This window comes from Acomys minous (genome assembly GCF_964271855.1).
Source record: "Acomys minous genome assembly, chromosome: 11".
NCBI classification, from domain to species: Eukaryota; Metazoa; Chordata; class Mammalia; order Rodentia; family Muridae; genus Acomys; species Acomys minous.
This window is the reverse complement of record NC_140492.1, coordinates 12935760-13195759: the sequence shown is the minus strand read 5'-3', so window position 1 is coordinate 13195759 and position 260000 is coordinate 12935760. Positions and strand designations below refer to the sequence as shown.

General features: G+C 42.7%; 1 protein-coding gene across 6 annotated transcripts; it reads right to left on the bottom strand.

Moving 5' to 3' along the window:
• Positions 1-33924: 33924 nt before the first annotated feature.
• Positions 33925-250143, bottom strand: APP (amyloid beta precursor protein). 6 transcript variants are annotated; one of them, XM_084802345.1, is made up of 18 exons: positions 249950-250143; positions 196266-196433; positions 176853-176982; positions 154116-154228; positions 151588-151781; positions 129896-130098; positions 116649-116816; positions 113326-113382; positions 101853-101986; positions 97006-97080; positions 96458-96616; positions 86448-86576; positions 84797-84896; positions 54202-54423; positions 48580-48633; positions 43473-43573; positions 40627-40773; positions 33925-34904 (listed from the first exon to the last, which is right to left on the bottom strand). In XM_084802345.1, exons 1-18 carry the CDS (start codon positions 250004-250006, stop codon positions 34803-34805), a joined length of 2313 nt encoding a protein of 770 aa, XP_084658471.1. In that variant the 5' UTR covers positions 250007-250143; the 3' UTR covers positions 33925-34802. The 6 variants fall into 6 exon arrangements, with proteins under 6 accessions (XP_084658471.1, XP_084658472.1, XP_084658473.1 ...); XM_084802346.1 differs by lacking the exon at positions 48580-48633; XM_084802347.1 differs by lacking the exon at positions 113326-113382.
• Positions 250144-260000: the final 9857 nt, after the last annotated feature.

Sequence of the window (260000 nt, the reverse complement as noted above, 5' to 3'; positions counted from 1 at the left end):
ACCTCCTCTAGGTGGCGAGGCCTGATGGCACTCAAAAAAAGAATAAACAGGCTACCAAGATAAGCCTTGATAACCTATGACCATGTAAGGGCAAAATTAATGCCATATTTTATATGTAATGTATATTCTACAATTAATGCCGTGGTCTGTGAGAAGTTGTCCTCCAGGTGACTTCACTACTTCCTGCATTCCAGGAAAGACCAACACACTGCTGTAAATTAAACCTGCCAGCACTGTCCAGAAACTCCATTGGAACAATTAGATACAATTAACGCCCAATGATCCTCTGAGATAAAACAACTTCCCTGGAGATTCAGCCTCCTGGACCCAACCTGCCTGAAGGTTCACATTCCTGAGACTCACAACTTTCCCTTGAGAGCCAGCCTCCATCCAACCTGCCTGAAAGCCGACTTCCCTGTAACCCCAACCCCTAATTACAGGTTTTCCTTATAAACCCATTACCCTTGAAGCTCCTGTGTCACTCTCCTATCCTGCTGCGTCAGGAAGGGTTGTGATCCGAAGCTCTGAGCCCATAATACAGAACCCTGTGTATATCGCATTGGTATTGAGTCCTGGTGGTTTTTTTTTTTGGGGGGGGGTCTCGAGATCTGGGTAATCTCAGAATAAGAAAGCAATTCTACCAAAGTTGCTGCTGGAACCCAGAGCAGCCAGAACCCAGAGCCTCAGCTGGAGCGCAAAGCCTCAAAGCCTTCGCTGAAGCAGTTCTCTCTTGGAGCATTTTGAAATGGAGCGATGAACAGCCAAACAATACCAAGACCCTAAAAGCCCCAGCTTCCGGTTGTGGGCATATATGTGTGTGTGTGTGTGTGTGTGTGTGTGTGTGTGTGTGTGTGTGTGTGTGTGTCTCCTCTTAGAGTCTGTACTAGGATGTTTTTCAGCTGGCAAAAGCCAAGGCCCCCCACAAAATGGTTCGACTTCTAAGTGGATAAACATCACCTGTTCTATCAGAAGTCTGTTCCCCATCCCACCCTTGGGATCAAATCAAAACCATGTCTACATCCATTATAAGTGACTGACTTAGCTGTAACCCCAGTTGTGATTGAGGTGCTAGGAACAGTGTTAAAAGTGTCACATTAGTTTCCTTTCTCTGGCAGGTTTTCCTTCTGTGCTGGGGATTCTTGAAAGTTAATGCACCTCATGAACTCTGGTGCCCCATATTTGACCACATCCCCTGGATGGGGAGGCCTGGTGGCACTCAGAGGAAGGATAGCAGGCTACCAAGAAGAGACCTGATACCCTATGAGCATATACAGGGGGCGGAGGTCCCCTTCAGTCAAGGACATAGGGAGGGGAATAAGGGGAAAATGGGAGGGACGGAGGAATGGGAGGATACAAGGGATGGGATAACAATTTAGATGTAATGTGAATAAATTAATAAAATATTTTTAAAAAGAAAGTTAATGCATCTCAGTATGCTTACCTCTTTTCAGGGTTCCTTCTATAAGACTCACTGACATTTCCTGGTTTCCCTTTACTGTCCCATTTTGAAGGACATGCCTCCTTGTAAAGAGTGAGCCAAGTGCTTTCCAACACCTCTTCTTTTGTGCAGAGGGGTTTGGTTTAAAGGCCAGTGATGGAGGGCTTGGGTGATCATCAGTCTCATTTTCTTACATTCTCCTGTGTAGCACTCCCTACAGCTTGGTACGGCCTCCCACTGCTTGTCCCTTTCCATTTTTCTCCACATTCCACTCCAGTTGCCTGATAGTCTTGGGCAGAAAACTGCCTTTGAAGTGTTCTCTTAAAATGTTCTTTGGTGTGTCAGGCACAGTGGCACACACCTGTAATGCCAGCACTTGGTGGGCAGAGGCAGGCAGATCTCTGTGTGTTTGAGGCCAACCTGATCTACAAAGTGAGTCAAGGACAGCCAGGGCTACACAGAGAAATCCTGTCTCGAAAAACAAAAAACAGAAACAAAAACAGAAGTTCTTTGGTAATGAGAATGGAGCCAAGTTTCAGATCATTGCTATTTATAAAGTGTCTTACCATCCTAGCACATTTGGGCACATTCCTTGTCTAACAGCCAAGGGTTACACCAAATCAACAGCCCCATTAAAGTATATTATGTCTTAATTATGCCAGCATAAGTGCACTATTTATGGTTTTACTTTAAGAAAATTATATCTATTTTACTTTGTTTGTGTATATGGTATGTTTGGGAGAGTACTCATAGTGTGTGTACATGCTTGAGTGCGTGCATGGGTGCGTGTGTGTGTGTGTGTGTGTGTGTGTGTGACTGTGTGTAAGTCAGAGGACAACACAGCAGAATTGGCTCTTTTCTTCTACCCGTGGGGCTTGCTTGCCACCTTTTCCTGCTGATCAACCTCACTGGCCCTAGTTTTACTTTGAACAGCTTTTATGTTCCGGGTTTCTTGTCCACTGTGGTCAGTGCCTCATATCAGTGGTTGAGATGGAAGATGAAAGACCTAATTTCTCTTTGGTGGTCACAGAGAATATATATCATCTGCTGCCCCTGTGTAAAGAAAACAACGCTCAAATTGTAGACATGTTTCTGTAAACAACACCGAAATGACCAACAACTGGATTCTCTCTAGTTCCTCGTCTCTAGAGCATGTCCTTGTTCTGTCAAGTACACTTTATCTGATGTACAGTCATGGTCAAGCACGGAGCTTACCACTACTCTTTCCATGGGTTTCTCTGGCTCATCCAAACATCTTGAGCTTGTTAAGCTAAAAATCTACTCTATGTGTATTTATAAAAATGAGCAGATTATGCACCCGAGTCACTTTAGGAGTTGGCAGTTTGTATGGGTAAATGTTAAGAGTTTTATATAAAAGTAGCTGTCGATGTAACAGTTGCTTTAATAGCAGTGAGACAGACCCTGGGAGTAGTTCTGTGGATGGGTAGGAGAGTGAGTCTTGGAGATGTTAATAATGTTATTTTTTTCAACTCTTTCCATGACCTTCAACATATTTAACTTCCCTGAATCTACTTATGATCTCAAACACAAAAATTATGTATACTGCCTATATACATTTTGATAAACAGGATGAGATATAATGACCATAAAGTACTTACCCCCAGACCCTCGCTTGTTGAAGAAAAAAATAGCAGCTAACACTGAGTGATTTGTATGCAGCAGTCAGCATTGGGTAGGAGTAAGGGTCTTATATCACTTACACGTAAGGACATTAATAACCAGCTTGGAATATCTTATTCATTTGTATATTTTCCACATTTGTCTTATAATTTGACCACATATCAAGTACAAGGTACTTGTTGGGGTGTGGAGACCTCATAGAGCCTGCAGGTCTGATAAGCACTTCATTCCAAGGAAGAAAACAGATTATAAATAGATTTATTGGTTGGATGATGGGCCAAACAGAAGGCCTCCAAGATGGCTATAAGGTTTTAGATTTAACATTTTGACTTGAGAGACTGGGTCTAGCATTGCTCAGAGAATCGCTAGTCACCCAATCTTTTAATTTTGACATGTTGTGTTGTCTGCCCACCCTGGAGTTTATTATCATATTACATGCAACACATTTATTCATAATTGTATTCAGGTCCTCATATTAAAACTGACTTTCTTGGAAAGTCTGTGCTTTTTTCATGCATCTCTGATTAACTCTGCCCATACTTCTCAGTCTCAAGTATTTCTTTTTAGAGAAACTGTACTAATTTCTGCAGGTCTCCCTTGACCTAGAACTTGCTTCAGTTACAGTCATCACTATGGTGGGTTGACTAACAATGACAACTATAGAAATCTTTAAGAACGGCTCATATAGTTGAGTCCTTAGTCACCAGGCAGCAGAACTGTTTGAGAAGGTGTAGGAGGATTAGGGGGGTCTTTATGGAGTAGGCATGGCCTTGTTGGAGAAAGTGTAACCCTTAGGGTAGGCTTTTTTTCTGCTCCCAGCAGATCAGGATGTAAAAATCTCTTAGCTACGTGACATGCCTGTCTGCTTCCCTCCATGATAATCATGGACTCACTCCCTGAAACTATAAGCAAGCCCCCAATTCGGTGCTTTCTTTTATAAGAGTTACTTTGGTCATGGTGTCTCTTGATGGGAATAGAAGAGTAACTAAGATAATCACTCTTGGGTATTGCAGTTGTTTGTCTCCCTCTCTCCCTCTCCCCTACTGTCCTCTGTGCTCCTTGAAGCAAAGGGTATATTTTCTTGGTTAATTTTGTATCCCATCAATTTAGTACACACAGAGCTGCATTTTCACTGGCTTTGAAGAAGGAGACTCCAACTGAAGATCAACAAGCATATGTACATCTACGTAAATGTCTTTATTAGGGGAGGGAGCATCTCAGACGAATCTTCCAACATTGTTTCTCAACATCAGTTTTGTCCCCTACTAGGTAGATCCTCTAGGTGTCAGCTCAAATTCCCGGCTCTCTGTGCTTCATATTGATGGTAGACAACTCAGTCTTACTCAGCAGGTCTTCATTTACAACAATCTATTTGCATGACCTGATGATCATATGGTCTTAGAAATATGCTCGTGATACTATTTTCCCAAAGTTCGTGCCCAAAGCATTACTATCCTTTTTCCCTCCTTCCCTCCCTCCTTCCTTCCTTCCTTTCCTCCTCCTTCTCCTCTTTCTTCTTCTTACTTAAAAAAAAATTTTTTTTTGAGACAAGATTTCTCTGAGTAGCTCTGGTTGTCCTGGAACGCAGTCTGTAGGCCAGACTGGCCTAGCCTCGGAGATCTACCTGTCTATGCATCCCAAGTACTGGGATTAAAAGCATGTAGCACTATGCCAGGCAGTCCATGACTATTTTTTTTAAGATATAGAGGATAACAGTCAATGAAGTCTGCAGCAAACTAACTAGATAACTACTATTAGTTTTCTTAGAGAATTTTTCTTCGGTGCTGTCCTTATATTTTATTTCTTCAGTTCAGCCCAGGATCTCTCTGATGAAAGCAGCCATAACAGAGTCATAATTTTGATCAACGAACTGAATGTACTACCTAAGCAGATTAGCAATTTTTTATGCATTCCATGTGCAAAATGTAGGGAAATATTAGTCTTCTCAGTACCAGCAAAGGTTCTCCAGTGAGGGCGACATGTGGAAAAGTTATCGGTGACCTGCGCTTTTGTGATGATTACTCCTTAACTGATGCAAGGAGTAAATGTTCCACTCTTTCACTGCCTTGGTGTTTGGAACATCTCCTAATGTGGTTTAAAGAATAATATTTGCCTGTCACGATGGATCACCCAAGCCAAAGGCAGATGGAGGTATAGCTATTATAGGGAGAATACCAGGGCTCGTACTCTTTCAAGCCAAAGCTCTCTAAAGGGAGTGGTTAAATGTTATGTTGAAGGAAAATGGAGGAGTAAGGGGCTTATTCTGTGCTTAGCTTCTTTGCTATTGTTTAAGAATCACAGCATTAGATTCCAGTCTGAGTAACCCAAGGTGCTAAACAGACCATGTGGATTACTACAGATATCCCTTTTGGACTGCAGATTCTGAACTCTGTCTCAGCCCCAGCAAAGCAACTTCTCAAGTTGTCTTCAGTGTCACTGGAGTATCCTCTTAGATGTATTCTAAGTATTCCCTTATCTTCTTGTCTAGCATATCAGCTAACACCATTGGGAGATTCCCTCTGTGGTGGTCTGAATAAGTTTGATCTCCATACATTCATGTGTTTGAATGCTTAGCCTATAGGGAGTGCCACTATTAGGAGGTGTAGCCTTGTTGGAGGAGGTGTGTCCCCATGAGGGCAGGCTTTGAGGTCTCCTAGACTCAAGTTCCGCCTAGTGTGGAGTTACAGTCTCTTCTTGGTTGCCTTAGGATCAAGACCTACAACCCTCGGCTCCTCCAGCACCATGTCTGCCTCCAAGCTGCCATGCTTCCCACCATGATGACAACAAACTAAATCTCTGAAACTGTAAGGTAGCTCTGGTTAAATGTTAGCTTGATATGAGTTGCCTTGGTCATGTTGTCTCTTCCCCACAATGGAAAAACCGAAGACACCCTCACAAAGGGTATTAACCTTATGTACATAATCCATTGCAGGAATGCCTGGAGACTCGCATCCTAGATATTGAGTTGACAATTAGTTCTCACCATGAGTGTGTATTGTTCTTCTAATTCTGGCATCCTGTCTATTTTCTCTATAGCCCATCACACTTTCTAATATACATACACTTACAAGATCTTTGTGGTTTTGCCTAATCATGTAATCCTTTCTCAGGCTAGATCTACACTCATTAAAAGCTGACAATGGTCCACTACAATAGCCCCTAACAACTAGCACAGGGTTAGTGCTATCATTAGCATTCAGTAATGACTATTGAACTAAAGCATCAATTTTCTATCCTCTCGAATACAACAAACCAAGAAAAATATATTCCTGAAAGTTCTTGTGATTTTGTTTAGGAAAAAAATTTCTATTGAAAAAGCACATGAGCACACATAAAAATAAAACAAAACAATACTGACATTTATGTGAGATGTCTTTTTACTTTGTAAGTTACTAATTTCCAATTCTTCTTGGCGTAACATTCTAATATGCTAAATTTTATATCTGTGGATAGCTTTGAGTTCCTTTAATCTTCACTCTTATTTTCTTAAATAATCCATGACCCAAAGGGTGTTGAAATTTTGTTTTCTTTTTTTCTGTCCTTTGTTACTGTAATAGTAAATGATGATGATGGTGGTCATGATGGTGATGATGATGGTGATGATAACTTTAATACTCTGAGAGGAAGCTGAATCATTTTGTCATTGTTATGTTCCTTCAACATGATAACAAAAGTTTCTCCAGAGAGGATAGGCTGCCACTATGTTTGATTGATTGATAATTTTTAAGAAAGAAAATAAAATTTACATCCATCTAGGTGATTTGTCTAGGTAAATTTTTAAAAAAATGACAACCAGGACTTCTGAAATTTGCTGTGTTTAGTATCTGATGACTTTCCTCTGAGTTAATCCAATGATCAATGGCCCATTATGGCGCAGTGAAACTCAGCACCAACAAGCAAATGAGTCTTCTCTTTCCTGAGCCTTCTACCTGATATTTTTCTTTATTAGAGAGCAAGAACATCTAGTCCCAAAGCCTATAGACGAAGTTAGTGGTTGCTTAGCAACAACACTCCCAGCACATGTTTGTAGCTAAGTAGCTGCAGGTGGAAGGTCCTTTTAGCTCCCTGGAAAGCTCTTGTATTTTCTCATTATTTTGAACCTGGGCTGGTTGAAAAGGTATAAGATGATATGTATAAAAACTATTTCAGATAGTCAAGGGTGAATACAAGAAGAGCCTATTACCTCTCATTAAACACATCAAAGTCACCAGCCCCTTACTGCAGTATCTTTGCAGCAGGATATGAATCACTGGTCTCCAATGTTTGGTGTAGTCGGCTGCAGGCCGAACTGCAAATGTCAGCCCCAACGAGCAAATGAACAATTGTCTATATCCTTTCTTTTTCTCTTTTTCCTTATGAAAATAAGTGGAATCTGTTTTGTGGTCTATTCTTGGTTAGCTGTGTCTCTTTTCCCAAACACACCCAGGTTGTGTATTAGAGTGTGGCAGAGCTCTCTCTGTTTCCAATGAATTTAATGTGACTACCTTGTGTTAGGCATTGCTACACATCCCATTCAGTGAGCCTTCTTAATTCTTTCTCTTCTGCTTTATGCTGTGCAATCCTTTGGGGCATGCATTTTCCATGCTAAAGAGCCACTTTGAAATGATAAAAACATGCTGTTGTTGGAAGACAAGTAACTGTAGATAGCAGACATTTATGCATGTTTAGGAATTTGTAAGTTGACAGAATGAAATAAACTGAAAATGCACTTATGGTCATAACATCTTATTATTAAAAGAAATAGAAAGTTTTCATTTGAATGAAGTTGAGTTAAAAACTTTTAGCTGTTACTATGGTCATTATGGGTCTCCCAAATGCATATTTTGGGCACTTAGTCCCCAGTGAAATATTACTGGGAAACGCTAATGCTCCATAATCTTTTAAATATGCCCCATGGCCTCAACTCTTACTATTAGAACTCTGTGTAAAGGTTCACAATGCCGTAACTTCTCTAATTCTTGTTTGTATATTTAAAGTACATCCTACAGAAGGCCAAGGAGATAACTCAGCCTCTAAAGTGTTTTCTTGCAAGCACAAGAACCTAAGTTGGATTCTCAGAAACAAACAAAGCAAAACAAACAAAAAGCTGAGCATGACAAACAGTGCAGTAACCTGTGGGGGCTCCCTGACCAGGCAGCCTAGACTTTTCGGCAAGCTCCTGACCAGTAGAGACACCATCTCATCAAAAAGGAGGGTAGCATTTCTGAGGAATGGCACCTGGGGTGGTGCTCTAGACCCCCGTGTATACACACTCATGCCTGCTTATAGACATGTGCACCCTTACACACACATGCACATGTACTCCCAACACACACACCCACACCAACTCCACAAAGCTCAGTGTGATCTGTACAAAGTAATACAAGTAATCGTTCCTTGCATTGGCCATCCCTACTGCTCACAATAGTTAATGAGAACAATAGCTCATGCGTGAGCTGATCTTCCCATATGGCCTCATGTTAGTTTATATTCTGTAGAAAGCAGTACCATGACCCACAAGGCTTCCGTTTTTGACCCTAACCCTCATAAGAGGTTTAGGGATGGCAAAGAAATGAAGAAAGGACAGACACACAGACACAGGGACACAGAAAATATTTAAAATAAAAATAATAAGGTAAAGCTTAACAAAAGCTACTTGTAAATGTGTAAACTATTTTCCTTCATCTTTAAGCTGCAATGCAGCCCAATACTGTGCTACCTTTCCACTTCTCACTTTGTAACTTTATATGTAGGCGTCTCCTTTTCGTATTATTTTCCTTCTGTTAAAATAGCAGGTGTGATTCTTCCTTCTTAAATGGATTCTGAATGATGTACTGGTGAGGTACAAAGTAGACTTCTTCCCTTTCTGTTTTCTACCTTTGGGAGCATCTTCACGTTCATATTTTGTTCATTTCTCTCTCACTCGCTCATGAAATACGGTCTCCTCTCCATTACTCATAAACCACCCCTGCCCTCCCCAACCCAATCTGTCCTCAAAATCCAGTTTCTTTCTGAAAAAAAAAAAAAGTCCTTCATCTTGCCCCGGATGAATGAGCATTCTCATTTCACAGGGTGTTGGCACTGCTTTGATATTAACACCATTAGGTTCTGCTCATCATCTTGATGTTATTTGTGCACTTTTCTCACTCCTCTCAAAGCTCTCCACTGAATCTTCTGGACTCAGGGACGGATTTTGGTCCTTGCATTTGTGAACATTTCCAGTTTGGTGACATCATTTCATGTTTGGTGCTTTGGGACACCAGGTTGGGACCGGAGACACTGGGCTTCTGCTCACTGCTTTGAAACAACATTATTAGATTTTCAAAATTATTTTCCCTGTGCATTCCCTTTTCCCACTGCTCTCAAAGCTTTCTTCTTTTTCTTCTTCTTCTTCTTCTTCTTCTTCTTCTTCTTCTTCTTCTTCTTCTTCTTCTTTTTCTCCTCCTCCTCCTCCTCCTCCTCCTCCTCCTTCTTCTTCTTCCTCCTTTTCATCTCTGCTGCAGTGCTCAATTTTGGTTGTTTGAACAAAATGATTAACTTCTCTTTCTTGCATAGCCTGCTGAGCACAGGGTGCCATTTAAAACAGTTGAAAGAATTCCCTCCCCTGAGTTGGAAAAAGAATGATTTCCAGGAGGGAGAAGAGGCCAATGGATGTTTGCCAGAGGGAGCCAAACCACCCTGTTGAGAAGGGCTTCATGAACAAGCCATTTCCTCACAAAGAGATGAGCTGCTGGCAGGAACAGTGACGGCAGGGGCCATGGTAATTGGGACCAGCGGGGACATTTTGCTTACTTCTGCAGCAGTAGAAACACCTCCCACACAATCGAAACTACCCTTCCCCAGCCTCCTCCAGGCCTCAACTTCAGACTCTTAGGAAAGCCAAAGCTTGCTGAAATTGGGTGGGTGGACGTTTATTTATATTGTATAAAGATGGTAGTTTTCAAACTGGAAGCTAACTGATTAAACACTACAAAAGAAGTTTCCAAAAACAAATATACAAGGTCAAGTTTCACCATCATAAAAAGTAATTTAGGCAAACTTGGCCAAGCACAATAAAAGATGGCATATTAAGTTACTACTCCACAGAAGGAGTTTGTATTTCCATACCCCAGGCAGTCCTGCAACCTCAAGTTCAGAGTAAGCTGAGAGCTTTTGCCTGGAAGCCTGCATCTTTTATAATACTGCTGCTCACTCACTTTTAAGTTATTGTTCCCCAAGCCCTAGAAAGATGGACCAATGTGACAGTGACCCAGATACCTTGGTGTGTGTGTGTGCCTCCAAGTGCGCCTTGCCTTCCAGGATGAGGACCATGGTGATTTTATTCTCAAAACACTGCATTTCTGGTTACAGAGTCAAACACCCAAAGTATACACACTGGCTTCCTCCTCCTTAAGTTAACATGTCAGAAGCAGCAGTGTGGTTTCTGTTAGAATCATATATGTTAACTCTATTTTGTTATTAGGTTGCTCTTTGTAGAGCAATGAATAAGAAATGGAAATGTGGTGCTGGGCATGATGGCACAGGCCTTTAATCCCAGCACTCATGAGGCAGAGGCATGTGGATCTCTGTGAGTTTGAGGCCAGCCTGGTCTACAAAGTGAGTCCAGGGCAGCCATGGCTACATAAAGAAACTTTGTCTCAAAAAATAAAAAACAAACAAACAAACAAACAAAAAACAGAAAAAAAAAAAAAAGGAAGAAAGAAATGGAAATGTGGAATAGACTCCAGAGAAAGCAAAGGGCAAAACATTGTATCATACCAGCTTTAGTGCTCACTTTTTCTGACAGAGCAAACATCTACTCACCTTAGATACGGGTAACAGGCCAAGGGAGTGATTGATTTTTACCGAACTCTAGTTTGATGAGCCAATGAGTTTATTGGGTTTACTTACAAAAACATGAGTGGGTGACTCCAAACAGCTGCATCAGTGGAACATTTAGGTCTAAGGTGAATAAGGACTTTCCTGCAGTGACACAGAGTTTTCCTTTATCTTAACCTTCCGTCTTCCAAGAACTATACTACTTCCTGAGACCATGTGAATGAGAGAAGGATTAAGTAAATATGGGAAAGGGGGATGTGTAGGGAGTGAGGAGCTGGCATCCCAAGTGAGAGTCTAGCGCTTCTCCTAAATGCTTCCTTCTATGAGGGAGAGTCAATGGTTCAACACTGAGGGTCTGCAGAAGGCCCTCATAGCTGCTCTGATGCAGAAGGTAATAGCTGTTAAGGGCATAGGACAGGATTCCACAATTCTAGTGTCCTGACCAAGAACAGCTTTATATCTTCCAACTCTTAAGCCTAGTATGCAGTCATGTCATAAAATGATATGCGGTGATCCCATATAATTATATCACTTAATGGCCTCTAAGCTACATAAGCTTTTGTAAGTACACTATTAAATTAGTACAAATGGGATAATGGCCCATTTCTTAGAATCGTCATTTGTTGTGGCGTTATGCATGTCTATCACACACATATTTCTGCATTGTTTTAAGGCTGTCTCTGGGGAGTTATATCAAAGCCTCAGCTTTGGACATGGAGCATTTTGTGCAACAACGGCACACATAAACGTCATCAATGGGGGCCTAGGAGATGGTTCAGCTGGTACAAGCCCTTGGCTGTTCAAACCTGATGACCTCAGTTTGATGGAGACAAGAGAACAGACTAGAAGCATCCCATCAGTACAAAAGAGATGGTGCCTCACAAACAAGGTAGAAGGAGAAACCAACGCCAGAGGAAGTTCTCTTCTATTCTCCACATGCATGCTATGGCATATACATACCTGTACACACACACACACACACACACACACACACACACACACACACACACACACACGAGATGAGTATTACTTATTTTTGTTAGTGGGGGATATGTGTGTGCTATCATGTGTATGTGGAGGTGAGAGAACAGTTTACAAGAAGTACGTCTTTCTTTCTACCGTGTGAGTTCCAGAGATTGAGTTAGGCCAATGGGGTCCACCACAGGTACCTTTACCTGGTGAGCCATCCCACCAACACACAACAGAAACACAATTTAAAAATAAATATTGTAAGTGGCTACTTCCTTCTCCCCTCTTGATTTTAAACCAGTGGTTGCTACCAGAGGGGCAATTCTCCCCATCTCCTGCCCCCACTTGAGTGGCATTTGACAATGTATGGAAACTTGTTTCTTTTCTTAACTGGACAGGAGTTTTTGTTAGCATCTAACAGGTGAGTCAGAGATGTCTGGGAATATCCTGTGATGTGGATGACAACAATCCCAATCAAGAGTCAAAAATGTCAGTAGTGCTGAGCCTAAGAAACCCTCCTTTTAAACGATACAACTGTCCTTGAGTTTTGAGAGACCATACCCCTCAGAGTTCATAACCAACCTTTCCCATTGACAATAAGCTATGCTATGTTTACATTTTTCTTTCCTGTAGAACATTTTTCCCTAAAAGGTTTTCACTTGTAGTTTCAGATAAAGAGAAAGAAAGTAATATTTTTGATTTTTGGAAGTTCCACTTGACTCCAGCAGTAACACTTTGCTTTTCAACTCCTTACTTCTAATGGCTGCAGCAGACATGCTGTGCTTCTTTGGCCCAGTGGTGATGTTATCTCTTACAGAGGCATAATGGGAATTTGCTATTTTAGCTAGAGATAAAGACCTTGGGACCACAGAGATTAAAGGTATATTCAAGGTTACCCAGCAGGCTTCAGGGCTCTCTCTGGCTCCCTTTGCTTGGCTTTGTATTCACTAGTCCCTTCAGAGGGAATGTACTCTACAAATCAGGAAAACACCATCATCCATAGCTACTATACATGTTTAGTCAGGCAGGTGATTTATACTTGCTTAATTTCTTTAAAAACCTCATAAACAATTAGAAGAGGAAGGAAATCTAACAGTTTTAAAGGTCAATTGGTGTTCTTTTTTTTTTTTAAGCATAAAAATATCCACTTAAAAATCTGAGTCCTCAGAAAGGCTGATGTCAGAATAATTTTTTTTTTAAGCAATCAGCTCATCAAATGTTGACTAAAGGAAAATATGTAGAATTGCACTTCTTCGAAGTCTCCTAAGAGTCAAACAATCCACTGAAGGAAAAAAATGGATCTGAAAAAAAACGAGGATGAAATACTCTAAATATTGCAACTGGGACATTCCGAACAAAAAGGCTTGGTTTTTATTATCAAAATCAACATTTTATTTTTTAATCTGTGCACATTCATATGTGTGCAGGTGCACTTGTATGCATGAGTGTACGTCCACGTGTGAGAGCATGAATGTGGAAGTGAGAAGCCACCACTCACCTTGTCTTTTTGTGGGCTAGCTTACTTCTAGACCCCAGTAGCTCGAGAGGTCTGCCTCCCCAGCACTGGGGCTAAAAGAGTGCCCCATCGCTGGCTGAACATGCGTTCTTTGGATCAAACTCAAGTACTAGTCCCTACAATCCGAGAGCTTCACCAACTGAGGTTAGCACCAACCCAAAATAATGACTTTAAGTGACAATGTTATATACACAGTAGAAGTTCCAGCTTAGATTTTTTTTTTTTAAATAAGGTTAAGTCAAGCCATTTGGTTCTTTTCTTTATACAGTAGAAGGAAAACTTAGAATGTCTCATAACCACAAACCAGGCAGGGCAGATCTCTCTCCCTCACCACGTGCCTTCTTTCCTCCATTTCTTTTCCTTCTCTTTTTCTTCTTTTTTTCTTTGTGTTTCAGACCAACGCAGATCAGGCAGTGCTTAGTGTCATTGGTTGACTTAGTCAACCTTTTAAGGCCTTTGAAACCGGAGCTAGGTAGCAGTTGGGTTTTCTGCCAGCAGGTTCTCTGAGAAGTGGAGGGGGAAGCGACTAACCATTTTGGCAGTGACATTTTGCGTGGGCTCTGACAAGATGCTTACTGTCTTCTATTGCCCATTACCATGCTAAAAGGTGACTTTGAAACTGGATGAAAAATCCATTACTTTATGACTTCCACTTTGCCTTCTGCCCAGTTCTCCCTTCTCTGCTTCCAAGGTTAATATGTAAGAAGGAGGTGGCGCTGAGCTGAGCTGGCCTCCTTTTGCTCCCTCATTTTGTTAGCAGGGTGAAACTAGGTTCACATTCCTAAGCTTGGGGAAGCAGTTCCTACCCTGCCCTTTGAAACATTTTTCTAAGTGTCTGTTAGACTGGTAAAAGAATGTAAAACCTGCCGTTATCTTAACCAACGTGCCCAAGGTATAAAAGTATATTGCCTGCTAAGCCCCCACTGACTACAGACAGGTGAACAGCTCCTTTGTTCACCTTGAACTCAGACTGATTGCTTAGAAGAATGAATTAAAGACTTTAGGTTCCTAGCCGGAGATTCTAGGGAAATAATTAAGGGCCTTGAGGCCAGGTGTCCTGGATCAAGCACAGTCTCTAACAGATACTCCCTTGCTTAGCCCATAATGTTAAAGTTTGATGGGATGACCCCATCACTCACCAAAACCCGCCTGGCATTGCGGGTTTTCACCCTTTAAATATTCAGTACAGCTTCCCTGCATATCCCTCCCCAACCCCCGCCCCCATCCCGGGCTGAGCTGATCACCTCCTGGTCCCGCAGAAAATAAAGCTTGCCTTTTTAAGCCTCCATTTCTGAAGTGAGTTTCTCAGTTCCCTCCCAGAACCCAACAAATACTTGGGTTCTCACCTGGAAAATATGGCACAGGATTAATTCTCAGCCTATGCAGACGCCATCCGTTTTTGTCATTTTACAGTGTAGATGACTTTTTAGTGGTGAACAAAATTTATTTACTGGTAAATATTTTTTTTCTGGATTATGGAATTCTGAATGCTAAATTTTATAACAAAACTCCACAAGGAAGTGTGTTTCTTTTTATTTATTTATTTATTTATTTATTTATTTATTTATTTATTATGTATAGAATGTTCTGCCAGCATGTACATCTGCAGGCCAGAAGAGGGTATCAGATCACATTGTAGATGGTTGTGAACCATCATGTGGTTGCTGGGAATCGAACTCAGGACCTTCTGAAGAGCAGGCAGCGCTCTTAACCACTGAGCCATCTCTCCAGGGCCCGGAAGTGTGTTTCTTAACTGTTTTTGCCTCTTAGTGCTGCCTGGCCTAATTTCTTATTACAAAAATGACATGTTCAACAACCCCAAATATATTCTCTAAGCACTGGTTTCCTAAAAGCTAAAACCAAATCAAACAAAATAAACAAACAAAAAACCCCAAACTGAACCAAAACAACAACAACAAACGCAAACAAACGAACAAACAACCCTTGCCGGTACATTTTTGGCTGAAATTGTTGTGGTGTTGGAACAATTTACACTCTTTGTCAAAAAGCATGACTCTGTGTAACAGAGTGGGATTTAATACTCATTATTCTAGAATACAGAAAAGCCAACGAGACATGCCCACTGATTCAAAAATACAATTAAAGGAAATTAAAAGCCAGTGGTTTATCTCATTATCTATTATACATGAGCCTCAACATTTCAGAAAACAGCTCAGCGGTTCCTTGAAATAATGTGGTGTTAGCCAATTTAGCTTCGTGTTTTATCTGTCTGCATCTTGTGCCAATAAAGCTATGAATTCTAGGCTCAAGGTTTCCAAATGCAAAGGATTAAAGGCTCCAAATCTCAGAGGATGCAGGGACAGCCAGACATTGTATATAGAGATTTACAAATCCCTCATGCTTTCTTCAAAAGAGACAAGGCTTGCAACTTCGAGCATATTCTCAAGTGATTCCGAAACTACACGTACATCGTCAACATACAATCAAATCCTATCCTGATAGTCAGATGGCAGCTGATCCTTACCATACTGGTTCTGGAGCATAGTCAGCAGAGCAGGTTTTGTGTGGTTTGTTCACTGTTTTCTCTCCAATGACTAAAATAGTAACATATCTTCTAAATGAAGGAACAATCTGTTGTAAGCTCAGAGCGTTGCACATATACAAAGACCAAATTTTATTTAACAAACTGTCAATGTTTTTAGCTTGTGCTTTCATTTTTCTTTTTTTCCCTCCTTTATTAATTTATTCTTGTTACATCTCAATGGTTATCCCATCCCTTGTATCCTCCCCTTCTTCCCTCCCTCCCGATTTCCCCTTATTCCCCTCCCCTATGACTGTTCCTGAGGGGGATTACCTCCCCCTCTATATGGTCATAGGGTATCAAGTCTCTTCTTGGTAACCTGCTGTCCTTCCTCTGATTGCCACCAGGTCTCCCCGTCCAATGAACAACTCAAACGTGATTAAGGTTGTTAAAGAGACTCTCCAGACAACTAGCAGCCACATGCCTAGTTTATTAGTCTGTTGTGGATGCTATGGAAGAAGTACCATAAACTTGGGGCTTGTGAGTCTGGGACCAAGAGGTGAACATCTAGTGTCTGCTGAGGAACAGTCTCCTGGCTCACACATTGGTCCTCACTTGCAAAAACCATTTCTTGGGCCTCTTTTATTAGGACATCCATCGCATTCAAGTGGGAAACCTCCTAAAGATTTAATTGGCCAAAGGCTCTACCTTCCAACATCATTGACCTTGTAGTTAAGATTTTAACACAAATTTTGAAAGGCTATAAAAAAATTCAGTCTTTGCAACAAAACTCCCTAAATCTGAAATTATTTTGTCAGTTTCTCATGTATGTATGTATGTATGTATGTATGTATGTATGTACGTACATATGTATTTTTACTAGTAGAGACTGAATGCAGAGGCTCTCTCATGCTAAGCTCTACCACCAGATGTTGTTCTGTTTTGGTGTCTTCCTTTTGCTCATGTTGCCTGGGGAGGCTCCTGCTTTTTTGTTCCTTCTTACTATTTCCACCCAGTTGTGAATTTTCTGCAAGTTTAAACCCTTCCTTTTGGCCTCAGAACATTTCCTTCTGTCAAAAGCGGGCACCACGAATCCCTGAAAGTCTTTTGATATTTCTTTCCTTCATCCAGTTATTGTTTTTTTATTTGTTTTGTTTTTTCTCGTGCTGAGGATCAAATTCAAGGAAATGTGCTAACAAAGAAAGCACTGTACCATCAAACTAAGCCCCAGTCCCTTGTTTATTGCTTATCCATGTTCAGTGGTATATGTAAAGATCTTTGTCCTCCAAGTGTCCTAGCTCTAGGCTTATTTCTGTTCTGTTCCCAAGATGCCTTGTGGTACTCTACCTGAGAACAGTGGGACATGCATTTAACTTTGAGCTCAAACTTTTAGAAAGCAGAGACTAAGACTGCTAAGGGATACAAGTTACATTTGTAGAAGCCCATTTAGAACAAAATGTTTGCTTTCTGACAAAAATAAATTGATTTGTGATGTTGGTAACAGACGAATATTCTATTCGAGTCATGTAAAAATACTCCCATGGTAGAAAGCCAGCCAACATTCATGATAGTTCAAAGTCAGAGCATTGACGAAGGACGTTGGGGGCAGTCAAAACTTTAGTTTTGTAATTTTAATCATGCAAAATGTATAAATTCTCAAACTACCAAACTCTTTCCATTTTTAGTCATTTTCTTCTGCAGCACTGCTAGTAAAATAGTTTAACTCTTCTTCCTCAGTCTCTGGATATAGTTTGTTGTTTAGTGAATGCCATCTTCTAAAGTTAATTGCTTGTGTCGTTTCAATCTAGCTTGACTCAACAGGATACCTTGGGGTTTTCATTGGCACTGGTTACTGAGTCCTACACATTGAGCTGAGTATTTGACTGGTTATACTAACAGTGGTACAAAAGCTACCTTAAGATGGTATGTTCGCACAGAACTGTGCTCATCTCTACATCAACAACTTCTTTCAAAGTCTTGTAGCATGTAGTACTATATTTTAAGCTCCTATTCTGGAGCGATTTTAAACTTACAAAAGTCACAAAAATAGAATGGAGTTCTCCATATAGCCTTCACCCAGCTTTTCCTACATAACCATGGTGCATCTTACATAAGCACTGCACAATTATCAAACCCAGAAATACCATACTGTTTCAAACTTAAAATAATGTGTCCTAACTGGTGGTACTCTCATATAACTTCCTTTCACATCTTGTGGGACTCTGCTGGGTAAGGTAGAAGTCTGACATCTCCAGATAACCATTTGTGCTTGGCCTGTGAAGGCAGACCCCCTTTCCTTAGTGGGGTTCTCGCTCCACCTGATCAGGTAACCCCAGATCTTGTTAGGAGCATCACGTAACCCTCAGGGAAGATTACAGGCCTGACCCTTTCATGATTAGAAACTTGTTTAGCAAGGACAGGGAATTCCTGGAAGTGCCCCACCCTATGCTGCGGAGATCCAAGCCTCCAGCAAATGATCTTTAATCATACCTAGAAGTTATTCCCTCACCTATAGGCTAATTAAGTACTATGTTTTCCTTCTTATGATAGGACTCCATGCTACTGTGTGCAAATGAGCTACTGTACTACTGTATGTAGATTAACTATCCTGGCACCCTTAGCCCTAGTGAATCAGACAAAATCGCCCTCAAACCCCTCCTCACTGCCCAAGGTTTATAAATCCCTGATTCATGACTAAAGGTTGGTTTACTTTCTTACTCATTTATTCTGGGGAAGGGAAGGGCTCCTAAAGAATGAGCCAAGCTTCTAGATTACCAGCCTCGGGATACCTCTATGACCTTCCATGTTCACCAGTGTGAAGAATTCTCCACTCCATTGTGGCAAGATTGGTGCTGACTGCCCGAGAAGCACCCACTTGGCCTGTGCTTTCCTGGACCTGCCTTCAGAACATCTGCCCAAGTCCTCTGCTGTGCTCAGCATGACAGCCCAACCAAAGAGCTGTAACAGTGCGATATCACCACAGGCCTTTGGAACTCCTGAGTTTCCGTTGCCTTCTGATACTGACAATTGCATTGCCTCCTGGCTGGTTTGGGGGCTCTGCCTGCTTCCTCTGCTGTGTCCTGGGTGCAAGGGGCTTGTAGGACTTTTGGTATCATTACTGGCTGTAAAGATCCCAAGTCTCCACTGCGATCTGATACCAGCAGGCTCATTCTAAAAGAGCTAAACTGTAACACATGGTGGAAGCCCATTTTCCACCTCCTAGGCAAGACTGGAAACTTCGCTCTGCACCTGGGCCTCAGGCCTCAATCTGAGTGTTCCGAGCTGCTCACGAGTGAGATATGGGACCTTTGATCTCCAGGTCTGTCAGTTCTTTTTCTTCTTCTTTTAATAGTAATTTATTCAGATTGCGTCTCGCTTGTTATCCCCTCACTTGTATCTTCCCATTCCCCCCTCCCTCCCTCTTTCATCCTATTCCCCTCCTCTAGGTCTGTGTCAGAAGGGGACCTCATCCCCCAGGTCTCTTCCTGATAGTCTGCTTACTCTTCCTCTGAGTCTCACCAGGTCTCCCCAAGGAGAAGTGGTCAAATAGGGGACACTAGAGTTCATGTCCAAGTCAGTCCTTGCTCTCCACACAAGTGTGGAGAATGTGCTGTCTATTGGCTAGATCTGGATAGGGATTCTAGGTTTACTGCATGCATTGTTCTTGGTTGGTACAGTAATTTGGGCTGACTCACCTGGGTCCAAATCTGCCAGCCTTAATAGTCTTCTTGTAGGTTTCTAGGACCTTGTGGATCCTTCTATTTCCCCATTCTTCCTTACCTTTCTCACTTCGTGTTTAAATAGGAAGTCCAGGTATCTATCCCAATCTCTGGCTAAATGAAGGTATATCTTTCAAGGTATATCTCTCTTGGGCTAGTGTCCAATTATAAGTGATATATCCTATGTGTATCTTTCTGGGTCTGGGTTAACTCACTTATGATGCTCCACCACACAACAAGGACATATGCTCAACCATGTTCATAGCAGCCTTATTCGTAATAGCCAAAACCTGGAAACAACCTAGATGTCCCTCAGTCGAAGAATGGATAAAGAAACTGTGGTACATTTACACTATGGAATACTATTCAGGTGTTAAAAACAAGGAAATCCTGAAATTTGCAGGCAAATGGATGGAACTAGAAATGGTCCGCCTTTTTTTATCCAGAAGCAAACAACACCTGGACTGACCCATCAGACATGGAATCCAGGATGCTGAATGACAACATCTCTTTACATGTTGACGCCTCCATTTTAGAACGGGTAGAATTGAGCCCTTGAACCAGACAGTGGATAAATTCTCTACATTTTAAATGGCATCTTCTTTTCTAACAGCATTAAGTATCACTTCTCTGTGATAAAATTGTCATTCTCTGAATATTGCCTTGTGTCTCTGATTTAGGTCTCTCAGAGTCTTATTGCCAGGGCCTCATATGACTAGCCCAAATCTTAATTTCATAGTAGTACATATTATACTTAGTAGGGAGTTTACATCTTTTCAGTTAATGCTATACTTCATTATATATATAATATTGAACTATACTATGTAGTTGAATATTTATTTTATCTAGTCCCTAGCTTGTTTTTCATGATTTGTGAAACACTTATATGTAGTGATTATTTAAACTCAAGGCAAAGAAGGAAAAAAAGTTTATAAAATAAAGGGATTCATTTGGAGAATCTATTTCTTGTTCATAGTTACTTATCTATAAACAGTATCCTACTCCCTTACCTCTCTCTGGTTTTATGCATGTTATAGTATATAAACAAGAACCTTAGTTTGAGTTCAGTGTCATCTCTGCCTGTGCTGCATCTTGCTTTCATGATAATGAAAAAAAATCCATCTTGTGATATTTTTCTTTGGGGAGTACAAGAAAAAATATCCATTTCAAGTTTTATGTTATCCTTTCTCTTTTATAGAATTTTTTTTGGAGGAGGTGCAGGAGACACCTGTGTAGGAAAATAATTTGCAAAAAGTCATTTATGAAAATCTATGTACAAGGAGTTTGGTGGAGCTCTTTAGGATCTTTATCACTCATCAATGAGCAGAAAAAGAGAGAGTGTGTATGTCGAAGAATTCTGTTGTCAGGGTTGTTCGCACATGCATGGAGCCTTATTGCCCTCACATGACTAGGAATTTCTGCCTCCCTGGCCCGTGGCTGGAAACAGCAGCACCAGTTCCTGGAGCATCAGCATTTAGTCTACAATGGCTCCACACTGATGGCTGAGAGCAGATATGTCATTAGCTCTTGGAATGTCTGAGCCTTTGGGATGGTTTCTAAAGACTTCACTGTGGGAGAGAAGACAAGATCTCACTAACCAGGCCATTTGTGCTTGCCAATTTCCCTTTACTTCAATGATAGGAAATACGATCCTGGGTGTGGGTAATAGCTAGTGTTTCCAGCCCACAGTGAATTTTCCTCCAGTCTTGGCTGGTTTACATGTCCAGAGTCCTTACCTTTATTCTCGAATGTCTCATCTTTAATTTAGCCAAGAGTTTTTCTACTAATGCTGATATATTTTATTTTTTTAAATAAATTCGCAGTTAGCTATAAAATTAAATACATGTTTATCAGATGTATTTGGGTTGTTAGGGAATTCTAGGAAGACGGTATAGGAAAAAATATTGTGCAGGAGGCATTGGGTTGTTTGGCAAAAGCCATTGTGTAATTGGGGACCCTGATTATGGAAATGGTTAAACCAGCAAAAGCAATACACATAAAAAAATAATAAAAATCGGTCCTGCAATTTTGTGTTGGAAACTGCTAGCAGCAGGGTGCTTTTCATCCATTACTGTCATGTGAATATTTTCATCATTTTGCCTCTGGGCTTTAAAATGCAACTAATCCACTACCCACAAAACCCATTTGCATAAACAATAAGAAACGAGCTGGTCAGGCTGCATAGGGAAGGCATTAAAATTACGTTAGTGAGATGCAGATATAATGAGAATGTTGGTCTCAGAGCAGATTGCATCATAATCCGCTGAACTGCCTTGGACTTTAATTGAGGGTTCTTTACAATGCAGCTACCATCCTTTAAAAAAGAAAGAAGAAAACATCTGGCCACCCCCCTCACCCCCCCCCCCACTCCCTTTCTCTTTCTTTCTGTCTCTGCTTCACACAATTTCCTGGCTTTAGAATTCAGAATTCTGTCTACTGTGTAGGATAGGGGAGAGGGGGGGATGGGGGGAAGGAGGGAGGGAGGGAGGGAGGGAGGGGGGGAGGGAGGGAGGGAGGGAGAGAGGGAGAGAGAGAGAGAGGGAGAGAGAGAGAGAGAGAGATCTACTTTCAGCTTTCTTTTGAGCAAGTGAGAAATGCCCAATTGTTTTTCCTCTCCCTGGTGTTTGTGTTCATGAAAATAGCATCTATCCCAGAGAGGCTGTGAGAGTCTGCTGCTGAGCTTCTGCTCCGCCCCCCCCCCCCCCTTTGGCATGTGACTGACTGCTGAGCAGGTATTCTTCTGGTCTTCACTTTCAGGATATAAGCACTTCTGGGCAGGGCAAGCCCACCAAGATGTCCTGCCTACTGTGACTGTGTGACTGCGCCCCATGGTGCAACAGAAGCTTTGGTAGCTTTACTATAATTAAACAATGAAGTCCTTCAGTTAACCTGCTCAGGAAAGTAAACACTCCCAACCATTCAGTTGGTATTTCTCTTTATTTTGTCCTTGAGTTTTTACTTTTTGTTTTTGACACACCATTAGAATCTGTTGATTTATTATTAGTCTTATTGTTTCCTCAAGTAAATCAGCATTCTTGAGCTCAAGCTGACCTCCATGCCCTCTTCCATAATTTATTCATGACAGTAAAAACTGGAAACATAAACTCCTTTTCCTGGACAAATGGAATAATGTTTATGTAGTTGATTGTATTAAAGATGAGGTAGAGAACTACACAGCATGAAGATGACATAGCACAGCTATATAGGTTCCAATCTATACGTTCTGTTGAGAGATGGCTTCCTCATTTTACCTCACTATGACATTGAGGTTGGTTTTCATTTTGCATAATTTGTGAGGAATACACTATGTATTGGTTAAGGTATTTGTGATGAATTTGGTCTTGACATTTCAACACTTACTGCTTTGAGGAGCACATACTTTATTCTATATGGTGCCTGAGGGAAAAAACCAAATGGCACTTGTCTTCTCCTTCCATCTTTTTAGAAGCTGTTGGAAAGCAACATGGCCCAATGGAGGAGTTGTGAAATATAAAGGGTGGGTCTGGGAAGCAGCAATGAGACATGGTAGCTTTAAAGATGCTCGTGTCAGCATGCTGCATAGAGTACCCCAGGAAGGAAGAGTGGGATTAACAAGACTTGGTGGAGAGAAGGGCAAAGGACCTAAGGGAGTCCTGCTCAAACCCATGATGAGTTGTGGGTGAGTCAGTCTTCATCACTGGGCCTTCGCTTCTTAGGAAAATACGAAGGACTCTACTCTTCCTTAATCTTTAGTACTGCTTGGCTTTAGAGAATTGGTTGAAGCTTTGTCAACTTGAGGAATTGAAGACTACTTCTTCCTTCCCTCATCGTTTAGCCATAAAGTCTGGAACAATACACATCTCTTCACTTGGAGGTAAAGACACAAAGTCTTTAGTCAGAAGCATGGTTTAAGACCCCATGGCCCAGGTCCTGCATATGTATTGGCCTCTGTCAAGGAACAGTATGGAAGACGGTAGAGGACCTTTCTGGTGAGTCAAATGCTTTTGGGTCATCTTTTTACTTGAAGAAGAATGTGCCTTCCATACACACAGAGCTGGTAAGTGTGCCAGGAGACATGAGATCATCAGTATGCCCTGAAATCGGCATGGTGAGGGTCTGCAGAAACTCATCTCCCTAGGGCCCATTTCCTTATAGGCAGTTTTATTTCTGCAGCTCTTAAAGCTTATTGCAGGTGTTATACCATATTCTATTCTATACATGTGCCTTAGCATGAATGCTCCTGAGGTCTGTTTCTTTGAGCTTGTAAATTTTCTCTTTCCCATTAAGTGTCTATACTTGTGTAATTCACCAAAGCATTTATCATAATTTATAAGCTGAAGTAAAATCCTCCAGTAATAGGTATAATTTTCATCAAATGGTTTCTTACCTTTTCTCATAGTTAGGGCTCTATTGCTTGATGTGAAATGGGAGCTGCCCATAGTTATAACACTCTGGTTTAGAGATGAATAAAAATGATAAAGGTATCTTAGTAGCACTCCTTTTCCTGCACAAGCTTGTTAAGAAACCTGTTTTGGGCTACCAAGAAGAGACTTGATACCCTATGAGCATATATAGTGAGAGGAGGCCCCCCTCAGTCACAGTCATAGGAGAGGGGAGTAAGGGGAAAATGAGAGGGAGGGAGGAATGGGAGGATACAAGGGAGGGGATAACAATTGAGATGTAATATGAATAAATTAATACAATTTATTTTTTAAAAAAAACCCTGCTTTGTTGGCCAGGTCCTTCCAACTCACTTCATACCCAGGTAGAAAAGGGACATAGGCATTTTATTTAGGTTCACTTAATATATTAGGAGACTATTTAAAACTCATTGGGCCACACATAGCTCTTGAGAAGTCAAGATTTGTGTATATTATGTAATACACAGCCATGCTACTTTTTTCTAGCTATTAATCTAAATTTGAATGTAATTTTTCTAACTTCTGATCTCTTCTTTGTGCTGTTTTCTGAAGTGTGAAAACTTGAAATCATTTATATAGTCAATAAAAATGTACTGAACCGTATTGATGTTAAGAGTCATTCTGAGCACTGTGGATTCATCCTTGAACAAAACAAATAAAAACCCTACATTTATGGAGTTTTTACTGTAGTGAAAGAAAAGGAGTTAAAAGAAGAGAAATATGTGTGACGCAAAGAGAAAAATAACAGAGGGAAAGAAACACTGGGGCTGGAGGAAATTTAGTTTTAAGAAGTATGGTCAGGCAAAATATCAAAATGATGACATTTCATCAAGGAGACAAGGGTATAAGATGAATGGATAATGGGCAGTAGTTTTGTTTTTGTCCTCAGTGGCTGGAAGAATTGAGTTTCTGATTATGGAGAGGTGAAAGGCTCAAGGAATAAGACATCTGGAGTCTGTTGTTAGCTGTGATGTCTCAGAAATATTCAAATGGAGATGTCATCAGGCTGTTGGGAATCTGGAGTTCAGGAAATTGGTCCAGACTGGAGAACATAGAAAGAAATGGCTCTACTGAAGGGAATTAAGCCAGTTTTTCATTGCAGATTAGTTATGCTTAACTGCTCCAGGGACAGGTGTAGGATTGTCTTGTTTATTGCTAACAGGATATGTATTCTTTTTTTTTCTTTAATTTATTTATTATTATTTTTTATTTACTCATTTTACATTCTGGTTGTAGCTCCATCTCGCCTCACCCCCCAGTCCCACCCTTCCTCCCTCTTCCTTGTCCCCCTCCCTTACTCTTCAGAAAAGGGAGCCCCCCCTTTCCATCCACCCCAGGTCATCAAATCTCATCAGGAGAGTGTGTCCTCTTCCCCTGTGGCCTGGTAAGGCAGTCCCTCCAGGGGGAAGTAATTGAAGAGCTGGCAAGGGAGTCCATGTTAGAGAGAGCCCATTTCCCTTAGTAGGGGCCTGATATAAAGCCTGAGCTGTCCATCAGTTACATCTTTGTAGGGGGCCTATGTCCAGTTCATGCAAGGTCCTTGGTTGGTGCTTCAGTCTGAGCATGCCCTCTGGGCTCTGGCTGGCTGGCCCTGTTGATCTTCTTGTGAAGTTCCTGTCAACTCCAGGACCTTTTCTCCTTCCCTTTGCCACAAGGCTCCCTATGCCTCCTCCAATGTTTGGCTGAGTCTCAGCATCTGTTTTGAATCACTGTTGGGCGGAGCCTCTCAGAGGACAACTCTGCTTGACTTCCTGCCTGCAAGCATAGCATTAGTAGAGTCAGAGGTTGGTTCTCTCCCATGGGGTGGGTCTTGGGTTGGGCCAGGCATTGGTTGGACCCTCTCTCAATCTCTGTTATATCTGCTCTATCTTTATGCCAGCACATCTTGTAGGCAGAATGACTTTTGAGTCAAAGTTTTTGTGGGTGAGTTGGTGTTCCCCTCCCTCTACTAGGAGACTTGTCTAGTTAGAGGGTGTCCTTTTCAGTTTGTATGACCCCTGGTACTAGGAGTTTCTGTAGAGTCTCTTTCATATCCCCCTGGGAGCCTACCCTGACTTAGGTCTCCAGCTTGTCACAGAGATGCCCCCACTCAGTTTCTCTTTTCTGTACAAGCCCTTTGTCCTCCTGCCCCCTTTCTCCCAAGGTATGATCTCCACTCTCATTGTCTGTCTGTGTTTCTTCTCCTACTTTGTTCCTACTTATGCAGATAGCCCTAATGTGGTGTTTTTATTATATATTTTAAGGTTCTTTCTCGTCCTTCACATCCAAACCTAGGGCCTGTGTCTCCTCCCTTTGATCTAGGCAGGCTTTTAGATTATCTTGACCATCTGGGAATGAGAGAGAAATGACGTGGGATTTCCAAGCCAAGAGCACCAAAAATGTGTTGTTTCTGTATTTCTTCGGCCTGTTCGCCTTTCGCACTGAGCCAGCATGCCATGAGACGCCTCAGGCCACATGAAAACATGCATGAGCAAAGGGGAAGCTTCCTGTTTCTAGACTGAATTAACTGATGTGACAAGATCCACCCTACCTATGAGAGGTATCATTCCAAGCACAGAGGTCGCAGCCTGAGTGCAAAGCAAAAAGTGAGCTGAGACCAGCATTTGTCCCTCGCTGCTTCGTTACTTCAGGTGTGACACCACCATCTACTCCGCATGCAGGCAGGCAGACTGGCGCTTTCCTACATTGCTTTTGCCAGGTATTTCGAAGTCACACGGAGCGATTTAACTGAAATACACTTCCTCTGTTAACACTGTGTAGAACAGACACTATCGGTCCCTGGGCAGCCCTACCCAAACTGCTTTGCGCCAAAATAAAAGTAGGATTGCTTTTAAGGCATTGTTCAGAGTGCTGATGCTTATCCAGAGACTTAACAAGATATTAGGAGAGGGGACATATGCTGCTTTTGTTTTCCAAATCGCTGCATTCCTACTCTGTGACACACAGTGGGCACGCACGCACTAATTGTTTTCAATGAAAGAATCACATTGAGTCAGAAGCTGTCCTCTCGCAAATTAAAGGGAGGAGTTTGTGAGCAGCAAGAACGGTTCCGGTTTCGATTCCTAGGTTTGAGAAGCAGAGCTCAGCTTCGAAAGAACTCAGCTCAGGAGAAGCCAATCCTTGGTACGCACAAGGAAAATTTGGTTACTCAAGAAAACTTATTAGCAACGAGAGTCACTTACTTTGTAAGTTACTGTAGAACCTTTCCAAGAAGAGAGTTGCTTGAAATGAGATGCCGCGGCCTCGAAAGGCTAGTTGCTGGAGAGGAGCGTTTGTTACTTTAATCACCACTGTGGGGCTTCGTTGTCTGAACTGGGCTGCAAGTGTAGTCAAGATAATGAACGCGCTGCTTTTACATAAATGATTGTGCTCAGTTATCCTAGGTGTAGAAAATGACTCCACTGTAGGCCTTAGGGTGTCTGTGGGGACGGAGGAAGCGAAGGGAAAGAATGGACTCAGGATGTGCCAAAACCGGCCGGAAAGAGATTATCCCAAGTTACCAGACGAATAGCAGAATGGCGGCATAGTCAGACCGTAATTAGTCTTTGCCTCATTTCCTGTTGGTGATTCACATAGAACTCAAGTCTCTCTTAGACCTGGTGGCTCTGTAGAAGACACTCTAATGCCCCCCTAAAGAGAAAGGGACTTCCTGTTTGGAAACAATTTGGTATTCTGCCTAACCCCACGCCCCCCTTTGGTGTATTTTTCCTGGAATCTATTGCCGTGAACATTTTTATATATAAATAAAAATAATCCTTACAACTACCATAGTAAACTCTATTATTATGTTATTTTATAGTGAGGAAACCAAGACCCAGTGGAGGATGAACCCCAAGACACTGTATTTTTTGTTTTTTAATTTTTATTTTTTGATTCTGCATTTTAAAAGATATGTATGTATGTATGTATGAATGTATGTATGTATGTATGTATGTATGTATGTATGTATGTATTTTGGTTTTTGGATTCAGGATTTCTCTGTGTAACCTTGGCTGTCCTTGACTCACTTTGTAGACCAGGCTGGCCTTTGCCTCCCAGGGTGATTGTATTACAGACATGTGCCACCGTACCTGGCCAAGTATTTGTTTTTTATTTTAGGTGTGTTGGTGTTTATCTCCATGTGTGTACTGCACATGTGCATGCCTGGTTTTCAGAGACAGCAGAAGAAAATATCGGAACCCCTTTAACTGGAGTACAGATGGTTGTGAGCTGCCATATGGGTGCTAGGAACTGAACTGAACCCAGTTTCCCCACAAGAAGAGTCAGTGCTCTTAACCACTGAGCCGTCTCTCCTGCCTAAGATGCAGTATTCTTGAAGTAGATACAAAACTGTTTTACCAAACAAAACAAAGCAATGGATTACAGTCCAAGGTACTCTTTCCGACATAATTTATAAGTGAAAAATTTCAAAATAAAATATTTTCACAAAATTTACTTATTTTAAGAAAAATTTCAGTTACTGTTGTGAATGTGTACATATGTAAGAGCAAGTGATGTGGACCACAAAATATGAAATAGTGGCAAATGAGGTAAATGCAAACAGCTTAAAAATACTAGAAACTAAATACCATGCTTTAATGTATATATCACTCCTCAAGTCCCATACTTGGGTAGATGGTATCTGTAGGGGGCCTATGGGAACTAAGTAGGTCCTAAGTGTGGAGCATTCATGAATAGGATTAATGACATATAACTAAGGCCCAAGAGACTCCTACCTTTCCAGCATATGAGTACACAGCCAGGAAGTGGGCCATCACCAGACAATGAACATTCTAGACTTTTGACATCCCAGCTTTGAGAAACATTTCTATTGTTTGTAAGCCACCCAGCGCATGTACTCTGCTATAGTAGTCTCAAGGAATTAAAGCAGCACACACATCAGACTATTCATAGCACTCCTCTCTGGGCAGTGGCTTGAGAGTTGGTTCCTTCTCCTTCTCTAGTCTGTGTGGTCGGCAATTAAGAGGTATCCTTACAGTCACAATGCAAGCTATTAAGACAAAGCCAAGAACCTAGGCTCCGAGCTCAGAGGAAAGACCTAGGTTTAAGCTATTGATTTACATATATAAATGAGAAAGAATACTTCTCATGTGGCTATTTATGAACTCAGTTGTGGAGAGGAGAGAGATGAGCCATAAACTAAGGAGACTCCAGTAAGCTAAAACTTTCATGGCTTACTAAGTGGTGGGGGTGGGGGGGCGTTTATTCAGAGGATAGAATTTTAAATCTCAAGGGATTACCTCAGCACTTCCAAAATGAGATATAGGAAAATCTCTCTCTGCCCACCTCCCCCCCCCCCCCACACAAAGCCCACATAGAATCATAGAATAAAAGAAACATCTGAGAAACACAGGTCTGGATAATATTGAGTAGAAAGGGCTCAAGGATGAAAAATAATAACACAATTATGTTGAAAAGCGTGGCAATCTTTGAAAATATATAATATATATTGTTTTTTTGAGACAAGGTTTCTCTTTGTGGTCCTGACTGGCCTGGAACTCTCTCTGTAGACCAGGCTGGCCTTGAAGTCACAGAGACCCATTTGACTTTTCCTCTTGAATGCTGGAATTAAAGGTATGTGCCACTACCACCCACAAAATATTTTTTTTAAGTTAAAATTTTAGCTTTATTTTATGTGCATGGGTGTATTGATTGCATGTGTCTGCCACATGCATATGCTGCCCAGGGAGGCCAGAAGAGGGCACCAGATACCGCAGAACTGAAGTTACTGTTCTTTGTGAGCTGCTATGAGGGTGCTGGGAATCAAAACTAGGTCCCCAGGCAGAGCAGGTAGAGATCTTAGCCACCAAACCATCTCTTCAGCCTAATATACATATTTGAACATATTGTCGTGTAAAAGAAAGCCCTTCACCTTGGCAACACATTAGGACCACTTGAAGAACTTGAAAAACGCACTAATGTGAATATTTCCTCTTCAGGGTAGTCAATCTCCTTTTTCAGTTTTAGTAAGAACTTTTTTAAAAAGTGCAATCGTACAATGATCTATGTCTATAAAGAGGGCAATACGCATCCTAATTGGCCAGCAGCAGTCACCACAAAGCCATGGGATGCCCAGCCCAGGAGATGGGAATCCTACGTGATTAGGGGAAGAATGACAAGGAGCAAAGGACTTAAAGAACAAACAAAGCCAGCCCTCAGAGGAAATCAAGACAATATATAGAGGAAGATAGTGAATCCAGATGGGGGCTTGCTGCTAATCTCCCCAAAGAGAAGGTGCCAGAAAATGTGCAGGGAGTCAGCCCTTCTGAGAGAAACAGGGAGACAGAGCAGGACAGTGTTTCTGGAAATCCAAAATAAGGAACAGAGAGGGGAGAGGGGAGGAGAGGGGAGAGGGGACAAGAAGGGAGAGGGGAGTAGAGGGGAAAGGGGAGGAGAGGGGAGAGAGGAGGAGAGAGGAGAGGAGGGAAGGGAACAGGAGCCTCACCAACCTCTCCTCCTCTCCTTGTACTACCCACTGGAGGATCTAGTGGCAAGTCTCCACTATAAAACAGCAAAATAAAGAAGTCTAACACATCAATATTAATGAAAGAGGTTCAAAATGCATCTGGGAGTGTGGAAATACATATATATCTTAAAAAAAAAAAAACCAAAAAACAAAAACAGGACCAATCTGGCTAGAGGGCTGGCTCAAAGGTTGGAAGCACTGTCTGTTCTTCCAAAGGTCCTGAGTTCAATTCCCAACAACCACATGGTGGCTCACAACCATCTATAGTGAGATCTGGTGCTCTCTTCTCATGTGCAGGTATACATGCAGGCAGAACACTGTATAAATAAATAAATAAATAAATAAACAAACAAACAAAAATAAATCTTTAAAACAAAAAAGGTATGTGTTACCACACCCAATTAGAAAACATTAAAAAAAAAAAAAACCAAACAACAACAACAATAAAAACCCAAACAGGATCAATCCTAACATCTAGCCAGTAAAAGTCTTAGACTTCAAAGGTAAAAAGAATGCTTAGACCTTTTGGCACCCTCCCCCTAATCATTGGCCACAGACTATATATATCTATCTATCATAGAAAACATACAAAGCAAGTACAGTGAATGCTACAATTTAAGTAAAATATCCACCCATAGGCTCATGTGTTTGAATGCACTTGGTCTCCAGGCGGTGATACTGTTTGGGTGTTTGTGAATCCTTTAAGGTGGAACCTTCTGGAGGAAGTACATCACTGGGGGGATGGGGGAGGGCTAGATGCTGAGGTTGTATTATGCAGCCTATATCCTGCTCTTTCTTGAGTTGGTCTCATGCTGCTGCCACTATGCTTTCCTGGCCATGATGGACTCTCTTCTTCTGGATCCACAATAAACCCTTTTAGAGAAGCTTTGGTCAGAATATCTCATCATAGCAACAGGAGAGGAATTAGTATGGTGGAGTACCATTTCAAGTAAACTAAGGAAAAAACAAGCTGTCTTTCTAACGTAAGGTCACTGTAAGGTGGGTTGGACTATGCCAGATCAGCTCCTACCACGATGATTTCCTTGATGTGGTGGCCTTTTCTGGAGCTACAATAAACCTTTTCTCCCATAATGCTTCAAGCTTCTGAGACTAAGTGTCTGTTGCTGTGGCTTTGCAACTCAATACACAGCCATGGATGAAAAGAATGTATCACCTACTCCAAAGCCCAGGGAACTTTTCAGAAGTGGCAGCAAGAATGTAAGAACTAGAGGAAAGACTAAAGTGTTATGCAGCAATTCCCTCTGAATTGAAACAGCGAACCCTGGAGGGTCCTTAAGACTCAGCAAGTACTCAACAGCCATCCAGAAGAGAGGATTCTGGAGACTCAAGTAAACAACTCTGGGTATCAGGAAGTTCCTGAAACCTTGGGCAAAGTCCCTCCCCCATTTCAAGTCTGCACTACACCTCTTATTACAATAGAGGAGAGGCTGCTCACAGCAGTAATTTGGGGGAGTAAATATTTAGAAATCAATTTGACAGACCCAGCTTATCTCTTTGCTCTTACATAACCAAGGTCATATAAGCAGTAAGGACTGCTAGGGAGAAGAGACTCTGTAGCCTGCTGAGCAGCCTACGTGCAGAGAGCTCCCGAGATGCAGCTTTTGTGAATCATCACGCAAACAGGGGAAGGTCTTCTGATGATGCAGCTGCTTCTGAGTCGTTGACACTCCTGTAAGTAACCTCTCACCCATATTCCTGCAAGCGAGCGAACTCACTCGTCTGCAAACTTGGACTTCAGTAGAACCATCTTATTCGTCTGGTGTTGGTTACCAGCATGACTCTAGCACATCTTACAGGTGTTGGCTGATTCTTACATTCTTGGGACAGGACAATGAAGAAGGAACAAGGTGCTCTCCGAAGGGCAGTCAGATCTAAACTTAAGTTGAAAGCCTAGTTCTCAATGATGGTACATATAGGTGGGCCCTTCAGGAAGTGACGAGGGTTAGAACAGGTCAGGTCTTAGGTTAGTATTAGCACCCAAGGAAGATGAAAGACTAGAGATTTCCTTTTCCATCATGTGCGGGATCATGGGAGGAAGGAGTTAGGTGCAGGTGAGGCAGAAGGCCCTCAGCTCCCCTGGCATTCCAACCTTGGTTCCAGGTGGTAGTACTGGAAAAATCAGAGGTTGAAGCCATCTATTCGTTGGCTATTGTTTCTTATTGTAGCAGCTGGAATTAGTACAGGATTCCTAAGTAAAAGATTGTGTGCATAGGCCATCCGGCTGTAGACAGGGCCTGGCAAGATGGCTCACTGGGTAAAAGTGTTTGCTGCCAAACTTGATGACTTGAATTTGACTCCAGAATACACAGTGGAGACAGCAGACTTCCTAGCAAATTGCCCTTTGAAACTCTCCAGTGCATAGTAGCATATACAACACAGTCCACATAAAATAAATGCTAAAAACAGTTTATAGATCAGTGGTTTGCATCTTGCTTTCTTAAGAGATGCTTGGCAGGATCTGAACACATGATTTTTTTTTTCTTTTTCTTCTAGTGTTGGGAAATGTCTTCAGGAAATACTTTTGTTGTTTTACTTTTTGAGACACTTACTCTGTAGTCTTGGGAGACCTTGGTCTTTTGCCTTCCTCCCAAGTACTGGAATCATAGGCACGGTGAAAAATTTCTGTTGGAATTAGGTAGATGCTGGTAAATATATGCAATGCTGATATCCCCATGAATGAGACTGACTGCCCACAAAATGTGGGTGCATGGCCTTGGTCCAGACCCTGCTGCAGAGGCATCATTTCCAGGGGCTGAGGTTGTAGCTCACAAGCTCACAAGCCAGAGAACTTACCTGGCATACAGAGAGGCCTGGGCTCAAACCCCAGCACCTCATATACGGGGCATGAGGGCGCATGCCTGTGCAGTCCCAGCACTTGGAAAGTGGAGGCAGGAGGAGCAGGAGTTCAAGGCCATCCTTGGTTACATGAGTTAGAGGCTAGACTGGGATGCTTGAGAACCTACACTGAATGAAAAAAAAAAAAAGGATTTCTTTTTCTACAGCTTTTCTCTTTTTGTGTCTCACATTTGGAACACAAGGACCAAGACGAGGCAGCATGGCCTTTTAGAACAATAAACACCAACAATTAGACCCATGAAATAGTTTAACAGCATTAAGAGCTGTGTTCCCGCAATTTCCTCTTCAGACTCCACACGAGATGGATTCTCACCAGTCTAGACTACTAAGTAATCAACTCTGACCACTGAATCACCGCAGTACAATGGTGCCCCTCTAGCAATGTCTTTAGTCCCATGAAAACACCATTTTATACAAACTGTAGAACGCTTCAAGGGGCTGTCTCGGCGTGCCCCTTTACCCTCTTATTTTCTTCCTTGTTTTCATTTTCTTTCAGCATCATTAAATGAAGAACGTGTGAGACCAGATAGGTGCAATGGAACCTGCCTCCTCCTTTCCCACCCCACATTACCTTTACCACTCAATATCCACAATCACCCTTCAAAGGAAAGCCTTGCCGGGAGTTATTTTATTTAATTTATTTATGTAATACAGTGTAGAAAGCTATCATGGCATAAGCAATGATTCTGTACAATCATCCTGCAGAAAATTATTTTTGGAGAATTCTTGGTAATTTGAGACCAGCAGAACACTCCCTCCCCCCACCCGTAAAAGTGCTTACGATGAACAGGGATTTTTTTTTTTTATCAAAGATCCAAAGATACATGGACAAAAAAAGTTCAAATTCTCAATGCCTAATGTGTGCACATAAAACAGGCACAAAGAAATCAATGTGTACCCTCTTATTCCTATATCACAGATAGAGCAGAAGCAGCAATCTGTACAGTAAAATGCAATCATGGAAAAGAATTCTCTAAATCATTTGGAATACTTAAAAGTGTTTAAAATGCATAGTGATCAGGAAAAGAATACTTAGACAAGAGAAGCAGCTAAGCGCCCACGTTCACATGAAGCATCCCCCATCGATTTTTAAAGCATATTTCAAGTAGGAGTTAATCGGGCCACAAACCACAAGAATAATATACAACGGGCTAAGGGCCTATGTATGTGATAAATAATCAGGAGATAATCTATTCATGCACTAGTTTGATACAGCTAATTTTTTTCTTCTTTTTTTTTTTAACAGTACACAAAACCCATTAATAATGTAGTGTAGAGACCAGAATGGAAAGAGAGAAAGAGAATACATTACTGATTTGTATATTAATTCAAGTTCAGGCATCTACTTGTGTTACAGCACAGCTGTCAAAAGGCGATGATGACTAAAAGAACAGAAGGGTTTGTTCCTTTTCCACGTTATTGTATAAATGAACACCGATGGGTAGTGAAGCAATGGTTTTGCTGTCCAAGTTCCGAGGCCGCTGCTGGGGCGCTGGTTTAGTTCTGCATCTGCTCAAAGAACTTGTAGGTTGGATTCTCGTAGCCATTCTGCTGCATCTTGGAGAGGTGGCGCTCCTCTGGGGTCACGGCAGCGTCAACCTAGAAAGTGGGTGTGAGATTCAGGTTTAAAATGCACCAACATAAGCCGGGCGTGGTGGCGCACGTCTTTAATCCCGGCACCTGGGAGGCAGAGGCAGGAGGATCTCTGGGTTCAGGGCCAGCCTGGTCTACAAAGTGAGTCCAGGACAGCCAGGGCTACACAGAGAAACCCTGTCTTGACAGCCCATACCCACCAAACCAAAACCAAAAGCAAAAGCAAAAGCAGAACTCATCAACACTTTAAGGGAGCATGGCTCTACAGTGAAAGGACACACTATATGTTCCTTTTCTTTTGCTCAAAGTGCAGAACATCCCTGATTTATCTCCAAGTTCTCACATACGCGGCAGAGGCCATGGCTTATGCACATGCTGCATCTAGCCACTAGGTGGTGCTTTAAATCTGGGGCAGGCTACTCAGGCCTGCACAGGGCACTTTGGCTGAAATGGCCAGCACTGAAGACATGGGGTGGTAAACTGGAAAGAGCATCACACGAAACATGCACCGAGTGACACTCAGATCTGTGCAGAATATAACGCTCAGCTTTCTGGGGTCCCAAGAATCTTCTGCCATTTCAGTGTACTTTTATGTTTGTAGAAAGGTTAATGAGAGCTCTGAGAACCTATTGATTAAAATGGTAAAATACATAAATAAAAGGGGGGTATTACTTGCCATGAAAAAGAAAAACTATATAGAGATATGCTGTCCTAATTATTATATATAGCACATTCTTTCTATCTATCTATCTATCTATCTATCTATCTATCTATCTATCTATCTATCATACCTACACATGTATAATTTGCAGTGAGTGCTGGGGGCTGGATTCAGGGTTTACACATGCCAGGCCAGAACTCTACTGCAGGCTTAACCTGTAAGAGCAGGCCAGCATTATAAACACGCTCTCCTTCAGCCACTGTCACGCCGAGCCCTGCAGGCTGTCAGTCTCTGTAGATTGTGCAGGGCACTTATCTCTTTATGGTAGCTAATGGCTCTTCCTGCTTCTGTATTAGCAACTCCCTCTCCCACTCCCAGTGAGAAGAGGAGGTGCCTGCTTAAGTGTGCTGGATTAAGAGGAGCTCAGCCTGCGTAAAACCCCTGGAAGATGATGAGACTCTGTCCAAGTGCACACAGAGTAAAGCATGTTGGCAGAAATGTTAAGGTGTATCCTATGGGTTTATTTCAAAGGGCTATTTCTTATTCTGCACAGGACTGAATTGAGCTTCTAGCCTCATTTTTCAGGAGGACCCCATTCTCCCACTGCTGAGCTTTGCAGGGCACTGATACCAGGGCAATTTATCCAGTGCCCCCTGCCCTACTGCCAATGTGGCAGTTTGGACCCTGCATGATATCTCACTGCAGTGGTGTGTGTCGGGGGGCAGGTGGGGCAGGGAGGGGAGCCAGAGAGCACATGGTAGACAGATCTAGTGGGTCATGACTAGTCCCATCTACAAAGTAACCCAGATGAAGAGCCTTATCGATATAAATTCGTCCATGGCCACTGGGTGTGACCCCTACCTCACAGAACCAGTGACTCTTTTTAGCTCAGGCATGAGACAGACTTCATGCCACAATCACCATGCAGAGCTGTCTTTCTTTCAGGTTCTCATTATCAGCCCTGACCCCTCCTCCTATCTTCAGGAGGTGGGATATGGCTGGGAGCTGTCCCATCTTCCCTCCTGTGAGAGCTGCCTGCAGTCTTGTCTCCAGGTTATTCCAGTGTCCAGTGACGGGCTTAGGTGTTTCCTCCCACCACAAGTGCTACCTAAGAGCTCGCACTCAGGAACCATTGCTCAAATGGATGCCCAGCATCACTGCCCTTTGGCAGAAACACACAGGTGTTTTCCCCATCTCCTCCTGATTCCTGTGATCTGCTCTGCTGTCAACAAATGAGGTCACCTCGATTTAATTGGCAATTGTGTAATTGGCCACAGGCTGGCAAGCTAACTGGCTTTCTCTCTACAGATTAGCTCCCAGAAGTGAGAGCTAGTCTGCTTGCTAGGGACCAGCCAGCCTGCATTCCTGTGTGGCTTGAACCTGGACATTCCTGCTCTGTGTTACCCCAGAACTGAGATTCCAAGTAAGGGATTAAAAAAAAAATCTGGCTTTGGAGATCAAGCATGAAGCTGCTGTTTCTTCGTATAGAAAAATACACACGGCTGCATATGTATACACCTCGAGGAGTGGCGGCAATCCTCTCGCTGTCTGTCAAGCCGTTCCCAAGAACAGGGGAACATCTGCCGGTTTAATACTGTTATTTAGTTTTCTCTCTTCAAACTCCAAAACGAACGCTCAAGGGAGCCCCAACAGAGACCCAAGGCTTAAAGAGCTGGCCCAGTCCTGGCATCTCAATTCCCCTCTTTCCTTGGTTTGCTTTCCGTGCTAATCCTTGATGCCCTTTGCTGCCGGGAAGCAGAAGGGTTTCAGGATTCCTGCGACGGGGGCAGCTTGGCCCTCAGTCTTCCCTGGGTTCTGAGCTTCTGAAAAGATTGCTTTCTACAAAGGGCACCTGAGGAGAGGAGTCTAAATGGCAAGTTTTAATTCCCAGTTCTCTTGAATGCTGGGGGGTGAATATTCATGTCTGAGGAGAAACCCTCAGCTAAACAAAGAGTAAGTAAGGGTGAGCCTTCCTCAGAGTGAGAGCCCTCAAAGCTACCAGGAGGCCGGTGCCAATCCATCTAGGGTCAGGTGCGGCAGGGATGCCCTAATACTATTTCCTTCAAAGCTGAGCTGGGGCAGCTTGGGCTGCTGGCAGAGCTCTAGAAGGAATAATGGGACCCCACGGAACGGAGGACAGAATCCGCTCTTACCAGGGGGAGGAACACCCAGTTGCTGGAGAAGAAAACATAGGCACCCCATTTCTAAATATTCTCTCCCCTGTAGTCTGGGTTGAACAATAGAGGGACTGATCAGCAGCTAGCCTTGCTTTAGGTATAGGACCCTGCCTTTTGGACACCCAAGCCTTTGCACAACACAGTATGTGGCTTCAACTGGCCACCCGAGGGGATGGCACTGTAAAGACCTGAGCCCAATCAGCCCAAACGTCTTTAAGAAATCTTTCACATGAACTCTGATGCCCCATATTTGACCACGTCCCCTGGATGGGGAGGCCTGGTGGCACTCAGAGGAAGGATAGCAGACTAACCAAGAAGAGACTTGATACCCTATGAGCATATACAGGGGGAAGAGATCCCCCTCAGGCACAGTCATAGGGGAAGGGAGTAAGGGGAAAATGGGAGGGAGGGAGAAATGGGAGGATACAAGGGATGGGCTAACAACTGAGATGTAATATGAATAAATCAATAAAATATATTAAAAAATAATAAAATCCAAGTGCCGAGGATTGAACCCAGTGCATGCCGGCAAGCACTCCATCACTGACCTGCCCCACCCCCACCCAAGGACTCTTGTGCTCTTGCTGTGTCACTTCCCTACTCTTTCTACCCTTCCTGATGCTGTTTTTCTGCTCAACCCGGAAACACGCTCATCTCATCTTTGTAATTATGATTCCATCTCCATGTAGGTAGGCAGTTTAGGCACATCCATTGCCAACGCTAAGTAACCCTGAAGGTTACTACATTTGTTAGAAGACAGGGTGTGAAAGTGGTAAGTACAGTTAAGTGAGGCTGCGAGGGTAGACTGTAGCCCAGTTGTGACTGGAGTCCTTAGAATGAAGGGATCAGGACCTAGGAAGACCCGAGGGAAAACTCAAGAAGACCTTGGAAGAAGACAGCTGTCTACAGACTAAGGAGAGAGACATCAGATGAAACCAGTGCTGCTGACAGTGTGGTCGTAGACTTCTAACCTCCATCACTGGGCAGGAAAATGCATTTTTTGTTGTGTAATCCACTCATCCTTTGGTACCATGTCTAGTAGCAGAGACAGGCTGTAGCTTGTGGCAACAAGATGGGCATTTAACAGAATTTTTTTTCACACAGGAAAACTCCACCAAATTAAGACCATTTAAACAGACTTATATTAATGAAATTCAAAGGAGTTTTTGAATTATTCACATATGCAAATAAAGGACTGAAGTTTAAAAAACAGATTTCACTAGAAATGAGAGATGCATTGGAAATAATGTTTTACAGTGTTTGAAGGACAAAAGTTTAGGGATACTTATACAGAGGAAAAACTCAAATTTGGTGTCTGTGCATGTGTGTGCTTTTGTGTACATGCATGGGCACACATGTTTTTCACATCTGCATGTGAAGAAGGTCAGTGGTTGGGGTCAAGTGTTTTCCTCAATGCTTTCACCTCATTTTTTTGAGACAGCGTCTTTCACTGAATCTGGAGCTTGTCAATTCTAGCCAACACTCAGGAATCACTCGTCTGTCCCCGCCAGTGCTGGCATCTCAAGCACTCACTGCTCTGCCTGGGGTTTAGGGTGGGTGCTATAGATCCAAACATAGGTAGATTCTTCTGTTTGTGTCGCAGACACTTTATATCTTGAGTCTTAGAGTTATTGCTTTTAAAAAACCCACATGTATTTATACTCTAGTTTGTGAAATATTCAGTTCTTTTTCCTCCTGCTACCACAGTTTCCTGGGTCATATCCAACCAACACACAGGTCTTTAATATCCGCATCAACAGAGACAGGAATATAAAACCCAGCACAGTTCCCATGAGCATCCCCGTGAACAAGCTGCTTGTGGGAGAAGATGCTAAGGACTGATGAAAGTGAGGTTCCTGGTTTGCTCTCACTTGAGTTTATTAAATCACCCTAGCCTCTATGGTTGTGGACAGCCTGGAGCACTTTCTCTAAGTTTAGTGAGTCACTTAGCACTGGCGCTGTGCCAATCTTTTTGATTCGCTGTTTTCATCTACAAAGTGAGATCGGTTTGGCCACAGAGCTCTTTCAGTTCTATAATGCCTACACTATTAACTCACTATGTAAGAATTACGCACACGGTGATGCTTTAAGACTTCTCCATCATCACAAATGTACGCTAAATGCATAGAGAGATGCTGTTTGTAAATTCCCTTCCCTTCGCTCTTTCTTCCCTGCATCAATAGAGAACGGAGTTACATTTGCTCCTTGTACTTTTTGATGACACAGCCACCTTCTGTGCTAAGCGTCCCTGCTTGGTTGGTCTGTGGGTCTCACGTGTGCATTCTGTCCTGTCCCAGTGCTTCTCCACAACACCATGGAACTGAGATTTTACTCAGATGGAAAGTTAGGGTAATATCTCAGTGGTAATTGCCATGTATATTTTACTGGGCTACTTGATACAATATAATTTCTTTCAAGACACTATGATAAGAGTCATTACTGAAGAGCAGTAGTATTTATCATTATCTGGTTCTACTCAGAGGCCTGATTATTTAAGGGTTCAAACAAAACAAAAAAACTGGGAATGAATGTTGAGGTTTTTTTTTTCCCGAAAGCAAACACTTACCCTTTTCCAATTCTGACTTCTGATACTGTTTTTGTTATTTAAGAGAAAGCATACTCTTTTTTTTTTAAGCTGAGCATTATAATTACTCTTATTTTGGTTATTTTCAATACAAATCATAAGTTAAACTAACAACATATAATGTTCATTAAACTCACAGTAACCCTGAATGGATGAAAACCACAGCAAGAAAACAGCTGTAACCTCAGCACCATGGAGGGAGACTGTGTTTCCCAGGAGGTCCTCAGGACAAGGCTCAGTGTGTTTCCCTGCCTGTACTTCCTTCCTTTTATTCCCAGTAGCAGACAAGCCTCCAAATTTACGTACCTCCACCACGCCATGATGGATGGATGTGTACTGTTTCTTCTTCAGCATCACCAGGGTGATGACAATCACTGTTGCTATGACAACGCCGCCCACCATGAGTCCAATGATGGCACCTTTGTTTGAACCCACATCCTCTGCAAAGAACACCTTGAAAACAAGCCAAGAAAAAGAACTGTAAGCGCCGGAGACGATGTATGTAGAAAAGTTTCAGCGGACTCTCTGCCATAGCTCAGAGAGTATGAGTGGGCGGGTCCCTACAGATGAGCATCCTACTCTTCAAAGCGATGAGCAACACATGGCCTCCCAGGCTCTGAAGGCAAATTTTCTAGTGCATCTCAGAACATAAGTCAGCAGGGACCAGAAATCCTTCAACAGGTAAGCATTTGGTAAAAACCATAGAGGTGCCCATCATCCTTCTAGACGCAGGTGTGCCCTCTCCTGCCCACAGTGGGTGGCTTTGCTCTAGCTAGCTTTCAAACCTTTATGCTTCCATTTCTTTGAAGGGACATGTTCTCTATGTATCAGTAAACATTCTGAAACACAGGAGTTAATCAGAGAGAAATGGACAGCCCTGTTACCTACTCCATAACACAAGAACTCGGTCACATTGAAGTAACCCTGCAATGCATGCTCGACTGTAAAAGCGCCATGTTTTCTATGAGAAGCAATGGTAGGCAAGGAGGAATATTAGTGACACAAACAACTCATATTTTATTATGCAGAACAGACTCTGGAAACCAAAATTGACAATACTGCTGTACTCTGGTTGTTTATATTAAACATAAAAGAATCCTGAGAACATCACACAGGAGAACTTTATTCACTGTGATAAATTTTCTGAAAGGTACATATAGCCTCTATGCTCTTTGCAAAAGCAAGCTGTTATTTTTCAGCTTTATCTACTTAGGTGGAATAATACATTCAGACTGCCCTTTACTTATCTTGTTATATAAGAGATGATTTTATGGTGGATTATTAAAAAAAAAGGGGGGGGGGGGAAGGGATGGGAACTGTTCCAGACCATATACCACATTTGTTATGTAAGTTAGTGAAAAAAGTTCCTGAAATATTTTTTTTCAGTGAGGCTTTAAAAAAGTGAATGACCAATTTTCATCGCTAAATCTATCACTGCTGCGGTTTGTTTGCAAAGACGAAGGAAACTAGAGCAGATAAAAACATTTCTAAGCGGATGTTACTCATGGTGCATCTGCAACAAAATTAGAAATGGTTCATAATTAATCCCCTCGCTAACCAAATATGCTAGCTCACCATATTTATTAAAGGAAATCATTAATTAGCTAATGATACTACAGTGAGGTAATCAGGAATAAATGTGAGTCTGGACATATTCCTATGTCTTTAAGGAAATACTGTAATTCTGTAATATTCAGTGCACTAATTATAGTACATTATCTTATCAGCTAGCACAGTAGAGGGAGCTGATGCCCCTAATTGCTGCCGTTCCCATTAGTCACTGTCGCATTACAGGGGTTCGTGTAATTACCGAGAAGGGCGTCTGGGACACCAGCTCAGGCACCTGTGATTCTGTGCATGCATCTTGAGTTCTCTACTCCAACCCCCTACCCTTCAGCAGTCACCCCAGTTTTGTTTTTAATCCATGCAGCTTCAGCCAAACCAGGGACACCTCTGATTTCACAGTTGCAAACACAACAATAAATTGGCCAATGAAAACTATACTTCAGAAGGCTGCGTGCCATTTTTGGGAAAACAAAAACAAAACACAAAAACTCCATCTAATAGCAGTGCTGGAGTGCTTACCAAGCAGCACTATACGAGAATTTTATTACCATTTTTTTGTTCCCCACGTAAGTGCTTTATTGTGATAACTGGTAACACGGAAGGGACTCTAACAAGCTGGCTTACTCGAATTTCTTCGTTTTTGGTAAAGAATTATATAATCTCTGTCTCCCTATAAAGAAGACACTTGCTTCTCTGTTCATTCTAGTTTTTACATTAGGAAGAAAACCAGCATTGTGTTAAGAGATATTGCTTTCTTCTTTACCCAAGGCACTAATGGGACATTGAGGAGTCACAGTCACATCCTGCTACCATCTCCCTTAACAAGGTCCCCACTATCTTTCCCCTGTAAGACAAAGAAACACTGGGAGGTGGGGAAGGGGTGGGAAGAATGGGTGGATGGGGGACTGAGGACGGGAAGAATCTACTTGCGCATGGGAACTTAAGCCAACGCCCTAAGAAAGGTTCCGTAGACCCAAGTACTGTCTGCACGTCTGAAACTCTGACTCTTCAAATAAAACTATTAATAGGTCAAGACTGGTAATGACCAGAAAGATTTCAGAAATCTTGATTCCGTAATTCTTGTATTTACAGAATGAGATTATCTTGGAAATTGGAACCAAATCTAAACAAAATTCACTTTTCCTACGCATAGTATGCATGTAAAAAAGAGAGTTGTACACGATACCTTTCAAAACCTCATGCTGTTGTTAAGTTTATTGCTTGTGGTATCCTGCCAAGGGCCAGGAAGTGAGTTCTGGAGCTTCTCGTGTAGGGTATTTGGAGTAGATATATTCAAACTGAAAAACCTATTTTCCTAGGAAGCATCCTGCATGGGTATCAGCTGATGTGGCCGCGACATGGAAACTAACTAGACTTTTAGGTTCCACCTGGACTCAGCTGCTTCTGGTGATAAAGAACCACACACAGAGCCCCATTTACTTTGCTTCCTATCTTTGTGACAATCTAGGCAAGTGTTTTGGTTTTGCTTTTAGCTTTCAGTATTGGCACAGGACGAGCCAAGCACTACCATGGATGCCACCTGGGCAGACACACAGTTGTGGGGAGAGCTAAGTCATTTTGCTTACCAGTTTTTGATGACGGACTTCAAATCCTGAATCATGGCCGAACTCTGCATCCATCTTCACTTCGGAGATCTCTTCTGTCTTGATATTTGTCAACCCAGAACCTGCATGAACCACAAAGTACACAGGGCCATCAATTAGTTTTAGCTCCAACCAGTTGCACAACGAGGCAAAGGCTGCCTGAAATGTTTTTCTGGGCCAGAATTTTTAGGAAAATAGATTAAGGAATTTCCTCAAGGAAAAATGACATCTAGATTTAAACCATTAGTCACTGTCCATCAAGCAAAAAGACTGAGGAAAGACCCAAACCTTCTACAGCCAAACACATGCCGTAATTAAAAGGGAAGGGTAGGAAGGAGAAAAACAAACAAACATACAAACAAACAAAACAAAAAACAAAAACAAAAACAACAACAAAAAACAAAACAAAACAACAACAACAACAACAACAAAAAACCCCAAATCAATGCTGGTTGGGATGCTGGGTTAAATCTGTACCTAGGAGATGTTGACTTGGTTTTAGTGACTTGTTGTTTATTATGTGCACTTATTTATGGGCTGTCATTACTTTAAAAAAAATGCAAAGCTTTGAAAATGAACATGAATGACCCAGGAGAACAAAACAGCTACTTTGGAGCTTTGTTCTAATTACAAATAAATCATGTCCGTGCTTCTACACACAGCAGCGTTGTCAGTCTTGTGATTTGCTTAGCTAAGCATCTGCTCTCTAGCTATGTACACCATGTGGACCCCCTTCACCTGCTGACCATAAAGAAGTGGCACACAATGAGCAAGATGCTTCTTTGGGACTAAGAGAATTTATGACCTAATTCTTCTTTCTCTATTCATGGCTTCATGAGTCTTGGAGCAATTCTTATAGCGCTTGATTTGAGGCTTAAAACGAAAATGTAAATATGTCTTAGAAAGTAAAGGGAAAACACACAGAAAAGATGTCAGTTTCCATGTGGTAGCGTTTCACGAGTGAGGAGGACCACTTCCTCCCTGAAGCCACCTTCTCCCTGAAGTCCCCAATGGAGGCGGGTCCTTAGTACCTATGTGAACTCAGAGGGTGAGATCAGTATGCCTCTGTTGGTTTTTGGTTTGGCATACTAGAAAGCCTTTCTTAACCCCACACAGTTTTCCTATAACCTACACTGTAGAGCCTTGCTTATTCAGAGCAAGGCAGGTATCCATCCTTGACACACGGCAGCTTTGAGCGAGTGAACCAAACACCAAAGGAATGTGGTAGCGTGTGTTCCTGAGTGTTCTTCTCTTCCTCAGGTTACACATTCTGAGTTCCTGCAACTCCTGTGGGAACTCAACGTCTTGTTCTTGGTCTAATGGCTCCCCCAATCTTGTCCATCAAGTATTGTAAAATTTGTCACTGCCCTGTTGACACTGAAAAGCACAATGCCCGCAGCAGAGAAAAAGCCAGTCTCACAGGAGGCTCGGCCTCTGCGGAGGAAGTGAGGGTACTTCCCACAGTAAGCAGGCCCTGCTGGTGTGACTTGTCTCCATCTTCTGTCCAACAGCTGTTGGACAACTTTCCCTAAACCACGATGAAAGCCAACCTGCTCACAGCTGTGAGGCTCTCCTCCCTCCCTTCTGCCTCAGGAGCACTCTTGCCTATTTCATTCCATCCATTCCTTCCTAGTCCTTCCTAGTATCCCTGTGCTAACTCTCATGACTAGCTGCAGTTCTATTTCTTCCTAAAGTAGTCTTGGCCTGGGTTTTAGGGAGCTGCACTTGGCTGGAGATGTGACTAAATAAGACATGTTTATTATTCATAACCATGTAAAGAAATAGGACTTAAAATGCCCTCCTCTGGAGCAGGGCCTACTATTACATCTACATAAGTAGAACATGGCAGACCTGACGTCAAGGCTGGTCATAAAAGGCACCAAAGCTTCATTCTTACTGCCTCTGTTGTCCTTCTCCATGTGGGAGATTGGGAGAAGCCAGCTGCCATGGGGAGGTATTGAAGGCTCCTGACAATAGCCATGAGAGTGCTTGACCTCTGTCAGCCCCAGCCAGATCTTCACACGACTGCAGCTTTGGCAATGTCTGCATTGTGATCTCATGAAAGAATCTAAGCCAGACAAGCCAGCTCTGCTATATGCTAACAACAACTGTCAGTAGGTAAATGCTTGATCTTATAAGCTGTTCAATTCTGGGGCTACTCGTTACACAGCAATAGGTAACAAATACAAAGGTTTAGTGCTTTCTTTTTTCACCTTGTTCTATTTGAAGTTTAATTTTCTTTCATTAAATCATCATTTTTATTAATATGGACAAGAAAGGCACAATGAAAGCTGCACAGCACCTTTCTGTTTCATCTCACTAACTGCTTGTCTCTTTGGATAGACCTTGTCCTCCAGCACTACTTGAAGAACTACAGCATTCTGTTTTTCATATACTTTAAAAATCATTATTATTAACTTTTTCACATTACAACTCACTCTGTTCTCTGCTCTTCCTGACATTATTTTTTATGTGGCAGTGACATGAGTGGTCTTTAAATCATCACTGATTGCATATTATCATCTTCTGATAAACCTTTAAAAACATGAGTTATTTTCTCATTATAGCAACACTGATTTCTTTCTAATGCATCCTTTCCCTGCTGTATGCATGCAGTAATACAATAGTTAAAAATTTATTTTTGAGTTTTTAAACAAAACTCTTAAATACTCTTCCTTTTTATATGTGTGTGTGTGTGGGGGGGGGTGGGCAGAAACCACTGCATTGTAATGAATATGTAAATAATGAACTCTCCACTCAGAACTCTATAAGCCTGTGATATTATTGAAAAGATACTGACCCTGTTTCTTAGGACTAAAAAAAGGCAAAAATCTAATCCACATAATATGCTTGTATGACTGGCAAGGCTCACTGCTCAATCATGTAAGACTCGGCATAACGAGTTCCCATTTCATTTCTGCTTAGTGTGTAACAGCATTTAGGAGACATTCTACACACTAGGCAGTATCATCACAAAGAGATTAACAAAACAATAGAATGAAGAAATAAATCAATAGGAAAATATCTCTTGGGGGTCACACAACTAGACTGTTGGGGCTGCAGAAGGATGGGGATAGGACATAATGGAAGGGTAGGTTAATAAATCAAGTGAAGAGCTTGCTAATGTGTTTTCTTATTGTCTTTCAGAGTCTGTTTTTTCCCTGAAAGCGTTCCAGGAAGAGTAAGTAGCTGAGATGGTCACCAAGCCCAGCACCGTCATTTGCTTGGGGCTTAGAGAGACAGTATATCCTAAAAGGTACACTATACTGGTTTCTCAGATAGGAAAGATAAGAAATCACTCTTTATCATGATGATGTAAAACGGGGTGTGGGGAGGAGGAAGCCAAAACTCACACCTTTGATTGATTTGCTTTTGAGTGACAAGAAAGATTATTGAAAAGCAATGGCATGGGGCAATCCTGGAAAGGGGAACTAAGTTTGGAAAATCTAAAGACGATATGTGGTAGAGTCAAGTGCGTGGGTTCATCAAATGTGGCTACATGGTTATCAAAACATGTAGGCAACATAGAGGGGTATTAATCTAATATAAATAACATAGAGAAATATTAATCTAGTATGGACAACAAAGAGAGATATTAATCTAGTATGGACAACAAAGGGTAGTATTAATCTAATACGGACAACATAGGGAGGTATTAATCTAATACGGACAACATAATCTAAATACTTGTCCGACTCACTGTAAACACAAAGGTACAGATGAGTCCACACAGCTCACATATCAAGCCAAGTTCCATGTTCAGCTTAGCTGGACCCCGCCTCTTATCTAGGCCTACCATCTTTCTCTTCAATATCTGTCTTCTCAAGGATATGGAAAGCTCATTTCCAGAGAGTTCTCTGGTTGACAGTCCCCAATTCAGTCCTCTGCTCTTGTCACAAAACAGCTTTATGTGACCCTCAACAATCTCTGTCCTTCTATCTTCCTACACATAAAAAGCAGGTTTTTTATTCTATTATGTTTCAAGATCTTATCATTTATTCTTTTCGAGTCTTCACAGACTTTTCTCCATTCACCTCGATGGTTACAAGTGAAGACGAGCCAAGGCTAGAGACCTTAATGTCAAGAGAAGGGCAGGGCCGTCTCTGGTCTGGCTGGGGATACATCTGAAGACTGCCTCACTTTCCTGAAGGTGTGGAGGAAGGTTAGCATTGTATTCTCACGATCTCATGGAACATGGGCATGAAGAAAGTAACTATGGGCAGGGAGGTGCTATTTGGAAGAAAATCTCCCTGGAATATACAGATCTTTCAGCTCATCATTCCTCTTTCTGATTCACTTTGCTGGCCACACTCAGTGGGGTGAAGCCGTACACGAGTAGACACAGGTGTGTTCTATAATCTCTCTTGATGTGAGAGTATTCTTAAGATTAAGTTTAGCCTGAAGCTAAACACAGAATAGGGGCCAAGATGACACTTTTTTTTTTTTAAATCTTGGGACACTGTATAAAAAGGCATATCTATTTTGATAGTGAAGAAGTTTGTAATATAAAAAAACAAAGGGCTTCTATGTAAAATTATGCATATACATCTGTTGTGCTATTTTAGCCACTGGCTGAGAGTAAGTATATACAATCCGCAAAGGACAAAACATATTTCTGGATATAGAGAAATACCAGTTATGGTATTTTCAGGAAATTGTGTCTGTTTTAGTAACCAACAAAAGTCTGTGCCCACTCAAGGACCTCTGCGAAAAGTAAAGGAGAAAGGAAGGAGATGCCTGTAGCAAGAACCAATTCCTCACTGGAAGCTACACCTCCTGGGCCTCTATTTTTGAGGATAGGACCCATATACCACTCTCCATGTACTAAAAAGAAAGGATTCAAGAAAAAGAACCCCCTATATGAAAAGACTCTCTTTGACTTTCAATAGGGAAGCTCAGAAACAAACAAACAAAAAACAGATCATGTAGGAACTTGGAAAATGAAGCATTAAGGAAAAGCAAAGCATTTGAAATAAAGTTTGGTCCTACAGCCGTTTTAAACTCTGCCTGTAACACGTGCAATTCAGAGAGGCGTGTTTGCTGAAACGCAAATGCTGAGAGGAGAGGCAGATTGCGGCGAGTCAGATACCTGGTCGAGTGGTCAGTCCTCGGTCGGCAGCAGGGCGGGCGTCGACGGGCTCAACTGGTGCAGGAAGCAAGAGACAGAGCAAAGGAAACAAATCAAGATAGTTAAGTTGTGGCTTCTGAACACAGAGCAGGGAAAAGCATGTGCAATAAACAAGTGATGAAAAGGAGCAGCTGGGAGAAGAACCTTCGTGAGCTAATCCTGGGTATCAGGGATGGGAGGTGCTCCACTTCTAAAAGCTTGGAGCCACCAGTGTGCCAATGCGTTCCCTTAATTTGCTCATAAAACACTCACCAGGATGTGCAGTAGGCATCAGAGAAGAAGGCTGGGGAAGGAGTCCTTTCCTCTGAGCTAGGTTAGAGATTGTGTCTTGGCTTTTGATTAGAAATAAAATAGATTACACACCGCCCGGCGGTGAACGTTAAATCTTTAAGATAGCTCCTTCTACAACTGCCCAAGCTTGTCTTCTTTTACAGGTAACCAACTACAAAAGGATTATTCAGTTGTCAGAGGAAATGCAAATATGAGTTTATGAGGAGAGCAAAGCTTTGTGACATAATGTGCCAGTTAGTGAAGCTAATTCCTTCTCAGTTTGAGGGTGGAATAGGTAACCCACAGGCTCTCCCGTCTCTCCTTCTAAATGGCCGCTTTCCTCTGTACAGATGACATTCAGTTGAGTTGTGTGAAACGAGAGCATTTCTCTTTCATAGTTGCTGACAGTCACAATTATTCCTTTATATGCTTTCTGGGACTGGTCCAAAGAAAACAACGGTCTGAGGACAGCAATCCCCCATCATGGTTCTGTGCCACTTGTCATTCCCAAGTTGGTGTTTGTTGTCAGAAAACACTTCCCCCAGCTGATACTGGTTTTGGAAGAAACAAGGAAGGGAGAGGGCAGTCAAGCTTTTAGGATTAACAAGTGGTTGAAGGGCAGATGCCAAGCGAGGAGGAAGTCCCCTGGGTTGGGTCTGGGAAGTGTAAAAGTGAGAAAGAAATGTGAGAGCAGGAGAGGAGAGGAGCCAAGGTGAGTTTGACGGGGGCCTAGGGGACCAGCAGGTTCTATTGTTTAGCTCACAGAGGCTTGAAGGCCAAGCAGCCAGTGGTGACCACAGCCCCAAATCCATTCTGAAGGGCACACATCTGCAAGAATGGCAGCAGGCAACAGAGGAACAATGAGCTGTCTTCATAAGACGAGCAAATCGTGTTTCTGAGCACATTAAGATGTACCCCAAGGGGTACATCAAGAGCCTGAAGAGGTCCTGATGTTGCCTGTGTGGATACTTGGCAGTGTGGTCTAATGAGAAGTGGTGCAGTGGTGAAACCCAGGGCCAGCACCAATAAGGTGCTGTGAGCAAATAGTGGAAAAACAAAAATGATACACCTGATCTTTCTGGTGCATTTTTTTTTTTGGTGTAATTAGTTTTTAAAAAATATACTTCAGAAACGTGTCACTCTGTAAGATTACATTTATTGAATGTCCTGTTTATTTCAACAGTGACATTTATACTTTCTATATTTCACTTCCCATCACAAATATGCACTGTGACTTTTATGACCCCTATAAAATGGAGTTAGCCGAAGGGTGACTTTTTTTTTTTTAAATATCTTGACGAGGGGCTTAATGGTACAGTACTATTTGGTGTGACCATACCAAGCTATACTCACACTGACCGTTACACTTTATAAAATGCACATCTGACTCAGGGAACCAACCATATCTGTGGCTCAAAGGCAGGAAGTAGTGGTGGTCTCATGATAACCCACAGTTATTATAGTGTATATAAAAACCTAAAAGACACTATTCCAAGCGCTATTGTTCATACCGTGGTAAGAACAGAATTCTAATAAATTTCCCTGACCTGGAAAATTTTCTGTCTTATGATGTTGTTTATGATACAAAGTTTGTTTGTGGTCTACCTATTGCTTAAAAAAAAATGATCTGAGAATTTTGTAGGTGTATCCAGTGTGCTTTGATCAAGTCCTCACTCCATGCCCTCATTCCCCTTTGGCTATGCCCTCCCAACGTCAAGTGTTCTTTTCCTCCACCCACGGAGTCCACTCAGCCCTGCCAGCATACACCTTGGTGGAGAGCCACCTGTTGCATCAACGGCCGCATCCTTGAAGGAAACTGATTTCCCATCTCTTGGCGGCCATCAGCTAGAGGTGGCACTTGGCGGCCATCAGCTAGAGGTGGCACTTGGCGGCCATCAGCTAGGGGTGGCACTTGGCGGCCATCAGCTAGAGGTGACACTTGGCGGCCATCAGCTAGAGGTGGCACTTGGCGGCCATCAGCTAGAGGTGGCACTTGGCGGCCATCAGCTAGAGGTGGCACTTGGCGGCCATCAGCTAGAGGTGGCACTTGGCGGCCATCAGCTAGAGGTGGCACTTGGCGGCCATCAGCTAGAGGTGGCACTTGGCGGCCATCAGCTAGAGGTGGCACTTGGCGGCCAGCAGCTAGAGGTGGCACTTGGCGGCCATCAGCTAGAGGTGGCACTTGGCGGCCATCAGCTAGAGGTGGCACTTGGCGGCCAGCAGCTAGAGGTGACACTTGGCGGCCATCAGCTAGAGGTGACACTTCATCATCACCTCTTCACTCCGTGCAGGGACTTGCATGTCTGGCTTGATCCTGTGCAGGGCTCAACTGCTGTGCAACTAAAGGCCCTGTTGCGTCCTGAGCATGCTGTTTCTCCACAGTCGCCCGCGCACCCTTGGGCTCTCACCTATTGCTCTTCTCAGGGTAAAATAACTAAATAGGAAGACCTCTACTAGCCTTGGCTGTACTTGTTGAGAAAAACAACATTTTTTTTTCTGGTAAGCATTTGAAGCTACGATGATAAGGGCTTCCTGGACAAAGAAAGGAAATCCTCTGAGAGCAGTAGGTATTTTTAGTAGCTCAGGGTGTGTGTATATGAAAGAGAGGCAGGGAGAACAGGGATGAGGCAAGGCAAGGCAGGAGTGAAGTATCATGCCTTTATGTACTTACTAATCTGAAGGCCACACTGCTTAGGTTCATGGTGAGTCATCTGGACAGAGAGTGATAAAGCCTCCCTAACAAGACCCCAGTCCCATTAGAAAGTTTCCTATAAGATCTTCCCTCTTAATAGTCTCATCCCACCTTTAACAACGGATGAAGATGCAAATTATCTCAGGCTGGACTGTAGGTGGAGAGGCTCAGTAACGTGAGCAGAGTCACATAGCGGAGCTGTAATGGAATCTCAGACCTGATCATTAGGAGTCTAGGATAAGTCCTGGCTACCGTCCCAAGGAGAATGTGGTGTTTAGTCGCTAGACTAAGCAAAGAAAGGCATCACTGCCATTTAGCGGGTGAGGATCCAGGGTACTCACTGCTGTACGCAGGGTCATGGCAACAACCCACACCCTACACATAGTTCTCCGATTTACCTCGGGATGTGAGGCATTTATGAAAATGTGAATCAGAACCCACTTCAGTTTTATTCATCACTACAGTATTTCTGCACAGGTTTTTTTCCTGTATAGCGTGTGCGTGCACATAAGTATGCAAGTGTGTGTACTTGTGTTTGTCCACGTAGATGGCAGAGCAGGCAGGGCTTATCACTCTACTGCTTGAGACAGGGTCTCTCACTGAGCCGGGAGCTTGTAGTTTCATGTAGGCTGGCTGGCTAATGAGCACTTGGCATCCACCTATGTCTGCTCTCAATACTGGAGTTATACACACACCTGTGCTGCCATGCTTGTGTTTTTATGTGACTGTTGGAGACTCAAACTCAGTGATAAGGGTGTTACCCAGGCCTTTGAAAATAATGACCTTTTGCTGTTGTTTTTCTGTTAGGATAATTTTAGCAAATAGGAAAGCCAATTATTTATACACCGTAAGTTATGTTGCTGTTGTATCTGATAGTGTCTAATCTAATTATACCTATTTTTCAGATTAAAGAAAGAAATTGGGCTGTTATGCTGTGAAAAAAGTCTGTATAAAGACTTCTGCAGCCTATTTTTAAAAACTGCTTGCTCACTGGGTATAGTGGCATACTCCTTTAATCCCAGCAGAGGCAGGCAGATCTCAGTGAATTTGAAGCCAGCCTGGACCACACAGTGAGTTCTAGGATAGCCAGAGCTATACAGATCCTGCCTCAAAAAAACCCAAAGTCCAAACTCAAACAAACACTCACCACCCCAATCCCTGCTTTCTCAGTGCTCTTAAACCTTGAGGAAAATCACAGGTAAAATCCTGTTGCCTTCTTAGAAAACATTTGTAATTTTAAGAAATCAAGTGCTTGTCTGCATGGAATTTGTACCAAACATGTAAAAATGGCAAAACAAACTAAAAGATGCTGTTTCCTAAACAGGTACAAAGTCCCTGTAGAAAACGTCCATCACCCAGGTGTGAGAAAGGCTTCACTTTGTGAACATTGGTAGGAAAAGCCATTTAGCACAAGCTCTTTGCATTGAAGTCACTTAGCATGAAACCGTTTAATTCTGAAGGAAGCTTCCTGGTGTCTGTTTCTGCAGTTACTGTCATCTGAACTCTCATGTATGACTCGGTAGTCAGGCAAGATTATTATTTCAGTCTGTCTGATTTGCTATACAAGACCCTATCCCAGCTTCCCTCAGATGGTCAGATTGTTTGCCCTTAATTTGCTCACCCTTTTCTTAAAGGTGGGCATTTTGCGACAAAAGCTGATAATTACAAGTGAAATATGATTTCATGGAAGCAATAAAATACCTCCTGGTGAAAGTATTTTTTTTTAAAATTACTTCCTGGCGCCTCAAATTCCAGCATTAGGAGAGGCAGAAGCGGGTGGATTTCTGGGCGTCAAAGGCTGTCTCTATTTCTTTGTCTCTGTCTGTCTGTCTGTTTTTCTCTCTCTCTCACACATAGTATATGTGGCACATGCTATGTGTTTCATTATGTACTTTTATTTTGAGATGGGGTTTCTGTATCTTTGTACAGGCTGATCTTGGGCAGCTGGTAGATGTGTGTCACTATGTATGTAAATATGCATATAAATCTATGAAGAGTAAGGGGAAATAAAAATTAGTACTCCATTTTGCTACCTTTTTAAAAAATGTAGGAATGGATGCTGTACACAGGATAACCATAGCATGGGTTATGAGTCCTCTAGTCTATAAGAGTAGTATCTCCAAGGATGATGCAGGTGTCTGGCAAACAACATGCCCTTTTCTCAAAAGTATTCTATGCAAGCGTTACCGCTATGACCTATAAAAAAATAGGACACCGCTACCAAATATCGGCTTATTTACTTTATAGCATTAAAATTTAAAGACTAATCTACTTTTATATAACATATATTACTTTAGGTTATATAGTAACAACTTTAGTACTGTTATTTTGTTCATGAGTATGTGTACATGTACATATGTACCTGTGTGTGTGTGCGCGTGCGTGCTGATGGATGGCTAGTGTCTGTCTGTCTTTATTGCCCTCCGTCTAATATACCAATGTAGGGTCTGTCATTCCAGTAAAAAGCATATACAGCCGGATGTGGTGGTACATGCCTTTAATCCCAGTATTTGGGAGGCTGAGGCAGGAGGATCTCTGTGAGTTCAAGTAACTCTGTCAAAAAAAAAAAAAAGCATACGCGCACACACAGGAGGCTTTCTGTTCCAGCTAGGGACTCTTACCTTCATTTTCTGTATTGGCTGGCACAGAGTCCACAGCGAAGGGGTGCCATGGCTGGAGATCATCCAGACTGAACTCCCCGTTCACGGGAAGGAGCTCCACGGTGGTTTTCGTTTCAGTCAAAGATGGCATGAGGGCATCATTTCCGTAGCTGATTCTGGGTTCGCTGATCATATTGGCCAGGACATCATCGGAGTAGTTCTGTTCTTTCTGAAGCAGCTCGTCTAAACAAAGAAAGCCCATTGTATCCTTGGTTAATGTCTGCCCCGCAGGGGTCACGGCTCTGACAGCAGTTCCCACTGACTATGGGCTACGTGTGACAGGCAGATTGTCATCTAGCAAGACCTACCATGTAGAAAGTAAGTTCCTTAAGGAACATCACAGCTACATTGACAGCTACAATGTCCAGGTGGGTTTGGTCCATTGGGGTTGGGACCATGGAGAATGGTCCAGTGGTGGGCTGATGCTAACCTGTTGCTGCTCTGCTCCTCCAGAGGTGAAGACCTCAAGGATTAACTGCCTTTTCCAGTCCACAGACTCCACATGTGTCCAGTGACCACGAGGGAGGCATAGCATGCTCTCCTGTAGCACTGGGGTGGAGTGCTAACACCAAGGATGGGAGCAGGCAAGCAAGGTGCAGCCTCGGAAGCAAGACATATCCTTTACCTCTATCTTCTGTGAACATGGGGGAGGGGGAGGAAAGTGTTCTCAATGGGCAGCCTGCTCCAGTCAGCTGCTGCCTTCTGCTCTGAAAACACCTGCCTTCCTCCAATGCAGCAGGGACAAAAACCATGTACTCTGTCTTTCAAGGCACAGTCCTGTGGACACTGGACCCTGCTAACTATCTGGGCTAATCTTTCATCTCTGTCTCCCAGCATTACGCATGTGACTTGAGATGAAAGCTGCTTCCTTTCTTCTCTGTAGTTTCCATCTTCCAAAACAAAATCTCACAGCCATTTCCCTTTTAAATCCAAACACACACACACACACACACACACACACACACACACACACACACACACACACACCAACCTTATAGAATATCACAGATCTACCCAAAGTCCTGAGAGTCCAGTGAAAAATCTTCCAACCACACCTTGCACCATTTAAATAGAAAAACAGAATATAACTTTATAATGAGTAAGACGTATTTTTTCAGACCACAAGATCCACTCAGTTTTTAGAGAAGTAAAACAAGAAAAACCAAATTAGTACTAGTATAATAAAATATTTACTAAGATGTAACAAAATGTGGTAATATTAAACAGTGTTAACTCAACAGGAGGAAAGACTTAGAGACTCAAGCACTTTTCTAATTTCCCCAGCTGGCACACTGAAGATATCGGTAAGTGACCTTTGTTGATGCCCAATGGACAGCAATTGGACCATAAGGCGCACCCTAATTTCCCTCCACTTTTGGGGGGAATGTGTCTTATGGTCCAAAAAATATGGTAGATGTCCCCCCCCCAAAAAAAACCCTGGAAGATTTATGAACCTCCGGTTAATTTACAACAATGTCCACTTGACACTTTCATTATAGTTAAAAAAAAAAAAAAAGGAGAGGCCCATGTGGTATTACTATTTGGTTAATTTAAGTGCGGCATCACTCAGTCATACTTGTGTCAACCATTTGGGCAGGCTGGAGAAAGAAAATTAAATCTTGATTTAAATTTGACTTGTAACGTTTTACTATCATCTTTTGAATTCTCTCTTAAGTTGACAAAAAAAGTTAATTTACTGGAAAAATTAAAATTCTGTTCAAATGTGTACCCATTAAAACAATTTGAAGGGACAGCATTAAAGTGTGTGATTAATATCTTCCTGTAGAGTCAGTTTTATTACAAGAGATTATTTTAAATGATAGAACCCCAAGCAAATTAGTCCTTTTGAAGTCTAATTTCAGTTATAATATATACCTACTCAGTGTGGCACTGATCGAAAATTCAATATTTGATGCTTGCAGTGACCTTTCCCACACAGATAAAAGGCTCTCATTAGATTTTCTCCAGGCTTTTCCACGTCTCACCAAGTCACAGGTAATGGCCAATAACTTAGCCAAAGCCTTATTTAATAAATTAAATGGGCATTTCTTTTATATAAATCGTATGCTTTGACTCTTTAGCACTTAGTACCCTGAAGTCAAGATAGTGTGGAATAATTATTGGTGCCTACATGTCCATCTTGAGAGGAAAGATCCCCAGCCAAGAGGGAGCCCTTGGCTGCTTGGGGTCTCTGTGGCATTTATCACCATCCACTTCCTGGACTTTGGAACTTTTCATTGTCTTGGTGTCTCCCCATAATCTCTCTGGATAACCCTGCACCTCCGTGCGCGCGCCAATGGTGGGGGGGGGGGAGGAGAGAGAGAGAGAGAGAGAGAGAGAGAGAGAGAGAGAGAGAGAGAGAGCTCCATGCCCTTATCTTTCTCTTCTTGTACCTCTTTCTACAACTTTCCCTTTTAAAAACACCAGCTATGGGTGGACAGCACAGAAATGCTATTTCTTCCTGTCTGTCGGTCTGTCCATCCTACACCATCCGAGCCTTTCTCTTGGACTATGGGCTTGGCTCTCTTCTTCTCCCTCCTGCCTTCCCATGCCACAGCTAGTGCAGACAGAAAGCTCAGCCTTCCAACCACATACTTAAGTAAATGACACATACTTAACACTACTGGTGACACTTGAATTCCAATTCTAAATTCTTTCATCCACCTTTCGCGCCCCTTTCTGTGGCCTCTTCCTTTACTTCGCCTTGGTAATTGTAGCTGAAGACCTACTGCCTGCTACCAGATGAGTGTCCCCCAAAATTTATGCACTGAAACTTACTCCCCACCGCAATAACAATCCATGGGATGGTGGGGGGGGCGGCTAGCGGATGCGACTAAGTGAAGGGCCTCACTGCTATGAATGGAGTAGGGGTTGTTCTGGAGGGCAGAGCAAGGTCAGCACTCTGAACGAGAAAGGTTGAGTTCTCTAAGACACTGAACTTTCCAGTATCTTCTTACACTGGTAGTTAGGACTGTGAGAAATACATTTTTATTTTTTATAAACTACCTAGGGAAAGATACTGGTTACTGATTTCTGTTGTTGTTTTTATCGTTTTAATTTAATACCAGAGTCTCGTGTAGTCGAGGGTGGCTCATACTCTATGCACACGATAACCTTGAACTCATAATCCTCTGCCAATTCTGAGATGACACGAATGTACCACCATATCCAGCTCAGATATTGGAAAAGCAATACAAACTGGCCGATCGCTGCTCCCCCTACTAGTCTTCATTTGACTGTCTTTCTAGATCTCTCCCAGATCCTGAGGCATGATGCCTCCTGTGTTCAGTGAGCCTTCATTGTGTACTGAGTTATTCAAGATGCTGGAGTCCTTCAGTGATTTTAGCCCCCTGCGTATCTTTAGCTGTATGGCTTATAACTCCTTCCTGCCTACACCATACCTCTTGAGCTGTGGTATTGAACAGTGTGGGTTTATCACTACTGGAGGGCCAGTTTGCAGAGTAAAGCAAACATGAGGCTTCCTTCCAATCATATTAGCCTCTCAGAGTGGAGGAAAGGGAGGGAGGAAGAGAGAGAGGGAAGGAGGGAGGGAGAGAGAGAGACAGAGAGACAGGGAGGGAGGGAGGGAAGGAGAGAGCAAGAGAGAGAGTGAGGGGGAGAGAGAGAGAGAGAGAGAGAGAGAGAGAGAGAGAGAGAGAGAGAGAGAGGAAGAAGGAAGGAAGGCGCGAGAGATGGAGAGAGGGAGGAGGGAAGAGAGGAGAGAGGAGAGAAGATAGATCCCAAGTCAGTGAAAAAGGCAGAGCTGGGACTCATAACAGGGGAATCTTATATTTGCATACAGGTCCTGGTATTTCAGGCACAGATTACTGTAGCACCCTTTTCTTATTTATCTTCTAAGTTGTTGGCAAGGTATTTCCTCCAAATGGGCACAAGACACTGAGGCCCACTGTTGTGAACACCACTGGCTTTCATAACATTCCGTGACAGGGAGGAGGCTGGAGAGATGGCTCGGTAGTTAAGAGCACTGGTTGCTCTTGCCCAGGGCCTGGGTTCAGTTCCCAGCACTCACAACCACCCACAATGCCAGTTCCGGGCGATCTGATATCTTCTGAACTCCACAACTTCCAGGCACACATGTGGTACAAATACACATATACAGGTAAAATGTTAATACATATTAAAATAAAATCTAAATACCCTCAAAACAAACAGAAACCCTATCAGGAAATATATGTGGAAAGATGAAATGTTAAAAAAAAAAACTTCCCTCTCATTTTCCGTTGAGAAAAAAAAGCACTTAGCCTTCGTACACGAAGTAGCAGAAATCCATATCGTTATCTTAAGTTAGCATAGGAAACTTAGAAGTAACCACTTCTGGCTATGCCATTTGGAACAAGGAACTCAGTATGGTCTTAAGGGCAGGGAGCTGGGTAAATTTGAAAGGATTACTATTTCCACTGTAGGACTCTACTTTGTGATCAGAAATGTTCCAGACAGCCAGCTACATTGTGATTAAGGGCTCGGGGTTTTACCACTGGCAAATGCACTGGCCCTGGGCAAGTGTGCCCGTGACCAATGGGGCAGGGGCCAGTGTGACTGCTTCACCATCTTAAGCTTTGATTCCACAGTGAGGCTAAACTGCCAGAAGCCATCTTCCACTGCGTTGATGGCTCAGATGGATTATCCTTCTATCTGGATTAATTTAATATGTTAACACAATGCTTTGCCGGCCTGTACTGAGGTTCACTGGGGCTTTTGTATATCTAAGCTTGCCAATGGCTATGTTAAGCTAGGAGATGACGACGTTCATTTTCCAAGACTCTCTTTTCCCCTTCTGTAAAGTTACTTGTTACTGCCTATAACTGTATCACTTACATCTTCATCTTCTATAATACGAAGACGCTTGAGTTTTCAAGGTTAAAGCAGGAATATTTAATTGAGCCCAGTGATGGTAATATTTCACTTACAATTTAAGCAATGGAGGTGAATTTAAACACAAACAGCGAACCCCACAACCTTCCTCTTTCAAAATGATTTGATGATATATGTAGGCAAAGCAAACTTAAGTAAACATGAAAAGAGGCGTGGGCACCACCCACCACTTAGCTGTTGTGGAAAACATTCAAGATATTTCAACGAAAGCAACATCAAAAGAGACTCACAATGATTTCATCTTCCAACGCAACTTCTAGTTTGGTTCTGTAGATGAGAGTGATGTCCATGATTACTCATTTTTAGGGACATGACCTTAGGAATAAAGGTCTGCTGGAGGAGGGACTACATAAACTGTACAGAATCTACCCCATAGTCTCCTTGTAACTATTAAAAGATGCATCAGCCAAACAATTTTCAAAAATTTAAGGGCTAAATTTTAGGTCTTCAGAAAATCAAATGTATAGTCTTTGAGTCAATCTTTCTACAAGCTTCATAATTACTGACAATACCTACTGACTGATGCCTTCCATGAGTTAGAAAGACTCTTCACCATATAAACGAGGAGTTATCTTAGCCTTCAGCCCTGCCAAACAAGGCCATTAAAAGACTAGTTTAGAGACCATCGAACAACTGGGTCCTCAGGCTTGTCGTGTATTTCTTCTAGAATTGAATCTTTATTGACATAGTAACTGTTTATTTTTATTGTTTGAATCCTAGTGGAAAAAAAAATACTGATCTCCAACCTCTACTAAAATAAGAATTTATTTTTAATTTTGTGTAACAGGGGATTCTCCCATAACAAGCTTTTTATCATTTAAATAGATACGTAGCTGTCTGCTACCTGCTTCACACACTACTCTGTGCTCACCCCCAAGTACACCAGAAGTATCTATAAAAGTGTAACTTTCCCCCATCAAAAGGCGCCACTATAAATCAGCCATCAGCCAATCTAGGCATTCTGCCCACACTAGAACTATGAGATCAGATTTAATTTTCCAACCAGACCTCGTGCATGTGTGTCTCTTGGCTCACGCTATTAATGTGATATTATTACTAAAGTTCCTGTGGCCTCTGACCTTCCTTAAGTCTGTGTTCTTTATCCACAAGCTTCCAGGCGGTTGGCTGACAGTATCTGGAGCTCCCTCATGCCAATTCTGTCAGGTAAACTCAAGTTCCTTTGGTGTCCTTGGAGATCTTGTTGGGAGCACAAAATTATGTGTCATAATGCGTGCTTAGAATCCCAGCACTTAGAAGGCCGAGATAGGACGACTCCAAATATGAGGCTAACCTGGGTCATATAGCAAGTTTGAGGATCTCTTAGGTTACATAGCAAGATTTTATTTTGGGGGGGGGAGATAGAGAGAGAGGGAGAAGATATACAGAATCTTAGTTTCTCTTTCACCTCTTAGATACAGGGGAGTATCTGCACATTTAGGACTCCGAGGTGACTGTCATTTGTGGTGCAGTTTGAGAGGACTGGAGCCACAAGCCATACGCAAGCATTACTGTGTGTTGGCCTCAGTTCCCTTCAAAGGCAAACCAGTCCGCAGGACAGAATGTGAAAACAGAGCAAAGCACGGGGGTGGGGGTGGGGTGGGGGGGTGGGGGGGTGGAGGGGTGGCCCGGGGAAAGCACTATTGCCAGGAGAAGACATGTACTCTAGGACACCTTAATCCCAGCACTCAGGAGGCAGAGACAGGCGGATCGCTGTGAGTTCAAGGCTAGCCTGGTCTACAAAGTGAGTCCAGGACAGTCAAGGCTACACAGAGAAACCCTGTCTCCAAAAAAAAAAAAAAAAAAAAAAAAAAAACCAAAAAAAAAAATCAAGAAAATCTTATCTTGGTTGCCTTAAAGCTAATTATTCAGGGCCACACTGCCGCAGGAGAATGCCTCAGGAAAGCCAAGATCAGCCATGATTTCCTTCTCTGCCAAATTATTTATTAAGCAGGAAGGGGGAATGCAGCAGAGTTTTGGGGGAAGCCTGCCGATGTCTCACAGTCTCTGAGAAAAAGGATGTACACACAGGAAGGCACTAGGACAGACTTCATTATTGGCTATTCCCAGAACTATTCCTGCATCGCAGCCCCTCGGTGGAGCAGCCTGGTGGGCAGGCTTGGCTTGGCTCTGTGGAACAGCAGCTGATAGGAATGACAACTTGAGAACACATCGAATCTTCCTGTGATCACTGCCTGTGTTTACCATGCTCTGATTATTTACAAACCACAGCTATCTTTAGTGCCAGGCACAGGCCCCGAAGCACTTGAATCCTGCTATGACTACCTTAAAAAAAAAAGACCCATGACCCTCCCAACACTGTCCATGTCTGTGGCCTTGATAACTGCTCAACTGGCTTATTTGGTATCCATGGCAATCACCCAGTGAGAATGGAATGCACAAACATCCATCCTGAGAAGGTTTAAGATTAACAAGCAAGGCATGCTAGCACATGCCTGTAATCCTAGCACATGGGAGGCTGAAACTGGAGGATCCTAAGTTCGATGACAGCCTAGTTATGTACTGAGTTTCAAGCCAGCATTAGGTACAGAGTGAGATTATGTCTCAAAATAATAAATAAATAAATAGACATCAAGTTGCAGAATTGATATTTTAATAGCAACCTGAGTACTGCAGCTCCTACTGTAATCTTTTCATCGGTCCATGAAAATGTCCATGTTATTAAGAAAGGGATAAAATCAATTATTGGTTTTTTTCTCCATAAAAAGAAGAAGCTAAGGTACAAGAGGTTATAGGTATAGCTCAAGAGGTTCTGGAGGGTAGAGCAGCACCACCAGGTGGCAGTACTCAGGTGGGCAAGGCTGCTCTCTGCACCTGAGGTTAGCACCCACCATTTTTCCTTTCGATGCTCCATCCCCAACAGTGGTTTCATTTCCCCCAGCAACGCTCACTGTCTTTCATCTCATAAACAAATGACTATTGTGTGTATGCAGAAGGTCTCCCACAGCTTCGCATTTAAGGAAGTCAGTCCCTGAGGGGGGGGCCTTGAGGCTTTAGGGTCCAACCTTACTTCCTGTTCATGCTACGCTTCCTGACTTCGGAGGCAATATGCCACCCACCATGCCTTCCCTCTCAAACTGGAAGCCAAAACCAAACCCCTTCCTCCTTCAAATTGTTTCTTGACAAATGTTGTCTCTGCAATGAGAAAAGTACCTGATACAAGTTGACTCTGTACGGTGGCCACGGGGTCCCTGTCTTAAGTTGCACTCTGCCCCACTCACTATATAGACCCCTGCCCCCTTTTTTTTGTCCCCAGTGAAGTAGAGTAACCAGGCTACTTCAGTGGCTGAGAGGGAAATTGCATGGTAGGATTGCTCCCAAACTGGGGAAACATCCATAGACATCATTAAAAAGCAATATTCTTCCACAAACCTAGTTGACCTGTCTTCCAGACAATTAGGGCAGCTCTTTTGTTTTGTTTTGTTTTTTTTAAACCACACCCTCAGTCTCGAGAATCGCCCAGAGTCTAAGTTCAAACCCATGTCTAAATCAAGATTTATTTTTCTTTAGAAGTTTCTTGGCCAGAGTTCTAAAGGGGGTGTGTTTGGTCCACTTATGGCCGGGAACTGTCCCTAGAGAGAATTCACACAAGGCTGTACATCACTTGTGAAGATATTCCTTATTAGAAGTGACATTTTCCTGAAATACCACCGTCTGGTCTAGACGGAAGTTTCAGAAGAAGTGCCTTTTCCTTGAAGATGAGTTTCCTTGTGGCTTTCAAACTCCTACATCAAACAGCTCAACAGCATTAGTCAGAAACGAAGATGAAAACACAGCCAGGCTCCATGGCCTTGGAAAGAGGATTAAAAAGCTTCCCTTTGCACGTTTATTTATGGAACTTGTGCCAAGGTCCTGATCTTATTTCCAACCATTTTAGAGGGGGGTGTCTTAATCCTCCTGGAATGTTAGCAACCTAAGGAGTTGACTGCACTGTTTACACTGTACAGCAATAGTCCCCGAAAGAAAGGCTGTGGGCTAAAGCTCTAATTCTCATACGTACACATTACCTGAATGTATATGCTTTGAAAATGAATCACACGGTGAAGAATCTAGCTCTAAGGGGCCATTATATGTTTAATTTACTTTATGGTACTTTCCAGCTGTGGTAACACACCTGTAATCCTAGCACTTGGGAGACAGAAGCTGAAGAATCAGGAGTTCAAGACCAACCTGGGCTGCGTGGGGAGACACTGTCTCATAGCTGTGAAGCTTTAAAAAGGTAGGTGTGGCCCTTTGATCAGCTTTCAGTAAAATGGCTCCGTATGGCTCTTACCATAAGCAGATATAAACTATGCTGTCTCCACAAACAAAACTCAAAATCTGATTTTTATACAGTAACTATCATAGGGCCAATCTTTCACAGACTCTTCAACCCAAGAAACTGTTCTTTTGCATTCTAGGGCAAACACCAGTTGCCCTGGGTAGTTGTAAGGGATGGTTAGCTAAAGGATCTCCAATGCAATTATCCTGTAGAATTGGTTCAATGCTGCTGCAGAAGCCTATTACAACCTCTGTGACAAAGACTTCATTGTGACTGCCATAGTCTTGCAGGAAGAAGGGACCAGGTGGGACTAATGACAAAAGTAACATTTCATTCAGTGCGAAATAAGATAAAGGCCAAGCACTGAGCGATTAGCAATGTTTTGCATTTAAATGTTTTCATCTCTCACACAGCAGGCTCCTCTAGCTACCCTTCCATGCTCACTGTTTAAAATTTCTTCTTTATGGTTGTGCCCACGGAGAGTTAACTTTTTGAGGCTACTGAGGCATCACCTGTAGTACAGGTTTATTAGCTTTAGGGACACACAAAGGGGGACCCCTGAGGAAGAAGTCTTTCCAGTTAGATTCTCCAGCACTTAATTTTCAGTGTCCAGGAAGGCTCTTTGACATACTTGGTTTCATCATATATTTGCTTAAAAATGAAAGATTAGCCTTTAATCCCAGTACTTGGGAGGCAGAGGCAGGCAGACCACTGTGAGTTCGAGGCCAGCCTGGTCTACAAAAGCGAGTCCAGGACAGTCCAAAAAAAAAACTAACAAACAGATTAATATACTCATAATAACATCACCTATTATTTTGAAAATCTAGTTTTTAGTGAGGACAAAAACAAAACAAACAAAGCAAAACAAAACAATAACAGAAAAACCCCCAAAAAACATAAAACAAAAAACCCTCCAAAACTAGAATAAGGATGAAAAAAATTAAAATGACAGTTTTTATTTTCTTATGTTCATTCATTCGAGTCAGACTGTAGCCCAACTGAGCCCAGAGTCTTCTAGTACCGTCTCTGCTGCTGGAGGGTTTCTGGGCATCAGTCCCTGGGGTTCTCTCTGCCTCAGAGCTCCAAGCCGACTCTGAGACAACAGGTAGAAAGGAAACTAGCCTCTATGTCTAAAGAACATCAGACCCTTACACATCTACACAGAGGTTTCTTTGAGGTGAGGCATATAAATGGGCCATGACTGACTCAGTTGCACGTGCAGAGGACTTCAGTTACCATGTGTGTCCTCAAATACACCAGACACTGAAAGAGAAGGGTGGCCATGCTGCTGTGTCCACAGTGCTGCTGGTCATAGCTCCGCAGCTGCAGACAGACCTTCTGTAGGAGCTCTCACTGTGGTGGTCTCCATTATTGTTGTCCCTTATAGCTCTGTCCATTTGTGACTTAGCACCAATGGAGCTACTCAGTGGCCCTGTCTCACAAGGCCTCTCCCTCAAACTTGAAAGAGAACTCTGCCTGGCCTGCGTGAGACCACAGCAGATAAACAGAATGGGGGACACATTGCTCTGCTGGGAAGAGAACTCATTGGAATGGGTTCTGGTTGATGAGTGACTGACAGACTACTATGTTCACGAGGATGAAAAGAAAGGGTCAGCAAAACTGGTAAGCCTGTGCTAGAAAGGAGGATTCCAACATCTGTAGGCAACTTCACCAAGAGAGCCTAAGAGATATGCTGATAATTAGGGGGTCCGTGTGGAAAACAAGCATACATAAATATACATATCATCACAATGGAGGATGGACTGCTTTCCCGTCACGAGTCTCTGTAGGCAGGACAGCTCATTTTAGATGCTAATTTGTGCATAGTTTGAAAACCCTAAACACATCCTTTGTACTCTGAAGGACAAACAGACCAGTGTGCAGAAGTACTCTTGTTTTCCAGTGAGTAACCCTAACTACGGCAATGGCCCTTTCTCTCCTGTAGTAGCTCATTTACATGTTTTCATAATAATGCACAGGAGACTTCCATGAATAACACTGACTGTCAACTTCACAGGGTCCAGAATCACCATGGAGACAAGGCTCCTGGCACACTGGACAAGGATTATTTAGATTAGGTTAATGGCAGACCTACCCTAAGTGTGGGCAGCACCATTCTCTGGGCGTGAGCCCTTTTGCCTAAAGAGGGAGTTGCTACCTGAACCTGGAAACTCATCACCCTCTAGTTCCTCACTGTGTTTGTGATGCGACCAGCTGCCTCAAGCTCCTGCTGCCTTGACGGACTGTGCCCTAGAACCGCAAGCCAAGATAAACCCTTCCTCCCTTAAGCTGCTCTGGTCAGGCTAATTTATCACAGCAACTGAAAAAGTAAGACAGAGACCAAGCCTGGAAATGGCAAGCGCCAAACATTAAGGGTTTGGCAGGGGATGGAATCTCTCTGACTCAGGAAGGCATTCGTAGTGCACAGCGGTGAGGAGTGGAAAAGGCCTCATCCCGGGCAATCTGGAACAAGGAAAATCAAACTACTTGAGCCTTACGTAGCGACCTCATGTACTCACCCTTTAATTAATTAGTCAGTTCAGCTATTCATCTGGCAAGCAATCTTATCATCTTCTAGACCAGTGCCAGGAATAACTGACACAAACTCTTTGAACACAAACAACTCAAGGAGCTTAGAAAAGGACCCCAAGCAAGTGCTTAAATGTCTTCTTCCTCAGTGACACTGCCAAACCCTCCCCCTCCCCCACCTCTGGTCTCCAACTGAACCTGCAGCATGACGGCCATTTAAGGATCTGCCCGCCTCCACGGTTCCAGGGCAGATTATAGATGCCTGGTTTCATTCCAGCTTTTGGCATGGCTCTGGGCATCTGAGCTCAGTTTCTCATGGCCTCACAACAAGTACTTAACCAACTAAGCTAACTAACTGTCCAGCCCTCAGAGCAAAAACATCTGGGAAACGCTCACCGGGCCTGTACCGAACACAGACAGGGATTTTACCATGTCATCTTCAAAATAAAATGGGGCTGCTGACAGCACAATTGCACTGGGCTAGGTATTGGGAGCAGTGCACAAGAAGATGCACACTGGCTCCGTTCAAATATAAACTGTCACGTTATACAGGAGCCTGTGCGTCCATGGATTTGGGAATCCCTGGCATGGGGTGTCCTGGAACCCAGCCCTAAACAACCAGCACTGAGGGATATCTACCCAGGCATGGGAGATTATATTCCAACCTCTCCAAACTGCTTCTCATTTCTGTACTTCCCAGTATTAGTACAGGGCTTCCCCTAAGATTCTTGGGGCTCTCTTGAAAATACATGAGTCTAGAAACTTTTTTTTTTAAATAAGTTTGTTTATTTTTTAAAAAAGATTTATTTATTTATTATTATATATACACAGTGCTTTGCCTGTATGTACTCCTGCAGGCCAGAAGAGGGCATCAGATCTCATTATAGAGGATTGTGAGCCACCATGTAGTTGCTGGGAATTGAACTCAGGACTTCCAGAGGAATGGTCAGTGCCCTCAGTCTCTGATCCATCTCTCCAGCATCAAGTTTGTTTATTTTTAATTTATTCACTTTCCATCCCGATTGTACCCTCTTCCCTCATTTCCTCCAGGTACCCTCCCCCTCCCCTCCCACACCCACTTCCCCTAGTCCTCAGAAACTTACTTTTTAAAAGGTCTCTTTAAAATGCTGTTTTCATTCCCACACAGTTAACCTCTCCTCACCTCACCCAGCTCTGCAAATAGTTGAACCAACAGCCTGTCTCTAAATAAACACTACTAAAGTGTGATCGTCTTCAGCAACGTGTAATTAAGTCACTTAGAAGTTTACTCCTCATAATTGCCACAGCCCACCAGTGTCCCTCTGAAAAACGCAAGAGCTTTATGCAGTACTTACCCACTGTAACCTCCAACAATAAACTGAGAAACAACCCACATTACTGTGCATTTACACATGTCTTTTCATCTTTCCAGTGTGCTAAACATTAATTAACCCTGGCTAATTAACCCAGCCACAGTTTACAAATTCATTCCTTTATCAGCCTCACGTGAAAGGCAAAGCACTTACAACATCCCACAATCCGGTACCAATTAAATATGGAAATTCATTTTTTTTCCATGTACAGGGCAAAGATACGGGACATGTGATTTAAACATGGGAGAAGCACCTCAGATCCTTAGAAATCAAGGGAAGGAAAACAAGACTGTCCCCTGCCAGTTCGAATGAGCCTCCTACCCAGCTCAGTGATCATGAGCTAACCTGATAGGGTCTTTGCAGATGTAATGGGTGTAGGATTATGTGATTCTGTGGAATACTCTATTCTCCTTGTCTGCTGTATCAGGATAGCAAAGACACAGCAACCGAGATGAGAGAGTGAGCGCGAGGTGGCTACTGGGTGCCACATCTACCATCCAAAGTGAGGGCAAGCATCCGGGGCAGTTCCAGAAGCAAGAGAAAGCACTGGAACACGTTCTGTCTGGAAGTCTCTAGAGGGGCGTGGCTTCACAATGAGTTTGGCTGGACCCTGGGCATGGTAGAGTAGGGAATGCCTGGACCTAAAAGGCTACTCTGTCTGTATGGGGGCATGGCCCTCCAAATGTCAGAAGGCCTTATGGGCAAAACACTCCCTCCTTTGAGTTCTGTTCTCTTTCAACAGCCTTCTGAAGAGAACAACGATTTCCTTTCCTGGCCCCATGGGGTTTTATCCTGATAAGACCCCAAGGACTTTCTATGCTGGGCGAACTCAGCAAGGAAGAGGAGAGGCCTCGCCCAAGCAGCCAGTAAATACAGAAGTTATGTCACTTCCTTCCTAGGAAGCCAGAGAAGCTGAGCACTGCCTGGCACCAAGACACGTGGCAAATACCAGGCAAGTTTCAGATCTTACTAAACTCAGAGCCGTGACACTACTGTCACAGACGCCAGGACGGAGAACGACACTCACCCAGTGACTCCATCTAGAGAAGCAGGGACAGCTGGGGGAAGCCATAAAATCTAGCCTGTCTATTTCAATTTAGGGCTCACAATGAACAAACTGGGTCTCAACAAAACTATTTTCAAACAGCCTGAAAGTTACGGTTTTGGTTTTACAGGATGAGTGGAACAGAATGCTGCATGGAGTGAGTGCTTAGAAGCAGCCTCTGAATTGTTTGTGACTCTCTGGCTCACGACACAGGAAATGGTGGCCATAATCTTTGTCCTGGGTTTGAAAAAGAGACTACCAACTTAAGAGTGGGGAGCATGGAAAAGTATTGATGGAGGGATGCTGAGGGAGCCGGGGGGGGGGGGGGGGGGAAGGGAAAGTGGCGCAATTCGATTTCAATTCAAAACATCAAAAAATATTAAAAATTAAGAGTACTAATATATTCCGTGGCTTCCGTGAATAATTTTTGGAATAAAGAGCACATGTGCAGTAAGTGGGTGGGGAGCAGCAGAGAGGAAGCACATTAGACCTATCCAAAGACTGACTTAGCTAGTGCCATGGGCTGAACTGTGTCCCCAGTGAGATAGAGTTAAGCCTCAGTCTGCAAGGTAAACACCTTGAGAAGAGTCACTCACGGCGAGGATCTGACGTTAAATGCTACAGGGTGACAGGACACTGAAGTTGGGGAGACACCACGGAGATGTCTCCCTCAAAGATAGGCTTTTATGGGAAGAAACATCAAGATTAGCTTATGAAAGAAACTCATGGCAGGAGGATAAACGCCTCCCCCCCGCCCAAGGGTGGCTGTATATAACCAAACAGCATGCAGAAACAGAAAAACATCCCATGATCTCCTCATATGGGAGATGATGAGTGCTACATACATGATCTTAAAAGGCTCAAGTCAGGACTGTGAGTGCTCTGAGCTGCAGCCCACCTCTGCCTAGACCTGCCCAATGCCATCCTGAACATGACTTTTCCTTAACAGACCACGCGTATTTCTATCACTATCCATGCGTCCCTGGGAGAGCTCTTTGTTCCAGCACACCTGGAACTCCCTGTGGGCGTCCTCTGGACCGCCTGCATCCCAGCCTGTGGGCATCCTCTGGACCGCCTGCATCCCAGCTTGTGGGCATCCTCTGGACCGCCTGCATCCCAGCTCCCAACACGATGAAACAAAAAGGTGTCATGCAGAAACCAAGGAGGCCTTCCTAAAAAACAACCCACCAGTCTGTTGGCTTCATGATCTTGACCTTCCAAGCCTCCAAAACCACAAGAAGATTAACTTCTATTTTTAAGCTACTCAAAATGTAATATTTTCTTGAGACAGTGTCTCATGATATAGCCCAGGTTTGCCCAGAACCCAGGAGCTTCTTGGTTCAATATCCTGAGTGGCTGACATTATAAACATCCATCTTTGAGGCTGGATTTTTTGTTTTGTTTTTGTTTTTGTTTTGTTTGTTTTTGTTCATAACTGAATATCAGAGAATGAATAATTTGTAAAGACCTTTTTGCAGGGGCTTCTGTTACCGTCTACTGCTCTCATTTCAGTGTACAAAACCAACCCCTGCCCCAAATTCCTTGTTTTCTCCCAAATATATATGTGAGAGGTCCTTTAATTCACAGTCTGAAGGTTGTGAGTAGGGTACCTGTAGGTGGCAGGGACCTTCTTTTAGGTCACCACAGAGCAGAACGCCACACAGAAGGCAGGGCAAGCTTCTCTGTGAAGACCTTAGCTCCATGGAGCTCCAGCTAATCCTAATTGCCACTCAAAGACTCTGACCCCAAGACACTTAATATATACACTTGGGGATTCCGAACAACAGTTCTACCAAACCTCCTGTAAGGCTGAGTAACTGAAGAGAATGACAGCCAACATGAAAACTTTGGAATGTGGCAAGTCCTGAAATAATCATTTTGGGTGTGCTGACACCCCTGTATCAGCCTTTTAAGGCTTCCCTCCATAGCTGACCCAGTGCCTTTTGGCCATTAAGTAAATAAATCCATTGGAATGTACAAACAGAATTAGTTCCTAACCAATCCAGAAGCTAAGAGTGTCATCAGATGGCATCTGAGGCCTACAGCTGGGGTTTCTCTTGCTTTTTCTCCAACCCACCTACTTGATGTTTCCATAGATGTGTTTAAAACGTGTCTTCACTTATGGCTTTCTTTGTTTGGTTACTATAGGAACTTCATAAAACTGCTTCCGTGTTAGAACATGGAATTGGGAGTAACCTAAGGCACATTGGCTTCAGAATACACGATCTCTTATAAGTTGAAAGGTGTGTGTGTATGTGTGTGTGTGTGTGTGTGTGTGTGTGTGTGTGTGTGTGTGTGTGTGTATGTGTGTAAGTTTGGAGGAGGTAAATGCAAACACAGGAACTTTAACTGTAGCCCATGTCATTAGAGTGTTTGTTTAGCCATCCTGAGGCAAAAGAAAGAACAGAGATCTTTTCTAAGGGGTTTTGTTTTCTTTCTTCTCTATGTTCATGCAAAGGTGACAGCTAGAGGATGAGGTTAAATTAAGCCTGCTCACTCTGGATGTGCAAGAAAAAAGCATTGAAAAAAATTTTTGGTCTTATTTCCTTTGAGACATGGTCTGGAACTCACTGTGTAGCTAGGATGGCTTTGAACTTGGGAACTACTGAGATTATAGCCATGCGCCTGATATACCTACACAGCTGGAAATTATTGTACACCCCTTCACAGAGAAGACAAGGAAATGACCTTATTTTTATTGCCCTGTTCCCAAGTGCTCTGTTCCCCTATGCCTCACTTCACCACAGGTGGAGGGACACTCCCAATGGCCCCTTCCCCTGTCCCTGACTAGGACAGGCTCAGTCAGGTGGTCTGTTTGTTTGCAGGACAAGGAAGGAAGAGCTGGCATTTGATTTCTAGTCCATGTCACTTCAGGGAACAATGAAAGAGGTTTACAGGGTTTTCTTTTGCAATCTGAACCATACACTCCTTAACACAGCGGAGTGCCTCCTGGGGACTGGCCGCTAGTGCTGGCAGCCAGCGCGCCTACTCTGGTGCTCTTTGTTGTCCGCTCGCTAGCTACACATAGTTCTTGGGCTGCCTGCCAGCTGTCCGAGATTCAGACCGATGCCCTCTACAGCGCTGGTAACTCCAGGTATTCCATTAACTCCTTCTCTTGGCTCTTATTAAATTAATATCATTTTAGATTTGAAGGCTGCCTACACAGATGACTTCTGTGGTGGAACCTGTGACAGAAAGGGAAGGATCAGGACTAAGAGAGGAAAACGATCTGATATGGAGACCACTAGCAGGCTCAAAATTTCTGAAGAGCTAGGAAGGTAGCGACTAGGGAAAATTTTCTAAGAATGAAGCTTGCCGGCCTCGTGCTTGGATAGCTTATTCTCCTTAGATAACAGTACTTGAAGTTAATAAGCAGTAGGGCTTTCTGGGGGGTGGGATGGGGTCAGGAGGTAAAGACCTTAGCTGAGTTCTTTGTCCAGAAAATACACAGACACAGACAAACACAGACAGACAGACACACAGACAGACAGACAGACACACACACACACACACATGGCCTGAGTTCTATGGCTATAACCCTTCCCCCCAACCCCAGCACACAGAGGGGAGAGAGGGAGGGAGAGAGGGAAAGAGAGAGAGAGATAGCTGCATGTGGTACCATGTTTAAAATCTCAACGCAGGGACAGAATCCTTGAGGCTCTGTGGCCAGCCACTCTAGTCTACTTGTGAGTTGCAGACCAATGGGAGACCTTGTCTCCAACAGAAGTTGGGAAGAGCTAAGGAACAGCCTGATGTCCTCTGGCCTATACATGTACACATGCACACACACCAAAACCAAAGAGAAAAGCAGTTTATGCCAACGACTTGAATCATTAAACACAGCATCAACACTGTGTCAACTAGCAAAGCTATATTCAAACCTCAAAGTAAACACCATTTCTCCGTAATAGTTTATACAACGGCCTCTTGGAAATACATGCAGTCCTTGATGATAGAAATATGGCCTGATGATCTTCATAGCTGAAAACATCCCTCCTCCAACGTGCTCTGGCTACACCGAATCCACTGCAGAGCAAACCTTAAGACAAGACAACATGTGCTGTTGTTGATCACCCTTCTGATCAGATGAAGGACTGCTGGATAGTTTTATGTCAACTTGACACGAGCTACAGTCATCTGAGAGGCAGAGACCTCCGTTAAACAAATGCCTCTCCATAAGATTAGGCTGTACACAAGGCTGTATGTAGGGTAATTTCTTAATTAGTGATTGACAGGAGAGGGCTCAGCTCAACGTGGGTGGGCCTATCTCTGGGCAGGTAGTCCTGGGTTCTATAAGAAAGCAGGCTGAGGAAGCCAGAGGAGCAAGCCAGTAGGCAAGAGCCCTCCATGGCCTCTGCATCTGCTCCTGCCTCCTTTTGAGTGTCTGTCCTGATGTGAGATGTAAGTCAAATAAGCCTTTTCCTCCCCAGGTTGCTTTGGCCATGATGTTTTATCACAACAATAGCAACCCTGACTAAGACAAGGACTAAGAGCTGCCACTCAGAACTCTATGTTGGTACCACAGGTAGTGATCCAGGAAGGACTACAACTCAGAACCTGAGGTGCGAGTTCTACCCCTGTGTAAAAGGGCAGCAGCATTTCCTAATGTGCTACTGTCTTCCACTCTGGTTTATTAGAGTAGGTGATGTCAGCCCCAAAATGGCCTCTACAAAATCTTTGAGTTTCTGTTTGTTTTACTGTACTTTGTTTGGGTGTCTTTTATCCAAAATACTTGGGATTGGAAATGATTCAGATTTCAGAATTTTTCAAAAATTGGGGGGCAATGGTGCTAATTTTATCTAGCTATCATCTGCAGTCCAAAGATCTAATGTCGTATATAAAGTTTTGAAAGCTTTAGATTCAGAACTTCCCACATGTAAAGTGTCAGGACAAACCCACGCAATATACGTGTTCTAAGGTTATCACTGAGAGCATCGGCGACCCTGATGTTTCCTACTTAAGAGCCAATCTGAGCCATGGCCACACTGCTGCTGCTGGTGATGTCTGCGATCCTGAGCAAAACTGTAGAAAAATGGTAGGCAGGGACCAAGGGAGAGATTTTCTTTCTTTTTTTTAAAATTTTTTTTCTCCTTTATTAATTTATTCTTGTTACATCTCAATGGTTATCCCACAAGGGAGAGATTTTCTAAGCCAGTAGTCAGGCCTGTGCTTGGTTTCCCTCTCCCTCTGGTAGGGAGCCACTGTCTTGAGTGTTTTGTTTTCTCCCCCCTGAAGCAGAAGCCTCCTTAACCTAAAGAATAAAGCATCTCCTGCACTCAGGTGCAGAGGGAAAACTTAAGCTAGGACTATCCGTGGATTGCGGAAAAACAGCCTGTCTTTTGATAAACCCGTTATTTCCCGTAAGTCAAACAGTGTATGAAAATGTGAGGGAAGTTTGGCAGTCTGTTCTCTTTGATGTGGAGAGAGGAAGCTGGCTTCCTTCCCCACATTCAGCAAGGGTCTGCATCCACCCTGCTGCTAACAGCTCTTCAAGGGAACTTGAAAGTGGTGCGGAACCCTCAGAGTTTGCAGATTAAGATGCAGGGTGATTAAGTGGTTTGATCAAAATCAGAGACTAAAAATGGTCAGGGGTCAAGGGCTTCCTTGTATCTTGCCAAAGCGCTTCTGAAATCAAAGTGAGTCTTTAAATACCTGGGGTGTGAATAAATGAGATGCTTTTCCCTTTAAAGAAAAGTGGCCACACTGAACTGGGAGCCCCTTGTAGACATCTGAACGTTCAAATATGGCCTTGTTTCGGAACTTGAGGCAGGTGTCATAAGCTGGCAGGTTCCTGGTATGTAGAATGTTCACCCCGCCACACCATTTCTGCATGTCCGTCCCTTGCCCCATAGACAGCAAACAGTTTCTATGTTTTCCAGGATCTTCGTTCAGTGGCTGTAAATATCTGGATCTGAACATCTCATCTGAACCCATTCAGGAAGACAAGTCACTCTCTGTAGAAACTGTTGTCCTGAAGTCATCGTGTCTCAACTTAGGCTTGGGACCAAGTAAGGTGTAATTTGGAAGAGCTTTTCCTTAAACTACAGGACCTTGAACTCTGCTCATACCCACAGAAATCCACTTATTTTCTACTGTGAATTTTGCACACGCCTTGAATCCCAGCACTCAGGAAGCAGAGGCAGGTGGATCTCTGTGAGTTCAAGGCCAGCCTGGTCTACAAAGCAAGTCTAGGAGAGCCAAATCTACACAGAGAAACCCTGTCTTGGAAAAAACAAAAACAAAAACAAATCAAAAACAAAAAAGCCCCAAAAACCAAAAAACAAAAACAAAACTCCAAAACAAAACAAATTCAGAGGTTTAAAAACTCATGTTTATATGTGCTAGTAAAAATACAAGGTTTTGTAGAAATGAATGATGTCTTTGTATATATTTTTTACATAGAAAAATTGAAAGACCTGATTAATTTATCCCGAGATATTAGCCACATGAATGCCTATCAGCTTTGCAGACAGTCGCTGATTTACAGTGGTCTGACTTGCAGGATTTTCTGTCTTTGTGGTGAGGAGAAAATGATGCATATATATCTGTGGCTTCTCCTCTATTTTATTATACTATTAATTTATATGTTTCGGAAACAGATCTGTATATGCCAGGCTGCTTTCAAACTGACAATCCCCCTGCTTCAGTACTTTAATGAACACATGGAAGTCAGCAATATCATCTTCGAAGAATGAAGTGCATTAGAAGGCTATTAAACTCCTTGCTTTAGCCAAAGCATCATCTACCAACCGTGGCTGAAATGAACTAGACTTTACCCATTGACAACCTAGTTTGTTCCGCAAGTCTCAAAGACATTGCAAATACCGCTGTTGTTGTTATTGTTATTACTATTATTATTTAAAATTCCTTCTCTTTTTAAGATAGGACTTCCTGGTGGAGCCAAGGCTAGCCATGAACTCAAAATCCTTCTGTTTTAGTCTCCCAAGTGATAGGATCATAGGTATACTAAGATGCCCAGCGAGAGTTATGTTTGGACACATAGGAAATCAGTATTTCTTCGGATAGGTCTCATAACAGAAAAGGTTAATAGGCTGACCCATGACTTGAAAGTTAATGATGTGTGTGTGTGTGTGTGCATTAGATTCCTGGGAATTGGAGTTACAGGCAGCTGTAAGCAGTCCAGTATGGGTGTTGGGAACCCGTCTTGGGTTCTCTGTAACTGCTGAGGCATCTCTCCAGCCCTGTCGACCCATTCTCCCTGTTTATGGCTTCCTACCCTAATAGTGTCTGCAGAAGATGCACAGCATAAGGGCTATTAACAAAGAATAATGAGGTTTACTCAGTGACTACATCGCAAATTCTGCTTCTGAGCAGAACAGCAAGAGGCAAATTAATGTTCCTTCCCAACTCTGACTCACATGCAAACAAATTCATCTCATTCCCAGCTAATCCTTGTGGAAGCATACTTCAAAATTAATTTGGCTTCATTTCCATATTCTGGGTGGTAAATATCACTGTGATTTTTTTCCTTAAAAAAAAAAAAAAAAAAGAACCTTGAAGGCAGCTGCTTGTGAAAAACAAAATAACCAGCTCTTATTACAGTCCAAAATCATTGGTTGTTCCCAAGACTCTTTAAAAAAAAAAAAATCAGGACACATCTGTCGCAATACTCCATGCCAGGAAACCATCTTGCCGCCACCACTGGGGTCTGATTTCACACCCCACTCATTTTTTGTTAGGGCTTCTTTTTTGATTTTTTGTTTCAAACCGTAGCGCCACACGTAAGAGTTGGTGAGCTGAGAAAATAACGCCCTGTATCGCTGTAAGAATCAGCAGCTGGGCGTGGGAGACTCTGCCTCAGGCACCAGCCACCTGGTTGAGATGCTCCCTAGCACAAGGAAGTGAGGAACTGCATGAACACAGACAGAGACGACTGAAGTGGTACAGCCAGCACAGCACAGCACAGCACGCAGATCACAGAATCTCTGGGATGTTACTGAGATGCGGAATAAAAGATGGAAGCACGAATCCTGCTACTTCTAAATACTCACCTTCTCCAATGGGCGTGTTAGTGTCATCTCCCAGGGGACACTGTGGCAGCATCCTGTTGTTTAATTAATCCTTATTAAAAAAACATTGTAACAGGAGTCTTGGGAGATGGTTCAGTGCACAAAGAGCACTTGCTAGAGGTGTGGATGGAGTTTGAATTGCCAGAATTTAAGCAAACGATGGATGGATATGGCAGCCTACCTGTCATCCCAGCACTTGGGGAGTGAGGAAAGAGTAAATAAAATAGAATGAAAGGGAAGAGTTGGCCAAGTCAGCTTCAGCCTCCACATGCATTCACACATGTGTATTCCACTATGTGTTCCCACACACTTACACTCACTGAACATGGGGACCAGTGGTAACAGCAATACATTGCAAATTGATCTATATAGAGATCCACTATGCTCTAGTTATGATTAATTTTGCCAACTTGATAGGCTCTAAAATGACCTAGGAGACAAGCTTCCGGGTAGGTCTATGAGGAAGCTTCTAGACTGAGACAACTGAGGTGGGAAACCCAGCTTAAATATAGGTGTGGCCGATACTAACCCAGGGGCTAGAATCCTGGACTGAAGAAAGGACAAGGCAAATTGAGCACCAGCAGCTGCCTTATCCTGCATCCTAACCGCAGATGGCGGTGAGGCCAGATGCTTTGTGCTCCCACCACCTCCATGACTACCCAGTTACCTTGGGCTGAAATAAACCCTTCTTTAGGTTGCTCCTGTCAGATATTTGTCAATATCTTAAACAGGTTCCGAGAAAGACATAAAAACCGAAGTGGAAATTAAAAAGCACCCACAAAGGTCAAAGCAATCCCAACCAAGCAAGCAACCAACCAATCACCCAATCAACTGTACAGAACCTGCCAACAGAACTCATACCTGCCAGTTTCAAGACTTAGCCACAAAGTTACAGTGATCAAATTAGTGTGGACAGACAGTAAAAATAGGCAGGGAATTGAGGGTAAATGAATCTGTGGTCAACAGAATTTGCACATGCTACAGTGGTCTTTTAATTGGGAAGAATATTGTTTTCAACACATGGTGATGGGATGTTGGGTATCTTTGTGAAAAAGATGAACTGAATCCCTTAACTAGCTAGTACCCCATATGAAATGAACCCAAGTTGAATTAGTTAATTGAAGAGCTAATAGTATGCATCTTTTAAAGAAAACACAGGTATAATCTGTGACCCTGGGGTTGGGCTGTGGCTTCTTCTATACATTACCAAAGCAACAGTGAAGAAACAGAGAATTAATCAGCTAGACTTCATCTCCAATTAAAACAACAAAACAAAACAACAACCCCCCACCCCCTTATGTCAAAAAGATACTTGCAAAGAAAGTCAAAACAAAACAAAACAATACCTACGGAATGGACAAAAATCTGTAAATTCTGTGTCTGTTAAGATACTGCCTAGAATACACAAAGAACTCACACGGCCTAACAACATCAACAGCACCAATAATAATAATGCAAAGAAGCCAATTAAAATGGTTCAGGGATTTGAAAAAAATATCAAGTTATCTGTTTTGCCTGGGGGAAAAATATGATCCAAGGTGAGTCACCACAATGTGGGTGATATTTAATTCAGCTGACGCCTGCCAGTGCCCATGCAGAACACAGAAAAGCAGATCAATACAGTGTTGAATTATAGATTCTAGTGTCAACAATTTGCCTTTCTGGATAGATGGCAGAGGCCAGTTTGTTTTTGTTTGTTTGTTTGTTTTGTTTTGCTTTAAAAAAAAAAGCCAAACCAATAAAAACACTAAGCCTCTTAGCATTTGTTCTTCTTGGACAGTGCACTTCCTGAGTGTTGCTGGTAAGGGCAATGGTATTGTGCATTGGAAAAATCTGTGTGAAAATAGTACCAGAAGGAATGTTTGAGATGTCTATATTTACATGACCTTATCAATGACTTCCACAGGTCTTCTTAGTGAGATATAATCTGCTGATCTCTTAATTAAAATACCAGAGTCAGAAAAAGTAACCTTATATGGTATTACACCCATAAACGTTTATAAAGAACTACAATTACCAGGATAGATGAGTTCATCTGCTAAGGGCTCACTACCCTCTTTGCAAAGACCAGCTGGGAGCCTGAGGGTCTGATGGCACTCCTCAACCTTGCTGACCTTACTCTGTCAGAAAACAGGGGTACCATCTTATTTTTTACCTCTCCATTCGAAGGCTACAATCCTTGTGTATAGATTTCTGCACCAGACTGGACATTTTCATGCATGGAATTAGTGGTTTTATTTTGGAAAAATAACTGTCTTTCTCAGAGGGAGTCAAAGATACCCATTTAGATAATGGCAGCTAAAGACAAATCAAACATCGCGTTAGTGATGCTGGGGAAGCACAGACTGGCTTTGAGACTGTAATAAAGCCAGCAGATGGTCCCCCTGTCTGTCTGCGATACGAATGTGTGTTGTTTCCAAATGCCTGGATCATGCAGGTAGCGGTCTCCTGTTATTAAAAGTCAAGTAAGAATAGAATAAATAAAATAGTGTTCTCTCTTGTTTACTGACAATTTGGTTGTCTCTGTCTCTCTGGTCCCCTCACTTCCGCCCCACCCAGTCTGTCTGGGTACCCAGGTTGGTGTTGGCCTCCATATCCTTGAGCATAAGCCTCCACCAATATTCTGTCTTGACTGACATTTACCCACAGGCTGGTCAATAATTCTCAAACAGTACTAACTATTCTATTTTTTTCACATTGAGAAGAGTGGCAAATATTCTATTTTAAATCCAGCATGGATTTGTAAACAGGCCCCACACCAACCATCGTATTAGGCAAAGACAACGGAAACCCTGTCTCAGAAATAAAAACACTACATTCCTTTTCTGGAGGCTGGGAGGCTGGGAGGCTGGGAGGCTGGGAAGTTTTAATCAACAGGCCACAGTAAAATTGTAATAAAAAGCAAATTTGTAACAAAAATATGCCTTCTTTCATTAAAGTGGCTTTCCTGTTTCCTTGGCACATGGTTCAGTACCGACACCAACTCCATTCACCACGGATTTGCTTAACTTTCTAGTTTATAGAATTTCACATTTTTATTAATTTGAATGCTAAAAGAAAAAAGGACAGCTATGAAACAATTAGTGCTGCCTTCCTCTTTCCTTCTGCTGAACTCATAAATTGGTCGTTCCAGCAGTTCTGTGAACAGCCGTCTCTGAACAGAGTACTGCTATGGCTTTAGGGCCTTGAGGTGGCTGTAATCAGAAGAAGCTTGAAGGAAAATAATAAAACTATCTCTCAATGGCAGCACAAAGAGTAGAGCGGAACCAATTCAGCATGGACTTAAGGGAAATTTCAGGTGACAAAAACATCTTAATTGCTTAAAATGGGCAAGTTGGCAAAGCCAAGGGTGAGCTTAAGCTCAGTGGGAGGGGAAAGGGCGTCTGCCCTTCTGCAGGTTAAATAATGACTCACACGGGCCTGAACTCTGAATGGCTATAGTCTGTTAAACCAACGACTCAATCATCACTGAATTAAAAAGAAATCCTAACAATATTTAGAAGAAACCGGGAAATGGCTCATCTCTATAAACATCTCTTACATCTTTCTTGACAAGAAAGTGTCATCATTTATATGCAGAACATTTTAAAGGAAAATATTAAATAGTAGGTGTGCTTTGGAATTTGTGAATAATGATTTAAGCTGACTTAAAAATAATAGATACTAAAAGGCCAGGCCTTTATAAAAAAAAAAACTAGCAGCAGTCTGGGAAATTCTTGGGAAAGTCGAGTGTGATGCAGGATTAATCAACCAGCCACCGTGGCGACAGTGTGTAAAACTGTGAAGTGACCACATGCTACCGTGTCAAGGCTGCAATACAGAACCACCTCATACAGTGCTGAGAGGGGATCTGGGAAGTCTGGCTTATTCTTTACCTTGCTATGGCCTTCCCCCTTCCACTATGACATCATTCCATTTGCTTGATCAATCACAACAGCTTTAGGGAACACTGTGGCAGAAGAAAGGGAGTTATTTAGTGCAAGAGTTATTGGAGGGGCCAAGAAAGAAGCTAAGTGTGGACTACTTAGCTATTTAGCCTACAAAGCACACCAAGCTCTCTGCTAGATCCTGAGTCAAAGAGCAGGGACGGCAGTAGCGCTCACAGGGTTGGCATTGGGGGGGATAGGGACAAGCAATTTAACACAAGCTAGATTATGGCCTCCCAGGTTTAAACCTAATGTGTACACCCTACGATTAAATAGAAGAAAATTATTGTGTGAGAGAGAACACAGAGGTGGGAGTCAGGCAGACCCTGGAAATCAGTTCGACTTTTATCCCTTCACTATCCTAAGTGGCCTCTCTAGGGTTCAGTTTCTTCAGTTATAAGCGGAGAATACTGCCAGAGTGCTTCACAGTTGAGCTTCTCGCATACGCTGCCTGTGTGTGCAAAATACAACAAAGCCTTGAAGAAAGTGGGCATGCCCAGCACCTGTAGGACTGGCTCCTTAAAAGGTTGCAGCATGACTGCGGGCCCTGACGCCTCCTCCAAGCCTCCTGCTGCTTCCATATGTGATGGTCCAGTGCTTCAGGGGTGAACTTTCATCACATACCCAGGTCACTGAGTCATAGGCAGACATGAATTAGGTCACCATACCATTGCTTCTGTCTTCCCCGTGTCATGCTAATCAGTAAGAGTTTGTAGAAGCGCTGAGGCTTCAGTTGGATCACCAGGGATGTGCCTTTTCAAGCAGGAAAGACCATGTGGTACTCAGGCTATGAAGAGGAGCAAGGGGCCAATGTGAGACAAAGGCGAGGACATCCAACTGGTAGCCCAGTGAGACCAAGGAAAGAGGACAATTTCAGATCTGTGGTTCCAGAGTCTAGAACAGCTGGTTCTCAACCTGTGGGTCGTGACCACTGTGTGGGTTGCATATCAGATATCCCACACATCAGATACATTACGATTTGCATCAGTACCAAAATTGTAGTTATGTAGTAGCAATAGGATACTCCTATGGTTGGGGGTCACCACGACATAAGGAACTATATCAAAGAGTCACAGCACTAGGAAGGTTGAGAACGACTGATCTAGAGTCTCTAAGGCACAAAAGATGCTGGATGGCGGAAGGCCACACGTGTGTAAGTTGCTACAACTACGGGTCTGGGGGTTACTAGAGCTAGCTGTAGCAGAAACAGATGGGCTGCCTCAGGGAAGCACGATGGGGCAACGCGATCAGGGCCAGAATTCTCTGGCAACGTGAGTCCCGTGCTCTCGTCAGTGTAGTTTGTTCGTTTATTTATTCTTTCCTGCCAGCTTGATTCCAATTCCCACCTCCACCCACACAGCACAACTACTTTGTAGCCTAGGCCTCTTCTCACTCACATGGATGCTGAGGATTTCAGCTCGGGTCCTCTTGCTCACACAGCAGGCACTCTCACCTATTTTGCCATAATAGAGATTTAAGGCTGGAAGCATGATTTATTCAGATACACTCGTGTCACTAAAGGAACACAGACACTGGCAGTTCCTCAGCCTGAAACCTTTTACCCAGAAAGCATCCGTCAGTGACTGCTGCACTCTCTCGGCACCACGGACTGTATTTTCTTTCCTTTTTTTTTTTTTTTTTTTAGTTTTCTATTACTTTATTGTGAACAAATCAATATTACATTTTAATAAAATCATTATGTCTTATGGACTTTAAAAAATATTTTATTAATTTATTCATATTACATCTCAATGGTTATCCCATCCCATGTATCCTCCCATTCCTCCCTCCCTCCCATTTCCCCCTAACTCCCCTCCCCTATGACTGTGACTGAGGGACCTCCTCCCCCTGTATATGCTTATCATAGGGTATCGTATTAAGAGGATCCTAGTCAAGGGCCTTAAGGCTGCCGACTTTTATGCAAAAGGCATAATAAGCATCTGTAGGTCTTCTTTCCCATCTCGCCTTTTTGCTAGTGGCTTTGAAGTTCAGCTTTTTTCCTTATCTGTACTGAACCAATTCAAACTTAAAGTTTGATGAGTGAGGGAAACAGTGGGTGAATGAAACCCACAGACATTTGTACATTCTGTAAGGCGCACAGTGGAGCACAGTGGAGGTAGTCTGTGAGGCTCTTCTTCGCACTGAATGACCAAAAAATGTGCAGGTTTATTATGAACTATTAAGTATGAGCAAAGATAAAGAGACTAATATACAAGGGATTGTGAAATGCCATGCAGGGCCAATTGTGGGTCTAATGCATCCAATCTGAGTGAAGGTTTCGTTGATTATTCATTTGTCTGTTTGTGTAACAGTCCTCCAAATGAAAGAGACTATGGAAGCCTACTAAGGACAACCAAGGCAAAGCACTCTCCCTGAAGAACTCTCACCTTGACCTTTTGCATCAGGAGCTTAAAGGGCACACGGGCCGCTAATGAGCCTGTGTTCATTACAGCGAGTATCTTTCCCCATGACACACAGTTATTTTAAAACGGAAGCATCCAAGACTCTGAATGAAAGATCTCAAGATAAATTTTCTGTAAGTATGGGGTGTCCAGTATATTTAGAGAAACAGCAAGTGTGTGTGTGTGTGTGTGTGTGTGTGTGTGTGTTTGCGCGCGCGCATGCGCATGTGCACGTGCACATGAAGGCTGAATGTTTGATGTTGGGATGCCTTCTCCCCCTTATTGCTTGAGACAGGGGCACTAGCGCTGGCCAGCAAGTTGCTGGGGTCCACCTGGTTTTGTCTCCACTGCTAGAGTTATAGGCACATGTCCTCATGCCTGGCATTTCTTTCTTTTTAAATGTTGGTCCTGGAGACCTAATTCAGGCCTTCCACATGTGAAGCTGGCACTTGAGCACCGACCCATCTCCTCAGCCCTAGTTGTTAAATACTATGCCCCTGATCTGCCCTCGTGGCAGCTTTATCTTACTTTATTGAAAGGAAGAAAGAGAGAGAGAGAGAAAGAAAGAAAAAGAATATTTCTAATTGTCTGTCTTTCTGTCACTGTTTTTTGTTTTGCTTTGTTTTGTTTTGTTTTTGTTTTTGTTTTTTGTTTTTTTGTTTTTTTTTGAGACAGGGTTTCCTTGTGTAGCCTTGACTGTCCTAAACTCACTTTGTAGACCAGGTTGGCCTTGAACTCATAGCGATCCTCCTGCCTCTGCCTCCCAAATGCTGGGATTAAAGGCGTGCGCCCCGGTGCCCAGCTACCTGTCACTGATTTGTAAGTATATTGGGTTGCCCCGCTCCATGGCACTTTGCAACCCTGGCTCCCTTGCGGCTAACATTTAGAGTAGTGTCTTGCCAAGCTAGAAGTTCCATTAAGACCAAGTTAGAATCAGAAAGGGACAACCATAATTAGTGGGCTTACGAGTAGTAGGTCATGCCCTGCCCAGTCCTTTATATTGGCTTATATAGCTCTATATAGCTGCTATAGTTTGATATTGGTAATGCTACCTCAATGCAGGACAAAAGCTTCAGCTAACAACAAGGAACAGTCGCTTAACACACACACACACACACACACACACACACATACACACCCCTAGATATTTTAATTTCAATTCAGTGAGATCATGAGTCATTTCTGAATTTGTGTCCCTTTTGGAGGGCTTTCTTCCTTTACATATATTTTATTTTATCTTTCCTTGAGGCAGCTCTCCCTGCGTATCCTAGACTGGCCTTCAATTCACTATGCAGCACCAGCTGGTTGTGAACTTGAAGAAATCCCCCTGTTTCAGCCTCTGAAGTGCCATAACTACAGATGTGCACTCCTGTGCCCAGCTCCTGGCTTCTTGTAAAATATTGATTTCCGTCTTCCAAATATAATTGGAAAAATGCAGTCACAAGAAACATAATAGAGTAAAAAAAAAAACTCATAAGAAATGTGAACTCTCAATATACAGACCACACTAAAAATCTCTACTGTTCTTAAAGTAGTAAAGCATAATAGATGCCTACCGACAAGACTGGATAAACCAGAGTATAACGTCTGTTTCACGGCTACAAGATCTTTTCTACACCAGGTTACCTTTTTAGTCCCATAGGCACTGAGAGTTAGCTGAAGAACGGTGAGAGTGCCTGCTGTGTAAGCAAGAGGGGCTGGGCTTAAATCCTCAGCATCTACGTAAAGCACACGTGCCCTATAATCCTAGCACTGTTAAGGAGCAGAAACAGGAAGATCACTGGGGCTTGCTGGCCATCATCCGAACTCTAGGTCCAGTAAGAGTCAGTCTCAAGGGAATGAAGCTCAGAGCGACGGAGCAGAATGCATGATGTCTTCCTCTGGTCCTCGTGTGCATTAAAGCATTTTCACGTTGACTCACACACATGTGCAACCTCCCCCTAAACACACACACACACACATACACACACACACACACACACACCAACTCACAAAATGATGTACTTTTCAGCTTGTGGGCACATGGGCATGGGTAACCGGATGCAGAAAACTCTCACTCCTGATTTGTCATGCACGCCATCAGAAGGACAGATCACTTACCAACTTCATCTTGAATCTCCTCAGCCACAGCAGGGACATTGTAGAGCAGGGACAGAGACTGGTTCATGCGCTCGTAGATCACACGGAGGTGTGTCATAACCTGTTGGATGGTGACAACAACAGGTAAACAAATCTCTGTGGAGGAAATAGTGACGAATTACCCCCTTCCCACCAACAGAGCTGACCAGCATGGCTGGAACACTAAATGGAAGGGGCCTTCTCTTCTTTGTATCTTCTTATTCTCTCACCCTTAAACTTACTAGGAGCCTGCATGCTTGCAATAGCTGATTTCTTTTGGGTAGTTTGTTTGTTTTGAGACAGGGTTTGTCTGTGTAGCCCTGGCTGTCCTGGACTCATTTTGTAGACCAGGCTGGCCTTGAACTCACAGTGATTCTCCTACCTCTGCCTCCTGAGTGCTGGGATTAAAGGCGTGTACTACCACACCCAGCTGCCATAGTCTATTTCAAAGGCCACATCTGTCACCAAATCCATAATAATGATGCTTCCCAAACACCCTGTTTGCTATATAAATATCTTTGCAAATTTTCTAATACATAGGAATATTTCAATTTGACTAGATATTTTATACAGATATTTTATTCCAGTAAAGGAAATTCACAGTCTTAGATTTCTGGAGGTAGACTGTGGCTTTTTACCTCTGGGAATGAGAAATCCATTTTGGTGGCTTTATTCTGTATTTTTATTTATTTTTGTACATATGTGTGTGTATGGATGCTTGCACATGTTTATTGGCTGCACATGTGCATTCATGGAGGCTTGAGGCTTGAATTCATTGAGATTCTTCCTCAACTGCTCTGTGTTCATTGAGGCAGGGTCTCTCAGTTGGACCAAGAGCTCACTAATATGGCTCTCCTAGCTAACCAGCTCATTCCAGAAGTCCTGTCTAGGCTTTCTAAGTGCTAGAATGACTCATGGGCTGCCACAACCACTGAACCACTTTCCAGTCCTGGTGGCTAGCTTTAAAAGAATAATGACTAGCTTTCAAAGTTTTGGCTGCTGCAGATTTTTATATATTTTATATAAACATATATACTTATATATTTTTATATTCAGATTTTTATATTCTGTATTATTGGGGAAAAGTATAAAATGGCAAGGCACACATTACTAGAACACTCTCCCTTCTGTACAAGATTTAATTTATTTTTATTTATGGATATATGTATGCATGTTTTTATGTACCCAGATATATGTGCAGGAAGCAGTGGAAGCCAGAAGATGGCGTCAGACCCCCTGGACCTAGAGTTACAGGTGGTGGTGAAACGTGGGGGCTGTGCACTAAGTTCAAGTCCTCAGCAAGAACAGCAAGCACCCTCAACAGCTGAGTCATCTCTCTGCGCCCCTCAACAGCTGAGTCATCTCTCTGCGCCCTTCCTTCTTGAGACAGAATTTCCCTCATGTCACCCACTGGCCTTGAACCATTAATCCTTCTGCCTCCACACGTTAAGTCTAGAGTACGGCTGTAGTCCACTAAGCCTGGTGAAGGATAGCTTTGAAAGAACTCTTCCTACAGCCGTACAACAGCCCCACCATAGGCGCTCTGAAGGCAGGTAAACATCTTCGTATCCATTGAAGAAGCAACAGCTGTGGACGGTGCAGGCTGCGGGAGGCTCCCACACTCAGAGCTTACCTGGGATCGGATCTGAGCAGCTTTCTTGGGGTCCACCATGCGCACATGTTCAAAATGCTTTAGGGTATGCTGTCTGTCTTTCTGCTCCGCACGGACATACTTCTTCAGCATATTGAACACGTGATGAGGCTGTGGGGGGAGAAACCATAAGAAAAGTTTCAGGCTTGTACAATCATTACTTCCTCCACTGGCATTCAGTCCAGGGGTCGAGTGATGTGCGCACTGCAAGTGAGCATCTGGCTAATGTTCCCTCTTATAAAGCATTCTTCCTTTTTATAAAGCACATGGCACTTTCCGCGTTTGCGACACTGTCCTAAATCAGCACTAAACAAGAACTTTCTGCTGGAGAAGGGGAATAAACACTAGGTTTCCCAGCTTTCAGTAAGATATTTTCCCACTGAGATATTCACGGCCAGTCCACAGCATTACGTTGCTATGTATGTGCACAGCCCCAAGACCAGAATTAATGCTTCACAAATAATCCCTTCATTAGTGACCCACAGTAGTGCAATAACCACAATAACAAAATAATAAGCAATTTAATGACTACTCAACCACAGAGTGAGGAATACGTGATTCCTTCCCCAGAACAAATGCCATCGTTAAACTGAAGTTATTTTACTTTGAAATGTAATTAGGTTCTTTTTAAGCCATCAGATTCTAATACTTTCAGCAACAATTAAATTTCTTCTTAAGTGCTTCTGTCTTGTATTTTTTTTTAAATTCTAATTGGTTCTATGCTTCATTTTATTCCAGTTTTACATGAAAAATTTTTTTGTCTTTGTTTTTTGTTGTTATTGTTTTTCTAAATAGGGTCTCTCTGTGTAGCCCTGGCTGTCCTGGACTAACTTTGTAGACCAAGCTGGCCTCGAACTCATAGTGATCTGACTGCCACTGCCTCCCAAGTGCTGGGATTAAAGGTGTGTGCCACCATGCCTGGATGAAAAACTTTTTTGATTTTTGTTTTTTGTTTTTCAGAGACAGGGTTTGAAAACCTTCCCCCCCCTTTTCCTTTGGCTCCAGCATTCTACCTCTATTGGTATCCTGACCTATGATTTCAGATGACGATTTGCAAGGAAATACATTCTTCATTCAGACAAAAGAAAACATCTCAGAGCTATTAAAGTTCCTGTCAGGAATAGACTTGGAATGTTTAGATAAGCACAGTTGTTAAATAATGTGTCTTGGATACCTTGAAAAATAAGTTGGATGGTATAGAATTTATTACCAGAAACTATGTGTGGTATGTAAGTATATATGTATGCATGTATGTATATATGTTTGAATGTATGTGATATGTATATGTGTGCATATATGAGTGTATATATATGGTAAATAGGAGAACAGATTACAATGCTTTCGCTATACTATATATTTGGTGTCTCTTCATTTCTGTTAACTTTGCAGCATTCTCCTGGCAATTCTGGGTGGGATTTGGTGCCTTTCTCTCTGTGACCATAAGGTACTACATAAAACTCAGTTGCTGTTCTTGGTGCACTCCATTATTTATGCTAGATGCCCCTCCAGCCTGAGAGCCACAGGCCTAGTTCAGGTCTCACTGTTTCTTTGTATCAGCAGCTCCCATCCATGGTGCCTGACCCAGAATTGGTGCTCTGGCCTCGCAGCATGCCTGCCAGGAGCGATGCTCCTGCGTTTGAAAGCACAAACCAAACCACACGCACAAGCAAACCAAACTGCTCTCATCCCCTTAGCTTATGTATTCTACAAGAAATCTGTAGCCCTGGAACAGACTGACGCCCTAGCTTTAAACACAGGTCTGAGTATAGCATCATTACAAGTTCCATTTGCACAGTGGCATGCAGCTGAATTTATGGCACAGAGGATGTGCTTTCGTATTTTAGATCTACTGGCATAACTGATAAGCTAAACCTATAAAGCACACATTCAAAAGGAGAGAGGTTTAAGTGAGACATTAAAGGCTGCCTGCTGCTGACTCTGAGAGCTGTTTTATCAGCAGGGCTGTACATCCAGGGCACTATATAACCTGATGCTGGCTTCTTGTTAAGTTATGTACACTTTCAAGGTTGAAGACAGAAGGGTCACACTAACTGCATGTTCCCTATGATGCATCTGTCTGATGACTCTTAATGCACTTTAAGTTGTCTATTCCATTTCTGTCTTTAGGAAGAGATTATTTTGAAGAGAATGCACTTTCTTTTTCTTTTATGAGCTCGAATAGGAAAAAAAAACCACTTCAATTTCTAATGTAAGACTTGCTTTCATCATGGTTTTTTATTCATCTGGCCCCAGGGGCTAGCCACCTAAAAATGACTCTTTAAGGTACTTTGTCTTGAAAGAACTGTCACCAAAAGGCAACCGTACCAGACGCTCCAGACTGGCCTTGGTCTTCTGCATTAAGCTAAAGTATCTTGGAGAGAATAGAAGAAGGCCATTTCTTATAGCCAATATCTGCACACTCCCGTCTTCCGCTCTCAGCATAGGTGGCATATATCCCCTTTTATTAATGCTGATATTCATTTAAAAAGTAAATGTTAAAAGCTCAACTTTTACATCTTTGCAACTCAGAAGGCAATGTCTTTCAGGGAGAGGGAGGACAGAGGGAGAGAAGAAGAGGGAGAAAGTGAGGGCTAAAAGGTTTGTTAGTTGACTGTTTGGATGTTAATGCTTGGTCTGTCTGAGGACTCAAGAGATTTGTGTCTTTGCATGGTTCTCACATCCAACTCTTCTTTCTTCCCCTAATCATTAATGCCTCAACATTTATTAATTTTGAAGACATTGTTTGACACACTTAAGTAGCAGCACATTCTAATCGACTGAGCTACCTACTCGGCTAGGTGACATGCTTTGTATGTGTGCGGTTCCCCATCAAGTCTGCATCCTAGACTAGGGCATGGGAAGAGTTTTCTCTCTAACACACACACACACACACACACACACACACACACACACACACACGGCATGAGAAAGCATCAATTGGGCCGAAGTGATGTATGGTTCACATTGGTCCATGTGGCATGGTCACTCCACTCAGTGTTCAGAAAAGAGCTGTCTACCTCCATAGCTCTGTATCCCAGCCAGTGTGTAAGCAGGCCCTAGAAAATAATATGCTAGATTTCTATCAAGCCACAGACAGGTTTGACAAAGCTGTAATGGGATGGACTGTGTTCTGGGAGTTCTCATCTGAATTTCTGGTTTGTTACACTCAGGGACAGGGACAGATCCTACATAGACTGAGTTTGGTACTACATATACATGCCTATGATGAAGGCTACTTTATGAAATTACTCAGTAAATCCCAACACTACCTATTACAACAATAACAATGTAGTGAAATAAAAGCTATTTAAAACTTATGGCTTATACCTGAAATCTTCCACTTAACATTTCCAGACAAAGATTAAAGCCATGGCTAGGGTTATGCCTGTGTGCTGAGAAGATTTGGATTTAGATTACTGAATCTCATTTATGGTCCTAGGCGCTTGGCAGGAGGCTATACTATGCTAAAGGTCTGAGGCAGGAGGGAGAACTGTCCTCCGTCAATCTCATTAGAAGATTACTGGAAAGTGATTCACGGTATTAGTTACAAGTTAGGCTTTTGTGATATGCATGGTTGTTCCGTCTGAATTCATCCTTATCTCCTGTTAAGTCTGACAATTAAAGAGTGAATGTGTTCACAAGTTTCCACATGCTTATCTCACTTAACACTGCTATTTCTTTGTGTGAGTTGGAGAGATATTCCTTACTTCCTCTGAAAATCCCCAAAGCCTGATAGAAATGGCTGCATATTAAGCAGCGAGGATCCCCCAGCAGCGAGGACCCCAGGGCCCTGTCCCTGAATGTACGATGAGCCCTGGGGACCCAGAATGAGCTCTGACCTCATCATCATGTGAGCCCAGAGACTCCCATGAGCAAATCCCGGGGACGTGTGATAATCCTAAAGACCTTAGGATGCCCCTAACGGCAGGGTTCTGCTTGGTTGCTCTGACCTTGCAGTTGCATGAATCATGTTTAGAAATTTAAAAAAGATCCTGTGTTGGAGAGCAGGCAGACAAACCACCTAAAATGTGTATTATCCAGGCCTCATAGATGACAGTGTGTTTAGATAAAGGAGAAAAAAAAAACCAAGCAAGTTTTCGCTACATTATTCTATTTTTGTACGTGTGGAAAGACAGCTCTGCCTTGGCATATGATTCACGCGCATTTCCTTCAAAAACTGAAAGGATATGGATGACCTTCTTTACAGCCTCCAGCGACAATTCTCCAAGGCGGGTGTGTTAGTCATTCCTGGAGCTATATAATTTATCTTGGAATAACAAGCAACCATTGTTGTCTAGGAACTTTCCTTGATCATGCCAGGACAAAGATGAATTTGGTAATTTTAATTAAAAAGAAGAAACATCCATACAGGAATGATAGAAAAAAAAAAAAGAAAAGAAAAAGAAAAAGAAAAGAAAAAAAAGGTCTGGTGTCTCGACTGTGTCTGTATATAGAGCAGAGAAGTAAATTCTCATTAGTAAATGGTAACCTGACCACATTACTCATATTCAAAGTGGAATTTTTCACAGAACAAGCAAAAATTCAGTGGTTCATTATAAATATGGCAATAATTTAATATTTTTCGTTTCTACTTGTAATTTTTGTCTAGTAACATATATGTATACATGTGTGTATTTATGTGCATATATTTTTTATTATTTTTGTTTGTTTGTTTGTTTTCAATACTGGGTTTCTCTGTGTGGCCATGACTGGCCTTGAAGTCACAGAGATCCATCTGCCTCTGCCTCCCTGAGTGCTGGGATTACAAGTGTGTGCCACTGCACCTGGCTGTGCAGATATATTTTTACTTCAGGTTAGACAGTCTTACTATGTATTAATCCTGCAATTTGGTTACACTGGCAATAGATGGAGTAAAGAAAACAGCTCTGCCCCATGGGGACCAATTACACCCAGTGCTTTCCATCATCACTGTTGTCTGTCTGTGGGAGTCTGTACCCCATAACTGCATTGTTTCCGCAGCAGATGTGGCCCTTTCAATGTGCGCTTCCTTCTCCTTGGAATCACACTGCTTTTTAAAACATCATTTAGAAATTAATTTCTGAAAAGATGAGGGATAAGCAGTATGGAAATGCATTAGATGACATCTACAAAGAGAGCAAAGAAGACGAGACTTCACTGCAAGCAGGACCCGTGCCTTGTGAAGCGGGAACACGGGTACGGCGTGTTCTCACAGTTCTTGGCACAACATGGCTGCTAATGAATGACTGCTAACTAAATCATTAATTGACTGTTAATTAAACTGATGAGTGACTCAGAGCCAAGTATAACTTCCGAAGTGTTTCCACTGTGTAGACTGTTCTTTGTACCTCATTCATAAAAGTGAGCATCTTTCAGACGAGAAAACCAGTCTCCCAACTTTCCTGGACCGCACTGAAAATTCTAAACCCACTCTATGTATTTATCCCGTATTCCCGGTTCTTTAAGAAGGTCTTTTAAGTGGGCAAATAAAAGTAAAGCAACAAAACAGATTAAAACCAACAGGGGAAGAAAGTACATTGCAATCTCTTTGTCTTTAAGTCTAGATGTTGAGTACAATTTTTAAAGTCTGATTAAAATATGCATCTATAATCTTCTTCTTTAGAAAACCATTACGCTAGGTCAAAGACAGATTTCACCATGGCAGTAGAAAGTGGCAATAGATTTGTTCTTGTGGCTTCCTCCATTTGGTGAGTTTTTGCTCAGATAATAAAGATGCATAATCAAGCTTTCTGGCATAGTTTACACTGATGGCAGAAGTATTGCACATGGTCAAGGAGTCCCTTTCCAGGAAGTTATTGCCCACTGGTTCCTCTTTAAGAAGGAGGCCCTCCTAACCGGGACAGCCACCAAAGCCTCCATGTGTTCCACACAAACTCTCAGTCCCCCGGGAAGGAAGACATCTTTGTATTCCACAGTCTTGTCTCAACCTTTAGTGAGTCCTTCTGGTTTTGAATTATGGCCAACCAAAGCTAAAAAAAAAAAGTGTTAACTACAAGGAACTAAAAAATTAACTCCACTAGGCAGACCGAGAAGGAAGGATTCCTTTATTAGGTAACTTGTTCTTAGTTACAGATTAAACGGCCATCTTGGGGATTAAACACGGGTATTTATGTAACACCAGAAACTGTAGAAAACAGGCTGTTTGCAGTCCCCTCACATAAACCAGCGATCTTTGTCAAATACCTTTGGTTTAGACTGAAATTCAGCACTTCTATGATTCATGCCTTCTACTAGATGTTAGCTAGACAGGCGCTACAGAAGAAACCTCTTCCAAGCCCGTAGCACAGAAAGGCCAGATCTGATCTGGACTTCAGCATCTTCAAGCCTTCCTCTGTCAAACCAAACAGACCAGAGCTCTCGGGGATAACAGGCTTAGCAACACAGCCCGGAAGGCAGAGCCCAGAGAGAGGATGCACTAGTAAACAAAAGATGTTTGAAAGCCACACAGACCCAGGAAAGCTTTGCCAAGTGGTCTGATCATGCAGCAAATGCCAACTGTGACACATTCTTGACTTTTTCCAGGGTGGTTTACAACAAGCTGTTTTAATTTTGCACACTCGCACTTGAGATCTTGCGTTCTTTCTTGTAACATCCTAATGAACCAATGATTCAAAATTGAATGTATTTATGCTACTTTAACTGTATTCCTTCTTTTTCCAACACCTACGCTATACTTTAAAACAACTGGGAAATTTATTTTTTAAGCAAAAAAAAAAAAAAAATTAAAATAAAATAAAAACACTTATATAACAAAACTAAAGTGAGACTTCTTACAATCTAGTTATGTTTGAGGAGTCTGACCTTCAGTAAATAAGTGAATGTGTGTGTGCACGCATGCACGCCCATGTGTGCACACATTCTCAGGACTTCTTACCTACTAACTTGTTTTCTATGACAGATGGCGGTAACAAATCCACAGGTGAATAATCACTTCCCCATTCAATTGTGTGCTATACATTTTTATTAAATACCTAACCATTTGTAACTTTATAGCAAGCTTTTCATTTTAAAAGATGAAAGAAAAGCAGATATTAGCATAGAGACAGGCACCACAACACCACAGCTATGGACAGCTGCCCGTGAAGACCTTCTGTGTGGAAGAAGTGACAGTGTGGTGCCACACTGGAGGGAACATGGGGATGAATACATTTTCAGAGACACAGAGAAACTTCCAAGCTTTCCAGCCTATTCTTTCACTTTCTGCTTAAATTAATTAAAAACAGGACACATATGCACTTATGGTCGTGTATATCCCACTGGTCTTGAGGAAGATCTGTCTATAAAGCTAGGCAAACATTCAGAATAAAATCAGACTATTTTAAAAATAGAATAAAACAAAACAAAAAACCCCTACCCATCTATGTTTACCATTGTATTCAAATAGCCAACGGTATATTTAAATCACACATCTAAAACTTTTACGTTGCTCTGACTCTGTGGTTGTTATAAGCAACATCTAAAAACAAAGGTTTAATGGAAACTCTTGATTTATATCTTTTAAAGCAATCAAGAAGAGATTTAGAATTTTTCAACTTTTCAAAACATAGAGCTAAGTGCAGTGGTCGAGCCAAATTTAAAAATTTTAATTAACACTCAAAGTTGGTAACTTCAAACATAGGAGGTGCTGCCTCAAGATTCAGGTCTGTGTACTTACTCTTTTTTTTTTTTTAATTAAAAAGGAAAGGTTCGTGTATTTCAGAGTTAAGAAATTCAATAGATATTCTCAGGTCAATCAATAACAATCTGATTTTTTTGGGGGGGTGGTGGTGAAACAAATTGACTTTAAAATACTGCTATCAAAACCACGGCCTGATCAAAAGGCCCACAGTATGCACAAGCACTGTGAGCTATCTAAAATGATGCCTGCAGCTCTGGCAGATACCCTGCCTGCCGTTGCCTTTCCTGTGATGCCCAGACTCCACTGAAAGGTTTTGAAAAGACTCCACTCAGCTCTCATCTTATTTTTAGTTTTAACTTCCCTGGACAAAGTTCTTACTACAGAGACTGAACTTTTGGCTGGATCATTTTACAATGTGCCTCCTGTTTAGGCTCTATCTCAAAGCCCCCCAAATGCCTCTCTCCTGGCGAATGACCCCCCCCCCCGCAACTCTCCTCTCCCAACGCATGTTCTCTAGGGAAGGAGGAACCAAGGACACTGTCATCTGCAGGGTGACACCAATCAGAATTTTTCTAAGTACTGCCTGGGAAAGACAGAGATTGCTCACAGAAAATGAAATGCTAATATGGACATTGTGCTTTCAAAAGCTCTTTGTTCAGGGAGGAAGTACGGTCCAGAGAAAAGACACTGCAGTGGGCGACTGACTCACAGCTTTCCCTGTTCACTACTAGTGGTGACACCCTGAACCATCCACCCCATCCCGAGATCACAGTGATGTCATCAGTACAAAGGAGTCAGTGCCATCTTGCTACCTGGAGGAATGCCAGGAACTCCATAACACAGAAAGAAAAATAGGAATGGTGAGGAAAAAAACTGAGCAAGGGGGTGGGGATTTTTGCTTTAGTTACATAAGGTAACAAATTTTCACTTCTGGCCAAGATCTACCAAGAGGCCCATGATTTTACCCTCCGGCCAGAGAAAAGGAATAGATGGACTAAGTAAGAGAAACAGTCTCTGCTAGGTAAGGCGCATGGACCACAGAGAAAGAGGAGACACACAGGGTGAGGCCCTACAGTTGTCAGCACCCACAGTCCCCCAGTTTCCTAGACTGTACAAGGCAGGCAATGCAGGCAGTACACTCCAAGAAGGGAGGAGTCACAAGAGAACCAGTGGGCTAGGCTTTGCAGGACCAAGTGCTCTGCAAGCGATCTTCAGAAGGTGATCCTCCTCACTGCATCAGTGTATGTTGGTGTAAGAATCTGAGGCCAGGAGTAGAAAGTACCCCAGAGGACCAGATAGATAGCAGTGCCTGGAGTCCCACAGAGTCAGGAATTACTTGTGCACAGCAGTTGAGTCTAAAATTCAGTATTCACGGTAGAGTACTCAGAAGCATCCAAGGGAAATGAGACTAGCAAGCTACATGTAAAAAACTGACCGACTCCACCCAACAAATCTAAGAATAAAATACAAAAGGGTCAAAGTGCTTCCAGGTAAACTAGCTACACTTCAAACCAAAGTCTGAGTATATTTATAGTTACACAGAAGCACACAGCACCCAACAATGTAAAGTTTACAGTCTATGATAGGCAATGAAAAATGACTAGACATAAAGATCTGTGGGAAAACATCAGACATAATCTTAAGTCCATGATGAAGGGATGGCCAGAAGAGACTAAGGATTGAACGAATCCATCATTTTACATTGATAGAGTAGTGACTGTGTGAAAAAGAGAAAAATCTTCAGCACAGCCAGATCAAAGAAGAGACTATTTGTAAAGATGAAAAGCACCCTCTGTTAGAAATCACAAACATCATCATTAAAGTGGTAAAAGAAAATCACTTGGCCCAAGACTTCTATACCCAACCAAAAATACCTTTCAAAATAAATAGGAGAATTAAGGCATTTTCAAGCATAAACAAACCACTAGCTTACAAACATTCTAACCAAAATAATTCAAACTTCATCCTACATGCACTTGAAAACATAAAGGAAGTCCTTTGGCCAGAAGAAAATGGGTAAATATGAAAAGAGAATAAGACTGTGAGAAAGCATGACTACATTAGCCAAAGATGATATAGTTCCTTTATATATATATATGTGTGTGTGTGTGTGTGTGTGTGTGTGTGTGTGTGTGTATGAAAAATAGCAATTCAGCATGGAAAATTATATAAAGGCAATAGCCAAAAGAGTTAAGAGGGAAGACAAACAGTGGTCTATGACCCTGTGTCTTTAAGACACAACATATGTAAATCACATCTATAAATAAAGTGCTTATGACATTTTGCCTAGCTTCTCTCGGGTGACCTACAGGTCCCAGTGTCTGAGCATCACCATCAAGGCTGCCACCTGAAGCAAGATTGCAGTGGGACCTACCCTTGGAGGCACGGCCTGCAGCGCGGTGATGTAATTCTCCAGGGCCAGGCGTCGGCGGTCATTGAGCATGGCTTCAACTCTGGCCATGTGTGTCTCTACAAGCTGCTGCCTCTCGTTGGCTGCTTCCTGTTCGAGAGATTCCACTTTCTCCTGGAAATGCTGATGTGGAAAGCACACACAACATATTTGTTTCTTAGTGTCATCATTGATACGGAGGGAGCATCTCTGTTTATATAAGGTAAATTTGTAGACAGATTTTAGTCCTAAATCCTTAATCTCATTTAAATTTTCCAGGGACTGGAGGAGCTGACAATTCCAGCCACTCAAAAGATGTATCATTAACAGAAAGGGGACTGCAAGAACCAGTATAAATTTGGGGTGATTAATTGTAATTTGTAATAGTTGGGAGAAAATGTAAGGAGGTAACTTGTTACTGAGACATGGGGTGAGAATGATTCAAGTTCATGCAAATGTAAGCAGCCTGGAGGTCCTTGATGAGTGAGTGTGGGTGTGTCCTGTCTGGTGTGACGATGGGGGTTGAGTGGTACCTGGATAACGGCCTTCTTGTCAGCTTTAGGCAAGTTCTTAGCTTGCCGTTCTGCCTCTTCCCATTCTCTCATGACCTACAAAGATGACAAAAATACTTTATTTAAATACAGATTTAGCTGGATGGATTATATTACGGTGCTTTCTATTAAAAAAAAAACCACACCACATGGCCATCCCTATATGAGTAATGCTTGTCCTACAAGAACATAAATAATTTACGCCGGCAGCATGGTGAATACAAACGTCCTCTTGAAACGGGTTGGTTCATCTTTTCATTTTCCTTGGGAAATATTGGGAAGTCATTTTACTCATAAGAGTAACCACTGATTACTGCACAAGGTCCCCCATCAATAAACTAAACACACTGGTTTTAACCTTTTACTTCAAGCCAAAATGCTGTATTTTAGTTGTGTGTATGTGCAGACCAGGAATGCAAAAACCACAGACGGAGAAATGGTGCCGAAAAGAGCGAAGACTTGTCTGAAATCCTAAGGCCCACCCCTTGCACAAATCAAGAGTAGGTTTTTGCCCAGTAACTAAATGTCTTAATGGAATGTGAAAACCAATTCCTTGCATTACGTATTCATGACTCTTGTTGAGTCATGCATAGCAATGATTACTCTAAATCCCCACAGAACCAACCTTCTGAATGTGGCAAAAACAGTACCAGGGACACCAGGCCAGTCTGATGTGTCATGGCAGTTTCCTGTTCTCTACCTTGATGTCTGCCTTGTTGTCCCCGAGAGACTCTCGCTCACCCCTCAGGATACACTGCCTCCAGCTGTGTGGCGCTGAATGGACGTGCAGGTTAACTTCTCGTCACCTGTGGCTGCCCCTCCCTTTTCTAGGCTACCGTCTGTGAAGTGAGTCTAAGTGTGGAGTGAGCTTAATGAAGGACGATGAAGTAAGCAAAACTCCAGTCGCTTACAAGGTAGGTGCTTGTGGACTTCTTACATATTCTTCAAAATTACAAAGAAAGCAAGGCCTACAAAGTCACAGCCAATCAGCATGGCAGGTGTGTGTTTTTAAAAAAAATTTTTTTTTGAGCCAGGCCTGGTGGCGCACGCCTTTAATCCCAGCACTCGGGAGGCAGAGGTAGGCGGTCACTGTGAGTTCGAGGCCAGCCGGGTCTACAAAGTGAGTCCAGGACAGCCAAGGCTACACAGAGAAACTCTGTCTCAAAAAAACCAAAACAAACAAACAAACAAACAAAAAAAACCAAAAAAAAAAAAAAAAAAAAGAAAAAAGAAAAAAAGAAAGAAAGAAAAAAAAAAAGAAAAAAAATTTTTTTTTTTGAAAACGAGATACAAGGAAAAAGTACAAACAAGCTGTCCCGGGTACTTGGCTGTTTCTGTTAGTTGATAAAGGGCAGTGGTAGACAAAGCGGATATTGAAGACACTCTTTGCTTTATAGACGAGATAAGCCTGGGAGGAAAAATGTTTCAATTTCCTGCATGGAGAGAATGTTCCTAGGGTGGTGGTGTTCTAACTAGAATTGCCCAGGCAAGAAGTCTCAAAATTAGTTGGCGATAGAAACCAAATGTCTTAATGGGTGTGAAGTCTGGTTCCCTGCATCATGCATGCCTTGTTATCATCTTTCTTTGGACACTCAGAATCTGACTGCCCTCTTGAGCTGCAGATCCATGAAATAATTAAGGCTGACCTAGCTAACGCTTTGGAACTAGGTATTACTATATAAATGAACTCAAACATTGATTTTTCTTTCCTAAGAATAATTTAACAATATCTTCTACTCTCATAAATCCATGACCTATGCATCACTGTAGGAATACACACAGACACACTGTAGGCGGAAGATTGCCCCTTTAACCAGTGGCATTCACTGGGGTACACCGACAATAGATAATGCTGGATTAAGGGCTCTGCAAAGCCTGTCTGATTTAATTGACTCCTCGCAACAGGCCCTGTGATTATTAACAGCCACCCTCACTCTCTAGACAAGTTTAAGAAAGCTATGAAAATAACAGGTGGGCAAGGAATGATGATAAACCAAACAGCTGACTGGCTCAGTGTCCATTACAGAGTAGGACATCCATCTTCCAGGTAAGTTCAATGTCAGTACCAGTAGCTGTCCCTAGGGTGCCCCGAATATATTTAAAAAACAAAACTCAGCATCAGGAGAATTTCCATTTTTTGAAGGACTTCCTTCTACAGGCGAACTAACATGAACGTGATGACTAATCTTGCTCATCAACTCCGAGAGGTTTAGGATCACCATGGAAACAAGTCTCTGGAAACGACACTATGCTGTGGCTGTGGATTCTAGACTGAAGGAAAAGGGGAAAGCGAGCATGCGCTGTACTTCCTTGCTGCAGATGCAAGGCCCTCTGCCTCATGCCCCTGTTGCCCACCATGATCACCACGTCACTGTGGACTGCAGCCTGGAACTCGTGGGTTGAAACAAATCCTTCCTTTCTTAAGTTGCTTTTGTCAAGCTGCTGTGCCATAAGAAGTAACTAACAAATACAGTAATGAGAGCGTTTTTAGGGTTTTCTGTGTGTCTATTTGTATCTGCCACAGGTTAGTCACATTGCAACCAAGACCTTCAGATTGCTAGGTTGTGGTCCTCATTAAAATCAATAAAAATACCATCTTCCCTAACCTTCTGTATTTGTAACAGAAATAGATGAAGTCCGCTATATTTTGTATGCCAGCCCAGAAAAATCAACTGAATGAAACCTACAATGAAAATCAAGTTAGGAAGCACCAAATTTGAAACATGAAGTCCTCTGGGCTGCACTGTTTATGCCTGTACAACGGTTTCTTACTGAGTGCAGAGAGGTATCAATTCCATCAGGGTTTACAGCTCTTCAGAGTCCGGGTTATGTCATGCAGAGAAAATGACTATTGCTAAGCAGAGATTTAAGAGGCAGACAAGTTCAAAGTCAAAAAGCCCCCCAAATCCAGCAGCATAGATTATAAAGATAAATGCCAGCTCAGGAGCCTTCAGATGTGTAACGCTGGAACCCAGCAGACAGCATTCTCTGCTTTAGGGCGACGGTAGCTGAAGTAATCTCAGATCTGGGATGAGAAGACTGAGAAAATCGCCCAAAAATATATGAACTAAGTCCTGGATTAAGTAGCTCTGCTCACTAGGATTCTCATTTCTACAACACATCCTGTCAGAAGCTAACAGAATACTTGAAACTGATTTTCTTACTTACATAAAAACACCTCAGATATAGGGGAAAAATTCCATGGGTCTTAAAAAATATTAAAAAAAAAAGGATTCAGTGGATTTACAAATGACATACAAGGTTGATATACCTTATATAATTTTATGTGGACTAAAAGGCATTAGACTATAGTATAAACACAGGCTATAGATATAAAAATCGCTAATAAATAACGTTATACAAAGCCTTAGAATCAAATACAGGGTAAGAACGACTGCTTGCCCCAATTCAAAAATTATGGGAGGCAGAGAAATTTGTGAGACTTGTGGATGAGAAGACCAGGAAGACAATTCTGAAACAAAGCAAGGTCAAGAACAAAGTGAGCCACAGTTGGGGGGAGCAGCTTCTGGCTGCAGACAAGTCAGACCAGCAGGTGACTGGGGCAGCTGCAAGGCTGGGGTCAGGGTGCCGAGGCAGGCACTGGAAACACTGCTCAAGCTCTAGGCATTTATTAAACTTCCTGTGGACTTCTGGGCAACTCACGCAGCACCATTATTTATTTTTTTTAAAGGGTCACGAGGAAGCCTCTGGAAGCGTCAGAAAATGAGATCAAGTCTCAGTTTAAATTATAGTAAATCCCACTGAGTCGTTCCCACACCTCCTTAAGTGACTTTTCTAGTAAGAAATGTGAAAGATTCTAGTTTTCAGAGTGATTGAATTTAGTTGACCGTTGCATCCGGCTGGCTTTCTAGCTCAACACACTTTCAGGTTTTCCTCATGGGCAAGCATTAGAATGTGAACTATAGTTCATGGCCTGGATTATCGTGCTCTAGTGTGGTTGTAGAGCCCTTCTTCCTTAATGTTACAACTGCAGAGTAGGGCCAAGTATTAGAGCTAGTCATCATTAAGGAAATAGCAACCATGTGCTGCTTTTTGAGCCCCATCATTCGCGCTCTTTAAAATAAGGGCTTTCTTGTTATTCAGGTACAATGAGTTCAGTGGGGAACACACACATCAGAAAGAGGGCCGATGGGAGGATGGAGCAATGCCTTAGAGGGCATTTAAGGCAAAGGAGGAAGGAAGGCGAGATTAGAGAGCTAAGAGATGACTAGTTTGGATCAGCTGGATGGTTCCAGGGCATGAGGTATGGTGCCCAGTGTGGGGTTAACAGAGCAAGTAGACAGCAACCTACACAGAAGCCAGATGAAGGAGTGAGCTGACATTAGGCTGACTGGCCCGTGAGCCCCAGGGGACCTGCCTGGCTCTGCCTCCACAGCACTGGGTTACAAGCACATGCCTCCAGGTCTGGCTTTTGAAATGTGTGTTCCAGGAATCAAACACAAATCCCAATAGAGCTACACTTTTCCATTCTTTACATAAATCTTACCATGCCCATTTAGAGTATGTAGCCTATTATGGGATACACAAAGATGTTTACCACAATGCACAATGTAACACCATCACTCCGCCATCTCCCCAGAGTACTTTTCTTTAGCAGAGAGACACAAATTGAAATGCACTTCAAAATCCTACTTGATGTCATTGCAGGTAGGGGTGGAGGCGGGGGGGGGGGGGGGGTAGGGGAATCCTACAATCTGTATCCTCCCAGCAAACACTTAAGTTAAACTTTGTATCTAAAGTTCCAGCTGAGGCAGACAAGGCCAGATTTCCCTGTATAACAAAGCAACAGAAGGGAGAACCCGCTGTACCTGGGACATTCTCTCCCGGTGCTTAGCTTCCAGCCTTTCTTTGGCTTTCTGGAAATGGGCATGCTCGTTCTCATCGCCAGGTGTCTCCAGGTACTTGTCGACGGCATCAGGGGTGCTGGCTGCCGTTGTAGGAACTAGGAAGGAGAAGGGGAGGAGGCAGGTTGAGAAGAGGAACAGAATGCCTAATCTTTGTAAGAAAGCCAAGTCATTTCTCAGGACAGAGAGTTCCGCAAGGGAGCACCCAGAAGATACCAACGCTGCTTAAAGAAGCACCCAGAGACATGTCACCATGGCCAGAGCATGTTTCACCTCCTCAAGGTGTTGACAAAAAGCACATTTTTCAAACTACAGCATTAAAAATGTCTTGCCCAGACAGGCTTTCCTAAAGCAACCATTTCTTAATACAGCCGTGTTTTTATCAAATTTTCATGCTTTGCTTGGTCATTTGTACTCTTGAAGGTAAATAATGGTATCATCAGCACCACACATTATAATACTCACAGAAACCAATGAAACCTGAAAATAAGGCTGGTGCAAAATTAAGGCGTCTCGGCGACATGGAAATTCTACACGTTGTGCTTTAGACAGCTTAATTACAGAGCCACCCTTCATGTGAGAGTTTGAAGCACCATGGAAAGAAATGCAAACGCCAATAAGTGCAGCTTAGAAACCACAAAAGGACATTCAGCCTTCACATATTTGGCAACAATCTATAATTCTTTCTACTATTTATCAAAAAGACAGTGATTTCCATTTTCAATTCAATACCACCAAGCAGTATCTGAGTTGTAGCATCCACTGTGATGTTATGTGGCAACAGGGATACTCAATAAACTGTAAAACAAGAATGTTTTTAACTCACTAATGAGTAGTGACTAGCAAGAGCTGAAAGTATTTAAGAGTGTTAAGGAAGACAGAGGGGACAATTTTAAAGAGGAAGATGGCTTCTCCCCAAACAAGAAATGAAATCATCATCTTCAAGTAAATTTAAATATTTATTCCAAAACCATCAAGCAAGGTTTCAAACACTCCTTTCACACTTCTCATCAAATTCCTGTAGTCAGAGGATCTGTATGTAATATCCCGAATGGCAGCTGATTGAGACGTTACAGCTAAGTTGTCTGAGGCTAGTGCGTTGTGTGCACAGGCAAGAACATGACTGGAATTAGAAGCAAAGGCTTGGACACCTTTACAGAAAACAGAATTGATTTTGCTAAACGAGAGAAATATGTGTTCTGAATTCTTTTCTTTGTCTTTGGTCATCTATCATGTCCATGGTTTTTCTATCATGTATCATCTATCTATCTATCTATCTATCTATCTATCTATCTATCTTCTATCTTCTATCTATCATCTGTCATATATCTATCATCATCATCATCTATTACCTTGCTATCGACAGCAACAACAACAAAAAGCAGCAGCTGAGGTGTCTGTCCAGGTGTGGCATTTGAGCAGAAGGGAGGAGGCAAAAGCTGTCCCCATCCAGCTGGTAAAAATGAGAAGGAAGGTACGTCCATTCGGGACTAAGGCCCAGTCAGACGTGGACCCTAGACAATGTTTTTACATCAGTTGGTGCCCAGGGCAAGTAAGTCTAGCACTCTGCAATCCAGGATATTTATCTAGTAGTGATGACATGTCTTGCTTGCATCCTACAATCAAGTGTCAGTCACACAGGTTCCTCCCTGAGTGCCAGAGCCTTTCCTGACTCTTGTTATGTCACATGGAAATCTTTTATGCTAACCTCAGGAAAAATCAGACATGCTTATTTCTAATTTACTGAAAATAAATTAGAACACAAGACTATGCAATGTTATCTACAGGAAAAGCAACACACATTTTTCTAAAAAACAAACAAAAACAAAACAAAAAACAGAAACAAACAAAAAACCAACCCACACATTAAACTTATCTATAACACACATAAAACTAGTAAAAATATGTGGTTTCTTAACCTAAGTGAGTGAAAAACGATTTGCAATTTTAAACACTGTCTGTGAAAGAAAAGATGCCAAAGACAAATGTATTTGCTCCGCACAAACTCTGGCAAATCAATACACACATATTTCTTAACCACCTTATCAAAACTTGCTTCCTATGGACCTAAGCAGTTTTCCTCTCTTACTGGCAGGCTGAAAATGAGAAGTTACGATAAAAAACAGTAAATAAAACAGCATCAGGCTGAGGTGACCAGACAAACTGTGTTTTCCATTTCATTCAGTGGGAATGCACTGATGCAGACAGCTATGTACTATAAATGACCAGAGCTCAGCTCCTTTCAGAAGAACATACTCTGATTGGTCTAAACTGAAATGTAGGCCTGTAATAATAGGAATAAAATGATAATCAGGAAATAAGCATGTGAGGTATGTCATTAACAGTATCAAGGTTACTTCAAATATATTTCTTATAGGCACATAAAAATCAACACATTACTCTATTACCATTTATTCTGTTTAATCAAGATACATTTTTATGCTAGTTAATTTCATGTGTCAATTTGAATGAGTTACAGGGTGCCCCAGTCATTTGTCATTTTGGAGTGTGTGTGTGTGTGTGTGTGTGTGTGTGTGTGTGTGTGTTTCTCTGTATAATATCAGCTTATTGGAGCTGAGGGATAAGAAAATCTGACTCCAAGAGTCTGAACATAGCAAAAAGACAGATGAAGGAGGCATTTGTGCTTTTGGATTCTTGCCTGCTTGACCTGGGACACTGGCCTTTGGCCTTTGGCCTGGGAACACACTGATTCCCATGACTTTGTGGAGTCACACCTTACCCATGAGTCAATCATGTACTCCGTCTCCATAAACACCACAGAGGGCAATTCCTCAAGAGTCTGACTGTATATATAAATGGATACATGCATATGTACTCATGTGCATGTGCACATATACGAACATACACACCACTTCCTTGGAGAAAATCCTTTGAGAAAATGTGAGGAGTCCCAGTTACAACATACTGTTAGAATGTAAGAGACACTTCTTTTTCAGTATTTGGTTCAAGCTTACAACCACTTACACTAGCCATCCATTTAAATCACTGTTGGTGAATGAAATGACCTTATATTTAACCTGACTGGCGACCAGAAGACTATTTAGCAAAGGCAATAATGACGGTATATGCTGATATCTAAAGTGATGTTAGTGTTTCACTGTCATTGTTCTCTGACAAGGAAGAACCTTGAATGAAGGACCATCCTGAGACCTCAGAGTCTGTTTCTTGAAGTCTCTAGATCTGAAAGCCATTACCCTCCCAGGAGGGTACTGCAGGCCACTGCAGGCCAGAGTCTTGTTAATTCAGGTGACGGGCAGTGTCCCATTCATGTCCCATGGGTATTTCCATGTCTTAGGGGACAAGCAACATGAGCTGTATTTATGTCACTCAAAACAGGTCACTGTGTGCACTCCAAAACTGGAGACAACTTTGAAGGGTTTACTTTTTGCTTTAATGTTGTTATTGTTGCTGTTGTTGTTGTTGTTGTTATTATTATTATTATTATTATTATTATTATTATTATTATTATTATTATTTATATGCACAGGGTCTTATCTTAGCCCGGCTGGCCTAACACTAGCAATCCCTCTTCCTAAGCCCCTGTTTTAGCTTCCAGAGTGGTTTTTTTTCCACAGCAGACAAGGCTTTTTGTTTGTTTGAAACAGAAAAACCACACATCATTACAAAGAACAGATACTGTCCAGAAATCTCTTAAGTTTCCTTAGAGCTATGATATGGGCTCAGATTTCCAATGCGGCCAAAAAACTATCACAACTTTTTATTACCATTTAGTGTGCTGGGAACACGGGTTTTCATTTGACATGGTGGGAGGAAAAAAATTTTCGTTCACTATGTAGAGGATAAACTCAGTATCTGAAAATAATCAGAATATGAGTTTAGAATTAGGTGGGCCATAAAATGCTAGACTATTTTTTGAGTAATAAAGAGCTGGAAAGGGCCTTTGTTGTTTTGACTTTTTAAATGAACATGACTTAGCTAGAAATATGGCTTGTCATGAATATGTAGGACTATTTCCTACTGAAGAGTTGTTTTGCCGTGAACCCTGTCTGGAAAGTGACCTCCAAAAGAAACAGGTCATAAAATAAGAGTCAAAGGAAGACAGCTGTAATACTCATGAATTTTCAGCTGGGCTACGCGCCCACTCCTGCCCATGGTAAGCAAGCTGCGGAGAGGTGCACGGCCACCCTTCTACAGAAGACTAGCCTTTAGATGCAAGAGCCAAACTCAATTCCACGGTTTGACTCCTATATCCCTAATCAATAGCAGTGCCACTAGTATCTAGTGTCCTATGCACAGGCTTTTACGTTTAAGTGACCCTCTCACTTAAAAAACAAGGCAACTGAATAACATTGCTAATTCTGAGCTCATTACCTTCCTGAGAGGAACACTGTACTTCCAAATATTCAGGGGCATCTTGCATATTTAATGATATTTAAATACGTGCATATACATGACCTATGTATGTATGCATGCATGCATCTATCTATTTATCTACCTACCATCTTTTCTACCTACCTATCTATCTATTTATCTATCAGCAAGCATGATGTCATTCTTTGGGTCTGGAATGTCCCAAAGATTCATGTGTTCATGGACTGGCGTCCTGTTTGTTGCTTTTGGGAGACAGTACAAACTTTAAGTGGTGGGGGCTGGAGAGAAGAAATAGCTCACTCAGTGCATGGGTCTAAAAGTCTTAATTTGTACCTTCGTGTCCAGTCCTCTCCTTCTTGCACTACCATAAGATGCATGACTGAGCCAAAATAAAGCTTTCTCCCATCAAGTTGGCTTTTTTTCTGGTATTTTATAAGCAACAGGAAGCTATCATAACTGGGAAGCCAGAGGTATGTGACCCGGTTAGGTGGCAGCTCTACTACTGTGAATGGGCTTATTCATCTTCTCTACGCTCCCTCCTAGGAGAGTCTCAGCTCCTACCATATGCAAATCCTGTGGGGAAAGAAGCAATCACAACACACGCACGCACGCACGCACACGCGCGCGCGCACACACACACACATTGTTAATAATCTGTAATTTTTATTATGGAGGGGAAAAAGGAGAACCTGGTTCAAAGGGAGCAGGAAAAAGGGTGGGTGAGCCAGGAGACTGCGGCCACTAAGCAGGTGTCCAGGCAGAGGAGACGTATTTGTGAAAGTGACTTTCTGACACTTCCCTGCAGAAGAACATGACGAGGAGATGCAGAACCTAACACTGAGGTTCCAAGAAGCAAGAACGCCCAACAAATTCCAGGACACGCAAATGATGGGGCCACAGGAGGAAAAGTCAGCGAGAACACAAAAGGGACGAATCACAAGGCCATGAAGTCACAATGAGAACTCTAAGGAGAAAAAGTGTTTGGCGGGCTGGGAGGGATACATGACGTGCTTTTTAAACATTCATATAGGAGTCAAGGACAGGGCTCAGTGGGTACATGAGCTTACTGTACAAACACAGGGACTCGAGAGCGATCCCCAGAACCCCGTGAAATGCCAGTCATGGTGGGGTACATGCAATCCCGGGAACGTGTAGAGGGGAGACAGGATCATGGCTGGGCTTGCTGGCTGCCAGCCTAGCTCCAGGTTCAGTGAAAGATCGAGTGAAACATGACAGAGCAGGACACCCAGTATCTTCCTCTGGGATCCTTACACGCATGTATATGCACACTTATACATATATGGACACACACACACACACACACACACACACACACACACACACACACACATGTACATATTCTGGAGTCCTCTTCCCCTGCTGACCACATATAAGAAGGAACATGAGTGTGTCTGTTTTCTCATGATAAACCTATGTTACCTAAACCTAAACCCCAGGAAGCTGAATACAGTAATAAGTTTCTTCACAAGCATGAAGGTCTATTTTACTTTAAGTAATGATACACCAATGCTGGTCTCAGTACCTACTGTACATTCTTAGGTCTTCGTAAGCTCCGCCTGAAGTCTATTTTCTGGGTGGTAGGGAACGGGCAGACTTGCTTCTAGTTCCCTAACTATTTGTGGTGGATGCTCTCTCCCAAGATGCACCATTCCTGACAACATGATACCAGTTCCCTTATTTGCTGTCCCCTGAGAAAGGCCGCACTCTGTGAGGAACTTACTTTCAAGCAAAGTGAAACCCACTGAGGTTTTTCTGGATGTGGCTGAAATCACTCTGCAGCTCAGAGGATTCAAGGAGACAAACCATCAAACCATCAAAACCAACTCTTCACACACCAACTTCCCTCACTGTAATTTCCCCTTGCTAACCAGTCTGTGGGGCTAACAGACTCTGGGTCTGTGCTTAGGGAGTTGGTTCCAGCATTCCCTACAGATAGCAATCTCCAGGACGTCCACATCCCTTCTGTATACTTGGATATAACTCTAAGTTCTTAATGCACATACTGTCCTTTTCCCACCTACTTATCCTACTAAAGACAATGCAAACATTAAAGGGAGACGTACTTTTTTTTTTCTGTATTGTTTGAGGAAAAATAACAAGAAAAAAGTTTGCATATGCTCAGTACAGAGGTATTTATTTTTGATTTGTGATTGGTTGAATGCATAGATAAGGAAACTATGGCTATTAAGGGTTGATCAGACTCCAGTTCATCTTCACACTAACAATAAAAGATACTGAAAAAAATTATCCCTACAGTTTTCATATCCATATGATTCCTCAATTTGCAGGGTGACATCATTTTTTTAAAATTTAGTTTTACATTTATTTATTTTGTGTATTTTGGGTAGGGGGCTCATGTGTGTCATGTTATATGTGGCAGGTCAGTAAAAAGCTTGTCGGAGTCGGTTTTTCCTTTCCACCAATGTGCGTCCTGAGCACTGAACTCAGGTGGTCAGGTTTGGCAGCACACGCCCTTGGCTGCTGGGCCATCTCCACAGTGTGTCGTGACACAAATTTATAATTATGATGGCATCATCTTACCTTCAACTGGAATGACCTTGACCATCTAAACTACAACACAAGACAGTGATTCCTCAACAGAAATCCATGAATAGCATCTAGTGATTTTTTCCCCCTCCCAGCAGAAAGCAATTTATCTACACAACACTGGCAACTGAAGATAACAGTGAAGATTTACATAACTCGCTGCTTATCATTGCAAATGTTATTTGATTTAAAGCTAGTAACGCTGTCACTTGAACTGGCTACAAGTTATGGGACATGGCAGTGTGGATAATTTATGTATGAGTGAAATATAAACCTGTAAAGAATTTTATGGGAAATTTTTCTCTCAACATGACAGGGCTTTCAAACTGCCATCGCAATTAAAATTTTTTAAAAGTTTTCTTCATTTCTCTAATTTCAAAGTAGCTTAAAACTCTTAGTGCACTCAAAACCCAATTATTGATCATTCCTACCAAGTCTGAGATAGATGGGCCATTCATAAAGAGAAAATAAGTTTGCGATTGTTCACTAGGATAATATATTTTAAAAATAAACAAAGGCACTTTGCCCCATGTGCCCTTGTATCACGCTTGTTTTACAGCCAGCGTGATCACAGTTACTGGAGAACACTATCAATGTACCTCATGGACATAAGGTAATAAAAATGTAATCTATACCATGTTCATTCTTCACCAGTCAAGCTACATTTCTTTTTTTATGTCAATGTATTTGTACTGACATGAGAATCTTATCAGACACGTGAAATGTAGAAGAATGGATGTCTGCATTATTTTTTTTATTAATATCTATATTTTCTGGCATTTAAAACAAAACAGACAGAAGCATGAAAAAAGAGAAATAGGAACTGGAAGCCAGACTGCCTTAACCTTAGGCTGTTTGTTTGCAGGAAGCTTCCTCGACTTCATTAGCTATGGTTCATAAAGACATGACCAGTCATAACTGCTCAACACCTAACAGATGACTTCGGAATGTCTGTCTTTCCCATTGGCCACTTTCATAGAAAATCTGACAGTGAATGCTGATGGAACCTTAACTTCTACGGAGGTCTTAAAGACAAAAGCAATTTAGTTTTTGCCCCCGCCTTCCAGAGCAATCTTTCCCACCTTATGCATGTGCTGAGATTTAATTCTACCATATCCCTCATCTCACTAGTAAATTACTGGATGTACACTGCTTAGACTATCCTGCTGGAGCTGTGTGAAAGGCATAGCACTAACACATCCTGGGCTTGGAAGTAATCTTTGTGTAAAGCAGATAGGTGCCCAATGGCTGCTTTTTATTTTTTTGTATGTGTGCATGTACAGGCAAAGGCTAAAAGCCGACGCAGCGTGCCTTCCTCATTCACTTCCTATTTACTTATTTGTTTGTTTGTTTATTTAAAAAACAGTGTCTCCTACTACATTTGGAATAAACTAATTGGCTAAGCTGGCCCCACTCCAGAGTTCACTTGTCCCCACTTTCCACTCCATCACTGGGGTTACAGGCACCCGTGTTGCAGTCCCTGACTCTGCATATGGATGCTGGGGATCCAAACTCAGGTATTCATGCTTGCAGGGCAGGCACTTTATCAACTGAGCCATCTCCTCAGACCACTGGATGCTTTAAAAAATAATGTGCCGTGGGTACCACACAACCATGACTATTTATTTATTTATTTATTTGTTTGTTTATTTATTTACTGTCTGTGGTTGCAGTTCTGTGTAGATATGAGAGTGACTGCACTGCCTGACAAGAAAGATGGCCAATCCTTTTAATAAAACCATTCCTTTCTTTCCCTTGAGCAGTGGCTGTACTGCCTGATAGAAAGCACAGCCAATCCTTTTAATAAAAAACGATACTTTCATGCCGTTACCAAGGCTGATGAGCTTCCTCTAATATAGTAAATGGTTCTTTAAAAACAAATAAAAACAAAAGCTACTCCTTTTAAGCGGCTGAATTGCTTGCCTTCTTAAAATTTTTAATCATTACACTTTTCAAGAAAACTTCTCATTTAAGTATTTGTGAACATCAAAACCCCTGTATTTCACATTTTTCGTTGTGATAGAATTTTACCGCCACTTCTGGGCTATAAAATCTAACAGGACTAAATATTTAAGCAATAATAATGATTACTATTGTTGTTGCTTTTTGTTTGTTTGAATAGGGCCTCCTTATGTAGCACCACTGGCTAGCCTGGAAGTAACTATGTAGACTGGTCTGGCCTGGAACTTCCTCCTCTTCAGTTCTGAGACTAAAAGCCTCCCCCAACCACACCATGGTTAAGACACCTCTTTGGTCTCATGTCTCATTTCTATTTGTGGTAGAGTCCTTCGTGAGCGTGACAACAAGGAACAAGTGTCCCAAAAATCGTGGTGTTTTTCAAAGTTGCTTTTTATGGCAAGAATGTGAAGTCTGGCCATGCCTGACGAGAGTACTAAGTCTTGTCAGGAAATGACTCCTGATGGAGACCCAGTGCACAGCTCTCTCTGTACGTGTATCCTGCAAGCAGTTCAACGGAAGAGCTTTTTCTGGCCCACTTAGCATTTATTTTCCCACTAGAAGCACTTCAGACTGAGCGTCTATAAAACCAATCACCTCAGAGCAAAGTGATGCCATTCAATTAACTCTAAGTGGGGGAAGGAACAGAGTGTGAGTCCGAGTTGTCCAATGGTACAGGCTGGTTCCCCACCCTGTTCCGCTCATTTTTCCTGTGAATCGAGTCTGCGATCTGCATCTGACCTCCAGGCGACCGTGACTTTTTCAATTCAAATGCGTGGCTTAGCTATAAATAAGGCAGCATAGCCACCCGGCTATAAATAACTGGGAATTATATGCTTTCTCCTGTATGTTGGTACTAGCGCTGCAAAACCCTTCCCTTGCTGTGATTGAACAGTCTCTGTAGGGAGACAAGAAATACAGCCAACAAAAGTCACTCCATCCTCCCGGGATGGAAGGATGTCAGGGTCTGAACAACACTGCAATTGGGGGGAGAAAGTGAGACTTCCAATATCTGCCTGGAAAATGTTATGTATTTTTTATGAAAATAAATCATCAAATAATGTTTACTTCTAATCAATTAAAAAAATTATAACTGACAGCCTGTTATATATTGGAAGGAAATAAAATAAAATTGAAAAATAAACCAATCAGCTTTTTTTTCAAAAAGGATGAGAAATGTCCATTGGTATTTTTCAGCTTTTTGTTTCCTGCATTTTTTAAAATGTGCTTTGTGAATACCAGAAACTGTCCAACCTAGAAAATGACAGAAGCAAATGTTGAGCCATTTGGTATGGAGCATAGCCAGAGTGTCATTTAGGTTTCAAACATGGTCCCCCTGTGCGTGACGCCTCCAGACAACGCAATAAATGCTTTAGGCCTCAATTTTTTTTCATATGCATACAAGATGCGAGGAAAACGTACAGACGTGTGCCAGAAAAAGATCTGTGATCTTTGAAAATACTGGGATCAATGCAACACATGGAAATTAGTGTTTTCCCAGTCCTTGGCTGTAATGGCTAGGGCCTCTCTCTAGTCTACTTACCAGACTTAATGCTTTGAAGGAATTTTTTTTGTAATAGCAGAAAATGGATTTACTGTGTCAATAAAAACCACACCCATCAAATATTACCTCATTATGTGAATTAACAGGAGTGTCTTATGGAGGTCACTGAAAAATGATGGTGTAGGATGATATGTCGTCTACATCCATCTTTAGAAAATGGTTGTAGCAGTTTTAGGTTAGGATCTCCCCCGAGGATAATGATGGTGAGGGCAAGTCTTAATTATATAATTTCTAACTGCAATTGGGCCTTCTCTTCAAGCCCCAGTGAGTATGAACAATACAGATCACCCCTGGGGAGGAGGAATAATTTTCTAAACACAGTCTGAATTTTAAAAATGAATATTGATGTGTCTGATACGAAATCTTAAAATGAAATTAAGAGCAGGAGTGTTTGGTTGACGCAAAGCCTTTTTGTAGGAAATTCCTTTTCTCTTTCTTTTTAATAAGTCCCCAAGTGGAGCACCTCAGATGAACTAGCGTGCATTCTGGGACAGAAAGACAGACAGTCCTGAAATCTAAGTGACTGACCTCTCACCTTCCTAATGCTGCACAGTTGTCATTTAGCACATGAAATTTCAAATGTGCATACAAATTTGTTTTGATATATAATATTAAATTTTTAGGGAGGGGACATCTCTATTAACAAATATCATTTCATTCAACTGTAGCATGTTCGCAGCCTTTAGGAAATAGAAAAGTTCCACCGGAACAAGTAATACTGTATGTAGGATATTTCATGGCCCTATAGAAATCAGAAAGGAATTCAACTAGAAAACTAAGCAGTGCAGGGGGATGCCCTCCACCTAACTTCTGAAGCCGTATAGTAAAACTGGATGAAACGACAAGCAAGCCAACGGGGAAAATAGTGTCTATTAAGGCACCTGGGTCAAGAATCACAAAACCCATGCAAAGCAGGTGCTTGGGAGCGAAGGTCACATCCAGCCATGCAGCACACTCGTTCCCTCATCCCTCCCCGCCAAGTCAACGACAACGTACGTTTAACAGGATCTTGGGGAAGAGGCTTGCGCGTAGTCTTGAATGAGCTTTGGGATGCTATGGAGGAGAAAAGCGAGAGGAAACTAAAAACAAAAATAGTGACACGGAAATGATGGCGGAAACACACTGACATGATCCATTCAAAACTAAACAGACAGAGTGGCTGAAAAACCATTGAACCTAAACTGGGAGCCAAAGGAAACACAGATGAAGTTTGTTCCCAGTAAAGCGGAATGCTGCACATTCTGCTCCTGACAGGACATTGGGAAATCTGCAGGAGGACTCGCTGTTCTCTTCTCTCCCCGCCTTAGCACCAATGTTCCTCAGTTCCCTTCAATATGTTCCTCACAGTAGCTCCCGGAATGTCACTTGTGCCCAGGGATGGCTTTGGTTCCTGGCTCAGCAACGCGATGACACGTCATTCGATCTATACCATACTATATATACCTCACTCATCACTCTCTGCCATCTGACTGACCCTCCAGCCCTTTGTCCTCTTTCCTTTGTTCACAATTTTTATGGATGTGTGCAGTATACATGTTCCAACTGTCCCTGTGTACACGTGCATGTGTGCTAGGGCACGCATACATGTGTGGGGACCAAAAGAATATTTTTTGATTACCGCTTGCCATGTTGCTTGAACACGTAGTTTGTGGATTGGCCAGACTGGCTGCCTAGCAAGCTGCAGGGATCCTACCCGTCTTTGCATCCCAAGTGCTAAGAACACACGCATGGCATCATGGCCAGCAGGGGCTGGAGACCTGAACTCGGGTTCTCCTGCTTGCATCGTAGGGCTTAAGAGAATGGAAGCATCTCTCCAGGTCACCTATCCTCTGCCTTTCCCAGCAAAGGTTCTAAGATGTGAACTAGAGTCTGGTACCTACTGCCAATCTACATTCCGAGCTGTCTTTGAGTCCTTGATATTTTGTAGCCCCCCCCCCCCCAACTCTCTAAGAACTAAGTCAGAATCTGTTGGCAGCATTGACTTTTTACAAATCAGTCCATAAAGTACATGCATTTCCCCGCCCCAATTTCTGGTGAGATATGCCTACTCCTGGCCCAGAGTGATCAAATGGGAAGGCCAGGAGAGGAGGCTCACAATAGAGTGAGTAAGAAGATGGTGTTCAAATCCTGAGGCAAACTAATCCCTGTTAACAATATAAAGCAAACTTCCTCATTGTCAGAATATGCTATTCTGGAAACTAACCCTAACCTTAGGGAAGGGAGGACAACTTGAGAACTGTGCCAGGAAACCCTCACCCAGCACCTAAGCCGTTTAGAGCCATTGTAACAAAGGCCCTTTGTTCCAAAGGCTCCAGGCTCTAGAATCCTTCACCGTGTTCCATGTTACCTAACCTAATCAGCCGCTGGTGAAAATGAGGGTGGATACCTAGAGTTAGGAGGAACAGCCATCCAACCAGTCAGGGCCTCTATACTTGCTTCCACAGAGGACTAAAGTGAAGTCATCTGTTTGGAGACAAGAACTTTCCAGATCCCACCCAGATACTGGCTATTTCACAGGGTAAGGTCTTAATGAAGCAAATGTTTTGTTGTTTTGCTTGATTTTATGATTTGGTTAGAAAATAGAATTTTCCCAGGTACTCCTGGGCAAGGATTGCCTCCCTATAACCCAGGAATAAAATGCAAGAACCTTCCCCCTCCTCTCTCTCTCTCTTTAAAAAAAAAAAAAAGCACTACCAAGACCCTTGAATAGTTCATATTTCCATCTTGTGGTCAAGAAAAAAAAAAAACAAATACAACTGAGAACTTAATTTGACAGAGCATTATTAATAGAGCAGATACTCCATATTGTGAGACATGATGCTGTGAGGACGGACTCTCACAGAAAATATTTCATCTTGCACTGAGATCATCATGACTTTATATACTTACTCCTCCCACAGTAGAGACAGCTTGATGTTCCAGAGAGACTGCAATTTATTTTCCTCAGTGTTATCCCACCGAGAATTGCTAGCTGAGAATCTTGTTTTCTTTGTGTGTTGTACCGTATGTACCCACATGTGTATCTATGTGTGAATGTGCATGCCATGGAGCCCACATGACAGCCAGAGGTCAACTTGAGTGTCAGTACAGCTTTATATCTTGTTTGAGACAGAGTCTATTTCATCTGTGTAGCCCAGGCTAGCTGGTCCCAGATTTGGGGCGACTCTCTTGCGTCTGCCTCCCAACTCCCTTTAGAAGTGCTAGCACTACAAGACATAGAGTAGACATTTGGTTTATGTGCATTCTGACAAGTTGAACTGAAGTTCTCACACTTGGATGACAAGCGATTTTCCTATCTGAGCCAAATCCCTAATCCTCTAACTATTTCCAAAAAGAAAAAAAAAGCTTGACAAAAATATGTGCTCTGGGTTCAAGGAATAATAGAGCCCCTGTGGTGGGTTTGAATAAAAATGGCCTCCATACACCCATACAGAACGGCACTATTAGGAGCTGTGGCTTTGTTGAAGTAGGTATGCCCTTGTTGGAGGAAATCCGTCACTGGAGGGTGGGCTTTGAGGTTTCAGATGCTCAAGCCAGGCCCAGTGTCTCTCCGTTCTTCCTGCTGCCTGTGGGTCCAGGTGAAGAGTTTTCAGCTACCTGTCCAATACCACGTCTGCCTGCGTGCTGCACGCTTCCTGCCATGATAACGGACTAAAGCTCTGAACTCTAAGCCAGCCCCAATTCAACATTTTCCTTTATAAGAGTTTGCTGTGGTCATGGTGTCTCCTCACAGCCCTAAGACAGCATGTGAGGCTGCATGAGCTCAATTCAATTAAATTTTACTAACAAAATTAAAAACAAAAACAAAAACAAAACAAAAAACCCAAACAAACCATGAGATGAAATAACACAGGCATTCTCTACAGCAATCTTGTCAAGGCAATTGAAGCTTTATAAGTCAGCTTCCAGTGAGAGACTACTGCACACGTGGACATGCAGAAACACGAATACATATGTACATAGACATATACAGAATTATGCATTTGCAGGAAGGACTGAAGAAGACAAAAGCCACTCTAGCCCATTGGTAAAGAGAAGCCAGTCAGAAGTTCCTACCGGTTGCAAGAGGAATCTACCACAACTATAAAAGAATACATCCAAGGCCATGCTTTATTAGAGAGAGACGGAGAGATGTGCTCATGATTGAATATACTGTGGAGATGCCTAGTCATTAGAGAAGTTTACAGGAAGGTGGTTAGTGGTAGCAACAGGCCCATTCCCAAGAACAAGGAAGAAAAAAAAAATCAATCTGTTACAAAGAGCAGAGCCAGTGGCGAGAAAGACTTAAGGTGGCCAGGCTGGAGGAAGGGTCCACTTACAGACGCTGCCACACACCGCCATGCAGTACTCTTCGGTGTCAAAGTTGTTCCTGTTGCCGCCACAGCCGCCGTAAAAGAATGGGGCGCACTTTCCTTCAGTGACATCAAAGTACCAGCGGGAGATCATTGCTCGGCATGGCCCGGTCTCGGCTTGTTCTGAGCACACCTCTAATCAGAGGAGATGTGGGGAACCACATTTAGCATGAAAAGGCACCTTCGGGCTGTTCATGTACATGTAAATACTTACTCATGTTAAGGCCTGAACTTCCCAGGGGTAACCTGGGCTGGGCAGAGCAGGTAGAACCTAAGTCTTCCCCAGAGAACTTTCATCACCCACCAAGACTTCAATCTCCTCTCACACAAAACAAGACGTGCTCGGCTTGTTTAATGTGTGGGATGCAGTAGCAGCTATGGAATTTGACTAGATCTTAAAAAAAAACCCTATTTTTCTCGATTAAAGGATAAAAAGTATCTACACATAAAAAAGATCCCCTTTTAAAGAGAGTCTCTTAAATGAACTTTGAGTTAACTTTGACGTAAAAGGATTGCTTGCGTTGTGATCACAACACTCTAACTTCTGACTATTTTTCTTAGTAAATGACTACCTAAACCCATGTATAATTAATCACATCCATTTTTTTGTGTGTTTTTCAGCCTGTCCACTGACTAAATCTGAAAACATGTGTAATATCTGCCTGTCAATCATGGTAACTCTAGGAAAAATTTTATTTGTCTATTTTTATCTAACTCATGCTCCATAATGTCCCAAATAGTACCCACCACATATTATTTTACACCTTACCTGTCAGTCTGTCCTACCATTGTCCCCCAAATCATTTCCACCGTCCCCATTGGTTTAAAATGCAGGAGTCCATTCAGCTGCATTTTAAAAGGTACTCACAATTACAAGCTAGACCTCTACAGACTGCCTTCTCATCTGCTTTTGCTTGAAGTAGAACAATAGGTGACCCTTCACACACATACATCTTGTTTAGGCTTGGTTTTACTAACTTGTCCCAAGGGAAAACACCTTTCTAGAAGATATAAACTGTGTGTGTAAAACCTAGAGCCTCCAGGTTAGAAACAGCTGTCATGACCCAGAAAGGCAGACTGTTGACTCCTAAGGAGAGTATTAAATCTGTGGGTCGCAGCAATCGAAAAGATCATCCCTTGTGCTGCCTCGGGATGCTCCAAGATACATTAACTTCCTTCAAACAAACAGAACAACAAGCAAACAAATCATCTACAGCAGCCAAAGGGAATCCCTGCCATTCCTTTCTGTGAAGAAAAAATCCCTGAGGCCTGAAGGGGAGGATGCTCTTGAGGCATGGCATGTACCCCACCTCATGGAGTGCACCCTTTGCTTTTAAGTTCTCACTTTACCATACCTATCTCCAGCTCTATTACTACTATTTTGTGTCCTACTCAACTCTTTGTTGGGGATACTATACACCTGGACGCAGCATCTCAGAAGATGCCCCACCCCCACCTAGACCCCCTGCGCCAATCAATACACTGCTGTAATCAACTAAAGATGACGATCCACAAAAAAAGCAGGCGAGCCTCTAGCCCTAGAGAGCCTCAAACCCAACTCCACTGGTATACGCTCTGTGTAAGTAACAAGCATCTAAAACTATTCTGACTTTCCCACATGCTCCCACATGGAAGCAACTGATTCCCGGAGCATCTGATCAGTGCCACACTACCAACGATGCCCCACTTGGTGCTCTGAAAGCCCACAGCCCCCAAGCCCGTCTTTTTTAAATGCCTTATGTATGGAAGTCTGGCACAGAATAAAAACTGGCTGGCACCTTAGTGAGGCAACGCCATCATTTGGTTCTAGCTTCCCCAAATAAGACTGATATTCTAAGTTATAAAAGGAAGATTAGTGTGTGTGTGTGTGTGTGTGTGTGTGTGTGTGTGTTGGTTTTCATAGATGAAACAAATTTAAATGAACATATTTTAAAAGTAGTTATCTTTAAAGTACATATTTTCTCCAATGCAAAAATCACATACTTCCCAGAGAAATTACATTCATCATCTGTTATGAATGATAACAAGCAGTCATAAAAGTGGTAAGAAAATTATCAAGAAACAAACGATCAAATATTTATTATCCAGTAATCATATTGTACTCAATATAATCATGCAAATTAGGCCAGTAAGCTGAAGTTGCAAGCTCATGTTCCAAATATAGGTTGAAATATCAGCAAGTCACACAAGCAGCTTTGCCCCTTACTGAAGCCACAGACTCAGCAGGATGATGGGTGTGAATCTGTTATGGTAGCATCAAGCACAGCGGTTCTCAATCTTCCTCACGCTGCGACCCTTTAAGACAGCTCCTCATGTTGTAGTGACACCCAACCATAAAATTACTCCCATTCAAGTGACAACCATCAAAAATCTCATTGCTACCTTTTTAACTGCCATTTTGCTACGGTTATGAATCATAATGCAAATATCAGTATTTCCTGATTGTCTTTGGTTGGTCCTGTGAAAGGGTTGTTTGACCCCCAGAGAGGTCATGACCCACAGGTTGAGAACCACTGTAGAGGTAGGTATCCTCGGTTGGCTAGGCTTCCTGCTGCTGTGGGTAGTTCTCTGCCACTGTAAATTAGACCTGACCTGATTCTCGTACCTCCCTATGCAGAAAGCTTTCTTATAAAATGGCACCTGAAGAAGATGGGCCTGGAAAAATGCATTTTACCCTAGTCAGCGCTCCTGAGCTGGTGCTGTTAAGAGCGTACCACTATGATGCTCCTCTAACCTTGGTTTCCTGTTTGTAAGGCCAGGTTGACACACAACATGGCATCACCAAACTTGAAAGGAGAACAAGAGAAGAATAAGGTGAACCTTGTGTTGTGGGGAAACATTTTTGTTTTCTAATTGAATGAGATGGAAGAATTTGCTTTAAAAATGTGTCTATCTAGAAATAAAATAAACTGTAGCATTTGGCTAGTTCCTTGGTATAAATACTTCCTCCACTGGTATTTCAAGATGCCGTAGTTATGACTTCCCAGATTCCTCAATACTGTAGTTATTAGTTCATAGCCCAGAAGGGACTGACTGTGCCACAACAAGGGAAAAACCACACAAAAACGGACAGCCACTAGACGAGAAAAGCATTCTGTTAGTCCCTGTCTCCATGCCAAAACCCTCAAAAACAAAAACAAAACAAACACAAAACAACAACAAAACAAAACCCACAGAAGGCCAAAATTGGTGCTAAAGTTTCTTCAAAGTACAGTCCATGAGCAGCCATGTCCCTCTCCAGATGTGTAGGCTCAGTAAAAGCCACAAATGGCTGGGGGAGTAGCAAGGCTTGGTAAGCACCATGTAACACTATGGTGAGTGTGGGAGGGTGTGGTTTTCTTGCCTGTGTTTAGAGAGGCTGGGTCTCAGGACACAGCTAATGCTGGCATTAAGCCCTTATGATCCTGCTGTCTCAGCCTCCCAAATGCTAAGACTGCAGGCGAGGGCCACCAGGCCCAGCTAACTGATTTAAATGCAGCTGAAACGTGTTATTTTAAAGATATAAAACACAGCCGCACCATAAAAGCATCAGAGTGGAGGAACTGGTACAAATTGGAAAAAGTGTAGTTTATGTGGTGAATGAGTGATAAAACATACACTAGAAGATTCTTAGAATAAAAAAAAAAAAGAAATACAACAGATAAACTATTTATAAACTATTTTAACAGATTATTAATACATATTTATTCCACTACATACAATCAGCTATTAAACAACATCAAAGCACCTTCAACACTTCTCTCTTAAATCCAATACTGAGATAATAATTCTTTTATATTTAAGTCTATGAAAATATCACTTTTCAGAAAAATGAATTCTAGTGGCCCTCTTCCCCTTACACACCAACGCTTTTTATTTTGAAAATAATGATGAAAGCCAATACAAAAAAAAAATCAAGGAATAACTAAGCTAAACTTAGAATGTAATTTTTCACAGATTTTTCTGGGGAGGCATGCTAGACGGCATCGACACTCTTGGAACAAAAGGATGCTGTCTGTAGGTTGGGGTCTAGAGAGATAGGACTGTGTCGGGGGGGAAGACAGAGGCTGGCTTCTTGCCATAGTCTTCAACAGAAAAGAATCCACGGATTCAGGTTGAGAACAGCATCATTCCTAGTGAAAGTCTGGACTACAGCCAAGGCTGGCTTTCTACCACAGTGTGCTCAGGGAAATGGATTCTTTGGGAAGAGAAAAATACTCAAACCAAAAAGAGCTTCCTCCCCACCTCACTGCCTGTAGGTGGGTATCGCTACCAGGCATGGTGCAGGCTGGGAATCCTGGCACAGGAAACAGACACTGAGAGGTGTGTTTGGAGTCCCACAAGGAGGCTCTATTTCAACACGCACGCGCGCACACACACACACACACACACACACACACACACACAGACACAGACACACATTTTAAGTCAATGTTTCCTGTCCCTAAGCATGTTACCAGACTGTATCATACATCTTATCTATTTTTCTTTTCTTTTCTTTTTTTGCTTATTCTTGTCCTATAAAATGCTCACTGGCAACCTACCATTTGCACAACATCGAGTTAGGAGTTTCGGCTGACATTCAGGTGAGGCAGAGGAGGCACATTTCAGAGATCACATACTTAAACTTAAAAATCAACACATTACACTCTGTGTGCTTGTGCATGCACCACAGAGCTGGTGAAGAGGTCTGAGGACAGCTTATGGGAATCAGTTTTCTCTTCCCACCACGTGGGTTCTGGATTGTTAGGCCTGGCGGGAAGCACCTTTAATACGGAATTACCTCGCTGGCACTGTCTTCATACATTGGAAGCTGAACAGCACAGGTCTCCAAACCATTGCTGAGTGGGTTACTGGCAGAGACAGTGGACTTCCATCCTTCCCCAGGGCACACTGTTGGTTGTGACACTGGGTAGGGGGGATTCTAGACATCCATAGGAAGAGGAGAGTGGCGCCACTAGACAGCCTATGATGCACAGAACAGTCCTCCAAGCCGAGAATCACCTGAGCAAGCAAGCATCAGGCTTCGCAACCTCAGAACTCCTGATGGGTGCAGGGGGGATTTGTGTGACAGATCAGCAGCCACCACCTCCACAATCCTGGGTAACACAGGTTAGCAAGTTTCCAGAGAGCAAGGAAGCATGAGCGATGACCGGTAAGACCTTCCATTGCGTGTATCACGAAACATCAAGAATTCAGAAAATGGGGCCGGAGCGACAGCTCAGCAGTGAACAGCACTTGCTGCTCTTGCAGACATCCTAGCATTGATTCCAAACACCCACATGGCTGCTCACAACTGCCTGTAAATCCAGTTTCTCCCTCCTCTACCCCCCCACACATATGGTATATAGAGAAATATGCAGGTAAAATACAAATAAACATAAAAATAAACGAAACATTTAAAAAGAACTCCAAATGTTACATTTTCCATTCCATCTCAAAAGTTGTATTCAACAAGATACAAGTAGAAAAAACAGACATGTAATCCCGTTCTCACAAAGGGGCTAATAGCTTTACCATAGATAAACATAGTACACCTTAATCTCTTCTGCCCTACGTTCATTCACTTATGCATCCATTTCCCATCACAGTTCTGGGTTTTCTAACATGTAGGCTGCTCCCTTGAAAGCCAGAGGACAAAGTAACACTTGAACTTGAGGCTTATTCAGTTTCTTCTCTTCTGAAATCTGTACTCTCCTCCTAATGGAATCACAAGAGCTCAGACATGCTATGCTAGCCTAAGTGCCTGGAAGCCGCAGATGAAACTTCAGAGGGCACGATGGTTCAAGGCCATCACAAGCAGGTGTTTCAGCCGCAATCCACCCTGCTTTTGAATGTTACGGACACTTGTTATTAAGGGAACCAAATTATTTCCCTTAAAAACCATAGCTCTGTTACCAGAGCCAATACTCTGTTGGACTTAAGAATTAATTGAAAAGGAGACATGTAGACATAATTATGTTAACTTCTTCCTAATTTGTTGCATTACATTTTAAGGAATTGATTTTTTTTTTTAATGATAAAGTGTTAAGGAGACACATTATTCTGCTTAAGGCACAACATTTTCTTGAGGCAAAGTGATCTTTGTGAATTATGAACTTTATGGATGGGAAGTTATGTTAATGAAGTTCCTACTAAAACCAAGAGAACCACACCCATGTATAAGACTTGTCTCTGTAAGCCTCACTTGCCAGTCTTGTGTCTTGAACTCCTTAATTGCTGCAGTTGGCTTTCCAGATTGGGACAGTGAAGCTACACAAAACAGTTACACGTGTCATTCAGCCCCAGGAAAGCATGTCTGGAATGCCTCAGAACCAAAGGCGGCTGTGCCACAGGGTGCAAAATAACAGGCCGCCTGCCACCTGTCGCCTTTATGGTCAGCGCTGACGCCAGTTCTGTCACTAAAAGGGATGCTGCACCTTGGCCTGGATATGCAAGTGCGTTCTCTCTGCCTTAGGTAGAGCAGGGAGGTAAGAAGCCCGTGGCTTGCTCTGGAAGCAGGCACTGCTGTCCCTTTTTCTCTCCCCACTTTCTTGCATCTCAGCTGGGTTAGGATACCCAGGGCTAGACCTGCGAGTTCATCTTCACCATCACAGCAAGCCAAGTTTACTGTTTCCCTGGACCCTGTAAAGAGTTGAGTATGCTGGCCAAAGGAAGATTTCCACTACTACCAGATTCCCTGTGCCATGACTTTATAAAGACATAACCACGGAGGTAGGTAGGGGAGAGAGGTAAGCTTTGTCGCTTTTGCCCTACAGAGCAACGCGGCTTTGATTTATTTATGATCCTTCTCAGATGCATTGTCTCGGAGAACTTCCAAGCATTTTTTTCCACCCAGGCTGCTGATGTCTTTTTCCATGCAGAGTAAATAGAGACTACTTGGGTCTGGATGGAAGGACCTGAGCTGTCCATGGTCATATCCCTGTGCCCCGAGTGAGCAACGTTGTGCCCATATGTACAAGTACCTCTTCAGCATTAGGGGATGCATTCCAGCCTATTAACCGAGCTTCTCAGTAATTGTCAGCAGACCAGCAGTATCTTGTTTACGAGGTCAGTCAGTGAGCACAAAGCAGCCAGTGTGTAGACAGTCATTTTGATTGTCACAAACACAAGTGGTTGAAAAGTCACCTGTATCAGTCTCTGTCTCTGTCTGTCTGTCTGTCTGTCTGTCTGTCTGTCTCTCTCTCTCTCTCTCTCTCTCTCTCTCTGTGTGTGTGTGTGTGTCCTTACCGAAGAATTTCCTTCCACAAGGCATAAAATAGGAATAAAAACTCTATTTTAAAATGTGGTGACATTCAGTACCATCTTGTTCAACTTTCTGCTAAATATAAAATTTACTTGCAAATATTTTGATATGTGGAATATATTCATGCACACACACAAACTATTTTAAGCAAGAAACAGAGTTCATGGTGTATTTTACTGGTAACAGAATACTGTCTATAACACTAGCTCTGTTGCACCAACAGTTCATAGATGTATCACACCGTGTAATTAAAAAGTCAATCTGTTGGTTTACCTTTAACACTTTTAACTGGTAGTAAACATTACTTGTCTAATATTCAGAATATATGAGGGAGTTGGAATGGGACTACAACCACAATGACCATAGCAAGGTCATTTACTGTCTACCAGGAACTGGACTCAGTAGTTCCCAGGGATTATATCACTCACGTCTCACAGAGTAGCTAAATATTAGACAGGTATTACTAACCCCACTTTTACAGAGACACAACGAGGATTCAAGACCACTTGAATAACGCAGTGTTTGCAGGTCACTGGCTGTAGGAGTTGAATCTGAGTCCCCTGTAGTGAATGTCTTCCTGGATATTACCTTATGTGCTTAGCGTAGCACATATAAAATCATTCTTAGAACATGCAAGATAAATTCAGTAGTCACATTAAACAGGTTAAAAAGTAGCTTACTCAACTGGCCCATGGCTACGAAATGCTAAAATGTCTCCCGTAAACATGACAGTTGCAGCTGGCAGAGGTGGGGAGGGTGGCAGCCTGGTCCATAAACTGTTACCCGAACATGAGGATCTGAGTTCAATACTCACATTTTAAAAGCCAAGGAAAGCGGTACTGCTCACAAACTCATCACTGGGGAGACAGATGGGTGGATGCCTGGGACCTATTGGCCATCTAGCTAGTCCACTGGATGACATCCCTGCCAGTGAAAGGCCCTGCCTCCCATCACTTTTTGGGCCCTGCCCAAAAAGAAGACATAGAAAAGGTGGTTGAGACCTGAGGAACACTTGAGGTTATCCTATGATGTGTGTGTGTGTGTGTGTGTGTGTGTGTGTGTGTGTGTGTGTGTGTGTGTATGAATAAGGCTGTCCTATGATTTTTATACACATATGTATACCTGCACACACATTCTCTCACACAACACTGTCTGAAATCAACTTGATATAAGTAAGTAGTGTCTGGGGGAAAAAAAGGTCTATAGAATTCTTTTTTATAGACAATATCAGAGGCTAAGAAACATTTTCTAAAAAGGCCAGGCAGTACATGCTCTGGTCTCTTCTGACACTATAATCTCCTTTGCAGCTACTCAACTCCTAGGCTCTGCCTTTCTAGCATGAATGTAGCCAGAGACAATATTCAAATAAATCGAGCGGAGTGTTTCCCAGGGAAATCATTGACTTAAAAAAATAGTTATCATGCTATTTGTGGCTCCTGGAATATAGTATTCTGACACCTAATCATCTCTTAGCTGACACCTGGCCATTACAATTATTTAATTTAAACATAAAAAAGAACATTCTAGAAATGCTCAGTGCAGAAGTGAAAGATACATCCATGTGATAGCAAAAGAGCAAGCACTTGCAAGGAGGAATCCAAATAAAATGGAAGAGTATGTACTTAGAAAAAGAAGTGAAAATATCACTTGGGCAGTAATGAAAACTGTAATAGCCTAGATCATGTTGGCCCAAGTCCTGGCTTCATCAGTTACTGCTTATATTACTAACGTATTTTTAAAGTTTCCCTAAGTCTTAATTGCCCTGACCTGAAACAGGGGGTGTCAGTTTTCTACTGCACGCTATAGTATAAGGCCTAAGAGGCAGAATCAGCCTTCAAGGGCAGGGAGAACAGTGAAACAGAGGAGTTATACCTGCAATAAAGAGCTCCAAGCTGCATCCGACACAGTCTCCCAGCAGGTGGAACCATGCCTGTGTGAGCCCTGCTATGCTTTCTACAGGGGCAAAGACTTTAGCTGGCAGCAGGGGCACAAAGAAAATTTGTCGAATAAATAAACATAAGGTAAAACATAAGAGTTTCTCTGGACAGGCAAAATTGGGGAGCCTAAAGCCAAGGTTAATCCAGTTACCATAACATCTACATTTCAGACTTCAAAACAAAACAAAATGAAACCCAGCCAGGCGCAGCGGCGCATGCTGGTAATCCTAGCACTCAGGGAGGCAAAGGCCTCTGCCTCTTGAACTCTGAGTTCAAGGCCAGCCTGGTCTACAAGAGTCCATGACAAGCAAGGCTACACAGAGAAACTCTGTCTCGGAAAAACAAAAACAAAAACAAAACAACAAGAACAACAAGAACAATAACAAAACTCCCCAAAAACAACCAACCAAAACCCTGGCATCTTGGAGTTATGAACTGAAAATCAAGAGCAAGTGGCTAAGTAGACTGTTGCTTTACATAACTGGTAGCCACAGACTGATATCCATCATCTTCACTGACAGAGCTTAAAAGCCAAATGGATTTCGCATGCGACATGCTTTACCTCCAAAGAATTCTCTTCTCTCTGAAATCAGTAACACAGAATAGACAACTTGAGTTGAAGATTTTATGACCAAGTAAAAATCCTATCTTCTCCCCTCTGTTCATTCCTCTCAGGAGCTGCTGGGCTGTGAAAGCACCCAGGTTTTACGTAGCACAGCAAGGAACTGGCGCTAGAAGCTGGAGGTGACGAACTGGTTTTCTTTCTAGGATTGGTTCTAAATCACACTTACTTCCTCTCAGAGGCGGAACATTAACATTGAAAATGAGACTGCAGTACTAATCTTTCCTTTACAAAGTGGTGTTGACATCCAGGGCACAGGAGCAGGCTTTGCAGGAAGAGTTTTCCAAAGTGTGCAATCAGCTCTGCTCCTGTTGCTGTTGCCCGGAAGGGGAGGGCTCTGCAATCACCTTCTATACTAGGACTGTCCAGGGAAGGTTGGTCCCCTTCAATCTTACCGCCATCTGCATCATTAATGGACACACTCTACCATAGCATGCTTCTTCTAGGCACCTATTCCGGAAAGATTTGTCTCAATTTGTAGCATTGGTCCACTTCACAGCAGGCCTTACATAGAACAAATGGGTTCACATTTAACAAAACCTTCCTTTGACAGGATTAATGAGAGGGGTGGGGGTGGGGGGAGGAGGGAGAACCAGTGTTGTATGTACATGTTTTTGTATGTCCAGAGTAGGATGTTGGATTTCTTGCTTTAACACTTTCTATCTTATTTCCTTGACACAGGGTCTTACACACACACACACACACACACACACACACACACACCACACCCCACATCTCCTTGAAATCCTTCTGTCTCCACAGCTTTGACTACAGGCTTACAAACCCATACTTGGCTTTTAACATGAGCTCTGAGGATTTGAACTCAGGTCTTGACTTTGCAGTAAGTACTCTACCTATCTTTAAAATAGGGCTTGCTTTGGATTTTTCTTATAAATATCTAGCTCACAGATTCTTTTTTTTTTTAATTCTTAATTGCCTTTGGCTTCATAGAAAAAAATTCCAAGGTGTGCACATCTTTAATATGTTCTGTCTGAATATCTAAAACTCCACCTTACATGTAAAACGGTAGGCCATAAACTAAATATCTAAAATTAGAAAGTAACATGTGAAACTGAAAAACAAAAGGATAGGACAAATTCAGAAAATAGTAAGACCCGGAAGTTAACAAGATCACATTATCTCAAGAAAATTCCATCTCAGTCAGAATACAAGCCTACACTTCTTCTTCACCTGTGACTTGTTGTGGTAAAAATCACACCGAATCTGGTCATTCTCAGTACCCGTTCCTGCCAGCCTGGCATTGAACACATTTATGTTTTGGTCTCAATGCAATTTTCTCAGGTTCTCTTACACAGAGCGTCAAGTACTCCTGTCTCCCATATGTACCCCTAATCTTCCACCAAAGCATCATGTTTGCTTTGCTGTTTCCTACTGACTGCGATGTGCGCTATAACACAATTTACCCATAGACACTCCTCTGCTCACGCTTCTGACTGTGGGGCATCGTCTGTGTTCCTTTGCATTTCTTGGGCTTTGATTCCCCCCTCGGTCTCAGCACTCACAGCCATCCTGAGCCGGCCTGTGCTCATCACCTGTTCCTCCCAACTTACAGGAAAAGCGGGTGTCAAACAAGGGCTCTCTTGACTTCTACACACCCCTGGCCCACTGCAGAATATCAGTCGCTGTAACGTCACACCAAGAAAAGAAACCTGGAGGGAAAAGGAACACCTCCTCCTTGCTGAGAAAATTGGGGCTAAAAAAAATTCATTAGGCCAGATCTGCCAGTCTTGGCCTTAAGAGACGATTGAAAATTTCTCTAGATAAAAAGATGCCTTGGGCATATGAAGGCGGGCATTTTGTTCAGATCAAGCGTACCTCTACTTGCACACTCGCTCAGAAGCTAAAGTAAGTAAGAAGCTGCCTGAAGTGGGGAATAATAAAGTTAAACCATCTACCTGGAACTGCATGCTCCTTTCCTGAGCAACACTGAAGGCTCCCATAGATCTGAGGTGCTGAGTGTTCAATTCAGAACCACCACTTAACAAAAGCTCCCAGTTAAAAGCGCAAAATCCCATAACACTGCTACGTGACACAAATCAGTCATAAAGCTATGCCCGGTACAACCTCACTTATATACTAAATATTCGGAGAAGGACGACTCAGTCACCCCAGGTGACTAGCTGCCACCTGGGGTGAGAATCAACTCTGTGAGTGGGCAGGAGGGATCTCACTGGGGAGCTGAAATGTCCTTGGGCTACATTAGGCAATATTAAATAACTGAGTAAATTTATTAAAGTCACTGAACTGGATATTAAAAATGAGTTAATCTCATGGTATATAAATCGTACCTGAATAAAGTTCCTAAAAAATGCAGCAAAGAAAGGGGCCTACTAACACCAATAATTAACAATGTACTTGAGTTGAACATTGTCCCATAATAAGCTCTAATGAATGAGCTGTTAATATTACACTTTGGCAAGAGGGGAAAGAAAATTTTAGAATCTCGTAGCATTTGTGGATGAAAGCTAGTATCATTTGCACTACACTAAAACTAAGTAAAGCCATATTCAGTCATTCTAGATCTAGAGACAGATTAAACTGTGGGGGGAAAAAACCAAAACCAAAACCAATGCACACCCATTAAAGGCCTCAACCCCAAAACACATTAGTTGACATAACATTTGGCTGTTTAATGTAAAATACACATTTGCTTTCATTTCCTAGTGATGGAAAATCTTTTCACTGCACTTGGTTCACAACATTCTCAAGAGGAACATTAACAGTAGAAGAGAGTCTTAGGTATCAGAATCACACCTGGTTCTTGAAGAAGATGCATCTACACTTCCTAATTAAACAACACAAACTACCCATATTGAATTTCACAGCACAAAATAAAATGTCTTTTAACATATCACATTAAAAATTAGACTTAGTAAAAGAAAAATTGATTCGGTAAAAAAAATGGATTTAGCAAAATCTTATGTAAAAAAATAGCAAAAGAAATCTAATAAAAACTATTCACATAGACAAAATTTATTGAAATCTTCCATAAACCCAGCACAGTGAATGACCCAATGTAGTCCTCTCCATCTCAGGGGTCCAAGAGGCAAGGGGCAAGCTGAGCACTGAGCACCCACCTGTGGAGGACTCTGATGAGTTCTGGCTAGGAGGGGTCTTATAACACAGTCTACGACTCCTTAAACAGCATGCACCCGGCAAAGAAGAGACTATGCAAGCAGGATTTGTATTAGTTTAAATTGATTGCTGGACTGCTTGTTAAACCAAACCAACACCAGCGAAAAACCAAACATAAGAAGCCTTGTGATTTCAGAGAGAAAACGAGGGCAGGGGGCCAGGGGAAGGGAAGTGTAATGTTGGTTGAAATGCCGGTTTTCTCCTCCTATTTTTCTTTTTTCTTTTTTAAATCCTAACATATTTAGAAATAAAAACAAATCCAAGAGTAGGTTACCTCGGACAACCTCCTCCACGGACTCGGTGGTGGTGGTGGTGGTGGTGGCAATGCTGGTTGTTCTTTCCGTCGCCTCTTCATAGGGCTCCTCGGCCTCCTCCTCTACCTCATCGCCATCCTCCACATCCTCATCATCATCAGCTTCCTCTTCCTCAACATCAGCCACTTCCTCCTCCTCCGCTACTTCTACTACTTTGTCCTCGCTGAAAGAACAAATAAAAATAGCGTGGAATACTCAGATGAACAAATTTAGGAAAGTAAAATAAAAAAAAGGAAATGGACTTTGGTAATTGTGAGGGAACACGGACTTGAAGGAAAACACACAGAAGGTTAAGTAGGAACTTTAGCTGAGGTCTACAAACTGCGTCACAGGTAGATGTGGCTCCTCTTCGTTTAATGGCTGCAAAAGGAAGCTACCATGACTCCCAAGCAAGATTATGCAGACTGTAGAGAGGCGGTGTGGCTGTAAACATCTATCTACTGATGAACACATGGGGCAGGTGGCAGCCAGTAAGACAAAGCTGCTAATGGACGTATCGAAGACCCAAGGCCACTAAGGAATCTCTGTGAAAAGCATCTGGCTGCCAGTGCCAGCTTGGTGGAGAGCACTTGAGAGAAGATAAAGGGAGGGAGAGCCTACCCTGTACTACCTGGTAGGAAAGGAGACCGAGACGCATTGGATCGGATCACAAAATCAACACAGTACGAATATCTGAGGCTCTCCGCCACAGCTCTGTCAAATGAGAAGCACTATATAAATGGGAGGAAGGGAGGCTGTACCCAGGTAAACGACCCCAGCAACAGACAGAGCCCATGGGAGTTCTCACCCTGAAGTCGCTGTGGACTCTACTAGCAAGAAGGAGCCTGTAGCTGGGAAAAGCAATGGGGGAATCTGGAGGTTGCATTAAGCCGTGACATGATGATGCTTTGTAATGACAGTGTTGGGGCTGGAGAGAGAACTTGGCTTAAACGCTTGGGGAGTCCAGTGTTGTAGACTATATCAGATTTCATCCACGCCGGCGAGTGGGATGGCCCCAGCCATGATTTAAGACGCTTCCGGAAAGCTGAAAGACTTTCTAATTCAATGCCTGACAGCACAGAGATGAGATATTCTGCTGAAAATGAAAGAGGAGAGACATGCAAAGAAATGACTACAGCGCAGAGGGACTGCTGTGATTTCCTCCACACTCCAGGGACACTCTGTACAAGCTGTACAATGAATGATGCATAGGAGGCCCTGGGGTGCAAGCACAGGACGCAGGACTTTAAAAACATTCTCTAAAAATATGTGTGGCTTCTCAAGGGGACATTTCCCCCTCGTGAAATACGTTGAAAGGACAATATATTCTGAAGCATTTGGCAAAAATGTAAAGATGAAATGATTAAGCTGAATAATTTAGACGCGTGCACATGCATAATGTGTTGATAGGTAGGACACTGTAACTGATTTTCACATTTTCATTAAGACTATGAAGAAGTAGGTGGGAAAACAAAGATCAGACACTGTCAAGGATAGTCAGATGGGATAAGCCTCCATCTGCTTAGATACAAATGGGGTGAAATAATTGATTTCTTGGTTGTTTGCACAAAAATTTCTGCGCACACACCTCCTACTTGAGGCCACATTTCAAAACTAAACCTACGGCTGGCTCCGTAGGTTTTATTTGTGATGCATTCTTTTATTTAAACTCAAGGTTGTTCTTCTAGTGAAGAGAACAGAGGTGGCTTCCTGCACAACACCAATTAGTTCATTGTGTCTGTGATCTCTTCTTTGTCCAAATAAATCACAGTCACAATTCTCTTTGTTACTCTAGTGTCAGTGGTGATTCAAGAGTAAATGCAGAAAGAAAAGTTAAAGCAAGCCAGGATTCTCAGGCCATGAAACATCCATGATCTTGCCCCATGACTGGTGTTGCCCCATGGTCATGTGTCTGGTCCAGGCTTTGGTTAGTCCTGGGCTGTCAGGCAGGGTGAAGAAAACATGTGCCTTTCCACCACCCTCCATTAATTCCTAAATGCTGCTTTTAAAGCTCCGTTTAGTAAGTAGCCTGGGCTGCAGGGACAGCTGTTTAAAGTGATCTGCATTCTGGTGTGTGTGTGTGTGTGTGTGTGTGTGTGTGTGTGTGTGTGTGTCCAGGAAAAAGAAGGAATTACATGCCCATCAGCTCTGACTGCATCTGCTTGCAGAATTTACTGTCATCATAACAAAGAACTGAGATACATAATAGTTCAACTGGCTGAGAAATTAAATTGCTTGCCCTAAGAGAACTCAGGTCCAGCTCCTATTACCATAGCTTTGATTTCTGGAATTAAATTTAGATGTCCATAAATTGAATTACCTAATTTGGACACTATTTAAAGCAGAAGCACACAACTATGCTTGAGTGATGTTGCATCTTCTGCAAGAATCCTGACAGTGCCATTCTTATGACTTCTAACTGGAGCTTTTAGAACTAACAGGAGGCATTAAGAGGCAGGGACATGCTTTTCTGCCACCAGCTGAGAGGACAGACAGACAGACAGCTGTTCTGCAATGTAGGAACGGTAAGACCATCGTATAAAGCTGAGCACAGTGACAGAAAACAAAAGGAGAGTGAAGTTTGTGAAAAGGTGAGACCAAGCTATTTCTTGATAAACCAGGCAAGAAACATGCTCAGAAAGACAATTAGTGGATAAGATGGTAGATGATTCCCCAACTGTAAAGCCGTCAACACCAATAATGAAAAATACTTATACAGAAGGAAACTGAAACTCCTGGCTATCCTGAAAGTCTCTGGATGCAGTGAGCAGGTCAAAAGGACACAACAATAGGAAAGTATATCATTGATTATACAATGTTATGTCAACGTTCAAGGCTGGACTCTGCTGGAGGGTAAATGTCATCACGAAGGAGAATCTCCATTTCCAAAGAGACTGCATATAACTGCATGTGATGCTGCTGCCACTTGTGAGTCTCCGTAGGAGCATGATTCACATACCAGCTTTCACTCCTTCTTATGAAAGTCATGCAAAGCATTTTGCCATTTGCATTCTTTGGAACGGTCATATGACATTCCATACATGGCAAAGGGACAGAGCAAGAGGATTGGTGGCAGCTCAGTGGCTGAGGCTCAGGGAGGGGTAAGCACGATGGGATAGTGGGAGCCACACATCGTCATCAACATGGTTTAAGGCTTTGAAGACCTGAAATAAGGGCTAATTGAAGGTCTTGGTACCCCCTGCCCAATTTTGCTACAAACCCAAAGGTGCTCTAAAGCAGTATCTTCTAAGAATTAAATGAGTAAAAAACTTTCAGAAGTGGTATTTACTGTTTCATAGTCTCTCTCAAAGTTGATTTTGGTCTTTCTTTCTGCCATCATAGAAACTGAGGAAAAGAAATGGCAGAGAGATGCTCTGATCTCCATGGTTACGAGAACGTGAACCATCCTAGCAGTGATTAAAAAAAAAAATAACCAAGAGTCAGTTCCCAAAATGTTGTGACCAATCAAAAGGCCAGAGGAGCAGGACTGAAAAAATGGGGCTCAGCCCTCTGAATGCTGACTCAAGTGGAGCAAATAAAAGCACAAGGGTCTCTGGGAGTTTCCCAGAGTCACAGTGAGGAGTAGAGAGAAAGGAAAACAATTAAAACAAACAAACAAAAACATTGCAACAATAACAGAGGAAAACAACCCACAACGAACAGATATTTTTCCCTTCTTTGGATTGGTAGCCTTCCAACTGGGCTCATCAGTTTCCGCCAAAGAAAAGAAGCATCAAAATCTGAGGCCATAACTGTTATTTGCAGAGACTATGAAGAAGCATGGAAGAAAGGAAGCTTGCTTTCTTGGGATGTCCCCTGGGAACATTCAACACAGGACAGGACAAAGAAGCCATGAACACTCAGGTAGATGCTAAACACAAAACGTCACACTTGGCCTGTTTGTTTACATATTTGTCTGTTGCTTTGAGAGAAGATTTCAGCCTGTAACCTTGGATGCCCTTGATATCATCACGATCCTTCTGCCTCAGCCCCGTAAATGCTGGGATTACTGGCACTAGCCACCATGTCATAAAAACAATGAAAATAGGCAAATGTCTAGGCAGATAAACTGTACATTTTGATGAGAAAAAGCTAGGAAGACAGGAGATGATGGCTGGGCATTTGTGGGTGCTCTGGTTCGGCTGGAGGTCAGCTACCTGGTCATGCTCAGTTTTCAAAATCCAGTAAGTTGTAAATTGTGTTATGTGTTCTTTATTTATGCACAGGCCCGTTCAGAAAAGAAGGCTTAAAGTGGATCCTCCTAAAGTAACAAACTGTTTTTTTTAATTTGTTTTCCTCTTGGTTTTTCAAGGCACGGTTTCTCCGTGTAGGCCCGGCTATCCTGAAACTCATGCTGTAGATCAAGCTAGCCTCAAACTCACAAAGATCTGCCTGCCTCTACCTCCCATGTGCTAGGATTAAAGGTGTCTGGGATAGGAAGTCTCAATAAGAACATTGCAGCCTTCAGAGAATCCAGATTTGCAAACATATACCTTATTCAAACTATCAAGTACGATAAACGTACTTATAAAAAAAAAAGGAAACAAAAGCAGGGTTATGGTTTATGTATCTTTCAAATCTATACCCCTTTTGGCATGGCTTCACCTAACAAGGATGAATAGTCAAATAAATTATCCTCTACATCGATTACTGCATTAAGTCAGATCTATGTACATAAGAAGTCTTCTTTTAATACTGTACAATTAAAATGTGTTTCCTACTTTACAATACTGCGGCTTCTCTTTGAGTTACCTAGTCAAACATAATCTAAAACTACTTAGTGGAAAATTCTAGAAAGAATTCACAAGCTTCAACTAATTCTTATTATACTACTGTTATAATCACTCCATTTTATGACCGCTAATTTTCTGTGTATGAGTACACACTCTACTTTAGCCATAGGTATGTAAGGAAGGCAATAAGAGGTATATACAGAAGTTAGTATTGTATGAGGTCTCTGTGATGACAGAACTCTTTGGGTGGCATCTCCCATAGATACAGGGAACTAGTGTAGTTGTCCCGGTGGCACATGGTAGCTAGCCCAGAGTATCAATCTCTCAGCTATAAGTTTTCTAAAAATCTGATGAATGTTTTTCTCCAAAGAAAGGCATAAACTCCTTGAAGTAGACACTGTATAAGTTACCCAAGGTCGTTTTGAACTCTTTCCTCCCCCCCCCCCTTGACAAGAGAATGTAAGAACCAAACATAGTCCATTAGTCTACATCGCTTCATCCCTTGCAGCTAGAAGGCTCTATGACTGACACATTTCTCAAGAACTAGAAGCCAGGACATGTGCTTGTACTTCATAGAGAAGACACATTTGGAGGAAAGACAGCCCATGTGCCTTTGTTTTCTTGCCCCTTTGCTCCATTTTCTGTTCCCACCTGAAAAGGTGAGGTGACAGCATTACATTTACCAAGGTGTTCCGTCAAACACAGCTCACTGGAATGACTCCAAACTATTTACCACTGTGCCAATTCCAAGGATTTTTGACACATGCAGTTAAGTATTCCTTGTTGAGGAGGGTTCACAAACCCAGCTGGAGTTCCAACTTGAGGACTTCCACTTTAAGAAGATGACAAATAACAAGACTGAGACACCAAAACTGTATGACTCAGGCAATTGAGAGTGCGCTGTTGGTCCCAACCATGGTTTGAAATTGGATTGAGTCGTTACTGCACATTTAGTAATGCCTATTCTCGGAGAGAGAGTCTATACTAATTGCTGAATGAGCAATAGGGGACCTGCACAACGTAAGCTTCAGAAACTCCAAGGAGAAAGTGACTTGTACAAGCCTCTGGGCAGTAGGGATGAGGCAGGAACACATATTCATTATGCAATCGGGAATAATACTCAAACAAGCACGATTACAACGAAAGTCCACAGGGACACAGAGCTTAAACAGAGAGAAAAGATAGAAAGCAGAGCTTTTTCCATAGAGGATAAACACTGAAGCGAAAGCGATACACACAGGTTCCCTATAAGCTAATGAGTAAGTAGGCACTGCAACCCTCCGCCTAACCACTGAATCACTCCATTGACGTGCAGCCTCTGCTGTTCACTAGCCACTCCATTTCCTGCCTTGTTGAGGTCACCCATGAACGCTGTACTTGAAATGTTGTCCTGGTCTCCAGAAGCATACATTGTACTTGCTTGTTCACATATTTGTCCCTTGTGCGCATATGTTTTTTTAAACTTATTTCATCTTACTATACATCTCTTGCTAATAATATATCTTCCAAGAAGACAAGGCTTGGTGGCACTGTCCTGTTCACTTATGTACCACAGCACCTGGATAGTATTTGGTAAAAGGCAAGTACACACTGCTGATAAAATGGCTAGTGCATAGTGAAAGAGTTAACAAGCTCCCCGAAAAGATGGCGGGGAGCAGGTAGGTGATGGGGACGGTTAAGGCAGGCAAGCAAATGTGAAGAAGTGCAGCAGCTTCGGGGAGACATGTAGAGCAGAAATAAGCATGCTTAAAAATAAGCTAGTGGAATGATTCGTACAGATTTATTTTTATAATGATGATTCTGGCTCCTGGGTGAGTGGACTATAGGGAGACAAGAGGAAGTTAAAAGGCTGGTGGGTGCTAGGAATAGCTATAGCTCTAAAACGTACGGAAGGCTCATGAGAAGACAGCCAATGGGACAAGGGCTGCAGAATCTGTATGCATGTCGAATCACTAATATGGTGATAATTATGAATAGGGAAGAGACCCAGAAGAATGAGATCCGACTGGATCAGAAGTGTCTCATGACCATCAGATACCAAGTTCATAGATTTATCTAGGTTCCCTACGCCATCTCTCATTTATTCTTCCATAACGGATCCTAACGCATGGGTGGCGGGAGGTAGAATGTGACCCAACAAGCCTTATGTTTAAACTACCTGTGAAGGGCAGTGTGCCTTTCCTCTGCTACCTCAGCATCCACGGTAAGATGACTGTCTACAATGCAGAAACAATTTAATAAACATATCTAGAGCATGGCAAAGCAAGCCCATGGGTTGGGCACTTTGCAGGAAAATAGGCTCGGATTCTTCAGCAAGCTTGTATTTAAAAAAAAAAATGCTCTGAGTCCTAACAGTTGAAATAACTTTGGTGTGGCTGGAGGGATTTCTCAGCAGTCAACAGCATTGCTGTTCTTGAAGACGACTAGATTTAATTGTTAGCACCCACACTCCAGTTCAGGACCGTCTGTAACTCCAGTTCCAGAGGATCCAACACCCTCTCTGGCCTCCGTCAGCACCTGGCATGCAAGTGGTGCACAGACATACATGCAGACAGAATATCCATAACTGTAAAATGATAAAATATTTTAGAAAAAAACCTGGTGATAGCATCAGTTATATAAAAATAAGCAACGAATGACAAATCTATGACAAATTTTAGACAAATCAGTGAACTTGGTCTCTGATGGTACAGAAAATTTTCTACTCATTTTGTGGGTGAGAGGGTGTCAATGGGTCCTATGGAGAAGTGGTTTTACAGAGGTACTGACATGTTTAGTATGCTCTTGATTGAACTTTTCTTTCAAATATTTCAGCACAATAAAAAGCATGGTAGAATAATATTCTGGCAAGATTTCTAAATCTGACCTATAATTACAGTAAAAGACTAAGGTGCTTTTTTTCCCCAAGACTATCTTGGAAGCAAGAAAAGTCATATATAATAAAAAATGTATTGTCCTGACAATGTTATGAGCCATGTAGGACTAAGGAGAAGCACCTGCAGTGAGAAAAAGTCCTAGAATCATTTTAAATTCTTCATGTGAGAAAACAAAATTCGGATTCATCAGAGGCAATGCCAGAAACCTCCGAGTGAGCAAATTCCTGAAGACCTGGGTATTGGTAAATATAGGTAATTGTGTGTAGATCTTAAATGAAAGTCAGGAAATTCATGATCTTTAACCATTTGGTCAACAGGGTTTATACTAGGTTTCAAGGTATGCTCCACTCTCTGGGAGACTGCAAGAAACAAACCAGAGAATGTCTCCGCCCTCCTAGTACATACATCCTAGAGACAGAAAAAGACTAAGGAAACAAAGAAAAGATGACATACTGCCACATTACAAGGTGCTGTGTACAAAGGGGAAAATGAAATCAGGAAGCTATCTAAAACACAGTGGGGTGAGTAGTGGGGGGTAAGCGTGAGAACTCCCGCCGAGCATGAAGTGTTCACCATAGGCTTGTGCACTTGAATACGTGGTCCCCAGGTGATGGTGGTGCTGTCTGGGGAGGCTGTGAAGCTTTTAGAAAGTGGGTCTTTTGGGGGGGGGGTAAACTTTAGGTTCTGGCTCTCAGGTATTTGGTTCCCAGCCATGAGAAAATTGTTGAATACAGGGAGCTAGAGAAGACACTATGAAAACTTGCGTTTCAGGAAGAGAGTGCCCAGTACGCTCTTCCACTGAGGACAGACTGGTCTACAAACCGAGTCCAGGGTAGCCAAGGCTACACAGAGAAACCCTGTCTCAAAAAGGCAAAGGAACCAACCACCACTACCACCACCACCACCAAAAACCAAAAACCAAAAGACAAGAAATTAGTCAAATCTCCCCCCCACTCCCCACCCCGGATCCACCACACCCACTCTGCCTCTGGGGAGAGCTTGGGAAGGGGAAAGGAGAGCTTCCTGCTTCTATGAAAACTATAGTGAGCCCCTTCTTACAGTAATGGGCCAACACTATATAATATTAGTCACACCTCTCCCCTCAAGCAAGCCTCTCAGGAAGGAACAGACATGTGTTCTTACCTCATCCTGAGAAAAGTAAGGGGGGAAAACAGAAAGAAAGGAAGACACACCAGGGGTTTACATCTCAAACACCCCACTGCTCTTTGGTTCTGAGGGTCTGAGCAAATGGGATATTTTATTTAATTCATTTTTAAAAATATTTTATTAATTTATTCATATTACATCTCAATTGCTATCCCTTCCCTTGTATCCTCCCATTCCTCCCTCCCTCCTGTTTTCCCCCTACTCCCCTACCCTATGACTGCGACTGAGGGGGACCTCCTCCCCCTGTATATGCTCTTAGGGTATCAAATCTCTTCTTGGTCACCTGCTATCCTTCCTCTGAGTGCCACCAGGTCTCCCCATCCAGGGGACGTGGTCAAATATGGGGCACCAGAATTTGTGTGAAAGTCAGTTGGGGTATTTTAAATTGTATATGTACTTCTAGAGGTAAAATGAAGGAGCCCATCTCTATTGCATCATGAAAGCCGTGGGTAGCCAGAATACTGAGGAAAGCATGTTTAGATATGAGAAGGGCTTTTCCACTGTAACTCTTCTTCCTTTACCAATAAACCCAGTTTCTGGCCTTGACAAGAATCATTTCCAAGAACTCTGAGCACCAGCATTCGTTAAACTGCAGTGAAGGCAGAGGGCCACGGTGATGTGCTCAGTGTGGCCTCATCCTGTGTTTTAGGTTGAGTCCCTGACAACAGCTGCTTTCAGGAATGCACTGTTCTTTCAGGAAGAGACATGACACTAAGTACACAGTAGTTCTCTGGATTCCCCAGTTTTAGTCACTCTCAGACTTGTACAGACTTACAAGAAGTTCCTGAGAAGATACGTTTTGAGCAGCTTTTATTGTTACAACTTGATATGACGGTTCTATTTATTATCAGTTATTGGTCACTCTAACTATGTATAGTGAATAAATCAAACATTATTGTTGATTTATACACACAGACCTGCCAATCATAGATCTATATGCACCTGTTGGCTCTTAAGTCTCTTCATCTTTGCAATTAAACAATAATACCAATTACTTTCAGGGATACACTAAACATCTGATGCACACAGAAACTGAGCAGGAAGACTTAAACACTATACCTATTTGGTGTTAGGAGGCTAGAGATTACATTTAGAGAGGACACAAGTACCTTTGTTTTAACACCATTACATTTTGGTAGGAGTACTGATAAAGGTATCATTTGTTTTTGTTTTCCTTGAGGTTTATGGGTGCAGGAAAAAAAATCTAATACAGCATGAAGACTCACTTTATTTAGTAGGCTTGTAACTGCCTACTACTACTGTCAGAGTCCTACAGAGATGGACAAGGAAGCATGCATTAAACAGTGTCACAAATGCTGTATTAGCAGTAAATATATAAAAGCATATGTGTATATATACATATAATATATACATATGAATACATAGATACATATATGAATGAGTATGGACAAAGTCTGGGAAAAGCAGACTGAAGAACAGTCTCAAAGTATAGTAAATTGGGAAGCAATAAGTGAGTAGGAGGCTCCAGGGAAGAACACATGGAAAGGGGTACCAAAAGGCCAACAGATGAAGGGCGTGCAGAGAGGGCCAATAGCTCAGTACTCTGGAGAGCAGGCCTGAGTGTCAACAAAGAAGAGAAGGCAGGTGATGGCTGTACTACAAAAGACTTTGTCTCAAAGGCAGAAAACGTTGGACCCTTATCCACAAGGACCTAGTGTCTAACACATAAGCTTTAAGTAAAAGTTTGGAAGATTAGTCATATATCAACATACAGGAGCTGGGAACAGCATGGAGGCCAGAAAGGTGACAGAATGGCAGGTACAGCCATTGGGGAAGTACAGCCAAGGAGGCTGAAAAAAAGTGAGAGGTTTCCAGAAATAACAGAACTGGTGACCATCTGGATGGAAGGGGTTAGTGGGAAGATGAATCTGATGCTTCAAGATGGAGAAATGGGGTAGAGATGGTTACTAATGGCAACGGGATACAGCAGGAAGAATGGGTGGCAAGGAGCAGAAGTTAATGGGTTCAGGTTTTATCATGATGGATTTGAGACGCCGGAATATGGCTGGAAAAGAATCCAATAGACAGCTAGAAGCAATGAATGGACAGAAATGAGGGTCACAAATAGTCCATAGGAAACACCTTCTATGACTCTGAAATAAAGAGCACTGTACCTTTAAACAAACAAACAAACAAACAAACAAAGCCCAACAACTGCTGAAAGAGCACAGATAATGGACCAGATGGTGTTTCCTTTTGTGCACTGTCACCATGGCCGTTTACATTCTCACCTAGAGTAGACACAGACACTCGCCTCTGATGTCATTGTACAGCTTTTGCTTCCTTCCCTGATTATGCCATGAGTGTGTTTCAAGACTGTTGCCAACTCAGAGATCTTTGAGAGAAACTTTGAGATGTCTCTAGATTTTGTTCAAGAGTTTAATTGGGAACAATGTTTTAAACTTGACTATGCGAGAGGAGACATTCCAAGGCACCCCAAAGGGCGCCTGGAACGCCAGGCAGCACTAAACTCCATATATATAGTCTAAGGTTTTATCCCCTGTGCACACAAACCTATTATAAAGTTTACCTCTATAAACAAGACATAGTAAGAAATTAATAACTACAATAAAGCAATTAGAACAATGCCTCATAATAAAACTTATATGGATATGGTCCTTCTCTCTCAGTATGCCATTGTGTAGTACTTTTTGTGAAGGTGTGAGATATTTTATGTCTTCTTTTGAAAATTAAAAAAAGCTGTCAGCACAGTGCCTATCCTTTACAATCATTATTAAGCAAAATGTTTAAAACAAAAACTCAAGCATTATAATACCATAACTTTTAATCTAATGCCTGAGAAAGCTATTAAGAGGCAGGAAACATACATAGTGTGGATCTGCTGCATTTGTGTGCTCAGCAGAATGGAGCAGATGGCACAAAATGTCACCGTGCTACTCAAAACAGCATGCCACGGAAAAGTTTATGAAGCTTATTTTTAGAAATTCCTAGCTAATATTTCTATATCATGGAAGCCACGACCATAGATAATGGGCGGAACAAAAATGCTGATGTATACTACTATGCGTGAGAACTTTGGCCAGATGTGAGGTCCCCAGATGGACCGGGACAGTAAGCTTCCCCTCCCCCACAGTGCACATTCCACTGCAGGAGAAAAAGACAAGGAAGAAATCAAATGCCAAAGCACCAGGTCGTCAAGACACAGACAGACAGCATGACAAGACCGAAATGGTGACAAATGGCTTCTTCTAGTTTTTGTTTCTATGAAACAAGGAGCTGATGTCCAAGACAGAAAAAAACTGTCCAAGATCTTAGGTCAGAAGAGAGGGAGCATAGACAGGAAGAGATGTCTGTTCAGGTGTGCAAGAGCTCGCTTTGCTATTTTCTTGGCTCCCTAGTCTACCCTCTTAGCCTGTTTTAACACTGAGCAGCCTATCTACAGCAATTATCACCCTAACCTTCTTCATCTGAAAATAGAGAATGGTGGAATGGTGGTCCACACTTGCAATCCCAGAGTGGGGAGCCTGCAAGAGAAGGGTCTCTGGAACTCACTGTCTGGCCAGCCTACCTTATTTGGTGAGCTCCGAGCCAGCAGGGAGGCTGTCTCTAAAAACACAGGAGATGTCAGTGGAGAAACAACACCCAGGGTTGTTCTCTGGCTTCCACATGCACATGCACACATATACATTCGCCTGAAAACACACACACACACACACACATACACACACACACACTCATTGCACAAGCATCTGGCAGAAAAACCAAGCTCTGTAACTGATAGCCATCATCACCACCTTCAGTCATTTTAGTGTGTTGGAAAGTTACCTATGATGCACATGTTCCACATTGTAGATGCTCCAGAGAGGCTATAAGTTGACTTTGTATGGGGGAAAGGATGAGTGTAGAGGAGAAAGTCAATTGTAGTGGACATCTGGAGGGAGCTAGCTTTGGTTTTTTTTATGGTAGCTTAGAGTAAGGTTGTATTGGTAAGGATGGACAGAGCAGGTGAATGTAAACTTGGCAGAATTTGGAGAAGTAACAATGCAGAGTCCCGGGTTCCAAAATGCAACTTCAGGAAGTGTTTCTAAAGACACAAGAGATCTCATAGAATGGCAGTGGTGAGTGAGTGGGATAGCCAAGAACAAGACCCGGAACACCAGAGTTCGTTTATCTGTGCACCAGCTAGCCTAGGTTGGAGAATTAAGTCCCAAACTACTTGACTGAGCTGAAATAATAATCAAAGTCAAAGACAACAAGAGAGAATGAGATAGAAGGGAAAAATGCTGTAATAACCTTTAAAAAATGGTCAGGAAACAGAAATATAATGGACAAGTTAAAACAAACAGTGATGATCAGACAGCTATAAACTAATAAACAAAAAGACCCAAAAGCCTTGATTAAAGAGTACACAGGAAATTCAGGACAGGAATGATAAGGAGAGGCAAGTCACATATGAAAAAGGGCTTCTGTGAAACAGACATATAAAGGTTTCCAACAGCCTTTTAATCTGTACGTGGTCTGCTATGAATGCTTGCATTTCTGAGTCCATGGGTGCCTGGGCCCTGTCTGTGCAGACACCTGATAGAAAGATAAAGAGGATGCAAGGAAAAGGCTGTCACTTGTACTGATCACAGAGCAAAAACAAAGCATCAAGTCAGAGATCACAGATGCCATAAATGTGCATTTGAAGTGTTTATACAGCCTATCTCCAGTGTGCACGCATGGAAGCAATGCTGTCAAACAGAGGGAAGTTAGAAGGCCACGCTGTTACAGATGCTCTGAGTCCTGTGTTGCTCAGGGAGTTTCAGCACTGGCGTGGGTTTTGCACACGGTTGGAGCCTCGGGGCGATAGTTGCCTAGAAAATGCTGTGTCAGTCAGTGGGTTCGGCATCTGCGTATGCCGTGATTAAATGAGATGCTGTCATCCCAGGAATGCCCTGTACACACATTTTCATAAGCCAAAGAACTTCATTAGTACATCCGATATTTGTACAGCTCCACAGCTCCAGTTTTCTAATAACAGTAGCTATAAAATTCTGCTGGAGGCCGCTTAACATAACAATCGAAGATTATACAATGAAAAGCAAATGAACAACACATTCCAGGGGACAGAACATTAAAAGCTTAATCTTCTCCTACTTGTAAGTCTTCTGTATGTTTCTGAAATATATAACTAAGGTCTAAAATGGAAAGGTTGTGAGCTATGGAAATTCAAAGTTTAAACAGATTAAGCTTCTATTTAAAATATTCAAGAAAACCAATGTCAACCACACACTAATTTAATAGACAATTTGCAAGCATAGAGAATCATACATTCTAGTATTTTTTTGCACCTTTAAAGTAATTCTTGCATATTTAAGAGATAGGACAGGCATTAAAAAAAAAAAGAGTATTATTAGTTGCTGGTTACCAACAGCTCGTCTAAAACAAAAGGCTTAAGGTGCCCTGATCTAGTTCTGTCAGTTATAAGAGTTACAAGGCCTTAAAAGATTCAGCTGACAAGACAGCATGTTACAATGGCCATGACTGCCTAGCAGAGGTGGGACTGGGCTGTGAACCCTGAAGAGCGTCTTTCTATTTGGCAGTGTGAGATGGGTGGTGGCCGAGAGGTCAGCCCCACAGCCAGCGGTTTGCCTCTGTTCTAGATGCAGCCGGCACACTATAGATGCGCTCATGCACCTTTCAGTGGTTCAAAAAGCAAACATGGTGCCTCAGATCCTCTGACATCTCCCACGTCAGGGGGAACAGGCTCCACCAGATATGGCTGGGGTAACGCATGGTTCTTAAAATGTCTCTTTTAATTTATGCTTTGAGATTTTCATCGGCGTTTACAATGTCTTTTGATGGAATTTATCCAGTCTTACCCCTGTCCTCCCTTATGTCTCTCCCCTCCACTGCTATCACCACCCCAAACTTCATGTACTTGCTATGTATTTATATATTATCCAGGTAGTCTACTTGGTGGGGTGCTGCTGCTGTGGGCCTAGGCATATGGCCAACCACTGGTGCATGGGCCATTTAGCCTGGCCTGCACCTCTGAAGTAAACCGACACACCCTTTTCACTAAGCTATCTACTGATGACTGTTCTTCAACCAGGAGTGGGGCTTCCTGAGCCCCTCCAGCACCCATGTTAGAATTCTGACTGGCTTGGCTTGATCTTACACAGGTCTTGTGCATGTAGTCACAGTCGCGGTGGGTGGGATCAGATGTGCAGTAGGCCTATTATGTCCAAAAAGAACCCCTTTGAAATAGCCTTCTGCCATCTTTGGCTCTTAGATTTTCTATGATAATCTGTGAACCATGGGAGTGTGGCATAGATGAACAGTCCACAGTCTCTTATTCTCTGCAATTTGAACTGTTGTGGGTCTCTAAGAGTTGTCTATTGCAAAAAAAACCAAAAAAAACCAAAAAACAAACCAAAAAAACAAAAAACCATCTTGTTTGCAAATAGAATTTCTCTTTCCTCACTTATGAAAAGCTACCAGCACTAGTTCATGTCATGTAGTTCTATTAAGAGAACCCTCTTTTGGCATAACAATTTAATATGTGAACTAAATTATTTAAATGATTTTTACACGAGACAGTGATAAATTCCACATAAACATCTTGCTATAAGCTTCATCAAGGAATTACTCCTTGTGGGTACCAGAGCCTGAATCCAGACAAAATACTAAGGATCTCCATCCCTTTTCTCTTGTCTTACTATCTGGCCATGGCTCACTGTCCTAAAAAAAAAAAAAGTCACCATCAATGAATAACCCAGCCCTTCAAATATCACGTATGAACATGTAGTATGTGTTAATTGATTATTTCCTACTACTGGGCAGCATGTGCCAGGCCTCAGCAGGCACAGTGCACTGCTAGACGCACCTCAGATAACAGCAGCCAAGTCCTGTATAGCAAAAGCACCCCTCTCTGCCGTCACCTGCTCAGAAAGCAGAACAAACCCCCACGGGCTCGGCCTTACATCAGGAACCTGGTTAAGGCTATTAAAGTGATTTGTTTTCCTCCTTGATGTATATGCGGTCCAAGTTTAATAAATATAGAAACTCAGCATTTCTAATAAGACCTTGGTAGTAGCAGCCAGGGTCCTCAAGGGAAAAGCACAGTCTTTGCTATGTCCCTATTCATCATTTTCAAATTAGTTCCTTTATCCAGACAAGAGCCAGACAAGCCAGCATAGTGCGGGAAGCTGCCAAGCCAGCCCTGGGACAGTGGCTTCTCAGAGCCACGCGCTGTTTCATCAGTTCCATTCTTCCTGACAAAGATTTAAGGCTTTAATTTATCTTTTGTGTGATTCACTTGCTGTCCGTCTGACATTGTTAGTGCCTTCTGATCCCTTGAGCATTTAGTAGCATCTTCTTAAAACACAAGGCAGAAAACTGAGCAAGATTATTCTACGAATTTCGACTCCGTGGCTATAAGGGAGAAGATGCATGGCCAAATAAAGCTTACTCCTTTCTCTTTCTCTCCCATCTAATTTTAAAGACAGAAAGTGTTGACTTACAAGCAGGCATTAATCCTCACGATAGTGGGTATCAGGTGAGGCTGTGGATGTTTCTGTATCAGTCATAAACTCCATACCATGTTTTTGTGAACCGTACTCTCTATGAAGGCCTGTGGCTGTTAATCTCTAAGAGGGTTTTGGGGTACAGAGACCATAATAAAACTGATTCCTCGCTCACTCTACCTAGCATGGTGCCACTCACAAATCCTGCCTTAGTGCGACCCTCCTACTCTGCCTACAAGGACTCTGCTTATGAGTTCACGGAACTCTGCTTTGCACTGACCTCCTGTGCAGCATCTGACAGTGCGATAGGGACAAGCAGATGAGGAACTGGAATTTTTTTCCTGCAGTTTTGTTGTTGTTATTGCTTGTTTCACTTTTTCTTGTTGTATTTTATTTGTTTTTTAAGCACACCAACTTGACAGAACAAAAGGGACTTATTGATTCAAAGTAAAATGAATGGACTCTAAGTCTGAGAATGAACTCTAAGTACCAGTGTAGTTGCACATCCCTTATTATCTGCCTAATCTGAAGCTGAGGCAAGAGTGCAAAAAGCTGAAGGTTTATCTGGACTACAGAGGGAGACTGTGTCTCAAAAGAAAATTAAAAACAAATCATAACAAAAGGGCAAAGGCTGTATTTCAGGGGTAAAGTGTCCCCAGCCAAGTGTAAGGTCTTAGGTACAATGGTTGGTACTGCCAAACCACACACACACACACACACACACACACACACACACAGAGAGAGAGAGAGAGAGAGAGAGAGAGAGAGAGAGAGAGAGAGAGAGAGAGAGAGAGAGAAACCAGCCAGCCAAACAAACAAACCCACAAATTGACTTTGATCCAAGGGCCTAGAAAAGTAAATTTTTCTTCATTTATAACTACAACTTTATCACACTATTTTTTAGAGAAGAAATACAGTATGTATGAAGGCACCACAGTAAAGGTCATTGAGAAATCATTTGTTTTCCTTTGGTCTTAGCACTTTTTTTGAATAAAGAGATTTCTGATGCAATTCCTTGTAACTATTGCCTATCTAGAATGATATTCCTTGGTTGTTTTTTTAAAATTCCAATTAGTTTGAGTATATATGCTGGCCCTGGCTATTATGACTAGGTCTGTGTATGTATTTGATGTCAAGGCCACTCCAATTCTATACAAATATTTGTTGAGCCCTAATGTGTACAAAATTATGCCAGGTGTTTCCACATGCCAAGTGACAAATACAAACTCCCAGTAATTGGGATGGGCTGTTCACACTCAGAATCTCATTACTGGCTAAAATTTAGCTTTAGAGTTCCTTTCTGAGCAGTCTAATTGTAAGAAGAAATATTTCTGATTATTACTTTCTTAAAGGAAAAAACTGCGCAAGAGTCATTTTATTTTGTAATTATCATATAAGTCCACTGTAATGTATCATACATCCAAAACACATAATATGTCTTAATCCCAGTTTTCCTATATGTTACATTTGTTTATTTTGACAACCCAAGAATTATCTCATCAGCATTCATCAACTCTCTCCAATTATGCTAACAAAAACAGAGTAACACAAAATGGAAAAGTGATGGGCCAGCCTAGAAGGATGGTGCACTATGGAATTGCCACATTTACTGCTTTGTTCCCAAAATACTGAGTTTTAAAGAAGGACCTGAACTCAAGAATGATGGTTCAAGAGACAACAGGAAGTAGAGCCAGTGAGAATAAATGGATAATAGAAGGAGTGGGGGGGGTATCAGGAATCCAGGCAGAAAACACACACACACACACACACACACACACACACACACACACACACACACACACACACAAAGCCAGGGATGAGGAGCTAGACGATGGTGCAGAAGATATTTAGGTACCAGGGGAGATTTACTCATGCGTGCACCGAGTGTCCACCAAACCCCAGGCGCCTTGCTGTAGAAGTGCTTAGCTATGAAAGGGTAATCCGTACAGCAAGGAAGAAAGCTGATGTTAGGGACCAAGGTGAATGGGGTTGGCTTGGACCGACTGGTATGTGGAAGAGGATCTGTCCTCAGATGGGGATAATAACTGGGTGCATCTAGAAACATTAAGGTTTCAGCTAGTGTTACGGCATGAATAAGAAATGGAATTAACTGATGCACAACTTGATAGCTTAGAGAATTCAGAAGCCATTACAGAGAGAAAATAAGTTTTCCCTGGTATTGCAAGCTGACCAAAATATGTGTAGGAAATGTGATGGTATCGGCAAGTCTGGGATGTGTTGCGTGGATATAAAAGGTTATGTGTTCCATCTGTCCTGAATGGGGCGATCAGGGGCAAGGAAAGGAAAGGTCAGTGGATAGCACGTTGGTGCTGGACGATAATGGAGAAATGCAGCAAGACCTGTGAGTGTTTCAGATATAAGATCATAGAAATAGTTGGGAATGCGAAGGGCACATTATCGCTAAGAGATGAGAGAGGGGAGAACCCGAAACAGAATACAAATGAAGACGACCAGGGAGCAGCCAGCTAGGATTTCAAGTTGATGATAATGACAGGGTGACCACAGGACCCTGTGTGCCTGTTCTCTTCAGGTCTGAGTGTTCCCTCTGGTTTGGATAACATAGTGCATGGCCTCGCTAGGAGATAGAACAATACATTCAAAAGAGAAAAACAACCGTCTCATATTGGTGTTTGTAACAGTGAGGACAGAAAGGAGTCATAGAATCAGAGATGGGTATCAGGTAGGTACACTTACCCAGTGACTGTAATGAATAGACAAGAGACTTGGATCAGAATGCAAAGCCATCTGTCTGGATCGATTTCCAGCAACAAGAGAAAGGGCCACTCATCCAGTGGTTTCCATGGCTGCAGCGGTGTCAGTAAAGTCAGAAAACGTGTAGGATGAAAAGACCAACCCTTGCAGAAAACTAGACCCCAGTAAATAAGAGGTTTTACAAGACACATAAGAATAATCCTTTTAAAATTTAGAAGTCCCTGGTGTGGCTGGGTGATAGGAGTTTGGCAAAATGCTTGCTACACACTCATGAGAGCCTGAGTTTGTTTCCACAGGATCTATGTATAAAAAAATAAAAATAAAAATAAATAAGGTGGAGGATAATTGAGAAAGATAAACCCAATTTTGTCCTCTAGCCCCCACTTACACACACACACACACACACACACACACACACACGACATCAATACTAGAGCACTAATATGGTTACAAATGCATATCTAGTATCTTAAGAGTTTTAACAGCAGCCGTGGGCGTTTCCAGGCTTACATGCCATTATATATGTTTTCTCAGTCTACAGTCAGGTCAGTAATTATAAGTTAGCAAGCCAAGTATCCAACAGCCTATTAAAAAAGACAACAGCTAAGTAAACTTGAATTTCCTTCTGGAGTACTGGTTGTACTGGTTCTGTGGTCAGGGACCTGGGGACAGGATTTGTTTCAGAAGGCTGAGGAAGGATAGGAAAGGGTTAATCAGTGAGATTCAGGCCTCCTCATCTCTCGCAGGGAGTCTTATAGAAGAGTCTGGGGACAGAAGAACCTAGAGGGGACAGGAGCTCCACAAGGAGACCAACAGAGCCAACAAATCTGGGGGGTGAGATGCTGCAGAGACTGATGCACCAACCAAGGACCATGCGTGGTGAGGACCTAGACCGTTTGCTCAGACGTAGTAGATAGGCAGCACAGTCTCCTCGGGGGTCCCATAATATGGGGAGTAGGGGCTACCTCTGACATGGACTCTGGTGTCCACTGGTTGATCACTACCCTCTGGCAGGGTGGCCTTGCCAGGCCACAGAGTAAGAGGATGCAGGCAGTCCAGATGAGACTTGAGAGGCTGAGGTCAGATGACAGGGAAGGAAGGCTTCCTTCCCCATTTCTGAGGACTAGGGCCAAGGGGGAGGGGGATGAGTGGAGGGGGGGTGGGACCAGGAGGATATGAAGGAGGGGGCTACAATAGGGATGTAAAGTGAAGAAATTAAAAATTAAAGCAAAGACAAAACAAAAAAAGTTTATCCCATGCCTGTTCCACATGTGGTACATAGAACAAAGGTACAGAGGTCAGCCATCATGGGGAACCCTTAACGCACTCAATGACAGAAAACTCAGAAGCCAATTCTGCATCCCCCAGACTTTTTGCCTGGGAAACAAGAAAACTTATATGAACTCTTGTCCTCACTGAGAAGTATCTGAAAAATCTACTTTCACTTTCCTTGACTCTGTGTTAACACAGATCAAATGTAATTTTGCAGGGAGGTGGGAGAGCAAAACAATTAGCTGGGTGTAATAATGTGTACAAGCCTTTACTTCCAATACTCAGGAAGAAGAGGCAGCAAGATCTCTGTGAGTTCTAGGCCAGCCTATTCTACATAGCAAGTCCAGGCCAGCCAGGGCTACATAGCTCTCTGTCCTGTCTCTATCCTGTCTCAAAAATAGACAGATGGATGTAAATGGTAAAGAGTGAAAATAAAAGAGTGTAATACACACAAAAAGTCCTGATAATTTCAGGCAGCTGGCAGTGAAATGAAGCCTTAGCTCAGGGATAGAAAAGACAGGATTCCTGGGAAAGTTCCTGCATATTAGTAAGATGGTTAGAAACATTCCATAAAAATGTAGAAAAAAATCCATGGCAGAAGTGAGGCAGCCTTAAGTTTTGTGGTTTGTACGTGGTGCTCTCTTTGTGTCAGTTAACCCTGGGGAGCAGCTGAGAGCATCTAGGAAGGGAAGCACGAGCCTCACATTTTGGGGATGGTATAGCCTGAACCAGGTCATATTTCTAACTCAGAAACTCTGGTTTCAAAGTTTTTCAATTTGAATACGAATATTTGTATTCTTGAGTGAAAGTGGGGGGTCAGATCATGAATGAAGGAGTTAAAACCCCAAGGAAGGGAAGGTTTAAAAAAAAGATGTCTATAAGCAATCATGAAACTGAAGACACTTAACTTCAGCAAGCATTTATGAACTACACAAAGGAAAATAGCTGGGTGGGGGAGGGGGAGGGACCGGGGGAGGGACCTCTCAAAAAACCAAACAAGAAATCCCCAAAAGTAAGCATACAAGCACAAACTAAATCTTCCTTAACAAAAATTTGTATTGAGGTCATGAAAGAGAGTTTATAAGTATTTCCAAATAACAAACTAAAATGGAACCACAGCACTAGTCTCGCATTCCACTTTCTGCAAGAACTACCAAGGAGCCGCTTGTTAGTTGGCTTCAATCAGTCTTCTGGACAGTACACTGTAACGGTTAGGTTACTTCCTGATGGTACCTCTAATACGAACACTAAGTAGCACACAATCACAGCAGCACTTCAGGCTTAGATTTTCCTGTTATCAGCAAGTATAACAGAGATGAGAGAGATCTTTTCAGTGTGAGACCGAAAGATGCGTTCACAGACTAAAAACGCTCTGGACGAGACGGTCCAGCCACCTTACCTGCCGTCCGCATAGTCGGTGTCTGCTCCACCCCACCAGACATCAGAGTCATCCTCCTCCGCGTCAGCAGAATCGATGTTGTCGCTTTCCTCGGCCAACGGGCAGCACACAAACTCGACCCCTCGGAACTTGTCGATGCCACAGGGCAGGAGCATGCCGTAGTCATGCAAGTTAGTGCTCTTCTCGCTGCATGTCTACAAAAGGAAGGAGGAGACGGTGAGAGTGCGGAGAGGCGCAAACTGCAACCTCAGCCAGGGCAGTCGGCACCGACAGACGCGTTCAGAACCAGTTTCAGAACCTGCTGCCCGAATGCATCTCTAACCTTGTCTTCAGCACGGGCTGCCTGGTGTTTTATGTCATATTGTTATCTGGATGTGTGGGCTGGAGAGATGGCTCAGTGGTAAGAAGCACTTGCTGCTCTTGTGTCCTGATCCATCCCCAAAACCCACAGGATGATGGTTCGCAGTCATCACCACCTCCAGGTCTATGGGATACAATATCCTCCTCTGACTCTGTGGCCTGGGTGAACACCAACCATGTGCCTGGGGCATATACATAAATGCCGGCAAAGTGCTCATATGCATAAAATAAAATAAATACACTTAATTTTTTTTATTGTATTGTGATGTTTACAAAGTAAAGGTCAAAAGGAAACTGGTTCAAGAGAGCAAAACATGGGAGCGAACACTGGGGATTAAATGATGCTTTGGGCTGTGATGGCTTGTCAGGAGCTGAGGTCTCCTTACATCCACTACCCACTCTGACCTCCAACCTAGAAGCAGGTTTCTTACACTCGGTTCGGTTCCACCTTATTCTGGAAATTCTGTCTCTTGGGTCATTTCCCACAGTCCCAGTCCCAGAAAGAAAGACACTGTCCTCCAAAGCCACAGAGAAATTAGAACTCTCAACTTCTTTTTCCGTATCTTTCTGATTGCCTGGGATCGGCTAATTTTGCATAAATTGATGTTAAGAGAAAACTGAGAAACTGTCTTCCGATGACAGAGAAAAGATTAATAACTCAACATGCCTGAGGAAACAGTAAGGATATTAAAGTGTATTTTAATCTCACAGGAACCAACAGCTTCTTGTTTCTTAGTAGCAAAGTAGTTTTCCTCTGAAAACTCAGAAGAAATGCAAAGTGAGGCTATCAGTTGAGAAGCTAGGCTTCAAATTAGGTGGTCAGCTTTAAGCCCAGGCAGCTCAACTTCCAAAATCATTTTTATGTAAAAAAAAAAGTTTTGGTTTACGGTGACTCAGAACACATTATCTCAGGAAAGGTAAAAATACTATTAAAACTTTTCCCCCCCTTTCATTCTTGAATCACAACAGGTTTGGCATTTCTGTATCAAATAATTTGCAGAGGAGCCAGGCCTGGTGGGGCAGACCTGTAATTCTGGCTACTTGAAAGGCTACGGTGAGTTCAAGGCCTTACTGAACTATAGAGTGAGTTCAAGGCCAAACTGAGCCTCCGAGTGAGACTCTATTTTGTATCTCAAAACTCAAACTGGAAACCAGGACTGGAATTAAGGTCAGAGAGGGATGATGACTCAGCACGCAGGAGGCGTGGGTTCAATGCCTGGCAGCGAGGAAAAGAAAAGCCACGTTACGGGGTGGAGCTGCCCTGTCCATTGTAGAGTGTGCAGCAGACTGTTGGTCTCCGACTGCCGTGAGCCAATGGAGGTGCCACCTACAGCTAGGACAAGCAAGCATGTTCCTAGGAAGGAACAGGGATGTAAAATCGAGCCTAGTGGTGAACTCCTGAGTGAGATAAAGGACCCTAGTTCTGGAACACTGGTGTCACCATCTAGACACAACCACTTAGGAGAAAAACACTGTAATTCTAGCAAAGGGACAGTGCGGTTTTGAGGGTGATAATTTAAAAAGTGACACTGCACTCCACTGTCTTTAGCATTCCACTGATTTAGCTCAAAGCATTGGCTAGCACTGGGCTGGGCACACAGCTGCAGATTCGCTCACTGTGGAAAGGAAGGCTGCAGGGTAGCCTGGTGAATACACACCTGGGGGGCGTGACTTACTGACTGTGGCCTTAGAGGTGGTGTTGGGCATGTGGCTTCCCTGTCCTACCACTGCATTCACCAGTGGCTAGTTAAATTATGCAAACCACGTGGGACAAACACAACAAAAGAAAATAAACTGAAAAAGATGTGCATCTTAAGGACACACCTATTACACATGACAGTTCTTGCTCATTTGAAAAAAATGTGGCCCAAACAAACAACTAGTGAACTCTATTTCTACTGTAACTGTTTATGGGCAGAAAAGCACCAACATGTGCACAGATAAGGGACACAGCAGCTCGAGGGGATTTCTGCTCAGTGGCCTTGCAAAAACAAAAATAAACAAACAAACAAATGAAACTCTAAAAAGTAAGCTCGCTTTTTAAACTGCCTATGTTACTTGTACATAGCTTCCATACGGAACTGGTTTGCCTTCAACAACCCTCTAAAAATGCCTTTGTATGCCCCCCAGGAGATCTCCCTGCAAAAAAGAAGTCGCAGGCTGGTTACCTCTTTGGCCACTGTGTGCCAGTGAAGGTGGGTCTCGCAAACATCCATCCGCTCCTGGTGGAGAAACTTGCACTTGTCTGGGACGAGAAGGGCATCGCTTACAAACTCACCAACTGCAAGAGAGGAAAGCCGCTCTGCGTCACTCTGTGTGCAGCTACTGATCTCACCACGGAGACACAAAGGCCAGATGGAGGTCAGAGAACTCATCCAGCTTTTTTTTTCTTAAATATATTTATTAATTTATTCATATTACAGCTCAATTCTTATCCCACCCCTTGTATCCTCCCATTCCTCCCTCCCTCCCATTTTCCCCTTACTCCCCTCCCCTATGACTGTGACTGAGGGGGATTACCTCCCCCTGTATATGCTCATAGGGTATCAAGTCTCCTCTTGGTAGCTTGCTATCCTTCCTCTGAGTGCCACCAGGCCTCCCCATCTAGGCGGCATGGTCAAATAACACACCCAGCTTTTAATGCCACCAAGACCTCAGGATCTTTAGGATGGAGGGTCAGCCTCTTCAAACCCCCGACTTCCTGGCCACTGTGACCTTATGCCCACAGCTTCCCTACACACATGGCCTTGATGGTTCTAAGTTCCCTACATATTCCCTCTCCCTTACTTAATCCCAGTTTCTGCATCTACAGATAAGAGCTGCACAACAAATCACTGATATTCATTGTCAGGAAGAAATAAAATATAAAAACGGACAGTTTCATCTTGAGCAGTATGAATATTTATGTCTATTTCTGTATTTTGGAAAAAATTTTTTTTTGGAGAAAGGGTTTCTCTGTGTGACAGCTCTGGCTGGGCTGGGCTCTCTTTGTAGACCAGGCTGGCCTCGAACTCACAGAGGCACACCTAGCCTCTGCCTCCCGAGTGCTGGGATTAAAGCATGAGCCACAGCGTATTTTGGAAAATGTAAACTGCTTGCAAACTATTAGAGACGATAGCATTTTAAAATGTTAAGCCCCAAACAATTTATACATACACAATGAGTATTATGTATGTGTTTATATAAGATACATGGCAGGGATCGATTGCATTCCAATTATGGAATCTGTTTTCTTTGAACTTTACGTTTCATGTGAAATGTCCCTAGGCATGGCTGGCACTGCAGAGCTATGTTATACAACACCCTCCCTACACTCACACACTCACCAGGGTGACAGACAGATAGACAGAGGGAAATAACACATTAAGCTGTGAAATTAATCTCTCTTGGTTTTTTTTTTCACTGTGGTATCCCTATACTTTAACACAAAATCTGCACACAATAAGTAATAAATATCTGTTGAACAATGAAGAGGTTAAATTCTGTACTAGACTGAAACAAGTCTGGTCCAGCACGGTGAATGAATCTGCCTGGGTGCACTAGGGAGGGCCTTCACGTAGAAGGAACACTAAAGGTTAGCCTAAGTGGATGAGAGAGGGGGGACACCATGAAGGGAAGCCTCACAATGTATGGACAATATCTCATTTATCATCTGAACGTCTCTGCTATAAATGTAAAATTGTCTGACAAACACAACCTGAGGAAGAAAGAGCTTATCCTGACTCATGGTTCAAGGGTATAGTCCATTGTGGTTGGGAATTAGAGACAGGAGGAGCCTGAAACAGCTGTGATGTCACGTCCGCAACCAGGAAGCAGAGAATGATGAATGCAACCTGCGGCTCAGCTCCCCCCTTTCCACTTATGCACTCCAGGATCCTGGCCAGGGAACGGTGCCACCCACGGTGGGTGGGCTTTCCACCGAGTTACCATAATAAGCTAATCAACCACACGCATGCGCAGAGGCCCGCCTCCCAGGTGATTCTAGACTCTCTCAATCTGATGGCTAACACTGACTATCACACTATTACACTATTACACCCCTATCCCTGACACAGCTCTTGCAAATATGCTCATACTAGAGAAAGGGAGTGAGTGAGGGGGGACAGGGGAGGGAACGGGGGGGGGGGGAGGGAGGGAGAGAGGGGACGGCAGGCAGTTCAAAACTTCACACCTGTGAAAAAAATAAAGCAATGTGAGCATCATGCATCTCACTCCACAGAGCCATGAGGTCATCTATAAATCCATTTCCCTAGTGAGAAACCTCTGCCAAGAAACCTGCCTGTGGCAACGTGCACCTCAGGAGATTATAACCTAGCTCCAGAGCTAAACGGATACAAACTATACGGAAAGAAACAGCAATGCAAATGGTATCATACTTTCTCTTGCATAGAGTGATAAAAAAAAAAAAGTAAACGACAACAATAAACCAACCGACTCAGAAAAGTCAGAGAGTTCAAATAAAAGGCAGTTTTCCCCACCTTTCCCAGGTGAACTACTCAGGGTGTCTGAGGGCAGTTAATCAATCCTGGCTGCCGAAAGAACACCTAATGACTCGGGTAATGCAGGACAAGGCTACAGGAAGCCAGGGTGACCACAGGCCTTAATTTAGCCATCTTCCTTAGTTAGCACAGCCAGCCATATTTGTAACTGTCCAAAATACTAAGTGACGTTTTTCTGTTTCCTAAGTAATCGTTGGAAAGATTAAATAAATGCCTGGCCTAAGACTATTAATATTGAGCCCATTTGTGAGAAAATCGAAAGCAAATATAAGATGTTCTAGACTGTGGCCTAAATGAGTTCTTTGGGTACAAATAGAAAAATTAGTGGGAAGCAACAAAATCAAACTCATCTGTTTGCATCTGTCCATGGCTATATTGCAATGCTGAACCAGCCACTGAAGGATACCGATTTCAGGACAATACAACGCCTGTCCACAGGGCAGCCACAGCACTGACTGCACTCTAACAGCTGTTCTATTTTAAAAGGATACTGGAATTTTTAATTTGCAAGTATTTTACTTAATACTGCAAAGATGAGTGTAAGTTGCTGTTATTGCCTATAGCTAAAGGAAACTGCCTTAGCAAAGGATAATACTAGTTACTTAAAATGCCCTCGAAACAAAAGGCAAAAGGGCAAGCTCATCGTGCCCTACCATTAAAAGGAAATTTAGCAATGGACAGCGCTTCTTATCTTCCTTTGAGGGTTGGGGAAGCCTATTAGAATGCTACTCATCAGGAAGGTTAAGAGGTTAAATTATAAAAATCTCTCCCAAAGTTGAGAGGGGGGGGAGAGACACTAGAGAGATGGCTCTGCAGATAAGGGGCATACTGCTGTTGAGTTCAGCTCCTAGCACCCACACTGCAGCTCCATTGTGATCCAACAGCTCTGGCCTCTGTGAGTATCTGCCTCCCCGTGCAGATTGCCACACACTGAGACATACCCACAAACACATAATTAAAGATGAGATCAAACAATAAAAAATTCTTTGAGAACTGACAGGATTGAAGCCTTTACATAACTTTGTAAGAAATTCATTTAAAAAAATCTTTGCTAGGACAGAGTTTAGTTTTATGGGAAATCTGTGTGTTTTGATGTAAACTTACAGCAATATGAAAATTAAAATTTACTGATTTTTTTTTAATATCTGTGATAGGCATAACATAGGGTTTCCATACTCAATGATGGATGCTTTAGGTTGTGGATTCATCCTTAAAGTGCAAAAATTTCTTAACAGAATTCAGATGAAGAAGGATAATATTCAAAAACAAGTGAAGACCCACAATGAGAAGTTATGCTCATGTGTACATATCATCTAGGAAATCAGGCACCACTTACTCTAAATAGAAAAGTCTGCCCTATACACTGGGCATGTTTATTGGTAGTCATGCAAACTGTTTTTATGTGGAAACAAAATTTCATATTTAAAGCACACATGCAAATTTCAGTGGAGAGAGGGTTTTTAAAGTAAATAAAATGTGGAGCTGGCTGCTCGGTTGAAGTCTTGGCAAGTATGCAAAGATGCCGAATTCAATAGGGACCCTGCAGGTTTCCGCTCGACAGCTCGCTGGTGGTCTGTGAGAACAAGTGTCTGGACTAAATTGTCTCATTTTGTAGACAGGTGGGAAGAAGTCCAGGACAAGTGGCTTGCTCTTAGAGCCAACAGACTGCAGAACTGAGCTGAAATTCCCAGTGTCCATGCTCTCTACCCTCCAAGCAAGTTAGCGTGACTCATTTAAACACTGGCCACAATCGTTTATCTGGCCACTTTCCCTTGGCTTTTATTTAAAAAAAAAAAAAAGATTTATTCTAAGCCTGTGAAATACTTTAATGTTATGATCTACAATGTGCTCAATGTAGCAATTAAAAATAAAACTAGACTAAAATTATGCAGTAAGCCAAATAAACTGGCTGGGAATCCATTCTCCGCTGCACCAATTAGCACGTGTTGGACAGTGGCTTGAACATGGTGGGACTGTGTGACACCATGAGACCTTTCCGTACTGCCATTATTAAACAAATTTTCTCATGCTCTGTGGTCCAGGGTAATGTATAACCTTAAGTCCATGCTCCAGGCAGAACGGGCCAAGCATTGGAGGTTTTCTGCCATGAAGTTTCCCAGTGTTCCTAGGGAGGGAGACATCCCCACCTCTAGATGACCCCCACCAGCAGAGTGCACGGGTTTTGTTTGTTTGTTTGGCTGGTTGCTTTTATTCTCCTTGCATTAGCTCCCAAATTGAGCTGCAAGGGAGTCTGGAAGTATTTTCAACAGAGCAAATTGGTACCTTTGCACAAGAGAATGGAGACTTCTTTGAGGAAGGAAAAAGTGTTAATGGCTAACGAAGCAGGCGAAAAGCAGATTCTCCAATTCTTTGAGGTCAAAAGCAAGGATGCATTTCCAGTTTTTGTAATATGCCTTCCCCCAAAAATATTATTCCAGAAAAGGAAGAACTAGGAGTATAAACACCCACTACCAGAGGCATGAGGAAACCCCACCCGTCCGTCCCACAGGGACAAATAAGAGGGAACCAGTGTGAGGCAATTCAGTAAAATTTCTCAGAACTGAGAATATTTTTGAGTCAGATGGCTTTCTGGTTTCAAAGGTAAAGCTGACATACACTTACCCTCTGAGGCAAAGTGATCTCAGACAGAAACAAAGATACTACAGCTGGGGTAAGATGAGACCTCAGGCGGTATAGTACGTGGCTTGCAAGCACAAGCCTGTGAGTTTGACCCCTAGAACTCACTCAGAAAAAAGAGCTGGGTATGATATGAGCACGTTAGTTATAATCCCAGAGCACGGGAAGAAGAGACCCCTCTAGGCTTGCTGGCTAGCCAACATAGCGTGCTTGGAAAACACCAAACATGAAAAGCACCATTTCAGAAAACAAGGTGGAGAGTACCTGAGCAACGTCAGCCATGGTTGTCCCCTGACCTATATGTACGTACATGGACTCACAGGCACAGACGCACGTACACACGCACACACCCATCCATCCACACTCACTTCTATGAGTTCTCGAGGGTAGAATAAGCAGCCAGAATCATAGGAATGAACAAACCAAGAGGTCTGAAGGCCACTGGATTTCTGCCTCCATCCTTGTCTCCTAAGCTGGATGGAGATGATCTTCTAAAAGGGGGTGGTGGTGGTGGGGGGAAGCTGGCACTGGGATAACTGAAAATGGCAAAGCCTCGCTCATATGTGAATGAGCCTGCCTCACCAGCCAGGTGACATGAGAATTTCAGGAACTCTGAGCAGCATCCTGGAACGTTCCTTAGGAATTCAAAGCAGCTTCTCCCACTGGCTGCAGAACCTTGTGATAAGAGCCAACTACAATAATCACACTTTTAGTTTTCTGAGAGGGGACAAGAGAATACATGTAACCAACCAGGTCACACATTCAGGAAACAGTAGACCTAAGAGAATGAAAGGAGTTAGTTTCCATGAGTCATTCAAGAAACTCTCAAGAGCAAAGGGGCACCATGGATAACTAGTACCTTTTCCCTAATAACTACCTGCCAGCCATGTCTCATATTAGTAATAGCTACAGTAGTAAAAACAGTAACATGTACCCATCGGCACTCCTGCAACTGATGTGCCAGCTGCAGGGAAACAGGGGCATATGTATTAACCCTTTCTATGGCAGCCTCACAGGGGAAGTGGTGCTAGCGTACACTGGAATATCATTTGTGAGATGGTAAATAGCAGCACCAGTCAACACTCTGGAGCAGAGTCCCCAAATGAGAGCAAAGAGCCTCCAAATCTCACGACTGGCAGCGGCTCCTAACAAAGTCCAGATATCTTCAGACACCCTCCCCTTATTGGATCTCAGACTCACCTCTTCACTTCAGGTTAGTGACATTTCCCTTAGGGCTGAGGAAACAGGAAAGGCACAAAAGACACAGTGAAAAAGCATTCGAGAGGGAAGAGATAAAGAACAAACTGTTAGCTGGTAAGAAATATTAGGGAGAAAATGCGGAGGGATGGGAGCAGGGACTAGTCTCAGGGACAGGATGCAGAATTTAACTGGGTGGGGAGAGTGACTAGGATGCTTGAATAAGTTGGAAGAAGTAAGGAAAAGAAAAGAAAAGAAAAGAAAACCTCCTAAGTCAGTCAGAAAACATTCCAGCCACAGAGCAAGGGGTGCAGAGTCCCTAGTAAATGCATGCTGATGAGCTCAGACAAGAACAGAGGGTGGAGAATTCTCAGAGAAGAGTAAGTTGCAAGAGATGATGGGGTGGGTAAGGGCACACTGCATGGCTTTCAACTACAAAATGGAACAGCACTGTGGAGAAACACAGGAAGACCTGAGGTTTTCACAGTTATTAGCATCATAGGGGCCAAGGATGGATGGAAGGAAGCCGATTAGGTTGGGGTTCTTGCAATTAACTATGAGAGAAGAAACCATGTCTCAGATCAGGATGACAAGCAGAGACTGACACTCAAATCTAAGGGATCCGGTAGAGAAGAAACAAAGCCTGCTCCTTCTGACTGTGCCAAGCAGAAGACCCTTCACACTGAAGAGGATGAACAACATCAGCTGTTTCTCACTTGTCCTCATAAATGTAAAAACAAGCAAATAACCATGCCATACTTATGTACACTACTACATATGTATGTATTAAAATGATAACTACAGCCCACAGAAATCTTTACTCATATTTGCTTGGAAAATGTACTGACATCCTCTAACCTGCACATGCTGACAAGAAGCTGAGCTGCTCTGGGAGGCATTTCTATGGCAGGAAGTGGCCAAAATGGTTCTCAAGCCACTCTGCATGCAACAAGAGTTTTTGCTTCATAGTGTGGGTCACTTCTGGGTTCTCAAGAAGAACACGTGATTAAATTACACGGTTGGGTAAAGTGACAACGCTGTCACACAGCATGTCACTGTAACTATTACAATAGCTGGCAGATGGGTTTCTTTAGAGAACTCCTTGACAGATGGCAGAAACTCAGTGGATGGCTCAAGACAAGCTAAAAGCAAAAGATGTGAGCACTACAAGTTTCGTTTAGCTCTTTCCAGACTTATCCAAGTGAGTTCAGACAGACATACGCACCATATGCAGACATGCACTCACTCATGAATACAAAAAAACAGTGAGATGTGTATTCGAAAGGAAGAGGCGAACCGGACCTCTCTATAAACAACACTGGTCTTTGGAATAATAAGGATATTTTTTCAAACTACAGTGACCAAAAATGGTTAACAACTTGACGATGTTTAAAAGCTTCACACAGGTGCTGTAATTCTGATACTGGTATGAGTGCATTCCAAAGTAAATGGTGGAGGCAAAGAAGGTGAAAGCCAGCTCCTCGCAGGGGACTGAGGGTACACAGAGGAGAGCAGGAGGTAACAGAGTAGGTTTGGATCAACGGGGCGAACGCCTCCGCAGGCCAACAGAGCCACGGAGAGCTATGGCAGCACCTACAAGAGTGCAGAACACAAGGGTGGAGAGGGACGAGCGGGTGTCAGTAGCAGTGAGGGCAGAATGCCTAGATACTGGATTCTTGTATTATTCTCCAAGAACAGGAAACAGGCAAAGCAAGAGAAAACTCCATACTTGGGCCAAACTGTCAAGGTCACTGAGAGACTAACAGCTAAGGGGAGGCTCGGGGAGCTGAAGTTTCTCTGATGTTTCAACGCAAAACAATGTTTCCCTGGATGGAGTCCTAGAACAGAAAAGGAGTACTGGACAAAAGCTAAGTGTAAACAGAGTGTGGATTTCCGTTAAAAACACATCAAAACTGATCGTCTCATTGGAGCAAGCATTATATTAAGATGGGCAGTCACCACGGGGAAGCCAACCAGACAGCAGGTCTATAGAAGCCGCCTCAACTACCATCTTTTTTTTTCTCCTGGCTCTTTTTTGTGTGTGTGTGTGGGGGGGGGGGTGGTCAGGGGTAGGTTGTAAGTCTAAAACTGTCACAAAAGTAAAGTCAAATAGAAAAAAAAAAGTCCGTGCATGAAGTTTTCTTGGTTTTTTGTTTCTTTAGTGTTTGTTTGGGTTTTGGTGTGTGTGTGTGTGTGTGTGTGTGTGTGTGTGTGTGTGTGTGTGTGTGTGTGCGTTTTGAGACAGGGTTTCTCTGTGTAGCCTTGGCTTTCCTGGAGCTCACTCTGTAGTCAAGGGTGGTCTTAAACTCATAAAGATCTGTCTTCGTCTGCCTCCCAAGTGCTGGGATTAAAGGCATGCATCACTAGCCCCCAGCCATAAAGTTTTACAAAGTTATTATAAACTTATTTGCCACCTCATCAATACTGTGATCTTCGAAAAGCATATATGAAATTACTATGGCTGACAAGATTTGGTGCTAGAATGGTTTCACTTTGTTTCTAGCTTGCAGAACTTGTCTAGAAGCTTTCTAAGCAAAATAATGTGCGTGTGTGTGGGTACGTGTGTGTTGTAGCATATGCCATTCAAATTCTTTTTTTTCATTTTTTTATTAATTTATTCATATTACATCTCAATTGTTAGCTCTTCCCTTGTATCGTCCTATTCCTCCCTCCCTCCCACGTCCCCCCTTCTCCCCTCCCCAGTGTCTGTGATTGAGGGAGACCTCCTCCCCCTATATATGCTCTTAGAGTATCGAGTCTCTTCTTGGTAACTTGCTATCCTTCCTCTGAGTGCCGCCCGGCCTCCCCATCCAGGGGAGGTGGTCAGAAAAGGAGCAAATTCTTTTAAAAGAGTCCAAAAGTTTTTTTTTTTTAAATCACATATCTGTGAGCAATAAAGGAAATTCTTTGCTGTCCAAATTCAATTTTTTCCTAGGAAGGAACTAATTGGTCATAGATAAGAAACCTCACGTCTGACGAGGCTCGGTGACGGACCCTAACTGTCAGGCAGAAGTTTTCTTCCCAGTACAGAGTTCCTTCCCTGCCCGCTTCTTTACCAAGAAAGTTGAGTGAGGTAAGCTCCTGATATACGCTGTTTCTGCTGCCTCTTTTTAACTACATTAAGCAGTGATAGCAGTCTTGGTTTTGACAATCACCAGTCTTTTGTAACGTGTAATGACTCCAGCTTTTGTTTTGAAAAAATGTATGATATATTTCTGTTATGTCAAGTCTTAGTGTGAGGTACACATCCCCATCCACACACATGTGCAAAATTAAAAATAAAATAAACCGTAAAAGAGGCTTCTAAATTTGTAGCCAACACAACAAGAGGGATGTGGTGATTCCATACAAAAACTCTGTTTCTCTTCTCCAACGGCTTTGTTTCGATTTCGGGTTTTAGAACTTGCATACACATAAAATTATCTTGTGAATGAGACTCAAATATGACATACATTTATATTTCATATATACTCTATACGCATGGCCTACCGGTCATTTTATTCAGCATTTCTATTTTTTTCCAGTATCTTAAACACCCAACCTTCCTGTCTCAACTTCCATAGTGCTGGGCTTACAGAAGGGACCGTGCTGACCCTCCTACAATACCTCTCATAATTTTGTGCATGAAATAATTTTTCAGTGTGGGATTTTCCCGATTGTGGCATTTAAGAGTTACACTGTTAAAAAAAAAAAAAAAGCTTACAGGCCAGAGAAATTAAAAGAAGAACAAAAACTAAAATGGAAATGTGGCATAATTTGATGCACTGGTAAGTGAATACTCAACGTCACTGAGTGCCACTAAATGCCACCCTGCCCTGGGGCCGCATCCATGGTGGATACACGAAATGAGGCATATTCCACACAATGTTGCCGAACCAAGGGCAGCCTGCTCCAACAGAAACATAAAGTAGGTCACATGTGTGGCTTCAGCCACGTTTAAAAAGCAGTATGTATTTTCCCATATTTTTATATATATTAAGTTGACTTTAGTACCATACTTTATTTATACTGGTATATTCTATATTTTGCCTTTTCAGTGTGAAATCATTACAAAAGCGGTTACGAAAGCATGCTGTATTATCCCGTCGCGCCACTCTCCTACACATGGTGCGCCTTTAGACTTGCAAAACCGTCTGGACTAGCTTGCAGTACAGCCACGTGTGGCCGGTGGCCAGCAGTGAGCACAAGAAACCTTGCATAGCATTTTAAAGATCAGGACTATCTTTTGAGGCCCCATGAGTCACGTGCAGGCATGCAGGGGTTATGATGGGAGAACATGCGAAGCCCAAGACAGGCTTAGCAGAGAAACAGGAAACTAAACCTGAGTAAAACTGTGCATTGATAATGTCCAGGTAAGTTCAGGCACTGCAAGGTACCTCCAGGATTCGGTTTGTTACCTCCATAAACTGCAATTATTAGCAAACTTGCCTTCCTGCCATTGCACTTGCTACAGCTCTGCTGTTATACTTCATATATTTATGGATATGTGACTAATTTAGATGTGGAAGCCTAAGGGCGGCTTCCTCCAGGCCTCAGCCTCCTGTAGCTGAATCCAGCCTTGTTTCCTAGGAGCTGAAAAGCAGACACTACAGGGACACCCTCCTAAATGATGTTGGTTCTTGAAAAGACAAATATCTTCACTGTCTGCTTTCTCCTGACACTTTCCTTTTTTTTTCCCTACCTCATTAAAAAATTTCAAAACAACGTTTAAAAAAAAAAACACAGATGTAATTAATTAGAGTTATATGTGGTGCTTTAAACAAAGAAAAAAGACAAAACACATAATTACTTACAAAATGCCAACTAGGCTGAGGTACAGTGAAAGGAGTCAACTACCGGTCATTAGCAGAACCTTAAAGCCTACTGGGAAGTGAAAGTACATAGGCTGCTCTTCCACACCCATATTCAGAACCCCCTGTGTGAGCAGGCTATAATCAAGAGAGGAAGAGGCACTTAGTCTGAGGTTTCCTCCAGAGCTCCCGCCCTGCCCTCTCCAGATCCTGCCTTACTTTTTCCAACCCTTGGCCCCTGGCCCCGCATGCTGCCATCAACAACTGCTCTTTCGAGGTCCACAACAAACGCTTTGGTCTCAGCCCCCAGGTTCCCTGACCACGCTATCACACCCCTGTCCACCTTCTCTTCGGTCTTCTTAACCTGCTTCCCTCAGTCCAGACAGCCCGTGCGGGTTTTCTATCTTCAGCTTGTCCTTTCTACTCCGCTTCCCCGTCTTGTCTTTTAACAGTTTTGATTACATAAAGCTCTGTCCTTTGTTCTCCATTCATCTTCTGTTGTCACTCGGGGACACTCACGGCCCCGTGCCTAAGGATTCCACAACCTCTCTCTACTCTTCCAAGGTTGACCTTCCACTTGACATTTCTAGTCACAGGCTTGACACATCTACGTATAGGTCATTGCTTTTAGGAAACGTACTAGAATCCGGGTGTCCAACCAACCTTTCAAATCTCATGGCTGTACACAAGGAATACTGGCTTATTTCTTATTGGTTCAAATATTTTATAAGGAGAAGGAAGAGAATTAAAAAAAAAAAAGATGTCACAGCACTTAACAACTAGGAAGAAATGAGGCCACACCACTTGAAACTGGCACAGGTCTTAACTGGGCATCTGAACACTACTGTCAGCTTGCAGAGGTCTGTTAAAGCACAGAAAAGAGAATTAGGATTCACCATTGTCCCGGCAGCACACCGAGGGATGTGCAAACCAGCTTCTAATAGAATTAAAAGGAAAGCAGGGAATCATGATGCATCAAGCTCATTTAGAAATTACCCATATCCTTTCCGAGTTGTGTTTTTACAAACATGGTCTTTTCAAAGAGGACGAGCCCACAGATAATCAGGAACCTCTTTCTGTCACTGTGCCACGCTGGTCTTAGAAATTGCCTCTCAGATTTGTAAACAAGGCTTAGTTTCATTATTGCAAATCAATTTCCTGGAGCTTATCACTCCTGAGAGAGCTGAAATAATTGAATTTCTGGACTTCGACGAAGGAAGGTTTGGGCAAGAAATAATTATATTAGGGCTTCAAAAGGTGCATCCCTGACTATGCTTTAGCAACAAATCCCCCTGGAGGAGTCTGATTCACTTCTTAATGCGGTGTTGTATGATGACAAGTGAGTTCTATGTCTACAGCTGCTGATGCAAATAAAATCTAAGGAGGATGGGGAAATCTCTGCTAACAGAACATAAAGCCAGCAGTTAAGGTTTTACAACGAATAAATAAGGGCTTTCAAGACTAAAGGGGATATAGAATGTTAATACATAGCCAGAGCGCCTCTCTCCGCACAGGCCCTAGGGATATCTGCAGTGAATTACGGAGCCATGTATAATTTGAGACTTTTTGTTGTCTTTGTACTCATAATCTAAGTAAGAAAGACCATTTCCAAGCTGACAAAAATCTTGTGTCACTCAGCAATAATCTTCTTTTATCACCCCAACTTCGATCACAGATGTAAATAAATGGAGGTTTCTGTTTCTTTTGCCACTTTTTCTGCTTGATTGAATTTGATAATGAAAATGCCTGTTCCTTTCAGAGGGAGCACAAGCGTCATTCAGTTCTTACTTGCCAGGCAAAGAATGGATGCATTTGTTTGGGTGTAAAAATCATTTGAATATGCAAAATAATTTAAATATGCATCATAACAAGCTGCAACACATTAGGCACATTCGTGCATGCAGCAGTTTAGAATTCTCTTCCTCTGTAAAGCTGGGCATCGAATGAAGGTGTATTCCTGCTTCAGACATCTTCAGAGTCCACCCATCCTCCCCTTTGCACAGGGTCAGCCACGCCTTACTTTCCAGGCTGGGTACTCAGGCAGAAAGCAGTGGAACAGTGCCAAAGCCCGTTCCTTTACCCTGAAGTCTTCCAGGTCAACAATCCAAAGTCACATGAAAAGACTAACTTTGGCTTACTTCTCCAGGGAGCAGATATTCTGAAGAGCGAGCACTCTGAGCAAGTAAAACCGAGCCTTTAAATGCACTTAAACAAAGCATCTCTCAAAATAAAGATACAGGCAGAGTGTTTGAAGAACTTAAATCTCTCATTTAAACACTTAAAAAGGCATACACTATGGGGCTAAGACTTACAATGAATTAAAGGGGGTATCCCCCTTTCAAATAGTCTGATTCCTGCCTTGATAATGATGGTTAAAAAGCACATTCAAGGAAAGTTGTCCTGAGGATCTGAGTTGTTTTATCCCAGAAATGTGTGGTTTTGGAAAAGCATTGAGAGGAACTGACAATAATTAGCAAAATCTTCTAAGGAAAGTGTGAATGAAACAGACCTTCCAAGAGCATTTACATTAGCTGGCTAGAAGGGATTTGCGATCTAAATTTAAAGTACCAAGTAAACTGTAGAAATGTGTCCTTAAGGTCACTTACCAGGGAGGAAAGTTAAGCCAAAGGTCACTTCCTACTCTTGCCCTGACTCAATGTCACATGACAATCTGCATGTTCATTTGATCCTGGGATTATATTCGAGCCATTTAGCTTTCTCCAAGCCCTTCTTTTAGTTTCTAGGGCAGGAGGGATGGATCTGTATATAGACGCCTGAAAACCTGCACTTTACAAGCCTTACACAGTAGCCTATCTCTTTAAAAAGCCAGCTGAGTACAAAGGACATCTTTGATAACAAGTCCCATGTCAACCAAACATTCAACTACAACAATAAATAATAGGTCATATGTGTGGTTTCCTGAATTTTAAGCATTGGTCATTCTTGACTCATTAGGCAACTCTCGTTGGCCTTCCTCTTACAGTAGGCAGCCTTCTGCGTTTCCCTTGCAGATGATTTAACTCTCCTCCTTCCAGCTATAACTTTAAAAATTTTTATTTGCATGTGCACACAGCACGCACGCTCAGGCAAGCAAATGTCACTACACACGTGGAGGTCAAAGGACAACTTTCAAGGGTCATTTCTCTCCAGGATCTGAGGATTGAACTCAGCTTTCTTCCCAGCCTGTGCACAAGCATCTCTACCCACTGAGCCATACTGTTTGTCTCTAAGTTACTAGTTTTAGCATAAGCCTAAGTTCTCCTCACAGAATAACAAAATTCTAAAATAGAGATATCTATATTTTAAAGAGATACGTTGCCACAAGTCTTATATTTATATGGAAGTATCCACAATGCTTTTCAGAAGTCAAAATTTAAGAAGGTGTTAATTACACATTATATATTAAAATTCAGTACAAGAATGCTTGCCAGATACTGGCAGCAGAGCTCTTGGTTTTAATTAGTAATTGTGCAAAGAACCAAGAGTCCAAGAGACTTTGATAAAGGGAAGGAATCAGGCTAGGGGAGTGTACATGTAAAATCTGCCCCCATACTCACCCACCTACACACCCCTACCTGCACATTTTTCAGAAGACTGAGAACAACTCTATTCTTTGCCTGTGCCAGATTTTTTAATCACCTCAAATGGTATTCAGCAATAAATTAAGTGGTAATAATATCATACTCTTTAAGCATGATCCGTTTAACCTAAAAATAAATCACAAAATTATCATTTATTAATGCTGTTTTGTTAGGAAGTGTTAGAGCTTGAGCCCAGGACCTCACGCCTGGCAGGGAAAAGGCGAACCTTTTAGTTATATTATCCACTGCTCACCATTTATTCGTAAGGAACTTGCACACACTTTCCCTGAAGTGTCCAAGGAAGCTATGAGCCAGTACCCCAGACATCACACAGAATCTGAGACTCATCCCACAGAGTGCATCGATGGGATTTCCTGGCAAGTATGTGTTCTGTATAAAATGAATAACCAGGAAGAGGTGCTGTAGAAAAGCACCAGTATTTAGGATTTCTAAAGTGGACAGCAGTACATGAGCCTGCGATGGGAAACAGAATTGAAAAAAAAAAATACACAGAAGGAAGAAGACTACACTCAACAGAACTTGATAGCACTGTGTAGTACAAAGGACAGAAATGCGTTCAGAGAGCTAGTGGTGTCACAGATAACTGGAGCTGAAGAGATGAACTCCTGATAATGGCTCACTATGGAGCAAGCCAAAGGCTACGAGGCACTGATGGGACCTGTAACCATCACGTACCACGTAAGGAGGAAGAACTGTAAAGCTCACGAAGTGCACGGGATCAGCCTACTCATACGAGGGCCAGAGAAAACGTGAGAAAACATGAGAAGCCTAGACATTACTGATAAAGGAAATCAAAGGGCCAGTAGGGCAAAGGTCTTCATGAAATCAAAGGTGAGCCATAAATAAAGAATGTCTGGAAGGAAATACAAACATGCAGGCCGGCAAGATAGCTCATGAGGTCAAAATGCTTGCCACACAAGCCCGGTGACTTCATTTTCATCACTGAAAATTAGCTAATAATGGAAGGGAAGACCTGACTCTAAATTATTGTTCTCTGACCTCCATATCTGTACCATGACACAAACACCCATGTATACACACTATGAGTACACACACACATACACACACACACACACACACACACACACTTTTTCCTTCTTTTCCAATTAAAAAAAATATTTACTTGTTTGTTTGGTCTATATGTTTGTATGCCAGAGTGTGTGCACGTGTGGAGGGTGTTAGATACCCTACAACTGGAGTTACAGACAGCTATAAGCGGCCATAAGGGTACTGGACCTGAAGTACTCTCAACTACTGAGCCATAATCTCTCCAGCCCCAACAATAGATTTTTAAAATACAAACATGCATTGGTACCCATAGATTCAGACTCAACTTGGAATTTTGACTAGAATCTTACTATCAGAATCATGGCGGCTGATGAAAACCAAGGTCAAGTCATTCAACTGGTAAAAATAATAGGGGAACTTCCTGGCGTATTGACTATGATCATGCTAATATTAAATTCCCTCTTTGTGTTGATCGGCACAGGTTGACTCAGGTAAATGAGACCTGCTGTCATCTTGGGAAGTGGTTGGCAGGAGAAGCTCCACTCCGTGTCATCTGCCTTTCAAGAGGCAGCCCCCACCCCCCCAACCCAACCCCAGCATCCACTTAAATCTTCACTTCATTCTTTCAATACATCCTGACAAATAGGCAGGAAGTGCTATGACATGTTCTAAGCTCTGGGGGTTTTCACTGAGCGAACAAAAGTCCTAATCACCAAAGCGCTTACATTTCACACAGAAACCAATTATCTCCAAACGCAAAAGCATCGCAAGAAAGCATTGTTAATCTTCTGCACCATGAAGTATTTGTTCCTAATATAGCCCTACAATTATTCTTTTCCCTAAGCAGACTCTCAAATTCACTGACGTAATACTTCCCTGACATGATACCCTCTTGGTTGTTTGCTATTAAAATTAGAGAGATGAGACATTTTCCTGAGTGATGTAGCCACTGGTGAGAGACCTGTAAACAAGCCCTTACGCATGCTCCTGTAAGCAACCCTTATGAAGGGGATGGACAGGCGTGCAAGCGAACAGCAATGGTGACTAGGGAAAGACCTACTTTTGTGAGCTCTCCACTTTACGTCCCCTACTGTGGGAGAAGAGGCCGTGCTTAAGTCTACCAACATTACCAAAAGCACAGCCTATGTGGTACTGCTTCTAGACAGGCAGTGAAGTTCACATCTTCTGGGACTCTCCACAGAGATGGGAGAAGGCTTGAGAGATGGAGCTGATGGAGGGCAGGTTAAGTTATTGGTGGAGCCGCCCTCAGAGTTGAGACACACACACACACACACACACACACACACACACACACACACACACACACTCCCCAGCTTCCTCCACTTTGATGATTCTTTTCTTTCTGGCCATGAGCAATGACATTGCTGTACCAAGTAATTCCATCCCCATATGTTACCTCAGCACAGGACCAAAACAATGAGGCCAAACAACTATGCACTGAGATAAACTAAGAGCCTTCTCTTTGGAAATTGACAGAGAGCTGACCAACAACACAGTTGACAAAATTGTTCACGCTGATGTCTGTATTTTAATAAAATAACTTCTTGGGTTTTTTCCAGTATTTTGTGGGTGGTTTTTTTTTTCCTCGCTAAAACTAATAAGAGCCCACACTTTAAATTTTGCTTAATTTTTTATACTTTCAGAGGCACTATATCTTTTCCAAACTCGATGAGAGGATCCTAACTCCCCACTAGGGCCAGGTTGGGTCTATACAGCAGGTAATGCATGAGTGTCACCTCATCCTCAAGAGCCCCACTTCTGGGACATCCCCCACTCTTCTGCAACATGCACTTGCTGCTATCCCTTGGCACAGCTGTTGCTTTGGGGCTTCCTTTCTCCATTAGGGATCAAAGCCAAAACTGAAGATGCACAGGCGGAGAGAATTAGAGGAGGGACAAAGAGAAGGGGGGGGCCCTGGGACATATCATCAAGAAGAGCTAAAAATTCATCAAGGGGCATGAAAAAAAAACCCTGAACATTTAATGAGCTACTTGGTGACTTGGTGGCTACCATGACAATAAAGGACAGAATTTATCCCAGTTGTGGAGAAAAATATCAAGAGCTTCTGTGGCAAGCACCTGTACTTGATATTTTATTTTTATTCTATTTTACTTCGTTTTTGTTTTTTGAGACACGGTTTCTATTATAGTCCTGGCTGTCCAGGACTTGCTTTGTAGATCAGGCTGGCCACGAACTCACAGAGATCTGCCTGTCTCTGCATCCTGAGTATTGGGGTTAAAGGCCTGTGTCATCGTGCCTGGCCCTAGCACCCACTGCTACTGACATTAAAATGACTTTTAACCTAGGTTTTAGACTCACTGTTATTGTCAATGACATTTTTTTATATTCTCAATGTTATTTTTGGAAAATTATTTTTTAAAAGTCCAACCACCTCCTGTCCTGGGCAGCAGTATTTTATCAGTCAAGTATCTTTGTAAATTCAATTTCAGTAACCTTCATAAAATTCTTACCTTCAAAACAAGTAAAAGTTGTATTTTAAAGAGTACTCTGTCGATCTATTATGCGGGAGTACAATACCTAATTTATCATATTAAAACTGAAAACTGTTAAGTCCATGTGGGAATGCAGAAGTCTCTGGATTCCCATATTCAGATTTCTAGACATTAAAAGCATCCTTAAAGTCTAAAACAAATGTTCTTCCTTCCTTTGACCTATTTTCAAAGTTTGGTGGCATTACCTAACATTCCTAAATATTTTACAGTTGGCTGATGTCTTAAAAAAAAAAACCCAATAACAACAATAGTTACAACAACAATAAAAATTTATTGAGCATAAGTTGACAGAACAGCTCTGGTACAATTAACTGTCAGGTAGCCAAATACAAACTGCTTGATCTAAAAAAAAACAAAATAAAACAAAACAAACAAACAAAAAAAACCAACTGAGATATCTGTAGATCATTCAGAGAAGCAGCCATCTAGAATAGGTAGACTTGTCTTAAAATGTTATTAAAACCATCAAATTCAAATTTGAGAGAATCAGAACTTAATTTCTCTTTCTGTGAAAGGTACTATTACACATTTAGGGTATCTTCCTTGGTAATAGAGGCCTACTGACATGTCGCCTAGTAGCTCAACTTCTAATTACTCTTTTGGATTACCCTACTAGCTGCACTTTTGCCCTAAAAAAAGTAACAGTGATTTGTCCTAGGCAACATATTGCACCATTGCTAGTCAAGCACAAGTGCAGAAGTGTGCCAACTTCAATAGCGGATCCATTATACCATGAAGAGAGAAGTCATTCAAATGGAAAGGGTTTGGAAAAAAGCAAAAACAAAAACAAAACCCACCACCTCCCTGAGGGATGATAAATGATGTGCGTTGAATTGCACATATGGTATGTGAGAAGATGTTTACACGATCAAGTCAGATCGTATTCTCTGGTTCTGAAAGTATCAAAAAATAATAAACGAAACAAGAACGCCAGCACGCTTCCATTGGGGAGGAAGCCATCCATTCCATGGGAGAGAAGTGCCAAAGGCAACAAGATACACTTCCCCATCTCACAAGCAATGAGAGACTCTGCAGAGCAAGTAACTCCAAGGCAAACACACGGTGCAGCAAGAACTCAGCTAAGTGCCATGCAGAGTCGCTCATCTGAGACAGAGGTCAGGAGGCTGCATGCCAGGAATGACAGGCGTTTTTCTCAAGATTTGTTTTGAACGTTTTGAATTTCAATATGGCAATGTCTAAGACAATCTAACTCTTGTTACTGGGTCATGTCTTTGCGGGAATTAACTTTAGTAAAACTCTCCTTTGTCTAAAATACATATTTGGATACAGCCGGAGGTTTCAGAGTGTTCTTAGATTAGTGCTAAACAATAATTCTTTGTTTCAGGAGCAGGTTATAAAGAAGCATGCCACTGATTACCACTGTAATTATCAGAAAACTTTGGCATTCTGATTTGTCAGAGAGGCCTCTTTTATCAACTGAACATCTATTGTGGAACTTTAATATTTATTGTCTCAAATTCACAGTGTTTCTTGCATGATTTGAACTTATAAATGAAGTGGGGCACTTGTTATATTCTGGTTTTTGGCAGGGGGTGGAGGTGCATGGAGACAGGATTTCTCTGTGTAGCCTTGGCTGTGTAGGAATTCACTCTGTAGACCAGGCTGCCCTCCAGCTCAAGAGATCTGCCTGTTTCCACCTCCTGAGTGCTGTGATTAAAGGCATGCGCCTACACTGCCCAGCCTAATACTTAAAAAAAATAATAATAATAAATCATAGGGAACAGGGATGATGAGAAATCAAGAAATGGTAGGTTCTTATCCTGATCTGAACACATTGTGGCTGTGTGACTTATATCAGGAAATCCAACCTGTCTGGCAATTGACATTTATACTCATGAAGGGAGACCAAGCTCAAGGTACAACAATTTCAATGGGCACCCTATGCAGTTACTGATGACAGGACACCAAGATGAAGGAGAGACCAAGAAGCCATGGAAAAGGGAAAGGAAGGAATGGCAAAATTAAAGTTAAGAGCTGAACTTACAATATTCATGATAACAATATGTACATGAGTTATGTACATTCTTTAATTCTCTTTCTCAAAATTCACACCATAAATATATATTAGCATATTCTATATGCCTTGTGTAACACACTGGAGACATCTAGAAAATTTGCCACTTCCTAAGAAATGGACAATGCCCACACTGCTTAATTCTAAACTAAACTCATTGGCAAAGCAAGAGACAAGCATGCTCTGCCTGTCAACTGACAGTCTATTTCAGGGCCAATGGGAAAAGACCAGGGATTTATAAGATGAGAAACACAATAAAAGATTCAAACAGGCCAAATGCCTGCTGGGAGTATCTAATGATTATCTAGTCTATTAGCAGTCAGGAACAGTTAGTGTCAGAGTGCTCATTTTATATTGGATGCTGACCCAGACCTGAGAAATTTCCTAAGCATGTCACAAGTGGCCTGCCTCCTTGAATTATGTACTTCAGCATCAAAGGAGCTCAGAATCTATTCAAAAGATAAAAGAGAAATCTGGTCCTTGCCAGAGACAGAGGCAACAGGGAATTCCATCTTCCTCATTTTTTTTTGACATGATCTTTTGGACAATTTTGAGTTGCCTCCCGATTTTCCCTTACCTCAGTCTGACCTGCACACCTCTACAAACCCCAAGCAGTGAAATGGTTCAGGAACCGTTAGAGGTAAAAGCTGAGGACAGGTCACTGTCATTACTAATGGGAGCTTGCTACATGAAACTAGTATTAAAAAGCAAATTAGTGAGACTGTTTCTTTAAATAATATAACAGAGGTCTATCACACTGAAAACTAGGATTCTGATGGTTCCTGGATGCCCATGGTGTAATATCGAAGCTCTTGCTGAAACTCTACAGTATCTAAATGTTACTCACTTTAAATTCTCTTGCTCAATCTTTACTTCTCAACCAGACAGCATTAAACGAATAAATAAGGAAGAGTAAGAAAAGACAGAGACCATCAAATGGTTAAGAGTCTAGTTCAACATTGCCTTTATCATTTGCTCACTGAATATAAAATGCAGATGAGATCTTTATTGTAAGGTCCCATGCTTTCTGTTGATTTCTCAAATTATATGCAGAAGTAAACAGAAATCAGCATGTTTTTAAATATATATATAAAAATTCGGGGGCAGGGTGTATTTGAGTACAATGAGCTTCAAGGCTAGAAGAGGTAGGTACCAGAGCTAAAGCTATAAGTAGTTGTGTGCTACCAGACCTGGGTACTAGGAACTGAACTCAGGCCCTTCTGAAGAGCAGTAGGTACTCATAACTGCAGAGCCATCCCACCAGCCCCCAGTATGCTAAACAAATACTATGCAAAATTCCTGGAATCTCAAGTAGGTATCTTTATTTGCAAAGTCTGTTTTGGAGCCCGTGTTGCTAAGGTGTTGGGGCTCAAACTCACTTCCTTGTGCATGGGAGGGGAACAGGGACTTTCTAGAAGATTCCTTTTAGACTTTAGAAGTCATCAATACTTTATCTACAGCTTCCATATAAAGATCTCCCATCCTCATGTACAACCTTCTTATTAATCAAAAACAACAGAAAACAGATAAATGGAATTTATCAAATCAAATAGGGCTACCGATGCCAGGCTTATTCATATGAAATGCCAGCTAGGAAGAGTGGTAACATTGAAAGTGGACTTAAGATGGTTCTTCCAAAAAACAAACATGACTGAATTTTAAAGATAAAAAAATGAAAAAGTAAAACTTGCAGGCAGTAAAAGATTTGGGGCCTTTGTGATCACATGGTTTCCTCCAGTTTGATCTAGGTTAATAGAAAACAAAACAATCAAACAAACACACTTCCTGGCCATTCACAACTGTAGGAAGGAGGGGTGCCTTGGGAAAGGGCTTTTAAATGACTTGGCAAGAGTGTGGCGTCTCACATTATATTCTTTCTCCTGTGAAATCACGTGACAAGATATCCAAGGCCCGCCATTTGTAAAACTGGACGGTGTAAATGAGAGTCACTTGTAAGACTCTGGGGCTCCTTTACCACCCGACAGTGTTCACTCAGCAGACCCAGGACTGGCGGGAGACTCAGGCCTTCCATGATCTCCCTGGGGTAAAGCCATTCTGAGACAGAGAGCTAAGAAATGATGTTCTGGTAGTAAAAGAACATGGGGGCAGTTCCTGCAACATCCAGAACACAGTAAAACATAGTTTCTTGGTATTCATAAGGGACAGGGCCTATCATTTATTGTGGACACTAAAATCCCAAGTCTCATAGACTATGAGTATTTACATATAACCTACAGACAACTTACATGCATTAATTAAATCACCTCCCTCCAGGCTTCGGATACACAGTACTGGTGGAATGCTATAAGTCCTATGATCGTTCTCAAGCATCACAATAAAAGAAACAAAAAATCACCTCTCCTTACTTATAATATCTAGTGCAATATAAATAATACAGACATACAGATAACAGGCTTGTTTAGGGGGTTTGTTTTTCCAATTATTTTTCCACCCACGACTGGATGAATCTGCAGGCAGGAAGCACACAGACCCAGAGCCAACAATATGGCGGTGGCCACTTGTTGAAGGAGCACGTGTACACACGTGACCTAACGAAGCATCCTCCCATCAGCCGCAGCTGTGGGCCTGGCTGGCTGACTCACCTAAGCAGCGGTAGGGAATCACAATGTGGGTGTGAGTCTTGCACTGCTTGCGGCCGCGCTTGCACCAGTTCTGGATGGTCACTGGCTGGTTGGCTTCCACCACGTTTGTGATCTGCAGTTCAGGGTAGACCTGGGGAGCACAGAAGAAGGGGAGATGGTTACTGTCAGCAAAGCCTGACACGCGCAAGGACCTGCTGAACCTCCACTGCGCTTCAAAGACCCCATTATGACCTGAGAGCCGAGCTGCTTGCCTTCCAACCAAGCAAGAGTAGTACCTGAGAGAAAGGCCTGAGTTGGCAGTGCCTAGTATTTTACGAAAAGATACCTTGCATCTAACTGCCCATTCAGACAGTGTCCAGGAGAGATTGAACAGAAACGTGGGAGTGTGGAGACTATGGAAAGAATGAGGTTATTTTCTATGTAAAATATACAGACAATTGAAGACCATAGCTTGTAGCACTCTGAAGGAATGCTGTAATTGATACGCTTGAGGATACCATATCTCCACAAATTCAACCCACTCCTATCAGACAAATACAAATATTTTAAGTACAGAGCACAGCACATAGCTAGTTTCCATCTAAAAATCAGCCTCTGTCATCAAAGTAGTTTACAAAAACATATTTTATTAATAGAGTCTTCAAGAGGGCCATTTTAAGAGCGGCACTCATGAATTCTTCTCCGTCAGTAACAAACTACTTATCTCCTTCTGTGATGACCGCTCTTGGCGAATCACGCTGGTCACCGGGCACTTGGAATGAAATGTCAAACTCAATCAACTAAAATCTATTTGCGAAGTATCAAACCACTTCTGTGTAATACTAATGGGGGAGAGATTTCAAAGGAAAGCAGGAATGTAAAATATGCCTCTAAAGTGAGCCATTTTGCCAGATAAATAACAACAGAAATAGCTTACTAACTAAAGGCTTTAAGGAAGCAGATGCGTCTAACTGGTGACTATGAACCTAGGAGAGGAGGGTGAGAGTGCGTAGGGAATTGTACGCAGTCAAAAGTGTGTCAGACAATGGAATTCCAATCCTGGAATGAGCTAAAGGGTTTGGTGCAGACATATCAGGGAAAGTGAGCCAGGAAGTGCTGGGGAGAGACTGGGAATTAAAATTAGAAAATGAGCCGGGTGTGACGGTACGCGCCTTTAATCCCAGCACTCAGGAGGCAGAGGCAGGTGGATCTCTGTGAGTTTGAGGCCAGCCTGGTCTACAAAAAGAGTTCTAGGACAGCCAGGGCTGTTACAGAGAAACCCTGTCACAAACAAACAAACAAACAACAACAAAAATTAGAAATCTGACAAAGTCTCAATTATTGGTAGTAGCAAGGGCTATAATAACTATGGCCATCAGTGGAAGCCGTTGTCACTGAGGAAATGTGACTCATAGATTTGATTTGAGAAAGTGAACTACCAGAGGAATCACTGACTCCTCAAAATCACTTACAACTTACAAAAAGGTTGTAGTGGATGATGGAAAGGCAGAAGCTGCGGACATCAAAGACTGAGGGTGTGTGCGTGGGACTAGTGGGCCTCAGGGACAGCTGCATCCGGAAAGAACAACGGCCACCTAGGCTGAAAGCACAACAGTTCATACACGGGGCTGAGGGTTCTCAGGAGTGAATGGCTTGGAAGTGGAAACACAGAAGAACAGATACATCCCCAGTTTGTGGCCCAGAGAATCCAGGTAACGGAGCCCTCCTGTGGGTTACAGATACGGGATTCCTTATGATTGTCGTCGGAGTGACCCTGTCTTCATTTAAAATGTGCACATCTTGTTCGCTGTGTTTTTAATCTTCTCAAAATACTATAAAACAGTATTACTTACATCTTAGTCACCTCACCTTAGTCTATGTGCTATCCCCAAAAGAAAGAAAGAAAGAAAGAAAGAAAGAAAGAAAGAAAGAAAGAAAGGATTGAAAAGTGGTGAGAATGGATAGTTTAAAAACTACATTCTAGACATGGAAATATTTATTATCACGCCCCCCCCCCACACACACATGAGCTCTCTAGCTATAAAAATACACAAAGGAAACTTAAATGCCTACCATTAAGTGAGAGAAGCCAGTCTATAAAGGTTACATATGGTATGGCTTCCATCACATGGCAGTCTATAAAAGACAACTCTATAGGGGCAGCAAAAGCATTTGCAATACACATACAGACACACACATACCACATACACACATACACATACACACACACACACACACCACACACACACACACACACACACACACACACACCACACACACCACACACACGTACCACACACACACACCACACACACACACAACCTGAGCCAAATCCCCAGTACTCAGGTGTGTTGGAGCACATTCATAATTACAGAGCTGGGAGTGGTGGAGATAGCCAGATCCCTAGGACTCACTGACCAGCTGGCCTTGCCTGATCTGTGAGTCCCAAGCCAGCGAGAGACTCTGTCACACAAAACAAGGTGACAGGGCTGGAATGATGGCTGAGTTTAAAGTCGTTTTTGTTCTTGCAGAGGTACTGGGTTTGATTACCAGCACCCTCACGGTAGCCAGCATCCATCCTCAACTCCAGTTTCATGGAGTCTGACACCCTCTTGGAACCTCTGTGAGCACCAGACACACACATGGTGCAAATACATATAGACAACACATTCTTACACAAAAAACAAAATAAATAAATCTTACAAAAATAAAGAGGATGACTCTTGAAAAATAGACACTTGGGGCTGGAGAGATGGCTCAGAGGTTAAGAGCACTGTCTGCTCTTCCAGGGGTCCTGAGTTCAATTCCCAGCAACCACATAGTGGCTCACAGCCATCTATAATGAGATCTCGTCTGATGTGCAGGTGTATATGGAGGCAGAACACTGTATATATAATAAATAAATATGTTTTTAAAAAGAAAAATAAGACACTCGAATTGGCTTCCACACTTGCACATAACCCTACACACACACACACACACACACACACACACACAGAGAGAGAGAGAGAGAGAGAGAGAGAGAGAGAGAGAGAGAGAGAGAGAGAGAGGTTCTTCAGACTTTAGAAGTAAACAGAACACAGAGAGTTAATAATTGTACTGTGAAATTACTACTACTTCCGTATGTCCAGACCCAAAGAAGGCTCAACAGCAAGAGTGAGACCTAATACAAACTATAGACTGTGGGTGATAACGCCATTCCAGTACAGGCTCATGACCTGCCATGGCTGTACCACTCCAGAACGGTGTGTTGGGGATGGAAGGAATTTTGAGCATCTCTCTGCCTTCCTTTCTATTTTCTGAAATGTACAGCTTCTCTTTAAAAAAAATAATAATAATAAAAAAATAAGGCATCTATCGGAATAACCATGTGACTGAACAAATGGTGGAGAGTTTCCATGGGAAGAACACACACACAGCACTTAAGTCAGGACCAATGAGATGGCTCAGCAGATAAAGGCACCGACTTGACTGTGTTAAATCTTCGGTACCCACATGGTTACACCTGTGCACCAACACACATCCACACGTGTGCACAAACAAAAGAAAACAAAAATGTAATAAAAAGCTTGCATTTGTAAGTCAGAACCCTGTGCTGGTATTAAGGTGCTTCAAACACAGCCAGCAGTTTAGCTGCAAAGGGCACCAGTGTCTTCGCTTCGTTTTATTTTGTGCTTAAGCATCTTTAACACTTCAGTACATGCATTTCAAGGTGCAGACAGCACTCTCCATGAAAATGCCACTAAAAATTTAAAGGCCCATCGCTTTATTCTATATAATGAAAGGCGAGTAGCTTTATGTACAGAAATATAATCCCCCCACCCTTTCTTGTTTATTAGACCACAAACGAACGGCACTCATGAGTCATAAACTCGACGGCATGAAGAGTTCGCCCTGGGGGACATGACTTTATGTGCAGTAAACTGTGAGTTACTGCGTTTTTCTAAAAAGATTCCAGCTGGCATTTTAGAAATGCTACCCCCCACTGAGAAGCTTGTTAGCCGTCAGCTTTCTGTAAATCCCTATGATAGACATAGTCACACCATTTTCCCTCTTCTCCATTAAAACCAACAGATTGTGCTTCCAAACTGGACGGGCAGGGGAAGGGGCCTTCTTGCCCTCATCGCTCACACACCGTCATCAGATTCCTAGGATAATGTTCTGTGCAGCAGACCAGTAAATTATTCACCTCCCAGTGTCTAAGCAGGGATTGCAAACTGACAAACTGAAACTGTGCACACGTGCCTCTCCCTTGAGATTACCAGCCTTTGAATGAAGACCAGCCAGACAATTAATTTCCAATTCCATCCACAAAATCTAGGCCACATGTGTGACTTCTCGGGCTTCCCCACCTCCCGCCACCTCACTGATGGCAGTGCTCACACATAGAAAAATGAGATTATAAAATCTGAACCACAAAAAGTCCATGTAGTTTGTCTACTTCTCTAATCAGTAAAATGGACGTAGTAATGTTAGTCTGACTAAGTCACTTTTATTCAGAAATGAAGAATTATTTGTTATTAAAATACACAATGAGGCACCTATATATTTTTTAAAATTAGAAAAACTCTGAATGCCCCTTTAAGCTGCTCCAGTAGAATTCTATAGAGACAATGATACATTTTTGTTGGTGTAGGAGATTGTGTAACTCATACTCTTCATCAAGAATAAAAGATAAATGAGCAGGATGTGGTGACAACGTGCCTTACATCTCAGCACTTGAGGGGCAGAGGCAGGAGGATCTCTGTGAGTTTGAGGGTAGCCTGGATTACACAGAGAGTTTTGGGAGAATCAGGAATATGCAGAAGACCTTGACTCAAAAACAAAAACAAAAACAAAAACAAAACAAAAGTAAATGAATTTAATACATAAATGACCTTGTAACAGTAAGTCCTCAAGTTTTCATAATATTTAATCACAAGGAATGGCTCAATATTTAATATTTTCTTGTGGCACAGTAAATTTTTATGAATGAAGTAAAGATGCCATGGTTCTGGTGTGTGTGTGTGTGTGTGTGTGTGTGTGTGTGTGTGTAAGTAGGTATATATGTATTCTGTGTGTAGCCCTATCTGTGAATGCTGGCATATGACTGCCACAGCACATGTGCAGAGGCTAGAGAATAACTTTGGGTTCAGTCTTCAATTTCCACAAATTCTGCATAAAATTTACACACAAAATATGAACTGTTTGTGGGACAACAGTCACTGAGGAGATACCAGAAGGCTGGTACAACAGACATGAAAATAAAATCTTTATTTTCAGTCCTTTCTTTTCTATAGTATTTATCAAGTTGCTTTATGGATTAAAATAGGGGGCGGAGAAGAGGAGGGGGCAAAGGTGGGTAGGAAGATGTTTCCTCTTACAGGAGACCCAGGTTGATTCCTCAGTATCAACATGGTGGCTGGAAACGACACGTAGTTCCAGTTCCAGGGGACACAGGGTGTACCCACCTACATGCAGACAAAATATCCATACACATAGAATAAAATCATATTTTTAAAATGTTAAAGCAGAAGTCTTTGAAAGACCACATTTGCAGATGCTTAAAGCGAGGCCAAACCTAAGTTACAGAGCAGTCACTGTATAAATAAGTCGCTGTTTCAATACGCTCTCACCCACAATTCCTTATGCCACTCGGCAAATGCCGTCCCGCCCTGCCCTGCCTGACACAATGTGAATGTTCTACAGTAATCGTCACAGTGTGCCTGATGTACTTCGTATGTGCACACCCACCAGCGCTGCCTCCCCAAACAGATACCTTCCTGCAGGGTAGGAGCCATGATTCTGCATGGCACAGCCACCCTATGACGTTGGCATTCACTATCACTGACTTTAAAGCTCTCAAGATGCTGAACACCTGTCCCCTCACAGTGGAGGGCATTTGGCAAGCACAGTTTAGCTCCACAGCCCCGTCTCTATAGCTACTTGGTGCCAGACCAAAGCAGAATCTAAGTGTAGAGCCTATCTCAAGAGTTCCAAATATACACAGGCTCTCACTGGATGACAAGGATACTTGGGATGCGTTAGGATAAGACACAGCACACAAAGGTGAGTACACCAGTCATTCAGATGACGGTGCTAAGCCATGGAAGGAAAGTATAGAGGGAGAGAAGCTGCCAGAGCGAGAATCAGAAGGGCTTTAAGCTTCTTAAACTCAAAGCAAGCGCATTCAGATGCAAAGAAATGCCCCTTCGCAATATATGCCTTTCATATATAATAAAAACTAGATTTATGTTCCGTATAATTGAACGGAAACTAAAGAAACTAAACAAAGTTGCTGGTTCCACTAATGCCCCTCCATAAATCCTTTTGTTTCCATAGCCAGACTACTTCATCCCATGGCTATATCACTGACAGCACCTGGCACCTGTCCTGCTCAAAGATACGCTCCTTGAAGGCAGAAGTCATGTAGTGCAGTCTGAGTTGCCTCCAGCACAGCAAATGTCTGACAAATATTTAATGTTGTTTTTTGTTGTTGTTATTAAACTCTAATACTATTCACTTCAGAAACATTTTGCTCTCATCAGGCAATCATACAACTCTCTCCTAAGCACAATTCTATAAACAGTTCCTTGGTCATAATCTTTCTGAGAAAAAGAATACTTCCAATATTGTTCTTCTAAACAGAGTAGTAGATTATATTTCTAAGAGCATCTTGAGTTGAAATAGGCTAACACAAATAATATACGGCTGAAGACAAACTGTTGGAGGAATTACAGCCAGTGCTTAAGGAAAAAAGGTCCATTTACTTGGTCATAGGGTTATGGCATATCTTTAAAGGCTTAAAATTATTTTTAAGAGAACTGAAAAAAATCCCAAATACCAAAACCCAGAACAGTGGTCACGTAGAAACCATCTTGGGTCCATATTAAACGATGATATTGGTAGCTGGGTGGTGGTGGCACACGCCTTTGATTCCAGCACTCAGGAGGCACAGGCAGGCAGATCTCTGAGTTAGAGGCCAGTATGGTCTACAGAGCAAGTTCCAGGACAGCCAAGGCTACACAGAGAAAGCCTCAAGAAAACCAAACCAGGCACATGCCTTTAATCCCAGCAATTGGAAGGCAGAGGTGGGTAGATCTCTGTGAGTTTGAGACTATAAAGCAAGTCCAGAACAGCCAAAGCTACACAGAGAAACCCTGTCTGGAAAAACAAACAAACAAATGAAAACCAAACCAAAAAGATGATATTGGTAGCTCATGGCTTTGTTCACAGTAGTAATATCTTAAAGGCCATTTCTTTCTATTTTTTTTTAAATGTTAGGAATTATGTAGTGCTTTACGTTTGTATACCAGAGGCCTGTGTTTATCCTGTGATGCATCAGGACATTTTTGTTTAGAGGTCTTATGTCTGCATAACAGAAGCCTGTGAGTTACCTGAGCTGCATCAGGGCATTTTTGTTTATAGGTCAGTAAATGGCATGAGCAACCTCATCCATGGTGACTTGCAGAACTGATACAGTCCTTGAGGATGAACTGTATCTCATTTACATAAAACGGAAAGCCTCCTAAGGAAAAGCTACAGAGGTGGCTTAGTCAATGAGATATTTCCATCACTTGAAATGAACCAATTCAGCTTTTGAAAGAACATATTCAAGAAAAACAAAGTATGTGATAATAAAGAGTTTCCCAAATGCCAGACATCACTGCAAACATTTCCTGGGTAGCAGGTCACATGGTTCTCAGAAGGATTGGCCTCACTTCAGAGAGGAGGAAACTGGGGCATTAACAACTAACATGGGTGCCTTTTCTAAGCACACAGAAGCCATACTAACAGCACGTTCCCAGATGCTTAAACTTTGGTGTGTAAGCTGAGACAGGGTGCACGTGAGAGAACACGTTCGTGTTCTAGATTTAAATGACACACTTTGAATTCTCCAAAACCTGATGAAAAATTGCATCTTAAATTGTTTTCCACATCAGTTCTGCTAATGAGAGGGGATATAGAAAACAGAGCATCTAATTTAGTTGAGAAAGAGAAATGAAAGCTGAAAAGCGGTCTCTGCTTGCAACTTAATGAGGTGCTGAGAGGCAGCACGCAGCTGATGAAACACTTCAGCAATGTCGAGGAGGGGAGCTGGCCTGTGTTTTCACAAGGATGCCTTACATGAGGCAGGAGGGAAAACGCTGCAGGCTGAGAGAGTGTATTTCCCAATACTTTGGCCCAGTTCTGCTTCTGACACTGCATATTAATACGCTGTTATCTCCACACATTCTCACTCGGTGCTGGAAAATGTGAAGGAGCCTCGTTTGGCTGACATGCTGTTGCCGTTTCCAAAGTACTCAAAGTAAAAGCAAATAGAGGACGCCAAACGTGTAAGGCAGGAGACAGATGTGAAAACAAGAACAGATGTGTACCCGCATTGCTTAGCTCATGTATCAGTTTTCTCTGTTTGTTCCTACTGTCAACTTGAGACTCTCTAGGGAATGGGGAGACTCGGGGGATTGCTTGCATCTCTCACTGGCTCATGGTCATGTCTGTGGGGAACTGTCTTGAGTGTTGATTGATGTGGGTGGTGCAAACTCCAGGTAGGAAGGAGGTCCTGGCTTGTATGAGAAAGCTGACTGAGCACCAGCCAGGGGGAGCGAGCCAGTAAACAGTGGTGGTCTACTGTTTCTGCTTTAATCCCTACTAGAATTCCTGCCCCGACTTCCCTCAGTGACAGGGCGTGGTCTGGAAGTGTAGTATGAAATAAACCCTTTCTTCCTTTAGTGGGATTTGGTCAGTTTTATCACAGCAAGAGAAGTCAAACTAAGACACATGCTCCCAATAATTTCAAGTTTACGATATTTAGACCGACTTCATCTCTCTTAGCCCTAAGCCCCAAGCAATCCCTGAATCCAAAAGGACCACTAATGCATAACATACGCATATACAGGAATTATGATCCATCTATTCAAAAACTGCTCCACTTCATACGAATTCTTAGACATTTTAAATATCAGGACTGGGATGAGTTTGTGCTAATGACTGGTGGGCCAATTTTGAGCTTACAAAGCTGGAAGGTAATCAGAAAAAAAAAAAAAGCAGTAAGAAGCACACTCCTGTATAGTTAGCTTCTGCTGTCAACTGGAAACAAACCAAGGAAGTTGAGAAGATGGAACCTCCACTAAAGATAACTAAAGATGCACCTCCATCACAGTGGCCTGTAGGCGTGTCTGCCTGCGGGGCATTTTCCTCATTGTTAATTGATCCAGGAGGCAGCTGGTTCTGGGCTATCTAAGAAAGGTAGCCTGGAGCAAGACAGCCAGTAAGCAGGGCTCCCCCATGGCCTCTGCTTCAGCTCCCGACTCTAGATTCTTGCCTATAGTCTCCCCCCCACCCCACACCCCCCACACCCCCAACCCCCTATCCCCCCCACCACCCCTGGTCTTGGGTTCTCTTGGTGATGGAGTGTGACATGAAAATGCAATAAACTCTTTTACTCAGGGCTGGAGAGATGGCTCAGTGGTAAAGAGCACTGCCTGCTCTTCCAAATGGACCTGGGTTCGGTTCCCAGCATCCACATAGCAGCTCACAACTGTCTGTAACTCCAAGATCTGACTCCCTCACACTGATGCACATAAATTAAAGTTAAATAAAATGGTTAAAGAAAAAAAAAAACTCTTTTACTCATCAGGTTTCTCTCACAGCAGCAGAAAGCAAACTAGGACAAGCCTGAAAGATAAAGTGACAAGAACAATCTGTTTTGTCTTTTAACAATTGTGTTTCATATTAATGAGGAATGACAGAGAGACAGAGACAGAGAGACTGACGCTTATACAATAAACTTAGATAATAAAAGTTTAGAGTAGAAAATTAGGAAAAGGCAATAGCTGTGTTAAATTCACCTATCATCAAGCCTTTCCTTCTTTTGTTCCTGCACTGGTGTGCTTTGTTTCAGGGGCCTGTTAATCACAGATGAAGCGACTGCTCATTTAGAGAAATGAGGTTAACGAAATCACAGGCATTGTTAGCGGTGGAAAGGACTTACTTAAGGATGTGCCAATAACCTAATAGTAGAGGAAATAAACACAGCACAGCACATCAATCTACCTGCCCACACCCGACACTCTGCCCATCCTCAGAAGCCCCCAGAGGCTGGCTCCAAGTGGATACTTCCAGAGCCAACACCACCTTCAAGGAAGCCCTGCCTAGCAAGAATTCTGCGTGCTGAAGATGAGAGGAGGACAGAGGAAGAGCAAGGCTGTATACGGTTTATATATGAGCTCTCATTGACCTTACAACTACCGGCTCTTACAGCATCTGCCTGCGCCAGCTCTGAGGTAAGGACACACTCTGAGACAGGACAGGCATGGTTCCTCCATGTGCTGCATCACGGGATGACTGACCGAACTGGCAGGATGGAGGAGCACTTTCACATCCATTTCCCCAACTCCACTTGTAGTCTGAATTCTCTCCTCAGTCAGTCTGCTGTTGGAAACACAGCACTTCACTGTACTATCCCATCAGAAAGTACCCACACCAACACATCTATAGCTTCCACTTAGGTCAAGACTTGGATCCTGGGTCGCCATATTCACCACCGAGACCCTCTGTGCTGTATCCTGCCATCTCTATTTTCTAGATTCCATTCTCAATCTGATACAACACAGTATTTCTGCACTCCTTGTAGGCCAGGAAAGGCATCACCTAACATAAAATCCTATCCTTGGTGGGTCTATAGTCAACACCAGCCAAGGTTGCCTGGATGAAATGTGAAAAACTTAAGTCTTGATATGTAGAAGTGGACATACCCTGAAGCCTTCGGTGTAAATGAAACAACGCTTTCCAAACATCTCATTTTTCCCTAGAGGAGTGCAATGAAACCTCACAAGTCTCATCTTCCTATCCCTAAGCTTTAATGTTTTTCAAGAGGGATATCACCCCAGGCTTTGATCTCTTCTATTTTAATGTTTTTTTTTACATTTCTGAATGTGTACATCAACTGTACATGGCACTCTGATGCATAAGGAGTTCTCACATAAGTTTACACAGCACAGTGAAAATGTTCCCCTCTATACCTTCCCCATATGCTACACTGTATCGTCCCTCGGTTCCCTTTGTTCCCCTAGACATTTTATTCCTACTGCCATGTCATGTAGACAGACATGATTTCATATATCTGTATAATGTGTAGAAGCCACAAATAGAAAATACATAATATTTCTCTGAGACTTTTTATACTTGGGCATTTCTTCAGCCATTCCATTTGTTAGAGTACTCCTAACAGCTCATTACGGCAAATGGCTGTGTTTATGTAGTTAAAACTAGTTATAAGTAAACATTCAAGTTTTGGTCCCCTCCCCCGCCCCTTAATGTCAGCAATCTGCTTCTAGGCTAGAACAGAGACGAGGCTATTTTCCCCTGTCAAAGAGTCACAGAAGCTAGTAACTGCCGGTCTAGTATGATCGTTTATGGCTGTGTCCAAACCAAGCATTTAAGGCTACACTGTGTATTTTGTATCTACTGTTGCAGGTCTATCATAGCATTTAAGATGAGGGCCAGTGAGGCGTGGCTGTGCACATCTGTAATCCCAGCACTTAGGGAGGCAAAGGCAGGTGGATCTCTGTGAGTTTGAGTGCAGGACAGACACCCAAGGCTACAGAGAGAAACCCTGTCCCAAAACAAAACAAAACAAAACAACCAAACATAAATAAATAAAATAAATAATAAATTAAGGGGAAATTTGCAAGTGCGTGCACGCACACGCGCGCGTGCACACACACACACACACACACATACACACACACACACACACACACACACACACACACACACACACACCAACTCTTGTCTAACAATTTTAATTTTGTCAACAGTGGAACGAAATGGCCCCTCAGGAGGAAACCACAGGTGCCACTGTAGGGGAGGCTCCCTCAGGATAAACAAGGACGTCTCTTCCTGTGCTACTTCAGTCTCATGCGAACAAAAGCCATCCTTGAGCATTACCAAACCAAAACGATGACCAGCATGCTTCAGGCTGCCAGATAAAATGCTTTGTGCATCCCGACCTCTAGCATTATCACCCCCAGCAGGCCCATGGCTTCTTTTGAGCCTCTGCCTACAGGAGGCATAGTGGGGTCTCGGCTGACTTGTTACAGTAAAATACACACCCTGGGCAACTTAAACAATGGAAATCTATTTTGTCACTGGAAAGTGACAAGACCAGGGTACCATGGGTATGGTGAGGACTTTTTTTTTCTAATTTCTCATTACATGTTCACGTGACCACTTTGTACGAGCAACTAAAGAGAGCTGGCTCCCTGGTTTTTCTATAAGGGCATCAGGACCACCCAGAGTGCTCTACCCTCCTGATGTCATCAATACTAGTCATCTCTGAATGACTGCATCTCCAAGACCTATCCAAATGGAGTTGGACTCATCAATCAACTTTGCGAACAGAGAACTTTTTAGTTGGTTTACAGTACTCGATATGTATTTGATAAAGAACTAAAGGAAAGATCTACTTGGAGCTAATAAAAAGCATAAAAATGAAAGGAGGAACATGCATGGCAACAAAGACTGAGTAGAAGAAAAACTACTATGACTGGGGAATGGAAGGAAATAGATGGTACCAAGCAAACCTAGGAGTAAAGGTAAAATACTCAATTATTACCGTCTCTCCTGAGTCTTTCCCTTCACCAAGGGCAGCACCAAGGAACCAGAGAGACAAATATACCACTAATGGTACCAAAGCAAACCAATAGCCAGGAATGTAAGTCAAGAGACTTGAGAGAGAGCAAAGGACTTGGACTAGCTAGTTCCCCATCAAAGAATCAATATTAAAGACCCACCCTGAGCTAAGCATCAGCAAACAATTAAAGACATCTTGTAAAGACATATTTAGCGGGAAAGTTCGATTGGTTAGCAAAAAGCTTAACATTAGGTCACAGTCATGAGTTCAGCCCATCTTGTCTACTCTAAGCTCAGACTTGTCTCTCTGACTTAGCAGACCGCTTCTACAACATCTGTGGTTTAGTTGTGAGACGTTAGAGTACATAAAATAAATTCACTATTATTAGGAGACAAAACACCATTAACAGTTTGCTACTAGTAATGAGTAGAGATGGTTTCTCTCCCTCCCTGCCACCTCCCCCCACCCCTCTCTCTCTCCCTCCCTCCCAACCTCCTCCCGCCCTGTATGTATGTGTATGTATGTATGTGTGTTTGTATGTTTATGCATATGCACATACATTCATGTGTATAGTGGCCAAAGGATAACAACTTTGGGTATCAACCATCAGGTGCCATGCATCTTTTTATTTTTTTCCCTTTGAGAAGGGTTTCTCACTAGCCTAGATTGCTCCAAGTAAGATAGGCTGCCCAGTAGTCTGTCTCTGCCTCCCCAACACTAGGATTATAATTGTGTTCCATACCTAGCTTTTCTACATTGAGTTCTGGGGATAGGACTCTGGCCTCATGCTTGCAAAGCAAGCACTTTACTTATTAAGCCATCTCCCCAGGCCTCTGCATAATTCCTTAAAGGAATCTATGCAATGAGAGATGCCAATAAGAAGACTCTTTTTATGGTACTAAGCAAAATCATTGGGAATGATTAATTAAGGCAAAACTCACCAAAATAATAATAGTAATAATAATAATAACCTAATCAGAGTGTTGGTGAAAGGACTGCCTGTAAACAAGTCCTATTCAAAAGAACTTATGACATGGGAATTACTGTAACAGTACAGACCTTAAGATTATAACTTGGAAATTTTTAAAATATCATAATTTAACAAAAAATTTAAGATTATTATTTTCATTCTCATACAAAGCAATGAATCAATCAATGGCATTTAAAATAAAAACATACAGTTTAAAAAGAAATAAAGGCAAAACAAATGTGTTCTGGCAACACACACACACAAATATAGATATATAAATGAAGTCTATTTATTAAAAATACTAGAATTGCTACAAGGTGGGGGGTAGAAAGAAGGCCCTAAAACACCAATAAGGTGCCTTGTAGACAATATCAGGTCCCAAATGATCATCTCCACCCACTCCGCCATCTTCCCAGTGCCAGTTAAAGTCAAGACCCAATGTGGACCCCAGCCAGCACTCCCAGCCAAAACAACAGCCCAAGTCTGCACCCACTGTACACAGGGCCATGGTCACTCTGGCCTTGTGCATTCCTTCCTCTCCCTCTTCTGTTAGCAGCCACTCTTCCATGCCTTGTGGGCTGCTAGACCACACAGCCACATGGGTAAGTACCCTGCTGCAGCAGCCAAGTCCCTGTGTGGTCAACATGAAGCCACTCAGAATCCCTTCTCCTTGGAATTACAACACATCCTGACTTTGTCTTGCCGGGGAGCAGTTCTATTGCCCAGTGATGAAGCCCGCTGAACAGCGTGTGTGTGTTTGTGAAGTTTTTCTCCCGCTTAGGGGAAAACACCTGCAGTGACAGCAGCTTACAAAGGGAGGAGGTCAACATGAAGCCACTAAGAACCCTTCTCCCTGGCAAAACAAAGTTGGGATGCCACTCCCAGAAGCACTGGCTGCCAGCTTCCTGAGCCACACGGGGTGCCCATCTTAACAAGGGAAAAGGAACTAAACATGGGGCACAGAACAGCATCAGCACAAGAAATGGACTCCGTAAGTTTTAGGTCTCCTTTCCAGGCTCAGGGACCTAATCCAGCCTCCTCCCTTAATAAGATGCCATCACCACAGAATTTTTCCCCTAAGCAGGTTTTGTCACTAGGCAATAGAACTTACTTAGTTAACCCTTTCTTGGAAAAAGTCCACCTTTCCAAAACCCACCATACTCAGCAACCCCCTTCCACCTTCAGTTCATCCAGCTCTCCCGACTCTCTTTCCGTACAGAGAATCTCCTTATGCAGCCAAGTACGGTCTCCAACTTGTAGCCCTCTTGCCTTAGCCTCCCAAGTACTGGGGAGCACAGCCATGTCTAACACAACTGCCAGCTTCCTCCTACGGAGACACCTGAGTTCTACGATAGACAGTTTCTCTTCCCATGGTCTTCCTTCAGTCTCCTTGAGAGCCAGCAAACAAACAAAAAAAAAAAATAAAGAAAAACTAAAGCAAAGATATTTTCCTTTGCCTTGGTTCGTCGTCTCAAGCTCTTTGCCTAGGTCTTTTGTCAGACTGAAAATCTATCTTCACCACTTGTTCATGCCCTTCTACAGCAACTACTGCAATTAGATCTGCCCCGACTATCAGTAATGCTCTTGTATTTGTCAGAAGAAGGAAAGGGAGAAGGAAGAGAAGGAGGGAGAAGAGGAGGAGGAGGAGGAGGAGGGTGGGAGGGAGGGAGGGAGGGAGGGAGGGAGAAGAGGAGGAGGAGGAGGGAGGGAGGGAGGGAGAGAGAGGGGGGGGGGGACAACCAGTCCACCTAATAAAAGGAGGTTTCCAGCCAGTAAAGGCAGATAGATTAGATGTGGCTGCCCAGTACCCACAGGTAGTGGGAGGAAGATGACTTGATGGGAGAGTTACACTCCTCTGGCTGGTTTGGAGATGAATGGTGATTTTGCAGTCCTATAGGCACACACACACTGTGAGTGACTCCAATGTGTCCTACACCGTGGAAGTAATTCTGGATGATTCCGATTCACAGCCACGAAACTGAAATGTGCTAAGAACTTACAACTATCGATCAACCCAGACCAGTTTGAAAAGCTGACACACTCCTCTCTTTAATAGCTGAACCCAGGGGAGGGGAATAGGCTGAGAGCGGGAGGGAGGGAGGAACGGTAGGATACAAGTGATGGGGGGGGGGTAACAACTGAGTTGTAATCTGAATAAATTAATTAAAGTTTAAAAAAAGTAAACTGAAGACACTCTTTTGGCACGTGGTTATTTTTTCGTGAGAGGCACAAATTGACCTTGTTAAAAATCATCCTCCAGCCACTCTCAGTTTTCACCATACTTGTGGTCTCATCATTTTCTCTGTTTAGCAATTAACTTAGCTTGTCTCCCAGCACATGACACGTGCTCGTTCTTATCCTGTCTCTGGCCACTTTGTAGCATTACCTTTGTTCCCCTTAAATGTTGCAGTTCCCCAAGGTCTGCTCCCCAGGCTCCGTTCCAGAAGCGTCACTATGTAGGTAAGAGGAACATAAGCCCTTGGCCCAGAGGCTGACGCGTTTGTTAACAATAAAAAGGGGGTTGCAAGTGATGGCATCATTGCCTGTGCCTTGTCAGTCTTTATAGCTCTAGGACCACAAGTCACAACCCTGTTTAAGAAGCAGGTCTCAGTGGAGGGCGTCCTTGGCACCCAGAGGCAGGTGCTTCAAAGAGGAAGACAATTTGTTCCATTGTCTCCTACATCATCTCCGTGCATTGAAATATTTTAGCAAGATTATTTTGTTTCCTTCTTTTTCTCTTTTCTTTTCTTCCTTTCTTTCTTTTTTGAGAGAGGGTTTGTCTGTGTAGCCTTGGCTGTCCTGGACTCACTTTGTAGACCAGGCTGGCCTGGAACTCACGGAGATCCGCCTACCTCGGCCTCCCCGAGTGCTGGAATTACAGGCATGATTATTTTGTTTCTTTTTTTTTATTTACTTATTTTATATCATACATATGCTTTGCCCTCATATATGTTTGTGTACCATATGTGTGCCTGCTGTCCGAGTAGCCCACATTAGGGTATCCGGTCTCCTGGAACCAGAGTTATCTATGGTTCTGGGCCACCATGTGGGTCTTGGGAATTGAACCCGATTCTTCTGAGAGAGGAACGCGTATTCTAAGCTGCTGAGCCAGCTCTAGCCTCCTCATTTGTCCTTCCGGGTCAAGATCCCATTGAGTAGCTAAGGCTCAGCATGAACAAGTGGAGGGATGACAGGGGTGAGCCACCACACCCAGTGTGAGCAATGTGATTTAAAGGCTTCAAAGAACTCTTAGTCAAAACCACCAATAAATTTCTGAGGACATGTTGGGACTCCCCAACTCTACTTCCTTCTTATTTCTCAGATGACTGTAACAGTGGCACCGGACAAGGCAAAAGCACTGTTGAGTAGAAAAGCATACAAATTGCCAAAGAGGTGAAATCAACTTAAGTCCCATAAATTGTCACTCTAACACCCTTCTGACACCCTTAGTAGACACACACGATACAGTCATTTAAAAATGAAATCATGAAATACGGCGTTCATGTTAACACTACTTATCTGACTGACCACATTTCAAGTGCTCAAGCTGTACACTAGGCTGGTGCCAATCACACAGGTAAAACATGAGGACTCCATCACACTGGCTGGGGGACCAGGTATTCGGAATGTTCTACACCGAAACAGACTAGGGCTGACTCTGAAATTCAAACCTAGTCTCTCTACTTCTTCAAAATTAAGCCAATAAGCTGGTTCAGAGACTAATCATTGTTCTAGAATGCAGACCAAATTCACTAAGATGGCTCAGAAACCCCTGATGGTTTAGCTCTTCCTTCTCCAATGGCCTGCAGGTGGTGAGCAAAATCAGACTGAATGTTATGAAAACCGTAAAAGGAAGGAAAAGGCCAAAGGGTTTTCCCTGGCTCCTCCCGCAGGCGGTCTGGAGTGGGAAGACCTCTGTGGCCCAGCCCTGCACAAACCACAGACTAAAACAAAAAACGAAGCTACCCAGACATTACTGAGTTCTCTAAGTGCAGCAGGAAGTGGGAGGTGTTCCTGGGGGTCAAGGAAAGTAATTTTTATAGGACCAATATTCAAAGGTTTAAAAAAAAAAACGTGGTTATTTGTCGGGTGGAAAAGCCACAGGTCTACGTGATGACTCCCAGGTACCAGTAGCTATTCACCAGGGAAAGGCAAATGTCAGTATCATGAACTGAACTTGTGTCCACCCTTTCTTAAAATCCACTGTAGTCTAGCTGGGTGTGGGGGCACACGCCTTTCATCCCAGCACTCAGGGAGGCAGAGGAAGGAGGCTCACTGTGAGTTCGAGGCCAGCCTGGTCTACAAAGCCAGTCCAGGACAGCCAAGGCTACACAGAGAAATCCTGTCTCAAAAAAAAAAAACATTAAAAATTTTCTATTGGAATTGTAGTCGCTAGCAGTTTGGAAGCTGCGGGAGCTAAAGGGCACAGAGAGGTAGCTGGGCAGGGAGGTAACTCCAATGCCGCACAGCACGGTACGTCAAGGGGTTGACAACAATTGTGAACTATTTTCAAAAGAGACAGTGAAAGGGCAAAAGGAACGCTGAGCATCTGTAGTCCAAACATGAAATCTAAAATGTTCCAAACTCAGACACATTTTGGGAACTGCTCTGAATGTACATGTGGAAAATGACTCTGATCTCATGTGACAGGCTGCAGCCCAAACGGAGGAACACTAAAATTACTACATAAAATGACCTTCAGGTTGTGTGTGTGTATATGTGTGTGTGTGTGTGTGCTGGATAAGCATTTCATGGTCACTTGGGTCCCACCCACAGAGCAGCTCATTATGAACTTTCAAATATTTCAAATGCTATAAAGTTCAAAATACTCTTAGCCCAGGTATTTCAGAAAAAGAACCTTATGTCAACCTCTACTCTCGGACCCCATATGACAACACACAACTGTGCTTTGGTAACTCCAGTTTCGAGAGATGTGACAACCTCTTCTGGTGCCTCCTTGGGGACCAGCCTCACTTATGTGCACAGACATGCATGAAGGCAAAACACTCATATGCATAAAATAAAAGTATTAATCTTCAAAAGAAGAAAAAGGTGTTTCAACAAGGGATGAAGTAGAAGTGATCTTTTAGTGTATTTTGTAATTTCAAAGATACAATATTAAGGGGGAAAACAGAAAAATATCGTTATAAATGAACTAAAGTATATCAAAGTATATCAAATTAAAAAAAAAATTCAAGTCTAGTACTTTTAACCAAAATACTGCCTTTAATTAGCCACAGAAGAACACATTAAGCCAGGAAAATTTAAGTTTTACACCCAGTTTACTGATGATCATAGCACAGCACAATTTATAATTGTACGAACTGTAGGGTAAAGCAAATAAAAGCATTAATGGTGCAGTGGATCATTCAAAACCAAGATCTTTTACTATGAGAGAGACAATAGAAATCTAAAATATAAAAATTTGTTTATTTGTTTGTTTATTTATTTATTTATTTTCTGAGACAGGGTCTCTCTGTGTAACAGCTCTGGCTGTCTTGGAACTAGCTCTGTAGTCCAGGCTGGCCTCGAACTCACGGAGAACCACCTGCCTCTGCCTCCCAAGTACTGGGATTAAAGGTGTGCGCCACCATCACCCAGCTATTTGTTTATTTTTTGTTTTGGGTTGTTGTTTTTGTTTTGAGACAGGGTTTCTCTGTGTAGCTCTGGCTGTCCTGGAACTTTCTTTGTACACCAGGCTGGCCTCAAGCTCCCAGAGATCCACCTGCCTCTGCCTCCTGAGTGCTGGGATTAAAGGTGTGTGCCAGCGTGGCTGCCCAACAAGAACTGATATGTTTAATGAATGCGCGTGGTCCAACGAGAACAAACGGCCACACTTGGGTCTTACCTCTTGGCAGTACTGCAGGATGCCCTCCTTGGTGCCAATGCAGGTTTTGGTCCCTGATGGGTCTGACTCCCACTTCCCGTTCTGCACATTCATGTGCATGTTGAGTTTACCGCAGAACATGGCGATCTGGGGCTCTGCCAGCAGCCCGGCATTGCCATCGGTGGGCACCTGAAAGACAAAGCAAGTCCTAGTTAGTAACAGAAACACAGGAAATGTGACAGGAATACCTAGTGGTCTCCAGTCAGGTATCAGGCCTGCTTTGGCGTTCTTGGGCCATGGCGTACTATACATGCTACAGGCATGGCAAAAACCCTATAGAAGACACTGCATTCTTTAATACCAGAATATTTAAACAAAGGCATTCAGAATGTGGAAATCAACATCTGTTCATTCAAAAACCCTTCAGTTTTCCCATAGAAGATTTTTGCAAGGTCTGCTGAAAATTTCTAACAATAAAGAGGGGGTTCTAAAATAAATACAATCACCATGGAAGAAGCCACATTCTCATAGCCCTGAGCTGTTCACATACAGTGAGCACAGTGTCAGTCACTGCTTGATGACTACACCTAGCCTAGAGGTGACACTATGTGCTACTTCTCAGCAGTGATAGGAAGATGCCATCAGTGTGCCTCACTGCTGGGCAAGTGGCTGCATCCCGGGGAATTTTTGGTTTTTATGTTTTGTTTTAAACAGGGTCTCTCTATGTAGCTTTAGCTGTCCCGGAATTCACTGTGTAACCCTGGCTGTGTAGACCAGGCTGACCTCAAACTCAGAGATCCACCTGCCTCTGCCTCCTGAGCACTGGGATTACAGGCACATGCCACTATGCTCAGGTTGTATCTGAGTTTTTAGTAGAAAATTCCCCCGGGACTCTCCCAACTTGTCACTTCTTCTCCAGTTGTGGTGTGTGTGTACATGTGTGTGTGTGCGTGAATGCGTGTGACTATACACGCATATGAGTGCAGGCCAGAGGACAATCTCAGACATTATGCTTCAGGTACTGTCCACCTGCTTTTGAGACAGGATCTCTCATTGACTTGAAACCTGCCAAGTAGGCTGGGCTGGCTGTCCAGAAAAACCCCAGGAGTTTGTGTGGGAACCAGGCCTGACTGGGCTACCTGCCTGTCTTGCTGTTGCATGTCCTGTTTTTAGCAGTTTCTGTGTCTGTGATTCTGTTGGTTAGCTAGTCATGTTTACTGCTCTGAGAATGCACCCCTCCCTTCCTTGGGACTTTCCCTCGTGTGTGCAATCACCTCTTGAGGGATTTCACCTGTGAGTGGCATGCCTGCTTTGTGGCCTATAAAAAGGCTCTCTGGACGCTGAATAAAGGCTGCGCCATTGTTCTCTTAGCACGAAGGACTCGCTGTTTTATTGTGTGTTAAATCCGCAGTCCCTTGCCCTTGACTTGGTACCTCGGTGGCGCAGGAGCCACAGTTTGCCCGTCTCAGGCATTCTAGCACTGAGATTACAAGGTCACACACCTGGCTTTTTGTTTTGTTTTGTTTTTTTTAGTTCAGCTCAGGGGATAGACTGTAGATTATAGCGCTTAAGTGCAGTACCAACTGAGCAGTATGCCCAACTCTATCTTGGTTCATCAGGAAGAGTGGTTGTGCCCCATCTCCCGCTACCACACTCACTGCAAGTAAACAACACCTCATCCAGGGCTCAGCAGAGCATCTGCTGTAGTAAACTGAAAAACAGCTCTCAGCTGTGACCAGTGGAGGCAGTGCACCATTTCACCTGACTTTGAAAGCTTGCTTATTGCTGTCCTTCTGTGCACAGGTGACCTTCATTCCTAGGTAGCCAAGTCTGTGCTCTAACTTATGATCTTTCAGCCTTCAGTATTAGGATTACAACTGTACCACCCTGCCCAGTTAAGAGAAAAAAAAATTTTTTAATGGAAAAATAAGGTTCTACAAGAGATTAAAAAAAAACTAAGTTCATGCAAGGAAAAGAATTACTGAAAAACCAAGGAATCAAAAGACGCACCAATGTAACCCAGTGAGGAAACAGAGCTGCACCCCTGGGAGACTCAGCAGCCACTCCCACAGGCCCATCCTGAGTGACTCCATCTTATCTTGATTTAATCCCCAAAACTATTCACACAAGATGGAGAAGGAGGAGGAGGAGGAGGGAAGGAGGGAGGGAGGGATTTCATTTAAGACATTTCTCTCCACAGAATGTGACACAGAACCAACCAATCTATCCATCCAGTACTTTATCTGACCACAATAGGGGATGTGTGTCTTTGACAAAACAAACAACAAACCGGCAGGCTCCAGATTGAACCTACTCGTGGGAGTGAGGGCTGTTGGAACCTGTCTACAATAATCTTTGTTTCTCTAGCACCAGGCGACTAGTTCCCTTCGAACAGCAGCCGGGGCCACTAGGTGACATCATCTACAGAGCAGCTGTGACTCCTTGACTCTTCCACAGGAACCCCATGCCATCTCCCACCACTGCCAGGAAAGTGAAAGTCTCATTCTCCACCAGATGCAAGTTGTGCCCAAAACAGATTGTTCAATGCACTTGAACATTTATATAGGAGGAATTAAGGAGAAACCCAATGCCCGGGTCTTAGTGAGCAAAATGTAAGTCTTGCCAGTTATACTGAAACGAGCACCTGGGTAGTAACATGGAAAGGATGATAAAGAAAGTCGAACCATCAGACGCCTGTGGGTGAAGCCCATGGAGGCTAAGGTGACCTCAACGCCGTGTGCCTTATTCTGTCCCAATGGTTTCCACTCTTAGCTGACCTTGACATCATACCCCTAACCAAAGAGAAGTTAGAGGACCTCATAATTTCCTCACAGCCTCTTCACTCTCACCACCAGGTTCTCTGGCCACCTCAGTGAATGCAAATGAAGGAGACCACATTTCCTCTGCAAAGAAAATTTAAATAACACCTTCTTTCCAGTGATAGTCAAGGCCCAAGAAAGTCCCCTTGCTCCTGCCTACTTCCTGGAAATATTGACCTTGGGCAGTCCTTTCCCACAAAACAGAATAATTTATCTATGCAGCAAACAAAGTGTGGCAGAAAGTGACATGCAACTTCAAAACAAACAAACAAACAAAAAGCCAAAGTCACAACATTACTGTCATCACTCATTGCTTGGCCATAGTAAGAAGCTTAGACCTCCTTCAGAGCCACACCAGAAGCAGGAACTAAGCCACACCTCGATGACATCTTCCTCTGGCCACCTAGAAGATACTGCTCAGTTCTTTACTCTTCAGAAACTGAAGTAGTACCTGCTTGTTTTTTAAGCTATTAAGTTTGAGGCAACTTGGCACACAGCAAGAAACACTGACCCATTTTGCTTTTCTCCAGGGTGCACCATCAACAGCATCTGAGCTCCCTACTGAACACAGCAAATGAGAAACAAACAAACAAACAAACAAAAAACCTTTCCTCAATTCCCTCCTTCCCTGTAGAATAGGGGGTCAACGAGCTTTCTGAAAGGGCCAGACAGTATCTACTTAAAGGCTCGTGGGCCAGTCTCTTTGATGACTATACAACCTACTGCTATAAGACAGAAACAGCCTTAAACAACATGCAAAGGACTGGGCACGGCATTTTCCCATGCAAACCAGTGTGTACAGAGCAGGCAGTAAATCCAAGCCAACCACTCCACCCTGTCTGTCTACATCTCTTCCACTGGTCACAAACTTTTAATTCACCTTGTGATTTAAACCCTAGCTGCCAACATTTTCCACTTGCTTCTTTCCCCATTTTATTTAGTTAGTCTTATTTGAGGATAAGTGGTGTATGTGGGGTGGGGTGGACAACTGGCCTGGCGAGCATGGTGAGGTTAAAGAACAATTTGTAGGCTGGGCGGTAGTAGCACACACCTTTAATCCCAGCACTAGGGAGGCAGAGGCAGGTGGATCTCTCTGTGAGTTCAAAGCCAGCTTGGTCTAGATATAAGTGAGTATATACCATTTGACTCTTTCTGCTTCTGGGTGAACTCACTCATTATGATCATTTCTAGTTCAATCCATTTGTCCACAAATTTTGGGAATTCCTTGTTTTTAGTAGCTGAGTAGTATTCCATAGTGCAAATGGACCACAGTTTCTTTATCCATTCTTCTACTGAGGGGCACTTAGGCCGTTTCCATGATCTGGCTATTATGAATAAGCCTGCTATGAACAGGGTTGAGCAAATTTTCTTGTTATGTGCTAGAGCATCTTCTGGGTATATTCCAAGGAGTGGAACAGCTGGGTATTGAGGAAGCCCTAGTCCCATTTTTTCTGAGAAAGCACCAGATAGATTTCCAAAGTGGTTGTACCAGTTTGCATTCCCACCAGCAATGCAGGAGTGTTCCTCTTTCTCCACATCCTCTGCACTTACCAGGAAAGTGGGTCAGAATCCTATTGGGACTTTAGGTGAGAAAAGCATGGGAGAATGAGGAAATAGAAGGATCCAGAGGGTCCTAGAAACCTACAAGAAGAACATTATGGCGGGCGGATCTGGGCCCAGGGCTCCTGCTCAAACTATGGTACCAGCTAAGGACAATACATACAGTAAACTTCGAACCCCTACCCAGATCTAGCCAATGGACAGAACATTCTCCACAGTTGAGCAGAGAGTGGGGACTGACTTTCACATGAACTCTGGTGCCCTATATTTACCACGTCCCCTTGATGGGGAGGCCTGGTGGCACTCAGAGAAAGGATAGCAGGCTACCAAGAAGAGACTTGATACCCTATGAGCATATACAGGAGGAGGAGGTTCCCCTCAGTCACAGACATAGGGGAAAGAAATAGGGGGAAAGCGGGAGGGAGGGAGGATACAAGGGATGGGATAACAGTTGAGATGTAATATGAATAAATTAATAAAATATTTGTTAAAAAACAGACAAAGCCAGCTTGGTCATCTACAGACTGAGTTCCAGAACAGCCAGGGCTAAACCAGAGAAAACCAAAAGCCAAAACCCAAAAAGAACAACTTATAGATGAAACAACTTTGTGTTCTACCTTGTGGGTCCCAGGGAATCAAACTCAGGTTGTCAGACTGGGTGGTGCCTTTGCCTGCTGAGCCATCTTGCTGGTCTATTCATTTGCTCCTAAAACCCCTTTAATCTGGTTTACCTTCTCACCACTGACCTGATGGCCTCTCAAAGGTTACATCTGAAAAACCAAAGATTTCCCGAGCACCTGTCTCTACTGGCCTTCCTCAGAAGTCTCTGCTTTCGGCTTCTGTCATAGGGAACTACCGCGGTTCTTCCCTAATCACCCTTTTTCAGAGTCCCTATCCTCCAGCTCCACCCATAGCTTAAGATATTCTAAGGATGGAGCTATTGTTTCTCTTTTACCTAAAAAGCCTTCCCACTTCTGCACATGCGCAATTGCAACAGAACACTAGCTGATGATGTCATACCCTGGGGATCAATGCATTAAGCAAGGTCAGGACAGTCAGAAGATGAATTTGAGGTTTTTGGTTTTTAATCGGCTAAATTTGTTCTTTGACACTTTCATACATGTAATGTAGTATGCTCTGTTTACTCTCACCCCTTGTGGTGGTTTTAACGGGTATGGCCCCCATAGGCTCATAGATTTGAATGCTTGGTCACCAGAGAGTGGCACTATTAGGAGGTGTGGCTTTGTTGGTGTAGGTGTGGTCTTGTTGGAGGAAGTGTGTCACTAGGAAAGGGGCTCTGAGGTTTCAAATACTCAAGACAGGCCCAGTGTCACTTCCTGCTGTTGGCCAAACCAAATGTAGACCTCTTGGCTCCTTTTCCAGCACCATGTCTGCCTGTGTGCTGCCAGGCTTCCCACCATGATGATAATGGACTAAACCTCTGAAACTGTAAGCCAGCCCCAATTAACTGTTTTCCTTTATAAGAGTTGCTGTGGTAATGGTGTCTCTTCACAGCAATAAAACCCTAACTAAAACACACACCACTCGTTTATCTCCGTCTCACACTCCGGTCACATCCCCTGCTCTCTGGAAGGCCCTTGCCCACATCCATGCCTTTTTGCTCTGCATTGTTCTCCAATAATTTTAAATTAGCCAGGGCTATCTGTGTAGCCATGGGCTCAGAACTAGCCCTTGAAGCCTATTGGGCTCAAGCATGATGCACAGCTGGAAAAGGCAATGCCTAGCTTCTCGTTCTCCCCTTCTCACACAATCCATCAGTTGCCAATAGCAGAAAATTGCTAGACCCCAGGAGGCGCCCCCAACATCCATGACTGGCTGGTGGTAGGCCTAGTATTGTACAAGCCCAGCATCAAAAAGCCAGCCAAGTCCTTACCAAAAATGAGACAACTGGCCTTATCTTTTTTTTTTTAATTAATTAAGCCTATCGAATAATTCTGCCTCGTTTTCCTGGGTATGATTCCTGAACTTCTGTTGCTGTCTTCCACACTTCTCTATGTCACCGTCCCTCTTATCTTGACAATTATTTTTGTGCAGTTTGTACAATACATGTGCATGTGCTGACAAAGAATGGCAATCTTTTCCACATCTCTTAAAATACGCTGACTATGGTCCTGTAATAACCTGATGATGCTGTGAGCTCAACAAAGTGAGTGTAGACTAGAAAATACATGCTTCCGTTCCTTTCAGGTAATGGTTATTCTTCATCATCAACATGACTGGATTAGGATTTCCATGGAAACGTATCTGGGGCTGTATCTGTAAGGGTTTTTTATTGTTGTTGTTGTTGTTGTTGTTGTTTTCCCACACAGGTTTAACTGAAGAGTGAAAAGTCAACCTAACCAACAACAGCAATATCCTATGGGCTGTAATCACAGGTAGAATAAAAAGGAGAAAATAAACTGATCCTCAGCATTCATCTCTCTCTTTTTTTCCTGACTACATGTTTGACAAGGTGCTGCCAGGACTTCTCCACCATTATGGATGGATGGTACCCTCAAGGAGAGAGCAACCCTTTTTTACTTCCATTCCTTTTGCCTGATGCTCTGTCTCAGCAACAAAGAAAGCAACTGATACAAATATTAACTGTAAAAGTAAATATACGGAAAAGGCTCTGACCAACATGTTTACGTTCCTAAACTTCATCATAGTTTAAGTTCAAATTACAAAACCCTCCAATAATACAGTAAATTACTGAACTAGCAACTGTAGATTTGGTTTTATATAATGTCTTGCTACCTTTCATGAATGTCTACTTAGAAGAAAAAAAAAACATGTTTCTCATGGAAAATTCTTTTCCAAACCAACAACAGCTGTATACTGAGTGGAATGATTAGATCAAAGACACAACTGAACCAGAAGCCTTTCCATTCTTTCCATTCCATTCCTGTAGCCCACCTATAAAGCCCAGGTTTTAAGCACTACATCCTTGGTTCAGTTAATTAACATAAAACAACCCACAGCATCCCCATCTGCATCTGTCAACAGGAAGGTTGCTAGGAGAAAGCCAGCCTCAGCACCCAGCCCAGAGGAGAGCAGCAGCATTAGATAATGAGGCAACACAGAGCAGAATAGCTTGCTGCCAGTCCTAACAGGTTTACTCAAACCCCTTTTCATGAACAAAGCCTCTAAGACAAAGCTTATTAGTCCCATGCAATGTCTTACTTAGGATCTGATAGTATGAACATTCATGAAATTGAAGTCTTTGGGTCCTAGAATAAATATGTTTGCTGTCAGATTTGTGCTCTCAAAGTCAACTGGAAGATGTACTCCTCACGTTTAAAAACATCTCGCAACATAGAAAAGAAGCAGACGCAGCTCAGTAAATGGGGACTATGGTGAGTGGAATAATCACTTCACCTTAACCACTGTGAGAACCAAAGGTGGGTTTTAAGTTTCAATTACTGTGCCTGAGACCCATAAAGCAAAAATGCCTCTAACCTGTAAACCCCCTGCCCAAAGACACATACTTCCTGAAATGCTGGCAGGTGTTCCCTTTAAAAAGTTTGTTAAACTCAACTGCACCAGGTGTACACAGGCAGGATGTATAACACCTCAGCACGTACGCTTGCCCCAGCTGGATGTGGGAAGGAGATCTGCAGACAGGAAGTATGCCCTGCCCGGCCCTGATGGGAGTGCCTATTAAGCCTTTGCAAAATATGACTCTTCACCATTTCTGGGAACCCAGGAATGGACCTGGCCAGAGTCCACCATCCTGACCAGTGTTTAATTAAAGCTTGCTTAAAATTTGGCTCGAAAGTCGTGGTAGTGGTCTTATTCTCCACCAGTGGGATTAGCATCATCAAGTTCCTTTTTTCAGAAATGGAAGACGGTCAGAACAGAAGCCCCATACATAGGCGACCCTTCATGCTTCATGTATGGGGAGGCTTGATATGAAAAAACTCCAAGCAGTGCGTATGGATTGTTCCTGGCATCCTGAAACTGGAGACGTTTTCCCATGGGAAAACTGTGTTCAGTGCCAATGAACCACATAAAAACCAGTGGGTGTTCATCCATGGCTTTAAAAGTAAGAGGCCACTTACAGAAAGCTCAGCTAGAGTGACACAAAAATGACACTGAAAACCACTGCCAAACTTTTTGGAAACACACCTTTGCTGGCAGAGAAAACAAAACAAAACAAAACAAAACACACACACACACACACACACACACACACACACACACACAGACACACACACACACACACACATATACATATAATACATTTTCACCTCAAGCCACAGCAGAGAGTACAGAAATGCAATGGACTCTCCTACCAGTGCTGTAGCTAGAAGCTGGCCTTAAATCGGCACCGCTAAAATAAAAGTAAAACTTGGATGGATCTGCAGAGAGCGACTGTGGAAGCCTACACTTACAATTGCTGCAATTTAGAATGAAGCGAAGAAGCAGCTTCTGGAAGAAGCCCTCTCTCCGCCTTTCAAACAGGGTGCTCCTTTTCTCCAAGAACTTTCTCTCCTTTTCATTATTATCAAGATGAAAATTCCTTATAGGACGGGTTTGGCAGCATTCTTCACCCCAGACCCAGCTACGAGGGGCTTGAACAAGGAGCCCTCTGTTCCCCTGGCTAAGCTGTCCAGCTTGGCAAGACAGGGCATGGGTCCACAGCTTGGCTGCATCTGTGCATTTATGTTGTTTTAAGGTTTCTGGCTAATGAAGACCATCTGGTTTCTACATGCAAGCAGGCTTCTCACTGGCCTGAATAACTGTCTAATATGGCCAAGTGTTTGGTACTTTTTTCTTCTTTGGGTAGGATTTTTGTATAAACCCTTAAAAGAAAAAAAGGTACTATTTCTATCCCATCCTTGGTTTTCCTTGCAGAAATACTGTTTGCTCATAACCTGAGCACAATTCAATTACAACACACTCACGTGCACACACACAGACACACACAAAGACACACACACAAACACACACACATATATACACAGTACACACACTCCAAGTTGCTCTTAAATTGAACTACTGAAAACCTCCCTTTTCAAAGGTAAAGAACTGATTTCTATACTCACAGCCTAGGAGATTGGCCTGTGACCTCTCTTTAAGGATTAATAATCACGAGCAAGTTTTCATTGTCCAACGAAAAGAAACAAAGGACTCTGTAAGGGAGGGTCTCACTAACACATTATCCGCGGAGAACATCTGCAGCTGCTCATTTTACAGCTACCAGAAAACTAGGGCTAACAATTAGAATCCCAGAAGGCAAAGAAACTGTGAACATCTATAAAAAAAAGATCCTTCACGCAAACTCGGAGCAGGAAGAGGCTAAGATTTCCCAGGCAGAGAGAGAGGCTGACCGACCTTGTCTATCAAGAGCACAGGCACATGTGTGTGGCGAGAAAGAACCAAACTGCCACTAAACACATACGGAAATGTGACCCACGAGCTGTGCGGTTCCTACTTTTCAAGTTACCCACGCGGTCACAGCCGTTCACAGGACCCTTGGTGGTGTAACTGTTTCTGGGCTTGAGTTCCAGCCTAGATCTGTGACAAAAGTGAGTAAAAAGAGGGGGAAAAAAATAATTGCTTTCACAGATTTAACGTATGTGTTTTTCACTCCCGGAAGCTTGTCATTCTTCTGGAGTCGCTTGCTGACACAGCTTCAAATTACAACGTATACCCTCTTAGAAGCTTCTCAAGGCCTCTATTGACACCAAGCTCTTCAAATGATGCGAAGCACAGGTGTTCTCAAGTTGACCCCAAACTCCATCTTATCTCAAGGCTAAGTGAAGCATGCTCCCCGCTGGTACCCCAGGAGGAAATCGAGAGGTCTATCAATAGAAACATTTATTATTCAACACCCACAAGATTAGTAACCAACATTGGAAGCTTGCATTGTACGTAGGCCTCGGAAAGGCTGGCAACCCACGGACGGCTTCAGCAAATATAAATGAATCAGAAATTGGAATTTAAAAAAAAAAAAAAAGAAGTATCTCTGAAATAACCCAAGTATCCGGTTCAAAATTAGTTTGTAATCCAACAAATGCCTATTTAGACCTCTTTTTTTTTTTTAAGTCTATAAATTTTAAGTGCTTGCTGCAAAGGAGAATTCCTGGAAGGCAGTTCTCTGCACAAGCTGATAACACTGGTGAAAACTTCAGTGACAATATTAGATTTGCTGAAGAGCTAAACCTTGCCCTCCTTTGTATCTTACCTAGCAACCAAAGTGAACCAAATTAAAAACTTTTGGAATGTATTCGCCTAACAAATCCTCCACCGGTGGAAGAGCTATGAGAGGCCCGTAGCTGAGGTTCTTCTGCTTGCTGTAACTGCTCTCCAAATGTTCCCACCAATGTATTTTCTAAATGCCTTGGGTTTTGAACTTTTGTGTTCTACATTGCCAAGTGCATTCTTGACAAACTCTCTGCCCCTGAGCTATGTCACCAAGACTGGAGCTTGTTGGTGCCTGTCTGCCTGTTTGTTGTTTGAGACAGCCTCAAAAAGCCCAATTTGACCTTGAACTCTCTTAAGTAACTGAGGATGACCTTGAACTTCAAAGCTTGCTGAGAATACAAACTCCTGCTACCAAACAGGGTTTCTGCAGTTACACTGTAGGAATGAAGTTCATTCCTGAGCTGTTAGGACATAGAAACTAAATTTTTACGTGGGTCGTGACTATATAGCATTATTATGGCAAGAGAAACTAATGACAGAGACGGTTTGCTGCCTGCCCAAAACTCTCTATAATGCACACATTTACTAGAAAGAACTAAAATGCTGCCTTATTTTAAAAGGCATAAATGTCCCCAAGATAATTTAAGGAACCTAATATTCTGATTTGAATAGTTTTTTGTTTTGTTTTATTTTGCTTTGCTTTGTCTTGTTTGAGACAGGGTCTCTTTGTATAGCCCTGGCTGTCTATGTAGACCAAACCTATGGAGGTCTACCTACATCTGCCTTCAGAGTGCTGGGATTAAAGGTGTGCAGCCACCACACCTAGGTGAATAATTCTTTTTAATATAATAATGCATGATTTAGACAAATCATGACTTGTACGTTTCAGCATAAGCCCATAAGCCTGAGCTTTCAAAACATGATTCTAACATGTTCTTGTCCTTCATACACTGCATTCAATTAACAGGATAAAGAAGAATACCAGAAGGATTATAATAACAAATTTTATTAAAAGATACACTTCCCACACTGATAAAGGGACCTGTGTTTGGATCCCAAGTACCCACATAAAAGTCAGGCAGCCATATCTATGACCTCAGCCTTAGGTGAGAAAGAGGAGATGGGTGGACCACTACAGCTCTTTAGCCAGCCAGTCCCACTAAATCTAAATCTTAAAGAATAAAGATGGTCTGTGGTAGAAACGAGGACATTTTGCCCAGTGGCTGGTTTGCCATACCACCTTTGAAGCCAACTTCATATGGAGGTTCTTTGATGCTCATCATCTTCCTTGAGGTAGGCTGGGTGTTGCCAGGAGTTGACCTGTCTCATTGCCAATGAATCTTTAAAATAACAAAAACATCCTTAAATGCCATATTCTGTATGTCTTTGAGGTTTTTGAAGACCTTATATAACTATTTTACCTTATCTTTCTATAGAATCATATCTATCTGTTACACCAAGGATGTATATTCTCTGCCTAAAAATGGAGAAGCTTAGATGCAGGCAGAGTCAATGGCTAAACTCTGACAAGACAAGGTAAGCAAGTCCTCAATAATTGCTGCCTCACAAATCTGTCAGATATATTGACCCTGAAGGGTGAAGATGATTCTCCAAAATCATAGAGTTTTGAGTGACTGTTCAGGCAGTAAACTGTTTCTGTCATCTTCCCATTTGGGAAGCTGCTAACCTGCACTCCTTGTTTACTTAGGTAATTAAGTTTTAGTCTTTCTCAAGTCTCTAATGGGGTTGAAGACCAGACAGTTTAGTTTCACAATTAAGCTTAGTTGTTTAGGGGTTAAGAGGTTTGTAGGTCTAGATAGGTATTTTAAGTTGATAATGACGAGATATGATAGATATTTATTTACATTCAGAATTTTAGACTCACCAAGATAGTAAAGATGTTTTCTTCAAGGCTGCCAAATACAAACAGCCAAAACACTAAGAATGTAACATTTATATAATTCCTGATTGTGTCATGGTTCTTCTTGCTGTAGGTAGTTTATTGTATATATGCATAATAATATAAATGTACATGTAAAAAATAAAATAAAATGTTATCAAACATAAAAATAATAAAAATAAAAAATAAAGGTAATCAAAGAAAAACACTATACATACATCCATCTGCAGGCCTCCACATGCACATGTGAACACTACAGGAGTTAATCTCTGTCTTCAATCAAGTGCCAAATAATCTGTGGCCTTAGAACTTTCCCTTTCTATTTTTACCAAAATCCCAAAACCTGACTTCAGGGCGAGAACAGGAAGCATTCTTTTGAATAAGCAGAAGAAATATTTACACTATATCCTTTGGGTTATTTCTGTCCAGAGTTTCATTACATTTACTTATCTGCTTTTCCTGTGTGCTTATAACTCTTGTACTACTATATTTTTATCACTAGGGCTTTGGGCGTAGCAGAAAGTGCCTCGTGAGCATAACAGAAACTCGGAGAGAACACTGAGTTAAGGTGAAAATTCACGATAGCTTTCAAACAGCATTCCTGCTCATTGTTCAAAGAACATTCTGCTAAGTCATCTCTCTTAGGGTAAGCCAAGATTGCTTCTTCTCTAGGGTTGTAAAGAATACGCACAGGTTCCTGTTTCAAGCTATCTGCTTGATAAGCCCAGGGAGGCAATCCTTAAACAACTTAGAGTCGGGCACTATCAAATTTGCTTCTCCTTCTAATGCCCTCAGTACAAAACAAAACAAAACAAAACAAAAAAAGCTTTGTCAAATTGCCATTCCTTTTGGAATAAGGACTCTCAGAACCACAATACTAAAGGGGAAAATGTAATTCTGAAAGGACGTAACCAGACTCTACTCCATGTTACTGAGGCAATGATAAAAGCAGCAAGTCCCTGCTGCCAGCTAAACATCGCAAGTGCAGGGAGAAGGCCTGTATTTTGTTTGTAAAATACAAACAAGGTAAGTTACTCCACTATCTGTGAAAACTTCCTTGCTCTCTACAATGTGCCTGCCTCCCTCTCACAGTAAATACCAGGCATGGAAAATAACAACATAATAAACCAAAATGCACAAAATGCCAAAAAAAAAAGTCAATATTGACAAAGGCGTGGAACAGTATGAAATACTTTCCGATTAGGTATATATATATGATTTTCATAGCCGTGTCAGGTGGAAGAAAGAAAGCAGAGAGCCTTCATTCTTTTCACGCTTCTCCCTTAACCAGTGTCTACACATCAGTTGCAACTGAACTTGTTCTGACCTCGGGCTCTTCCTAGAATATTCTAAAAGCGACAGCTTAAAAGCAAGGGGATTTCCAAGCCAGGCAGCTCAGTTCCCTTCCTGGTTCTCTGCTAGCACATTCCTGAGGGAAGTAAACTCAGATTGTCCCACTGGACTCCAAGGATTGCACAAACGCATGGGCAGCCACGCTTCCTGAACAAAGCGCCCAATCAGCTGCTTTGCTTTGTTTTAGTTCCTACAGCTAAAAAGCCCTTCACAGCAGCACAAAGCCATCCACAGGGGTTTCCACACATAACCTAACACTTCCAGTGAAAGGCTAACCTGAAAACACTTTGAGGATGACATGGAAACCAATGGCTACGGAGCCCTTGCCACTTGCAACAGACACTGTTACAGAGCTGTCTCCGCCGCAGGTTAAGTTTCAGGGAAGTCCTGGCTTGGTGCCTTTGGGTCATATAAATATTCCCAAGGCACTGGGAGATCCAACCTAATGGTAGAGGCACAAATAAGGTTCAACTCGTTAACAGAGAGCACCAAAATAGTAAGGAGAGGTTTGACAATGGTGTGTCAGCGGGCACACCACAGGAGAGGGTGGGGGTGGTGGAGGAGGGGAAAGATGGTGCTTTTATGGATTAAGTACAAAGATGCCTGGAGCGGAAAAGAAGCGCAGGAGAGTGTGGGAAGGAGTCACAAAAGATACCTCAGGGTGAGCAGGTAGGCAGCCTTGAGTAGGTACTGAATGAAGATACACACGGAGCTACTGCCCCAGGCAAAAACTGTAAGAGAAGAGAGCTCATTGGTGAAAGAGGATACACAGGCTCTTCTCATCCTCTACAAACTCAATACAAAAAATAAATTGTATTAAAGGTGAACGAACATAAGAAAAAGGAAAGACAGGACTGCTCCTGAGTACAGTGGAGGAGAAAGTTATTGTATAGATGCAGGAGAGAACTGCCAGAGGTGGAACATCTGGGAGAGACCAGAGGAAACATGACTTTGAGTTAGGCCATGTGAGGAAAGAGATGAGGGGAGACCAGGAGACCTCCCCAACCAGAATGCCAAGAAAGGACCACTGGGTTTTACATATAGGGAAGAGCCACCGGAGAAGGGCAGCCCAGCCCCTGGGCTAGATAGAGTTCAAGGTATGGGGTGAGGTATGTCACCCATATCCTGTACCAGATAGGGACCGAGAGACGCTGAGAGAACCCGGTGCCCAGTCCACGTGGACATGTTAAGTAGGCACACCTCAGTTAGCCATTTGTCCTGGGTTTGCTTTACAGCAGTGGTGGCAATGGGCTGGTAGAAAAGAATTTTGTCAGTGCCTTCTCTGCTACCACCAAGTGTCAAACTGCACTAGGGTAGCAAACCAGAGGCAGGGATGTTGGGGGTTGGAGGAGGAAGGAAAGGAACAATGTCCATCTATAAGTAAATAGTTTCGGGACGTATTAGCAGGCATCCTCTTCTGACTCTACTGCTATGAGGTATGAGGCCCTCAGAACATGTGGACTTCTCAGAGTCTGTGCAGCAGAGCCATCCATCCACGTGTATTTCATTGCCTTGGTGACAAGAAGATATTTTGCTTTTCAAACACAAGCAACCACTAATAGAATGAAACAGCATTCCTGTTGGCCAAGGGAAGGGACCATGTACTCTTCTTCTCCAAGGATGTTCTAACCTATCTACTGAGGAATAAATCCTGAAATGGAGAAGTGACATGGAGTTCAAGCTACATCGTTCTCTGGGGTATGAGAGGTGATAGAAAGATTTAAGTACTACTAAGAAATCTATCCAGAGAGTGTTCTCCCTCCCTCCCTCCCTCCCTCCCCCCCCCCTCTCTCTCTCTCGCATGCATGCACAGACACACACACGCACACACACACAATAGATGGCATGTGGATTATGACTTCATTGTACATCTAAGAAAATGGAGGCTCAGTCTCAGATCCTCATGAAAACAAGCTCTTGGCTCTCACAAATGCTTGTTCTCGCATTCACAGTGTAATCTTCAGTAAAGACTTGGCACTGCTCTCACGCACGTAGTTCAACTAACTGTACAGTGATTCCCTACTGGAGAAAGTTGTGTAACTCACATGGTTCTGAAGTCACTTTTCTTCCAGAATTGTTTCCATGTGTACATTCAAGATTACTGCCAAAGCTGGCCATCACAATACTTGTATCTACCACGTAGAAGTCAGGAATCCCACACAGGCCACCCTCCCCCACTAAGCCCCTCCAAATAAAGAATTACAAAGTACTTAGCTGGAAAACTTCAACAGTGTATTGTTGAAATTCTGATCTAAGCTTTCTGTCTTTAGGAGAAAACTCATTATCAATCTCTGTATTTCTAAAATAATACTTATATCAATATTAGCATTAATACTTAGTGGTAAAGCGTGCATTTAGCGTGCATGAAGTCCTGGTCAGTCTTCAATGCCAAACCTAATACCAACAGGTACTCAAATACAACTTGTGCCAAAGAGATTTTGCTTCTAGTACATACTGAAATGATTAACTCAAATGACACAAAGGGGATCAAACCTTACAAATATGTTAGGATGGGTCCCGTGGTGTCAAAGTTAGCACTCTGGATCCAGTGATCCAAGTTCACAGGTTATAAACCAGAGTGATCTCTTCAGTTCATGATCACACAGGATGGGGTCATAGTTATGTTATCATATACACTGATGGACAAACCCCTCGGTTGTGTTAACTCTCTGAAGATCAACTTATCAGTTACCAGTCAAGAACTGCTGCAAGCAATTTTACCCAATCTACAAAAGTGTAGACAATGGACAGGTCTGTTTGAGGGCGGGTCACAGGATCACATCCTAATGTCCTCCCTGGTTCCAAAATCAACACAGCCTGGTAGAATTTTCTCAGTAAAGACTTCCAAATAGCTGACTGTTTCTTAAGTGCCTTAGACAGATTCAGAGAAGTTTACATCACTGGAAACCCTTTGATTAATGCATTAACTGTTCTTGAGATAACGGTGATATGCATACATATCACTTGTATCATCTGATTACATAACGCAAAATCCTCATGAAAATTTATAAATTAAAAAAAAAATGTTTCCAGAAACTTCTTCATGCCTTGCATCTTCAGGCAGGTCTAATCCATCTAGAAACCCCAGCATATTGGTTCAGGGCTGCTGTAGGACCTGGATGAAAGAAATCTCATGGAAGTTATGGGTATGTTTGTATCATGCGGAAAGGTCATATTCAGAATCCAGCAATTACCAACTTTGAAGAGAAGGCCTTTTGACTTTAACCCTTAGTTCCTTTCTCTCTAAAACAGTTATCAATGACTCAACTCACAGACTATAAAACTGAAACTCAGTGATGCACATGAAACGAATAGTAAACATTTTAAAAAGTTGCCCAGATTGACCAAGCTGGTATCCAGCAGGGAGAAGAAGAAGGAGGAGGAGGAGGAGGAGGAGGAGGAGGAGGAGGAGGAGGAGGAGGAGGAGGAGGAGAAGAAGAAGAAGAAGAAGAAGAAGAAATGCACATAGGTACAAGAAATTTCCTGCCCATCTGCAGACACCAAGCTACTGAATGCAGGGTGCCTGCTGTCTCCTGAGCACTGTGCCTACAAAGATGTGTACCGTGTACTCAGGGAGCTTGAGAGGCGATTTTCTGCTCCAAAGAAAATGCTGACTGTATAACCAGATATGACACACGGCTTTAAGGAATGTCTTATGCCACTTGAAATAGACAATCTTTCCTCATTTATCTGCAAGATGTCTGCCTGCCAAGCTGTCTCTAAGAGACAAACTAGTAAGGACACTGCAGCTCATGTGGCGTCACTCCCGGCTACCAAGCTGCAAGTGCAGTGTGGCACAGCTGACTCACCAAGTCCGCGTGGTATTTTAAACCATCTGCCAGCTCTTAATTCACAGTTTAACGGCAATGTGAGTTCTGCTGGCTAATACATAGTTGATAAACTTCCATTCTTGACAGCTTACTCTCAGTAAATCACTAATTCCAAACAGGGTAAAGGAGCATACTTCAAACTGTTTAGACTTTCTTGGTTCATCTATGTAGCTACAGCTACAGCATTCAAATTTTTGTCTCACGTCAGGCAGGCATGGTGGCTACCCATGTCTGTAATTGTGAAACTGAGGCAGGAGGGTATGGATGAAGGACTGCATACCAAAACTCAAAAAATAATTTTTAAAAAATGAAGTTGTTTTTTATAAAGATTTTCTCTTGGACAAATTTTTACTATAAACTCATTACCACTAAATTATTAAATTTATCATTAGGTGGTTAGCTATACCCAAAACAGCCCAGCGGTGTTCGAATTTTTTAAAAATATGAATATAGACCTTACATAATTCCTAAATGAATGTTCTCAAAAACAGTTTCTAGAAAATGTTATTTCCAGACGAGGCGACACATTCTGTTATTAAACACAGAAGCTCCTTCAGGATATCTGGAGAGTGGAAACATTGAGAAAACCTTGTAAGCCGAGTCTCTTTGAACCAAGCCTTCCCAAATGCATTTTGCAAGAGGACCAGTCATCCAGTAGGAGAGAGCTCCCCCAAACCCCTGCATTACATGTACCCTTTATAAAGAGAAGGCTTTAAAGAGTGTTATGAGGACCCATCTATGTCATATACACATCTTGTTATCATAGAGCAACAGGCTAGAAAGTTGACATAACAGCCATAGTTAACATGAATAGCGTGTGATGAGGTTTAAAATGGGTGACCAATCAAAACTTAACTAGTATTTAAGTAAAACAAACAAAGAAACAAAAAACTCAAAAGAATCCTTACAGGGAACACTTATGACGAGTGCTGTAATAGCTCCTGCAGAGGCGCCATGCCAGATGAAGAGACACATACAATGCAGGCTGAGAAAAATCTGTGTTCGCAAAGGCCTGTGGTATTTCAGGTCAAATGTGGATATAAATAAAATTCAAGATCTTACAAGGACCCCCCACACACACAGGGTGCAAGTCAAGGTTTGGGGGTTTGTTTGTTTGGGTTTTTTTTGGGGGGGGCTGAGTTTGTCTTGCCTTTTACACTACACAGGTAAAAGGAACAAAGATGGTTTGTTCAGAGTTCCAGCCAGGCAGGATGGCGCATGGCACAGGGAAGGAATCACAGCCCTCAGCGGGCTGAGGAGCAGAGGGAGTGTGTGGAGTCTGAGGCGGGTTTGGGCTATTATAGTAAGACTCGGCTTCCTGCCTCCAGAAAAACGATCCTTCCATGTTACAAAATAAACATGAGATGGCGGACAACAGGTACATGTACGCAAGCCCCACCTTTGGGTTCCAAAAATCACACTCGCAAAATTTCATAAAAAGGCGTTAGGTGAAGATAGAGAAGGAATGAGAAGACGCAAGAGCTCTGGACGCCAGAATCTGCTGACCACTCGCGACGGGAGGAACAAGTTACTGCTTTGTGTCCATAATGCAGAGCACTTGCTGCTTCTGACTTCGTAGTAGAGGATACGAATTCCCTCTCATTTCACACTGTGTAAGGGAGGTCAGCCTGACTCCTGAATGATGTGCTTCTTTATAAACAGAAGGCTTCAGAAAGCTTTACAAAGCAGTGTCGCGGCAGCTAAGTAAAAAGATGGTACAATGGCCAGAAGGTTAACTATTTAATAAATGATGCTATGCTAATGGGCACCACATAACATAGTGAATATGATACCAAGGCCAACTAGCTAAACTTCCAGTTAGAAAGCAAAAAGATTGCTGTATGTAGGTTTCGTCTCACAGATGACATTGAGACAAAAGCTGTAAAAAATACATGTGAAAGAAGCATGTTGTTTGAAGATCACAGCGCTTCATAGAGTTTCCATGGAGTTACATGGCACTGACATTCAAAAGACAGGAGATAAGTAATTAAGGGGCTCGTCCCTGGTGAAGACTACATCACCTACTCTCAGCATCCCTTAGTTGCCTGTGGTTCCTTGTCCCTTCTACCTTAGCATGCCTAGTGGTGGTGCCCTTGTTCAGGTGGCCATACTGCTGACATTTCATGGGTGTAGCTTCTCTGTTATTTCTAGGAGACCCAGCCTCACAGCAGACTTCCTGGTTCCCTGGCTCTTACAGTTTTCCTGTAAACTGTTTCAAGATGTTCCTTGAGCCTAGGTGAAGGAATTGTGTTGTAGATGTGCACATTGGAGCTGAGCTCACCAAGATGAGTTCTCTGCTTTTTAACCAATTGTGATTTTGTGTAATGGTCTCTATTGCAAAAAGAGACTTCTTTGATGAGGGGTGAGAGCTACACTCAGTGATGGGCCACTTATTTATCATCTGAAGTCCTGGCTTGTATCCCCAGAACCACCAAAGTAAAATAAAAAATACAGGGAGGAGGAAGAGGAAGAAAGAAAAGGGAGAAGGAGGAAAAGGGTAAGGAGGAGGAGGAAGAGGAGGAGGAGGAGGAGAAGGAGAAGAAGAAGAAGAAGAAGAAGAAGAAGAAGAAGAAGAAGAAGAAGAAGAAGAAGAAGAAGAAGAAGAAGAAGAAGACAATGACAGAAGTGGATACTGCTCAGTTGCTTGGTGACAGACCTTAAGAACACGACCCTAGGTTTGATCCCTAGCAGAGTGAGGAGTAGGGTATCCAAAAGGAAAGAAGGAAATGAAGAGGCAAAAGAGAGCAAGGGGCTGGCCATAGTGCCCTATTTCTGTAATCCCAGCACCGGACTATGGAGACTGAGGGAAGCAGGAGGGTGAGTTCAAGGCCAGCCTGTGCTACACAGCGAGACCCTTTGAAAGAAAAGAGAGGAAGCAAGGAGAGGAGGAGGTCATGGGAGGAGTGGAGAACAGAGGGGAGGAGATAAAAAAGAGAAAGGGGCAGTGGTGGGAGGGAACTCTGTCTTCTTTAGAAAAGCTTGTCCATGGAAAGTGTGTTTTGGAGCTGACTATAACAATGCACCAAAACTAATCAACCTTTTGTAATTTTTTTTTTTTTTTCGTTTTTCGAGACAGGGTTTCTCTGTGTAGCCTTGGCAAGGATTTTTTTTTTTTTTTTTGGTTTGGTTTTGGTTTTTGGTTTTTGGAGACAGGGTTTCTCTGTGTAGCTTTGGCTGTCCTGGATTCGCTTTGTAGACCAGGCTGGCCTTGAACTCAGAGATCTGCCTGCCTCTGCCTGCCTCTGCCTCCCAAGTGCTGGGATTAAAGTTGTGCGCCACCACACCTGGCTGCCTTTTGTAAGTTTTAAGACCGAATTTCAGTATACAGCCCAAGCTGGCACTGAATTCTCAGTCCTCCTGCCTCAGACTCCTGAGTGCTGGCATTACAGACATGGCCACTATGGCTAGCATAATTTGTTCTCTCGTGTTTGGAATCAGTTCTGAGAATCAAGGACAAGTTCCTTCCTGAGATTTTATAGAACTGGGCAATCTCAAGAAGATTTGTTCTAGTTACTGTTTTTTCACTAAAACAGTCCACACTGTTAAGATATATATCCAGAAATGACTCGGCTTTTTAGCCAATATTATGCTGAAGGCTAATGCATTTCCATATTCATTCCAGTCTGGATAGCACAAGTATATGAACTTGAAACACCCAAACAGAGACTGCACTTTGATTTAGCAATTCTTATTTTTAGTAGCAACCCTCCCTCCCTTCCTTTCTTCCTCACTACCATAGAAAACAAATCTGGAGTATGCGGTTGGGTACGGGTATCTTTAACCAACTAAAACCACCTTTCACAGGGGAATTTACTACCAAATACAAATTGTTTTCCTCTTTGAGTACACCTATCCTGGTGCAATATAAGTTTATGTTATCAATAAAACAGCGAAAGGACCCATGAAATAAAATACTTCATTATTTACCCAAGATATGCCACAATTTACTAGCAAGAATATAACAATTTTACCATTCACAGTGATTCTATTAACTTTTTTTCTCTCTTAAAGACACCATGATGGAAGGCAATGTATTTAATCAGACATTCAAATATGCTGGCTCCTTTTACTTAGAGAAAGCTGACAACTGAACTCTTGCCAAAAACACAGATGTACTTAAATCACTACGGGAATACAAAAATAACTATTATGGTATGTGCAACTTAAAGTAAGAAGGGACGATATTTTAGAGCCAAAATGAATGCCAAGATCAAGAAAAACCCCTAACCATGACAAGCTCCTCTGAATTGAAAAGCCAGTTAGAGGCAATCAATTTGAAATTGTCATCCAATTCGAGTCATCGTAAAGATATAACAGTTCTCCTAAAAGAGAAGTGTTAACAATATAAACATGATCTATAATTATGACCTTGAGATTAAATGATGTCCAGGTCTAGAATCTCAAAATTCCGATATGACAAGCCACTAAAGGAAGGCTTCACCTTGCAAACAGGGACATTTAAAAAGGAATCGGATCAAGATAAATTTGCTATGTCACTCTAAAAAATTATGCCTGACATATGATGTTTAAAGGACACCAAAGGAGACTCAATTTAAAGGGAAAAAAGGAAGTACTAGCAACGCTGCACGCCAGAGTTCTGAATTAAGTTCAGCCTTAAATTATACCTTAGACATTGCAGCAAAATATTCACTTAGGACAAAAATCTATTAAAAAAAAAAAAGAATACAGTCCCAGTATAAGGAATTATATTATCTGGATGCATCAAATATTCTTTTTGAAAGTTAGGCTCCATTCTTCCTTACATGTAAAGACAGTCTGACACTGCTCATTTACCACAGGCGTGCTATGCAATTATGCTTTCTGCCTAATTTGTTCAGCATCTTCCATATACTCATCTCTATATGTATGGAATTTTCTGGCTTTAGTGCTTCCCCAAAGAACACAAAAATACTAAGTTATTTTAGCTTTGTTTGAAGAGGGGAAAAAAACAGTAAATTATGCTGCTGCCCATAATTCTTTGAATTGAATCTTAAAATGACTTCTAAAAAAAATAATCTGTAGTTATTTTTCTGTGACTCAGAAAAGATCCTTCCCTTCAGTGGTTATACCTAACTTTTAAATATTTGTGCAATGATCCCATGGATTGACTGGTGTAAAGAGTAAGTAGACAGATAACTGGCCTTCCTAGTTCAATATAATCTGCACTAAAAGCCCATTGTATTTCATTGCTAAAACTCAATGTCAAGGAAAAGATTTAAGAACCCGAGAGTTGTAACTTATTGGAAGTCTAAGAAGAGAACCTATTAATATCACACATTCAATTATTATTACCACACTAGCTGGGATTTTGATGTTAATACTGGCATAATTGTTTGTGTAACGCTAGATCCTCATTGCTTTTCAGTGTGCTAATTGCTTGTTATGTATGATTAGTCGGGGGACAAATCAGTAGACTAATCAGTGACAGATTGGGTATACAATCTGGTTACACATATTTTGGGCTATATTAACTAATTAACCATTAAAACAAGAGAAAAACCAATCATAACGAGTAACAGAAAGCTTTCCCCACCCAGTAGGATCTGGTTGACTACATAACAGATAATACATAATAAATTCTTTCTTCCTGAGCTGGGTATGACGGCACACACCTTTGACCCCAGCACTCAGGGAAGCAAAGGCAGGTGGATTGCTATGAGTTCTAGGCCAGCCCAGTCTACATTGCGAGTCTAGGACAACCAAGGTCATCTCTGATCCTAACCCTAACCCTAACCCTAACCCAAGACAGAGAAATTCTGTCCCAAAACAAAACAAAAACAAAAATGAACAAACAAAATATCTCTTCTTGTCCCAGATCTGGAACTTAACTTGGCTGTGGCCTTGACTTCAAAAATGTAAATAAAGAATAACCTGCCTTCTCCCTCTGCCGTTGGAGTCACCCAGCAGGGATGCAGTGTCTCCCGTCCATGCTTGTGTTATACATTTGCTTCAGCTTTTTGTTTTATATTTCAGAGGAACTTCTAAGCTGTTGAGAAGTTAAGAGGCAACTGACTGGCTTCTAATGTCTAAACACATTCAATCTGAAGAACTGGCAGGGGGGAAAAAGTCACGCCTAAACACTCTACGGGCGTGCACACTGTGTAAAACCTGTCTTCTCGTGGCAATGAGCAGACAATGGCTGCTTGGTGGTCTTGGACTTAGAAAAAAATCAATGTTCCAGACTCAAGGTAAACGATGAAACATCCTTCAACCATGCTCCACCTTCCAGGTCTCCCACGCAGCCCATGTTGTGAGGTGGCAACGTTCTTCTACACATCATCCCTCGAGTCATCCCTCGAGCTACTTTTATCATCATCAGTTCTCATCGGGATTTGATTAGATGTGGTCTGGTATTTGTCTGGAAGCTGCATTAAGAATTCTTGCACCCCAAGGTGAGGTCTGGACAATTTGGTCATCAGTCTTTGCCAGCTCATAGGCAATGATTTGGCTTTTTGATTTATTTTTTTTTCTTTTTTGACCTCTTTTAAGAAGCATCATCTTAGCAACATGAAAAAAAAACAATAGTAAATATGAAGCATCAAAAAAAAATAATAATCTGTGTATCAGGGTTAAGGGAGCTGCACAGCAGAAGAATCAGAGATCAGCTTTCTAGCACCCATGTAAATGTCAAGCAGGCATCACTGCCGACGGACAATTCCAACCTCGGACAGAGAGGGGGAAACGACCAGCTCAAGCTGGTTACAATCCATCCTTATCATGCTGGGCGTGGCAGCACATGACTTTTAATCCCAGCACTCAGGAGACAGAGGCAGGTGGATCGCTGTGAGTTTGAGGTCTACAAAGAGCATCCAGGACAGAGAAATGCTGTCTTGAAGAAAAAAAGAATCCATCCTTATCAAGAAGATCTGGGTTGATTGAGAGACCCTACCTGGAAGACTAAGGCGGAAGAGTGATCGAGGAAGATTCCCTACATCAACTTTACACACACACACATATACACACACAATACACACACGTACACACATGCATATCACATACATATAGATGAAGGAAAATAGTGAAAATCGGAAAACTTTGGTTGCAAATCAACTATCATTCAAGCAGGTGATGAAGCATCAGTTTAAAGCGGTGTATAAAAGGCGCTATATTATGAAGCAGAGTGCTCTCAATATCCAATATCCACCTTCCTGGCAATCTTTGCTCCATGGATTTTCAGGCCCCATTATCATAGAAAGCATCAACACGTTCTCTTATAAAACAACTTGCCTCTCATAATCGGTTCCTAAGCGTGATTCCAGGGGAACCCAGTCACCTGTTTCAGTTGCTTCCCTCTACGACAGAGGTCTCTTCTTGACTCAGATCTATCGTGAGTGAGTCAGAATTCAAACTGAGAGCACATTTGTAACCCAACATTCACAAGGATTCCTCCAAAACTGTAAGTGATCATTTTCCTGGAGTCAAGGGAATTTCATAAAACATACATGTCTGAAATATTCACATGGACTCAAAGTAAAAAGGCGCCGCCCTTAATGCAGTAAGATTATTATTCAAAGTCATCCTATCCTAGCATTCCATCAAATCTCCCTGCACCTACCACCACCATGCTCACCTCCAGCTGTTTTTAGAGAGCCCTGCATCCGCACTTCCGGGGACAGACAGTAAGAGCTATCCCTTATTAGAACCAATCTCTGCACATAATCGCTTAGCAAGCCAAGGACAGAGCCAAGATTAGCCGACCTCAGGATCCCAGCTTATCAGGGAGCTAGAGCTGGTTAATATGATTACCTGTAGAGGCTTCCAAGTTCTTACTCAGGAATTCCAGGTGAACATGAACCAGGAAGTTCATGTTTAGAACCAGGCATAAGTACGCACGCCTTATGACCCCCATAACTTAAGAGCTATTCCAGTGCTATTCTAGAACAAATAAATTGTAAACAACTTCCTAGCTTGTGGTGCTTGAATTATGTCAAAACAGGCAGACAAAATTCAAAGAATTCTTCTCTTTTAGAAAATGGCTAGGTTGCATTTATTTGCTTGCTTGTCTGTTTATTTTGCTTATGTGACAAAGAGAGAGAGAACATGCACATGTTCAGAGCCTGCTAAGACATATGTGTGGAGGTGAGGGGACAGTTTTTATGAGTAAATTCTCTTTCTACAATGTAGGAATCTTCAACTTTGGGGACTGATCTCTGGTCAACAGTCTTCAGAACAGGAGGAAATCACCTTTACTCACTAAGCCATGTCACCACCTTTCTTTTAAAGACAGAATCGAAGCCCAGGCTAGCCTTAAACTTATGATCCCCCCTGCGTCAACATCAGAAACAGTAGTTTCTCTCTTTTAAATTGTTTTAAGGAGTTATTTATTTGAATTTGTGTGTCTGCATATGGTTCTGAGTGAGTACATGTATATGTGCGGTATGCATCAGCTTCCCGCCTCTACCACTCTGTGTCTATTCTTTTTGAGTCAGGGTCTCTCCCTGAATCGGGGACATTTTTATGTGCTGGGGGGAAGGCAGAAAGCTCAGTGGTTTTCTTGTCTCTGACCCCTTGGAACGGGAGTCACAAGTGTGGGGATAAGCCTGGGCTGTTGAATGCTGAGGATCCAAACTCTAGTCCTCACGACTGTGCAAAGTTATCTCTCCAGCCCCAGAATTTTCCCTCTCATACAATTAGACTGCAAAAGCTTTTTGTGCTCAGCCCCTTCCCCTTAAATCCTGAGGAGTAGACTGAGAGCATTGCTAGCCAAGCAAGTGTTCCAACACTGTGCTACAATCCCCAGCCCTAATCCAATTACATGCCTCTTTGACTTTTTAACATTTTTATTTTCCCGTTTTCTTTGTCATGTATTAGGACAAAATGAGAAAATAATAATAATAACTTTAAAAAGTTATCCATCATTCTCAGTGATGATGATGGCAACTTTATTCTTAAAATGTAAACATCTTCGTTTGTCTACATGGTGAGTCCTCTCTCGGAGGGTAACTGTAAGTCTTGGCTGGAAGACAGGGAAGTACAAGAGCCCTATGCTTTTCTCCTTTCGCTTCCTCAGTTCTATCAAGTCAAAAGCATGTAGTGTGTGCCTCACAATAAAGCCAGAGGCTTTGGTGGGGAAATCTGGATTTACTTCTGAGAAAGAGCTCCACATGCGTGATTCTTCCCTTGCAGGTTCTCCTATCTTTGGGGGTGTGTCCTTGACGGAGACCTCCTGGGCGCCCTGATCTCCTCTTCCTCTTTTCTTCCCACTCACAGCCATGAGGTGGATAAGCCTCTACTTGGTGTGTGCTCCCACTCTGCTGTGCTGCCTTGCCACAGGCCCAAAGGGAGCAGGCTGATCATCTCAGGGGTTATGTATCAGAAAACAAAGGGAGTAAGTAAGAACTAGGCCTCATCCCAAAGCCACAGGGCTCTAGGGAAAGCTGTTTTACATCTGAGCAAGTCATGTAGGTTCTCAATAAGGTTAGTGCAGTGTTTTACCCCTAAGAAAATTGAAATTTGATGTGCTAGACAAGAATCTGACCTCTATAATTCATCTTTAGTATCTACACCAATTTGATTTATAAGTAATTACAAAAACATGGCTTTTTATTTAAATAGATGTTCATTACGTCAGTCCATCTAACCCCTGCTCTCCTTCCCAGACAGCTAGGAGATGACAAACACTGATCACCTTTTTATCTGATCAGACACTGGACCAAAGGGGCAGACTTGGGTTGTCTCTGTCTTTCCCTTCTTCCCTTCCAACATCCCCCTACCCCTCACCTCCAGGCCCCCACCTCACCCCCATCCCTCAGGCCCCCCAACTCCAGCTTTGATTTTTTTTGAGACAGTTTCACTTTGTAACAGCCCTAGCTGTGTTGGACCAGGCTGTCCTCAAACTCACAGAGATCTGCCTGCCTCTGCCTCCCTGAATGCTACAAGTAAAGGCATGGGCCACCACACCCAGCAAGAATTTTTAACTCAAGTGTTCTGAAAGCAGTGCACACTGGAGGTCAGGACACCTGGCCAGAGCAGAAACTCAGCACCAAATCAGGACGAGCTACGGAAGCCACAAGTTTGTTCAGAAATTCTAGGTCAATTTTGTTTTTCTAAAGCCATAACAGTGTGTTTCTAAAACTCGGTATTTATAACTTGGGAGTTTTAAAAAAGAACCTACATAGCAACAACACAAAACTCTCTGGTCACCATCCCAGAGATACAAAAGATAGGCAGTCCTATTTCTGTCCCTTCGCTTAGTGGATCTGAGTCATGGCTACCCTGCTGATCTTTCTGATGAAAGCAAATACATATTTGTCCTATAAACAGATGGTTTCCCTAGTAAACTCAGGTGCCCCTAAGCTGCGGCTATTTGATAGGTATTTCTGTGGCTCTAAGGGGTATTTAAAAACTCACAAGGACTTAATGCCCTGTATAGACTGTCTAAATTAGTAACAAAATGCATACTGGTATCTAGTGGCCTTTTCCCTATCTCTGTTGGTCTAATTTTCATCTAAGTTTTTTCTTTGTTTCTTTGGCGTGGGTTTTGAGACAGTGTAGGTACCCGGGGTTCCCTGGCACTTCCTATGTAGCACAGGATGACTTTGCACTACTGACTTCTGCGTTCCAGTGACTGGGGTGACAGCCCACTGCGCCTGGCTGCTTGAAATTTTACCTAAGTTTTAAAAAATCTTTTCAGAAAGATGGCAGGTCCTATAATTAAGTTTGCTTTGTTTTACTTTGTCAGAAGCCTGGTGTGGAAGAAAAAGAATCTAAAGCCCACATGGATGCAGGCCCACAGTGCTTCTCCACATTTCCTTGGTCTTGGCCACACCCAGACTAAGACAAGTAATGTACTCATGCCATGGCCAGCCTCACAAATTATCTAATCCTGAGACCATTTAAAAACCAACAAACAAACACCTCAATGTACATTTTATGAGAAATCTCTGAAGAGAAGAAATTTCAGTGCTGGAATAGGTCTCTCTGGCTTAACACTGTTTGCTTAGCATACATAAGGCACTGTAGCTAATACATCCCTTTTATACTTCTGTTGGTTTTGTGTTGTTGTGAGTTTTTGAGACACTGCTTCACGTAGCTGGGCCTGGCCTGGAACTTTCATAGCTGAGCCTGTCTTGAACTCTTGATCTTTCTGCCCCAACTCTCCCCATTCCCCAAATGCTAGTTAATGGGGATGTACCACCGCACCCCGGATCCTACTTGAGTTTTTATAAGAAGCATGCTTTGAAAAGAAGACAGCGACATCTGAGAACAGAGTATCACCTTACCATGGAGGGACTGAAAACAACACCTACTTCACAGAATTCACCCAGCTGATAAACGGAGCGGAGCGGCAGCCAGCCCTCTAGCTAACTCATCCAGAGGAGTTGGCTCCAGTCATTCTGAGTTACGTCAGCAGCTGTGGAATGTTTTCCTGAGCTCCACAAACTATTGCCATGTTGACCAGAGTCTGACCCAGACCACAGCTTCCACTCTGGGGTGAGTGAGTCAACGAGAACTACCCATCTTCCAGCAGGCCAACCTCCGAGTCAACTGTGGAGCAACCACAGTCCCCTGGAGCTTTGTCCTGGGTACAGAAGATCAGTTTCCTCCTGTTGAAGGCCAAGCCTGGTATCCGGATATGTGCAGAAGCCCTGTGGCCTGGGTCGATGGGAAGCTTAGATTCTGCTTCTCCACACTCGGCTTCTGACAAAGGAGTTGGAGTCAAGAGAAAAATTCAGATTTCAACAGAAAGCAGGGCTATAGAACCTGGATCAGAATTAGTGGAATGTCACTTCCTTTGAGTGACAGCCCGGCTCCCAACCCAGTCTTATTATTTACTGTAACAGAGGGCAAATGATGTGGCCTCACTGAATCTAATTTTACTTGAATTGCATCTTGAAATGGTATTTGCTCTGCCCCTCTCAATTTATGAACAGTATCAAATCAATACCTGGATCTCTGAATTATGCACATCTTTGTCAGTTAGGGAGAATGTTCTCTTTGCTTCATAGTATGTTATCTATGATACATTCTCAATTTTCTTTAATTCAGTATGTCACTGGACAAATACCTTCATCTTAAGCAAAGAGTACTTTATTATAATATCCCATAACCAAAATGTTTCTAAAACTTTAGTTTTCGGTTCAGGAGAGGCCAAACTCAATCTCATGTTTCTAAGTCGGTTATAATTTCCATTTGTAAAGGAAATGTAAAATAGCTTAAGACATGTGTCTTATCGTGGCCAGTTTTTTTTTCAATAGTTTTCTGGGTTGGAATACAGAAAATATGACCAACTTCACTATATAATTCAGACGGAGAGATGACAGTTCCATTAAACATTGAAGGATCGTGTCCTGGTCAGGCTGAGGCCACCAGCTTTAAATATAGCACAGTAATTTGGGACATAAGCATTCCACTTTTGCTACAGCTTTGCAGGAAGATGTACCTTCTTCAAGAGAAGTCTTTTAAATGGCTTGACAATTTATTAGGAATAAGCGGCGAAGGCATCTGTTTTCACAGGGCAACTGCTCAACTAATCTGTGTTAATGCACCCTCAAAGCACTTGGATGCAGCCAACAGGATGTGGGTGTAACAGGATCACACAGCTTAACATATGATAGGGCCTGACACATGCAGGGTCAGCAGGGCAAAGCAATGGCGAGGAGAGGAGAAGAAGACTTGTTTCCTCTAGAATCTAAACATCCAAACCCTCCTGCAGTCTAGGGCTTGTCTTGAAACATTCACCCCAACCCAAGTTGATACTTCCATGCTCAAAAATAAAACACCTCTCTCAAAACAAGGAGACTTGCTGCTGTGTTCAGCTCAGGTTTTGTGAATTAATGACATGTAAGAGTCACTTGAAACAATCAAAAATTACAAGATGGTTTTCTTGTGTATCTGTTGTCTAGCGACTTGGGCACACTTAGAATACGGTGGCAGAACAGGCCCCCAGAGACTGAAATCAGTGCTACCTGAGGCAGGACCACTACCCATTTGAGGAAGCCTCCACACGCATGGGGCTAGAAGCAGAAGGCCTCTAGAAAGATCTCTCAATTCTCCCTGCTGGTATGCTTTGATGTGCGATAAACAATCCTTTGTTTTCAAAGGGGTTAGGAGAGACCTTTGACAGCAAGCAGCCTGGAATTCAGTGGCTATCTCTAGCCAGTCAAGCAGCCAAGGCTGTCACTGGTGCCTGGCCACTGGTGACTGTGGAGAATATGAGGTCCTTAGTCTGACGAGCATTCTTTAGATTCCCTTCTAATCGGGTTTTGTAGGGTCCAAGAAGGTCAAGAAGGAAAGGATGAGTAAGCAAGGAAAGGAGACTCCGTTCGGAACTCTAGTAATTCGGACACAGATATAAAGTCAGTGAAGAAATACAGCCAGAGAGGAAGCTACCTGACAGTAACTGAGAGACACAAAACAAGAGGCTTGGGCCAGTGTGCTCTTCTCTGCCTTTGCATTTGTAAACAGGGAGCGTGCCGCTGGCAGGGACAGACAGGACGGTACAGAGGGAGTCAGGAAAGAGATGTTACAAAGCGGCCGAGGAATGAAAAGAAGAATCACTGTCTCCTTCATTCAGCACCTTCCGTGTGTTTAGCTTTGTACTTATTCTTAATTCAGTATTTCTCCTGACCACACTATTCACAAATACTTTGCACTTACGGAGATTGAAGTTTAGGAAAGGAAAGCCATTCTACAGCTGCATTTCTAGTGAGCTGCATGAGTTGTGACCCAAACTCATGATGTGGATGACCCCAGCAGCTACTGAGAGTTACCTTATTTGGGCCTGAGATAAAGAGAAGCACTTAGATAAGTGGTTCTCAACCTCGCTAACACTGCGACCCTTTAACACAGGTCCTCATGTTGTTGGTGACCCTCAACCATAAAAGTATCATCATTGCTACTTCATGACTGTAATTTTGCTACTGCGATGAGTCACAATGTAAATATCTGTTGTTTCCCGATACAAAAGGGTCTTCTGATCCCTTCCAGCGGGGGTTGTAGCCCACAGGTTGAGAACCGCTGACCTAGAGGATTATAAAAGAAGTGGTAGAAGACTCCAGAAGGTGCACGTACATGGGCAGGAAGGGTGGGGTGCGGCAAGGTTAGCCTTCAGCATTCCTCAGTGTAGCAGGGTGGGTCCAGAGCAGCAAAGAACTGAGTGATGGTTTAACAGACTCGGTCCTGCCTTCTTATCAGTCCATCAAACCCCAAGGCTGGCTTCCCTCAGGAGAGGATGTCTGGCCCAACAGGAAATAATAGCTGAGCCCCGCCCACCAGCTTCTTGCACATAGGAAGGACAGAGATGTGGGTTAAGAGGTGCTGGGGACAGATTGTTCACGTAGTCCAATGGTAAATTCCCCATCAGCTGGGAATTACATGACACACATTCTGAGAACATCTGACTTTTAGGAGGTGCTACCTGCTATTAATTATCATTTTTGCCACAGGCAATACTTTACACAGTATACATGTAACATAAAGAATAATGCTTATCCCAAAACTAACAAATCACACCATAGGACATGAAAGATCACCAAGTTTATCATGCAAATTCTTTTTTTTTCTCCATCCCTTGGAGCCTTGAATCTGAAATAACTACAAGACAGTCCAATAGTATTTCTCCATATCCTAAATTTTAAAATGCAAAATGAAGGCAGAATGGTTATGCACCGTAAGGGGGTTTTTGAATGTTTGACTACGGCATCTACCATAAAATCCTCCAGATGAAAACATATATTCTTCAGGAACTCGGTGAGTTCTACCGGTTTCTGTAAGTAACTCATCGATGTCAGCCATCAATGAAAAGCCACGGGTGGGCGGGGGGGCAGGGGCTGTGGAGACTGACCCTCCAACAAGGACCGTCCATGGGCTGGTCCTAGGTCCCCTACGCAGATGTAATCTATGGGCCGCTCAACCTCATAAGGGTCCGCCACTAAAGGGAATGGGGGCTAACTCTGACATTGGTTCTATTGCCTAATTGTCAGTCACTTCCTCTAGGCAGGGCTTCCTCGCCAGGCCACAGAAGAGGATACACTCCGCCCTGATACGACTTGATATGCTGGGGTGGGTGGGTAAGGGGGCTCCCCTTCTGTGAGGAGTAGGGAAGGGGGGAGAGGGGAAACAGGGAAGGAAGGTGGAACTGGGAGGAGAGGAGGGAAGGGGCTATAACTGAGATGTGAATAATTAATAAAAAATCAAAACAAACAAACAAAGGAATAGTTTGTGAATTTTAAATCCTAAAAAGAAGAGGAAAGTTACACACATACAATTAGTGGGATATCCGTAAGAGCCCTATTAGCAAAGTCTCGCCTCACAGGCTGCATTTGCTGTCCCCTCTCCTGTGAAAAAACTGTAAAAGAAAAAAAAAGTGCTTCTTCCTCTACCCTTCTAGCTAGTCATCCGTGTGTGGCCCTGCAAACTTAACAGTCAAAAAGCAGATCAACGTGATACACCAAGTTTGTTTGACACAAATAATTTTTTTCATGGGGTATGGAGAACCCCACAGAAAAGAAGCAAAGGCTCTCTAGAGCTTCCATACCCTGTAGCAGCAATCAACAAAACAGTGCAGACGCGACGAGACCTGAGGCTGCTAAGAGCAGCTACTTGTGGAAAAAGAAAAAGAGATGGAAGGAACCAAGGGTTTGCTCATGCAGACTAGGGCGGGTGCCATGTGCATGGGCTCAGAACGAAGGTTCTTCCTGACACAGCAGGCACCATCACAGATGGCAACTGATCCCAAGCTACACAGAAACGGAATGAGTAAAAAGCTGCAAAGTGTCTGCTATTCCTCAGTTGCCTTCGGGTCAAAACAATCCTTACACCAAAGTGCCGGGCCTGCGTTTCCATTCACACTCTATTGGACTGGACTGCCTCTTTAGTACCTCACTTCCCTGCTTATAGAACCCTTTTCTTCATGAGCAAATCCCCCGTGGCACAGGATGTATTGATTGGTGTGTTTGACTTGCTACCTACCCAGTAGGGCAGAAGCTAGAGAGGGCAGGCATTTTACTACTTTCTCCCTTTTCAGTTTTTCATGGCTGCCTCTGAGTTCTTAGCCATGGAGAGTCGGGGACTCAACAAATGACTTCGCATATTACACTTCAGTATTTTTATAATTATAATTACTGTTATTTTATGGTATGCAAATTCGGTTTTATTAATTTATCATGAGGTGTATCCACCTTTATTCACTATATATTTATAGTGTTATCTTATATTTAAATGTGAACATGGAGCATGGGGGGGGGTCTATCTTGGTGCAGAAGACAACCATAGTATAAAACAGAGTAAATGAATGTAAATAAACAAACCACAGACTCTTGGCTCCTAAGCCTGTATAACACACAGTACAAAGTATAGCACTGGCTCGCTGGACATGCACACAGCATTAATAAACCTTATGTGGGCCTAGCTAAGTGGGCCGCAGACTCTACGCCGTGACCTATGAAACAGCACTTCACCTCAGTGTTGAATTTAAAGGACAATACAGATCTCTTTGGTGGCTAAGGAGTCTTACCTTCAGGACCTTCGGAGACTTAAAGTCTGTGGCTTCCTCTTTATGCACACAGTATCAGGAGAGACATTAGCAGCAGGAAGTGGGAAAGCGGATGCTCTATTTACACTTGTGAAATCTCGTAGCCCAACTATGTTCCCACTGAGTGGCTCCAGCAAGCTGAAGCCCCAATTTCCCTACATCTACATAGACATCCCAGCTATTTTTGCCTGTCAAATCTAACGACTTCTTACTTCTATCTACATAAGTGCCACTTGATTCAATAGGCAAGCCAGGTTTTTTTGTTTTGTGGGTTTTCTTTCTTTCTTTCTTTTTTTAATTCTTCGTAATCTTTACGACATATGTCCATCTTATTTTCTTTAAGGGCTACACTACAGCTGGAGGCCGAACAATTTAGATCACTGAGTAAACAATCAGACTATCACCAGGTACCTAGCCGATGGGCACACTCCCTCTGTCACTGTTCTGTCAAACACTGAATTAACTACAACAGCAAAAACCACATGAACAAGTGAATAGCTCCAATTGCTTTAAACAAATCAATGCATTCATTAAATGTTTTAATTTCAAAGATTTTATAATGGCTGAGGTTTAACAATAAAAAAAAAAAACGAGGTATGAGATTGAATCTACGGCACAACTGCAAAAATTCTTCCAAATATAATGTAACAGGAAAAACATTTGTGGAAAGAATACATGCTTTCATATCCTCTTTATTACTTTGCCACTATGAACTTACAGTTTGTTTGTTTTTCCATTCTTCCTCAGTACTGGAGATTCGAAGTGGAAGGCCTCACAAACGCGAGGCAAAATCTTCACCTCTCGGCTATGATCTATATCCCCAGCCGTCTTCGTTTTACATTTGATTCAGAGGCATTTCTCACGGTGTTACCCTCACTGGCCCTTCCCACTCTAGCTGAAGCCAAGCTCAGCTCCCAATCCTTCCGCTTCACTCTGTAAAGAACCCGAGAGGCCCTGTGCCACCCTGGCTTGGATTTGTATTCTTGCGAACTCAAAATCCAACTTAAGCATATTTCAAAATGACTCCCGTAGGACTCTTACAGCTCAGAACTTTTGTTTCAAGTGCTAATGCACACTATGAAAAATGCCAGTAGGGGAAGAGGGCTGATTTAAAACTGTACATTGTTCAAGGATTTAAATATTCATGTGTAACTGCCAAAGGAAATGGGAGTCAGTCTCTCTCTCTCTCTCTCTCTCTCTCTCTCTCTCTCTCTCTCTCTCTCTCTCTCTCTCTCTCTCAATCCTTTTTCAGTTTGCCTATATAGCTCAAGTTGCCCTGAACTGGTGATCCTCCTGCCTCTGGCTGGGATTATAGACACAACTAAATTATTTTAGCCCCCTCTATTGTTACTTGATTTCTACAAGCTATGAAACTTCTAAGTATAGCCACATAAATCACCATAGGCCAAACCCAAAGACTTGCACCAGGAAACAAAGCAAACACATAAAATAAATATGCTTAAAGGTTGGTAATACCTTTGTGGGTAAAGCCTGGCCCTGGATGAGAATTAGTTCCAATTTTCAAACAGAGAAATGTAACTCTAAATTTAAGCTCACTGAACTAAGTCACAAGAATAAATGTAAACTCCCTTTAAAGCTCTCTTACACAATCTACAACATCCATGCTGATAAATGTTTCAGGAAAGATGAAAAGCACCTTCCAGCTGGGAAAGTTCACCCATCAAGAATGTTTTCACACCAACGAACAAACACTTTGTAACCAGGAGCACTCCACAGGATCACCCCATGCCTCCCCTGTCAGGACCTCTCATACAAGCCAGTGTGTTTCCACATGGCCTTACATTCTGAAAATACTTTACATACCAGGAACGCATTGGGCTTAACTTGTCAAAAATCATCATACTTTAAGTATAACCAAGTAAGAAATAGGAGCACAGTCACACTTGCATACACACATTCACACACACACACACACACACACACACACACACACACACACACATCCTTACAACACAAGGGGAAAAAAAGATATAAGCTTAACCCTACCACTTCTGAAAGCAGAGTTAATTATTAAGTTATTCCTCATATTTGTGTTTACACACTCAAATATACAATAAAATTTGCATGGTAGCAGCATATCTCCCTTCCTGTATGTAGGCAGTTAGCATTTCTGCCAAAACGCAAAGTCACATATGTGTACAGTACCCATAGAACCCTCAACAAAAATAAACCCAGCATCACCTCCTAGGACTAGCTCAGGGTGAACTGTGAATGTGCCTTGTGGTTCTACCTACGCTGCCCAGAACAGTTCCCTCCAAATCAAACAGTGCCTATTCTGAGTGGGCCAAATGTTCTTAAGACTCTTGGCTCAATATTTAACCACTGGCAACAATCTAACATCCCTAAAGTACTGAGCAATTACAGGAACAAGGACCTAGAAAAAGGAAGAGTGAAAAAAGAGACCGAATTCAGACAGAAGGGCGTGGCTTCTGACGGTGAATGGTCATGTGACTTTAAGCAATCCAGTATCTCTACATGTGGTCTTCATCTGTAAAATGAAGGGGGCTTAGAAAGGGATGACGATTCCACCATCTGAAAGTGAGGCTCTTTTGTAAGGCAGTGGGCGTGGTCAGCTATGTAAGGTTCCACCCACCGCACAATAGATAAAACTTTAAAAACAAGATGTAAAAATATACCAACTATATTTCATAATTCGATTTATATGGGTTACATGTTGAAAGAATATTTTGACCTTACTGACAAGGAAAAAAAACCTATCTGTCAATCATCTATCTATCTATCATCTATAATCAGTCTATCTGTCCTCTATTAATCTGTGTTCGTGATAGAACCCAGAACATCACATGCGTTAAGCATGCACTCTACCACTCACCTCTGCTCTCTTTTACGTTTTTATGTGGCTACTTGAAATTACAAATTTGATTTACTAGTTCTATGATAGTTTTATTGGACAGTGCAGACTAGGAGTCAGGTCCAGGCCAGAGAACTGTTGAGATTAAGTAATGCTTGGGGAGCGCTTGCATGGAACAGTGCCATCCCTAGCTCCTCACAGTGGACTTGGAGCATTTGTTTCCAATATATATATATATATATATTAACAGCCACACTTCTGTTTTCTTATTTTACAAACCAGCAATGAATTGGTAGCATATACCTCTGAGTCTAAAAATAACGTCACATCATGACTCCAGGGAAGAGGTCAATCATCAACTGCAGAGCCTAAAGAGAGCCCTAAATGGTTCTTTCAGCTTTCTTTTTTTGTTTTTTTGTTTTGTTTTGTTTTTTGTTTTTGTTTTTGTTTTGGTTTTGGTTTTGGTTTTGGTTTTGATTTTTCGAGACAGGGTCTCTCTGTGTAGCCTTGGCTGTCCTGGACTCACTTTGTAGACCAGGCTGGCCTCGAACTCACAGCGATCACCTGCCTCTGCCTCCCAAGTGCTGGGATTAAAGGCGTGCGCCAACACACCCGGCTTCTTTCAGCTTTCATCTGCACTTAAGAGAACCAAGAACTCCAACTTAGGAAATGAAACACAGTGAACTTTTGAGAACCCATGTTAATGTTTATTTAACACAGAACTCAGTGCGGTATGTCAAGCCATTGAAATAATTTAAATGACACCTTTACCTGCACACCATATGCCTATGGCAGACCCTTCACACACTCCCTAATGGTGACAGTTACACCAAGCCTACTTCGAGCTGTAGGTTTCCCCCACATTTTCATTTCCAGTTTCCTGGTACATGTCTTCCTTTGGTCACTTCTAGAGTAACTGAAATGATTAGGAGGTAGATACATAATTCAAATGGATGTAAACTGGTGGCCGCATTTTTACTGATGCAAGACATACATTCAAGTTTCTTTTCTTCTTTTCCATAAACCTTTCCACTCTGGGCAAGAGAGGTTAAGTATAAACAGATGTGAAAGGCTCTGTAGCAGCAGAAAACATGATGGGCAGATGTGGCTCAGATGAAATTCTAAATACTACGCTCCTTTCTAAAGACCTCAAAGCTTACTCAACCTGCTATCGCTATCAAAGAACAAGCTCAACAACAAAGCCTTGAGATCTAATGAAAGACAGTTTACCAACAGGGAAGAGAAATCGGCAGTGCCATTTCTTCCAAGAGCCTCTGAAATTACTCCTTTTTGCCTGTCAATATATTAGTTGGAAGGATTCCCCTGGAATCTGAACACACTCTGAGTGCAATCAGGCCCACTCTTGGGTGATTCCACATATTAATTAAAAGCATTCTCCTCTTCTGTCACTCCATAAAGGTTTTCAATGTGGTTAGCTGGCAGATAAGAATAGTCGTTAATTGAGAACATTTCTTAGTCTTTTCATTTTCCTCTAGTCTCTTTACAAGACTGTACTTTATCTACATTACAGAATGCTAGCCTATTGCAGATATTTGACTTCTCTGTCCTGAAGAATAGAGTTTTCTGGGCATGGTGCTGCATGGCTTTAATCCCAGAATTTGGGAGGCAGAGGCAAAAAGATCTCAGTGAGTTCACGGTCATATTGGTCTACTCAGTGAGCTCCAGGGTAGCTAACACTACATTAAGCCCCTGTCTCAAAAAACAAGACAAACAATACTAATAATAGATCCAGGAATGTGTTTCCTGGCTGTAGTGTACTCAGCCAATAAAACACATTTCCCTCCTCCCTTGCAGCTAGGTGCCACCAACTGGTCAAGCTTAAGCAAATATTGACAAGATCTTCCATTAAAGCTCCTAAAAACATGGCTGATTCTGTTATCAGTCACCACTCCTGTTTCAAGAACATTTAAAAGCACACTGTTGTTCAGAAAGTGAATTTCAAATTCACCAAGGGTCTTTGAAACTCTAACTTTCCTTTTGCTTCTCTCATCTACATAGCCATGGGTTCTACTTTTAAGCCTTTAACACTTGCTAGTCTTCGTATCTGAGAACCCCACTCTGCTCTGGCTAACCTCCATTTACCCTTGAAGTCCTGGCCAAAGGCTCGTGGCCATCTCTGTGAGGACATCACCCATCCTTTTATTGCAGCCTTTGATGTCTTATGTCTATTTCTTTCTTTGTTCTCCACTAGACTGTGGAAAGGACAAGATTAACAAGGTACAGAATGAGTTATCACCTCATATACAACATTACGAGGTTCCACCCTGGGGTCCTGCTGAAACTCAGGGCATCTTTTACAGATCATGAATGAACTTTTTAAATTTTTTTTCAGTGTAAGCAAAGAAAGAAAACTGGTCATAAAAAGATCATAACTTCCTATCAATGTCAGCATCACCAAAATCGCACTTAAATTCCCTAAGAGAATTTGGAGTAGGGATAGAACACATATATAGATAGAGATATGTGTGATCTCCAAACACAAATATTCCATTAAAACTCCAGCATCTACCTCAGCTCCTTGGCTAACAACAGAACCGGGGACTTGGGACTGTGTTGTATGTGTTCAAACTCTGATATGAATGAGCCAATGAGCAATGAGTCAACATGTCAAGTTACATTAAAAAATTAGAAACAATTTAACAAGTGATAATAAAATCCTTGGACTATTTTATCAAATGTCTGTTCTTCTCCAGGAAAGAGATTTAAACTGACAGTTTCTTCCTATCTGTGTCCTTACAACATGAACCTCCTGATAAAAGTGAAACATTCAACACAAATACAAAGAAATGGGGTGGTCTGATCTCAGATTCTTGATTTAAATCCCAGTATTATGTTTTGCCACAAATAGAACATCTTTATCACACTCCCTCGCCCCAAGGCTTAGGAACCACAACACAAGGGGGTCAAAAGGGTTTTTACGAGCTAGAGATGTGGAGGACCAGAGTAGAATAGCATCTTTTAAGGTGGCAAGATTGCTGCCATGCTAACAAACAGCAGGTGTGGTCGCCTGTGAAAGCATTGCACATGTTCAAGCCAGTCAACCTTCCAGAATTGGGGGGTGGGGGGATGGGGGGGCAGTGGAGAGGCCCAGGAGTCCTCACTCCTGGCTGAGGAATTATTGACAGTTAGTTGATAGCTTTTGAAAGAGGGAGAAGTCAGTTTTCTTTAAGGATAAGGCCCCTGTCAGGTGGACCACACTCCAGTGGATATGTCCACATCCATGAGGATAGGGGCAGCACAAACTGTACTTGGTGGTCTACTGTTTATATAAAGAGGTCATGAAGCTGGGGGAGAGGGGGAGGGGAGTGGGTCGGGGAGGAGTTCGGAGAGGAGTGGGTGGCGAACATGATCAAAAGCCATCGTATTCATGTATGAAGTCCTCTGAGAACCAATAAAAATATACTAAAAAAATAAAAAAGAAGAGCAGCAATAAAGCAAATAAAAACATTCCAGTAAACCCTCCAGGATGCCTCATCATTATCCAGGCCCTGGGCAGCCCCGGCAGCCATGTTGACAAATTTCTCAGTGGTAGGGACATCTCTGTCCATCAGACTTCCCTTCCACTGTTTGTGCCATAGTCAAACTATTCAGGCTTCCCTGGGAGATTCTCCCCTCACATCTTTCATTGGGTAACACTGCACTGTCACCACTACAGTCTTATAAGTAGGGCCCTATAGTTCTTCAACTAATAGCAAACCATAAGCCACTTTCACATCAAGAATATGCATTAAGCTGGACTGTGGTGGCAGACGCTTTTAATTTCAGCACTCAAGGGGCAAAGGCAGGCAGGTCGCTGGGAACTTGAGACCAGCCTGGTCTATACAGTGAGTTCCAGGACAGCCAGAGCTATGAAACTCTGTCTTGAAAAAAAGCAGAAAAGGTGTTTTTATTGGTTATTCCAGAACCTTCCCCACCCAACACAACTACATTATCTTAAGGTTCAGCTTACTTTTAGTATACTTAAATTTCCTGAAGCCTTTGGTGTAAAAGCATTCATGATGGCATAAAGCATTAAAAACAAAACAAACAAACCAAAAAAAAAAAAAAAAACAGTCCTGAGCAAACAAGAAAAAGATACAAGGCTAATAATATAATGACCCCAATAAGATTTTCAATGCCTGTCAACATAAATGGTATAAGGTAGCATTGGCTTTCAGATGGTGGAAAGTACATTTTCTTCCTTCCTTTCTTCCTTCCTTCCTTTCCTTCTTTTTTCTTTTACTTTTGGTATTTTTTTCAAGACAGAGTTTCTCTGTGTAGCCCTGCCCATCCTGGAACTCCCTCTGTAGACCAGGCTGGCCTAGAGTACCTGCCTCTGAGTGCTGGGAGTAAATGTGTGTGCCACTGGCACCTGACCAAGGAAAGTACCATTTGTGCAATTTCTTTAGAAAATACAAGTAATAGAATTCACACTTCTTTTAAACCAATGTTGATCATCTTTACACTAAACTCGAAAGGAAATATCAGGTGCCAAATGACAAACATAAATAAATAAGTCACCAAACTAAACATTGACAATGACAATGTAATTAATTTTCACTTTGATGACCACATAATTTAATTGCAATATATGGGGTTTTCTTTCTAAACCCGACTTGCTACCTCACTCACACAAAATGATGTCTATCGACTGAGATTATCATAACAAATCAGGAGCCTGATGAAATTCATTGTAAGAATGGGGATTCAGCTGGGTGTGATGGCGCACGCCTTTAATCCCAGCACTTGGGAGGCAGAGGCAGGAGGATCACTGTGAGTTTGAGGCCAGCCTGGTGTACAATGTGAGTCCAGGACTGCCAAAGGCTACCCAGAGAGAGACCCTGTCTTGAAAAACCGAAAAAAAAAAGAAGAAGGAGGAGGAGGAGGAGGAAGAGGAGGAGGAGGAGGAGGAGGAGGAGGAGGAGGAGGAGGAGGAGAAGAAGAAGAAGAAGAAGAAGAAGAAGAAGAAGAAGAAGAAGAAGAAGAAGAAGAAGAAGAAAAATTCAAGAAGTTAGCGAGGAAATGAAGTTTACCTGGCCTCAGCTACATAGTGAGATTGAGGCCAGCCAGAGCAACACTGCAAAATCTTGCCTCAGTAAGAGGAGAGAGTACTTTTTAAAGAGTTGTGAATGAATGACATCATTAAGTTACTACCAGAGTTGAGCCAGAGGTGGTGGCACATGCCTTTAATCCCAACACTCGGGAGGCTGAGGCAGGTGGATCTCTGTGAGTTCGAGGCCAGCATAGTCTACAAAAAGTCCAGGCTGGCTGGGGCAGTTACACAGAGAAACCCTGTCTCGAAAAACCAAAGGGAAAAAAAAAAGTCATTATTGCCAGTGTTTATAAAAATTTTCTGTAATACAATTTTAGAAAAAGCTGCAAAACAAATTGTATTTAAAAGGCACTTTCTTTCTACCCTTGCTCATACTCTTTAAAACATAAAGAAACTGCTTCAACTATCCAGGATCAAACACATATGCCTGTATTTTTTAATGCATTTGCAGGTATTTGTGTAGAGTGAGAGTGTGCTCTAGCCCTGTGTGTTTGTGTAGAGGTCAGAGGTCACTGTCAGGTACCTTCTATCACTGTCCACCTTCTCTTTTGAGGCAGGATCTGCCACTCGCTGACTCTGTCACTCACATTTCTGCTGGGCTGGCTGGCTAGCAGGTCTCCAGGATCCTGCCTCCACCCGCCTAGCACAGATGTGTGCCAGGCGCCCAGCATTGACATGGGCTTTGGGATCCCAGCTCCGGTCATGCAGAGCAGAGATCATGTGACCCACTGAACTTTCTACTATACACAAAACCGTGCCATCCTCGGGCACTGCACCACAGAACCCCTACAGCACTCGCCACAAACATTTATCCAAAACTCAGAAGTCCTAGATGTAAGGCATCACCACTAATGATAACTTCCAGAGAGCAGTGCAATCACAACCAATATTACTATTCCCTGGTCCCCACTCATTTGTGGTATTTGGCTACCCCAAAGCAGTTCTTAGTCTTTCTTTTACATCCAATGAATAGTTCACCTCAGTTTACCTCAGGGTTGGGATCTCGCCAGACTCTGAACAAAACAAAAACCTACCCAAAATATTAACCTTGGCCCACAACACATGCCCCCTCGTAGAGCCCTCCTTCACCTCTTCCTCAGCTGTTTACTGTACTTGCCTCCTGTTGACTCGATTTACCACTTGCTGCTTCCTGGGGAACAAAGAAAGAATGAATTTCCTTTCCTAAATATGCCCATATGAGTCAGTCAAGGCTTCTCTGAAGGGGGTAGTTAATCCCCAGTCTACTTGACAGGATTTAGAATGGTCAGGAAGTTTAGCTCTGGGTGTGTCTAGGGTGTGCTTCCAGAGAGTTTAAAAGAGGAAGGAAGCCTCATGCTCAAGTGGGTGGCACCATTACATGGTTGCCAAGCCAGGGTGACAAAAAAAAGAAAGCCAGATGACCACCAGCATTCGTCTCTCTGCTACTAATATTACTAATACACACCAACAGAAAAGCAACTAATACACTGGACAAGAAAAATTACTTCTCTATAAAAATTGAATTTTAATATTAAATGTAGTTACTTAATTTAATACGCAAGTATCTGAGAATCAAATATTCTTAAAATTAATCTTCATCTTTAACATTTCATTTCTATTGGAGTGTCTGAACTAATATTTGTGGCTCTGATACTATACTTGTTATATATATATAACAGGCCAAAGTAAGCGGAGGAATATTTGCTATGAAATGTGTCTTTCTTATGGTAAATTGTAGCATCATACTCTGGATTGCTGAGCTAAGATTTCAAAGGGCTCTATCACTTCAAAGAAGACAAGGACTTTCCTGAATGATTTAAAAACTACATATGGATGGGAAATTTTGGATGGATGGGGTATTTACCATGATCACTTTTGCCTATAAATTACACCACACAACTTAAGTAACGAATATATTTGTTCTTTTAAAAAGTAATTATGCTTTTAGAAATTCATTCCATAACAGGAACAGACAAGGATTAACCACCAAGTCTTGAGAGAGATAACCATTCTATTTTCTCCTAAAAATGAAATATAGTGGAAAGAGGAACAAATGAGGCCAGCAACTATAAAGATGCCATGACACTCACAGACTGTATTCTAACCTCAATAATCAATTTTATATGCATCAGGGGTAGAGTACCTACCTACCTAGTATGCACAGATCCCAAGCACAGAAAACAACAACAAAAACAAAGTTTCATTGCTTCATTAATTTTAATGTAAAATATCAATTATGTATGTCCATACATATCAATATTTATTGTAGAATGTTCACAGTAGCTAAGTTATGGAACCAACTCAGGTTCCAACAGAGTGGGTAAAGAAAATGTGGTGTACATACATAGTATAATTTCTTCAGTTCGTAAAGAGTGAAATTATATTGCTTGCAAGAAAAAAAAACAAAAAAAAAACAAAAACAAAAACAACGCAACAACAACAAGACCCACAAAGGAAACTGGAAATAACCACCCTATGCTAATTAGGCCAATTTCAGAAAGATGGATTTTTGTATGTTTTCTCTTGTTTGTGCTTCCCAGATCTTATGTGGATATATAAAAATAAGTACGTGTGACATCAAAGTAGAAGTGAAACTGTCTAGGGGAGCCAAGGAAGCTAACTGGGGAAAAAAAGGAACCGAGAGAAGAAGTGGAGGTGAGGGAAGGAGAGGAGAGGAGAGGAGAGGGGAAAAGAGAGGAGGGAAGAGATGAATGTCCTCAACAAACAGCATATGTTGCACGAAAATGTCCTCATGCAGCACAGTTCTGCACACAATGAATATACACATTGAAATGTATTTAACAATAATTTTTAAATAACTAAGAAACGTGTGTGTATAAAACATTAATTTTAATTCATTAAAAAACAAAAAAAGGTTGTGCAGACAAAACAAACCAGAACCAATGAGATTTGGGTAAGCAGGGGTGAAAGGGCACACCTTAAACACACAAATATACCTCCAGGGTAAGATTACACCTTGTGTTTACTGTCCTGCAAAATGTCTCCAAGGGGTTAAGATATATGACTGCCATTAAAGCTTTGAAACGTGGCAGAGCGACAAGAGCGATAAAGCATTTCTTCACTTAACACAAATGACTCTCTGTGATGGATCTCTTCCTCTGCTAAGAGTCCTGTCCTCTAAGGCTGAGGAGTACTGTACCACTGTCAGTTAGCAAGCCTTGTTATTTTCAGTGAAGATAAAGATAGTATGTGGCTCTCTAGAAGCTGAGCACACAAAACAAATTTGATTCCCTGAGGGGGGAAAAAAAAATCAGACAAAGAACAATTTCATGACTAAGAAATCACCAAACACAAAGAATTGTCTTAATAGTTTCTGGATTAAAATTTTAATCAGAGATATCTTTTGAACTGGAGAGGAGAGATTCCAGTCCCATCCTGTGTCCATCGCTGAACTTGGCTCAGGATCCACGGTCTACAAAAGCATCTCTGACGTATTTCATTTACTCATCTAGTATGTGTGCTCACTGACCTTGTACCCACAGGCCTGAGAGCATCCCTGCTTGCTCCCTGTAACCACTCTCAGTAGGGTGAACACTAAATATGGATCCTGAGTTTCAGCCAACCAGACCCAACCTCTATCCAAAGATGACACAGCTGGTTAACCAGAACCCACCAGGACTCCTAAGGCCTTGACTTCTTGATCCTTCCATGTTGTTTGCAACCATAATTTAACCACAGAATCCTCAGTTTTATTTACTAAAAGTTTCAAATATCATTAGACTAATTTTGACACAGAGAGAAAAAATGGAGCATGAGCTAGCTAGCCTGCTGATGCGTTCTAAGTGTATTTTTAACCCAGTCAAACATAAAAGACATGATAGCCCTAACACAGCAGTTATATAAACTCATTTGATTTTGAGTCGGATTTTCTTATAAGAAGGCTGCCTTCATATCCTGTCTTGAGTGAAGTCATTTGTGCCTTCCATGCTAGGACCAACATTCTTTGGCTGGCATTTGAATCTTCTACTTGTGTTCGGATGACAAAGCCTGATTACTCATTTTTATTGAAAAGGATTAGCTGAAGACTAAAATAAGCCTGTCCATAGCTGCTCACATGCATCCAAAGACGTCCAACTAATATCATGTTAATAATCAAACCAGTGCAAAAAACTGGCTCAATATTAAACACATGAAAGCACACACAGAATTAGAAATGAGTATTTGCCATTTACATAAACCCTGACCATTTTTGTGCTCTTTAAGTTTTCCAATAAACATGAATCGTTCTACTATTTTTAAAAATCCAGTTGAAATAGAAAAATCACATTATTTAGTAAATTATATTTCATAACAGGTGTTCAAAAAACTTTTACCTGTGCTGTGTTTCACATTTAAGTTTATTTGTTTTTGTTTTTGGAAATAGTCTTGCTATGTAGTTGGTCTTGAACCTGTGACCCTCCACTGTATCTCCTCAGTGCTGGGATGCCAGGCACTTGCCACATCTGGGTAAACGCATTCATCATTGTATAGAACAAACTTCCAAGTTCCTTACTCTTAATATATGAGTTAATTACTCTAATAAGTAAAATATCATTTACAAAAAAAGATTATTTAGCTTTCCATAACTATTAGAAAAGTATATTCATTTTCTATCCTCCTATGAAAGTAGCAACAATTAGTTATGATGGCACATCAAGTGCATATCAATACATATTAATTTATCTATTTGTTTTAAGGATATTATATTTTAAACAATTTAATCCACAACAGTGATAAATACTACCATCCCCATTTTACAAACGCACAGAAATTTAACCACGGCCAATATCTCAGGGGAGGAGGCAGCATTTGGAATGCCTGCTCAAGCAACCTTCCCCCATTTGGTTTCTGGATCCATGGGTTATAGTTTTACATCATAAGTATGACCCAAAGGCCAGTGAGTTAAAGCCTTTGTCTTTGGAGGGCCACTGTTGGGGTAGAGGGGCACTGAAGAGATGGGGCTGCTTGGAAACTTGGCATGCTGGTCTCCTCTCTTTGTCCTCATCGCTTCCAGGCAGGCTAGCGTGCCAGGAGCAGCTGCATCGATCACATATTCCCTACCATAATATGCTGCCTCACAACAGACCCATAAAAATAGGAGGCCAACCTATCATGTACCTCCACACTGTGAACCAAGTTGACTGTCTGAGGAATTGTGTCACGGCAGCAGAAGGCCATGGGAAATGCTGCCTCTCCAGACATCTGAGAAACATCCAATGGTTCAACATTACTGGACTAACATTAAACCCCCATTACAAATTTTAACTCCAGTTCTTCCCAAGTGGAGTTAAACAGCAAAGGCAATGGGATCTTTAAAATCTCTCTACTTGCCAGGCAGTGGTGGTGCACACCTTTTAATCCCAGCACTTGGGAGGCAGAGGCAGGCGGATCTCTGTGAGTTCGAGGCCAGCCTGGTCTATAGCTTGAGTTCCAGGACAGCCAAGGCTACACAGAGAAACCCTGTCTGGAAAAACCTACATAAATAAATAACCGAACAACAAACAAATAAACAAACTGTAATTGGGACTGGGGGGTGGGAGAGGCATTAAGAACAATTCTGTGCCTTCATAGGACCTACATTCAGTTGGCTGGCAACTACCTGTAACTCCCAACTCCAGGTAGATCCAAGGCCCATCCGTGATCTCCACAGGTCACTGCACCTATGTACACACAGCCACACACATACTCATCACTTTAAAATGATAATTCAAGTAAGTATTTAAAGCACTGTGCACTTTCCTGTTTCATGATATATACTCTCTCTGCTTCTAGCTCAATCTCTACTGCATGCCTCTTCAAAGTATGCCCCCCCCTCAGAGACACAGCTATGTGAATGAATCTATCTTCCAGCTACTCAGGAGGCTGAGGCAGGAGCCTTGAAGGAAGGAAGTTCAAAGTCAGCTTAGGCAACACAGTAAAACCCTGTTCTAATATGGATTCTGTTGCTGTGGTAAAACTATAGCCGAAGGTAACTTGGGGAGGAAAGGATTTATTACATCTTACCCACTGCAGTCCATCAAAGACAGCCAAGGAGAGGAGCTCACATAGGAACCTAGAGGCTGGAACTAAAACAGAGGCCATGAAGAAGTGCTGCTCACAGGCTCACAGTTTCCCCGGCCTAGTGGTACTGCCCATAATTGGCTGGGCCCTCCTACATCAACCATAAATCAGCAAAACGACCCATCCCTACAGAGCAATCTGATGGAAGCCATTCCCAGTTGAGGGTCCCTCTTTCCAGGTAACTCTCACTTATGTCAAGTTAACAAAAACTAACTAGAAAGGATCCCCACTAAAAAAAAAAAAAGTAGCCAAAGAAACTAAATCTAAATAAAATATCTTCTTTGTCCACTGCTGCAGCTGGGATCATTTGGTGAACCAAGTGCTCTGTAAAGTCTTTTATAATAGCTAGATATTCCTTGATGTTTCTTTAAAAACCAATAATATATGTATATATATTAATATTATTACTTTTTAAAAATAAGTTACTACAGCAGTCATTCTGATCCAGCATTGAGAAAATTCAGATCTCAAAGGTGGTACCAGTCAAACTAGGCAGGACAATCTGAAAAAAAAAAATTCACCCAACATTTTTTTTTCCAGGGGGCGGGGCAGGGAGGTTCAAGACAGGGTTTCTCTGTGTAGCCTTGGCTGCCCTTTGCAGACCAGGCTGGCTTTGAACTCACAGCGATCCGCCTGCCTCTGCCCACCCCCCTCCCCGAGAGCTGGGATTAAAGGTGTGCGCCACCACACCCAGCCTTTTTTTTTCCCCAATAATAAATAGTTGTGTCTCTCAGAAACAATCCTTACCTAACTAAGGAAAGGGCTAGGAAACATTCCCCTTTCAGGAATGCCTCCATTTGCAAACTGAATCTGAAACATAATACATGTAATTGCTTCAATTTGCTACTCATTCAGGGAGCATGCTCACTCCCTCGTGTAGCCTTGCCAGCCAGCCAGCCTCTCTTTCTCACCCACTCATGAGGATAGGACGCGGAATATAAGATGTAGGAAGCTACAGCATCCATGAGCGAGCACTTGCAAAAGACAGTATAAGTATATCAATCTGTACTCCATGGGTCTGAATCTAGGATCCCACAGTGAAAAGGAAAAGATGTCACAGTTGTGTAAACAAAAAAACAAAACAAAATAAAAACAAAAACTGAATAAAAACCAAAGCCCTAAACCAGGTTAGGGCTTGGAAGCTGAGAGCACTGGCGGCCGGCCAGGCCCTCACCAACGCAGGTGTGTGCTATGTGAGGCAGGTTTCCTGCAAGACCACAAGGCGATCTAGCCCAGTGGGTCGGATGTGACTGCAGCCCTGGCTACAGTGATAATCTCAGGACCCAACAGCTTTGAGGGGGAGACGAACCCGGTGGGAATTAGAGCTGGGCTTTCCTCTGCCTGGTTCCCTGTTTCTTGTACAGCCTAGCCTCCACGGCATTACTTGGCTCCTTTGTTTTCAGCCCAGCTTGATAAATCCTGAATGTGGTTCAAATTGGTCCATCTGTAACTGGCCTTAAAAATCACAGTTTCTATTTTTAAATTGCCCAGAGATGTTTTTCCACCCCCTTTAATGCCAATGTCCAGGCCTCGTTCCCAGGGATTTCTTTCTGATGTACCGGATGGAACTCTGGGAACGTTCTTGAGCTTTCCTGTATTGTTTTGTCTTCATCTCCATGATTCCTCAGGATGGGGACGTAGTTGAGTGGTAGAGCACGTGCTCAGCATGCCTAAGTCTCCATATGTGATCCCAACACCACACACACACATACACACACACATGCAAAAAAAAAAAAGAAAAAGAGAAAAATAAGCCTTCATGATTCTGTTGTGCAAAATAGGACGAGAAGTCACAATTAACCTTACAGAAGCACTCCGAAGGACTGATTCTCCCTTCCCTCCTCCTTGCTGCACAGTGACCCTCCCTGCCGTTGCTTTCTCCACTGATTAAGAAGATGGAGCCAGAGATACTTCCTGGCTGCTTTCAGCCCTGACCTCCTTCAAAGTCTCCACTCAGCTCCAGAGTCCTGCCTACACCTGAGTTTCTGTTTATTGTCTGTCTTCCCTGGATGAATGCAAGCTCAGTGAAGGGAAAGATGATTTGGGTTTATGTAAAAGATAACCTGAGCTGAGAGGCAGGATTTGGCCTAAAAAATAAATCAGTAACATTTTCCCTAATGAATAGATGAGGAGATGAATCAAATTGAATTCCACATTTGTTCTCTCTTTCTCTACTTCTTTCTTTCTTTCTTCCAGTATGTAAAGTCTTATCTGTGCCTTGCTCTAAAGCAAGCCCAGAGAACACAGATGAGACAAAGGCCCTGCTTGTACACTCAGTGTTTGTGTTTGAACAAATAGGAGTTCGTGAAGATACTTAACCTTCACTCCCCAGACCTGGGACACAAACCTGGCTGGAAACTTAAAATCAGGAAATACCCAGAATTATCTACTCCTATTGACCCTTTACTCTTTAATTATTAGATATTTATCCTGTAACACTTTCTCAGTATACCACTTACTAGTACTTTTCTGCTTGATCTGTCCTTTCTTTCTTTCTTTTTTTTTTTTTTTTTTTTTTTTTGTTTTTTGTACATAACACTCCTATTTTATAATTATGTGCAGGTTTTATTCACACTAGGTACATGCTTCTGTACCTAGTGTGGGGATGAGTGATAAAGTATATGCAGTCAAATAAATATTACATTCTAAGGCTTGATATTAAAGTATATTTGTGCAGATCCATCTTGACATAAAAGGAAGGTATTATAAAAAGAAATATATTCATGAAAATGCCTTGTAAACCCCAAGACAATGTTTTTGCAAAAATAATGCACGTTTTATTAAGTATCTTTTTCTTCACTTCTGTATATACGTAGGATGACTGACAATCTTCATTGACACACAGATACAGAAAACTGATGTGTCATAAACAGTAAACTAAAAACAGGGACCCTATAACAGTAACAGTGTACCTTAACCATAGAGATTACTCCACCTTCCTTCAACCCAGGAGCCAGTGGACACAATTTCCCTCCATCTATTTTAAATCAGCCTTCTCTAATTTAGTTTTGTGATCTTGTATGTAGCTTTCCATTTCCTCGGGTGCATATTTTAACTGCTCTGCAGGTGTCATGGGGGATCCTATTGCTTGGGGTGAAAAGAAAGAAGCCTTTATAGCCTGCCAGGGATCATGGCTTCCCACTGACAAGCAGGAACAGGGGACTCCTAATGGATCACCACCAAAATCTCAGCTTCTCTGTCTGTGTTTAGGCTACTGCCTTCTGAGCAGTGGTTCTCAGCAGCAGGTTTCCAGGCAGTGAAGAAACCACCAAGGCAAGCTGATGGTTAGCGCCACACAAGCAAACCCGAGTGTGAGCTCATCACAGTCTGTTTAAATGCACACCTCTGTTCAACATACCAGGAGAAACAACGCCACGCCAGGTATGGACTATGCCCCGGAAGATGAGGCCCCATCATCTCATCGTTACCCTCAGTCACATGATTCTTTACCGAGCCACCTGCAGCAGACCTATTTTCTATGATTTACAAAAGGCAGTCGACTGGTAATCCCGTGGCTTCCATGGACACAGAGCTGTACAAGTCTGTCCAGCATCATTAGCATGAATTACCCATCTTTCCAATGATTCACAAAAGGTACTAATGTGCTTCTCACATTTACCCTTTAAAGGCGATGATACCCACAGGATAATCTCCAAATGTTTGGCAGAAAAAGGATATGCAATTGCACAAGCCAAAAAATAAATCCAGTTCATCTTGGCCCATATTCTTACTCTCTTTATACAAGTTAAAAAAAAAAAAAAGCTCAAAAAAAGTAAATATTTGAGTTTTGACATGAGCTCTAAAAAATAAAGTTATGCTTTTAGTTCTTGGTCATGTTTCTGTATAATAAAATAATCTGAAAGACTGAACGGTTACACAACTAAAATTTCAGGTCATCGGAGAAATCAGAATCTCCTTGGTTAAACAGCTATTGAAAAATGGAACACTAAATTCTTGGCTCTTAAAAGACCTGTTTTAACCAGTCTGAGATGATTTACAGATCCTGAAGCTACTTGTGGGGGAAAAAATCATAAAGGGAAAAAAGTTCAATGACCTTGTAAATTAAGGACTAAGAACTAAAAGAAAAAAAAATGAAGAAAAAAAAAGTACTAGTGTGAAAGCCTGAATAGTCCCCACGGGATTATAGGAAAATACTCGTCCGGAAATTGCTTTTTTTCTTTTCTTTTCTTTTCCTTTTTTCTTTGGAAATTACTATGAGGTAGTGGTGGGTGGAGGAAAGGGCATGATGGGGAAAGGATATTATTACAAATGCTTAGATGGTGAAAGGGGACCAAGCTATGCGAAATAAAACCAGCTGCCACGCAAACAACTTCTAGGCATCTTTGGATAAAAAGGAAAACAACCCTTTGGCTGGATGTTGGGAGAGTTGGATGAACGGGGAAGACTTGTGATATACACCTAGTGGTGGGTGGATTTCACAGGCTGCAGTCTCCACACAGCTTTTCTTTGCTGCACTGCAGAGGCGCCATCTTCTCAGTCTTAATCTTCACTCTATTCAATCCTTTTATCTGCACCCTTTAAAAAAAAAAAAGGACCCTCCCCGGCTTCCTGCGCTCCCCAGGATGACTATGCTAGAGTGCCCAGAACCACCTCGGAGGAGGCCGCACCTTAATCAGACAAACACCTCCTTTGATGCACAGGAACCCCAGCCTCCCCACCACCCGGCACTGCCCTTTCCAGACGCATGCCTCACTCTGGGCTCTCCCTCTCTCTCTCTCTCTCTGAGAGGACTTTGCAGGACTGGCACTAAGCAGTAGTGATGCGGGGGTGAGAGGCCGCGGGGTCCCAGCAACGCACCCCCGGGCCCTCGGGGGCAGACGCGCAGAGAAGGCAAGAGAGCCGTGGTGGCGCACAAACTACCACGGCTCCGCCACCGCGTCCTGGACGGCGAGGGCGGGGTGTCGCTGCTTTTGTTCCCGAGGACCTTCTCGGTCTCGGGGAGAAACTGGAGGTGCGACGGAAAGCTCGGGACGTCCTGGCTGAGAGCCGGTGCCGGGTAGCCGCAGCTCTCCGATCCTTCCCATCGCTTGCAACTTACACAAAAAAAGGGAGACTCGGTAAAACACAAAGTTTGCCTGAGGAAGGCAGTGCGCGACCCCGCGCCCGCTCCGGGGAGGGTCGCTGCGCAGGCAGCCGCCGCCCGCGGCCGCCAGCTTCACAGCAAAGACGAGCGGGGGTGGGAAGGGAAGATGAGCCGGGCGCTCCCCCAGCGTCCAGAGCTGCCCCGATTCCAACCCAGGACCCCAGGGAAGGGGAAGGGCCGTGATTTCCTTGCGGGGCACTGAATTCTGAGACGCTACGCTTTCGGTTTTCCACACGTGTCCCCTTCCCCCACGAACTGGGTGTATCTCGCATCCCCGAGACACGCTCTCAAGGAAGGGAGGAGTCAGGGTCTGCGCTCAGGCTAGTCCCCCCTCGCCCTCCAGCTCCGGGCCGGCGCGGTTATGGGGAGCCCTGAGCCTCACCCGCTCCCTCTCCACTAGTCCGGCAGCGCGTCCCCCGGCAGGGCTGGGCCGGAGACGCCGATGCGCCAGGCGCCCGCAAGCGGGGGCGGCGAGGAACGAGATACCCATGACAGTCCCCAGCGCCTCAAGATTCAAGCTCCGTGATGGGGAGGATCGTGTCCTCCCGGAGCCCGCCTCCCTAGTTTCTTTCCCAAGGCGCGGCACCCACCTCCAGAGCCCGAACCGTCCAGGCGACCAGCAAGAGCAGTCCCAAGCTGGGCAACATCGTGATCCTCTGTAGGGCACGGAGCGCTCAGTGTGCAAGTAGAAGATCCGCCGCGCCCTAGCTGTGTCCGCGTCGCCGCCGACTCCGGTGGCCCCCGCGCTCGCTCTGCTCCGGGTGCTCTCGCCTCCCGCCGCCGAGGAAACTGACAGAGCTGGAGCGTGGCGGCGGGGCTCGCAGTCGGAGAGTCAGCTGATCCCGCCCACCCGCTTCGCCACCCGAGAGAGACCCCTAGCGGAGCCCCGGGAAGCTGCGCCCCAGCGCAACCGGAGGCGACCCGGACTAGGAGCCCACAGGTGCGGCGGCGTCTTGGGCTCTCGCGCGCGACTATGGGACCCGCACCCTGAGTGGGCTGTGGGACCCGAGCCCCTAATGGGCTCTGGGAACCATGGGAGGAATAATCTGGATCAGGGAGAGGGACCCGCAGACGGAGGAAGGTGAATCCTAGGACGTTTGGGTTCCAGGAAAGTCGGGTGTGCTCTCTGCTCGTCCCTGTGAGCTTGAGTCATCCGACCCCGCAGGCCTCTCCGGAATGTGGTTGAGGAGCTACGGCTGCGATGCATGCATTTTTGTCCGCAGTTTGTTTTCTCTGTTTGGAGAGGTGGAGCGAGGCCGAGAACATTAGCAAACCAAACAGGATTTCTTTGCGAGAGGCAACCTCCACCTCCAGCAACCTGAATTTTTGTCGTTAAAATGCACCGGAGAATGGCACAAGACCTAGGACGCAGAACGACCCATTTTTTTCTTTGTCTTTGGAGTTGGCATGGAAGGTGGTTTTTTTTATTTATTGTTGTTGCATTGATGCAGGCAGTTTCAGAGAAGGTGACAGGCATTTGGCATTGGAGGAGGCAGGAAGGTAAAACCTAAGATGGAGAAGAGATCAAAGTTGAGCTGGAGATAATCTTCAGAGATGCCTCTTGTTCCACCTCCGTCACCAAGGACACCTGGAACTCCGCTCTTGTGCTTTTTTTGTATCTGCCCTAAATCATAGAAACAAACCTCTAAAGTCATTTTCTCCTAAACACAAGCTACCCAGGGCTAGAATGGCCTAGAGCCATCCAGATAAGCTCCTAACCCCTCCTGACCAGAATTTGGCATTAGATGTCAAGCCATTGGCCTGTGGGAGGGGACAGAGGATCATATCAGGTGAATTTCTGGCTCTGGGACCACAACCTTCTCCCTCACCTGATGTGCTTGCTGGTTAGTTTTAAAAAAAAAATAAATAAATAACAGCATAAGCTGTGATTGTCTCGGAAGGGGAAAGCTAAATTGAGAAAAAAATGCCTCTATTAGGTTGATCTGTAGACAAATCTGTGAAGGCATATTCTTGATTATTGATTGATGTGGGAGACCAGCCCTGAGCTGTCCTGGGTTGTATAACAAAGCAGACTAGACAAGCCACAAGGGACAAACCAGAAAGTAAGCGGCTTCGGCCACGCCTCAGTTCTTGCTTCGGGTTCCTGCCGTGAGTTTCTGCTCTGACTTCCCTTCATGGTGGACTGTGATCAGAATGTGTAAGCTAAATAAACCCTGTCCTCAAGTTGCTTTGGGTGATGATGGGGGTTTTTGTTTTGTTTTGTTTTGTTTTTCGGTTGTTGTTTTTTTGGTTTTTGTTTGTTTGTTTGTTTGTTTGTTAACTCACTGCAAATAGAAAGCAAACTAGAACCCCTGCTCTTTCACAGAGCGAGGAATTCGTGTCCCCATCTTTTCCCTTCTGAGAGGTCAGCGTTGATCTACCAGCCTGCCTAAATACCATCTGTCCAACTCTACAAGTACTTTTTTTTTTGTCCTGAATGTCCTTTGAATGTCCTCCACAAATAACAAATATTTGCTATGCGATACTTGCTTTTATTAGTTCTGGCATTCATCCCCTACAAAAGCCAAGGAAAGGGTAGGGGGACAGCTGAGTCAGTAAAGTACTTAGTGTATAAACATGAGGGTCTGAGTTCCCTCCCTGGAAGCCAATAAAAATGTCAGCCATGCTAACACCTGCTTAGGAGGTAGAGACAGGCGTCCGACTCTTGGGCAAGGTAATCCAAGAAAGAGACCCTGCCTAAAAAAAAACAAAAACAACAACAAAAAAAAAAGAGAAGGAGAGAGAGAGAGGATAAAAGAAAGGAAGGAAAGAGGGAAGGAAGGAAGGAAAAAAAGAGGTAGCTTCTGAAGAACATCACCTAAGGATGATTTCCAGAATACACACACACACACACACACACACACACACACACACACACACACACACACACACACAAATCTAAGGAAGCCATTGCTACTGTTGCCATTTAAAAGTCAGGAAAGCAGAGCCTGGGACTGTAGCTTAACAGTAGGGTGCTAGGTTACTCAGTAAGTGGAAAGCTCACCCCTCACCCATCACCCGTCACCCGTCACCCGTCACCCCTCACCCCTCACCCCTCACCCCTCACCCGTCACCCGTCACCCCTCACCCCTCACCCCTCACCCCTCACCCCTCACCCGTCACCCCTCACCCCTCACCCGTCACCCCTCACCCCTCACCCCTCACCCGTCACCCGTCACCCCTCACCCGTCACCCCTCACCCGTCACCCCTCACCCGTCACCCGTCACCCCTCACCCCTCACCCCTCACCCGTCACCCCTCACCCCTCACCCGTCACCCCTCACCCCTCACCCGTCACCCGTCACCCCTCACCCCTCACCCGTCACCCGTCACCCCGTCACCCCTCACCCCTCATCCGTCACCCCTCACCCGTCACCCCTCACCCCTCACCCTTCACCCGTCACCCCTCATCCGTCACCCCTCACCCGTCACCCCTCACCCCTCAGGCCTCACCAGCCTTTTCCTGGCATCTGAGAGTTGGGAAGGGGAAGTTAGCATACTGACAAATCTGAGAACATGAAAGTGCCACAAAGTTGCACCCATAGGGGGAACAATTTCCATGGGAAACAAAACATTGGAGCTCTTACATCATAGGCCTCCCCCAAAACACTTAGCTATCACCATGAAAGCACCTGAACACCTGGGAGATGCAGGGAGAACAGGTCCAGCGCCAAATCTCGTGAGATCTTCCTGAAAAATGAAACCATGAGACCTTTTGTGCAAAATTAAACATTTTTAAGATGGTGACAGTGGGAGGCTGGCAAGTGTCTTTAAAAATACAGTGATAAATGATGACCCATGAAAACAGAAATTCCTAGACTGGCCATCTCCTTTCATATGACTGAAGTTCATGCCACTTTCAGTCCTCGTCAAGGTGTTCTCAGGGGATGAGCAACTCCTGATTGTGCCAGAAAGAGCATCCCTGTTTTCTAGTTAAAATCTTAAAGTTTTGTTTTTTATTTTATGTGCATGTGTGTGTGTGTTTGTGTGTGTGTGCGCGCGCGCACATCTTCATGTATGTGTATGTATGTATGTATGTGTGTGTGTATGTATGTATGTGTCTGCCCACAAGTGTGAGGTTGGAAGGAATCAGATCCCTAGGAGCTAGAATTATAGACCATTGTGAGCTGCCTGACCTGAGTGTTAGCAACCCTTTAGGTCTTCTACAAGAGCAGGAAGTACTCTTAATCAGTTAGAGGGTGTGTGTGTGTGTGTGTGTGTGTGTGTGTACTATCAGGCATAGACCACAGCACACATGTGATGGTCAGGGGACAACTTTAGCAGTCTGTTCTTTCCTTTTTCCCTGTTAAGGCAGGTTTCATGTTGTTTCCATCCTACTCTTTCCTCCAGGTTAGCAGGCTGAGGCTTCTAAGTGATCTTCCGTAGCCATCTTTCATTTCACTTTTAGAGATGCCATGATTACAGTTGCATGCCCCTGCCTCTTGCTTCCTTACATGTGTGGATTCTGGGAACTGCTGAAATTGTCAGACTAGCAAGACAAACCCTTTCACCTGAGGAACAATCCCTCTGGCCTGATCCCCTAAATCTTCTCCTGTTTCATCACCACTCAGAGATTCTAGAGGGTGTGTTTTAAACATCTTCCCACTTCCTCTGTTCTACTACAAGGTCACCTTCTGCCCTAAGTGAAGTATCTTCCCAAGCTTATGCCCAAAACCCACAACAGCATGCCTGGATAGAATCTCCAAGGAAGGGCTCAGCATGGTGGTGCATGCCTATATCCCAACAGAGGCAGAGGAAGGCTAGGCCTGGCCAGACAGGGCTGCAAAGTGAGACCCTGTCTCAAACGAACAAAAAGAATCTTCAGGGAAGAAACCAATTATATGTCTACCAAAGTCCCTACAACAGCCTGGAGTTAATCAGCCCACCGTGAGACATTCAGCAGCCACTCAGACAAACCAGTCTATCTAGCTGTGCAATAGCTGGTTATTGGAACGTTCTCCTCACTTCTTACAGCTCCCGCACATATTGTATCGCAGGCCCAGAAGATACCTGGCATGTCCTACCTTCAGAGTCCTCCCTTCACAAGTGGAATCCCACAAATGGCAAGATTTCTCTTCCTTTCAGACCCTAAATAAGTTCTGGTTGGTTGTGTCTACAGCCTTAATGTTGCATTGGATTTTGTTGTTGTCTGCGTTGCACTGTGGATTCAGAGTGGTCACCCGTGTTGGCAAATCTTCTAGTTTTATGCATGGTGCTGCTAAAGAAAGCACTTCTTGAATCTAGGTGGTCATCCATGCCCCATAAATACCAGCAAGAGCAATGGCGAGTCTGAGAAAGAACCTGGGACCTTAATTTTTTAAGACTACTTTGACAAAAATACCTCAGACAATGGGAACAAATGGCAAAGCATGAGACTAGTTTCCCTGCTGCTCTGCTAAACAAAACAAAACCCACAACAAAATTTACTGACTTAAATAACAGATACTTTCCCACAGTTCTGGGAGCTAGAGGTCCCAGACCAGGGTGTCATCAGGACTAATTTCTTCTGAGATATCTGTCCCTGGCTGTTCTCTCTCTCTCTCTCTCTCTCTCTCTCTCTCTCTCTCTCTCTCTCTCTCTCTCTCTCTCTCTCTTCTCTCTCTCTCTCTCTCTCTCTCTCTCTCTCTCTCTCTCTCTCTCTGTGTGTGTGTGTGTGTGTGTGTGTGTGTGTGTGTGTGTGTGCCTGTGTTTATGTGTGTATGTGTTTATGTTCAGTTTCCCTCTTTTTTCAAGGCTACCAACCATTGAACTAAAGCCCACCCTCTGGCCTCACATACTTAATTACTTCTTTAAGTATCCTGTGTCCAAACCCAGAAATATCTTGAGGTTTGGGGTGATTAGAATTTTTGAAACATGAATTTTGGAGTGAGGAGCTATCACAGGGACACATTCAGGTCTGCGAAGACATGGTGTATAATCGTCTCACTAATCTTTAACTTTGTCACTAGCAGACCTTTGGTCCTTTTCAGGTGGAAGGCAACTCTAGTGAACAGGAAAGATAGAAGTGAAAAGGCCTGTTTTTTCTCTGTCTTCCACCAAGTCACTTCTGATCCCCACACAGCCAGCTTGCCTTGCCCTTCCCATGACTGTCAGACTCTGAGACTAAGTAAAGGGGACTTTGACAATTTTCCTCTGGAGAAAGTTATCAAAGTTTAAGCTTGTTTTGACCTTCTAATTTTGTATTAGTTAGGCAGAGCTGTCGTAACAAAACATCAGCCTGTGTAGCTTTAAAGAGGAGACATTTATTTTCTTGCCTTTTTGGGAGACTCTAAGATCAAGATGGAAGCAGCGTCAGATGGATTCCTCTGAGGGCTACGTCAGTTGCTCCTTGAACATCCTTGGCTGTATCATCATGTGGTCCTTCCTCCCCAGGCTTGAGGCCTGCTCTGTCTTTACATTCACACTTGTTCTCCTTAAGATACACTCAGGTTGAATTAGGACCTGCCATAATTATCCTTTCTATTAAATTACTTCTTGCAATGGGATATATCAAAATGTATAAAAAGAGCATAATGAAACTCATGAATTTGTGTGCTTACTTTAAAAAAATAACATATTATGTTTTGTTTTTTGAAACAAGCTTGTACTGTGTAGCCTTGGCTGTCTTGGACTTGTTTTGTAGACCAGGTTGGCCTCGAACTCACAGTGATCCTCCTGCCTCTGCCTCCCAAGTAAAAAATAACTTTTAAAAAGATACCTATTTTAATGCCTAACTTCAAATATAGTTCAGTTTTGAGGTACTGGGTGTTAGGGATTCAAAATATTAATTTGAGGACATGCAATTATAGAATCGATTATAGAAACTTAAGAATTATTTTCACTTTGTTTTTGAGACAAAGTCTCACTTTGTAGTCTTGCCTGTCCTGGAGCTTGATTTGTAGACCAAGGTGGCTTTAAACTCACAGATATCTTCCTGCTTCCCAATAATTGGTATTAAGGGTGTGCTATTCAATTCTCATATATTTTTTTCTCATAAAGCCTGACTCAATTCTTATATGTGTATTTTTTAAATTACCCTCATATCTAATCTTGAGAGTGAATTTTCTTTTATATATATATATATACATATATATATATATATATATTTTTTTTTTTTTTTTCAAGACAAGGTTTCTCTGTGTAATAGCTCTGACTGTCCTGGAACATACTCTGTAGACCAGGCTGGCCTCAAACTCACATCCATCTCCCTGCCTCTGCCTCCCAAGTGCTGGGTTTAAAGGCATGTGCCACCACCGCCTGGCTTTAAGTATATTTTTAAAGACTTATTTATTTATTTTATGTATATGAGTGCTCTGTCTTCATGCACATCAGAAGAGGGCTTTAGATTGCATTACAGATGGTTGTGAGCCACCATGTGGTTTCTGGGAATTGAACTCAGGACCTCTAGAAGAACAGGCAATGCTCTTAACTACTGAGCCATCTCTCTAGTCCGAGAGTGAATTCTTCCTACGTTTCAACCATGTTCTTTGGAAGCCAGGGGACTTCCTGGGTATCCAGGGCTTATTTACTTCTTTCTTTTTCTTTCCTTCTTTGTCTTTTGTTCTCTTCTCTCCTCTTTCTCTCTTCCTCTCTTCCTCCTTACCACATCTTTTGCTTCCTCCCCTTCTCATTTTTTTTTCTTTTTAATTTTTGAAACAAGGTTTTGTATAGCCCAAGCTTGGCTCCTGAACACGGGGACACAGTTGTCACCTTGCCCCATTCGGGTTGTTGTTTTGACCGACTCTTTACTGAACATCTATATTGTTTGGTCACTCTAGACTCCTGTACATGTGGAGATTGCCGTAGGTCTTACAGAGAGGCTCCTGGGGTGGTCTTAGTTGGCTGATCTGTGATGACGGGAGGTTTCTCATGCAGCTCAGAACATTTCTTCCTTCTAGAACCCCACACCCATTTCGCTTTTTGAATCAGAAGTTCAACCCAAGTTGCGCTACTGCTCATCTCGCTGGACCTCTTCTGACGTAGAAATGTGCTATCAATGTCTTTACAATATCAACACATGTCTCAACTGTAAAAACCATTCAAGATTTTCAAAACAAAATCTTTTTCCCCTATGATGGACACAGTTTTTTGCATAATGCTTATTCCCTTTTTTTCTCTTTTAAATGGACAGACATAGAGGTATTTTTCAATGAATAATTGGCAGCTAATGTATCTGCATTTAAATATACTTATCTAAACACCTTTGTATCTACAATGGAAGTAACATTTTACTTACTTTTTTTTCTTAAGTTATTTCTCTTTTATAGGTCTTCCTTGGTGCATCTATGAATCATTCATTCATTCTTTAAATAGTATAATATTCTGCCATTGCTACACAAAACTAGAGGAGGCAGGCTTCAGGTCAGATAAATCATATATTACAAATAGGCTTAGGTACTTAATTACTAACTCTATGGAACAACAAAATCAAATGTTTATCCAGAGGAATGATGCTAACCCCAATATTGTCACAGAACTGGTGTGAAAGACACTCCTGTGTTTTATGAAATGAAAAAAAAAACAAAAGAAGAGAAGGAACAGTCTGTTTAAAAACCCGCTAAGTAGCAGGAAAGTATAATTGGGCCACGTGAGCATTACTGGTTTTTTTTTTCTCCCTTGGTGAACTTTGGATTGTTGGGCAGTGGTGTTTTGAGGCTGCCAGACCACTACTTATTAGCTTTGGGAAGAGTTGTGGAACCAGTTTTGGCAGAAATCCCCCTTGAGTTGGTGTAGTGGTGGCGGGCCTTCATTTGCTGTAGAAGCCAGTGCTTTTATTGGAAGCACAGCAACTCATGACATTGTGTTCACTTTGCCAGAGGCTGGCGCTTAGCACAATGGCTCTCAACTCAATGTTCCATAGGTGAATTCCTAAGTAAGACTTTGATAATAAAACTCTCAAATTGGTAACTGAACTTAAAAAAAAATGTGATTAACAGCCCCACTTAAACTTACCATTCATCTATTCTCATTTGTATTTCAGCATACTCTTGAGTCTAGAGGAAGGAATGGAGCTGTGTTGGTATGGTAAGAATTAAGCAAAACCCTGGCCCCTCCCAAAGGCATGTGCCCAGCCATGTGGAAAAGGCATGCAGCCTATCTGCAGATGGCACCAGCCTGCTTGGGAAAGCGTTGTGCCAGAGACTGAAACGATCGAAATGGCCTTGTCCTATGGAATGTCCTCCAGACAAGTACTTAGAGGAAGCCCCACCCAGAGTCAGCTGCAGAGAGTCTTGTCTCACTAGGAATTGCTGGCATCTGGAGCCATTGTAATCACTCAACACTTGTGGTACAGATGCTAACCTCCAAGGTAGCCAGACCTCTGCAAAAATTACACCCAGGAATCACTCCTCGTGTTCTCTTTAACCGCAGAGAAGTGCTGGAGACATTTGATGAGTAGCTGAGCAGAAAAGTGTTTTCTACCCCTGAGGTGCTCAGGCTTTGTGTATCTGGGAACACATTGTGTATATATAAACAACAGCATCCTGGACAGCAAAACAAACACAAGCAAAAGCATCAGAGTTCTACTCATTAGGTACACAACTTTGTCCCCAAGCAAACACATAACTCTTCCTGTCAATCGACATCTTCTGTCCCACGTGTGATCAATTCCAGCTAAAGTAAATGCACCTGTGCAAGTGGAAAGTTAAAATATCAATTGAAATATTGAAATATCAATCATAGATTCTTATGCTTGATATGGTGGATCAGATTAGAAAGAAAAAGAAAGGGATGGATATGGATGGGAGGGGAAATGGGAAGAATCTAGAAGGCGTTAGGGGAGGTGAAAGCTTAATAAAGATACATTGTATGAAAAAAAATCTATTTTCAAAAAAAGAAAAAAAAAAGCCTGAACTCAAAACAAAACCCATATTCACTCCTCTTAAAAGTCATGTGTTTATATGAGAAAAGTACGTGGGAAGAGAAAAAAGGGGCCATAAAAATGCATTAGTAATTGCCTTGTGGTGTGACGTATTTGTGTCCCCGTATGTGACTTAGTAAGAAGGAAATCAGAGTTCCAAGCCTGGAGCCCTGGGAAGTGTGAATCCGGAATGTCATGAGGATGGGGCAGCCAAATACATTAAGAGAGTTCAAGTAAGAGAGGGGACAGGGGAGGTGGCTAAAGAGAGATTAGTGTTAGGAGGTAGAGAGGAACAGGAGGAGTAGAGGGAGGGAAGCTATATTCAAGACACATCATATGAGAAAAGAATCTATTTTTAATAAAAGGAGACAAAAAAAAAAAAAAAGAAAAGAAATCTATAAATAGGATTTCCAAGGAAGGTGAATGGTAGATGAACACTGAGATACAGCAACAGGCATGTCGGTCATAACTGGTGATTCCCAGCACTGGACCGAAAGCTATTCAGAAGAAGCCAGCACTATGATACTACAAATAGACAGGTATGTGTTATGTTTACTTAGAAGAACCTGGTAGGCAGCCAGGCATGGTGGTGCACGCCTTTAATTCCAGCGCTCCAGAGGCAGAGGCAGGCGGATCGCTGTGTGTTTGAGGCTGGTCTGGTCTACAAAGTGAGTCCAGGATAGCCAAGGCAACACAGAAAACCCTGTCTCGAAAAACTTCAAAAAAAAAAAAAAAAAAAAAAAAAAAAAGAAAGAAAGAAAAAAGAAAAAAAAAAAAGAAAAAAAGAACCCAGGGCACTAAGG

Bases quoted from the DNA above. Each gene is read 5' to 3' on its own strand.
- APP (XM_084802345.1), bottom strand. From the start codon at position 250,006: ATGTTGCCCAGCTTGGGACTGCTCTTGCTGGTCGCCTGGACGGTTCGG. The intron at 97,081-101,852 runs GTACAGCGGGTT...TCATCTTTGTAG, and splicing joins ACCGGGAGAGAATGTCCCAG to GTCATGAGAGAATGGGAAGA. The intron at 54,424-84,796 runs GTAAGTGATCTG...TTCTTTGTTTAG, and splicing joins GGAGATTCAAGATGAAGTTG to ACGAGCTGCTTCAGAAAGAA.